At 41.2% G+C, this 285,746-nt stretch overlaps 12 protein-coding genes across 13 annotated transcripts; 5 read left to right on the top strand and 7 right to left on the bottom strand.

Moving 5' to 3' along the window:
• Positions 1-10,765: 10,765 nt before the first annotated feature.
• On the bottom strand, positions 10,766-17,582 carry PDP2 (pyruvate dehydrogenase phosphatase catalytic subunit 2). The gene is made up of 2 exons (XM_072346819.1): positions 17,443-17,582; positions 10,766-15,249 (listed from the first exon to the last, which is right to left on the bottom strand). Exon 2 carries the CDS (start codon positions 15,193-15,195, stop codon positions 13,591-13,593), a length of 1,605 nt encoding a protein of 534 aa, XP_072202920.1. The 5' UTR covers positions 15,196-15,249; positions 17,443-17,582; the 3' UTR covers positions 10,766-13,590.
• Positions 17,583-22,074: 4,492 nt separating this feature from the next.
• Positions 22,075-30,689, bottom strand: CA7 (carbonic anhydrase 7). The gene is made up of 7 exons (XM_072346334.1): positions 30,618-30,689; positions 28,632-28,829; positions 26,035-26,153; positions 25,328-25,423; positions 25,012-25,074; positions 24,144-24,299; positions 22,075-23,851 (listed from the first exon to the last, which is right to left on the bottom strand). Exons 1-7 carry the CDS (start codon positions 30,655-30,657, stop codon positions 23,729-23,731), a joined length of 795 nt encoding a protein of 264 aa, XP_072202435.1. The 5' UTR covers positions 30,658-30,689; the 3' UTR covers positions 22,075-23,728.
• A 3,467-nt stretch (positions 30,690-34,156) lies between these two features.
• Positions 34,157-46,479, top strand: NAE1 (NEDD8 activating enzyme E1 subunit 1). Of its 2 annotated transcripts, none has more exons than XM_072346330.1 (20): positions 34,157-34,280; positions 35,461-35,564; positions 35,658-35,718; positions 36,665-36,695; positions 37,303-37,374; positions 37,678-37,757; positions 38,151-38,260; positions 38,571-38,680; positions 39,235-39,297; positions 39,552-39,615; positions 40,669-40,760; positions 41,349-41,408; positions 41,501-41,634; positions 42,574-42,649; positions 42,985-43,024; positions 43,956-44,042; positions 45,100-45,192; positions 45,588-45,702; positions 45,774-45,823; positions 46,198-46,479. In XM_072346330.1, exons 1-20 carry the CDS (start codon positions 34,225-34,227, stop codon positions 46,305-46,307), a joined length of 1,608 nt encoding a protein of 535 aa, XP_072202431.1. In that variant the 5' UTR covers positions 34,157-34,224; the 3' UTR covers positions 46,308-46,479. The 2 variants fall into 2 exon arrangements, with proteins under 2 accessions (XP_072202431.1, XP_072202434.1); XM_072346333.1 differs by having other exon boundaries at positions 34,190-34,280; positions 35,658-35,722.
• Positions 46,480-46,586: 107 nt separating this feature from the next.
• On the top strand, positions 46,587-59,363 carry TERB1 (telomere repeat binding bouquet formation protein 1). The gene is made up of 18 exons (XM_072346329.1): positions 46,587-46,633; positions 47,621-47,679; positions 48,616-48,726; positions 48,929-49,057; positions 49,550-49,681; positions 50,157-50,217; positions 50,295-50,410; positions 50,525-50,647; positions 51,159-51,314; positions 52,083-52,214; positions 52,414-52,539; positions 53,047-53,228; positions 53,611-53,951; positions 54,768-54,829; positions 55,746-55,838; positions 56,900-57,067; positions 58,094-58,204; positions 59,117-59,363. Coding segments are annotated over exons 2-18 (2,091 nt in total). The 5' UTR covers positions 46,587-46,633; positions 47,621-47,633; the 3' UTR covers positions 59,119-59,363.
• A 450-nt stretch (positions 59,364-59,813) lies between these two features.
• DYNC1LI2 (dynein cytoplasmic 1 light intermediate chain 2) lies at positions 59,814-85,361 on the top strand. The gene is made up of 13 exons (XM_072346346.1): positions 59,814-60,019; positions 60,782-60,855; positions 61,251-61,367; positions 67,366-67,596; positions 72,383-72,549; positions 72,743-72,836; positions 73,250-73,385; positions 74,003-74,114; positions 74,882-74,941; positions 75,639-75,680; positions 76,112-76,229; positions 76,883-76,999; positions 82,300-85,361. The coding sequence occupies exons 1-13, from the start codon at positions 59,925-59,927 to the stop codon at positions 82,404-82,406; spliced, it is 1,470 nt and encodes a 489-aa protein (XP_072202447.1). The 5' UTR covers positions 59,814-59,924; the 3' UTR covers positions 82,407-85,361.
• Positions 85,362-94,122: 8,761 nt separating this feature from the next.
• Positions 94,123-121,759, top strand: CMTM4 (CKLF like MARVEL transmembrane domain containing 4). Its single transcript, XM_072346507.1, has 4 exons — positions 94,123-94,681; positions 110,176-110,352; positions 119,461-119,559; positions 120,457-121,759. The coding sequence occupies exons 1-4, from the start codon at positions 94,496-94,498 to the stop codon at positions 120,628-120,630; spliced, it is 636 nt and encodes a 211-aa protein (XP_072202608.1). The 5' UTR covers positions 94,123-94,495; the 3' UTR covers positions 120,631-121,759.
• Positions 121,760-132,083: 10,324 nt separating this feature from the next.
• CMTM3 (CKLF like MARVEL transmembrane domain containing 3) lies at positions 132,084-142,543 on the bottom strand. The gene is made up of 5 exons (XM_072346531.1): positions 142,293-142,543; positions 137,160-137,315; positions 135,690-135,785; positions 134,824-134,941; positions 132,084-133,722 (listed from the first exon to the last, which is right to left on the bottom strand). Exons 1-5 carry the CDS (start codon positions 142,398-142,400, stop codon positions 133,694-133,696), a joined length of 507 nt encoding a protein of 168 aa, XP_072202632.1. The 5' UTR covers positions 142,401-142,543; the 3' UTR covers positions 132,084-133,693.
• A 226-nt stretch (positions 142,544-142,769) lies between these two features.
• Positions 142,770-145,407, bottom strand: CKLF (chemokine like factor). Its single transcript, XM_072346547.1, has 4 exons — positions 145,281-145,407; positions 145,045-145,203; positions 144,581-144,676; positions 142,770-143,114 (listed from the first exon to the last, which is right to left on the bottom strand). Exons 1-4 carry the CDS (start codon positions 145,341-145,343, stop codon positions 143,010-143,012), a joined length of 423 nt encoding a protein of 140 aa, XP_072202648.1. The 5' UTR covers positions 145,344-145,407; the 3' UTR covers positions 142,770-143,009.
• Positions 145,408-145,454: 47 nt separating this feature from the next.
• Positions 145,455-155,878, top strand: TK2 (thymidine kinase 2). The gene is made up of 10 exons (XM_072346550.1): positions 145,455-145,630; positions 145,826-145,863; positions 146,040-146,114; positions 146,745-146,798; positions 148,512-148,601; positions 149,715-149,788; positions 151,326-151,414; positions 151,707-151,786; positions 152,281-152,361; positions 152,734-155,878. Exons 1-10 carry the CDS (start codon positions 145,486-145,488, stop codon positions 152,830-152,832), a joined length of 825 nt encoding a protein of 274 aa, XP_072202651.1. The 5' UTR covers positions 145,455-145,485; the 3' UTR covers positions 152,833-155,878.
• A 1,757-nt stretch (positions 155,879-157,635) lies between these two features.
• Positions 157,636-161,616, bottom strand: LOC140257252 (uncharacterized). The gene is made up of 2 exons (XM_072346434.1): positions 161,190-161,616; positions 157,636-160,194 (listed from the first exon to the last, which is right to left on the bottom strand). The coding sequence occupies exons 1-2, from the start codon at positions 161,493-161,495 to the stop codon at positions 158,707-158,709; spliced, it is 1,794 nt and encodes a 597-aa protein (XP_072202535.1). The 5' UTR covers positions 161,496-161,616; the 3' UTR covers positions 157,636-158,706.
• A 963-nt stretch (positions 161,617-162,579) lies between these two features.
• Positions 162,580-200,709, bottom strand: BEAN1 (brain expressed associated with NEDD4 1). Its single transcript, XM_072346862.1, has 6 exons — positions 200,578-200,709; positions 199,734-199,805; positions 194,718-194,852; positions 175,924-176,133; positions 174,725-174,866; positions 162,580-165,523 (listed from the first exon to the last, which is right to left on the bottom strand). Exons 1-6 carry the CDS (start codon positions 200,606-200,608, stop codon positions 165,172-165,174), a joined length of 942 nt encoding a protein of 313 aa, XP_072202963.1. The 5' UTR covers positions 200,609-200,709; the 3' UTR covers positions 162,580-165,171.
• Positions 200,710-216,532: 15,823 nt separating this feature from the next.
• Positions 216,533-244,052, bottom strand: CDH5 (cadherin 5). Its single transcript, XM_072346407.1, has 12 exons — positions 243,863-244,052; positions 229,134-229,334; positions 226,562-226,850; positions 226,355-226,471; positions 225,260-225,424; positions 224,664-224,851; positions 223,396-223,649; positions 222,182-222,324; positions 221,277-221,401; positions 220,521-220,629; positions 220,004-220,249; positions 216,533-219,165 (listed from the first exon to the last, which is right to left on the bottom strand). The coding sequence occupies exons 2-12, from the start codon at positions 229,320-229,322 to the stop codon at positions 218,672-218,674; spliced, it is 2,319 nt and encodes a 772-aa protein (XP_072202508.1). The 5' UTR covers positions 229,323-229,334; positions 243,863-244,052; the 3' UTR covers positions 216,533-218,671.
• Positions 244,053-285,746: the final 41,694 nt, after the last annotated feature.

The raw sequence follows: 285,746 nt of genomic DNA, 5'->3' as shown, positions 1-285,746 counted from the left end.
TAAAATCCAGATATGCCAAGTGGCTGCTCAGAATCCGTCTTTTGCTTAAGGGGAGCTGCAAAAAGGAAGAATACATTCTTGTTCCTAGAATGTTTTGTGCTTTTATAACTGCAATCATTCCTTCATAGTGAATGAATCTTTTTCTAAAGAAACTTGAATGATGATCATTGTAAAGAAAAATGAAGGGTAAGAAATAACAAATCCTGAGGAACAGAAGATAATGTGAGATAAGAATTGAGTCACCAGAATAGTAAAGAAAATAACAGAATTTACATAAATTGTGTCCCAGATTCACAGGCAACTGGGAGTGAATGTCAGAGATGGAAGATTCAGAAAGATCTAATGGAATTGCCAGCCATAATGTTGGAGACTACCAACCCTTATCTGACGCAGGCAGACTGTACTCAGTTAGCTGAAGCCTTCTTCATGGACTCAGTACTATTAGAAGGTTTTATATTTGAAAAGTGAGATTAGATTCACCTAGGTATATGAAAGAGTCATTTGGTTTGGACTTCTCAGTTTTCTTGAAGCTTACATTAGTTTCTATTTAATTCAACTAAACTTGCCCTTGAACAAAAACAGATAAGAAAATACAGCATATTTTATGATGGATTCACTATCCCCATGAAAACTCCAGGTTTTAACATCTTGTTTTCAGCTACTCCCTGCAGCTGTTGCAACTAAGAACTCATTTCTAAGAATCATTTCTTTGAAATTACAGGAAGCGCTTTTTGCTCTAGGACAGGCAGAGAAAATCTGTTCCCACCATTTCTTTGAGTACCATTGGCACACACTCCATTAGTCCAAAATACACAGTTGCTAAGACAAACAGGCCTCGCAACAAACATAAGACAAACATAAAGGGATTTGAAATGAGCACGCTTACAATAAGGAAGGATGCAAACTTACATTACACATGACGTAGGTTTCAAATCTAGCTATGACATAAGTATACATTTTCTTTCCAAGGTGAAATGAAACGAGCATGTTCTTCAAGGGATGATTGCACTGCGTCCTTGCTATTCAGTCTGAATCAGTCTCCAGTTACAGGCGGTGATGCTGTTACAAAATAAAAATATTCAGTCTTCCCCTCTTGCCAGCCTATACTAAATGTATTACAATGTAGCTGGCATGTTGCTTGAAGACTGTAAGTACTTCATTAGTGCCACTTTTTGCTGAAATCAGCACTTGCAGTTCCCAAGCATTTCGGAAGCATAATATTCCCACTGGTTTCCCATTTGTTACATTGCTGAGGGAAGATTAAAGATTCTAAACACATTTAACATGAATTTGGAACCTGAAGGTCAACACTGGAGGAAAAAAATAAAATCAAATGGAATGAAAAAGTTGTCCGTATCACACATGTTGTGTATTAAACAGCTGCTCTGTAACAGCTACTATGTACCTTCCATGAAGACCACCTCCTCAATAAATAAATAATTAAATAAATAAAGTATAAATAATCAGTCATTTTAATGTTGAAAGGAAAGGGAGAGTGTGTTATGTTTTGAAAACTTCCCAGTAAAGCTTGAACAGAGTCTGTGCAGGAAGAGAAACAGAGTTGAAAACAAGCAATACTGTTCTGAAATGAGTTGAAGATGATGAGCATGTAATTAAGATTCTGGATAGAATTAATTTTAGTTGAAGTAGAATGACAGCAGCAGCAGCAGCAAGGTTAGCCACCATAACAACATCATTTTCTCTGGAAACATTCCATATACCAATGCTCAAGCTGACACTCCAGGCAAGCCTGGAAGCTGAATGATAAGAGAGAAAGGTGAAAGTAGCACAGGAAACCCAGCACTGAAAATAATGAAGGGAGATGGGGACTGACAGCAAATGATGGATCACAAATACTACTGGAGCTGAGGTCATGGAAACAGTAGCAGGATGTGAAGGAGTGCACTGATGGGCACTCAATCAGCAAGAAATGTGGGAGTGCTGAGTTCAGAATGCAGACAGAGTGAAGACATAAGAAAACATTCAACTGTTACATCAGGACTAGAAGGAATGTCTTCAAGCTGCACCATGGGAGGTTCAGGCAGGATATTAGGAAATACTACTTCTCTGAAAGAGTGGTCAGGCAGTGGAACGGGCTGCCCACGGTGGAGTCACCGACCCTGGAAATGTTCAAGGAACGTTTGGATGTTGTGTTGAGGGGCATGGTTTAGTGGGAGCTATAGGTAGATGTTTGGACTGGATGACCTCGTAGGTCTTTTCCAACCTTGGTGATTCTGTGATTAGATTGGTCATTAACATGCAAGTTTAAAAAGAGAAGTGGAAACCACAGAGGATGAATGAGTTGGAAATCTAAAAGTGGGAAAACTGTGAAGGAGGCTTGGAGAAAAGGCAGGGTACTGCAAGAGGAATAATGAGTACAGCTTAGTGGAATTAAAAGTTTAAGAACTGGGAAGAAAGGCTCCTTGCCATTCACAGCCAACAACGAAGGAGTCTAAACATCTGCCTTTAACTAGCAGAGAGGCAGAAAGCTGTGTTCAAATAACAATATTCAACATTCTGCTGGTAGAAATGCATGAAAATCACTTAATATATCAAAATATGTAGCCTGCATACCTAAATAATTATCCGTTCCATCTGAACTGTTCCTAGATAAGCCATTTAAATTCAAACAGAGCCAGTGGATGCACAGAGTAGCCTTTTCATGGAAAATTTCATTCCTTTCCAGAGAACAGAAATGAGTTGCAGGGTTTATTTCCCTGCAGTATCTTGATAATTATCTCCAAACATTGAAATTTTTACCCTAGAAAATCCGAGTGTGACTGGGAGACTATTGAAATATGTGGCTATGAAACATTTCAGTTTAGCCTAGCCAACATAATTTCTTTTTTATTTTTGTGAAAGTTCATGTTCTATACGTCACTGAAAATATCATACATGCTTTGAAACTTCAAACAAAAACAAACAAAAACCCCAACCTTTTCATAAATAAAAAATGACCACTCTAAATCACTTTCAAATAGAAACTGTTCCTCCCTCTTGCTTGGCAGGTGATGGGTTTTACTGACACGCTATAAATCCTCCAAATAGACATAAATAATAGAAATAATTGCACAGTCTTTATAAAGCAGTATGAACAATTATACTGTAATATAAAAAGAAGAAAAAAATCTATTTCCACTATAATCAGCCATGAATCAGATGCCCATTAATGAGTAAAGGTTATGAATCATGGCCTTTAAAAGACCCAAGGCTATAAAATACAACAGCTTCTTAAAATGTGCCCTGAAGCTTGTCTGCATTAACAATGGTATGACTAGTGAGAGTTAACAAATAACTTGAGTTTGGGTTCACTGACCTAGCCTGGGTACATCTGATGTACACCAGTCATTTGGTATGGATTTGAAATCCAGTACACATGGGGTCAGCCAACTCCTAAGGACACATTTTTACAATATACTGGGAAACTACCACCACAAACAGTGCAATACATTTTAAAAAGATCTTTTCAGAAAGCAAATGAGCCTGGTTTAATACAATAACACTTTGAAGTAATTTCTTATTTGATCTGAAACAATTCACTCATCCATCAGTATCCAATTAAATCTGGTATGAGTCAGATTGCAATATTGGCTGCTGATGACTAATAAGGCAGGTCAACATCTATACATAGAACTACTTAGTGATGATACAGCGATTGGCAACTGCAATTACGGACAGTGACCATGCTTTTTTTTTTTTTTTTTTTTTTTTTTTTTTAAAGTTTGTTTCTTTTGCTTTGAGTTTTTGAAGAAGGGATAGAAAATTGTAATAAGACAAGTAAGAGGTGAATACAGAGATCTTTGAACCCTGTTCTCCCTTACTGTGACTTCTAAATGCACTAAGTCATATCTTCTAATGGATCTATATAGGTCACTCAGAAATAGGAGGCATTTCTTTCAATTTATTTCCAAAATTACAATGGATACAAAAAGCACAAAAAGACTGTTTGATAGAGAAAATTCTCAAGTGTTTTTCAACGTAGCCATGGCAATCAACAGTGCATTTTCACCAGTGCTGAACAAGAGCCTGCACGATGTGCTCAGAAAAATCTGAACCAGTGGAGGAGACCCCACTGTCACTGCTACCACTGCTGAAATGCACCACCCACTGACTCAGTGTGCTCACATCCACTGTTATGTCTCTGCAAACCATTCTGTAAGCATCCATGAATGTTAATGGGTACAATTTTTTTCTGCATGGAGGAATTCAATGACGCACCTTTGCTTCATAAATACTTCCATGTTGAATGCCAATTTCTCAGAGCGCCCCTATCCTGCCATCTGTCACACAGCAACAACATGTAATAGGATACTGGGGGTAAGGTTCAACCTCTACTGCTGTACCACCAACATCTGCCTCTAATTTCATGGGCCAACAGAGCAGCCCTTGTAATTTTACCACAAGATGCTTAGTCAAGGAAATATTCTTATGTCAGAAATTTCCTGTAAATGGGGAAGTGAAAAAGAGAGTTTTGAAATATTAGTGTCAAAAAAAAAAAAATCAGGAGGAAAGAATGACATCACTTAGGAGTTGTATTAACAACTGAAATAAGCACAAGGAAAAAAAAAGACAATTAATGCACATCTTTTTAATTAAGATTAAGCAGACTAAGAACGTGACTTCCCAGTTGTATTTTTAGTTGCTTTTCTTGCATACTAGAAAATAAGAAGGCTTCTTACAATTACCTGTTATATGTAATGCTTCACAGAGACTGCACACACTGTGAGTTAAGATTTAGCCTCGTCTTCATGTCCAGCAACTGGCTTTCATCCAGACCACCACTTCACGTTATAGTCCCATCCACAACAGCAATACTGTGCTATAGATAGTTGCTCCAGAGAAACGTATCTAAAACTTAGCAGGTACAGAAAATGATGCACACACAGATTCAAGACATGGCTCAGCTGTGATCAACTAGCCAAGAAAATGTTTGTCTTTTAGTGGAGCCAATCGATATGGCAAAGTGCTGAATGAATGCTGTCTAGCTCTGGACTTGCTCAGGTATCTCTACATTGGACTTCACACTCTACATTGAGTCTCATTTTTTCTACTTTTTATTACTAAAACTATACTGGCAGTCTGCTGCTGCTCAAAGCCCACATCCCATACCTGCATATCTTACCTTTACATATTCACAGGACCCTGATTTAAATATAATCATTTAAAATGCATGTTGCAAAGAAAATAATGAGTTTCATCTGTAAACCCTTCATTCTAAAGTCAACAGACGACCTTGTCTGCTTTCCATATGCAGTAAGAAATCTGAAGTGAAGATGTCCTAAGAATATAGCAGAAACAGTGAGATGATATTATCCTTAAATAGCAAATGTACATAGAAAAATAGCCTACAGTTCCTCACTGTGTCTCAAGATAATAGGGTCTTTCTCTGCATAGTCAGCATACTTTGTTTCTCATCATGGAAAGAGGACATAAAGAAATGAGTTAGTTTTACTATCATGAAATAATATCCTGACTTAATTTGGTATCCAGCTATGTTTGAAGCCACCCAGTATGGGAAGATTTAGAGTTCATGCATGCCCTAGCACCAGACTTTCAACTTGTGGAAGGTACTATGTGGCAGACACATTCAACACAGAACTTGTGCATAGATCCTCACATTGTCCCAGAGGACATATTTCTAGGCTGATGCAATAAGCCTTTAGTCTTCCACAAGACTAGATAGTTTAGAGGATTAATGTATTTTCCATTAGTAATCCTCCTTGAGACGCTGAAATAGAATCACTTCTCCATAAATTTGCTTTACCACTTCAGTACCTAGCACTGCTAGAGGAGACAGCTCTGCCTCTAACATAAGAGGAAGATAAGCAGAGATATTTTTGTAACAGTATTTTGATGTTGTGCAAGCCTCACCTGAAGAAGACAACTCAAAATACCAGACAACTCACTTTTATACATACTTTTTCAATAGTATTAATGTCATTTTTTCTCCTCTTATTCTAATATATACTACCTTGAATCTCTTTCTATCACCCTTAACAGTAACATAATAGTAGTCCATTCAGAGCATAACCCTTTTAGAACTAATTTTGAATGTTGCTTGCATTTCATCAGGTCAAAACTCCTGTGCATTAGGTCAGATTTTCCCAGCAAAGATGCTAATAAAGTAGGATTTCTCATTTTGGTTCCCCCTAAGTTCTATTTATGGAATCCTTCCCATCAGTGAATTCTGTTCATAAAACAAGGTCTGATTGTGCACCAAAATAAGTTACAATGAGCCCTGTCAGCAAAATATTAGATAAAGGTAGTGCTGAAAGAGAGAAATGAATACTTCACGTTCATTTATGATTCATGAGTTCGGAGTTGAAATGGAAGCTGCACATAATAATGAACAATGGAAATACCTTGTTTGGTGAGGATGAATAGAAACTTTCAGCTTGAATAAGTTATCAATGGATTATTGATCCAAACCATTACAGCTAAAAAAGTTCAAAAACTGCCCAATGATATAAATACACACTATCAGCTAATAGTTGAAATACTCTTACATCACCATTAGAATATAAATCTATAATCCCTCAAGTCATGGGTATGCACATCTACAGCTGCATCTCTGCAAATAGAATTCACGCATATAGGAGTTTCAGACTCTTACCCATTCTAAGTGTTTCAAGGAGAGGTCAATTGACTCTGGACTATATCCCAGAATCTTATGGCAGTAAACTTCCATGTGATCAAGAGAAAGCACAGCAGTGCATTTTCCACTTCACGACAGAAATTTATTTTAATTTTATTATTATTATTATTTTACACAGGAGTAGCTGTATGTGTTCTTAGTACAACATTGGCATCTTGAAATGACCAAAATGAAGATCAGGTTCACCTGCTGCCATATACACAAGGCTTCTTCCTACCACTTCAGTTCAACAGAACTTTACAATTTCCATTTTCTTCAAAAATTTTTAGCAAAGCAATAGAAAAAAAATCTTCACGCTGAGCTGAAATGGAGCCTATTGTGTCTGTGAGGTTCTCAAACTTTTTGAGCAAAAGAAATTTCAGAGGAGATTGTTTTCATCAGCACAATGAAAAAAAGATGAGTTGGCAGGCGAATAATGTGGAAATATTTATTACTGGCATTCACTGGAAACAACAATAGAACAAGGGCCTCTAAAAGCCTGAATGGAAAAAAATAAATAAATTAAAAATTAACTAGGACTCCAGAAAAGGAAATGCTGATAATTGAGGACACCTACTTCTAGTCACGTGACTGGAAAACCACACAGAAGTTAAAATGTAATTGAACTCCATACTTCTTCCTTTTTTAAACAGCTGGAAAAGGGGAGATACATGACATTGTTTTTGCAGTTTTTACAGAGGTCCTCTGCTCTCTTCTGTGTAATGTTACAAAAGAAACTTTCAGAATATTGACTAGTACAATTCATTACCATACAACCCATAGCTGAGCATTGCAAAGACACAGGACTTACTTTAAACAAAGTCACAATAAAAATAATCTTTTCTGAAGTGTTAAGCATCATCATGGTCTTCGGGAAATGTTCTCAATTATATTTCCATAGTTAAGTAAAAACTGCAAATATCTTTAATTTAAAATGAGAATTTACACCAGAATTCCCAAAAGACCAAGAAAAACCCTTGGCAAATAGTTTCTTCAATGCATGAAAACATCAGAGTTAGGGATGAATGCATAGCTTTTATGTGCTTAACATAAGCTTGTCAAAAGAATAGTTAACTCAATTTTTATTTTGTTTAAATTAATAAATTGCAGCATAAGCCCCAGCACTCGGTGTGCATCTTCTGGAAATGATTTCATTTTTGATAGAAAAAAGAACACAAAAGCTCTAATTAGCAAATAAATCAAATGGTTTTGAGATCAGAATCTGACCCAAGTCTAAGAATAGAGCTATTCCACAGAGGATCAGCTCTAACCCAAACACAGCAGCAGCCTTGTTCTGCTCCAGTTCCACCCATCATTTTAATCTTTCAGTTGAGTTGTCTGAATTACTTTACTTCCACAGTAAGCGATGAGAAACAGGCTCAAACCCATCTCAGACTGAAGTTTGGTATTAAACAGAAGGTAAAATAAGCATGCAAGGACAATCCATTTCTTACCTGTGATGACACAGAGGACAAAGCAACTATCTGTATCCCTGAGTATTTCAGATCTTTGATACTTGATGTACTATACTGCATTGCTGTAAAGCAGCCAAACAGTTGAAAGAGCTTTCATTTTGCTGCTTGCAGCATTACTTCAGCGTGCACCAGGCTGAAAGCACAACTTAGAATTCCCTCCCCTGCTGTGTGTGGAGGAAAGACACATTGCCCTTTATGTTGGTTTAAGAGAAAGCAGTATTGCCCATTTTTCTTGAAGTCTTTGCACAGAACAAGAAATGGAACTAATAACTGTGGAGTAATGAAGAGAAAGCAAAGGCTGGGCGTGGAGAGAGCAACAGCAAGAATACATAAGAGATGCAGACTTCAGTAGTTACAGCAGCATCCAGTGCAGGTACATATGTCCAGAATAAAGAAATGCAGATAATATTTAATGTAACACCTATCTATTCCTCAAGCCTTCATTTAGTTTACAGAATTCCAGCTGACACTGAGGTTGTTGATCTGAAAGATCAAAATGTCTCTCTGAACACCAAGATTTAAGAGTAGATCCCCATCAACTCAAAGAAGCAAGCCTCCTCAATTCTCTTTAATTTCCAAAACAGAATTCCTTACAAAAGCTAACATCCTAAATAATACCATAGCCCCGTGACCATCTGCAGCATTCAAGCTTCGTGACAGCAGGAGCCAGGCAGACAGGTAACAGCTCAGCAAACAGTTCCTCAGCTTAGGAAGCAATTTTTCTTTCTTCTGCAATTGAAGACTTCAGGAAAGAGGTTTCACTTGCATCTAGCAGTGCCAAGACAAGGAAATGGTTTTCTCTGAAGCTTAATCACTTTGGTTACTTGAGCAACCCAACTCTGGCAGAAAACAAACGCCAACCAAAAACTAAAGTTAACCAAACCCTTGCTTAGATTACCCAGTTCTGAGGGGGTTTTGTTTTGTTATCAGCAGCACCTGAAATTCATTTCTTAGGGACACATACCTTAAAGTAAAAACTTATTGAAGTCATTAGAACAACATAGCTCTCCTGCGAAACTCAACTGACATCTTCTGGCCAACCTTGGTTCTGCTGGTTGTTAATTAAGGACTTATGCAGTTAAAGCAATCAAACTGAAATGTTTTTGTTAAATAAAAACACCTCCAAACCGCGGAGCATGAAGTGATGATCTAAGAGCTACTCCACAGCAACAAGAGCTATTTCAGAGAGCATAAAGTGGAACACAATGAAAAGAAATAGAATAGAGAATATCAAAGGTTATGTTGTCAGAGCTTACCTCCTCCTCAGCTGACAGTTAGTGGTTTCTGATGCCTGCAATGTGTTTCCGCAGCTAGCATCTCTTGGCTGGTGTGAGAGAAGTTCGAAGTCAGTCCAAGCTAATAACTAGGCTCATTGTTTGCTGCCTGTGTTTCCAGCACTTTAGCCTTGCTCACTGACATTCCTGCTCTGCCCACATCTCCCATTCTTTCTAATTCAGAAAATAACTACAAGGTAAATAAATAAATAAATAAAAATTCAGACCCATCCTGAGGGCCTCCAACATCACAGGCTCAAAGAAGCCAGACTCAAGCAGATGCACAGATGTTTGTTAGCACAGAGATCTGGAAGGGGCTGAACAGCAGCTAACTAATGCAATAAGACCCTCTCTTACCTAGCTGATAACTGGAGAGATCTGACAGTAGCAGCTTGAACCAGCCCTCCAAGATAAACAAGGATTTAGTAAAATATAAAGTGTTTCGTATGACAATTATGCCTTTTTAGAGATCAGCTTCTCAGCAGCAAACACAAAGAAAAAACACTTCTTGTTCATGTCAAACCATGGTCTGTAGCCTTAACACCAACACATCCCTTGGATACTTTTCTGCTTTCTCTGCTAAGGCATTACAGTAACGAAGATTGCATAGAAACAGCAAACAACAACAGCGTGATGGATACTGGCAAAACAACAAGATGTTAACAGTTTTACTTTCAGCTCATCTTAGTAGAATTTTAATGTCAAATAGAACCTTTGTTTGACTAAAATACCAAATATGTGTATATACACACACAAATACACATACAGTCAAAGTTTAAATAGCTTATCTTACCCTTATTTTCTTTTCATCCTGCAAAAGGGCAAGATGATTAAAATGAATGGAAACAAGGTTAAACTTCAAAGACTGAGTACAGGAACACTCACCAGTCTGCTGGAATTCAACTTCAGCAGTGTTTCTGTAGATGTCATACTTGTGACCTGTTACAGCACACACAGTGCTAATGCTTTAGTGATTTTTAACCACAAGTGAACAACGCTTATGTGAGCCTATATAGGATGTAATATTTTTGCATAGATTGTGAAATCTACCAAAGCACAAATAGGCTATTCCGGTCAGGGAGCACGAGCTCCCTCTGCTGACTGGTTAATTTAAAGAAACCTCAATGGTACCAAGATGACATCACATACTGACGATTAATTACATTGTGACAGCACAGCATAGATACAAGCTTCTAAAGAAACTAACAGAGCCTATTCAAACTATTTATTTTTTCTCTGAGCTCGAATATTTACCATCTCTGCACAGGAATCTACTGTATTTTCATGTGAGTATTCAGAAGAAAGAATGGCAGATTCTGATAAAGTAACCACAACATTAAATTTTCCACCCATTTATAAAAATCACTTTAAACTTTAAGCGTGGCATAAATATTTTTATTTACAAAAACAGTGATTTTCCCCAATTTGCAGAGAAGTTACAAAACAAAACAAAACAAAAAAAAATCGAATACATTATGAAGGCCTGAACATTTGTATGCTAATAACCTTAATCATTCAGGAACATGGAATAAGAGCTTTGAAGAAAAAACAAAGTGGCAAAATTGTACTTTAACTCAAAGTTTAAATATCAGGGAAAAGTATTCGTTAGTATTCACATCCGCACTTAATCTCAGGTGTGGTACCTACATGGCAGAGCACCCACCTGAGACACCAGATTTGGAGAAACACAATTCAGTCGAACATCTTTGACCACTGCTTCGTTAAACAGTCCCAGAAAGAAAAACACTCTCCAAACACAATGGATACCTCAGGACTTGCACTGAAATGTGCTTGCAAGTTCTCACATCAGAGTGCTTGCACAAGTACATTAAGGCATTAAGTTATTAGATTTAAATGCTGATTCTCCAAGTCATAAAATACAATGTTTATTAATACCTATTAGTCGCACTTAGAAATGAAGATGTCTGTGATCTAATTCAAACTGATAATTATTTTCTTTACATGTCAGGACACATTGTTGCCATCAGCCTGCAACAAATTCCGGGGAACATACGGTTCAATCTACGATTTGCTTTTTAAACAAAACAAACTAACTGGGGTTTAATATTATCTTTTTCCACTCCAGGATAATTATAATGTTGTGTGTTAAACTGAGCAAAACTAATGGGAAATTAGAAGTAGTACTCTTCTTACTGTGAAATGGATTCCCTAGAACAATTGTTATCAACTAGCAGCTGCAATTACAGCAACCTGTATAAGAGCATATTTATGATAGAGTGCTATGATGACTCTTTCCAAGGACAAAGCAGATTTCACTTCTGGCTCTTCTTGAGAAAAGAACAGAACAGCCTATTTTTGTGTCCCTTGTACTGGGTGCCTTTCTGTACATCACAAGTTTACTAGACAACCTTCATAAGAATTGTATCACTTGATACCAGCTCTAATGTAGTTTGGTTTAGGCCCTTTGTTCCTCTAGCCACATTGTTAAGTAATTTCTTTATTAAGAGGTAGTCTAGTAAAACATGCTTTACATCTAAAAATCAAAGCAATGAAGCATGTAAGTAATGACAAGGTATTTTCAGAGCAAATGGAACAGCTCACTTAAAGCCGGACTTCATTCAAAAAACATAACTACTTGCCCACTGGCTGAACTGCTACACATACACCAGTATGCACTACATGAGGAAACCTTTTCTGGAGCAAAAGTATCTTTTTGTTTAGTTAGCGCTCAGTGTTTGCAATTGTAATACTGAATCACATCCAGTCACACATGGTCAAAGTACAAACATTTAATAAGAAACTAAAAACTATTTTAAGAACAGATCAATTAGATAGGAAAAAAAAAAAAAAAAAAAAAAAAAAAAAGCATTGATAGTTTTACCCACAGCTACTCTGAGTTTGTGCATAAGATCTCATTTGCTTAAAACTTCACTTAAAACTTGAAAGTGAAAACTGAAGTACTTTTTCACCTGTACAAGTGCAGAAGGATAATGCATTAAGTGAAATTAAAAAAATTGCATATTCTCTGCCACATCCACCCAGGTTCTCACACAGTAGAAGAGCAGTGAGTAGCCCTATAGCCCTACACTCCCAGTACACATTTTTGCTGCCAACAGCTCCTAACGTGCATAAACAAGGAAAAGAGCCACAGGAGAACACCATACATGAAATTTAAGCAGTTTGTTTGCAAGCTTTGGATAACCACCCTAGAAAACAGTATTAAACTGTTTTAAAATGCACAGAAGTATACATTCAGAGACTAGAACATACATTCACTAAAGAAAATATCTGTAGTTATAATAATAAGTTGGTGTTCAAAGGCAAAATTAGAGATTCAACATTCTAGTGAAATAACAGCACTTCTGTACTCCAAGGCAAATCTGAAGACAAAGGTGTTGTGTGTTCTGTTGCATTCACCTTTAGATGCACATTTTTTTCTTCTGAATCTGTCAAACCTCACTTAAATTACAGCTGGATCTCATATGCAGCATTTCATAGATCTCTACTTAATAAACAGTATTTATTCTCTAAGCAATAGATGAATGAATGCTTGAATTTCAAATCTTAATTCCTGAGCAGGGGACCACTGAGTCCCTTGTGCGCATTTGAGCCGCATGTTGTCATACAAATCCACACAGTTAAGAGAATGTGCTGATATCACTGTCCAAGAAAATACAGTTTTGTTTCTTAGCTTAGAAAAACAGTAGGAAAAAGCATCCAACAGTCTCAGGGCTGTCTGATTCAACTCCCTTAACAAAGCTTCACATACACAAGGTGAGTTACCCGACACTGTCACATCAAATAAAGGTTTGGTAGTTTATTGAATTCAGTTACAGTGCCTCAGGAGAATGCTGCTTATTTTCTATAACAGTAGGATTTCCCTACGCTCCACGCAGCTACAGGTATTACCCACCTGCCCATTAAGTTTAAACAGCCTAATTCAAATTTGTCTCCTTTGTTCGTTTGTAAAATTTTACCAGCAGTTCCCATGGAATCAGAACTGAGTCAGCAATCTTTAGTTCAGCTGCATTGCAGTGAACTTCCGTCAGGACATTTTTCTTCAGAGTGTACGGACCTGGAAATCCAGGGAACTGTCAACAAATTCACTTGCAGAAGGTTTTTTTTCAGAACTAGTAAGTAACAAAAAGGTTTCTAACACTGGTAACAGGTTGACTATCGAGGAAAAACAGTAATGGTTTCAATATCAAAGTTGGCTAGCAGTACAGAATAGCAGCAGTGCAAGTCTCTATTTGTTGTTTCGGTAATAATTTTCAATTGCTTCTGAATTAAAATACACTACAGTAATCGTGATATCATCTCTGTACATTCTCGCAAGGTCTTCAGGCAGAGTCAGCATTGCAGCAAGTTTCTCTTGGTCTATCTCCCCATATTCATTATTCCCAATTGCATGCCGTATCAGATGCGTCGCTATGTTCTGGTCCAGCGAGGTAATACCCCTGTTTTTCCTCTGAAGTAACAGGTTGTGCAAATAACCCAAGTTAACTGGTTTCTCAAAAGCCAGTTGTGGTTTCTGCACATTAAGCTCTGTAAGGTGTCCGGCAACTAGTTTTACAACCTGTTCGTTACTGAGCATCTCCCATAGTCCATCTGAAGCAATAACAAGAAACTTATCCTTCCCTCTTAGTTTGTGATATGTGACTTCAGGCTCCGCTGTTAAATATGGGGGTGTGTGGTAGTTTGGAGGAACATACTGATAAATATTTAAAGCTCCAACATCACAGCTACTCTCAAGAACGCTGTGTTGCAATTCTTTACTCCATTTTAGTTGCACATCTCCGAAAGCTCTGGAGGGCATGAGAATCCCCAGTAATCTGTCATTCACAAATAGCGTTTTCTCCTCAGACCTGGGATGTTCTCTCTTTAGTCTTCTGATTTCAGATTCATCGTAGGCATTGTGGTCTCGTGTTAGAGGGAGAGTAGACCAAGTTCCATCTTCTTCATGAACCCCTAAAATTGCTCTGCAATCACCAGCATTTGCAACATGCAGGTGAACACCATCAATGTGAGCTACACATGCTGTTGCACCAGAAAAAGCTACCTGAAGAGCAGTGTTTCTCACCAACTCATTTTCCTGGGGAGCCTGAGCTTCCAGTGATATGTCCGAGTCCAACCTTTTGAATGCACTTATCATGGCTTCTTCCAAACTAAATCCTGGCTCAGTGTCCAGGTCCAGTAAATGCTGCCAGTAAACCCGCAGGCTCTCAAAATACTGTGAAGTCATTTCTCGATACTCTACATCATTTGGATGCTTGTGCAACTGCAGAATAGGAGTAACTGGTTTCATGCACTCCACAGCAAGCTCCATCTCTTCCAAAGTTTGTCGAGACATGAGAGAAACTGCTATATAATGAAGCAGTCTCTCACTTACTGCCTGAGCACAAGCAGAGCCAGCATGGCCATCAAAGACACCAAACATCATCCCCCTGGTCTGCAAGCAAGTGGCTGCACTCCTGCGGTCTTCGATAGGAGTATTGGACGCCAGCTGGTTACTTTCAAACTTCAACACAGAATTAGCACTCTTACAACTTGAATCCAGTATTTTATGGGATAATTCACCTCCTCTGAGTATGTCATTGATTTGTGATGGAGACAACTGGAAAGAGAATTCTTCTTCTTCGGTAGAGGTGTGTCTGAATGCTTTTCTCAAGGAGAAAGTGTTGTCCAAGCCGCAGGTCCCAGCGGGGTAGAGAAGTGTTTTGGAAAAAACAAGCTTCCATTTTATTTTGTGTCTGTTTGGGACACATACGGAATACAAACGTCCTCTTCTTTGTAAAACAAAGCTGTTCCTTGCCGAGCCTAAGATCCAGGATGATACAGTTCTTGACATCATAAGTCACTCCAGAAGTAGGAGCGACTTCTCAGTCAAGCAGGATGTCCTTATAGCCTGCAATAAAAATAAATAAACAAATAAATAAAGGTATATGACTTACAAGTTTCACAAGATGCCTTCTATACAGCAATTTTCTATACGGCAATACAAAGAAACTCACAGAAATGTCCAAAACTGCTATGGATACAAGCATCTAAGAAGTGATACAACGTCCATTACTTAAATTCAACCTCAGTGAATTTAACGTAGCATATGACTGTCTCTTACCAATTATTTCATCAGAAAAGCTGATTTTTATTTACCAGGTTTGAGTTTTGTTGTTTTTTTGTTTGTTTGTTTGGTCATTACAGCAAGGCTAAGTAGAAGCTCCAACATTACAAGAAACATAACTTTTCAGTGAAAAGCCTTGTGTAACGAGGTAAAGAGGAAACAAATTCCTCTAAGTTTTTCAGCCTAAGTGGGCAATGAATGGCCAACTTTTAAGACTGCTACACAGTCCAGCTCTATTAATACATTCTAAATATCAAAACCAGGAGTACTCAAATCCTACTGAAAAACTGAACAAAACAGCTAACAGATTAACACTTTATGTAACTTGCCATGATCTTCTTGTCTGGAGCAAGCTGGCCTACCTTTCTAATTCTGTTCCAGCTTATGTGCTTGACTCTTTTTATACCTTCCAGGTCTTAACACAGGTAGGATTTCTGCACAGCTGAAGTCAAGTTTTACTGTTTGTCACAGCACTATGCACTTAGACAATAAGGAAGTTATACCACAGCTTCATTAGTGACTTTTACAGCTTCCAGATAGGTATTCTCATTTAAAAGGCAATTAAAACAAGCAGTGAAGAGCTCTGCAGTAAACCTGGGGCATCTGAGATAATTCTGTTTCCAGGAAAGAGGTCCATCTCATTGCTTCCTCTTCTAAATCAGGTGTTCAAGCTGGGGAAAGCACAAATTGCTGCTAAGCACAACTAGATGCTTACTGCACAACAGTGAGTGCCCCAGGGATTCAAAAAGCTAACCATGCTGTAGCACTGCAAACACAATTACTCCCAGAAGATCACACTGGCAACCAGTTACAGTTTTCCAGGAGCTCTGAACCACTAGAGGCTGCTGCTGGCATTAGGTGCTCCAGGGCTTAGCCCAGAGGTGCCATGGACTACTGCAATACTGCTGTGTTAGCAGGGCACCTGAAGAGAAGCAGCAAGAAATCAGTGCAGACAGCTGCATGAAGAACTGTTCTGAGAAACCAGCAGAAGCTAAAAACAAACTTGGACTATTCCAAACAAAGAGCCAACTGATACAACCCAAGGACTTTACTGAAACCTCATCTGGAAAACAAAAGTAAACCACCATGGCCAACTGAGGGGAAGAGCAGCGAGTTCCAACCACATGGGGGCCCCAGGAGGACAGGCTCCAGCTCCCGTTTTTACTGCTGCCACCCGGAGGGCAGATAGCATTGGCAAAGCCAGCATCAGTTCCTCCTGGGACGATGACATCTCCTGACAGCACCTTCTGTTCTGCTGCACAGAGTACAACCCAAACAAAGGTAAGGGGAAGACAGCTGGCGCTGACCACTCCAACAACAGCAAACCAGAGCACGGCAGCAGTACCAGACAAACCTTCACGGCCAACCTCTCCCAGGCCATTGCCCACTCTATTTCTTCTTTCTGGTCCCAACCTCCCGAGCCAGCTGGGACAGAAACAATGATGACTTTTGTATTCCCGACTGTAAAAGCCCACAGAAACGGCCTGTTACAGAAACGGCCTGTTACACAAACCCAGCCTTCCCCCATCAGACCAGCCGCCAACCAGCAGGCCGGTGTCCCCGCAGCAGCCGCCTACCGCTGCCGAGAGCCGCACCCGATCGGGCCCGCACGGAACGGAGCGCACCGCGAACCACGCTGCTACCGTCCGTCACAAGCAGCGCCGAAGAGCGGCTGTTGCTAATAAAGGCAATGCGCTGAAGCCCGTGATGCAAGAGCCAATTACATAAAGCTCGGCTCCCCGCACGGCACTCCTACCGCTCCGCACCAACAGCGGCACTTCCTCCTCAGCCTCGTTAGTGCCAGCGGTAAAGCTCGAGCTGTCCCGCACCGCGGCTCGGAGCCCGCCGGGCGGCCGGAAGGAGCGGGCAGACAGCTTCCCAATAAGGCGGCGGACACCCGCGGCGCTAATTGCACACCTCCCCTCCGTGCTGCCACCCCGCCGTTGTGTGTCCGTGCCTCCGGCCCTGCGCACCCACCTCAGCGCCGCGGCTCCGTCCTCCGAACGCGGGGCTGACAGCCACCGACACGCGCCCGAACCGCCGCCCGCACCTTCCGGGCCGCCTGGAGCGGAACGGCTCTGCGCTCTGACTGACGGCCCCGCCGCCCAACCCGCGCCGCCGACAGCGGAGCCGCCCCCAGAGCTCCGCCCCGACGGAATGCGGCTGCGGGGCGGGACCGGGTTCCTGCGGGGACGCGGCGGGACGGGAACGGGTCGGGCCGAGAGGGGCGGTGGCTGCGGGCGGGCGGGGCGCGGAGCGTCGTGTATGGGGCTGCGCCATGTTGTCGTCGGCGCTGCGTGCCCTGGGGAGCGAGCTGTGACCGCGGGGGAGCGAGTTACAGGCGGGGGGAGCGGTGGTCCCACGTCTTGCGGGGCTGGTGCCGTCGGCTGATGGCTGTCAATGTCACAAAGCGCCTTAGAAGGCGTCAGGCCCTGTAAGCTAAGAACAACCACAGCTGCAGCTCACGTGGCAGGCTCCCTGCTTCCGTGCCTGCTCTGTTGCTTGCCTGAGCTAGCAATTCCACTGAGCCCTCGTGCAAGCTGAGCACGACGAGGAACGGGCCTGCAGCATGGTGGTGAATGAGTTAGGGCACCTTGCAGAGTGGTACCTGCCTCAGCTTGTAGCAGGGATTTAGCAAAGGCAGGCGTTTGATAAGATGGGTTCATTTTTGCACTCTACTGGCTGCTGGTATTGAAGCATTTCTCTTGTTAATAATGCACTGCAGGTGCTGTCCTGTGTGAGGTTAACCTGTCCCCCAGGTACTCTCCAGTGGGAGGACGGGTGGCCATCATAACAAATCTGAGCTTTGTCTGTTCCTGCTTTGGTTTGGTTTTTAAGGAATATCAGTGAAACTTGGTTTCATTTCAACAGGAAGACCAAAAAAAGAAGAGGAGTGAAGTTGCTGTAGAGATAAAAGAAAAATCAGGGCATTATTTTAGCATCTGTGGAAATGATCATTTGACACACTGCTGAACTAAAGAGGTCCTCCACGTCAGCCCTTACCAACCCACCAGCTTCTTTAGCTTTTGTACCATTGCAACAGTGATAAAACCTCATCTGAGAGGTGTGAGGAAAGAAACAGGACTGCTCAGACTTGCAGTATTTTTACCCTTGGGGACATCTGATTAGAATTGTAAATTTCCATGGAAGCAATGCTTTGGTTGCCATGGTGCTCTAAAACACCATTTTATTCCAAAGAGAAAAAGTTCAGTCGATATTTTCCTGAAATGGGAGGAAAGACTTAGTTTAGAAAACAGCCACAGATCCGAGCCCTCAGGAAATGGGTGTGAGGCCATCACACCAGGGAGGATTGGTCCTCAAATGACTTGTCTCTGGTCTGCCTGGAAGAGCACAGATCGAGCTGGGACTTGCTGTGGCACGAAGAGGCAGCAGTGCTCCTGGGCTGGCTTTTTGAAGGGAAACACATACAACTCCAGTCCACAAAGTGCTTGGATACCTTCCTGCTCAGGGCCTTGCAAAACAATAGATGTTTGCTAGGTGTATTTTGTCCTATGAATAGTGTCTTGCCTTTTATTTGCTGTATATTACATTTTGAATATTCACAAAGGGTACATGAGTGCCTTGCATGCAGAGATCTCTAATCAGCAATAATAATAATAATAATAATAATAATAATTTTTAAACAATCGTGTATGGGACTGGCAAAAATTAGTTTTCACAGTGTCTGTTCAAGTAATTGCAATTCCCTGTTTGGTTACAAAACAAGTTTCCAGTCTCTGATCTTCCTATATAATCTAAAACAAATATACAAACACCAGAAAAGCAAACAAGCTGCAAGAAATGTCAACAAACAGAGGTAAATGCAGTGAACAGCAGTTGGACAGCTGTCATCCCAGCACTTCGCCTTCATTTAACCCCTGCTGGTACATCAGCAGCTGAGCAGTGTGTTATAAATGAGGTTGCAGGGGTTAAATTGATTATCCAGTTTAAGTGACAGGGCCGGTGTAAAGGCATATATATACTTGCTGTGATTGGATCTTAACAACATTCAGCATTTTTACCAGCTCTTGCTTACAGACTGCTTCAAATTAAACCAGAAACCACTGTCACGTGAAATGCACGCTCAGTCGGGGTTCTGTGCCTCTGTAAATGGGCCTTTAAATTTCTTGAGGGTAATTTACCAGTGCAGGAAGATCTGCTGGCTCGGTTTGAAGTGCTCACATGTAGATAAGAATGGTCCTTTCCTCCTCTCCAACTTACACCTTTTTCACCTCCAGCAGAGGAACTCCTGAATTCCTGCATTTAATATTCTGTTCTATTGCCATTAAATGAAATCAGTGATTAGAATTCAGAGGTAGTACAAGCAGCATTACGGAGGGAGCAGCAGAGGTACAAATGTTCTCTGCCTCACAGCCATGTGGTAGTTCTGGTGGAGCTGGTCAGGTCTCATCCATCCATTACTGTCTCCTTCCAAGCAGTGAGAAAAACGAGGCCCAGCATTGCAGGCGGAGTACAGCAGTGTGCTGTATGAAGGGGTCACCTTTGCCTGCAGAAGGAATTCAGAGAGGAAAAGAGCTAATCTGAAGTACAAGATAAGATCTCTTTTGCTCAGGCTTATCTCTGGGTTTGTTTTTTCTCCTTTTTTTTTTCCTTTTCTGACTGGAATGGTCACTTTTCTATCTTCCTGACCTCTGAACACCACCATGAGCCCTGTCTTGTGACCAGGTGCCTCTCAACATTTTTCCACCAATGCTTTTGCTGAGGTCAGTTTACATGTCGTAAAAATGCATCACAAGTCGCTGCTAGATCACATCAGCTGTATCACTGAAACCGCCTGCAAACCTTCCTGTTTGCAGAGGGTAGAAGAACTCAGGTGACTCTTAGCTGGAGCTATTGAAGCCAAACAGTTAAACGTAATGGAGTGTGAAGTTTATCAGGGAGAGAATATCTCTGGCCTGCCAGTAAGAAAGAGATCACAAGTGACGCAACTGCCTGTTGAGTTTGTTCTGCGAGATCAGTTTTTGTCTGATAAAGAGGTTTCAAGGACTGCATGTGTACAGCCAGCACGGGGATCTCAATCATAGCCAGCTATAACTTTATAAATAATCATCGTCAAAGTTACCGTTTCTCTCACCCGCTGTATTGTCGCTGAGTAGCTTTAAAAAAATAAATCTATTTCGAGTGTAAGAAACAGAGAGGGGAGGAACCAGGCGGCCACCAGGTGGCATTTCCAACCTGGCTGTTACCGCTGTTTCATTTCCGTCCCCGTCCCGAACGCCGGGCAGCGCTGCACGGCGCGGCAGGCGCTGTGGGACCGCAGCACATCCCGTCCGAGGGGAGGCTCGAATTGCTGCCCTTGTCCGGCATGGAGAAGGCTCCGGGGATCACTGCAGCCTACCAGCGATTGAAAGTAGTTTACAAGCAGGAGGGAGATGTACTTACTGCAGTCTGATGGCAGTAGGACAAAGTTTTGAGCTAAAAAGGGGAGATGAGATTAGACACGAGGGAGGAACTGGCTCAGAGGGCAGGTTGGCGATGGCATGCATTACCCAGAGAAAGTTTGGATGTCCCAACCCTGGAGGTGCTTGAGGCCAGGTTGGATGTGGCCCCAGATAGCAGAGAGGCTGGTACGGAATGAACTTTAAGGTCCCTTCCAACTTCAGCTGTTCTGTGAGCATAGTTTTCACAATCGTTTTTAAAAAATAAACTGATGAGAAAAGCTGTAAATAAGATTGTATTTCTAAAACAAGGTGTAATAAGCACCTCCTAGGAACTGAACACCTTGTGGGATTCAGCATTTAAAGCTCCTTACAATATCTAAGCTTTTACAATAACCTTGTGAGCTAAATATTACCCTTCTGTTGTTCATGAGTAAACCACCCTTAAAGAAGCTTAGCACTGCATTCAAGGTCACAGGATGGGCACACACTGTAGATACATTTTTTATTTTATTGGAGCAAATGGTTACAAGTGGGAAAAACTGAACCCAGCTTTTGGTACACAAACCCCCTTAACCACGTGTGCGTCAGAGTGAGAACATGCAGCTAATGCTGATCAACACCCTGCTCTGTTAAAGTGAGTGCTGCTGCAGCAGTACTTTGGTAGTTTAAACTATATGTAAGTCATACTGGTTAAACTTCAATCAGGAGGCCTAATTCATATCCATAAAACAATTTGGCTCTCAAATCCATAAGGTTCTTCTGAATGTCACTTTTAATGACTTTTGTGTCACTTGTAATTGGGAAATAAATCATAGCAAGGCATAACAAAAACCTAACTCTGGCAGTGGGCAAGTCATTAAAGGTGTACAAAATGTCAAACTGTTACCCAAAAGAATAAACTACAACAGAAACTGCTAGTCCTAGAGGATAGGAAAAATTGTGGCACGGGCCAAAAATAGCTTCTAAACACAAGTAGTGAAACAAATGCCCTGAAACTTCAGGGAGGACGTGTCTGTATTTGCATTATTCTACTCTAGCAAAATCAGTGCCCGTGAAACTGAAGTCCCAGACAAACATATCGTTCATTAGTCTGAGATGGATGTTATCAGCTGAAGATATCAAACTGTTTCTTTGTAAAGAGAGTCCAAGAAAAAGCAGTGCAGTACATAGAGGGAGAGAGCCTCTTCAGAATAAAGAGATGCATACACGATTTTTAAATATCATTTATTTAACTTGGTAAAGAAATTAAGATGCATAAATGGTTTTTTTGCAATAGCAGTTTTCAAAATGAGCCAAGTTACATCCATATATACAGCTAAAAACATTGCATTTTATAACGGTTTTAATTTCCTCTGGCATCTTCCACACAGGAGTCTCAAATTTAAAACAAATGATCCCTCACAGTACTCCTGTGAGGTAGATATTAGTGTTACCTTCATTTTATCGCAGAATAAAGTGAGGAACAGAATGTTTTGTATCAGTGTGCCAAAAAAAAATTGTAGGAGTTTGGTCTAGAATTCCAGTCTTCCATTCCTTGCACTGTGCTCCATGCCTACTAGTTTTGTTTCCCTTTCTGAAAGAGGAGGACCACCTGTAGGTGTTCTAGTCCACCCTACCCATCCCTCTCCCTCTTACTTTAAGGTTTTACTTTAATACTTACAGCTTTTGATTCTTCATTTCAGAAGCTGAAAACCAATATACATCAGTCATTTGTCTGAAATGCACAGATTAAGTACAATATCTGAAACCTAGAAATAAAGCAACTGAAAATACACTGACAATAGGTACAGATGGTGTCACTATTTCACTGGACACAAAGGTCTGAAGAATTTTTTCACTAAGCTGCAAGAAGCAGCAGTACAAAAACACGGCTGTTCTAAGGTGACTGTTTTGAAGATGTATCAGGATTCAGTACAGATAAAATCTCAAATCTGCCAGGACCATCCCTGACAGTTTGCCATTGCTATGGGGTGATTTGTGCAGTAGCGTACATTCAGTGCAATCAAGGTCTACCCACAAAAGATCCTTAGAGTGAAAAAATACACATACATTCTTCAGGGCAGATGCTAAAGGAGGTCATATTGCAGAGCAAATCACTTAACTGAGGTAGAATTTGAACAATTTAGAGTCACATGTACATACCTGAATTGCTACAGATGTTCCTTCTCAACAAACTTAATGAGGGAGCTATAATTATGTGTGTTGCATAGGTTAAAATAATTTCTGTCTAAACAGTCTTGTGCAATAACCAACATGGCCTGTTTTGGACAACAGAGCATTTACATTACTTATGTGGAAATAGCTGTACCATAGCATCTTAGAATAGTAATTTTGTTTGTATCAGTGTCTTCATGAAGTGAATACAGAGCCTTTTCTGAGTGCTGCTAGCCCACTTTGTGTCAATAGACAGCAAAGGTAGCAAAAATCTTCTTAGTCAGAGAGAGCTTGGAAAACACTAACAAGAAAAATCTAAGTAAAAATTAAGTCCAGTTTGCCCAAATTTCAACTATTGTTTCATCACATATTAGACCACCAGAAGATGTAATCATCAGCTTTAATAATTGTCACCTATTTCCCATCTTATATTAAGTAGGATTTCAATTTCATCTTAACTCCAAGAGAATGATCCAGATTGCTATCTATTCTTTGTACTAAAAGGAGTTCTAGTTAAAAAGATCTAAGTCTGTGTTAAAATGGTGTGTTTCAAATAAAACACAGCACCAGAAAATGTGTGTCTCCCTTTGAGTACAGAGCCTCCTTGGAAATGGCTATCTGGCATGCTCCATGAGTGATCTAAACACCAGATTTATGGTCACTTATGTGGAAGCTTTTAAATATCCTGGTGCCGTTATCAGTTTTCTTCAGGCCTTGAAGGAAGCTCGAACTGTTCTCCCCTTAAGTGGCTGAGGGGGGCGGTAGTTATTTACCATCTGGACCTTCTGGTCTTCCTCACTGGTGAAGAGGAGCATGCGGAACTTCTCCAGCTGTAAATTCAAGTGAGATAAATTACTGCCTAAAAAGGCAATATTTAAGTTTATGGGAAAAAAAAAAAAAGACCAAGGGAAAATATTCAGTACATTAAGCTGTTTTTAAAATATGTTTAAGCAAAGAATTAAATAGTACTAAAGAAAAAATAGAATCCCTGAATGCTGAACAGGCTGACTATTCACAGACCAACAGTCTTTTAACTTGACCCCACTGCAAAGCAAAAGAGTCATTGCTTGTAGATACACAGTGTCAAAACCTAAAAGAATTGGGAGAATGTCAGAAATTTACCTGTTTCTCAGAAATAGTGATGGGTTCTTTCAGCACTACCCATATTACACTCTCGTTAAGGGGTGGTGTTGTCAAAGATCCAAGGTACGTCCAATAATCTAGACTCAAAGGCAGGAGACATTTGGGGTTGAAGCTTCTAAATTGAGCTTTCGTCCCCTGGAAAACAATCAATACTTAGAATTTCTTTTTTTATTTTCTTATAAAAAAAAAAAAAAACAACATCACTTTTGACTTTCAATTGCAGATTAAAGTCTTTTGGGAACAACAACAAAAAAAAGAAAAGGGATGCTGAAAAGTGGCATAGCAGAAGAAGAACATGTAATGATTCAGTTGCTTCATAGCAGCTATTACCTGAGTGAGCCTGGAGACAGAGAACTATTACTTTCTGTTGTGTGACAAGTGTGACCTCTGCTGCTGGCTGGTGGAGTTGATGTTTTTGCACTGTGGCCTGTACAGAATTTCAGCTTTTGTCACAAAAATGTCCAAAAATAGTGTAGGAAGTATATTCTGTGTATCATGTTCAGTGTGATCTACAGATAGCATGGCAAGATTCCTCATTACTTGCAATTTTTTTATGCAATGCATGTATTTCAGTAGGAAATCTGAAGCTGTGCAAAACTTGGCCTGAAGCGATCGGTTCTGGGAGAAATATCAGCTTTAAGAATCAGAGGCACCAGAGGTTAGGCAGACATTGAGGTCTGAAGGTGAAGAGAGCAGAGATGTTGTGAAGGAAGAATACAACTACAGAGACGTAGTGGTGATGGGAGGATTTGTGCTGGATGGATTTCCATTTCTGTTTATCTCAAATATATTTCTTGTTTTTAATGATATCCCAGAAAGAAGAAAATCTAAACAGCTTAAAACTTACTTTAAATTTTACCATGTAAAAAGCATCAGTGAGTCTGTTCATACTGGCATGTTCTTTTCCAATCTACAACAGCAATGGAATAGACAGGTTAAATAAGAATGACTATAACTGTACTTTGAATAGGTAGCATATTGTTTTCTTATCTGAATCTCAAGATTTCTATGAAAGTAGGTTTAACAGCAATTTGCAATGAGTTACTGCTTTCAGTAAGTCATCTGTTTTCCCTAAGCACCTCTCAGATACGTAGCATGGTTCTCAAACATTTGACAGTATAATGCTTTTCACCATGTAAACATGCTATTTTTGTGATTGTTACCTCCAAGAAAACACCAACTACAGCCAAGCCATCTGGAGCTGCTGCTGCTTCTCCAAACGTTGCATACTTCTTGGCATTCCAGTGAACCAAGTGGAGCTTTAAAGGAAAATGAATAAGAATTAAACAAGTTAATGATGAAAACTGTCGATACATGTTTTGAAATGTTTAATATTTATGGGAAAGGCCTATATCTTGTCCCAGCTCCACAGAAAATTCTCAGGAGCCTCCTGATGAAGCTATTTCAAAGCTATAGATGGCATCTGCCATGATCTTTTCATGGGCTCTGATCCTCAGCTGTAGTCAGGTTAACTGTCCCAGGTTGGCAGAGATACACACTGCTTTTCCACATAATGTTTGCCAGTATATCCTTCCTGTCTGCATAACACAAACAACATAGTTGAGTGTAGCCTAAAATACACAGCAAAGGACCATTGGAGGTAGAAGTAGTCTTGTGTGAGCAAAACAGCCTCGCTGTAGGGCAAGCAGAGAAACCTGGAGAAAGGGCTGCACTGAGCAGGGAAAAGTCTGGACTTCCAAGATAGGGCAACCAACAGATTAAATAATTTCAGTGTAATGAATTCTCATTAAAGCCTGTGCTAACTTAACCATACTGAACTATCAGAATCCCGAGGGAAATCTAGACCCTGCTGCAAAGCTATTTGTCAACAGCACTTGCATGAATTAATCCCACCTGTACAAAATGTTACCTCACATGGAAAAGGTTTGCCATCAATTGTATGCTCTGATCCCTCACTGTGCTTTGCCCCCCAGTGAAAGTGGAACTGCTTTAGCCGAAAGGGACTCTCAAAGGGACCACCGCTGATCACTAGGCAGAAAGAGAGCAAAAGAAACAAGCATTCAGGGTTTTTAGCTTCCTTTTACTAAGGCCTCACAACTGTTAGCTGCTGGTTTGTTCTATTGTGCCTTTCCTAGTTTATAATATAAGAGGTACATCATCCAGCTGTTTATAAGGGTTAGATTTATTCATACAAAATACCTGAATTCATGTAAAAATTAATTTGAAACAAATATTGAATGGCTACTAATACAAAATTACATAATATTTTTTTGAAAGAATACCTTTGATGTACAAACACATGGTAACTTTGCTATGTTTAGGCTTCACCTTTTTAACACAAAGCCTAAGCTGAAAACAAAAAAAAAACATAAGTACCTAAAACATCATTGACATGATACTTTTGTGCAGAAGAGCCTAAATACATTGAGCATCAGGTAGACAGTTCAGCTAAGTATTTCCTCCAAAGAGTATTCTCTCCAGTAGAGGATATCTATGTTCTGCCTCCTTTAAATATCTGATCCCATAAAAGAGGTAATATAATAGCTTGTTCTTTACACACCACTTAGCATCTCACATCACCTTATAAAGACAGGGAAGTGATACAGAGAAAATTCATACATCATTTAGAAAAAACACTTAAGATGAACGTTTAAGATGCCAACCATAGGTACTCTATCAATGGTAATTCTCTTGTACCTTTATACAGCACTAAGCCAATTGAGTTTTGCTCAGCAGACAGAAAGTCAAAGTTTTAAATTAAAAAAAATAGAAATGAAGTACACTCAGTGTTTGTAAGCTCATTCCAGTCTATAACATCGTATTAAAAAAATAAAAGCCAAGTTGCAGCATTGTGTGTGCTCCCATATGCAGAGTTCCAGCTGTTCTCTGTACATGAAAACTGGCCTTCCCACAGTGGTGCTCATAGTACTGGAATTAAATACACACTGTCCAGTATGTTCTGCTGAACTTAATCGAATGTATCACCTGTTCTAATGCTTTAAGAAATCTAGCTGTGTTGGGTTGCTGTCAGAATTCTGTTGTACCATTTATGCAAAGCTATGAGTCACTAAATCCATTTCAAATCAACTAAAAACTCTTGTGCTGCTAGCAGTCCTCTTCCTGCTAAGTGTTATTAAAACATGGCACACGCATCAAGTAAAAAGGGCAGAGGTCTTAATTGCTGCTTGTGCTCTCAGTTTATCTACAGTGATGCATAATGCTCTTAAATTAAACTTCTAAAGCTGATTAAAGTTCACTGGGATGTAGATAAACTTCAGTTTAGAACTGCATGGAAGCAGCTAGCAAGCTGAGATAATATTTCCAGAAAAACATTTAAAAGTTCCCTGTAGGGCGATATCTTAATGCATTTTTATGCAACAAGCTTTGGAAAGTGAGCGTGTAGTCTTCCTTTCAGATTCAGTAGCTACACTTGAAAATCTGACCATTAGTTTGGGCCACTGTTCAGGTCCGTTCAGGATGAGGAATGTTAGAATTAAGTAGCAGGAATTTTAATCCCCTGGCCCTACTGCAAGGGGTTTCCAGCACAGACAAATCACTTCACAGAAAGTAACTTGTTTTGAGCACCAAGGTATCCTGTTTATCTAGGACTGATAAACACACCCAAATAGAAGGTGAAATCAGTTGATAGGTTAAAAATTATTCAGAGTACTTTTTAAATGCACACTTCTCCGTTTAGCAGAGATACTTTGTTTCTGTTCCAACCCTGCATTTATTGGCCTCCTTCCTTCTCCTCTCCCAGATGTAAAAGCAAGGTTTACCATGGATGTAGAATGAATAGAAGTAATCTCATTTATATTTTCTGCCAAGAGCTAGAGGAAAAATGTACAATGGCAACATCCACAAGCTGCAGCCAAATCAAAGTAAGCTGAAGACTGCTGTTTCTAAAGAAGCTGTACTGCTCTGAGGCAGTGAGGAAGGAATAAAGCGCAAGCTAATAGTTAGCTACTGGTCCAGATAAAAATAGGTCTAGTGCGGTACAGTTATGACGGCTACACTGTATGACCTCATCTCTGATAATCCTCTTCCCTTATCCAGCCTTGTGGAAGTAAACTGGGGAGTGAGCCAGACAGCACTAGCATCTTGATGAGGGCTATCATGGAAGCAGCACACCGAGGAATGTATGTACCTACTGTCCTGCTGGTTGTGGTCTAGGAGTGCTGGAGATATGCATGGATTCCCTTTCTAGAAATCTGGTAATCTCTATTTGAAAGGAACCCCAGCAAACAAATGGATTTTCCCAATACAAATGTTTCTCCTAATACAGAAACTGTTCAGCTGTGAGGTATGAAGTGCTGTTAGAGAGACTCAAGAGAAGATAAGGAATAATGCTCAAGCAAACAAAGGATAAATGATTTTGTTTGCATACCTCATTCTAAACTGAACGTATAGATAGCATTAAGTATACCACACAGGATGCACTTCGTCATTCCCCTCTCTAAGCTATAACATATCATTCCAGCGCACTCGGTTATGTATAAGTCTCACCTGTCTTGTCATCAATATCTTCAAACTCAACCATAACTGAGTGGCCGTTGTTGGAGATGTTGAGAGATGCACAGGATTCATAGGAGATAACAAGAGGCATCAGCTTAGGGTCATAGACTGCTTTTGCAGAAATTATATCAATAGGTGATTGGCGGTTCCCTTGGGCAATAGGATAAGACTTGTGCCACTCCGAAGGTCCTCCAAAACCAAAGAAAAGAAAGGACCGTTATTTTCTTCCTACTACATGCATACAATTATTTCAGGATTTCACGAGGCTTGAAGTAAAGCTTGCTGAGCAGTTGTGACTTGAAACTTTGGCATTTGACAAGCTCATTTAAATCCTAAGCTTTGTGTTTTTATTAGCACAGCCTGCAACTAGATGGGGGATTGCAGCACGTTATACCAAATACACTGGGGAAGCCACAGCACATCAACAGACTGCTGCACCTTCATTTACTTGCGCCACTGATCTTTTGTGGAGTTGGTAATTACATTTTTAAGGTCTCTAAAGTCCTTCCAAGATGTATGCAGATGTAAGCACACTTGTAGGCACACATACACACCCCCAAAGAAACAGCATTGAATTCTTCCTTGGGAAAATAATGTACAAGCTCCAGCGATTCAAATTAGATGCAGATGACTCAACCTCTTTGCTACTGACTATGCAGTTATTTTTAAAGTCATTTTAGGATTGCAGTAAATCTGTGGAGCAGCTTCATTCTTCACTCATGCCCATTACAATATCTTTCTGCCCTGAGCAAGAAGTACAGTGTGATAATGAACACTTCTGGACTTGCTGAACCCAATAGAGCAGGGTGAAAGACCAGTTTAATAACTTTGCTCTTTCCTGCCAGATCTGGCACACCGTCATGCTGCTTGAGATGATAGAAGCCTCTATGTAGCAGAGAGTTACTTCTGACCCCTTTTTTCACTTCAGCAGTGCAGGAAGTGTTTCTGTTCTTCTGCTGCTCATATTCAGGAAACAGAAACATGGACAATTTCTGACAAGTTAACTTTATAAAACATATTTTCATCAGCCTTCCTGTAGAGGAGACTGGAGTTTAAGCACAGTTACACGAGCTCAGGCAATATCATTTGTTTCTTATAAGCTTCACTTTCATACATGTGGCTTTATTAATAGCACCCAGGTGTCCGAACATGTAATGGCACCCACTGGCACTAAGCAGCTTCACTCAGTGTTCAGGTGAAGTTGGTTTTGGACTTGCAGCAATTGTAGAATAGCTGCTGCCAGGAGCCCAGCAGAGAAAGGGGGGGGATCCTGGAGGTTATGCAAAAGATGGGCTACTGGACAACAGCAGTTATTCAGCCATCACGCTCTGCAAAGGGTACAGGTGGCATGAAACACTGCCGTACAAATCTTTCAGTAGTTTCACACATCCTCTCACTCTGACACACAGTCCTGTAGGCGGGAAGCAAGGGAGGATGACTAAATTAAAGACTGTCAAATCAGAGAGCACAGTTTGTTCAATAAGAGATCTCCGATACTGATCCATACAATTTATTCATGTTCCAGAAATATACAATACATACTTGATTTTATTCACTTTGGAAGCCTAGATATCACATTCCAACAGCTTCACAGAATCAGAAGATCTATTACTGCTTAACTAAGTCTTCTAAGAATTGCTTTTGGAGAGGCAGACAGTTAATCATTTCCATAGCAGCTTTTTGGAAAAGGACCCATCTGCAAGATCTGCAGCCTGAGGATAAATCTGCTCAGCACTGCTTCCCTGCATTTAGGAGCAATGACTGCAATAACAAAAGGCAGCAGGAATAAGTTTGTGCATCTTTCAGATACCACCTTCTGCAGGCAGCCTGTATCAATCCAGTAATTAATGAGCTGCTGTTTATATGTGATGCTTGCAGTAGAGATGCAGGCAGCTCTGCGGGACTCAGACAGCAGTTCTAGAAACAAAACGAATGGGGGAAGACAGAAAGATGCAGCATGGAAATGCTATAACCTACCGTCATCCTGCCCATATCCCCAACTGTGGTGGCCAGTCATAACGGGACAGCTGCACCCTGCTGAGCTCTCAACTCTTTACTGAGCACTGCTGCTTACCTGCCTTTATAATGGCTCACCGGGGGATCGGGTCAGCCCCTTAAAGACACAGAGCAGCCTGAGCAGCTCCGGCAGGACGGGAATAGCCAAGTTTCTCCTGCTCCTCCTTGAGCTAACACAGCACAGGGAGAGGAAAGTGCAGAACTCGGGTCGCTGAGGTCCCAGGGCTTAGGGAGGAACCAAGATCATCCGGGGGGAACTAGAAAAACTGTTTGGGATTAAACTTAGGGAAATGGAACCCTTGTTTTCTCATTCTGCACAGGGAAGCAATAGCTTGTCTGAGCACTTGGGCACAGTAATGTGCAGATCATAATGGGAACTGCCCATTTCTGCTGTGCGCTCTGCAGGGACAAACATCACCCGGCTGCTGCCTCTCTTTTCTCACTCTCTCCAGCTGCAAAAAATGACAGATGTTGCCAGTTATTTGTGAGTACAGCTTTGGAAGCTTTGGTGCTTAGATGAGACGGAGAACATTCTCATCTCAAAAAAGTGATCTGTGCTACACTTAAACAAGGCAGGACCACACCGATGTAAGATACATTGGCAATCTGATTATCTATTTACTTATTTATATATTTTTAACACAGAACCCCCAACAAAACTTATTGTAAAGACAAGAATGTAAGTAGAATGCTGTTATCAGGAAACAGACCCTGGCAGACTGTGAATCAGTGATGTGCTGTAACCCACTAGTTGCCCGCATCTAGCTAAACCCACAGGGCTACAAGGAGATACACAGTCTGCACTTTAAAAGCTCCTGGAACAGTTTTGTAGTAAGAAACTCCTGGCTCCGTGGTAGCAATTTTATTAGATCTAAGGAGATGCCATCTGGTAAGGCAGCATTTTATAAACACAATATTGATTTTCATAAAGACAGGAGCACACAGATAGGGATCCTTCTGTTATGCAGTCAAGAAAATAGGAAAAAAAATCAATGAATGCATTTTAAGCAACTTTTTTTTCCTATCCTTGTACTGCCTTGTAATAATACATTTCCTTTTCCAGGAGCTTTCTGCAGAAGTCAGCTTTAAAACCTCTGAGATTTACTGATGCAGGCTAAATCACTCAATAAGGGATGTAAACTGCTGTAAAGGTATCCACGTGGCAGCTTTACAATGACTTACTCAGACCCACCCCTCCATTTACTTCTGTTTAACTGAAGTCCCTGAGCAGACCTGGCAGGCAGCAGGCTGACCCTGCAGGTGTGTCCATGCAACCAGATGTAGGCAGGGTCAGTCAGGCAGATAGCAAAGCTGTTGTAGACATGGTGGGAAAATCAACTTGCCAGTGGAAAGAAATGCAAGAGGAATTTTGCAACTTAGCAAAGCAGAGGCCAGAGGAAAACTGTATTCTAGGCAAGGAGCACTTTATTCAAGGGGAACTTGAAAACAGGCTCAAATTTTGCTCTCAGGGCACAGTGCCATCAAAGCGGCCTAACGTGTGTGTGTTTGATACCGTTCAACACTTCACCTTTTATCTCTTCGTGTTGAAAAGCACTAAAGATGTGTGTTTCAAAGGGAAAACAATGAGAAAAGAGAAAGCATGCTGGCACATAAGAGGAAGTGGACACTGCTAAGTGGAGTTTGAAGAGCTGACTAGAGTGAAAAAGAGGAGTGACTGTACATGAAAGATAGAAACTGCCTGAATGAAATAACAGCCATGAAGGCAGCCATATTCTGTAGTATAGATAGCATGTAATTCCTCTTGAAAAGAGAAGTAACGATGGATGAGCAGAGCAGCAGCCCAGGACAATACATGGGTTCTTCTTCTAAACCTGCCACTGTGTTGTGATACTGAACTAATGACAAACACTTTGCTTTTCCCACTGCCGAATACAGAACAGTTTTAGTTTTGTTTTTTAATGATTTAATTTGAGGTCCCATTATTCAGACTGTTATGTAAGTACTAACCATTACTGTCAGGAAGCTCCAAGGAAGATTAGGTTGCCAAATTGTAATTGAACATATAAAATTTAGAAGATTTGAGGAACTGAATTTCTAAGGTGAGTTGTCTCTATGACACAGATCTGGTGTCACTGGGAACTATTCACAGGAGATTGTGTCACTTGGGGACAATGCTTTTAGCAGATATTGCTGCATCACTGTAGAGGGATGGAGCTGTTTTAGGAAACATAAAAGAAAGAAAAGTCGCTGGGTTCCAAAGTGAATGGCTGAAGGGTGCTCCAAGAACATCTGCTTACGTAACTTGGCAACTTTCATTGCTGAGCATCTTTAAAGATGGCAACACACATTTGAACAACTTGAATTGTGACTTCTTAATTTAATAGATATGAGTCTGATCTATCGTTGCCTATGAGCAAAATATGACAGAAATACAACCAGTTTGGATACAGGCTGCTCACCCCAGAGCCTGTGGAATACAATAGATAGTAGCAGATGAAGTGTTAAAACATTCATCACTCCAGAGCTTGCCTACACCTCGGGTTCTTGAGAGTATCTGGTTTATCCAGACAGCTCATCTCTCTTCTTACATTGCCATTACTGATGCTGCCAGTTTCTAAATGGGTGTCGCACTAAGATGATCCTGGGCAAGGTGGGGCAGCAAAGAGGAACTGGCTCCTGGTTCTGGGGAGCTCCCAGCCTCCACGCACCATTTCTGCTGTAATTTGCCTTTGACTTTTAAGCCATACTTATGTGTCTGCTTTTTGCCAGAAACAGGGAACTAAGCGTGAAAGGGTAATTCTTATAATTTATGGCTTGAGCAGTGGAGGCCGCGTAATTATAGCAGTCAGCAGGAACAGAACGAGCCAACTTTTGTTTTGGGGAGACAGACCGTTCCTCTAAATATTCCAGCAGTGTGGGACAGTTACTCAAGTGTCAACAGAGGGAAGGATTTACTGTGACAGCAAACACAGAGCCTGAGAAGAGGGAAGTTTTTCTTTTTTGGGGGGGGCACAGCACATGGGAAAAGAGGAAGCGCCGCGCTGTATTAAAATGTCATCTGCAAAGTAGATAACTCCGTGTTATAATTGCACTGCTGTATATTTTATGTCAATGGGTAAGTAGCAGACCAGGCAGGGTGGTACAGGGCAGAGCAGAAGGGCAGCATGACGCCCATGTGGGCTGATGGAGCTGCAGCCAGGCAGGGCGCTGGGGCTTCTCAGAACTGACAGAGACTTGTCTGACATGCTGGTAGATGTGTCAGTTTTGTCCTTGCGGTAAGATCTGTACTGATCTTATGCAGAAAAGCTTTTGTTAGAGAAGTACACAGAAGTACACAGTACAGCAGGTTTGGGACTTCATTGTCCGCATACTGATTAGCAATGACTGTAACAGTGCGAGCTGTATTGACAGTACACCCCCGGCTGTGTGAGACTGTCCGTACCTGCGGGGCCATCGACACAACGACAGCCCCACAGCCCCGCACCCCGACCGACCGGCCCCGCACACCGGGCCGAGCCAGGACGGCGGTGCGGGAAGGGCTCCTCAGCCGCCCCGCCCCGCGGCCTCGCCGCGCCTGCGCACTGCCTGCCGACGGGAGCGTGCGGCCATGGCGCAGCCGGGCAGAGCCAGCCTCAAGGAGCAGCGCTACGACCGGCAGCTGAGGTAGCGCGGCGGGGCCGCCGGGGCTCCGCGGGGCCGCATTACCCGCATTACCCGCATTACCCGCAGCCTGCTTCCAGTCTGCCCTTAGCCTGCCCGCTGGGGGCCTCTTGTTGTGGTGCCTGGCCTCGCTTTTCGCCTCGGGCCGCGCTCATCTCTTCCATTGGCGGCCTCCCCGCGGCCGTGTGGCGGAGGGCGCTGCGGAGGGACCGGCCGGCTGCTGGGAGAGGCTCGGGTCTGGTCGGGTCGAGCCCGCCGTGCAGCTTTCAGTCCCCGTGCCGGCCGAGAGAAAGGGAGGCGGGAGCAGCGCGGAGTGAGGGGGTGGGCCCGAGCGAGCAGCGGCTCCTGCCCGGAGTGCGGTGTGTCGGGGTGGGCCTGAGCTTCAGGCGCTTGCTGGAACTAGGAGTTATTAGCAGGAGTCGTAATGCGTTCCGTATCTCTTCAGTAAGCGCGCTTTGCGCTGCTGAGCAGTAAATCGCAGCCCCGTGGGGTCAGTGCAGCATGCCGGAGTGAGTTCAGCACAGGCTGTTCTGTAGCTCCGCGTTTGTTCCCGTGTGACCCGCCTGCTGGCTTTACGGTTCTGGTTCCGTCTTGTTTTTAATGATGTAACGCTACACGTGAGCAAATAAAAGAAGTTTTATTCGTTATCTGTGCTAACTATGTTACATACGTGGCCCAGGCAAACTGTGAGTTGGCTGCCCCTCCACCCAGCAGCTCGGTGCGCTGCTTCCCCAGCTGGTGCGCCTTGCTGCCTTCCAGCATCTCAGCCTATAGAAGTGTATCATTTATAATGGAACCTATGAAAAAGAATAAAAGCATTCAGTTTCACTATTTCTTTCCACGGGCAAATTTTGCCTGCAGAGTGTTTGCGGCCATACTGATGGCTTAAAAGTGTGTTACAGTAGAAAAATGCGTGCATATTTGTATGATGTAGGGGAGAAGGATGGAGAAAATGAAGTGCCACTGGACAAATTGGTTCTTTAGAGATGTTCAGGTTTGCCACGGTGAGTTTTCAAAGTGAGGGCTTATTTCAGCTGGTGCTGCTTAGCCCTTCTCAGCAGCAAACAGAAAGCGGCGTGCCAGCCTTCCCTTGAGACGGCTTATTTCTTTCAAACTTTGTTCATTCATTTCTCTGTATTCCCTGTACATCTGCAGAATGTTTTATGTTTTTATTCCAATACAGACTGTGGGGTGACCACGGACAGGAAGCTTTGGAGTCAGCCCACGTTTGTGTGATAAACGCAACAGCCACAGGAACTGAAATACTCAAAAACTTAGTGCTGCCTGGTGAGTAAAGACCAGCTGTGTCTGTGCTCAGTGGAGTAGCCGGTGGGTTCACATCACGTCTCATTGATCGCACTTCTTTTTTTCCCCGCCAAGGTATTGGTTCGTTTACAATTGTGGATGGGAATCGGGTCTCTGGAGAAGACGTTGGAAATAAGTAGGTTTGTTACTGCTTTGTGTGCAGATGAGGAATTAACGGCGTTTCATAAGTTGTTCCATCCCTGCACTCTTTAAATTATACAAAATTATTCGTACTGTTAAGCAAGTGTGTTTTTCTCCAAGTCGTTTATGGCTTTCGATGTCTGTGACAAATACAGCATACATGATCAGCAGATTGATGTTTAATGCTAAACTTTTTTCCTTAGGTTGCTGTTTTCGTACCTTAAAGGTCTGTTTTCTTCATCCATCAGGTTTATAAAGGCAGTGGTATACTTACTACAAAAATACTTGTAACTAACTTGAGAGCTGTCCTGAGACATGAATAGGATTTGCTTTCACCTCAGCATGGTTCAAGGTGTCTTCCTCATAATAGTAATCTTCTGCCATAATAATTTTGATGGCAAAATGTATTTTTAATAGCTTGCTGTTGTAAAACCATGACTGATGATCCTTCATTAATTTTCATAGCTTCAAAGGGTATGCAGCTGGGGGGTAGGATAAGGAACACTGCAGGTTGTTCCGACCAGAAATAATCTGTCTTTACTAATTCTAGATCACTTTCTCATACAGTTCAGGTAGATAGCTACGAATATCTGACCTCCAAGGGGGTTATTTGTGGGGTAAGGATATTCTGTTACACGAAGAAATAAGTGCTAATGAGTCTTTAATGAGCTTAGTGAAAATGAATCTGCAGTATGATCCTGGCTCCTGGGGGGTTTGGCTTGTGTTATTTTTCAGATTGGTGGCTGAGACAGTGGAAGTTTTCCTTAAGAAACTGATCTTGAGGAAAATAAAACAAAAGCAGGGAGAAGTGGACTACAATGGAAGCTAATCTTTAGTCTGTGAGAGTCAATGACAGATTTTGTACTACAGAACGGGGCTTTTGATGTCATTTTCCTTAGGAACAAAAATTCACGTATTATATTTTCTTGTCTCTTTTTCAGTTTCTTTCTTCAGAAGAGCCACATTGGTCAGGTAAGGATGTAACTTTAGTGTTTAAAAATGTCCCTAAGTTTATTGAAAGAACGAATGTATTGAGTAGATGCCCCTAACACGACATTGGAGTAATTCCCCAAAACACACATATTAGGTTAAAAACTCTGCATTCCTAGATAAAATTCCTGTGCTTATTTTTGAGTTCTTTGTAAGTGAGAAGATAAACTCAATTCTGGAAAGAACGAATGAAGAAAATAAGGTCTGGTTGAGAATGTCTTTGGAAGCGTGAGGTGGAAGAGAATTGTGGAGGGAGTGATGCTCAGGGCAGAGGCTGGATGGGCGAGGGGGTTGAAACCAGAGGAACAGGAGAGTACAGAAAAGCCTTGAATAACTCTTACAAATGCTCCAACAAACCTGGAAGTTTGTAAATAGCTTTGCAGTTGTTTTGTTTTCGAAATGTTGATGAAACTGGTGTCAAACAAGTGGTGCTGTTATGGCTAGTCTACTTTTTCTCCAGATAAACAAAGCTTGGAATATCTTAGCTTATGGAGAAATCTCTTTACCATGTAGCATGTCTGGTACTAATAATGTACTATATGAATTGCATTTCAAGAAGCTAAACCTTGTTTTCATTGCTTGGGAACAGAGTCGTGCCCAGAGCGCTACTGAACTTCTGCAAGAATTGAACAGTGATGTCTCCGGGAACTTTGTGGAAGAGGTTTGCGTTTTTCCTTTTTCTTTCCCAAGTATTTGTAGGTTTATTCTTTTCTTAAACGTTAGTGTTATGACTGTGAAATAATAACTAGGTGTTGTCTATATGGTGTGGTGGTTTAAGTAGATTAAGGCCATTTGAAGAAGGAGGTCTTAAATTTCCAAAATTAGATCTATGTGTTTGAGCATTGTTCTGTATTTTGAGTGTCGCTCTGTAGTTTTTGCTTAGTGTTTTATATTCAATGTTGAAAATACTTTGTTACCAGAGATTTTTATCATGTCTTCTGATGTATTGTTTTCTACTATTCAGAGTCCAGAAAACCTTCTAGACAACGACCCTTCCTTCTTTAATCGATTTAACTTAGTGGTTGCAACACAGCTATCAGAAAGGTAAAGACTCATCTGAACTTGTTCATACTCGGTACATTGCCCTCCCGCCTCGCTTACTTAGCAGAAAGCAGTTAGTAGTTATGTGTGTCTGTAAGAGAGGTCTTCTTCCTTTCACAATTCATTGATATTTTTTTGCTTAATTAATCTTCAGAGCATTTGTGACAATGGAGTTAAATATAAATAAAACAATGGCTAAACACATTTCCAGGCTATGATAAATTCCTGCATGAAATTACTTTCTGTAGGGGAATGAATTATATGTGCTTAGAATCACGATAGTGGAATTCTCATAGAAAACTTTTTACATATGTAGCTTGTACAGGAGTTAACTTCACAGTTACCTGTTGTTGTTCCCTGGTATATCTGAAGAAGTAATTGTCTTTTTCCTTGCAGTACAGTGCTGCGTTTAGCTGAACTCCTCTGGAATTCTAACATTCCTTTGCTGATCTGTAGGACTTATGGACTGGTTGGTTATATGAGAGTCATCATCAAAGAACATCCAGGTGAGAGGATTGGGGGTTTTTGTGATAGTTTTCCATATATAAGGTAAAAAACTTGTGAGATATTCAGTATTTCTTAAGTGTCACATGGTTTGCAGTTCCTCACCAATATATGGTGAAAAATTCATAGGAACTATGGTCTGCAACAGATAAGTTTCAGTTTTACCATCTGCTGAAGTTAAACTTCATGTACACAAAGCACTTTGAGAATCAAGCAGTTAACCCAGCAGGTGATGCACTGCTTTTGCTGTGTAGGTGTGTGCTGGGGGTTGTGCATAAAACAATAAAATACATTGTGTAACTTCTTTCACAGTTGTTGAATCTCATCCTGACAATGCATTAGAAGATCTGAGGCTAGACAAGCCATTTCCAGAACTGACGGAGCACATTCAGTCTTATGACTTGGATCACATGGACAAAAAGGTTGGTATGTGGTTTGCAGTGTGTTCTCTAAGACGTACCAACACAGAACAGGGATTCTGTGAGAATGTCTCTTGGCAGACGACTTTTTTTTGGTGATGAGACTTACTTTAATAGAGGTAACAGTGAATCAGTCACAAGGCACTGCTTTTAACGTGTGGCCCAAATGTTACTGTCTGCATTTAAATCTCTAGCAAGGAGCAGATCTTAGGAAGAAAGGAATATTGAAAGATATTTCCTTCCCAACACACTTTTTTTAATGACAAATAATTTCCTTACTGGTGCAGAGCTTTGCAGTGTGGCTGTTTGTTGGAATACGGAAGTTCCACTTCAGAAAAGTTCCACTTAGCTCAGCCACACTTTCTTAAGACAAAGGAATAACAATTTGTGTGGCAGTGCTTAGAAAATGCTATTCCAGAATCAGAACGTGGCACAAGGCATGTGTGTTAAAGTAGTAGAAGGGATGTTAAAGTTTACATTTAAAGTAAGTTTGCAGTTTGCCTTTTGTTTCTGTCTCTTCTAAACTTGACAGTAGTTTCTGTGCTGTTCAATTGCAGGACCACAGCCACACTCCATGGATTGTGATTGTTGCCAAGTATCTCACAAAATGGTTCAACGAGGTATAATGCAGAGCTGGGCAATTATTTGCCTATTTTTATGATTTTTATTTATTTCCACTTCTGCAGATTTATCTTTTCTAAAGTAGCTCATTGTTTTGGTAGTATGTAATAAGATGGAATAATAAAAATATTACTAATTAAAATACAAATGAATGTATGTGAACGTGGTCAGACTTGTGGGATTTAGCAGTCTGAACACAATGAAGGTATTGGGAGGTATCTTTAATACAAACTTGTTCTGTTTTTACATTTAGAAAAGTGATCAGTTGCCTAAAAGTTACAAAGAAAAAGAAGCCTTCAGACAACTGATCCGGCAAGGTAATATATCGCCTAGGAGTTCACTTGCTATACTGGTAGAAATGTGTAAGGTTAATTAATGAAAGTCTGTTGGTCTGTACAGTGTGATCTTTTTGCCACCTGTTTGCTGTATGCAGATTAATTTTGAAGATTCCCAAATTTGCTTACAAATACAGTTCAGCATGGTTCTTACTGTTTAAGTTCAAGAGTGTTTTTGATTAGAGTGGAAGGAGAGACACTGAGAATATCCTGCTGAAAATGTTGTTAATTAACATCGAAAATGTGATAAAGAAGGAAGTAAGTGGCTTTTGATGTTGCTCTTGCTACTGACTGGAAGCACGTTGTTGGTTGGCTGAGCAAATTGTTGGTAAGCATTGCAGCCCTAAATTACTGGTCAAGAGACAGATTATAGAGCTACTAAATATACTGCAGACTGTGAACAGGCTTCATTTGTACAGGTGTTCCAATTGAACATCTTTTCCAGATGATAAAATAATGAGATGTTTTTGACATCTAGAAATATGTTGTCTTAAATGGTTGAGAAATGGTGTTCGCTCATCATTTAAACATGACCTGCATGTCAGTCGCTGCTAAGAGTGACTCTGTCATCTTCATCCGTAGCGTCTGACTGAACAGTGGTGGCTAATTTTGATTAAATTAGCATTTTACTGACTCCTTTTCTTTATTGAGGTTGCTGTCTGGATTCATAAGCATTTACCTTAAAAACAAACAAACAAATACCCCCAAAAAACAGAAAAACTGGACAAGATCAATTCATTTCTTGTTTAGATGCTGCTTCAAAAGAAATTACCTTAATTTTGTGATTGTGAAACTTAACAATTATTTCTGTGAGAGAGATAATTATTCTTGTGTTAAATAACTTCTATTTGATATCAGCACGCTGTATATGTGGTTAGTTCTGTCAGTATGTTTTGTTTGATAATTTCATTTATGGCTAATAAGGTTTTTATGCCTCAGATACATCCAATACCAACCTGTTCTGTCAGTGAGACCAAAGCGATGGGATGTCATCTGGGGCATCGTGATGTGTGGTTTTTTTCTTTCTTCAATCAGGTATCTTAAAGAATGAAAATGGGACTCCAGAAGATGAGGAAAACTTTGAGGAAGCTATAAAAAATGTGAACACAGCATTAAATACTACGAAGGTAAAATAAACATACAATAAATTTAAAGTACTATCAAACACTTCACTTTTTCAGAACATTCACTTTTAGCACAGAGGTTCCACTTGCAACATGGATATGAAGGTAAAAGAGGATTAGTACAATTGTAAAACTGAAGTTATATGCAGTAGGATAGACCTGGACTAGGTGACTCTGTAGCTTATGCAAACTCTCAATTTGCTTGTTCATGAAGGGACGCTGCTTTCCTGATGCCTTGAAAGAATAAGTCAACAACCAGAGTTTGTTCTTGTGTTCCTCTCAAACTTCTACAGGTCTAATCTGCAAAGGAGATTCCAAAAGGCAGGTTGCTATAGTAATACAGAATTAGGTGGGGAAGATCTTTGCTTTTGAGTGCGTTGCTAGAGGTCAGAAAGTATTCCTTGAAGTTTGTGCCTTATCAAAACTGCTGGCTATGGTATTGATTCTATAAAGAAATGAAGGTTTGCAAAGGAATCCTGGCTAAACAAATTCAGTATTTAACTCTGAGGTCGCTTAGAGTTGGATCACCTATGAAATGAGTATTGAGGTAAAATCAAGTAAATAAAACCCAATTTTTATTTTTTTTAATAGATTCCAAGGTGTATCGAAGAGATTTTTAATGATGATTGCTGCATAAATCTCACAGAGCAGGTAATGAGTAATTAAAGGTTTAATACATAAATGTAGAAGAAAACATTATAAATAATGCTTAAAATGTATGTAACTTTCTTGTGTGTTTGTAGTCCCCTTCCTTCTGGATTCTGGTTCGAGCTGTAAAGGAATTTGTGGCAAATGAGGGGCAAGGGTGCTTACCTGTCAGGGGCACAATTCCTGATATGATAGCAGACTCCGGTAAATTTATCAAATTACAAAATGTGTAAGTATCCTTTGTGTTGTGCTTGCTGTATTTTTTAATAACAAGTCATCTCTGTTTCATTAGTTCAGATCTGTATTTAAAAACAAAAAAAAAAACGGCACGTCAAAGGTGAGAAGGGGGTGAGAAAGCCCTGCACTTGGTTTGTCTGCTCCTATCTGCTGTCTGGAACTAGGGCATAAGTTTCTTTTCGTGTGTCCTAGTGTCCTTAAGTATTGACTACCTTTCTTAGTTTCAGATGTAGCAAAGACCTTCCTACTGATAAGAGATCCCATAACCCAGCTGCTGCAGTCCAGAGTCTTTACTTAGAATCATTTATTAAGCACACTTTGGTTTTGTGCTCGAAAAAAATTGCAAGCCTGGTTACAGAAATACTAATTTCCTAAATACTTAATTCTAATCAACCCACTTAGGAAGAAATGCTCAGTAAATTGCAAAGACTTGGGAATGAACACTAATTGCAAATGCTAAGCAGCATTAGCATGGATCAGGATTTTAGGAAGGCTATCTTTGAATATGTTTATCCTCAACATAAACATAATGATCCCTGTACATCCTGGACATTATACAAATTATTGGGCCAAAAAGACTCAAGTGTTACTGTATTTTCAGAAATTAATGAAACAGTAGGAGCCCAATGAAGGACATACAGCTGCTCTTCTAATACTTAATATTCTTATTCCAACTGTTTTAATACTGTTGTTGGCACTAATGGGTTTCCACAATGGTTGTGCATGTAACATGTAAGTCAACAGCTCTGCTCTGACAAGCAGTTATACAGAGAAGTAATAAGTGCATGCAGGGTCTTGAGGGAGCTCTCTTGCATTTGTGATGCCTTGTGTCTTGTCTTTATTATCTACACCAAAAAGAAATGGTCTTCACTGTGAAATCTAAGATCATAGTTTTGTGCTGTTATGATTAAGACTATTTTATTATTGACAGATATCGTGAAAAAGCAAAGAAGGATATTGCTGCTGTGGGTAACCATGCTGCTAAGTTGTTACAGTCCCTAGGCAAGGTAACTACAAAGATATGGCATTTCTAACAGGACATAGATATTGTTGTTGTTATTCTGTACAGGTCTAAGCCAAGAGAGACAGATAAGAGCTTAATTACTCGACTACCTTGAAAATATCCAAGTAACTTCTAATGATGTTTATTATCTATTTACTGTTTTATTTATCACTTTTGGTCTGGACATATAAAATAAAATCAAAATGCACAGATGTCTGCATTATTCACTAACCGAATAAAAGAGTGAATAGTTATTTCTCAATTAATGTATTCATGTCTTTGAAAACATGGTATGTTTGGCCATTGTATGTACTAGAAGTAGTATATTCTCTGTTGTAGGCACCTGAATCAATTTCGGAGAGAGAATTGAAATTACTTTGTGAGTATGCTTGGATTCCATTGCTGTGATTATGGAAATAATGAAATATTCAGGAATGTTTGAATGATCCTGGAGTTATTAAACAATATCTCAATATTTGCACTTTTCAAGTAGTTGCTGAGCATTTGCTTCCCTCATCTTCAGTGGAGGTGACAAGTTGGTCGTGATTCTAGGGAGGCTGGCTTTTAAATAGATGCAGTGCTTTTCAGGTCCAGATGACAGGCAGCAGATGTCCTCTGCTTCCTGTGATTAATACCTCATTGCTCACGTGTGATGTAAACTTGTAGTCTGTAAAGGTATGTAGGGAGGAGGAGCAGTAGGGAGGAGTGCTGTTCATGGCAATTCAGGTTATCTGTTTTGAATAGGCATATGTGTGACCACACAGTGGCCTGAATCATCTAGCAACTGGAAAGTTGCCCTGTAAGCATGTCACCAGGAGCATGCTGTGTTAATTGATCTTTTGCTACCTTTTTTGAGCTGTAGGAAGCAGCTGCACATTGGGTCTGCTTGTTGCAGTAATACTGGAGGAGAACCTTTTTACTGCTTACTCTCAATTAATACAGTACAGCTGTATGTTAGATAGTGGAAAATAGGGTACCCATGTTTGTTTTCAGCGTGGAAGAAGACAACGTGAACCTGATGGCTGTGGTGGATAAATGACTGTAAAGGAGATGCACGCACTGTGGGCTGTTATATTAACACAACAGTTATAGTTAGAATCCAGAACCAAATAAGCAAAAAGTAGGTCTCTAAATGCTTGTGAATCGTAGATGTAAATGTTGTGTATTACTTAGTAGTTTGAGCTACCAGAAGAAACAGAAGCATCAGTGCAATGATTAGTTTTGCTGTTTGATTTTAACAAATGAGAGATATGGATTCATACAGTCAGTAATTGATGACACATTCAGTTCTTTCTGCACCCCCTGCTTAGGCAGCAACTCGGCTTTTCTTCGTGTAGTGAGATGTAGATCTCTATCAGAAGAGTATGGTTTAAACACTTTTAACAAGGATGAAATTAGTAAGTATTCCTTTTTGACACGTACTTTAATGGCTTTTTCAACTTGAATGGTTTGGTGGTCAAAGTGAATTACGTTACACGTACTATTTCATTATGCAGTTTTATTATTTGGCATCCACAGAATCGTTTTGTCAACCTCAGAATGTTGATCTAATTTTGGTTTTGAAAAGTTCAAAGGTGACCTCACAGCTCATTGAAGGTTTATTCTTTATTTCAGGCTTGATTTTTGATAGCACATAAACAAAACACCATTTGTCTTTAGAATTCTGTTTTCTGTATGTCAGTTATTACTGACTGAGCTGGAATGGTGCTTTTGCCCGACTGAAGAGTTAGCAATAATTATCTTGGTCTTTTATTCGTCTTTCACTGCTTAGGCTTTCAATGTGTAAATACATTAAATAGAAAACTAGTTACTTTTTAATAGTTCATTATATGTTTTTGAACCTGCATAAGTTAAAAAAAATAATAAATAAAATAAAATAAAGGAAAATAAATATCTGGAAATATTTTAAGTAAAAATGTGTTTAGGTGAAGGCCTTGCAAGTCCTCTATGGGTTTTGGACAAAAAGTTACAGATGTATATAAACTCAATGTATGCATAAGCTTTGCAATATTCCTCATTTTGGTGAAAGCTTGAATTAGTTGGTAGTATCCAATGCAATTGAAGAAGTAGTTATTGCTTGGAAAGATTACTATACTGTGTGCTGAAAGAGCTGCTTTATAATTAGACATTATAACTTGTGAAACACGCATTACAAAGCCTGCAACTACGGCTTATGAACATCCCAATTAACATTGCTGCTGGCACAGTTAAAACATGAATATCTTCACTGAGCAGAGTTTTATATCAAATATGTACAGTATGGTTTTGTCACATTAAATCATGTTTCTGCCAGCTGACCCATTTGTATTCTCAGTGCAAGGTTTCTTTTATTAAGATTTCTGCTTACAGCAGAAGATGTATCTATCTAAGGGAAATACTTGATTTCAGGTAGTTAAAACCCTGCTTTTTGCCTTGCAATCTGTGCCAGCTAACCACTTCTCTTACTGTTTTCAGTTTCTAACATGGATAACCCGGACAGTGAAGTAGTGTTGTACTTGATGCTGCGGGCTGTTGATAGATTTTATAAGCAGCATGGTAGATATCCAGGTATGCTTATACAAGCTGTGTTAGCACAAGAAATATAAGAATCCAATAGTTAATACAATACTAGTTAAAAACTCCCCGTAAAACATTTGTTGTGTTTCTGTTTTCATATTAACACAACTTGAATAATGAACAAATTGTGTTGAGGTTATTTTGGGGGAAACTTAAGGAATTTATCTAAATTGATACCACTGATGTGGGTCGTGTGATTTGTGAGTTCAGCTTCACAGCAATTTGTTATTATCATGAGGAGTCTACTCCTCATTGGTCTACTGTTACTAATACTAATTGGCTTCTTTTCTTTTTCTGAAAAATCTCTAGTTAAACTAAGTTTTAACCCCAATAATTCTGAATACGGTATTACAGTTCTGTGATGGAATGGTGAATTTATTTTCCAGGTGTCTACAACTATCAGGTAGAAGATGATATTGGAAAACTGAAGTCATGCCTTACTAGTTTCTTACAAGAGCACGGGTTGTCTGTAGTGGTGAAAGATGATTATGTTCATGAGTTGTAAGTATAATACCATAAGAGCCACCTTGTAAAACTGACCCGAAAATACTGACTGTTACTTTGCTGTCCAGTTGTCGCTACGGAGCTGCCGAGCCACATGCTATTGCTGCCTTCATGGGAGGTAAGAATGCTGTTGTGTTTCTGAGGCTCAGAATTAACAGAGCAACCTGCAATTGTACCTCCTTGCCTTGGAATCTATTTAAGCCATGGTCTTGTCAGAGCTAATACTGTTAAGAGTGACTGTTGTCCAAGTCCTTTGTTTTGCAGTTGTGACCCCTGCTGGTGATTTAGAGTCAGTAAGAGAAACCAAGTAAACTAAAAACAATCCAGGTGGATTGATTATAGTAGATTAATAAGGATTTTTTAATTGACTGAAAAAGGCTTTTTTTTTCTTTTTTTAAGGGATTACTTAAAATTGTTTTAAAGTGTGATATTCGTATTTGTAGCTTCGGGTAACCTTGTAACTACATCACCCTTTGTTGTTGTTTTTTACAGGAGCTGCTGCTCAGGAGATCATTAAGGTCATCACGGGGCAGTTCGTGATCTTTAACAACACCTATATTTACAGCGGGATGTCCCAGACGTCAGCCACTTTCCAGCTGTAGGATGGCGATGTCGCTTCGTTGCCGCCGAGCGGTGCTGCAGCGCTCCGTACACAGCGCTGATGTGCCGCGGGGCGGGCCGTCGGGCGGTACCCGCACGCTGAATTCCTTGGTTGTCACGTTTGATTTGTATTTTTATTTTCCTGAGGACGAATAAAATGATCGCAGATCCTGACTGGAGCCGCGCTGCGGGGTTGGGCCGGGCGCCGACCTGAGGCGGGCGGGCGGGGCGGGAACGGCGCGTGCCGAGAGCGGCCCGCTCTCCTCAGGCGGGAGGCGGCGCGGAGAGGGGCGGCCCCGCGGGGAGCCGGCGCTGTGGCTGGAGACAGGTAGCTGAGCTATCGGGAGCTGTACATAGAAAGCGGAGCTGGCTGCTTTCGTCGGGTTGGCATCCATATTTCTCAGAGCCGTTGCTCTACTTCGAGAAGGATAGCTGATCTGTTGTTAGGCCGGTTTTATTACTGCTGAAAAGTCTCCGCCTGGAGCTAGGCCGTTGCTGAGAGCTTTGAGTCGGTCACTGTGATGCTCTGTCAGCCTTTCTTCACGTGCGATTGAGCTCCTGTGTGGGCAGATAGCTGAGGCTGCCCTTCTGCCCATCCAGCACACTGCAGGGTCACGGCCTGGAATAAGCAGTGAAGGCTGCCAACAAGCTTTGGCTGCTGCAGAAGCTGAGAAGTGCAACACACCAGGTTGATGTAGAACCGATGCTGAGGATTTCCTTCAATTTACATATTTTGTGTACAACTTTGAGCTAAAATAGTGCTCCAGCTCATTATTGCCTTTGTTTTTGGTACTAATAAAGCAGTACAGTTTTGGTTTGGTGGCAGTAGATGGACAGTCTTGTACTGGATGTTGGATGTGATTATGTAACATTATCTGATGATCTCAGTGCCTTTTGCCTGATGACAGAACTGGCATCCTGCTGTAAGGAAGATCTGAGGACATTTATTGTGATAAATTGCAGCACTGGGTGTATTTTTTTAATTGTAGGTGGGTTTTTTTCTTTGAGCAATTCCACACTGCCATTGTAGGTCACCAGGCTGCTGCAAAGCATCAACTTCCAAAGCCACTGGCATAACACAGTAGCTATAGAGACTGTCCATATGAAATAGAGCATTTCTAGAGGAAGGCTCTGCCATACAAGGCCATATTAAACTCTGTGTCAGATGACAGCATAGAACTTGGAAGCTGTAAAAGAGTGCATTTTTAAATAGTAATAAAAAATGTTATTTAACTCACACTCTGTATGATACTACATCCACTACATAGCGCTGATCTAAACAAAAAGGAAATGCTTTTTTCCTTGCTTGCTGTAGAACATGAACAGGGATGCAACCAAAAATGGAAGGTCAGAAGGTTCAGAAAACACAGTGTGGTAAGAAACCTGAAATCATTTTCCTTAATTACCTTAATCTATTTTACAAAGTTTTAATAGATTGCGACAAGACTCGCCAAGAAGGGCCAACTGTTAGCAAAATGTTCTTCTTACTTGTCAGATTTTCAGATTCCTGCCTTGTTCAAACAATAAATAATATTACCACTAAGTCACTTTCCTGCTAATATTTACTTACATTTTTCTAGTATTTTAATTTTTAAAAGAAAACCACAACTGCACACGTGCTTAAGTTATGCAATATTTGCTGCTGAGTAAATAGTCATCAAATAAGTCATTTCATCATGACAGAAAGTCTAAGAAGCAAGTTATAGTCATTCACCTCCTTGGGGTTGTATGTAGTTGCCCCTTTCCCAAATGCTAACGTAAGCACTTGGGTCAAGGTGCTGCCTGGTGTGCTGAGTGATCCAGTCTTCTTTAAATAAATACCACGTAGCCTTGGCATTTAGCTTCATCCTCCTGGATTCTCCTGCTAGTGCACTCAGGTTTCATGATTCTGTGCTCTTCACTAAATGTACTTAATCCAACTCGGAAGTGGAAAACATACTAAATAGTAACTTATATCCCATTTACTAACAATTATTGATATTTACAATAAAGTAACAATGAAAGACCAGAAATATTAAAATGAGGCTGCTACTTTTAGCAGAGCGGTGCTCAAATAACTTACTGTGGATCACACTCAAAGCACTATTGATAGGGATATCCATAGTGGGATATTGGTTATGCTTGTTATGTATAGCTGTATGAAAGTGGTAGCTCCATGATTTTCTTGCTTTTTTTTTTTTTTTTTTTTTTTTTTTTCTTTAGATTACATATCCATGCTATGTTTTGGGGAAGTTTTACTTTAATACTAAATAAATGTATATGAAGAAAAGAGAACACTTCATGTGGAGCTTCCTTTTTGTTTGCTTTCAGATATGAAAACAGATTTGAACTTACTGGTTGAATGCCTTAAATATCAGATGGACTGCCCTTCATCTCAGAAAGAGGCTTTGATTGCTATCTATTCAATTTGTCAGCAAAACAGTAAGAACCATTTTCCCCATGGAAACAACACAGTCATTTCCATTTGCAATGTATGTTAAGAAATTGGTTGCTACTGTGGGCAGAAGCAGCATTAGCCAAAGGATGTATGACTTTAGGAGCTATGACAGCTTAAGACTTTCTTTTCACACAGTAACAAAAGTAAAATTCTAATTTTTATTCTTTTTTTTTTTTCCTGTTGTAGGTGAAGCATGTGAATATTTACGAGAAATTGGTGGTTTGGGCTTTATAAACGATCTTGCAAAGTCAAGTGTTCATGGCATAGTGAAGGAAGCAGCTTTATTTACACTAGGAATCATAATAGAGAGTAACGGTAATAAACACTACTATGTGTATTCCCAAGTTGGCCTTGATAATGTTATATACCTGCTTATGCTTTGTCTCCATTATTTATTTATTTATTTTTCATCAGAATTCATGTTACAGAATAATTAGTTTATGTGAAAGGCAGCAAATGTGTTGCTGTTTCACTGACCACTCCAAGATTTGAATACAGATAGGGTTAATCTATTTGTCTCTCTGGGATTTATGTAGTCAGCTTCTCTGTGTGACAGCAGGCAGCTCTGCTACCTCATTAACAAGTGTAACATCATGCAGGCTGTTCCAGAGTTTGCTTGGGACCAAGGTGATTTGGAACTGATGACAAGGGGAAGCCCCGAGTTCCTCTGTAGGCCTGTTTTGACTCCTCTGACCATCTATTGGATACCACTGAGCATCTATTTACTGTATTAATAAACTAATTAAAGATCATAGATAGTTTGCTTTAGAGCTAATGGAGATAATGGTTTTTATTTTCTGGTTTCAGTTTACTGCCAGCAAACTTTGTGCACTTCTGCGTTATTTGAAGACCTCATTTTATTTTTAACAAATAAGGATTCTGGGGTGAACTTGAAAAGAATGTCTATTTACGTCATCTTAGCACTGGTTTCAAATAATAGTAAGTGGATTTTTTCTTCTGTTATAACACATTTTACTTACATTTCTTTTTTATGTTTTCCAATCTGCGTGATGGAAATTGGAACACTTAGTAAGTAATGCTTTTGTAAAATTGATTTAATTTATTGATGTCAATAAAGCTGAAGTATAGAATTGTTTAAGTTGGAAAAGGTCATCAATGTAAGTAAAATAAATCTAAGTGAATTGTTGCTCACTGGGATTTCCTTAAAAAGAGAAAAAATATTGCAGTTCTAACGATGTAATTACAGGTTTTTAAAAACTATAACTCAAACCAGGGGTTTCTGAGAATGTGTAGAAAAAGTTAAGCATAGAATAGAGTTGAAATGCATTTGCCAGTGTGTTTGTGTGATCCTCTTTTGAGGAGAGGTCGTATATGCTTAGGAAATGGAAAATTTAAATACAAAGCTTAGACTTGACATGAAGATTTTGTTGCATTCTGCTGTGTTTGCTTTTAGAACGTGGCCAAACCTATGTCAGAGAAACAGGCTGCATTGGTCTGCTGCTGCAGTTATTCAGGTAAACAAACAGTTGCAGTTCAAGCAGAAAAAACTATCAGAGTATTCAGGGTTTGTTTGCTTCGTGTCCTTAAACAGAACAACTCTTTCCACACCTGAGCTGAATCTGTCAGATGAAAATACGAATCGCTGCCACCAGCTGTGGTCTTCAGTCTGTAGCACTCTCTGTGCCTGCGTTAACAATCCTCAGAATGGTAAGTGCTGCTGTTTTAAATACCATGGTAAATAAGTTTTGTTTTCACTTTTACTGTTCAGCTGAAATTTCACATTCTGCTTGGATCTGAGGTTGTTTGTTTTTCCTTTCCCAGAAGCTAATCAAAAGATTTGCTGTTCAGTCTTTCCGTATGCAAAAGAGCGGCTAGAAAGTTGCACGGATCCTGAGATAGTTCGTCCTATTTGTTCATTTCTTGGCCTCACGGTTGCAAATAACTGTAAGATAAAACTTTAAGCAGTTTTTGTTTTGTGCACTTCATTCAATGCTTAAATGTTTAATTCCTTATTTTTGCCAATCTCTGCAAATTCATTTGCTGCTCTTACAACTGTTACACTGCAAACTCGATTCTGTTGCTTTTTCTCACACTGCGCTGGGTTGTGCCTCACTGGCTGCAATCTAGAGAGGTCAGTGAAATCAATTTGTGAAACTTACTTTACAAATATAAGTCATTACTGCGTCTTGAAGAGTGAATTTAGGTGGATTTTGGGCATCATGTTTACCATTTTTATGCACGTATTTCATCTTAAGACAATTACTGCATTTCTCAGGATGAACATATATCCAACTTCAGTTCCTTTATGCAGGTGTAAATGATTAAAATGTATGTGGGAAAAATAGGGATGGGCTTAAAGAAGAAAATACTGAAACAATTTGATACAATTTGAGCCCTGTAGTACTTGAGACATATTTATTTATTTATTTATTTATTTATTCCTTTTCTCACTAAGCCCCTGTGCAGAAATACTTTGTTTCTGTTGGAGGATTGGATACCTTAGCTCAAGTCCTTGCCAAGCTGGTGCATAATGATTCCTGTCTGAGTCCCTCTAGCACAAAACTTGCAATAGTGATAACAAAGACTCTGGATGCCTGCATTGCTAATAACTGTGAGTGAAAAGACCGCTGCCGCAATCAAGTCTAGTTTGGTAAAAATGTGGTATGGGTGGATATAAAAGGCAATTAAGTACATCCAGATCCAGTTTGTACTGCAAAATCTATTGAGTTCAAACTCGTATTGGGATTGATTCTGTTAATCTGAGGTGGGATAGTGAAATAAATATAAGGAAATTTATACTGAGAACAAAATTAAATTGCTGGTGCTAGTTTTCTGTAAGCTGAACTGAGAACTGGGAATGTGGTAACCTTGGATCCTGGAGCTAGAGCTGTGCATCTGCAGGCCTGTGTCTGTACTAACAAGCTGTGCAAGCTCAAGCATTGAGCTGCATATATGAGAAATGTGAATATGGTTCCTGTTATATCTACAAAGCATTGTTACTTCAATTTACTGTCTGGATGGTGATAGTTCAATGAGGTCTTTGTGTGTTCCATCAGAAGACCTTGTGAAATGAGTCTGATGAATTGTAGTGTTGGCCACAATTAGTGTATTTCATGCTTCCATCTTAAGTGCTTGCTAACTAAAATTTCAAAAACCTTAAGAGAATGTACCTCATCTCTACAGAGTACAACTTAGAGAAAAGGGCAGTGCTGGTTGTGGGGAATTTAAGTTGTTGAAATGAAAGTAAGACAGAAGTGAGACTGCTCAATTCCAGGGTCTTTAGAGGTCTGCTGACCTCTAAACATCATTTTGTATTTGAATGCTGCCTGTTTATTTATTACCTGATAATTTTTTCTTGGAATTATTTTCAACGTGGTAGCTGCCATGACTGTTGTTTTGGCGAAGTATCGCACTGTGTCAGAACTGCTGAACCTGCTGTCTAATGGCACTCTGGATACAGGAGAGAAAATGAGCGTTATTCTCACAATTGGACACTGTACTGAAGTCTGTGGTAAGTTTGTTTTTTTGTTTTTTTGTTTTTTTTCCTGACATTCTTACTGAATTCTCATACATTAGCTACTTCAATGGTATCATTTCATCACATTTGGTAACCCAAGGGGATATTGTATCAAAATATTAAAATTACTTGTCAGATTAAGTGTATATGAGGTCGAAACTAACTTGTTTTCATCTATAACTTCCTGTTTTAGAAGAAAACCAGTGTGAACTGCTTAAGAACAATGGTCTTCCACTTATGATTCAGGTGTTAACTGAGTCTCAAGATGAGGAACTACACAAAGCTGCTACTTTTGTGCTGCAGAACTGCAAAAAAATGAGTAAGCTTACTGTTACTGCTTGAAAAATTAGAGGTGATTTTTGTATTTAAGTTAACTTGACTTTCTAGATGACTTTAAGGGTAAGAGCTCTGTGGTTCTGTGTACTCAAAGATATTTATTTTCTGCACGGAAGTTGTATATTGTCACCATAAAATGATGATGGTACTTAGGCAGAAAAAGTAAACATTTCAACAATGCTGCAGTAATGCATTTGTGTAACCTATATGTGTAGGTCCAGTCCATAATGTTTTCCATCTATACCTGATTGTGTAATATGATTTCACCCCAAATTAGTGCTCTATTCTGTACATACAGTGGATAATTAGGCCTGTAATCACCAAAGCTGCAATTATTGTTGTATTTTAAAATGTTACTTATTTTTAAAGCAGATTGTATTGTCAGTTATCCCAATAAGTTTTTTTAATTAACCATGTAATACTGACAATGAAACAGAAATTCAGTGCCTTCAGTGATAAAATTTGGAATGTTTATTTTTGTTTTATACAGCTGAACAGTTGTCCTTGAAAATAAATGAGGAGTCCCTAAGTGTGAAGAATGCAGAAGAGCTGGAGGTGGACATGCAAATCAGAGAAAGAAGTCAACAAAACTACTGGAAGAAAGCAAAAGACATTCTGCACAGAATAAACTCGATTGAAAAAGAACACAATGAGATTAACATGTTTATGAAGGTAGGGTAAAGCTGTACAGATTTTTCTGAGTCTAAGAAGCTAAAGGAAATAAACTATTAAGATAATTTCATTGTGAGCTAGAAAATGAGAGGAAACGTTGGATGTATGAGAAACTACAACCTGCAGCTTTTACTGTTACTGCACATAATGCATGCTTAGAAATACAAACTTAAGTGTGCAGTATGATCAGGAAATGCAAGCATCTGTGTTCTTATGAGCTATTTAATTGTTTGCACAGTCAGATTTTCTACAGAGTTGAGATCATTTAGGTTGGAAAAGCAACAGCTTGATTTTCTTTTAATTGCGAATAGTTTTTATTTATAATCTTAATATTTGTTTAGGTTTAGTTTGTTTAGTCACTAACAGATACTTTTCAATAAAGGAAGGAGTGCAAGGAAGACTGCTTGATAGGACTTCTGAAGCCAGTATTGAAGCATCAGAATCCCATGAAGTGAATCCCAGTGATACAAAAGCACGTATAGAAAGAACACACAAAGAATTATGTGATCCACAGTTAACCTCTAAGTTGGATGATCGAGTTCTTGCTCTAGCTGTAAATTCTTCTGCACTGACGGTGAATCCAGTAAATGCTTCTGCTAGACAAATTAAACAGTGTGATATTCCACGTTCAGTTAATGAGGTGCAGGTAGACACTGCAATTCGAAGTCATAGTGTAAATGAAAAAACAGCTTGTGAAAAAAGCCAGTCTGTTCTTCAAGTAAGGTAGGTACCTTTTATTGAAGCAGAACTGGTAAGTTGCCCTTGATTATGATTTCCCAATGGAATATCAGCCTTTTCAATTATCATTTATTTGCTTTGTCTTTTGCCACAAGTGAAAAGCTGTAAATGGTTTTTGTCCAGTGGGAGAATATTCTATGCAAGCATTTTTGTCATCAGAAACCAAAGATTTATAGAGTCTGTAGTACCATCTTCTAGAAACACCCTTTTTCTGCATACATTTATTATATTGTGACTTCATGGTTACTACGGAAACTTTTAAGCACTTTGGGTATTTTCCACATTGCTTTCATGTGAATTCTACTTTGCTACTAACTAGCGTAATTTCTCAGAACTTCTTTATTAGTTGTTCTGATCTTTGAAACGCAAACCTCTTGACAAGAGAAAGATACATGATTGTGGTACCACAGCAGTGTGTTGGTTGCATAAAAGCAATTGCTACATTGTGTGCAAACTGTAGTATTCTGCAAAGGTGGGAGTTTACTGTGTACTAAATTGGGGGCCAGAATTGAAAATGACTCTGGAAGCCAGCACGTCCTCTGCAAACACTGTATTCCTGATGCTAGAACAGACATGTGGAGCAGCACTGCAAGGAATGCTAGTTGCAGACACTTAGTAATATGCTGCATACTTCTTGCTCGGTAACTTGGGCTAAGTAGAACAGGTAATAAAGAGAATATACTTTTTAGATTTTTCTTTGATTTCTGCTTAGTGTGCTTTTTGTTTTGTCTCTGCAATATGTGCATTAATGTACAGTTAAGCTTATATTTTAAAATTCGTTCACATTGTTAATCTTTCTAGGAAAGGCTTACTTCAGCAACCAGTGAAAACTATTAAACATATGAAACAGGCAAGCACATCAGGTACAATTAGCTAAACGTATTCTTATTTTTAGATAATTTTGTTCTTAATTAACTTCAAATGCTGACTATTATCACTGCTTTTTATCAGGAGTAAAATATAATTAAATGACAAAATACATTATGTGTATTCTATAACTGCAAATAGTTTTGGAATTTTATATAGTACACAAATTTACTGACAGAGTATTGGTCTGCTTTTGTTGTAAGACATATGTTTCCTTTTTTACCTATTCAGATGAATGTCTTACAAATAACTATTTGAAATTAAATCTGAGTGCAGTCTATAGTGAAAAATGGAAGCCCTTAATAGAAAATGTGCAGGGGAAGTGCTTTTGTTCTGTAAGAGCAAGGATTTACATTTATTTGCATTCTTTCTCTGGGGTATTTTTTTCAGAATTAGGATCTGGTCAGTCAAATCTTTACTCATAATATAGTTTACTATTAATTTATAAAGCCATTCATTAGCTTACTGTTTGCCAGAATGGTAGCTTTACAAGGGTCCAAGCTGATGTCCACATAAAATTATTTAGATAGAGAATATGTATTACTCCAGTACCTCACACTTTGAACATCTGATTCTAAATATTGATAATATTCGTGGGACTTCATTAAACAATGTGAGCTTACAGAGTTATTTTGGTCTGTTCAAGTTCAAACAATATGCTTCATTAGGAAAGTGAATTAAAACAGGAAGCACTGAATTAAATGTAATTATTCTGGATTTACAAAAATGTCAATCTGATCCATTTAACTTCAGGAATTTCTGTTCAAGTTTTCTGCTGTTATGCCAATTAAACTTTCCTAGTCATCTACTAATAGAACATACAGTTGAATATCGGGATGCTCACATGCGATTTCCACAGGAAATGATAGCTTGCATGTTCTTCCTAGTGATTTTTTTTTCTTCCTACTTCAGACCAACATTCATTCTACTCAGAGATAGCCAAGGAAGAAAAAAGTAATTTCATTACAACTGCATCCCTTAAAATGACAGATTTCATGTGTTTAGGTAAGTATCTCATGTCTTTCTTTGCTAAGTTCAGAAAAGAAGAATTAAAGAGCCAGCAATTCAGCTGTGTGTCAAGTGAACCTGATGTTACAGAAATTACTTATTCTGTAATTTTTAAATCTGCTTCCTTTCCTTTTTCTGCATTAAAGATAAAACATATATGTTGACACAGAGCTAACCTATTTCAATTTTGTTTAATGTGTCTTTCCTCAAACTTAAAAGAACACATTGTAGCTACAAGAATACTTCAGAGCAGCTGTTTATTTTCTTTTTGGAAAGAAGGAGGGAAAAAATGGAGCCCTCTTCAATTTGCTTCTGTATTCATCTAGCTAAGCCTCTAACTAGTATGCAATTCTTCTGGGTTTTTTGTTGTTGTTTTTCCTGCCTTACCGCTTTTGAGTACAGATAATTTTTCACAGCAGTCCATGTCTACAGCCCGTAGTTGCTCCATCTTTTCCTTTGTAATGTAACCATGGTCCACCATTGGTTGTGAGAATGCTGCTGATATTCTGCATTTCTAAGCTGCATAACTAGCAAGGAGAATATGTAGGAGACACTAAACTATAAGTTAGCATGGGACATGTCCTCAGAAATAAACAGGAGGGCTTGCTGAGAGGGCAATGATAAGCTAGGTGTATTATTTATTTAGATTAATGCAGATAACTTACTCTATGGGAAAAGTTTCAAGATACAGCAAAAACATCTGTTATGTTTTAGCTCCTATTTAAATCATTCTGTACAAAGAGAATAGTATCTTTCCTGCCATCCCATCAATATTTTTACTCCTGTAGAGGATCTGCACTTTACTTTAGAGTAAGTACTTATTCTGGAGTAGAAATGCATTGTGATTTGGTTTCATAGGTCATTCTGAAAATGCATTCTTGGAGACGACAAAATGAGAAATAAGTTTTTTCAAGAAGGTACAGAAATAGCCTCTTTTGAGGTGTGTAAATGGAAACTTAGTGGTTAATTGTAGATCATATTCAGCAAAATGCTGGATTTTACAATAACTACCACGGCAATCATGCTGTAATCTCTACAATCCCTATTTTTTTTCCCAGGTTGTACAACAACAGGACTGTCTTTCAATAGCAGAACTTTTAGTAAGGCATTGCAAACTTGTTCATACCTGTGTGGCCGTCACAAAGTCATTCTGGAAGCAGAAGAAAGATATAAAAAGAAACTTCAGAAATCGTCTGGTTCTAACAACAGACACGCAGCTTATGAGAGTAATTATTTTGTTGGTTTGTTTTTTACTTACTGTCCTTATTCTTTTAAATTGCATTTGAGTTCCAGACTCATTTGGCCTGATTCTGATCATCCTACTCTTGTGAGCTCACTTGTTCTATATGATTTACCACTAATTTGTACTAAATGAGGTTGGAGCCAGCCACTTCTGTTTTGAGGAGCTGGTGTACTTAAATCTTGTACTTGAAGGAGTGGTGCATTTTCATTGCAAACAACACTGTCTTGTTTACCAGGGTTAATCAAACATTAATAGATGAGAGTATACAAAGTTGAAATAGATGTGAATGGGTGAACCTCGTAAGAAGCTTGTTTCGTTCTAGTATTAACTGCTAAAGGATGTAAGAGGCTTATAAATCTTAATTAAATAATTTTAATTAAAAGGGCATGAGATGGTTTTAATGGTTTGAAAGAGGCATTAAAAAACCAAACAACACGTTTTCTGGCATTTTTAATGATGTTCATTGATACTTCCTAGAAATACTGCTGACTCCAGTGAAGAAAGGAAAGCCGCGTGTAGAGACATGTTTTAAGAGCAGACAGGATAATTTCCAAAGTAAGGCCTGAGTTTGGAAGTTAGTGCAAAATACGCTTAGTGTCTGAGTAAGTCTCTTGAAGGGCTTCACCACAAGAGCTTGTGGGTACAGAGTTATAATAAAGTTCTGTGGATTCTGTCAAAATCTGTCAGACAGTGTGTGTTCTGTAATTGTGGAGCTATTACACTGCTTCACCATTAAGTTTTCTGGTACGTTGCTGAATCCTGTTAGGATTACTTTCATGCAACCTGCTATTATTTGTTCTGTTTTGGTGCTTTAAGGTGTAGAAAGGTAGTCAGGATCAGAGCATTTTCTGATAAACATTTTCTGAAGTTTACTGGATTTTTCAGTCTTTGCTCACGGACCAGGTGGCAATATGGCTCAGAAGATACCCTAAGCTGTAGTTCCTGAAATGTTGCCTGTGTTTCGCTGGTTTTTTGCAATTAAAATTCATAATGTTTTGTTGTTTTTAAGGTATTCTTTTGACTCCAATTAGAAAGAGCAAACCCAATGCTTTGAATAGACATGGACATAATAATACTCATTTAACCAAAGAATATAACTTGCTACCAACGTATGAAAACTGTGAGTATCACCAGAAAATTAGCTCTGTAATAAGTTTTACTCTTAGTTCAGGGCACTGAATAAAACATCCGTGCTTCTGTTGGAGACAAATGGCTGAGAATTTTAATAGATGTTCTTGTAGCTTCAGACATAGTATTGCTGAAGTTTATTTTGAGTTAAATCCTATTGTTTGCCTGTTGCTTCCAGTTCCGAAATAATTCAGGTGTGTTGATGCCAATAATGAGAAGATCTAATGGGAATTAGTATTATTTCACAGATGAAGAATTTCTTTATCTTTTAAAAGAGTAAAATAAATGGGCAATCACTGGAATTTGATTTTGGGGTGCTATCCATTTCAGACAGGACAGACAAATGTTAACCTTGCTGAGAAATACTGCAGGTGACAAGTAAATGTCAAACTTTCTGCAAATCATAGACACTATCAGGGCATTTTTGAGCTTTTGTCCCCGATTTGACTTGCAAAGAAACATGAGATAAAGAATTGGCAACCTGCGGGGCTGTCCTTTGTGTCATTTCAGTGCTGTGCACACTAAGGATTTGAATGGCCTCTGAGGGGATCTAATCGGTTTTTACACTAATAGAGAACTGAACTGCAAAGCGCTGGAGTGGCACCTGATGGGGTACAGAGTTTCAGTTTAAGGGCTGAATTAATAGCCATGTTTGCTGGGAAGCGGATATGTCCTTGGTTCAGTCAGTTGGAGAGGGTTTGTGAGATCTTCAGCTGGTCTGTGCTTTGTTTGGTGTGTATGCTCCTTACACAGTCTGGGGATGTCTATGGATGGAGTAGACAGCATTTATCTGTACTCTAAGTGTGTGTGTGTGTGTGTGTGTGTGTGTGTGTTTGAAATCTTCTCTAGAATAGCGCTGTGTTTTATGATGATTGTCTTGATGGTTTTATCTCCCTTCTTACAGGAACAAGAAAAACAAGGATCATCATTAAAGCCTTTTGAGAGTGTTTTGGATTTTGATGCAGAAAGTTGAAGAGCAGCGTTATGAACAGTGAGGTACAGCCACAATTCTGACTTCTAGGGCATTTAGATGAGTTTGGACTCGCGTTTTGTGCTGCTTAACGTTCATAACGAATCGTTACGCTTTGCAGATTTCAGTTCCCTTGTAAGTTTTTATAAATAATGCCAATAAAGCCTTTACCAGTGAAAGTTACTTTTAGTTTTTAAGAATTTAACCTCCTTTGTAAACTTTTGCTTATGTGACAATTAATTTGGCTTTGTCTGAACCTTTTTAGTTTGCTTCACTCTACTTGTAAGAAAAGGCTTATCACTGAAATGCCTTAGGGTCTGTCTTGCTAATCGTCTTTACCTGAAGGCAATATTACCCCTGTGTCACAGTGAGCCACGTTCTGGGGCGCACCGCTTCATCCCCGCTCTGTCCGCGCGCTCAATCCGTGCTGCGCAGCGGGTTCTCCCCCCGAGTGGCGCAGTGCCGGCCGCCACCAGGGGGCGCTGCCGGAGCCTCCTGCCCGCCGCGCGGCACCGCCCAGAGCGGGGGGCGCTGCCGGGGCTGCCCGGGCGCCGCCTGATCGGAACGCGGCACGGCTGCGAGCGGCTGACAGCCGGCAGGGGCGGGGCGCGGCGGGGGGGCGGCGTACGGCGGCGGGGCCGGGAGCGCGGCGGGCCAGCTGTGCGGGCGGGCCGGGGCGAGGGAGGAGCGGGGTCCTCGGCGGGCCCGGGTGAGGTCACTCTTTGTGGCGGTGGTTGGCAAGATGGCGCCGGTGCTGGTGGAGAAGAAGCTGCTGGGGCCGGACGGGCCCGGCGGCGCCGACCTCACCAGCGAGGAGGAGGAAGGGCAGAACCTGTGGTGAGCCGGCCGGGCCGGGGAGACGCGCTTTCCGCGCCGTGGCGGTCGGGGCTCCGGGCTGGGCGGCCGCTGCCGGGCATCCCGCGTCTGTCACGGCAGAGCAGCCCGCCTTGCGGGGCCGCCTCGGCTCACCTGCGGCTGGGGGGACAGCCGCGGGCCTCGGCCGGGCCGGGGCCGAGCGAGCACCCCGCTCCGACGGGGTAGGGCCGCGGGGCGGCCGCGCTCGGGCCTCGCTGACGGGAGCGGGGAGCGGGCGGGGCGCGGCGCGGGCAGTGCCGGCCCGCAGGGAGCCCTGCAGCCGGGGTTGAGGCCGCGTCACTGCGAGGAGACGGAGGAGTGCGGAGCCGGAGCGGCTCTTACCGCGCGGGAGCCGGCGGGATGGGGATGGGGGCTGCGGCGTTGTTTTCGGGCACTTACCTCTTGAAAACAACGGATGAAAAATGTGTGAGTGAAATATAGTAATGGATTGTGGGAAGAGTTAGTCATCAATTGGAAAGTAATGCATTGCAGTGACGTGACTGCTGCTAAGAGAGAGAGAGAACTTCACTGCATGTGCTCTAGGGATTGTAAAAGCTCTCCTCGCAAAGGTGACTTATTTCTGGAGACATTAGAAAGAGAGATGAGCTGAAATTCTTACCTGTGTCATACCTGGTTTGTAAACAGGATGAGTGTACCCCAGCCCATGTGGGTCTGTGGAGCTCAGGGTGCTGTCAGGGCTGTGTGTCCCTGCTGTTGGCCTGACCGTGCCTTCTGCCTTCCCAGGTCATCGATACTGAGCGAGGTTTCCACCCGGTCGAGATCTAAACTGCCCTCTGGCAAAAATATCCTTGTTTTTGGTAAGTAGCAGGTGCAGGAACGTGGCCCGTCTGCTTTCTGTAGAGGCAAAGCACGTTGGGAACAATGATGTGAACACACTGACGCATCAGTTGGATAAAATTAGCTCCTGTAATGTGAACCATGGTATTCTTTTCTCCAGGCTGGCAGTTTTACTTTCTTTTTGGTTTATGCTGTTAGACTTATAGTGTATATTTAGATAAATGGGAGCTGATAGACAGTGGAGTGCTTCTTTCTTATCGTTGTGGTATAAACCATTGGATTCAGCTAGAGGAAAACCCAGCAGGTATAGGCCAAAAATGCACAAGAAGGCTTCTAGTTTCCAGGCGTGTTTCTAAATTCTGTTCAAGTTAATTCTGAAATTGTCTTTTTCTTTCCTGTAAAAACTTACTGGCAGGTGATGATGGCTCAGGTAAAACCACGCTTATGGCTAAAATACAGGGAGCAGAACATGGCAAAAAAGGAAGAGGACTGGAATACTTATATCTAAATATTCACGATGAAGACAGAGATGGTAAGGTCATCTTGTATATAATCTGTTTATGTAATTAAGTAGCTGATGTGTTTTTATGTAACTCTGGCTTCAACTTTGGGTTACACCCAAGTAGCTGTTTCCAGTGTTGTTGTGTATGGTTTGTAAGGTACATTGATTTATTAAGCGAAGGGCATTTTGTGTTCAGATTTGGTCTGCTTTTTTCCTGTTTGATAGCTTCACCTGTGAATGATGTAGAAGTGCATTTGACCTACTGATGTAGCTCAGGATCCGATTAATTTCAGGGTAGATAAGTATTGAGTTACAAGCAGATATATTGTCATTTGGTAGAACTGCCTTACAGCGACAGAAAGCTGCTGACACATCGTCAGTATTTAAGATGGATTTCAGATCAAAATTGAACATGCATTTTGGGGTTTAAGGTTTTCTTGGTTTCTTGAGCAGCGTGTGGAATTTGGTGAACTGTAGCTGGGCTGTTCTGTTAGAGCTGAATAAATAAAGATCAGAGCATGAAGTCAGAATTAGTATTTCTGTTGTTCATCTTGCAGCTTTTCTTGCTGTCCTTTTTTGTTGTGATGATGATAGCTCCTTTTTCTTAGTGTTTGGGAAGCAAGAGGCTGGTCTAATGGTGAGAATGCCACTAATCTCATTTCATCTATTCTGCTGAAGGTTAGGAGACAGGAAGAGGTGAAGAGTGAGCGCGTTATCCTTGCTCCTAAATCTGCCTGTGTCACTTGAGCAAGCTACTGAATCTCTGTGTTAGTTTTCCTCCCGTAAAACTGGGAATAGATGTCTTCCTGTTCATGACCTGAGTTTACAGCTGGGAAGAAGGAAGCAGTGATGGTGGTTTAACTGTGTTCCTGAAAAAAAGATGAACTGGGGAGATCCTTTTGTGGCATTTTGGGGATGGAAATGTACTGAAGGTTTGCATGAGTTATTAAGTACCGTATGTGTCTGGTTGTTATGGAGATCGGTCTTGTGCTCATGTGGTAATAAACTGTCTTTAGATACTGGGTTCAGCACAGTTAATGTATGAGCACACTGCCTGTGTCATCAGTGGGTGCCTAATCTTACAGTTGCTAAAAATGTTCTGTGGTGTAATTTTCGGTGTTGAGGCCATTCCTTACTGCTTGAGGTTCTTCCCATATATGCTTTCTCACTGTGTATCATCTTCAGTACTGCGTAAATACACCAGAGTGAAGGAACCCTGGGGCTGTGGAGATACTGTGTGATACCAAGCTTAGGGCAGCTACAAAGGAGATGGTGTTATAAGCAGACATATGTTAGATGTGATGTTCTTAATGGTGGTATTAAGCCTCAAGTACTTTCCTACTCAGGAAATGTTTTGGGGCTATTCCTGAGTATCTGAAAGTGATAAGTATCTGTGGTGGTTCAGAGAGACTTGTGGTGAGAACTATGGCAGTGGTGTAGCAGGAAAATATAAGACCTTTTTGACTAGCTGACTCAGCTGGATAATTCAGGTCTTCATGCATCCCTTTAATAGATGTGTTAGGATCTAATAATATCTGTGTCTTTCCTTTTTGTCTTGTTAGCGTCATCAGCAAGCTAAATAAATAGCAAAGTGGGTCAGGACCTCGTAACAGATGAAGTTAACACTCTGGTTTCTCCCGTACATGCTTTGTTTTTTGTTTGTTTTTTGTTTTTAACTCTTTGCCTGCTTTAGGTGTGTATGCATTTGGATACAGTTTTGGGAACAAAACCTTTATAACTGTCCCACAGATCTTGGAAGCCATGAAGAAACAGGAGATAGGTGGTCAAAGCTTACTGCTGTATACTCATTTTTGAGGGTATCTGCTTTTTGTTGTACTCTGGTTTACTTAAGACTAGCAAACCATATGGATTTATGGGGTGTCAGGTCAACATTGTTAACTGAACCTCTATGTTAGGGTGAAGAAGGTCTTGTCAGCTTCTTTCCCAGGTGCTGGGAGACTTCTTTTCTGTAAGCCCATTTTTTTTTCTTTTCGTGAGAGTTTATTATTTCCATGAAAAATATTTTCATCACAGTGCAGAGTCATTATCTGCTTCCTACCTCCCTTTGCAGATCTTAAGGAAATCTTCTGTGTTGTTTCTTATTTCCCCTTCCACTCCCTTTCCTGTCTTACTTCTTAAGGGCTGTTTGTGTCTGACTCCACTTATGTTTGAAGGAGTCACTGCTTGTTGGGTGACCCCGAGTGCACGATTTAGTTTACTGTTGTCTGTTCACCTGAGAAAAGTTACTCAGATGCATATGAGTTTTTTGAGCACCTCTGTGCTTAATATAGGTGCCCACTGACTTGTTTGTTTTTGTTGTTGCTGCCCGTTTCTTGGCAGTGGTGGATACCTAACTTGGGTGACGCAATGCATGTCACTGCTGGCTGGGATCTGTTTCTGTCAGGCACTTGATGGTTGATGTAACACGTGCTGCTTTGATCTCTAGGCCTTGGAATAACTTAGAGTTTCAGTACTGGATCTCTTCTACCTGAAAAATCTCCTCAGGGTACTATCCCAAATTCTGCCTATGCTAAGGCATGAGCCAGCAGTACTGAGAGGGAGAGAGAGAATTCTCCTAAGGTACAGTATCCTTCGAGCACATGGCTTCTATGTACATGGAACCTCAGTTCTGGATGAAAGTACTTACAGCTCTAACTGTAGAGTTATCTCAGCATACTTAATGGCCTTGGAGCTCAGGCCCTAGAATTCTGTTAGTGGCATTTCCCAGGGTTGTAAGTTTGAACTTTTTGCCTTTGTGTTGAGCAGGTGTCTTTGTGTCTGTGCTAGTCTGTTTGCTTTTGAGAGCTGTCTTAATTGGTAGGATGTAGATGGGGGGATCTGCATAATATTATTACAAGATTTATTTCTGGAGTAGATTTTGGAGTCTCATAGAGTGACAGGTTACAGTTAAAGAAGGAGTGTGCAGCAGGTCAGTGAAATAAACTACATCAGCTGCTCAGGTGGCTGGCTTTGTAGCAGTGCTGTATGGGTTAGCAGGCAATTATAAATACCATGGAGATCTTTCAATTGGTCTTCTTCAGATTACCCCTGCAATACAGTTGGCTCTGGCTGTGCCAAACATGCAGGTGAGATGCAGTCATTCATACTTGTAAGAACATCAGGTAGTCTTTTTGTGCCTCAGGTTTGGACTGGCCTCAGTCTTATCATGTACATATTCCAGTTGAACAGGTTATTCCAGCGAGAGCCAAGGGCTGCTGATACACTGGATTCTAATGGGAAGTTTTTTTTGTCAACATCTTTAAACTAATTCTATCAAAAGTGATTTTCTTGTTTTCTTCCACCTATGGCTTGAATAAAGGATATCGAATTAGCACTGATACATATTGAATAAAGGAAATGTCATTGCACTTCACAGGATCAGCCTTCTAAAGTAAAATTCATCAAAGATGGAAAACCCTTCTTGGGGCTTAAGGATAAAGTATTGGTGGGATTTGGAGATGTAATCTTAGCAGTGGTTGTAATAGTCTTTAGTTAGTAACACCTGTTACTCCAGCAGGATCTAGTAATTATTTGCTCTGTGTTGGCATCGTGTATCGTAGCCACGATGAAAGGTCCAGTTAACATTCACATCGTATGACTAATAGGGAGCTTGACGTGGTGCTGACAAAGTTGAATTTGCCTTCTAATCCTTGCCAAACTGCGAACAAGCAGTGCTGTAGCTTTCGGTGTGTTTTGTATTCATAGTAATTGAAAATCCCAAACTATACCTGGTGGTTGTGTTTTTACTGTGAGAAGAGGAAAACCTTTCACTTCTTATTTTCATATGGTGTTATCTTTTAATTAAAAAAAAAAGTCAGGTAAGCACCACAGTTATGTTCCACTTATGTGAGGGTTCGGCTTCCAGTCTTGGCAGATTGGTTTCATCTGAGTGACAGTTCCACTGCGCATTCTGGATTCAGAATGCGTTCGAGGTATTAAGTACAAACTAAACCCTTACGTAGGACAAAGGTGTTTAGTAAACAAGATCTTTCCAGCCTTTAGTTATTGGCTTACAAAATTGGCTGCGAATCAGTGAATTGTTTGTTGAATTTTGTTACCTGCTAAGATGTGAAAGGCCTTTTTGTGATTGAAACAGTCACCACAGGAGAAAATATCAAAATGCTGATGAGGGTTGTAACTTTTTATAGCTTATAGGCAGATTTCAGTTAGTTTTCTAACAGTCTCATGGTTGCTTGGAGGAGGCATTGTGCTGTTAGCTGTGTCTGAAGAACCTCTGACTCATAGAAACCCCCTGCAGTTGTTATCAACTGGTAGGTTTCTACCTCTGGGAATGTGCAAAGGTGTGGATGGGATGAAAGAATCCTGTGCAGAGGTTTTGTGTGCGGCTGTATTTGTGATCACATTATTTGCCAAACTTCTACCAGACTTTTCCTCAGTCCCTGGAGGCCTTCCAGTAGCTTTTGATTCATCGTCCAATACTGTGACAGTTGTTTGTGATATCAGGGATTGTGGGGGAGGAAAGGGACAAGTAATTGATGAATGGTGTATTTCTTAAATATGCACCAATTATTTTAACTGTTCACTGCAAAAGATAGTTCTGAAGTGCCCAGTTGGCAGTAAGAGCTTTTAATTAACTGAGAAGCATAACTGTTGTCCTTTGTGATGACTGAATGCCCTGTGATACCCTTAGCAGTACCTAAGCAGGAGGATTATAGAGATGCAGAAGAAAGACTGTCTGTGTACAGCATCTTGATGTAATCTGTCTGTAGTTTGGACTGTTCCGTAATGTTATTCAAGGCCTAATTAGCAGGGGATGTATGTATATCTCTGTGCTCGTTTCTCATTCCAATTTCTTCAGTCAAATTTTTGCCATTTTCTAGAGCCAACATTTTTTGATCCTTTTTCTTGAAGTTGTGACAGCCACAGAGGCTGGATTTATTTTGTGCAGCTGAAAGATTTGGAACACATGTCAAGGAAACGCAGGGACAACTGATCTTAAAGCTCAGCAGCAGATTTGAAAATCTGTGCTCTGCATGGATTGGCTTGCAGGCAGGGTACGTGTATTTCATAACTCACTTCTCATCTGTAATGCTTGTGGAGACCCACTGTTCCCTCTGGACATCTGGAACAGAATGGGGAACACTACAGAGAGAGACTACAAAGAGTCTCCTAGGTACAGTAAAGGGACTTGAGTCTTTTCCGGTGGAGGTTTCTGAGGATAACGTGATTTGGTGAGACTTGGTTGTCCGGAGTGCCTGATGCATCACTCCTGGATGATGCTGCATTTTCACTCTCCTGTGTTCTTGGCAGAGTTCATGTCTGAAGAGAATGCTTGCTGCCTGGTAGGATGTTTCCCCTTGCATTTCAACAGAAGTTGTTTGATCACTATATAGGCACGATGAGGAGAAACACAAAAACCAAAATGCCAAATCTTTCATCCTGTACTAATTCTATGAGGAGACTGTAAGTAGAAGGCAATGTTAAGTCACTGTGAATTAAGAGCAGATAGCTTTAAAGTTTCGTAGGCTTTACATTTGTCCTGCGTTTGGCTCCTCCTACTCCTGTGCTAGAGACCTAAGCTGCTTACTGCTTGTATCTCATTTGCAGCTTAGTTCTGTTGTGAGATGTCTTGGTTTGTTTAAGCAGAGTCTGAGGGACACTTAAGGCTTTCTGATGGAATGCAGCTGTGCACACCCCCCTTGGAACTTGGCATTACTTGTGTGTTAGATGGGTGCTTGATTTACTTGCCATATACTTATCTCAAATTGAGATAGAAATGCCATGCGATATCTAAAAGCTCTTGTGTCACCTGTCAATAATGAAAGCCAAGGAACTGATATTACATGTTAAACAAAATGATTCTGAATCAAGAACAGACCTGTTTGAATGGAGGTGTCTACCAATTGATTTAGGCATTTGTATGTTCACCTGTGTTAAGCTGACAAGATCTGCTGGTAGCTGGGCTCTGCTCTTTCCCTTAATGCTGAAGAAGTTCTCTGTTTACTCCTAGGCTAGCAAAGCAGCAGGCTGACATCCTTTGAACTGCAACTGTGCTTTTTCTTTTCAGATCATACTCGCTGTAATGTTTGGATTCTGGATGGAGACTTATACAATAAAGGGCTGCTGAAGTTTGCCATTTCTGCAGAATCCCTGCAGGACACCATTGTAGTCTTCGTTGCGGACATGTCTAGACCTTGGACTGTTATGGAGTCTTTACAGAAATGGGCCAGTGTCTTGCAAGAACATATTGATAAGCTGAAAATTCCACCAGAAGAAATGAGAGATATGGAACAGAAGTGTAAGTCTTTGTGCATCCCTATGTGATTGCTTTATTGCTTAACCTGTCTCTTGTTGCTTTCTTTGGTAACGATTAATTTCTTCCGGTTAGTGTTTTGAGAATGCTTTGAATAGCAGCTGCTTTGAAGTTATGATCATAACACTGATTCAAATGGACTGTTAGGCTTTAAAAGATCTCTTGCAAAATTTCAGGTGAATTGTCTAAATTCTTTGCAATCAGGAGATTCTTATAATTGTTGGTTGGTTTTTTGGTTTTTTTTAGGACCATTTCTTAAAAAGTCAACCACACGGAATCGTGTTTTTAAAAACACTGTCAGAATTCCGTAGCAAAGAGCTGTCTGCTTTCCTGTGCTATCCAAGGCCGGTTCCATTCCCTACTGTGTACGTTCCCAATATATTTCTTTGCCCTTGCTTTTCATGAGCCTCAGACCATGGCTCTGGTACGTCTCACTCTGGCTGTTCTTACCCTGTGACTTTAGGAATGTTGTATAAATTAGTTTCTTCCCTGGTGTAACTGTGGCAGGAAGGAATTTGGCACTGGCAAGCAGTCCCTGCTGCAGCACTGCTTCCTGCAGCTTCTTTTCTTCTAATATAATTTGGAGAGTTTTTAAAGACTTTTTTTCTGTCCTCAAATTGAATTGCTTCAAGATAAATTCCTTCAGTGGGAAAGATCTTAGCAACGTGCTCCTTTTCAGCTGAAGTACAGACGGATACTGATCCTGGGTGGGCGCTGCTTTCTGTTGGTGGTGGTTTGTTTTTTGCAGGACTGGTTGCTGGCTGCTCTGGTGTGTTTACACCTTGGCAAATTCTGTCTCGTGGCTTCCTTAAGTTCACTTTAGAGAGCAGCGTAATCTGTTTGGCATGTGGGCATTCAGATGTATTTCTATAGCTGATTCCCTTCCTGAATGTTAAATACTGCTTTCCCAATAGGCCTGTGCCTAACTGTGCTGGTTAAAGTATATGCTTGCTGATTGGAGCCATCTGTGATGTGAACATCAGATTATATTAAAAAATACTATGGGGAAGAGCATGATTTTTGAGGAGCAGTAGATGGAAAAGCAGTTTGATTTCAAAATACTGCCTTTAACCTGATTTGCATTTTCGGAAGTGCACTGAATTCTGTGGCAGTCAAAATATACATGGAGTTCTGTGTGCTGCTAAAGCTGACTTTTGAACAGGAGAAGTGTATTCAGCCTTCACTGAGAGCGCACTGTGTGGAGGAGTCAGTAACAGTCATGGCACAGCTTTAGCACTGAATGTCAGGAACCGAGATGTTCCAGGAGTTCTGCCATGGACAGTTACAAATGGAAGCACCTCAGAAATCGTGGCATGTCTTGATTTTTGATAGAAGGGAGGGAAAAGGAAAATGTGTGAGCTGCCTGTTTGACACGGTTATGGGGCTCTGCTGCCATCGTGTGGGTGAGCGGTGAACTTGCAAGTAAAATGGGGCCATCTGTCTTCTCTGCAGAGCATCCTTCCTGCTGCTTCTCTCAGTCACTGTGTAGGATAGTTGTCTGCTCTCGTACGTGACTTTTAAGATCCTGTAGACTGTCCCTGAGGCCTAATTACTACTCAAAACTTTGGTTACCATAACAGCCAAGTGTGCCCAAGAAATGGATATTATAGTATTTTGCAGCATAACTACTTCAGAAATAAAAAGCGTGTGTGCCTGAACTGTGCTTCGTGGCTATGGTCCCCCAGAAAGGCTGTGCCTGCAAAGTTCTCCTTGCTGAAGTTCTGCACGTGCTTCCTGAGATAAGCTGCTGCTCAGAAAGTGCAGAACTCTGTGCGGCAGTAGCAGGTATGAAAAAAAGTGGGATGATAAAGTGCGTCTGTAGAGAAATGCAGCATCCTTGTATAATGGCTGTTATGGAGCTTTTAGAACCAAATACATGAAGGACAGTAACGTACCAGAAAATTAAGTCATGTCCCCTGTTGAAGCTGAAGTGGTTTGAGGTTCTCTGCCTTTTTTGTGTCAAACATAGAGCTACATGTGTTTTTAAGGTAAAAAAAATGTAAAAAGGTAAAAAAAATAAATGACCAGAGTGCACAAAAAAAGCCAAACGCTGCCTGAGTTGTTGGTGTAGTGCAGTGATAGCAGGGAGCGGGCGGGCTCTGAATGCTTTGTGGTATTTTTCTTGCTCTGCTGCTCAGTGCTGTTGTGTTCTGCCCACTTACTGAAGCTGGTGTGTTTTGTCTGTAAGGACTGCTGGTTGCTTTCTGGGTGCTGCGTCCCATCGGTTGCTCTGTGACAGGAGCAGCGCCTGCTCTTACTGGTAACTAACAGTGATTCTTTGTAAATAATCAGCACTGTAGGAAGAGAATTGTTCTATTAATTGGAAACTTGGATTCACTTGCTGTGTCAAATACCCATGTAATCCATTAAATACAAGTAAAATCTTCTTACCTGGATAAGCCACAGGTTTGATGGACAAATGAGCACACTGTAGTGGATGCTTGATTTCTTAATTTGAATTTTTATTTTTGAATTGCCTATTATTGACTGCTGGTGGTTTCCAGGTCTGCCAGGCAGCTCACTGCACTCCCATCCTGTCTGCTACGTAGCAGCTGTCATTTTTCTGCCTTCTGTTGTATGTGCACTTTCTTATGGAAATAAATGGAAGCAAAAATGTTTTTTTATCATTCATTAAAGCAAAAAAGGGCGAATTAATGGCTGTACCTTACAGAATGTCATTCCTTAATGTGGATTGTGTGGCCGGGAATATACTAATAGCTTGCTTTAAGGAGGAGAGGAAATGCAGGTTCCTGCAAGCTGTTTGGGTGCACGATGAACTGCAGGTCCAATAGGAGCTTGAGAGCAGAGATGAAGTGGGAAAGCAATGGATAAGCATGGAATTTCTGTATGACAAGGAAACACCTGGAACAGAAATTAGCGTATGTTCCTTATGTTTCTCCTAGCAGTTGTTCACAAGAGCAGTCGTTGCACTTGTGGTGCAGGTTTACTTTGAAATTCTGCATGGAACTTGGAGTTGAAGGGGAGTCTTGACAAACTGCTCCAGCACCCACCAGCTGGTGCTTACATGGCTCAGAGCAGCTGGATGCAGGAGCATGTGCTTCTGTGCTTAAAGTCCAATTGTTGGGATTTCTCAGTACAACTTTCAGCTGCTTTTATCCATAATTACTAATTCAGCAATACCTTTGCGAACTGAAACTGTGAGTTCTATGGCAATTCTCAGTACTAGCCCTGCGTTAATAGCAGGCTGCGTGCAGGGCTGACAGTGGACAGCAGCAGTGGGTTGTGCAGTGCTTGCTCCATGGCAAAGGTTTTCTCCCTGGTGCGTGGATCAGCCAGAGTGAGACGCAGCTCGTTGTGTGCAGGGTACAATGGTAGTTCTGTGTCCAGCTGCTGGATGTCAGGCAGTGCTGATGGAGGGCATCTCCCTGAAAATGCTTTGGCTTCTTCTCCAGCAGAAGGCACTGCCTGCCCAGCTTTAGAGGATACCAGATTCTTTACTAAAAAAAGGAATTCCTTGTTTCCAGTGAGAGTCTTGAGTTGGTGATTGAAACTCTGTAGTGATCCATGTTTATGTATTTATTTCTATAACTGCTCTGAATTGGAGCTCTTGTTTTTTATGAGAAAGACACGTGTTTGTTTCTAATGAAGATTGCTGTTTGTGCAGCTTTGGGCAGAATTGTTTCTGATTTGTCCTTTCTTCCACATCTCATTCTGCCACAGAAGTATTTCCTATGTAGACAAGGTACAGTGACTTCATTTTTGCAGGCTTTGTATTACAAACTTTGCTGAGTTTTTACCACTTCCTAAACCTCAGAGGTATCAGATGGCCCCGTCACGTGGCTGCGTGTTCCGAACAACAGGCTCTTTGTGAATGTGCTGGCAGTTCAGCCTTGCGGAAGAGCTTTCCTTACTGTATGTACAGTCTGCTCTCACCGTGGATCTGAGGACGTGTGTGTAATAAGGGCACCTTCATGGGAGCACGTGGTGGAGCTGAGGGGCAGTTGGCGTGGGGTGGGCAGTGGGCTGTGGCACACAAGGAGTTGCCACCCAGTTTTGTAAAGCAACGCGTGGGTCCCACTTTGCTTCCCAAATGGTGCTAATACTGTTTTTTAGACGCTTCAGTGTTTGATGGTGTTCAGTATCAGTGGAACCCTCAGCTCTGCCATAAAATGGAAAGACAGAACACATCTCACTTTTTCCAGGCTGTGCTGTAGTTTAGCAGAATATAGTTGAATCTCTTTTGGTAACATCTAGATGTCCTTGAGTCGGTATTTATGCAGTGTGTGTTTATGTTCCTGGCATTTGACTCCTGTAACAGAAATTTAGAGTAACAGAAACTTAAATGATGGTCTGTAAGGTTAGTATTGTATGATTAGCTGTTTCAACATAGTATTTTTGGTGTCCATTTACATTCTTACCATGTTTTTGTTGCAAAACCAGATAGAAATTGTGCTGAATGTAGACGAGGCTGTGAAACTAAATGTACATTTTCTGTTGGCAGCTCCACTGTAATGAAATGAGTTGAGCTGAGGAATATGCATTTGTGTAACCTGTGTTGCTGGTTTGTAATATCTGCAAATTGTACTTGATTTGGTTGCTGTAAATTTTGGGGTAGTTGTGTTTGAAGAAGCAGCAAGGCTTGAAGTTGCATCGTGTTCATGTGGAACTCTCATTTTAAAGAGAAACATTAAAAAAATAAAGGAGATTTCAAGTTAGTGATTAAGAAAAATATTTTAGCTCCCGTTGCCTCTTGTCTAAAAATAACAGCTCATTCCTTTGTTTTGTCTCATGAATATCTCTACTCTCATAGTTATAAAGGAGTTTCAAGAGTATGTAGAACCTGAAGAAGGCTACCAGGGATCACCCCAGAGAAGAGGCCCTTCTTCGGGACAAGAGGATGAAAGTGTTTCTTTGCCACTTGGAGACAACGTGCTGACACACAACCTTGGTATTCCTGTGCTGGTAGTCTGTACAAAAGTGAGTTTCTAGTCTGTTTGCTACTGTGGAAGCATCTAATTACTGTTAGAATGTGTGTATTATACAGCTGTGCACAGTTTATTTTGGATGAATAATAAAGAGATTTATTTTGTAATACTAAGGAAAAGGTGGAGGTGTGCTGGGATTAAATGACTGATTTTCTTCCGATATTGTCTTTGTCCCATTCTTCCAGTGCGATGCAGTGAGCGTACTAGAGAAGGAGCACGATTACAGAGAGGAGCACTTCGACTTCATTCAGTCCCACATTCGTAGATTCTGCTTACAGTGTATCCTTTCCTGCTCTGTAGAGATTTTATAAAATCTGGAAGCAAGAAAATAATGTTTTCATTTTGAATTATGCATGAAGTTAATCTGAGGAATTGCACTTTGAAGTTGTATTTCGCTGTTTATTACGTAGCATTTCTTGTTTTGAAGGTATTTAATAATGCATACAGCGTGCAGATTTTCAAAGTTAGGTGACTGGGAGGCACTTAACTTTTGAATGTTAGTGAGTGTATCATGAGTCTTCTCTTGGTGTCCTTCCTTTCTCTCCCCAAATGCTGAGTGGTGACAGTTTTTGTCTTTAATTACTTCTCAGACATGGGTCTAATAGATAGGCGACCGTTACACTCCTGTTTTGAAACTACTAATATAATTTTAAAACTATATCCTATGTATTTTTCCTTAAATAAGTGATCAGATGGAGCTGCCTTGATTTATACATCAGTTAAGGAGGAAAAGAACCTTGATCTGTTGTATAAGTACATTGTACATAAAACGTACGGTTTTCAGTTTACCACACCTGCCTTAGTGGTAGAAAAGGATGCAGTTTTTATGTAAGTCAATTGTACAAAACAATGTGGAAGCATATTGCTTCCATTAAATGCGACACCTTATGTAGACAAAGATGGTCTACGTGAATTAATTTATTGTATTATGTTCTTAAGTTGGAAATGGAATGTAAAATACTACAATAAATTTAACTTAGAAAAAAGGGAAAGAACACTGTCTTTAAATAAATACTTTAAGCAAGTGTTTTTTTCTTCTAATGAAAAGATGACATATTACAAAACTAGTTATTGAAAATAGTATTTAAAGAAACAAATGAGACTCGAGGTGTTGCTGTCTTTGATCATTTTCCATACCTATGAAATATTCTTAGACATCTCACTATATGTTCTAAGTCTTGTTTTTAAACAAAAATGACTCTAATTAAGTCTTTTGAGGGACTTCAGCATAAACCTGTTGTGTTTCCAGCAAATTGGAAACATCTTTTAAAAGTGCCGCTTTTGAAGAGCTTTGATTTTTGTGACTTTAGGTAAAAGATACCTGGAGGATACCGGCTGGCTCTGGGAAGAACAATATGTACTTGAGTGCCTGGTGTCATTTTTATGGAACAGGCGGTAATTTCTGTGGCTCAAAAGACAAAACTTTCCTTCGATTCTTTTCACAGACCTGCTGGTTGGGACAATGAAAAGAAAATTGCCATTTTACACGAAAACTTCACAACAGTGAAACCAGATGATGCGTATGAGGACTTCATTGCAAAACCTCCTGTACGAAAGGTAAGAAGAGGTAAACTCTTTCCCCTCTGTTAAATAAGTACAGTTTGCTTGAATGGTTGCTAACAGCAATGTTGAAAATCTTCAATTCTAAATACTTCTTTCTGTATCCAAATGCATGAACCATCAGGCATTTATTTTCCACTAATTTAAGATACTAAAACAAAGAAATCATTCACCCTAGTGAATCAAAGGCAGTCCAGAATCATCCATTTCATGTGAACCTTTTGGGAAGCGTAGTGCAAAAATGCCTTTTGAAAACAGTGTGCTATTCTGTGAGTTCAGCAATTTCACAAGAGGCTGTTACATAAAAACAGACATTGGTAAAGAAGAAAGTGTATTACTGTATCACTGACGTTAGTGCTAACCCTTCTTGCAATTGCATCAGCTGTTAAAATTGCTTAAGGGTCAGTGTAATGGTTTTGGGAGCTGTGGGATTGAATTTGAGCTTTTACAGAATAAGATAATAAAACAGGTATTTGAAAGATGAGATTGAAAACTATCTTAAAAAGACAAGTATGACGACTTATCAGGTACTATTCTGTTGAGGGGAATTTCCACAGGCTGGTTTCCTTGCTAGGCTACTTTATTCACATAAAATATTTTTTAATCACAGCTTCTTCCATATTTCTTCTCTTATGTGTGAAAGAAGTTAAATTACTTTAAGTAACAGTGCTAAACTTCTGTCTTCTTTTCTTTGCTGTTGACCACCAAGCCAAAAAAGAGTTGAAGTCATTTTCTATTTTTAATTAAGTATTTTTTTTCAACAGTTAGTCCATGATAAAGAGCTGGCAGCAGAAGATGAGCAAGTATTTCTTATGAAACAACAGGTAAGAAAAACAGTCTTACTGTATAAGACTTCACTTTAAGCTCTCCATTGTTATTTGCCTTCAGTTTTCCATTCCTCATTTGCTTTACAAGATAATGACTTCTCAGCTTTGCAGTTTCAAATGTAATTGTGAGCTAAGACTTGCATGGATTTTTATGCATACAAGTAGAGATTATGGCCACTTGTCTTGGTAAATTGAAAGGAAAATATGCTGAAAACAAAACCAAAATATATTCTAAAGGGGAAGAATAAGATTGCTTGAAGTTTCACAACATACGTAGGTCGATCTGTACAAGTGTGAGTACATTGCTGTTTTCTTACACCTGGAGGCTTGAAAGACTTCAAGGTGTCAAATTTAGTCATGCTGTGTCTTATTTTCCTTTGTTAATAGAACTGCTCTGTTATTTAAAAGAAAACTGATAGTACTTTTCTATGTAGTTGATTGTGTCATAAAGGTTATAGAGACTTGAGTGTCTGTGATTCTGATCTGTGGTTCTGAAATGTTTGTGTAAGACAAAGGACTGAAGGAAATGTATTTGTTTTAGCCGTCTCCTAGTGGGAAAGTTTGGAAGTATATAAATATTGAAGAAGAATCTATAAATAGCAGAAAAGTGAATGATTAGATAAACTAATAGGTAGTGAACTTCACTGTGTTTTATTGGAATATATTTAACATTCTTAATATGCTTTTTTTGCAGTCATTCCTTGCCAAACAGCCAGCAACGCCTACAAGAGCATCAGTAAGTAGATCCAAGAGAAGAGTAGGAGGTGTTTTGTTTCTTTCTAGGGAAAAGAGAGAGATGCTAAGCTGTAGAGGTTCATGTTATAAATGTGAAGTATATAATCTTTTCAAACTTCAGAAAATTACAGAATATTTGATAATATTTTAATATTACTTAAAAATGAATTCATTCTCAATGGCTGTGGAAACAGAAATATCTGATGATTATTGAACTGAAAATTCATGCACTGATTCATTCTTTCTCTTAGTAGAGGCACAGACCCAAAATAACCCATGTTGATTTTATTTAGTTATTCCACCTGGTGTATAGAATGCAGTGCCAATATGAAAGTTAATTTTTTTTATGTTGCATTTATGTAACCGATTCATTTAATTTGTTCTCTGATCTGTGTGACACTGATTTCTTTTTATTTTTTTATTTTTTTTAAGGAATCTCCTGCAAGAGGACCTGCAGGATCCCCAAGAACTCAAGGCAGAGCCGGTCCCGCCAATGTACCCAGTGCCTCACCAATAACATCAGTTAAGAAACCAGATCCAAATATCAAAAGTATGAATTAGCATCTTACTATGTTTTGTGTGTTGTTTCTCTTAGAAAAAAATATTCCTAAAAAAGAAAGATCTTGGAATTTATCCACTAGTAGTTTAGTGTTAGTTTAATAACAAGAATGAATTTATGGCATAAATCCAGGTTTTTTTTTTGTTTGTTTGATATTGTCATTCGTGTGACTTGAAGTAGAGTTCTGTACAGCCAAGCAGCTAGGTTTAGTTGAAAGACATTGATCCTTTATGTTGCCTAAGAGTGTTTTTTGTGCATTGGTTGGATTATTAGAGTGGAGACTGGTTTAAAGTCCTCACAGTTTTATACTTAAAATAATTAATTCTGGAATCCCCAGTTAAACTTTTACTTCTACTAAATCCCCTTAAGACTGTAATTTTCTATTGGAGGTGGGGCTGGATAAGGCCCTGGGCAACCTGATGGAGTTGTGGCGTACATTGCAGGGGAGCTGGACTAGATGGCCTTAGGAGGTCCCTTCCAATTCTAAGGATTCTATGATCCTATTCTATGATTGTTTTCTAAATTTGAGGTTTATTTCCTTGGTTTGTAAGTATTATGGGAAAAAATAAGTTCACCGGCAGTAACTACTATCTAAATATACAACTATGTTTTGTCTTTTTTGTTTGTGTATTTGTTTTGTTCAGATAATGCTGCAAGTGAAGGTGTCTTGGCTAGTTTCTTTAACAGTCTCTTGAACAAAAAGACTGGCTCTCCTGGGAGTCCTGGTGCTGGAGGAGTGCAAAGTACAGCCAAGAAATCAGGTATTGGGGTTGTTACTGCTTATTTGAAATATTTTATTTGACCTGCGTTGGCCTGAGTGCTTGTATCTTTTAAGCTGGTGAGTGAAGTGGCAGATCATGACAGATGACGCAGTGCCAAAATGTGCGCTTGAAGTTCTCTTAAAGAGCTCTATTATTGCAACTTTGTGACTCAGGGCTTCTGTTAAACTTATTATAACTCAGTTCTCTGAGTGAAATTGTGCTGCAAGGATGTAAATAACATTTGATTCTTGACTGTGTTCAGAATGTACTAATCTTTTACATTAGAGTTCCTTTTCTTCTTAACACTTGACTACTACTCAACAGAAGAGCATTTCACTGGGTTTAGAATGTAGTTTCCTGTTGAACTATTGAAATCTCTTTGTCACTCAAATTAAAATGTGCTGTGTGTTACAGCAGCTTGAAGTTATAATTATTTTATTATTTTATTGTGACTCAACACAACTGATAACTGATCTAGTGGATTTGTTTTGTGTATATGCCTGTGACTTCGTTGTATGAGATATTTACTAATAAGCAATTACAGTATTTTAGATGAAAATGAAACAAACCAGTAGAATAGTATCTGTACAGAACTGAGTGTTGTAAAGTGCATGATTGTTCCAGTCAATCTTAGAAATTCACTTCTTTGCTGATTGCTTTACTGTTCATTTTCAGTTTTGGCATTCCCATCACACTGTATGCTCAAGAGCCTTCCTTACTTCCAGAATTATTTCACTGCTGAATTATTGCTAGATACTCTACTTCTAATCCCAGATATATGAATTCATGTCTAATTTAATGACTCAACCCACAGTTTCTGATAATGCTTAGAGGAGAGTGTAAGGCCCAAACATTCCGAACTGGAGATGCAAAAGAGGTTTGATGCCAAACAGTGATGATGTAGCTATTAAAAGAATAGTTGGAGTGTGTATTTGAACTGAAACTACTTCTAGAGAATTAAAATAAGGTGTGTATGTTTAGTTATTTATTAACTTACAGGGAAGAGATTCACAAGGCACTTCATACACTGTAATCTCCAAAATGGTTAGAATTTGACTTCTGGAAAGCCAGTATTTTGTAGGTCTGTTTTTATTATTATTATTTTTTTTAATGTTTTTTTTCTCCAACATTTGCTCTTAATTCTGCAAATCTCCTAATTTGATCTCTTTATTGAATTTATTTATTATTTAAGTAAAAATAAAAGGGAATTTGTATTATATAGCCCCATTTCATTTACATTAGATAATATTATCTACATTACAAAACATTAAGTTCTGTCCTAAAATACAGTGTCCTCTCCCATTAAACACTGCTTCACCCAGTTCAGCGTTGTGCGATTACTTACTTCAATGTCAACTTATCTGTTTTTACAGAAATAAGACTAGAAATAGTTTTTAGAGGGTATTTCATTCCTGTTCTTTATACAAAGTGGATTCAGTTTCGGGGTCCCTGAGTGATGTTTGAAAAAACAAGCAAACAACAACAAAAAATAAAACACATGAAAACCAACCAAACCAAAGACACTTGAGACAGATGCAGCGTCATCTCTCTGGGAGGTCTATTCCAGAGCTTAATTTCTTAATTTTTTTCTGTTGTATAGTCAGTATATCGCTATTCCAGAAGTATTTGCCTTTTTCAGGAGAGACAGAGTATATCCTCTCTTTCTTCCAAGCAGTCTTCTGCATATTTAAACACTACTGGCCCTTTTCCTGTGACTCTTGTCCAAACAGCAAAAATACACTTGTCAGCCTTTTCCTCAAAAGGTGTATTATGGCTCTGATAATTCTGACTGTTACACTATGTACTTTTGTCTGTCTGTACAAGTGACATTTTCTTTTGGTGCTCAGATGTGAATGCAGTATTCAGACAAAGCTTTGTCAGCTTTAAGTAGAAATTACTCAATCTGTGTTACGTTGTGTTCCTGTTTATCCATCACAACTGATGCCAGGGTTGTATTTTTTGGCTATACGATATTGATCAACCTTTGTTAGAGCAATGCAGACAGTATAATGCAATTGCTGCATCCTAATAGGATATTTTCTAGTCTTTATTTAATTATCTGAATATTTACAAAGGCAGTATTTTATTATTCTTTTGCATTCTGTTTTTTTGACAGTTTATGTAAATAACTTTTTATTTCTAATTCTGTTGATGAGAATCCTGTGTAGTTTCTTTCAGAATGCTAGCCTGCACATCGGGTAACTTCAACAGTTGGTCAGAGTAGATTGCTGTTCTTAAATATGGACTAGTAGTGTGAATAATTGAAGGGTAATTTTATGAATTACAGTTTATTTTATGTTTTAAATTGAGACTGTTTTTTCTAGTTTATACAAAGGTTATGTGAGATGTGATATCGAACGCTTCTCCCTTCTCCACAGGACCTGTTATCCTATCATAGAAAGAAATTTGGTTGGCTTGGCACAGCTTATTGGTAACAGATCCATGCTATCGTACTGCTAGGCTGTTTGTAAACATCTAAACCATCATTGCACTCTATGGACAAATACTAGAGTAAAAACTAACTAGTTTTAATGAGCTTTACTCTCCTCTTTTAGTCTTCTAGAACATAATGTGCCTTCAGGATTTCTCAGAGATGACTAATGGATAGTTTTATGTTTTGTTGTTTTTTTTTGGTCAGCATTAACTTCTAATTTAAATGGATTATTTTTCTCATGAAACATCTAGAGACAGCAGTCACACATCCTTTCTTAACTCTTTTTGTTTCATTAGACTAAATTAGATGAGTTCTTTCTAGCCTTCTGATAAAAACTGAGCTCTGTTTTCTCTGCTAGTTTCTTCTTCATTACTTGCCATCATTGGCTTATCTTTTCTTGAACATGAGTGATTAGAATTGTGTGCAGCACTCCAGATACATCTCATTGTAGTGCCTGCAACAGCATTTCTCTTTCTTTGGTGGAAGTCCCTCTCCTGAGTGATCACAAGATTGCAGTTGGCTTTTCTTGGCTGCATCAAGTTGGTAGCTCACACTCGTCCCCTCACTTTTGGAACAGACCTGTCGGCTTTCAGTCACAAGAGAATATGCCTGTTCCTTGTGAGATGATGTTCTCACATCTTATACTCAACCAGTATATGACTAAACTTTGCTGAGAAGGTAAGAAGGACTCTTAACACCGATGTCTGAAAAGCTCTTGTTGAGTTTATAAAGGCAGCTGATTAATTGTTCCTTTGTGGAAGGGGTGAGGAGAGTATCTTAAAATGACTTGTGGGGTTAGGAAGACTGAATTAAGGCAGCCTCTTCCATGTGAAATAGTACTAAAATAATATTTGTTAGGATTTTAAGTATCTAATCTGAACTATTTTAAGAGCCCTGAGTCTTCAGAAGATTGCCATTAAAAATATTTCTATTTTAAGAGATTGTCTGTTTCTCCCACAGTTGTAAATATCCTGTGGTTGAAACTGAGATATTGTTAAAGGTTGAGAGAGACATTATGGATTTCTACATACTGATCAGCCTGGTTGATTGGTTTGTCCTCTGTCTTATTTGAGAGAATAACGTGGGTAGATATTCACCTTATTCATTCCTAGGCTGTGCAGTTTTTCTCCTATCCTATTTGCTTTAATGTTGCTGGTCTATCTTTTTCCGTCTGTAGACCTTGACTCTTCAGAAAGCATCAAATGATGGTTTCTGTGATGAACATTTTATTTCCTTGTGCATCTATAGATACGAAACATTTCAGTATTTCATTCCTGTTCACAAGATACTTTCAGTTTCTAAGGTTTGATTTCACCCTTCCAGATGAAGAACTGGAGTTCCCAGCTCTCATTAATCTGGAAAGAAGGAGGCATATAATTGGATAGCACACATTTTATTGGCTAAGGCTGCTACTATTGTTGACTATATTCTTGTAAACTGAAAGCAAATATCAATGTAGTTTATGATGGAGGGGAATATTAGATTTTCTTAATAATAGCTCCTTTTTTCTTCTCATTCGAAAGGTGATCATCTCTGACACTGTTAATGGGCAGTGTGCAAAACTACATATCGTTCAGTAGTTTGGCAGTGTTTTTCATGTGTGATGTGAGGTAGTTGCAGGAGACAACTGTAATGATACGGTTCATTTGTTGTATAAAAAAAAAGCCATGGTTTATGTTTAAACCTACTTTTGCTCGAGTGGTTTGTATTTATTTAAATCAGAGTGCTCTTAGTCTACACGGGAAATTTTTTGTATTGGAAATTGGAAATTTATTTCTTTTTTTTTTACTTTTTAATTTCTTTAAATACTGATGTGCTGAATAGATGCTATTAAGAATACTGTGGCTTATGATCAGCATTTAAATCTAAAACCTGTGCAGTGATTAAAAGTAGCCTTTTAACTTAGTCTTTGTACTTTGGAAAAAAAACCCACTTAAATCTTCAGCAGTCAAATCTTGCCTTCCTAATGTTTTCAGCATGTACCCTGGAAAAAATCCACCTAATATTTCACACACATTTGAACTGGAAAACAGATGCTTGTTAAATTCTTTGGCTGTGTAAGGAAGCTGCACATGGTTATATAATCTATTTTTTTGTCTAAAAATACAGGTTTTTAATCTTAAATGCTTGTACGCTGCGAGCTTTAGAATATATTGTTCCAATTTTAATGATTAATTCATCTGTGGGTTTATAATTTTCAGAATGAGGGAATTAAACTGTAGTTTAGTGGGAGAATTGTTAAAAGGTTTTGAGTCTAATATAAAAATGTATGATATGCTGTTCCATGAAATACTTCAGTGTGTCTGTTTTCAATTGAAGAAGTCCTTTGAAATGATGGCTCTGAGATATTAAATGAATACGCAGTTCATGTCCCCCTTTTTAAGGGAAGCATTATCTGCAGACATGAAAGAGTTTTGTTTAGTATTAAAACGCATCGGGAATAAGTGTGACCAAACAAATGTGATTTTTCAAGCAGGTGTCCTTCATACTTGGGAGAGCTTGTGGCTGAAGACTCCTTGCTATACATACTAATGATAGAATTGTGTACAGTTAATTTTTATAGAAAATTCTAAATGTGGTTGTTTTTAAGATACCAGTTGCTTTAGTGTTATGTTGCAGATACTTTCATGCTTCGTATTTGGTCTAATTCAGCATTTTGACTTTTTGCGTTGAATCAAATCTTAGGTCAGTCTTTATGTAGGTGTTACCTTGTATTTAGTCAAGGCCCCTATATTCTTGGGAAGGTGGTGAAATAAGAAGCAATTAAATAATTGATGTAAAAAATGATCTTATGAATGCATGTGCTCGTCAGTTAAAATATTTTCTGGAAGGTAGATTGCTTTAACCTTGTCCTTTTTCTTTTTAGGACAAAAAACAGTTTTGACTAATGTTCAAGAGGAATTGGATAGGATGACTCGCAAGCCAGACTCTATGGTAACAACAAGCTCTCCTCCAACAGAGAATGAAGCTTGATAGTGCTTAAAAATGCATAAATAAATGACCAAATAACTATGTATATTGATCTGATAAGACCAGGAATTTTCTGCTGTGGCAGATGCTATCAGTTTTCTTGGGGCAGGGGAAATGAGCTTACTATGTCATTGCCTTGTCCCAGTAAAAAGTGCACATTCAGGAAGTTTGCATATAAAATCCCTCTGTATAAGATAACCATTTAGAGTTTATATAGGGCAATTCTTTTGGTTTTCGAGGTAAGCAGGTGCAGCTGCATTTCCTGTTGTGAAGAGCACAGAGAAGCAAGATGCAGAATTGTTACTAAAATACTGCTTCTGACTGCACGTAAGGCAAGAAAGAAATGAAATCCTCTACCAGAATTACGGGAATTGGCCACTTGTATGTTTGCAAATGTGTTAAGTACTTGGAAAGGTGGTGGTGATGTGACAGAGCATTAATTAGGTGAAAGAAGCCTAGGTAGGGGATGGAGCCCTAAAAGGGAAGCAGATTTGAGTCAGTAAGAAACAAGAACGTTGGATTGACTGGAGAGGAGCAATGTTGTTAAATCCTGTGTTTCACATAGGGTAAATAATCACTGTTTTAAAAAAGACTACTTTATATTGGAGAATTCCAGGCCAAACACTACGCATCATGGGAATTTATTCTTGTTATAAATCTTGTTTTAGTTTAGGAAAAAAAAAAGTCTCAGAGTGTGGATGCCCTTTCTGGTGTAGCTGACAAAGGGAGAAACTTAAACTTGTTTAGATCCAAGTGCCTGGCACAGCGTGTGATGTGTCTTTAGAAGGTGCTTGAATTTATCGTGCACTGTAGTACAAACAGTCACTGTTTGTTTGTTTGTTTTTGTTTTTTTAAATCCATAGTATGGCAATTTGTATTTAATTTTAAGTCCTGTTCCCTGATAGCTTCTGCCTTTTTTTATGCCGAGAGGCTAGCCTATGAAGAATGGTCGGTGACGTATCATTTTCCCATAATGAAATGCGCTACAGAACACTCAGCATTTTTTTCTTACTTTTTGTAACTAAATATGAGCTACCAAGTGAAAACTGACTCCTGCCTTACACCTGTGGAAGTTTGTAAAAAGCTTTCAAGGCCCTTTTTCCAACCGCATCTGCTGCAGGTGCAGCCAACTCCACTTCTGAAGGTAACCTAAAAAGCACGAATGTGTACGCAAAGAACATAGTCAATAACTTGTTTTGTACTATTATTTTTTTAATGTAGCATTTCATTTGGAAAGATGGGTTATGGTTGTCCCCGTTGCTGTGACGGAGCTCTGTCCACGGTCACATAAAACCATCCTTCTGTAAAAACAAAACTGCTATGGTTACTGAAATGGCACTTTTGATTTTATATGCGGTATGCTTGTTTTACATGTACACACTACCCGAAATGAAAATATGCCAAGCATATTCTGTGCTCTTAAAGCTGAAGGGAAAAACCACAATTTGAATTACGCGGGGTTTACTTTCTGTTGGTGTAAACTTGTTGTACTAAATCTGATGTCTGGGTATAACCTCCCTAATACATACTGTTACTTAAATATACAGAATTAGATTGACCACTAACACAGTACTGGATGTTAACTTCAAATCCTACGTAACATCAAGAGGCTGTTCTTCATGTAAGTCTGTCTAAACATTATCTAGGAAGCTAAGAGTATTTACTTGCCTCTTTGACAACCGTTAATATGAGCATGTTAATTGTGCCAGTTTTGTTGAAAATATTTTTTTAAAACTTTTTAAAATAAAAGGTATGGCCTAAAGTTACACAGTTATCTAGATAACAGACTAAGACTGTGGATGGCTGATGGGTATGTAGATGTACTTCCTGGTGTAATGGGTGCCAGTTGCAAGTTGCCACACCAGAAGTAATTACACTCTGTCTGTCTGACACTGAGAATTGAGACTGGAGACTGAAACATCAAAGGCATGACAGGAAAATTGGAAAAGTGTGTGATTGTAATGGGATAGAGCTTGGGAACCTCAGTCCAAAACTGCGTTTTTGCCATCTAACCCGATAAGCACTTTCTCTAGCAATATGGCTAAAACTTACAACTGAAATGCTTCCCAGTTTTACGAAAGTGTTAAATGTACTAAAATTGATCAAAACTGATAACGTATAGTAACTTAATAGCTTTGCAGAAAGATGCTTCTGACAAAACAGAAACGGATTTCCAGTTTCTAATTGCAAGTGAATGCTCCTAGTTTATCAGAAGAGTTGTAAGTAATGTAGCATCCTGTGGCTGCCGAAGTCTGCCAGCTTTGGTGGGCTGCACAGTTGTTCTTCTGGTGTCTTCAAGCATTGGAACCAAAGGCCAATTGCAAACAGCCTTTACATTTTCAAGTGAAACTTCATTTTATTTGCAGATACACTTGTATGGTAGACTGTTTAAACTATTATATGACTGTATTTATGTGCATTACGGTGACTGCATCTACTATTCATGTTTAAGAAAACAAAAAAAGGAATTATTCAACTTGAAGCAAATATAAAAGTTTAAAGATTGGCCCTCCGTAAAAATGCTGTGGTTATGCTGCTTGATTTTAAGTTTGCACTTTTTTTTATTGGCATTTAAAAAAAAAAAAAAAAAACTGTTTAAACTGAATTTCGTATTTTATTTAATTTAACTGCATTGAAAGTGACTGCTCTGTACATCATGAACTTAACAATATACATGCTGTAAATGAAAGTTCACTGTCCTGTATACTAAGGGGTTTTTTTGTTTGTTTCTTTGGGGGGAGGGAGGAAGGTGGAGCAGGGTGGGGTGGCGGTTGTTTATTTTGTTTGTTTTTTTTCCAACTTACAATTTGGACTGCAAATGTATGAGACAAACCTTAGTCCAGTTGTATGGCTTTAACCAGGTGCAGTATGCAGTCATGTGGGATCTTGCTTTCTAGTGCTGGCAAAATAAGGACATCTTTAGTTACTGGCTTCAATAAACACGAATCCAGACTGCTCTATGCTGTGATTTATTTTAATTTTTATTTTCATTTTTAAGATCATCCCTCTAGAGCTGTTTCTGTGCGAGCAGAACATCATTGAGTTCAGTGAACAGGAGAATTAAGTCGGCTCATACTGTTGTTACAGGGTGGAAAGCTAGCTGCTTGGATGGTGTAAATAATGGACTGCTAATAACAGAGCTATGTTTTTTTCTCTTTGGTAAGTGCAACAGCTTTTTCTTAGTAAGCACAGAAAGAACAGATCAATTTAACTAGATTTTTTCTTATTTACCTGTTACTTGAGCTGGCTGCCTTCCTGTTCCCCTACATGGCCTGAAGTTCTACTTCATTGACATTTGTGAGTCATTTCTGTTACAGAAGCCAGCTGAGCTTCTGATTTCTGAAATACATTTTTTGGGTAGAAGTGAATCTTTATGAGGCTGTGAAGCAATTTTAACTGTGGAGTTACAATAGTGCTTCTTCTTTAAATGAGTTCATTAATATACAGTAAAGTATTACTTTTGGTAAAATGCAAAACATTCAAGGTGGGATTTAGAAAATAATATTTGAGTTTATGATGAGAAATATATTTGGAGGGGAACTAAAATGAAAGTTTCATCTTCAGATGTGTTGAAGCTGGAAATTACTTTGTTCATAAAGGCTGTAGTAGTGGATAGGAATGAAGGAACGCCACAGTAACTCCTGTATGTACTTGGCTGTTGTTTGTCAGTCAGGTTGTTGTGGGTTGTTAATGATTTTCTTTTTTTTTTTTTTTTAAGGAAAAAGCCTCCAAATTTAAAAGAAACAGACATGAGGTAGTGTGGTTTGTATTACACTGTGAAAGACATCTTGCTGGAGGCTGTAAGCTACTTGCTCAAAGTATACCTTCCCCTGACTCTGCTGTTCCAGAAGATGGTATTAAGCCTTCTGGCTTTTCAGCCGCGGCAGGCTTTTGTTAGCATATAAAGTTCTCAGATATGATACTTTGCATGAATAAAGTCACTCAGTTTCTGAATCTTTGTAGTTCAAAGACATATAAGGGAAGGGCTGTTGATGACCAGGATGTTGCTAACAACCTTAAAGAGCCTCAAGTTGTCTGGAACAGTACTGTAGAACTACATGGAATATCTAAAGTTACTGTTCAGTACCAAAAGCAAAACTTGTGTGTTGCTTAATCTTTTTAATGAAAACAAAACAAATAGTACATTCAGAGGATGGGTGCAGTTTGATTCCGGAAGCACATCCAGGTGGAACTCAGCTTTCCCTTTGATGTAAATCTTCCAGCCCTTCTGGTACAGCCCTTATAATAACGAATGACTTGTTCTGCGATCCACTCAGATTTTGCAGAGAAGTTGATGTAAGCACAAGTAATTAAGAAAGTCAGCAGTCTGAACAAATGCTTTGGGTCACTGCATGGCTCTGGTTTCACAGCAGAGATGTCTGCAGTGAAATGGTAGTGTGCCTTATAGTTAGCCATTCCAAGCAGTGGGTGTTGCAGTAGTGTAGGTGAGGGCAGAATCTGATCTAGCATGCTTTCTTCCTTCTAGAAAAGTGAAATGAAGCGAGCACTTATATATGATATGCACTTATATATCAGTGCTTCTGTAACGCTTGGAATTAAAATACTTTTAAAAGAAAATAAATGTTTTGTAAGTGGTAATGTACTGCAGTGCTTCAAAGCCATGGATGTCTATACGTTTTAAATGTAGGTCTGCCTTCGGCTGGCTTAAAAAACAGTTAGTTGTATCAGTGCATTAGACATTTCATGTGCCAAATACAGCAACACACCTAAGAGCGTAGTGCTCACACTGATTAGAAATGTGATTGTTGTAAAGGGTTTGAATTACCCATACTGGCTGGCATATACATCATGCTAATAAATACATACATAAAAACTGTAAGATAATGCTGTCAATGAAGAAGCAGTTAATTGTCTCTACTGCCATTGTTTGCAGACTTTTATGTAGCAGATTGAACATTACTGGTTGTAAATTTTATTTGAAGAAAAAGATCTTTGACTCCTCTCCTTGGTAATTAATTATTAACTATGTTTGACTGAAGGTTTCTGTAGATGCAGTGTTCCAGATGGCGGCAGACTGAGGATCAGTGCCTGTAAGAAGTGCTGCTTTATACACCATTATAAGATGGTATATTCTTTGCTTGCAATGTGCCCTTAATAATTCTCACGTGGCAGATTTTTTAGGCCAAATGCCTTTCAAAGAGCAAACTGCAAAAAAAATTCCAAATGAAAGCAGTGTCAATTAATGTCAGTTTCAGTAGCAGTTACAATTCTAATGATTTCCCCAATATGGGTTAATTTTTTTTTTTCCTGAGCCTTAACTAAGACACCCTGGTTCTTTGCTTTCAGAACAAAAGCTTAAATAGCAATGTCCTACCCTGATGAAAAGCAGTTGTTTTGGCCATGCAAGAGAGCTGAATTTGGGTGCAGAAGCTGATTGAATCGTGCACAAGCTACCTTTGAAAAGTGATTTTTCCTCTATGAATGTAGGCTTAAAGAAGCTGTTGGTGCTTGTTGAGCACTCAGTGTTGCTTTATGGTCATGTTAAAAATGTCATCCCTCTAGAAGTGCTTTAGAACAATTTCAAGAGCTATTCAAAATATACCAAAAGGGATAACATTGATGTTCTAGGAACGGTCTTACACAAACACTGAAAGAATTTGCAGTAAAACAGTGAAGAAATAGGAAAAGAAACAAGCAATCCTAAGTCTCTGACACTCAGTTTACCAGACTGACATTGAAAAGAACAAGGACTTCTCTTTGAGACAGGGATTGAAGTGACAGGATTAGAACTGAGATGAATGGCAGGAAAAGAGGGAGTATGATTACTGAAAAGATAATGGATTCAGGCAGGTACTGAGGCTTGGACCAGAACAAGTCCACACGTAATTGTTCGCTGGACTTTGAGCTAGAGTGCAGAGTGCCCTCTAACTTGCGCAGATTGCTCCGAGTGATTGGCTGCAACCTTTGTCTTGCCCCGTGTTGTGCTTGTTCTACTTGGAAAGATCCCAGCCAGGTTTTTGTTCTGACACTGGCCACTTGACTGCAGTACAAAGTGACTTGAATGACAAAACTTGACAACTAACAGTATCTTTTGGTAATAATTGTTGGCTGCTGTTTTGTGGGCTAGTTTTGAAAGAAACGATGTATTAGTCATTCCTATATGTAAGTGTATTAGATTGCTGAATTAATACCAACATTCATGTATGTTATAAACCTGAGTTATTTTATGTGAGTTTGTTTTCCTGGTAAAAGTACATGTGACCCAGAAAAAGACTGGGTTGCCAGCAGGCAGCTATAACTAGCAGCTGTTCAACTGGCTGTGTTGGGATGTTTTGATTTAAAAACAAGCAACGCCTTGCGATGCTGTTGTGAAGGGCTGGGAGGTTGCCAGTGAAAGTGGCAGGATCTGAACTATTTAAAAGCTAGCCTGTCAGAATCTCTCCGGATCACCTTTCAGCTGAACAGAAGTACAGCACAGCTATTAACAGAATGCTGTCATACTTAAAATATTTCGCTTTGACCACAGTTTTCCTCTTGCTTTTGCATTTGTGCGCTGTCCTATTCTACCCCCTCGTTATAAGCAACTTGAGTCTTTTGGGCCACTTCGGTTGAGAAGGATCTCAGAGATCGCTGAGCTAATACCAGTTGCATGAAAATGAGTAGAGAAGACAGATCCAAGACTTCCTGTGCTTAGGGAAGCGTTGCCAAGGAAGTTTGGCCAGTCAGCAGGCGAGACAGGCCAAGCGCAGATCTGTCAGTCTGCACACATGGAACCTGGCAGAGCGCTTGCTTTCTTTTGCTCAAGCAGTAGTTCAGGGACATAAATAGGAGCTAAGCCTACTGCGTGTGAAAGGGGGACCCTCGGGGGCTGCTAGGTCACTGGGCTTGCTGGGAGGGGTGGCATGAGTGGGAAGATGGGAAGACTGAAGTCGGTGGGGAATTGGGATTTATTAGTTCCGCTTTATACAGCTTCGTAGATTTGGGGCAGTGTGCCTTGAGTTTATAGCTAGGGATGGAAGACCTGAAATTATTTTTCCTGTTTAAAAAAAAAAAAAAAAAAGCCCAAACTTTCCATTGCATGTAGAAAACCTTGTAACTAATGAAAGAAAGACTGCGAGGGAAAGAGCCATATTTGCTGAATGTCAAATTTAGTTGCATGTAGGAATTAAGTGCTGTTGAGTGAATTAAGTTCTTTGAACTGTTGTCATGTTAGCTGATGTAAGCAATAACCGTAGGTAAAACAAATTGCAAAGAATAACTAAAAAATGAACTTTTAAAACCTTTGCAATTCTCCACCAGAGGCAGAAGGAACCGCTTGGTTTGGTTACGTAACAGCAAACAGTATTAAAACAGTTGAGGTCAGTTGTTTTCGCTGGCCCGTTTCATCCATGGAAAGAAAGAATGCAGTGAGTGTACTTCATCTTCGTATTTATTTATACATTTTATTTAAAGCCTGCTGAGAGACCTTTAAAACTCTGTTTGTAAAACAGGGTTAATACAATTTTTCTTCCATCTCCTCAAAAAATAGAAATGATCTCTCTCCCTCCAAGGAGCTGCTGTATCCTCCACACTCCATCTCTTGCTGAAAAACCTCCAGGTACCACAGGGCAGCATGGCCATGGCCATGCAGTCAGAGGGAACTGCCGTTCCCCGACCTTCTGTTCTGGGCTTGTGTGTTTTTATGGTACTATTGGAAGAAGACTTACCTTTTTTCTCAGCTCAGATTTTTTTTCCCCCCTCTGTTTCCTGAATAGATGTGGTGCCATGAATAAAGTAAACATCGCTGTCAGTCTCCCTGCATATTTTTCAGTGTGCTTCATTATACAGAATTCTTTCAGAAGAAATACAACCCACGGCCTTGGCTGGTTCCCAGCATCATTAAAAGTCCACTGGCACTTTTCGTAAGAACATGAGGCTTTGCTTCTGTTTTTTATAGAAATTAATTTCACCTCCCTCGTGTAGAAAGTCTGCTGCCCTTCATCCCAGATGTGGCTGCAGCGTAATCCCTCTCTGGCACATGCAGGTTGCAGATGTCCATGAAGGCTTTTGGAGGTGAAAGGAGTCAGTGAATACTTCATTGGCGAGGAAGGCGGGGGGAGAGAACTGGCCAGTAGATGCTGTTGAAGGAGATGTCAATTTCTAATCCAGGAGAAGGAAAGTTCTCTCTGAGTGGCTCATTGTTCACAGCATGTAAAATGTTCATCAGCCTGCAAAGACTGATCTTCTTGCCAGTAGTGTCTTAATTTTTATTCCTAAGGGGAAGTTCTACTTACTGATGGTGAAATTCCAGCAGCGATATTACCCCTCTTATCCTTCAGAGGGTGAAGCCAATCCCACGGAGCTCCCTGGGACAGGTCCTGTGGTGACTTCCAGCCACCAGTGCGCTCTGGTCACCTTTGTGAGCCCTTACAGCTGCCTCACAGTGCTCATATTGGGTCACACAGATATACAGGAGCTGTAAGGCATTCCAGGGCTGCTCTGGTGGTTTTGCCGAGCGCTGGAATATGGGTGAAGGTGTTGCAGTATGCATAGGATGATGTGATAGTATAACAGTGTAGATGTCTGAGAGCCCTGCTCACACTTTGTGTTGCTACATCTGTGGTTTCTTAACCAGACAAAAGCCAAGAGTGTCACTTGCTGTGCTGTGTTGCTGTGGAGTCACCCGTTTACCCTAACCAAAATGTTGGGATTGAGAAGCAGGCACTATCTTCCCAGTACATTTATTACTATGTTTTGAGAGTTTTCAATGGAAGAAGCAGTAGAAGCACTTATACATTGTTCTTTAAATTAGTTCCCTTCTGTTCTCCTGTCTGCTTCTCTTACTACTTCTCTCTGTATGGCTGCTATGACCCCTAGCTAAGAAATGCAGTTCTTGGGGCGGCTTTGTGTTGAGAGTTCTTATCCAGGAAGGCTGTGCAGTACTCCAGCTGTGCTTGGTTGAGGTCAGGTGGGTATCCCAGCCCCGCTCAGCAGTGGGCATCCAATGCCGGTTAGAGATTACTGACTGTGTGACTCCCTGCCGTTGCATCCAGTTGTCTTTCTACTGAAAGCCCATCTCAGAACTTGTGTCGTATCCATGTGGCATGTTGCATTATTTTATAACCAACTCAGCGCAGTTATTTTCCTGCTTCCTATGCTGCCAGTGGCCACAGAATCGATGTGTGCATGCCACACTCAGGCTGTGAAAATGGAGAATTTGCTCAACTAAGGCACTTAAAACTACCAGATGTTTCCCTAAAGCAAGTTCATTATTATATTTTTAGATTATTATTATTTTTTTTAACTGTAAAGTTGAGAGTGCTTCAGAATTCCTTTACATTGAGAAATTCAAGGGAAAAAATCCTCTTGAAGCCTGAGTTAAACTCTAATCACTGCTCAGCTCTCTTGGAATTTGGCAGCATACCAGCGCTCCTTCCCTTCAGTAGGTCATGTGGAAATACTGGAGCGTTTTCTTAAAGGACCTCTCTGCTCTGTTCAGGTACTTGCAGAGATGTAGCTTTCCTGATAGGTTTCTAATTCCTTTCACACTTTAACTGCGTTTTCAGATCTACAAGGTTCTGTGTATCAGCTTTAGAATGTTCTGTGTGTTAAAACTACACCAGTGCAACTTCTAAAATCTGGTTTTACGTTGTTATGGTCACTTGCAATAGAACCATGTGTTAGTCTTGAAAATGAAATTCAAATATGTTTAATGAGATGAACCCAAGAGGAGTTCACAAGTTTATTAAAAGCCATGTGTTGAAGGCTGAAGTTTATTAAAAGCTGTATGAATAGCTGAGCTGAGCTCAGTCTGATCTGCGATACTTAAAATCCTCTTCTCCTCGTTTTTTACACCTAGATTATCACTTGGTTGTGGTTTATCACCACAGTCCTGGAGATTCTTTCTGATAGGGGATTGTTAATTCTGCCAAAGCTGGTTTGACCGTTCTGTAGAAACACAGGTCTTTAATTACAGCACCTGTGAACTGCATCCAGGTTCTTGCTTGTTTCCACTCTTCACTCAAACTGTAGCAGGATGTGAAGTCTCCTCTGACAAACACAGTGACCTGGCTATTAGCTCGATGCTGTGATGTTATCCTGAGTGCCGATCGCTGACACAGTTCCTCATTTTCTTCCTTGTGTTCAGGCATGCAGTGAAATAGCAGGCTTTGTTTGAAAAGCCCGTGAACTTGTGAAAACAAAGTTATCTGAAAGCAATGCGATTTGCCTTGGATGAATGCACTGACCTTCTTACTGGATCGATACTTTTATTTACGTATTAAATATAGACTTTTTTTTTCCTTCAAGTGCTACGGAGCAGAGTGAAAAGGTGCCGTATCAGGCAAGAATGTGTGTAAAGGATTCCTTTGTTAAATGTTGGCAGAAACCTCACAAGACCTTGCCAAGTCTGTCCAGCCCACCCACCCATCCAGAAGGATGCCAGAAAACCCCCCAGTATGGCTTGGTATTGGCTTTGTGCCACTTACAGCATGGGGAAGCTCACTGTACGCTTCACAGTGCCAAAAGGGGCAGCGTGGCCATGGCTGGTGATGCCAGCACTGCTGCCCTGCACACAGGTAGAATGTCTGAAACCGCGGTCTGTGACGGCGTCAGTGCGCTGACAGCACGGCCCATAATTGTGTTCAAATAAGGTTGCAGAGACTTGTAACAAAGAGAATGCTTACCGTGCTCTCACGATGCAGGCAATTAGCTCCCTGAAGAACGGAGTGTTTTTGGTGCATTCATACTTTGCGGCATTCTTGGAGTGCTTTGATGATTTTAAATGCATTTAGACTTTGTGTCCTCCACTTTATAGGGAAAATGGAGCTCTTTGGAAACTTGCAGAAGGCAAACAAAAAAAATGGCACTGAGGCCTGTCTCGGTCTTGCTTTTCTCCTAAATCAGTCGGCCATCTCTCCCCTTGACCTTCAGTTGCCTCATGCAGTGCCACCTTTTTTCTCTCTTTCTGCTGTTTAGATTGGAAGTGCAGAGGATAAATCAAAATACTGGTTACTGGATGTTTAGAAATGTTACATTGCTCACAACAGCTTTCTCAAGGCAGCCTGCGAGCTCCTCCAGCCAAATGCTGAACGCGGGGGTACCTGTGGAAATCCCATGTGTGTGAAACAGCTGCAGAGCCTGAAGGTTAGAAAGAATCTGGAAAAGCTCTTGTAAGTGGCAGCCACTTTGCCATGATATTTGCTGCAGGAAAGGACCTTTGAGGGACTTCTCATTTTCCCAGAACAATTTAAGATACCACCAGAGATATCTCGCCCTGTGTTGTTGGGAAATGGCAATACTGTGATGGTAAAAGGCTCGGGCGAGGGAAAAGTGCCGGAGGAATTAATGTACACCTGAAAATCCTGTGACAGCGGTGAGGGATGGATGCAGCAAGGCCTGCAATTCTTTTTTTTTTTTTTTTTTTCTCCTGCAAACGCAAAGACCACCTGGAATGACCCGGAACGACGGCAGCGCTATTTTCGATACGTGCGGATTCAGCGATGGCCAATGCAAAACAGGTAAGGACCAGACGAAGCGCCGGGCCGCCCGGAGCCGCTCGGAGCCAGGGGGCGGCAGCGGTCGGCGCCGCGCCCGCGGGGCACAGCGTAGGGCACAGGGCAGGGCACAGTGCGGCGCCGGGCGGCCCCGGGCAGGTGCTGCCCCTCCCCAGCCGGGAGGTTCCGGGCGGGGCGGGCAGGCCCGGCCCCGGGGGCAGGTGCCGGGCAGGGCCGGGGGGCGGAGCGGGCTCTCTCCGCCATTTCCGCTGAGCGCAGGGGGGCGGAGCGGCGGCGGCAACAGTAACGTCCCCGGCCGGAGCTGCCGCGCCGAGACGGGAGCGGCGGGAGGGAGCGGGCCGCGGGGCGGCGGGAGCCTCGGGCCGGGAGGCGCCAGGCGGGCACGGCGGTTCCGCGCGGCCCCCGGCGGGGCGTAGGGCGCCCCCCTGCGGCGGGGCGGACGGGGGCGGGTTCCCGCCGCGCGGGGCAGCTGCTGAGGCGGCCGGACCGGGCCGGGGCGCAGCGCCATGCGGCGTCCGAGCGTCCCGCGCCCCTCCGCCTGACGGAAGCCCTCGCGGCCGGCACGGTCATGCGGCCGGCGCTCCGCTAGCAGCTCAGTCGCTCCTTCGGCAGCGCGGCGGCGCCGAGCCCAGCACCATGAGGAACGGCGAGGACCTGGAGGGTTTCGACGGCGAGGCGTCCAGCACCTCCATGATCTCGGGGGCCAGCAGCCCCTACCAGCCCACCACCGAGCCCGTCAGCCAGCGCCGCGGGTTAGGCGGCCTCCGCTGCGACCTGGACTACCTGCGGGGCACCTTCGGCAGGATCAAGCTGGCCGAGGTGGTGAGTACCGCGGGGCGGCCGAGCGCGTACCTGAGGGCGGGCGGCGCCTGGCGGCCTCCCAAGCGTCCTCCTGCGGCGCGGGCGGGCGGGAGCGGGTCACGGGCCGGGGCTGCGGGCGCGCCGAGGACTCTGCGGCGGAGCGGACGGCGTTACCTCCATCGTTCTGTCACCTGCCGGGCCGCTCCCCACGCCTGCGGGACGCCGCTCGGCCGCCTGCCCGTGGCCTGGGCCCGCCCGAGGGCGTGAGGAGAGCGGGATCGGGCGCGCGCGGTGTCGGAGTGCTGAGGGCGAGCCGCTCGCAGGAGGAGAGCGCGGCGCTGGGCCGGAGCTGCTGCGTGCCGGCACTCCGGAGCTGCGGGCGCGTCCCGGGCTGAGTTCCCTCGCTGAGTTCCCTCGGTAGCCGAAGTGAAGAGTAACCCTGAAAACAAACAGAAAAGGAAACAAAGGAAGCCCAAACGTTTCTGCGTTCTGAAAGAGTTCGTGTAGCGTTTATTCACTCAGCGCTGCCCAGCTCCGTTGCTTGGCTGGAGCCCTCGGGGGGCTCTGAGCACCGCTGCAGTCACGGCGTGACGGCTCCCGGCCACGTCAGGTGCTGCCGATGGTCTGTCTGGGTCACGCTTCACAACTGCGCGTTGTTCACGTTCTTGAAATCAGCAAATGGATTTTAAAGGACGTTTTAAAATAGATATAAAAACGGCAGTAAGTTGGAAATAGGTTTCTACGTAGTTTCTTATGGGGTGCTACAAATGGTTTCTGTAAAATTTCAGTAAGTTCTTTGAGAGCTGTAGCGTTAAAAAAACAAAACAGAACTCATATGTGTTACTTCGGTGTTGAGAACCGCTGCAGTTTGCGTGAGACAGTGCTTCCATGTTCAGGTTTCACATATGGTGCAGTCAGAGTAGCCCAGGTCCAGCAGTGAGCGCAGGGTCACGGCAGGTTGTGCTGTCGCCATGTTTACAGAAACCCAATCACACTCAGCACTTGAAGTGCCTTTGTGCTCCATCCCTGTGCCATAGAGCACAATGTGGGAGTGTTACCTGAGTGCCCTGAGCTGGCAATGGCTGTGCGTGAATTACAGGAGAGAGTCTGGAGGACCCGCTGTTGCTGTGTGGTACCAACCTGTTGCTGTGCTGCTGAAGCCAGCCCTGCAGTACGAGCTGTGCGGTGGGGCTGCCCAGTAGGTGAAATACGTCCACCCTCGGGGTCCTTGTTTCTGATCCCACACTGATCTCTCCTGTAGTATGCTTGTAACTCCAGTGAGTCACCTTTGAAGCCTGCTATTCAGCGAGTGGCCACTGATCGTAAGTAAATAAATCCACTGTTGTTAGGGGACAGTGTTTTAAAACACTGTTATGAAAACATATGGGTTTATATGGAACTAATTTCCAAGGTTTGTGGAATGTGCCCTGCTGGAGACACGTCACAGTTTGTGTGTGCAGCACGGGAATGCAGCAGCCAGAAGCTGATAAAGTGCATTAGCTGGTGTAGGCTGGAGGCCTGTGCAGCACCTCCGTGAGCTCCACCTCTGTGTGGTTGTGCTCCAGAGGAGTCGTGTGTCTCATGGTAATGACTGGTGGGGCAAGGCGCTGAGTTCTGCACGCTGTCTGAATGCAGAGAGCTCCTGGAGAAGGAAGAACTCATTCCATGATGTGCTGAATTGACTAATTTGCCAAATGTAATTTAGTTGTTACAATGCTTAACAATGCCTTTTAGTGTACTGTGGGAACTGAAATGTGTCCAAGGCCGTTGTGTAGTGCTGACTTGTTTTTAAAAATGAGGAGGAACTCCTTTATTGCTCAGCTGGAACCTTCCCTTCCCCCCAAAAAAAGTTTGAGATAACAAAAGAAGTCTCTGAATATTGGTTTAAAAAAGAGCTGCAGCAGGAAAGATGACAGTGCACATGCTTCATTTAGCATCAGGGTCTGTGTTAGGCAGGTCGGCAGGCAGAGCTGTCAGTTGAGGACAAGCATTGCCACTTGCATTAATCTCCCACTGAAGGACTCCCGCAGCGCAGCTCTTGTGCTGTGTGTGGGGCAGGGCTACTGGGTGCTGCCATGTTGGCATCCATGTGTCCCATTTTGGCTCTTGAAAGGTGAAACCAGGAATGGGAAAAAGGCAAAAGGCTGAAAGGAAGGGCAGAGGGCCGTGAGGGCTCGGTTGCTTACGTTGCTGTGGGTTTGTCTTCATCTGTTTGAAACATTGCTGCAGTTGTTGTGAGATGGAAAGCAGTGCAAGGGGTAGGCCAGTGGAGTAGGCAAAGTGCTGCTAGATGGGAGAACAGTTTTAGCTCATCATCCGTATCTCAAGAGAATACACCATAAACCTTTAGAGGGGCCGTGCCACATTGCAGTGTGATAATGTTGATGGTTCGTGTCGTGGTCAGTGCTTTCCAGATCTTCACTTGGCTTTCGTTTCCTCAGCTCCCAGATAAGGGTGAGCAGCACTGCGTGTTGTTGTTTAAGATAAAGTAGTACGTAAGCCAAGAGAGCTATTTTAGTATTTGGGATTTTCATTAGTCAAGGCTAAGTTTAGCAACTTTGTGGTACATATGGCTGACTGCTATGGCTATTAGCATTTAATATGAAGACTAGCGAGAAAGCAATAGGAAGATGCCCTGTAGAAGAGCTAAGCATTGAGCAGGTGTTACCTTTTTTTGAAAGCTTTGTTATTAGGTGAGATTTCCTGAACAGCTCTTTCAGCTGCAACTTGCCATAGTGATGGGATAGCTGTATGTGTGTGTTTAGATGTGCGAGGAAGCACCTGGTGTAATGGTGGCTGAGGAGAGCTGTGAGCCTCTTTGGGAGGGGGGGAGGTAGGTGTGCTGAGCAGTGGGTCACGTTGGGATGGGAGAAGGCAAGAGAAGTTAGTGCCCTTGTGTGCTGTGTGGGGGTGTGATGGCTCTGCCATTTATTTTCATTTCTCTCTGGCATGATTTTATGCTTCTCGTGCTTCTCGAGACTTGTACAATGAAGCAGATACAAATGGAAAGCTTTTCTTATGGACATCCTCAACTGATTTGATGTGTTTTGGTTCTTTTTACCCCTTGCCTTTTGCTAACAGAACCTCTCTCTCCTTTCCTGAGAATGTTTGTTTGCTGAATGAGGAATTTCTTCATGGGGAGTTGTTTGAATTTAGATAAAACTGTGTGAGAAAAAGGGAGCTGCTTTTCTAAATGCGTTATTGTCTCTCCTTCGTGGTTATAATTCTGCATCTTGCAGAATCGTACCGTTATTACTGGACTTGGGTCTCAGAATTTATTTACTGACATTCCTGTGGACAATCATGCCTGCCTGCTGTCTGCTTCTCCATCTCTGTGGGAACTGCAGTTCCTGGTGGGTTTCTTATCAGGGCACCAGCTGAGTGGTGAGGAAACAAGTCAGGATCCTGATGAGAGTCCCACTGCTCCTGTTGGAATCCTGCTAAGTTTTCACAGGCAGTTGATTCAGGATCAAGTAAGTGGAGCACTTACCAAACTGTACTGAGCCGATTCTTGTGATGCTGGTGTAGTTTGTAGTGGTTCATCTGGAGCAGCAAGATTGCAGAGCAGTCTTCTGATGGAAGCAGTGTCATAAACCCTTATGGTGTGCTGCCCTGGGGAGAGTGGCTGTTCGTGGTAGGTAGTGGTGTGACCCCTGTGGCTCAGACAGCACTAGAGATGTTCTTAATGTGCCAGTTCCAAAAATCCACCAGATTTCTCTTCTAGGAGATAATGCTTCTGCCTGGGAGGTCTCTGGGCTGCAAGTCACTGATGAGCATACTGGGAAGTATCGCTGCGTGCTTCTCTGGTCTGGTTCCCGTTCTGTATGTTATTGCTTGTTAGTGGAGGCAAGATTTTGGGCTAGACGAAACCTGATGGGAATAGCAGTTCATATGTTCACAATTTTCAGAATAAAAAGTTCCATCTTCATTGGTGGAGAGTAGCTGAAGGTTGGAAAAGGGTAGGGGTTTTTTGTTTGTGTTTTTGTGTGTGTGTGTGTGGCTTACTATCATCGTATGTTCCCAGATCCAGACATTGGTTAAGGCCAGGACTAAAGGTCTTCTGTTTCTTCTATGTGAAAAAATAAAAGTGCAGAAGCCTGCTGCAGTTACAATACCTTCATGTACCTGCAGTAGTTCTGTTGAGAGTTCTCATTGTTTATAATAGAAAAAAATAGTTCCAAGCAGTAACTGCCAGCTACTTGAACTTACCAGCCATCTTGTTTAATTATCACTGCACTCCTGTGCCCTCAGCTCATAATCTCCCCATCCAGAAGTGATCAGAGTGGGATGATTTGGGTGCCCCCCTGCTCAGTGTGATCCAGTGCTCAGCATCTCAGGGCTTGAACAAGTCTTCCCCACTTCATTGTCCCGTGATCTGCCTGCCGTACTCCATGCACCTCTCCTGGTATTTCTGAGGGTTACACTGGTACTTTATAGCCATTCTGCAATTAACTGTAGCTCCCATACTGCGTTCTGTTGTAACTTCCAAACAGCAAATCTGTGTTTGTGTAAGAAGTCCTTGTGACTTTGCCTGTCGTACGTTGCGCTTGGGTTTTTGGTGCTGCTTGTAAGCTTCTCATGCAGAAGTTGGGAGCTTGACATTGGATACTGCTGATGTTTGGCATCTGACCCTAGAAAAAGGACTTGCAATATCATATTAAGAGGATAATATTTTTGATATTGCTTAGGAATCCAATTTAGGTAGGCCTTGTCTGTTGGGTTTCTCTGAGATGCTTCATTTCTCTTTGGAAAGTTTTTCTTTAAACATTGCAGCTCCGCGTTGCTTTGTGGCAATATTTTTATACTGACTTTGACCATAGAAGGAGAAGTGAGGAGATAACATCAGCTAATTGCTTTTTGTTGTTTCTCTGTGTGTGTAGAGGAAAGGTGATGGCTTTCATCCATGGGAAAAGCCATTTTTGTTCTCTTTCATGGTGTTTAAGTACCATCTGGACGTGGGCTGTTGTCCTACTGCTGCTAAACATGTAATTCTGGTTAGAAATTTACCTTTAAGGTGCTGGATAGTTTTAAATTCTGCTTTCAGGAAAGAAGTTCAGTAATCTCTAATTTATATGCTCTAATTTTCCCTGCTGTTAGGAGGCAGTGTAAGTGGTACTAGATACATAGTACTCATTGTAGATGCTGCAGTGAGAACTGTAATTCTAATGGGGTTATGGTTTGGAATGCAGCTTCTTTTCATCTTTCTGGCGCACTGCTCAGCATGGAGAAGACTGAGAGGGGATCTGATCAATAGTTACAGTATCTAAAGGGCAGGAGTCAGCTGGATGGAGCCAGGCTTTTTTCTGCAGTGCTCAGTGACAGAACAGGGCAGTGAGTGCAGACTGGAACATGGGAGGTTCCATAGGAAGGTGAGGAAAAACTTCTTTCCTATGGGGCTGAGAGAGCATGGGAACAGGCTGTGCAGAGAGGTGGTGGAGTCTCCTTCTGTGGGGATATTGGAGACCTGCTTGGACCCTTTCCTGTGCGGCCTGCTCAGCAGGGGTTGGACTCCATGACCTTCACAGGGCCCTCCCAACCCCTGCACTTCTGTGATGAGCCTTCCCAGAGATTTAATTATCACTTTAAGGTAAGATGAGGAGAAGGAGTAGAAATTCAAGAGGTTGTGGTTTTCTTGTAACGTAAGCGGGACAGGAGGAATCAGTTACTTCTGTTGCTGGTTAATGCAGTTTGCCAGTTCATCTTTATACCTGTTGATAGTCATCACCCTCTGCTTAGAGGTGTGTGTCAGAAGTGCCCTCCTTGCTTCCTGCAACCAGTAATTCGGTACTGAAATTTTCTATGTGGTCCTCTGAATAGAAGTCTTAACATTGAGTCATCTGCTGCCAGTCTGGTGATAGCGGTCATGATTTCTGAATTAGAGCTGAATAAAGTACATTCTGAATTTAAAAAAAAAAAAAGTCACCTAATTAATTCTCAGTTGATTGATGTAGTCAGCTGCTTCCAAAGCATGGGAGCCGTGTTTAAGTTTCTCCAGTGTTTGTACTGTCACATCTTCAGAGTAATGGGAGGAGGAGAGCGAAAGGTTACTGTGCAAACCTTATGTAGAACAGATGTAAGAATGTCCGATTGCAGCTGCAGATGGGTCAGCAGTGTTGCTGGCTGTGGGCAGAGAGCTCTCGGGACTGGGACAGCACTCAGCATAACCGAGAAGTCAGCGTGGTGCAGAGCAGCATGGATTGAGCTGTGCTCCATCTCAACATGTAGTAGATGTTGGGGGTGAAGTGTGTGGTCACACTGCAGTGTGTTGTTCAAATAGCATCGTGGCTAATGCGTGGCTTTGGGTAATTGAATTGTCTGTAATTAAACATAAGCATTTCCATTTTAGTAGCTTTCTGTACTTTTGTACAATTTAAACCTAAATGTTCATGCAGTCATTTCATAATATTTATTACAGCAATACTTAAGTGCTGTAAGTTAGAACATTTGATCACCTTTATCTCGTGAAATAATTTCGATTCTAATAATTGACATCATGACTTGAACGTGGTGAATAAATAAATAAATGAATTGTAGTGAATATTAGGATCTTTCAGTTCAATATGATGGTATTGCTTGGTAGCGTCTTCAAAGCACTTAGGGAAATAGTGCTTCTCCAGCGCTAGAGGAACGTTCCCTAAGCACTGGCTGCATGTCCCACATGGCTGTGGGACAGTTGCAGTGGCAGCACACCAGATCAAGGCAGTGTTGGCAGAGCCTGAAGGCTTCTGTGTAGTTAACAGTGTTTAATAGTTCTCAGGCTGTGGTGTGAGAGCTTGTTTCAGTCCTGGGGCGGATCTGTTCCTGAGTTGTAAAATTCCAACCAGGTGAATTTGCCATTGTGCAGTTCGAGCCTGTGGGTTCCTTTCTGTTTGGGATGGCTGTAATGCAGTCTGAACAGCAGGATGGGCTGAGGGCTTCACACATTCCCCAGTGCAGCTGGCAGCGCTCTTTAATGTTCTGGCCTACATCTATTTTTTTCATGTTCTGTTTTACCAGTATGTCTAGACTCTTTTTGCCTTTTAAGGCATGGCATCTAAGGGAGCCTTCAGATTGCAATCTTGGGAACGCTGGGATCGCAAGGACATTTTGCACCATTTCCTTTAAACAAAAACAAACCCAAAAAACTTTAATGGATTCCTTAGGACTACTTGAAGTTCTTGATTGTTTTCTCATTAAAATTCCTTTCTTGTTTTAGTAGTTGTGGGATGTTTGATGTTTTCTTACAATTTGAATTAAATGGAGCTTTTTAAAGGATACGGACCGATTACGATAGTCTTAAAAGAGAACTTTTGCTTACTCTGAAGTACCCGGGCAGCCCAGTGAAACGTGAGGCCGTACACATCAAATACCGTGACAGATACAGCACACCTTTAGTTTTTAAAACCAGTTAATTTATCCTTCTGTTTGTTGCAGAATCTATGGTGCTGTGTCTTAATGTTGTTAGAACTAGTGTGGTTTCCAGTGCAAGGTGGCTTATGAATGAGTGTGGGAACACAAAGGCTGACCAGAAATGCTGATGTATTTTTTCTTTTTTTCTTTTTTTTTTAGGAACTGAGTTAGGAATTGTCATAACAGCAGGAATAGCCCACATCTTCATCCTTGATTTAGGAATCACACAAGTGCAGTGTCAGGAACGTGTTGTGTTCCAGCACAGTGTGTGTGCCCAGCCTATAGAGCATGTGTGCAGCCCAAAGACAAAAATAGGGCAGCTGGATAGAGCTGATTTGTTTTTTTTAATGGCAAAGGTATGATAAGTTATGAGTTCTTGTGGCTTGATGTAATAGAAAACGTGTTATCATTCTTCAACTAGTAAGTGCTGAAACAAGACCAGGGCCTTTCAGTGCAACTAACAATCATGATAGTTGTGAAGACAAACCATTCACTGTGGGGAAGCTCAAATGCATCTTCCTCTTCCTTGGTGTCAACAGGGAGAGGGTTACTAAACTTTTCTTGAACTCAGCTGTTGAGAAATTTTTTCCCCATTCTGTTTCCTTTAGTCAGTTTTTACTGTGTTACTATTTTAATAATGCTGCATGAGTATGACTAGCAGTAAATGGGACTTCTGGAAAAGCATTTTATTCTTCCTCCTTCCCTCCTTCTGCCTCTGTAAGTGCAGCTGCCAGCGACTGAGGAGGATGCAAAGGATTCAAAGTGAATTAAATTTAGTGCAGCACTGAAGAAATGTGTGATGTTTTTCTGACTTATCCTTACCCAGCATGTCTAAGAACGTGGTACGCAAATGCCAGTCAAATGGGATAAAATTAGACTTGAAGAAACTGAACTGAGTAGCTTCACATTTAAAGAATGTCCACTTTTCTGTTATGCACGTGATTTAATTGCACTTCTTACCAGCCCTGCAGCCTGAGGTGCTGCCTGCAGCAGTTGGTCTGTATGGATTTGTGCCCTTGGTGTGTCCCTCAGTTTCTTAGGGTGGCTGAGTCAGGCTTGTAGGGTTGCTCACAGGGATTTAGACTAGATATTAAGAAGAAATTCTTTACTGTGAGGGTGGTGAGACACTGGAACAGGTTGCCCCGTGAGGTTGTCTATGCCCAATCCCTGGAGGTGTTCAAGGCCAGGCTGGATGGGACTGTGAGCAGCCTGGTCAAGATGGAGGTGTCCCTGCCTATAGCAGGGAGTTGGAACTGTGTGATCTTAAGGGTCCTTTCCAACCCAAACCATTCTATGATTTACCACATTTGCTGTCTTGCAGCAGGCAGTGTCATTGCAGAGTCTGTCTTGTAAAGCTTAGGAGTGACAGAGAGATGGCTATAAGAGGTTGTGCTGGCAGATATCTGTCATAATGAGTTTGAGGCAACAGAGAGGAAAACAAAGCCGCAAATATCAGGAGACTGTGATGAGAGAGGGGGGAAACTGACCTCCTGTAGTGGAGTATTTATGTTTACTCACTGAAGCTTTTGGTACAACGCAGTGTACCATGGATGTAGAATTAGCCTGTACATTTATGAGCTTGGCTTTGTAAGAGGTAGGTGTGTCATACAGCATAAGGGTGAGCAAGGTAGAGATGTACAACTTGCTGTGCTGGGTTTCTGATTGTTACTGTCTCAAATACCTGTCAGTGTGAACAAACATGGAATTAAAGTATGCAGCAGTTGTAGTTCCTGGGGATCAGGGGCTTACATTTGTATTGAAAGGAATCAGCAGGAGAAGCTGCTGGCAGTTTGTGTGGTTTGTCTTCATCCTGTGTGATCTTCAGATGGATGCCTTGTGGGATGGGGTTGCTGTGGGACTGCTGATAGGCTTTTTGCTATGGGATGAGTGATGTTACATCTCATTTTTGTCTAACCTAGGAGAGATGTGTTGCTGTATGGGCAGCAGCACCTCTTGCATGGAGGAAGGAGGCAGAGGTGGGCAGAGCTGTGGTGGGGTTTGGTACTGCAGCATGAGCTGCCCTGCACAGAGCAGTGTGGGTGTGCTGTGGCTGCTCATCGGGCTGTGCCATTTGGTACAAGGAAGCCATTACTAAGGTAGGCTCGTCTGCCTGCCGTCACTTGAGACTTTGCTGAAGTGTGGTTGCTGTTGCTGCTCTGAACTGTTCCTGCAAAATGAGGATTACAGCATTTTAGGTGTGAATGGCACCAAGGAGAGAGGTCCGGGTGGGGGGGCAGCTCTTGGGATTCCTGTGAAGGAGCCCTGCGGGCCTGGGCTCTGCTGCTTTTGCCATCATAGCAGTCTGCCTGTGGATGTATTACTTGCAATGCTACAATGGATGTTTTCTTTAAGACTGGTATTATTGTAATATGAAAAAAACCCAAATTATTCAGCTGAACAGTAACAGGAAGAGCTATATTTGTTTTCCTTTAAAAGCAAACAAACAGAAAAACCCAAACAAAACAAAAACCCCACCTGACCTCAAACATTTCCCTACTGCAAAACATACTGTGTTTCACAGTATCTGAGCTGCAGTTGGTTTTGAATACACGTAGCAGATAAGAACGTTTGTTGTATAGGTGTGTGCGGGCAATAAGCAAAGCATGGTACTGATGCACACAGAGCAGGAAATAAGTCACCATTTGTAGATTTCTTTCATTCTAGATTCCACAATTGATTTCAGTTGTAGAAGTTGTGCATTTCTGTTTAAGGCAGTTGAGGATCTCTTCTGTTATTAGTTCAGTCTAGGTTTGTTTTCTAAGTTTTGACATACTTAGTATTTCAGTCAAGAATCTTTCTGTTGTTCAACTTTGAGCCTTAAGAAGTTACGCTCGTTCTTAAATATGATGCCTAAAATGCGCCAGCAAAATGTTTCTGGCCTCAGAAATATGTTCTGTATTTAGAGTTGGTCTTCTGCCTAAGTAGAGGAAGGGAAGTCAGCAGTGGATGAATCCTTGGAAGGTTACAGAAAATGGATGGTGGTGGTGGCAAACTGTCAGCTGATTTAGTAAAGATTCCACAATATTTAATGTGCCAAAAGCTTGCTGTGTTACACTCAAAAGGGAAGGAAGGAGCAGTGGAAACTCGACTGCAGCTATGTGGAACCTTGAAGGTGCCACGAGGATCTGAAGTGTAAATAATTCTGGTATTGTTTCTATCATCACCAAATACCAAATCCAAGTTGGATTCTGGTCTCTTGTTGAGCTTTTCTGAAGTTGTTCCATGTTATATTTTGTGCCATTTGAGCACAGCTTGTGCAGGGTGCTGAGTTCCTTGTGCTCGCTTCAGCTTCCTTCTCTGCTAAGCATCGTTTTCCTAAATTTGCCTTTAAGAACAGCTTAATGCTCACGTGTGATTTAAAGCTCCTTGCAGTCCAGTTAACGGAGCTAATAACACATTTCTTTTGGTCTCAAGGATACAGACAAAGAGCAGGCGGGAAATCAGCCATTCTTCTGCTTTGGGTAAAAGATGGTTTCCTGCTGGAGGAGCAGTACTGCGTTTCAGCCATATGACCCCAAATGTTCATCTCTGTGCCAGCTGTTTTAGATGTGGGAAATGCATATGCTTTGCAAGGAATGAGACCCGCTTGGTTTCATACATTAAGTTAGAACTGCTGGGCCAAGTAAATGAGAACAATAAATCTAGATTTTAATTCAAGAAGGTTTAATGTCTTCGGATACTTTAAGTGGTGCAAAAGCAATTTATTTCTTCTCGATTTTGTGCATGTGTATTTTACTGTACCATTAATTTAAACAGTCTGGATGTAGAAATCTCTTGGTAGTGTGACATTCTTACTGATATTCTGTGGGTATTTTTCAGGCAGAAAAAATGCTGACTGTTTAGTGGCTTTTTGGAAATGATGCGTAATCGTGTCATTGAACCACACAGTGTGGCTTTCTGTGGTAACCTCATAGATAAACAGCAAAACTCTCATTTTTTGACTTTGTTTTCATTGCAGAACTGTCTTTATTTTCAGTGCAAAGCTGTTGGATTATTTTTTAAATTGGTCTTTTTTTTCCCAAAAATAAAGCACGGCGTGTTTTCTCTGTGTCAGTTGAGCTGCAGTGTTAGTGAGCTCCTGAAAGCACGCTTCCGGCGTCAGGGCCTGTCCTAACACATTTTGTCCATTGGGGAAGTGCAGTGTTTTACGTCTGACGCGCCTGCATTGCCAAGATGATGATGTAAATATAAGCCATTTACATAGCCCTAAGGCAGATGATTTCTTCATTAAGTTCTCTTCTCCAGGGGAATTGGCAGGAAAATTGAGACGATTACAGTAATGATATGAAGCTGATGTGCCCGAATCAAAGAATGTTGAATCCAAATGTGGAGGCTCACTATCTGTAATTACAAGGCTCTGAATTGTAGTGGCTTCATCCCTTTCCAGTGAGGAAAGCCATCAGGTGGGCTTTGCTACCCTTTAATAGAGTAGCCTCAGGTTGTATGTGAGTTCGCTTGTCAGTCCTAGATATCCCAAACAGTGATATTGGCTAAGAGGTTGACAATTACTTAAAACCAACAAGCTCCCGAAAACATTATTGGGAAATAATACTTGTACTTGATGCTGTCACTGGAGATATCTCCCTTCTGCTTTTGCACTGTGCAGTAGTTGGCAATGAGGAATGAGGCAACTGGGAAGTGTCTTCCATCACAGAGCTCAAGGTACACTGACCCTGCTGGGCTGCAAGTCTGGGCACACCCCGAGCTGTTCTCAGCTCCCCTGTGAAGCTTGTTTTTCTTAATCCTGCTTTTGTTGACTTGGCTTTTGATTCTCCTTTGCTTGGGGGAAGTGTGGTTTTTTGCCAGTGCTCTCGGGTGCCTTTGCATAGACCCGTGTGTCCAGTAGAATTAGCAGAAGTGTTTGTAGGGACAGTTTCACATTGATGCAGTACCTACTTTGTTCCTTTTTGGAAGGGTGGAAGTAGAAGAGAAACCAAAACTGAGCCTCAAAAAGGAGGAAAGAAAAAGAAGAGGTTATAAATCGTACCTAATTGAATGAATTAGGATGGAATAGAAAACTCCCCCAAAGTACTCACTGCAGAGGAAAACAGCTGAAAAGTTTCATTTCATCCATCAGAGGGATCTTTACTGACTATCCAAGAAAACCGTACCGTGTTGTTTGTGGGAGAAAGCAGTTAGTCCTGTAAGAGAAGATCTCTACCACATTCAACTTGTCATTTTTCCTCAGTGAACCAACCTTGGAATTTCTGCTTCTGGAGAACTTCTGGCTGGTGCTTATCGCCCTTGAGTACAAGAAGAGGTGTGACTCCAAAGTAGGGACTGCCTCTGTTGTCAGGAAATATGTTTTCATTACATTTAAGGAGTGCTGCAGGAAAAGTGGGCAAAATGGTTAACTCTAAACCTGCAGTGAGTTCTGGCTGAAAATAAACTTAGATGAAAACTTTCAGCCCGCCTCCAGATTTGCTGTGCAGCCCTCTTGGGTTCATACTTATTTATGATCAGATCTGTCTGCTTTATTGATACATCAACCAGTTGGTGTTGCGTGTGCCAAGATTGCATTAATTCACTGCCATTAATTCACTGGAGATAATTTGCACACTGCATGTGAAATGATCTCTTTCATATGTTTCAGAATGCAGTGAAAATGAGTTGTAAGCCTTGAAAGAAAAACATGTTGCATGTTTTGTTTGTTTTTTAAGTGAACTTGATCACTGGAAGAACCATAGCTTTTGGCAAGCTGCTTTGGCTTGTGTTGCAGAATGTACACAACATTAAGTAATGTAATTAATTGGAGGATTCTCCTGGCAAATATATGTATGTGTAGGGGGACAGGATCATCCCACTGTTAAAAAAAAAAAAAAAAGAAAAATTAAAGTTTCTCAATAAACACTGATTTTTTTATTTTATTTTTTAAGTGTTTGCAGAAAGGGAAGTTTGCATGGGAGGCTAGTTTTTTATGTGGCAATTAATTTGGAGTTTAATTTTTTGTCATAGCATTCAGTGTGAGACAAATAACTGATGGATAACAGCTCGACAGAAGCTCCATCTGCGACGTAGCCGTTGCCCAGCGTAACGACTGGCGTGCCCTGGGTTTTGGCTCCCATAAACAGCTTCAGAGCTGCTTATATTTTTAGAAAAGGAACCTAATATTGTTTGAGCTTGTGCTACAGTATTTCGAGAGAATGCTGCAAAACCATTTCCTTTAAAACAATAAAATTTTTATTGGGGTTATAATACATCAGAAGTGGTGGCAAGGACACTGGAGACTTCATTATATTGGAATATTTAAAAGTTTCAGTGTTGCCAATTGACTGTGACTTCCAGCATTAATCCTGGATTTTGGTCCCACTTATGACATTAAAGTTTTTTCTTTTTTTAAGATCTCTGTGCTTCTTAAAATTGTGTTTTTTAGTTCTTAGGCTCATGTTCACAGAAAACATGAACTTCATTGCATGCCGTATTGTAAAATGAAGCTGCTTTCTGGACAGCTTCTGAATTTTTTTAAACTCATAGTTGGATTCTGATTTTCAATGCATATTGTTGGGTTTTTTTTTCCCCAATCTTCCATAGCTATTCAATGTGAAGGGTAAAACCAACTTCAAGTGTTCAATCACTGGGTGTCCAGAATTTGTTTCAAAATCAGCCTGCTCGGTTAGCTAGCAAAAATTAGTATAGCATGTGCTGTTGTAAAGACCTCATGCTAAATGAACTGTGAGAGACTTCCTAGCCAAGAGTGATTTTCTTTTTTTATTAAAACCTTTTTTTGTTTTAGTCTATTTCTAAGCTTAAATTAGCTACTGTATTCTGAAGTATGTGGCGAAGGCCATGCATGGGAGTGCTGTCCTGAACCTGGAATTACTACTGATGTCAGTGACAAAAATTGTAACTATCCTTTCAGAATCTTTTTTTCTTCATAATGCCATGTTAGCTGATAGGAGACAGAGACACAAATTACTATATGAAGTACAGAAAGTGCTGGAAGAGAGGGCGTTTGCAAAAATATGATTGAAATTTGCAAAGAGCAGTGTAGAAGAAGCCAATTGGTATTGTGGCTTCTGCTAGCTTTGGTTTTTGCAAGGCATTCCATTTGAGACACTTAGCTCTGGAGAGGCAACTCTGTACGTTCTTCAGCCTCAAATTGAAGTGACTTAACTGAGGTCTCAGCAGAATTTTGTGGTGGAGCAAAGAAGTGAATTCTTTGTGAGAAATGTGAGTGGGCTGCTGGGTGGGTGGGTGTTGTCTTGAAAACAAAGCAGAACATTCTTGAAGACCTTCCTTGCTTGCCGTGGAAAATGTAGGGGAAGCATCTGTGGCATTGGTTTTCTTTTGGCATTTATTTTTAAAGAGGAATCAGTTTGAAACATACACTTAAGTATGTAGGCTTTGTACTCTCTATAGGTATAAATGGTAGCTAATGTTGCTGTGTGTCGTCTTCTGTATTTTAGCTTTGTGAATGGAGCAGGTAGCGAGTCCTACTGTCTTATCCTAAACAGTGATCTGCACTCTATAAGTCTGCACTCTGCCAAGATCACTTTTGAATTGGGTGACATACGTCTAATTTGGATAATGATTAGCTTATAGTGCATAGTGTTCGGTTGATTTCTGCTCATTAGCTGCTGGTTTACTTTCTTATCAGGAAAGGAACAAAGTATGCAGATGTTTTTGGAAGCTGGTAGAGATCCTGAATCTGTGCTACTTAGTTTTCAAGCTGACATTGAATTCAAAATAATAGCCTTACTGAAATGTCTTTAACAGTCATGTTATGATGATACTGCATAAATGAGATAAATGGCCCCAAAGACAAATGCATTTGATCTTTAAATTTTGTAATAGCATAAAATGAAATAAAACGTTTGAGGTACCATTTCACATGTTAAGCCAAAGGCCTGAAGGGGTTTCATGCATTTCTGGGTGTCTCCATCACTTTGATGTTGGACTCTTTGTAATTCTCCTAAATTAGACTTTCTTGAACAGGAGATACCCAGAAAGTCTTGCATTAATTTGCTTTTGTTTTTGCTCTTAGGCAGTGCCCTTTTATAAACTGAAATCACACATTCCTGAGTGTAAACTGATCATGTTCCCAATGGAAATTTCAGGAATACTTGTGGCTATTTTCAAAATGTGGAAATCTATTTATATTTTTTTCCACTTGTTTTTCTTCCTAGGTTTTGGCACTGATTGCATTCATCTGCATAGAGACCATCATGGAATGCTCCCCTTGCGAAGGCCTTTATTTCTTCGAGTTTGTGAGCTGTAGTGCATTGGTGGTTACTGGAGTTCTGTTGCTTATGTTCAGTCTAAATCTTCACACAAGAATACCACAGATCAACTGGAATCTCACTGTAAGTTTGTACAAATCCTTGCTACTAAAAAACATCTGCAGAACTGTTTTTTAAGTCTGGTCTTTGAACTTCATTTTCTACTGCTGATGTTTAAGATTCTGTATGTGTGTTCTGTGCTGACTGAAGTGTACAGTTTATGTTACTTTGAATACTAACAGCAGAATGAGCTTTGCAGTGTAGCGAGATTAAGCTATATTAAATAGAGCTAAAATTCTTTTCTGGTAGATTCTGTTTGGAAAGAAAGACTTACTACCACTGCCAGCAATTACTGTTTGTTGATGAACTGGATAAAAATGCAGTCTGTATTTATTTAACTTTGACAGATGCGATATTTACAGTAGCCTGTTGTTCTTTCATAAGCTGCTTTTTATATTAGGGTTCTGGTGCTACATGTATTTTCTTACATAGATTAATGTAATCATTGGGTAAAAAGATCATAAGCTTTCTCTGAAAGTTAAGCATCAAATTGCTTACACTCCTAACTGTTAAACATCGACTGGCAATGCTTGATATGTTCTCAAATACAAGGAGCTTTGGAAAGGAACTGCTGGCAGTGCACATTCCTTTTGTACAAGTTTCCATTTCCATGCTATATTATGAGTTAAATGTCCAGATTGAGCTGCATAAACATAGATCACAAAATCAACATGAGTCACTCTACCAAAAGATCTCTCATCTTAAGAACAATGTTTATATCAACTCTTTTGCACAGTACGGATAGTACATATATAGATGTATGTATGTTCTAATGTATTTTTGTAAGTGGTGTTGTAGACTGCTCACAGTAGTTTCTAGGCTTCTGTGTGAATTCTTTTTTTTCTTTTTTATGTCAGTTGCGTATTTACCGTGACTGTAAGCTGAAGTGACCTTTCTAAAATGAGAGTAGAATGTGGAAGTAGATGATTCTTTGTACCCTGGGGTTGCGTGTTTTATTGAGAGAACTCTTCCTAAGAGTACTTGTTAAGATTAGATAGATTGAGGAATGTGACTGGTTAATCTAGGTGTGGTAGATCCAGGTGGCTTGCGAACAAAACCAGTGGAGCCACTGGAATTTTAATGGGGTGTCTTGTCTTTTCTCCTTTCTTTTCTTCTGCTGGTGTTGTCTATCCTGGCAGCAAGTTGCAGAGAGAAGGTGATTTCTTTCTTTTACCAGCCTGTTGTTCATTAGGCATCTAAGCAACAGCCTTTATAAATGACGCAGCTCTGAAACATGCTGGTAGGACGTATGAGGGCATTATTGTTACATCAGTGTCACAGAAAATAGTTTTCCTGGTGTGATAAGAGTGGTTTCATAGTGAATACTAGACCCAGATTATGTTGAAAGTAAGCTTGACCAAGATTATTTTTATCAGGAGACTGGTTGGTGGTTTGCCAAGTGACCGTGACTGAGCCTGATCACTGGAAGAGTCAAGTTAATGACTTTGCATGCCCTTGCTCCTTTGTGCAGATAGCTTTTGTTCTGTTGAGCCCTCTGGCATACTTTTACTGCCTACAAGAACACTGTGGCAATATGCTGAACGTATGTAAATACAGAAGGGTGACTTTTACTGCCTTTCCTTCCATAATGCAGGAGATAATCAGTGGTGTAACTGGGTGGGTCTTTTCAGCCACTCTGACTTCCAGATTTGAGCAACACCTTTCTGGTAAGGAAGTGATATGAACTGCTGCTTTGAGTGCAGCAATGCTTATCTCTGCATAGCACTCGGTGTTGGAGATGTTTAGAGAAAAGAGAGCTTCAGAATCCAACTAGTTAAAAAAATATACATTGTTTTGAGCCTTCTATTTAGGAAGCAGTGTGACATGATCAGGCTTCAACCTGACAGGCAAATGCTTTGGCTTTCTTTCTTTTTTTCTTTTTTTTTTTAATCTTATCAACAGAGATTAAAGTAAATTGTTCCTATCTTACAAGTCTCTTCTTTTGATTATATGTTCTGAAGATTTCTAACAGAAATGAGAACTGGAAGCTTGTGATGTCCATTAACTGCTGAGACCAGCTTCCTCCTGGGATTATTTACTTATTTTAATAATGAGGTGTCAGATGGGGCCTTTACTAGTATGGGCGTGTAGGAGTATCTTCATTATTCTGATAGCTGTAGTCTGTGGTTGCATGTACAGAGTGGGAGATAGTAGGCTTCTGATAGCACGCTTGTGGGAGATAACTTTGCTAAAGTTAGCAGAGAATTTAAGAATGGAGAATTGTGTGTTTTCTGCCTCTTTTTTTTTTTTTTTTTTTGCTGCTTATTTTGTCATTTTATTCCTTACAGCACAGACACACTCATGTTATTTTCTTCGTTCCGTATTTCATACTTTCCTGTGTTTTGACAGTTATTTTGATAATTTTCCAGCTGCTCTGAGGTAGTTATCACAGGAATTGCTTTCTGAACTGCATTTCCACGCTGCTCAATTCTGTAGGAAAAAAAATGCTCCTTATGTAGAAATTTATGTAGTGCTTTTATGATTTTACAGTGAGTGTTTCCCTTGTGAGAAGTCCCAAGCCTTGCTTTTAGAAGTTGTTTGAGGTGAAGAGTCTGTTGCTTGAAAGAATTTTATAGTGTTAAGTATAGTCAGGATTTTTCCTTTAAACTCAACATGCTCACAAACTTTCTAGGAAAGCCATTTGTTTTTCAAACAGTCCCTCATGTTGGAAAATAAGCCATCAATTGCTTTTGTCCAATACAGGACTGTTTCCTTTAGTACTGCAATAAGATGAGACTTTCCTAATGCATTATGGATATTGTCTGCTGTCTGTGGTTAGAAAGAAAATAAGAATCTGTGTGTAGCAGATATATATATATATATATATATATATATATATATATATATATATATATGCATATACCAGATTTGTCATTTTCTGTTTTCTCTATTTTTAGCCATTTGAGGAAAAGAGCTTTGCTTTCATCCTAATTAGAGACTTGCCAGCCACTTTTTACATTTTCCTGAGCTAAACATGAAAGAAGCTTGGAGAAGAAGTCAGAATAGAACCTTGCTTGGGTGCATTGGAAAGACAGGTTTGTTGCAGTGAGATGAAAGAACAGTCACTTGTCTGTTGCACAGAACTATCAATGTTATGCAAAATCTGGGAGCCTGTCAGTGGAAATTTCCGTTTCCTTTATGCTTCACAACTGAAAGGGAGCCTATTCTGCAGGGAGACGTCTAAGTGGCATAGGGGAATGTAGTGCATTCTACAGCTGAGATTTCTGCTGAGCTGATGAGCTGTTGCTTTGAAGTATTGTATTCAGTGTAGATTAATAACTTAATATTTCCTTCGTTTTGTGTTTGGCTATGTTTATCTATTTCAATTTCATTGTTGGAATCTCATGTTACCTACAAGGAGTGCTTGAGATCTTGCATCCAAATGATGTGGGTGCTGTGGCCCTCTCATAAGGCTGCAGCAAAAAGTGTAACGGAGGTGTCTGTAGTGACTTCTTTCTTCAGATGAATTCCTGTCTGCCCAAGGGGGATCCACAGTAACACTGCTGTACCTGAGGTGATATGAGGAGGAAAGGAAATGATGGCAGAGAACTGGAGTGTGACAGTATTTCTTTGAGAGATAAGTCCAAGTTGTTAGACATGTCGTTCTGTAATCAGCCAGTGGAACAGACTATTTATGTCTTTGTACACAAAAAGAATTTCAGTAGATGTTGGGCATTGGTTTTTATGTATTTTTTAATATTCACTGGAACTGTGGAAGCATCTTTTTAGTCTGTGCAGTTCTGAATATGGAGTTTTTCAATGTAGGGCAGCCTCAGCAATGAGGCACAGGATGGAGCACAGCACAGATTTAGTTACAGTCCTTATTAGTGTTGTTGTTTTTTAATTAGGGCTTATTAGTTTGGACTGGATTCCTAGGAAACACTGCTCCAGCATCAGGTGTGTGCATCTGTGAACACACACAGTGGTGGTGTTTGTGTGCTGCCTGCACACGAAAGATATTTCATCTTGGAAGGTTTTTTGTTTTCAGTTGCTAGGGAGAGAAAGCCTTGTGGGCAAGTAACTGACAGTGGTAATTGACAGAAAGGTTGATGTGGTGCCAGGCTGACAAAGGTCCTTGGTAGCCTTGGCTTTGAGGAGTATAATTACGAAGATGTACTTCAGAGGCCTTCCCAGGGCAAACTTGGGAAAATAAAATTATTTTTATTTTCCCTCCTCCCTTTCCTTTTTATTTCTTTTGAAAATATCTTGCTTTTCTTTGGCTTGTTTAGCTATCAAATGAGCAAGTCCTTCCTCACTTTTATTTCTAGTATTGTCAAAATAGTGGTGCCTTCTAAGGATGAAAGTGAATAAAAACAAATTTTAAAAGATGGTCAGAATGTATTTCCTCCAGGTTTGTTCTTTGGGCACTTATTTTGTGCAGCCTGATATAAACAGTAGCATGTTATTACTTAAGTAAAATAAACACAAGCTTAGAATACCCCAGAGTATTACCTGGCCTGGTATTTATTCCTAATGAGGTCCGTTGCATAGTGAGGAAAAGTGGTCCCATCTGTGCACAAGATGGCTTCTCAGAAAACAGTGAGGTGTGGTGAGCAGGGCACCAGGTACCTCTGCACAGCTGGGGTGGCCCTGCACGTCTCTGGTGTGTTTGTGGAACTGCTGGGCACAGTATGTGGGAGGGAAGTGATGTTTGTGTGAGCCTTGAATAGTGGAAGCTGGTTTGATGTAGCTGGATGAGGGGCATCCTTACCTGTGTAAGACCAAAGAAATAAGAGCTGGGGATTAATGCTCATACAGTTAATTTGGTTCATTCCACCTATAACTTATTTTTGCTTGAGAAACCATTATTTCTATTAGTAATTGTGATGGAAAAAATGGTTCTCACAGTGTGTAGTGGTATGATTAGAGAACAAAATTGTGAGGTTGACTGGGGATGCCTGAATTACAGGTATGTTTATGAACTTCAGATTGATAACTTCATATAGGAACAAGGGGAAGAACTTCCTCAGCTTCACTTTCTTGTAAAGTAGCAATTGGAGAAAAGTGAAAGGAATTGCCACCTCCTGACAGTGTACCAGACTGGAGTACTAATCAGGAACTTTTGAAGCTAATGTCCCTTGCAGTGTTCAGGAGCTACTGCAGGTTTTCAGGTCTCTTAGTATGCCTCATTCTTAGCATACCTTTGGTCTTTCTGTCCTCAGGAACCCAGGAACCATGCCCACTCAGCTCCTTCAACCTTAAGATTAAAGGATACTGTCTAATTACCTGTCTAGATAGTGATGCCCACTTTACAGCAGAATAAGCAGAAGAAAATGTCACCTTTTCAGTATAAATGCTGTCTTGGCAGGAACACGTCTATGTCTGTAAGTTAAGGTGCCTGCTCTGCCCTGTGCTCCTTCTGAGCAGCACACATTAGGTGGTGAAGGCAGTTATGTGTCCTTGGATGCTCTCCTTTTGATTAATACCTCTATTAGGACTGTTGGTGATTGAATAGAATGACTTGCAAGTAATAGCAAGGGGTCAGGGGTCCATCTTTCATTTTAGATTATTTTGCAAAGGAGAAATGGAAGCTGTCTAGAGCGGATTTGGTTCAGCTCATAGATTTTATTCTCTGTCATGGATGGCAGCTTTGTGCAGTGTTTTATGGCACAGCATACTGTCTCATGAGGTTGCTGTAATTTCAGCAGAAATTCTTTTATCTGTGTGATGTGGTTTTTACTTTGTCTATAAATATAATAGTAAGAACTTCAGCTATATCGTGGCCAGATTTGAAAGGAATCATCTTTTTTCAATTAGCTTATTCTTTTTATTGTCAAGATTATTCGTTTTCTTGTATGCGGAGAAAAGTTACGCTACTTCAGGGAGTGTCCTCTGCTTCTTGAAGTTCTGGTGTAGTTCTCTTTTGTTTCTGCTCTGACTTCTTCCAAAAACATCGTAAATTATTTTCTTGTCAAAGTAGTATGTACCAAATTTGGGATTAAATGCCTCTACTGACGCATGCATTTGTGATTTTACTATTATGTACCTGTATGACAGTATTACTGACATCATTGCTCCTTAAGCTCCAAACAGTCTGATTTGTGGACATGAAAGGTTGTGTTAGTTTTAGCTTTTTAAGAGATTAACCTATTAATTGCATTAAAAGGTTTTGACCTAGACAACGAAGATGAAAATGTAGAAACGAATGTATCAGAACCGTAAGATGGAAGGAAGTCTTTAGATTTGAACTATTAGGTCCTTCATAAACACAAATCTGAGTGTGGTACTGTGGAAATAAAAATGTGTCTGGAAAAAAACAACAACAATGCAATCTTGGAGTGTAAGAAGTAGGAAGGGACACGGCTTTGGTTTGTTTGTTCTGATGTTACCTACCTTACGAATAAAAGTAAATTTGAATATGTCTTTGTTCTTAACTGTTCATCAGCTGATTTTGTTATCCTGTTATCTTTGACATGGTTTTCCATGATGAAATTTCTGAACAGCTTTTGTTTTGTGACTATCCAAACTCAGGAATCTTCATGCATGCAGCTCAATCTTTTTGGTATCCAGTGCAGCTTAGGTTCTTTCATTTGTACTGTGAGAAATGTTATCCTCCTTTCAAGTAGCTTTTGTGGCTCTTTTCCTCACCGTGTCCAATTTTCAACATAATTTTAAAAATGTGGATACCAGACCAGAATGCAGCATTCCAGTGTCCCTTACAAGGATAATAACCTTGCACCTATTGTATCCATATGTCCAGTGAAATGTTGAAGTGCTTTTTCATCTTTTTTGGTCATGGCATGTCGAGATGCTTACCTACTGTAATTCTGAAGTTCTGAGTTATTTCTCCCAGGATTTTGTCTTTATTCTCTGGGTCGTGCCTGTTGGTTGTAAAATTCACCCTTAATTCAAGGGCATCATTTATGCAGATATCCTTTCTTCAGTATTTACTTTCAGCATCCTTGGTGGTACACACATTTACTCTGGAGACTTGGTGAAAAAGTTTAATGGTGTTTGTTAGCCATACATTGAGAAAATATTTGTGCAGGTGACAACAAATCTCTTTTTGGAGACTTGAGAAGCCGCAGGTAAATCTGATCTGATGAACTCCAAGTTGGTGAGGGGGAATACTTGGAGAAATTGTGGAATGTAATTTCTAATATCTTCGTTTCTGTTGGACAAGAAATTGTATCATTAGAACAGCAGTAACTACTAAGTAAAGTACCAATTCTGTTAGTGTTATATGCGAGATTGTATTTATCTCTCTGAGCTTGAACAGAAATATAAAGTATCTGTCTTTAATTATACACTAGCAGGTGAAAAAATGGTAATTGTTTCTTAAGGACTCACAACTTCCTTATGTTTCCTTCCTGCTAAGACAGCTGCGCTGGGCTCATGAAATCTGAATACGTGGTTAGAAATAGTGAGGAGCAGTAGAAGCCTCACAGAAAGGCCGAGTCCCCCTTTTAGATGAGAATCAGTTCACAGTGATAACTTGCACAGTTTATCCTCAGGTGTGCTTAATTTTGACAACCAGCTGTCACTGAGTCACTGCCCTCAAATGGATCATTTTCCCTGTGAGCAGCACAGCACCAGATTCCATTTTCACAGTTACTTACTGAAACATTCTCAGATGGTGGCTACAGAAACAGATGTTGGGTTTGGCCACTTTTTTCTTCCCTGTTTTTTTTTTTTTTTTTTTTAGGGTGGCTGGATGACAGTGGTCTGTCCAAAGTTTTTGTGTTCCATATCCAGAACCTAGTTATAGGGTAAAGGTTATATTTATCTTCAGTTTTCTAAGCATAACTCCTTACAGTACTTGAAGTGTGTGCTTTTAAAAATGAAATAAAATTTCTCTGGTAGATGGAGCAGAAATGGGAAGTGAGCTGGTTTATGTGTAAGAGTCACGTAGAGTAAATTTGCCTTTTAGTTTTAATTGAAGAGTAGCAGTGAGTGTGGTGGGTTTTTTTTAAAGGTTGGGATTGACAGATTCAGTCTTTTAGATTTTTCCTTTTCTGTGTCTCAGTGTAAGTTGTACAGCAAATCTGAATACAGGTTTTCTTTCCTTCCCTTTTAGCTGTGACACTGTTCACCTCTCACTGATTTCAGGTTCCTTCAGGATATTTCTGTTGAGCTGCCGTTCTCTGCTTCCTGCATAGACCTACCTGAGCCCTGACTTCCTCCATTCTTTCAGTTACCATGGTAGTCTGTTATTTCCTATGGCTGTGTAGTGTACAAAAAATAGTGCCATGTAAATAAGTATCAAATATTTATTTTAAAAATTGCAAAAAAAACAAAAAAAACCCCAAACCCAAAACTAAACAAAAAAGGCACAGAATAACATACTAAACACCTATTCCCTAACAAAACTACTGCTTTGTTTCTTCTGTTATCTTGAAGTTCGTGCTCCTAATTTGTCTTATACTGAAGCAATTATTTTTGTACTAATAGCTTGCCATTTGAAATTTACTGATGTCCCAGTGATATGTTAATGACCTTTGATTTTTGTTAAGGTCTAATTATCTGAACTCCAAGTGACATGTGCAGCGCATGAATATCTGAACTGCATGCTGCTTAGCTTAAAACAAAGCAAGAATTTTCTCTGAACCTAGGTGCTCTGTGTGCATGTGTTTTAGAGTGTCTATTTGAAACATCAATCCTATTCGACAGATATGCATAAACCTGTGTGTTCATACAATGCAGGCAGCTGTTCTTCATAGAGGGGCTGCAGGGTGTGTGCTGTTGTACAGATAAGGCCTTGAAGAACTTGCAGTAAAACTCATGAGTGTTGTATGGGCAGTGCATGGAGAGTTGTAATGTGAAAGAGCAGGGGAGTGCAAATGCTGGAGGTTCAAATTACTACAGTGTCAGCTGAGATGGAACAGCTTTACCCTTTGCTTATACTGACAGTTGATTCTTAATAATCCCAGCAGGCATTGAGATAAAACATCCAGAACTTACACTGCTGCCTTATTTATACTTAGCATGTGAATAGAATTCAAATAGTAACGTGCACACGTACTACATTTCCTGTGTAATAATCTGTCATCTTTTACATGTGATAAACTACATAGGAAGTGGGAAAGTATTACTATAACTTTTGTTCTGACCTTTTCCTGTTTCATCAGTTCCAATAAAAGCAAGTGAACTGTTATTGTTTAATAATGCTGAAGGATTGTTATTATTTTTTAGGATCTGATCAACACTGGACTCAGCACTTTCTTCTTCTTCATTGCCTCTGTAGTACTTGCTGCTTTAAACCATAAAACTGGAGCAGAAATTGCTGCTGTGGTAAGAATTTGAACTTCTTTTTCTGTGCTGCTTAAGTGGCTATTAAAACCAAGAATGATCTTTTATTTGTGTTCTTGGTGTATTTCTGTTACCTTTGTCTTCCCAATTTGCTTCTAATTTTACAGTTAGTTATTCAGTAATTTTGGTATTTAGAATGTTGATTTCATTTGAATTTCATCTCAAGTCTTGGGGCATGACCAAACAGGAAAACAGCTTGCTGATAATGCTTTACCACTTTTATTAGCATTGCTTCTTTTTCTATACCTAGATTAGGTGATACAACTCACAATATAGAGTTTGCAGAAAAGGTATAATAAAAAATTCTTATCAAATTAGAGCTTCTTATCCATAATCTTCCTGAATTCTTCTTGCTCACAACAGATCAATGTTATGGATGGAGTATAGTGGTACTTAAAGATTTTAGAATCTAAAACAATAAAGTCAAGCAAATTAACTTTGTCCTTGAGCTGGCAAGCTTATTTTTTCAAACCTAGACATTGAAAACCACACAAATTCTGTGGAAACACCTGCACCTGCAAATCAACTCCTGTAGGCTGATAGACTAGACTGTCCATCTATTCTCTTGTCATTTGTGCCCTGTCATGTGCATCCTGAGGAATGAATGAACTGTTTGGATGAAGAGCTATATTCTTACAAGAGGTTCTTCCAGTGAAGTTGCATTGCAGGATGTAATTGTTGTGTTTGTAGACAAAGTTTTCTGGGATCATTGATCCTAGTAGCTTTCACAAGTTCTCTAGTTCATTGAAGAAGAACAGCATCAGTTTTATAGGCTGTGATAATCTATCAGTGCAGTTAAAGCAGAAAACTAAACTTCTCAGGAGTTTGTTATGAAACTACTATTCTTGTTTTCAAAACTTGTCTTTCTACCTCTTGTAGATATTTGGTTTCTTGGCAATGGCAGCGTATGCTGTGAACACATATTTAGCTATTCAGAAGTGGCGAATGAACAGCAGACAGCAAAACAGTCGGCAGACCAGCGATTACATACGTGCTCGGACAGAATCCAGAGAAGTAGATCATCGCCCGGAGATTCAGCGTTTGGATGCATGAAAGCAACAGCTAGATGGGACTGAAAAGGGAAAAAAGAAGAGATGAATTTGCTCACGGAATAACGTGCTTTTTCTTTATTTAAGGAAGAAAAGAAAAATCAGTTAGTGGCAAAGAATGCCCATCCCAGTTATGTACAGAGAAGCATCGCATCAGAAGCTGTTGTCATGAAATCAGTAAATGTTGGCCATTTGAAAGCAAGATCCTTTCAAGACATCTGCATATATATACATATATTGTATATATTATGTATAATATATTATATATATGTTCTGAAGTATGTTATTGTTTTGGATTAACTGCAGAGAACTTCTCTTACCTTTTTTAAGAGCAAGCTCTGAATATATGTTCTGCCACTGTTTCTTCATCTGTCATAAACACTAAGACCAGTGCTGTCTTGTTTGTTTATTATAAGAAAGAAATCCACCAGGAGCAAATTTAATGCACATGAAAAGGAAGTGAGGGGCAAGTAGCAATAACTTTAGCCATGTATTGTGTCCAGCAGCGCTCTGTATCCTTCCTTGTGCATCTTTGGCAGTGCAGTTCAATTCTCACCTGCAAGATTGCATGCTATTTCATGGTTGTTTCATTCACCTAGCTGCCACATGGAAGTCTTTTCTGTATCTTCTGGTTGGTGATTTAATGCTGAGGCAGTTGTCCTTTGGATTACTCACGAATTGTTACATGAAGTTCATGCCTGACCTTGCTTGTACCGCAACTTGTGCAAGATTTAGTGTATTTTATTGAATGGTCACCATAATGTGCAAGTATGTGGACTTTTCTGCTGATGCTGGATACGTGCTATTTTTCATTCCAATATGGTGGAGGGTGGAGGAAACTCGGGAGGCAGGGTGGAGAAAGAGGAGACTGAGGGGCACAGTATAAAGGAGAGAGAGGATGAATTGTCATCTGGTAACTTGCATTCCAGTCATGCCTTTTTTTCTTTTTTCTTTGAAGGTTCAACCTTTCTGAGAAGCCTAGGGTAAGCGGTAACTAGCAAAAATTTGTGATATGAAGTGTTTCTGAAATTGCAATGCTGTGATTCATCTGAGACGCTTCTTGTTTAGATGGTTACTTGTTTCTTCTAAAATTCAACTGTTGACAGTAGGTAAAACTTGTTTATTGAATTGGATATGTCTGCAAACATTTTTTCTAATATTTCTTTGTTTAGGAATGGTTTCACCTAATTGAAGTTTTCTTTGTTCTAATTTTTCTTGCAATTAAGATAAAGGTATTTTCTCTAATCGGAACTTGAATTCTGCAGAAATCAGTTAAATATCTCAATCCTTTTCTTCTCTAATGATTGGTGTTTTTTTTTAATCTGTGTAATCCATTATTTGAACCAGACTTGAACACTTTTTGTATTAATCTTGTTGAGCTGTACTCTCAAGTGATTTCTCATGGTTGACTTCAGAACAAAAGGCAATATGCTGCAGACAGGTGGCTTTTAAATACACATAACTATGTTATGCCAAACAAAGTCAGCACAAGTGCCTGGACTTCTTTAATACTAGAAGCAACAGAGGGTGTTCCAGATTTGAACCTTACATTGCAATTCTTGGATCAAGCAATGGAATTACACTGACATGTGGAAAACTGGTAACAAAACCAACATCTTTTTGTTATTCACAAGTTTTACGTCTATGGTGCATTTTCACTTAAAATTAAGAGTTATTAATGAGGTTAAAGGAAACTTAGTAATGTTAAAGGTTAAAGGAGACTTAGTAATGGTTTTCCAGATACTGTATTAAGGTTTTATTACACTTTGTTGAAAGTTAGCACCAAAGATAATGTCAGTTTAAAAAAAGAGATTAGACCATAGAAGCTGACCTCTGTTGTTGGGCTTAGAGCATCGGCATTATTAAGGTGGAATCTCACCAGGATTAACGGGTGTTTTATGAAATGTAAATGACAGTTCCGTGTTCAGTGCAGCATGAAATAAGTTTTTTGAATTCAGTATAGTTGCTTTCGCCCTTCCATTTTTCAGCATTCCACTTGAAAGTAGCACAGACATATCTAGACTGAAGTTGTTAAAGACATTAAAGCAGTTTGCATAAACATTATTTAAAAAAAAAAAAAAAAAGTAAAATGAAAAAGCCTTACTAAAATACACAGGATGGATACTTTTGGAATGGTACCCACATCTGAAGTCAAGAAACAGACGTTAGGTGTTAGGAAAGAAGTCAAGGCAAGCATAGGCTTTTTATTATGAGTATATCCTGATGCTGGTTAATGAAAGGGTGCAATGGCGCATATGAAGGAGAATATTTTGTTCTTCTTCTGTAGTCCCTGTGCTGATTCTGGTTCTCTAATTTCTCAGAGGTATGTACGGGAGGTTTTGTGTGTCTGCAAGTTTATGAATTTGGTATCTTTCAATCCATACACCTCTCCGTACCTGAACAAAGGATAACTTTGCAGGGCTTTTTCTGGAGTGAGATCACAAAAAGCTTATTATCATTAGCTCGAATGACAAATGCTTACTTAGTATGAATGATTGTTATATTTCTAATATTGCATAATACTTCATCTTATAATGTAGTAGACGTGTATGACTTTGAGTGCTTTTACACGGTAAATAAGTTTTTCTGAATTGAGAACAATATTTATTATTTACAGCACTCACGACTTGAGCTTAGCACAGCTTTCAGGGTAGAATTCAAAGAGAATATGATGTTTAAAGTTTTTTAAAAGAACTACTATCTGATACACTTTGTAAACAGGAAGACAAATGTAAATTTGTAATTTCCTTATTCTGGGGACCAAAGATGATTTTAGTATTGTACAGTATATACTTTCTTAAAATATAAGTTAAGCATTTATTACTCTGCAGAGACATTATTCGCTATCTGGATAATAGAAAAGGGAAATAAAGTAGCTATGAGACAACTAAAATTGAAACACTGAGTTCATTTGACATAAGCATTCTTAATTCTCCCCCCTCTACAATTTCATGTGGTGCATTGAAGAAGCGGTAATCTTTCTTTAAGATGGTTATCTAAACTGCAGCCATTAAAAGAGGAGAATAAAAAAAAAAAAGGAAATCTGTTATGGAAGAAAATGAGTCAGAAGGGCTTTTTTGGTTGGCTTTTTTCAACTTTGCTTAGAAAAGTGGCACTAAGTTACTTCTCACAGCCAGCTGGTCTTGGCTGGCTTTCTTTACTTTCAAGTGTGCTGTTTAGCTCTAGAAAGGAATCAAAAACCCACTGTAAATAAAACAAGATGAAAGCCAAACGGATGGATGAATCTTGTGGGAATAGGATGCTTGAAATGGTAATGGCATTCTGATTAATCCACTGAAGTTAAAACTGTGCCCTCAGATTTGCCATCACCTTGTATTTCTACATGTAGAAATGGGGGTAAATGTTGCATGCTATGCACAGGAATTGAAAGATCAGTTGATGTGAAATGATTGGAGCAACAGCGTAACTGTTGTGTGGTGTTGTAAGAATAGGTATTTTCCTGTTAATGCTTTGTTCAGTTTGGGCAGCCTTAGTTCAGATTTCTCATACAAACTGCCTGCTATAGAAGTAGGTTTCCTAAATGATAATTAAGAATGATTTGGCAGCTTAATTGCATCTTAGTTGATTCCTTCTTAACCTCTGCTTGCTCCTTTCATTTCGTAAGTTCATGCCTCATCTGTCGTGTTTTATACCTAGTTTTTGTTAACCATTCTGCCTTGATATGTATAGTGACTTCTTCAATCTGAAGAAGATAAGGATAGTGTGTTCCATGTCCTGCCTGAGTATGGTACTCTTCTCATCTGTGATAGCTTATGATGTAAGGGGATGGATCTGTGGAGAGGGGGTGGTTGGTTTTTTTTTTCCATTTTTTTTTCCTTTTCCCCTGTAGGCTTTGAAAGCCATCTGGCATAATACAGCTTGTGTTTCTTCCTAAATTTCCTGTAAGGAGCCATATGCTCAGAGGTTATTATTAGCATCATCTGCCATCTACCTCTACCTTTTCTGAGAGACAGGGTGCCGACCCTTGAGATTTGGTGCCTATACCTCAGTCTGTACTGTCCATCATTGGCTTTGTATACAGCAGTATGGCATCAGCAATGAGCTGTGCCTTGGAAACAACTTGTCATCTTCTGTTGTGTCTCATAGGTGTGAACTGAAATAAAATCAGTAACGTGGGATGCTTCTTTATAGGCTTTGTCATGTGATTCATTGTGCATCTCATTACATTATCTAAATTGTTTTAATGTCTTTGTTTATATTTTACTGTTAGGTCTAGAAAAAAGAGGAAAAGCAAGGAAAAAACCATTTTGTTAATTATGTATTTCTTTTCCCCCTATGAATTATGTTGTACCATATGGTGATTGCCCCTTCTTAGTGCAGCAGACTTGCTGCTTCTTAAAGTGCTATGAACCACACCAGGAGAACTGATCTGCTATAACCTGCGTGTTAATAAATGGAGTTAACCTTCGTTTTTCCATGAGCTTCTAGGACCCTAAACAGATCTGACACTTGCCATCTTTGTGCTATTTTGGGAACACGCAGGTACAGCAAATGCTTATTTAATATATGGCTTTATTAATGTAACCTTCCTCCCCGCCCTTCAGTCCTTGTTCTAAATCTGCTATTTTCTTGCCTGTGAAGTATTTGTAAGCATTCCTATTTGAGTAGGTTCTTTTTCTTTTTTGTTGTTCTTTTTTTTTTTTAGGATGGGGGAGGGAGTGTTAATGGTGCACAAACTTCTCTATCTTAGTAGCAATTCAAATTGGGTAAAAAAATAATGTGCTCTCTCCTACTCAGATGAGATACTGAGCAGTTTTACATGTGAAAATCAGTCTTAGGCTGAAAGCTCTGGAGCCAAACATCCTGAGTTAGGATAGATGAAAAAATAGGCACAACTGAATTTGAGATGTAGTAAAGGGTCAGAAAAAGAGAGAGAACTAAACTTGATATTCAGTAACGTGGTGCTTTGAAAATGTTGTGTGAACATGAATAATCCCCTACTGCATAAGGAAAGATATCCTCCGCACATCTTAGTGGAGATGGAGACATTTTGACTTGGTTTAAGAAAAAAAGAAAAGAAACTAGGCTTAGAGGTGCTTTTCTCTCCCTAATTCCAGGGCTGTGCTGGCCTTACAATATGGTAGGAGAGATTTGACACCACCATTGTTAGTGATGTGCCTTAAAACCTGAGTTATGTTGGCAAATCAATGTGATTATATACTAACTTCTGCTCAGCTAAGTGTAGCACTTGGTTCACAGTGGCCTGCAGGATCCCTAGCAGCTTGTATCAGGAGGGCTCTCTGTCCCTGGAGGAAGGTGTTCTTCCAGGCTGGGATTTCTGCCTGGTCTGACTGAGATGAGTAAAGCTGTTGTGTAGCATTCCTGCACCTGGGACTTGGATTTTGTTGTTTATAAGTTAAAATATTATGGATCGTTTGGAAGGCCTGTTAGACAAAAAGATCAAAAAGAGCGTGCAGATATAGATACATATTTGAATCTTAATGGTAGTGAGAGTAATCGTTTACTATGAAACTGAAATGGGTACAAAACCCAATAGAATGTTCTGCTTTTTGCCTTTAACACTTCTTGGAAAAAGAGGTTCTAGCTTTATTTTAACAGAAGGAGTAGATTAAAAATGAATTCGTACAAATATTCAAGAAATCTCTGAGTTTTTCCTGATATTTTCCCATTTAGCCACTTATTTAAATCAATGATAGAGCCGGAGGAGCACTGCCCAGCCTGAGAAGGTTCCTTTGTTGTTTTGGTCTTATTTTTGCATTGTCTTTTTAAAACCTGTCTATAATTTAACCATTTGTATTCTATAAATAATCTTCCTTAAAAAAAAATAATAATAATCTGCTTACACTGTGATTTATAGAAGCCTTTAATTTGGAATATACAATCCAATAACACAATCCAGTTTTCTTTTGGGAATATTCAGCTTTAAGAATTGTTCTTATGTATGCCCAGAAGTAAAAGCTGTTTATCACAAGGATGTGACTGGGTGAAGTTACCGATCCAGAGTCCCAGTGCAGCTCTTTCACACTCTGGTGCTGGGTGGATAACTTGGCGAAATTGCCTTTTAATCTCTGTGGGTTATAAATATTTTGGTTTTTGTTAGTAATTAGCCACAGATATTCCTTTTTAAATTATGCTTGGCAAACAGAAGATATTTAATTTTATATACAATATACATAGTTACCTTGATTGACGTATTTATAACAGAGCTTTGAGTTTACTATGAAGGTTTTATCTGTATACTGTGGTCTTCATGGGTAGAAGTTATAAAAAGCCAGTTAGCCTATATGGAAGGATATGCAAGCTATCTTCATAAATTCAGAAGGAGGACATCAGAGCATTTCAAAAAGCAAAAGCCAGATCTTACTAACAGAGTATCTGTTTTTTTCTTGTTTTTGACTGGGGCTGGTCCCTGCAGCTATTTTAGTAACATCTGGATGTGAGTAACAGAATGAAATATGACTGTCTGCCTTTTCTGACTGTCAAGGACTATTGTCTAGAATATGGGAAAATTCAGGGTATCGTGTTTGTTTTGCTTTGGACAAATGTCTCAATAGGCACATTTAGTTCAAACCTTCATGTATTTGAAAGAAAATACCTTCTATTAACTAGGCTGATTTGTCACTTTTGGTAACCTTTTAATCCCAGTTGAAGTACTTTTAGCAATGTTACGTTTATCCAGATGTCTACAGATTAAAGCAGTTCTGGCTAGCACCCTTTTATTACAACAATTGCTACCTTCATTTTCTACTGTTTATACTTCAATCTCAAATGTTTACCGGTTTCTACTTGTTGGGTTATTGCAGAGGGAAAGTGTATCTTAGCACTACAGTTCATCCAGCTTTAACTCATGTCACAGTTCTAGAGGAAGAAGATATTGTGACTTACATATTGTGGCCAATTAATTGCATTTTAAATGATTTCTGTGCTTAAGAGATAACAGTTTTAACATAACAAATGACTTAGCTGATCATTTTATCTGTCTAGACTTCCCTTTTGTGTTAGTGTCATTTTGAAACTATTTGTATATGTTGAAGTTTGTAAGGGTTCAGGAACCCACACTAAAATAGTAAACTATGTATTTATTTCTCAATCTTCAATTTATTTGCTCAGTTATGATTTGAAAGTTGACACTTTGTAGTCTTTTCACAGAATTGTAAACAAATACCGAAATACTGCGTCACCTAGGGTGCCTTCCATGTGTGGTATAACACCTGTCATTCACAGCATTTGAGATGTAAATTTATTAAACCAGTAAACACTATTTTTGTAATGTGAGTCCCTATTATATCTGGTTTTGTTGTGCTCTGTTTCCTCGAATGCAGTTTTATTGTTACTAGTCACTGTCTTACCTCTGTGTGCTGTGTAGTGAATTTCTTCTCACGGTGAATCAGAAGATTGTCTCATTTTTTTGCCCTCCTCTGCCTTCAAGTGCTACCTGACAGATGAAGTTGAAGCACATTGCTGAAGTGAAGGTATTTCAGCTCTGTTTCCTTGACGTGTGTAAAGAAGTGCTCAGTGTGGGATCTCTGTATCCTTGGTGCTTATTTGTGCTCCTCTAGAGAAACAGTAGATGCGATCTAAACATTCCTAACAGTAGCTATGTGTATGCTTAATGGTGTCTGAGGAAGGAACATCTGGGCCTGGATGTAAGACTTGTCCCTTGGGTATAGTTCCTATACTGACAGATTCGTAGTTGTCAGCAGCTCAGAAGTATCAGTCAAAGGTAGTGGGTTAGAGTTCCATCTTCGGGCTGAGCAAAGGGGGTGCAGTTTTCCTTCTGTCTTAAGAGTATGCCTCTGCTATGTAATACCCTTGGTGTTTTGCTTTTGAAGTACAAAAAGATTGTAATGTTTTGCCAAGGGGAATCTCTTAAGTGTTCTGTATATGCTGCTGCAATTGCAGAACCTGGCTCTGTTGTCCTTACTCCCCATTGACTTAAGAGGCTGCAGGATGAGGGATCCATTTGTCACCAAAAGCGTGTTCTGATTCAAGGATGTGAAGAATCTCACAAGCTAACAAATGTTTGTATAGAGCCCATGCACAGCCTTGAAGCAATCTCACGGTGTTTGGTAAGTATTTTTAGTGTTTTGAATTAGATTGCACACAGGCCAGCTGATAAAATCAGTGCCGTCTGTAGAAGTACCAACAGGCTGTGATCACTGTCTTGTCAGTATTAACAGCAGTAGCTGACACGTCTAAGCATAGCCTCTTTCAGCTCTGTTTGTGAATGTCATGCTGTTAATGCTTGGACAGTTTCAAAGGCAACTGTACAAGAAAACACAACCCCTAACTTTTTTCTTTTATACCAATAATGGTTTTTCAGTGTGTTGAGCCCTTGTTTTCTGTTGGTTTAAGGCTAAAACACAACTTGAAGAATCACCTTGGAATACGGCCGTCCTTATTTTAAAAATCTATACAATTCTAGCATAATTTAAATGGTGTATTTATCAGTCTGAAATGTCAGTGTACTTTTCCAGTCTTTTGTATATGGGCACGTTACTTTTAGTAAGTTTTTAATTTAGATGTCTTTTGTTGTTTTTCCTTCTGATATTTGGAGATTTGAGCTCTGTGGATTTTCATGGTACTCTTCTGATTATGTCTTCGTAGTGTTTAAAGTCTGTATTTTTGTATGTAGGGAAAATTGTAGTTTTCTAACACTTATTTTGGTCAATATAGTATGAAATCATTTGTGAAGGACTTCCTGTTTAATAAATGGACGTATTAAAGTACTAAAACATTGTCTTCATCTGTAAAGGCAATATATAAACTCAGTGTTGTGGTTGATCAGTTGATTATCTGGCAAGTGCGGTTGCTAAATGCATTTTCTGTGCAACACAATGTCACAGAGTTAAAAACAACCAGCTGAACAAAAGACTTCTGCCTGAGGTTTCTGTGACTCCGGAGGTTTCTGTGGCACGTCAGGACAACAAAACACTGTATTTTGGCTTTGCAGCGTGGTGCGCTGGACTGAGAAGGGATTTGAGGACTGAAATGCGCAGTGAGTGGGTAGTGCTCTGCCATCTCCAGGGCTGAAGGTTGCATATCTTACCTTGATGTGGCCTGTATTTGAGGTATTCAGATGGCTTTGGTACATAGGTGGCTGAGTGAGCAGTGTGGGAATGTGGATTGCATGCTTGTAAGTCTGCAAAGGAGGATAACAAGTGTGGGGGGGTGTGTGACATTAGTTGCGATGTGGTCAGTAAGCTTTTGTGGAGGGATTCACTATAGATGGACGTGTGCTTGTGCATCTCTTTGCCAAGATAGACTGGTTCATTTTGCCTGTGTAGAGTGGCAAGCAGTGGTGGGTTTATGAGGGTGTGGCTTTGCATCTGTTGGACTCACCTGGAGATCAGACCTTCATGTAACGGATGCTGTTCAAGAAACCAAATGGTTAGTGCTGGATGCAATGGCATGTTGCCGTGGGCACAGTGTTCCCTGGTAAAGAGCAGCTTTGTCAGCTGTGGAATAGAACAAATCATGTTTATTTTAAACACTGAAGACTGACTTTATTCTCCTGGTAAGACTATGATTGATTTTTTATTTAATGAATGTAGTGGATTGGGCTAACAAAATGTGATGGACAACATACAAAATATATAAATATAAAAGGACAAGTATTGCCTGGTCAGAATGAATGTTGGGATCACTGTTTGGTTTTTCAAGGTAATAGGTAGAAAAATCAAGCTTTCTGACTGTATGTGATCTTTTTGTTTTACCTTCTAAGTTGTATGCAGCGTTCAGAGTTCTGTGACACCTTCCAGTAAGGGGCTGATCTGTGATGCAGTGGAGGTGGGTGTGCTTTATTTTTTTAAACAGTTCTGTTTATTTAGAATAAGCAAGAGGTGTTTGCATCCCGACTTTTAGGCCAGTACTCCTCATTAAAAGGAGTCCCATGTATCTTATAAGAAGACTCATATTCTCAGTGCTTATGTAAATTTCTTGTGCTTCCTTGATATAAGCTCAACAGGAGTTGAAAGGCTTGCTAGGTGAATCATATCTAAAAATATAAGATGGTACGTACCTTGTCTTTGCTTTTAGGGGACAGTTTGCATCCTGATTGTTGATGTCACTTTTTTAGTCTCTCAAAAGTCAAAGATATAAGCTACCTGTTAGAAGGTTTATCTGAGCATTATGTATGCTTTGTTTTATTTACACATTTTAGAAGTGTAGGTGGCAAAAACGTGCCGTTACCAGTATCTGGTTGCAAGTACACTCACTTCCTGATGCAGACTGCTGTTTGATTTTCTAGCAGGGAAGATGCAGCTGTAAAATATAGGCTTAGAAAATAGTACAGTGAACAAAAGCATAATGAATTAAAAACATCTGCTTGCTATGCCAAGCATTAAACAGTCGTCTGCTTTTAAGCACACCAGGCTGCTGAAAACATGCTTCTCAGGCCACGTGGACTGAGATGTATCACTTAGTAGTACCTTGGAAATTATTTTGTTGACTGGAAATGTGAGCCTCAAGTGGAGTAACATACATAGTGTGCGTAGGACATCAGAGCCTCTGAATTGAAAGGGTGTTGGGTAAGGTCTTCTGAATTCCCAGGTTTCAGTACTGCTGAGTGCTGTTCAGCAAGCACAGAAAGTCAGAATGGAAATGTTGAGTCCTAGTTGTAATGAAGGCATACATCAACCTGTGCGCTTCTGTTTGGAATGAGTGTCACTGCAGAGATGATACTGCTGGCACACCAAAACTAAATCAGACTACACACCACAGGTGTAACGTTTGGCTTGTGTGAAGAGTCTGGAGTTACAGAGAAACCAGTGCTGCCATTCCTTTTCATCTTTACAGTCTAGAAAACAAGCCAGACAAAAACCAGGCAGATTTACCTCAGCCATCCACTGGACTTTAAAGTATTTGCTTTAAAGGAATTGTTGTTAATTGGATTTTCTTTTCTGAAATGCTGTTCATAAAATACCCAAATGTATTTTATTTCAATCGTGGGAATAGATCTTTGTATTTAAAAGGCTGGAATCAAGCAGCCACTTGACCCTGGGAGAGCTAACTGCTTATAAATAAATGAAGTCATCAAACACTTGAATTGTCTGAACAGGCAATTCAGCACATGCCTGATGCAGTCCTAAACAACTTTGCTTTTTTGCTTGCTTTTTTCCGTTGATTCTGAGTATTCTGATGTGTAAATTTAACAAGCTTTTCCAGTGACTGTGTGTCTATAAAGGGTAAACCCAAAGGGGAACCTCATTTTACAATGTTGTTTTTTGCCAAATAAGGTCACTATATATCTGATGCCTACTAAATATGCTAAAAGTAATGCTTGGTTATTATTTGTTTAAGTAAGGATGAAGATTCTCCTTGCAAAATATGTAACCCCATGTGATTGGTGGCCAGTGCTGTCCTCTGCATCCCCAGAACACAATGTCCTTTGTGTCAGAGTTGCCTGACATAATGTTATTCCCACCGGTCAGATGCAAGGATGAGATGTTTAAGTAAAGACACCCAACGTTTCTATTAAAAGAGATTTAATCCAGCATGGTTTCTAAATATTAACCATGTATAAGCTTCTGGCTGTGGCATGCAGTACACTTAGAAATAAAAAAAATATACAAATCAATTGAATATAAAAAGCTCAAATCCTGTGATGTCACAGCGAGTGTCAGTAAAACATGACAACAGAGAGGAAAGAAACGGAGGATTACAAACAAGAGAAGGTTCAATGAGCTCTTTACAGAAAAGCAAAGATTTATCACATTTGGAAGCAAACGTCTGGTTTGCTTTTATTCCTTCAGTGGTCTGAGAACAGGAGTTGTAGAAGCTGCCTGGTAGACATCTCCAAATCTGGCCAGCACCTTCCCAAGCACCAGACACCGTAGGTACCGTGCTTTCTCCTGTTAGCAGCCAGCTGCCAGCAGGGAATTGGAACCCAAGCAATCGTTTTGTTCCAGATGAAATCTGCTTTTGCTATTTTAGCTCAGTTTTCATTTATTGTTAGTACCATCTGCTCTCATTTTATTTATTTATTTTTAAGCAAAATGTTCTGCTATATTAATTACTTTGATGCATACAGGTTTCTTTCAAACATACCTGATGCCATACATGAGAAGCATGCCATGCTGTTTCTGAGTTACCTCTTCACAGTGGGAAGGAGATTGTCCTCTGGGGGCCCAGGCATCCTGAGTTTTTCTGATACAATCATCTGCTTTGCGGACCCAGCAGAGCAAGTACAGCGCTATTTTGCATTGGAGGACCGATGTTGCCAAGATAAAGCATGAGATCAGACAGTGACACCTTGCATGCAAACATGTGCAGGCTCTGATAGGCACATAGTGTAGCTGGGTGGTACTTGGCAAGCCTTCCTTACCTGTATGTGCAAACGTGCACATAGAAGGGCTTCCACAAGAATGGTAGGAAGGGGCTGGTAAGATTCCTCTTCTGTTCTACCACGTATCTGTGGTGAAACTGCAGAAGATGAGGCCGTGAGCCCATCCAAGCAGCTTAAAAAGTGATAATGTCTGACGAGGCACCATTACACTTCTGAGATTTATGCTTGCTGCTCATTTCCAGTTGTTACTTGTTATCAACATCTAGGCAGTAGATACCGATGTACTGAAACCAACTATAATCTATACCTCGATGTGGTTGAGATAGTGGAACACTCAGACTTGAGATGAATGTTGTTATTTAAGCGAGAAAAATATAAGTGAAATAGAGGCATTCTGGGCCTCTTTTCTTTGGCACGGCAAGAAGTATTAAAGCTATAAGTGTTAAAGACTTGGAATTAAGAAAGCGTGTTAAAAGCTCTGCAATAAGTTTAAAATACTGTGTTCCCATTTACTCAGCACGTTGTATGCTGAACGACAAAGGGTGGTTTGGATGCAGACCTCTAGCAAGTAGAAGCCTTAGTTCTGTATTGTAAATCCTTATTTCTGGAAGAGTTTAATGGTATTGGGAACGGTTCCCTTTGTCATATCACTGCCCTGTGCTTTGGTGACTCCATAAACAGAGAAGTGGAAAGAGGATATTGAGGCTGAAGTAAGAGAGATGTTTCAATTGGCAGTGCATTCAGCAGAGAGGAAAGTGCTCGATTATCTTCCCTTCACACTCGGCTGGTGTTTGTTTTTTCAGTCTGAGTCAGAATCGGAGTCCTCATCTGAAATTTGAAACAAACCAAATAAAACACAATAATGAGAACAAATTGGAAATTGGAGCAGCTTTAGCTCTTGCTGAGAGAGACCTGCTGCTCCTCTGTGGGTGTCTGCTTCGAAGGATGTGGTGTATTTAGGGGGAGTCTGTAACGTGCCAGTTCTGACTAACCTGCTAATACAGCTTTAAAGGATATTTCAAAGGACTTGTTGGCAAAAATGCTGCTGGAGGCACTTGGAGAGCAGCAACATAGACAACAGTTCAAATGAAAGAAGTTGCAAAGATACTCCTGTTAGTGTGACCACTGAGAGGAAGCCTGCTCACAATGTGCTTCCTGTACTAAAGCATTGCTGTTGTGATGTGGGTCATGGTTACGCACTGCCAGTTAAACAGATCTGAAAGCCAGAAGCTCTGGGGCATTAAGAAATCCCCATGGGCAGGTGGTAGAAATGCATCTTGCCCAAGTATGAGACTCTGCGTGCAAGAAGCAAGAGAATTCTGTTCCCTATTGTTGAGAGCCATGGAATGAATGTGGTTTTGTGTTGGAGGAGCAATGTTGCAGGGCAGAGCTCCATCATGGTCTCATCCCCAACACAGCTGTGTGACTACATGTACATAAGTTCAAAAGTTTCTCTCCTTTTCAAGGCCAATAAGATTCTAACTTTAGTCTAATTTTATATCCTAATCACCTGATCTTGTTCTGAGGCCATTTCAGATTGTGGGGCTGAATGGTTTTTAAACTTTTTAACAGTCTGTTTCCTATGGTCTGTTCCTTTAAGTCATCTTTCACAAAAATCTGTGCTGCCCAGTAACTTCTGTAATTGGATTTAGGAGGTTTTCAAAGTGAGATGGCACACAACTCTCAGAAACTGAATCTCAAATTCTTGGCTTGTGAGGATCTTAATAAATCATGCCAATTCTAGTTCTGGTTTAATACTGAGGACCTTCATAATTAGACTTAGTTGAATATTTAGTTGAAAACTTAGTACTAAGTGTTGGTAGCTGAGAATAGAAACTGTTGCAGTTTGAGTGCTCTTGCTGTTACACTAAGGGTGAAATAGAGAAGAATCACATTTCATGCTTGTATGACCAGAAGGATTTTACCCACCTTCTGACTTGCGCCTTTCATGGGACTCAGGACTGCCTTGCTTGAGAAAAGTAACCAGGTCATTGAATGTTATGTAGAAATCGATAGCGTACACTATTGTGGCGATAAATCCAAACACCTAAAATGGCAAAATTAATGTGATCTTAGCAGCGTGTCTGTCAATGACAAACCAAATCAACCCAGTGACAAATTACAATAAGGTCTTAGTTTTAAAATAGTGTATGATTTGGGATTGCTTGGTAAAGGTCGGTGGCTCACAGTAGTGGGTGTAGTTCTTCCTTAGCTTGTCATGTCCTTATGCAAATTGTATGATGCATAAATTATTGAAGCCTAGAGTCAAGTTGCAACTGCAGAAGCTGTATCTTATTTCTGAATGCAAAATGCTGATAGTGAAGGCTCTCTCCTGGACAGCCCATATACCAGAGGGTAAAGTGAGGACTGCGTGATGACTGCTCTTGTTTCAATTTATCCAAGCAAAAATATGCACCTGAAGCACAAAGGTAAAACTGCTTATTTTGGACCATCCTTAGTAGTTGCATGTATTATTATTGCTGTTTTAGCTACATTAGTTTTTTTGCAGGAACAGCTGACGTTCATCTTTCCAGCACAGGTAGTGAAATTGCAAATCAGAAGAAGTGTTTTCCCAAAGTTGTGCCATTAACTTTGAGCAGCAGCGTTAGGATGAGAGCAGCTATTTGTTGATTCAGAACCTGTTTTCCTAAATAACTGAACATTATTCCCTGCTTTTTTAGGCAAATTCTTCACTTTTTCATTGAAGAAGTGTTTACTGATGGCAGTAGGGTCAAAATTTGTTTCTGATACACAGTTCACCAAACTATTTAGGAGGAATGCTGACATCTACTTACTCCTGCTGCTTTGGATGCTCCATCACTGTATTTTGAGACAGCAGCGATTGAAATGGCAAAGTAAATAACAGCAGCAGTGACACAGCGCAGGAAATCCTGTAAAATAAGCAATGTGACAGCATCAGATCAGTCACACAATTCCAACACGCTTAGTCCTCTGAGAATCACTTGAGGAGCTGTAAGCCTTTGGTGCTATGTCAGTGGACTTGCCTGATGCTGGAACGTGACTGCAGCACGGTACTTTGTAGTAAATGAACTGTTCATCTGGGAAATATTTCTATATGAGATATGACCAAAATCTTGGCATTAGCTCCTGAGAATGCAGCTCTGCTGGGCAGGAGCCGTGCCCTGTAACACAAGCAGTGAAGTGCTGGAGCAGCCTTATCTGTGAGCTGCTCAATAAAGGAAGAACTGTGATTTGTAGGGCAGGTGTAAATCATGTGAACTGAAAGAATGGTATCTTGACCTCTGTTCATAATCGGATCTTCTGCATTCTCAGGGCAGATGGACAGATAAGATACCAACTCAGAAGACAAATCCTGCAAGAAACTTGATTAGCCTGGAGTCAGAGTGAGGTCAGTTATGCCCGTTCTGCAGCTGGAGTGTATTGTGGTAATGGAGATAATAAATAAACATACAAGTGCTTTTGTTCTTAGTTTTGTATGATGAAATTGAAGTTACCATCTGAAAAGCAGGCAAACTCACATAGTCACTACTATTGTTTTATCCACCAAGGGCCTCCTTAGTGCTGTTTTTATTGATCAAGAGCACTAATTCAGATCTCACTAGGGTGAACTCTTGCAGAGCTGTACCAAAGAGAGAGCCCAGTTTGACGTTAGTGATTTACTTACTTTCAAAGAATGTGTACTGCTAAATTAATGCTTCCTCTATATGGCATTTTTTGAAGTAACAGAGACATCCAGTGGTCACTGAGCAGTAATTACCTGCAACTGCAAAGATGTCCTAAAGAGCAGCCAGTGATTGTGTGAGTGAGCATCCCTCTGCCAGCAAGAGCAGCAGAACGTCCCCACTTAACACCAGTAGTCTGTCTGCATGTGAGTATCTAAATGCATGTGAATATCTGCATCTAAATAGTTTTTATGTGAGATTGTTAAACAGTCAGGTGTATGCCTTGCTTTTGCTATGTGTAAGAGGAGCAGCATCATTGAGACCTCAGCACTGGGCAGACTCAGGCTGATGTTGGCTGCTTCTGAAAACCATTTGCCCAGAATCAGGCATAAATCCTGTGCTCTAACTAAACAGTGCTGTGTGTCAACACCTTGAACGCTACAGTATGTTGTAGAACGTGGTTTGAAGAGTGGTCTGGGACCTTTTGAATGAAAGGTAATGTGAACAAATTTCTCATCAGGAGGTGAAGCTATTAGCAGCCAGCCTGAACTCCGCTATAGTCCCTTTTCTGAAGTTATACTGTACAATTAAATCTGTGGTTATATTTCATATTTCACTTACTGTCAAAGGCCAGTAGAGTCCTTTAAACTTCTCATTAAGTTTAGAGGCATAGGCAAAAAAAAGAAACAGTGCCAGCAGAAATTCTAGGAGTGGTGCCATCATGAATGCGGAAGCTGAAGATGCAATATAGCAGATAAAGATGATAAATGACAGCACCTGGAGTAAAAGGAAAACACTCGTTATTCGCGTGGAATGGCACAGCCTCATGCAGCTGAGCAGCTTTGAAGTGTTATTGGGCTGATGACGGCATATTTTGCTTCATACTTTTTTGCACAGAATGAATTTTTTTGTTCAGTGAGGAATATATCTGAAGTCACGTCATTTATTTCAGCCTGTGTGCAATTGGCTTTCCAGACAGCTTGGTAGATTTTCACCTCTCTGAGTCAATAATTTGTTCTGGATTGTAAACAGCTCTTGACAACATCATTCTGAAAATGCAGTGGAACTTTGCCAAGCAAACAGAGCTTTGAGCTTTCAGCCATGACAGTTCTCATTTGAAATGCAAATCATTCCTCAGATACCCAAAGTAACTCATTTCTAATCTTAGAGTAGAAAGAAATCACATCTACTGCTAATGGATAAAAAAGACTGGAGTTATTCTATGTTTCTCTGTCTCTGGTTCCAGTTTCCCAGTGTAGAACTGTTTTAGAGAGTAATAGTAGAGTTACCCCCTGTAGATCTATTTATCTCCATAATTGTTTCTAATGCCACAAAATAATAATAAGAAAGAATTCAATTGAAATACCATTAAGATGTTATTTATGGTTCAAAGTATTTCTACAATGGGAAAAATGACTGAGGGAAATGCACTTTCACCTGAACCAGGCAGTACCGGAGCGCTGTGCTGCTCTTCTGGTTATCTCCAGCTTCTGTATTTCTATGTGAAGATGGGAGGTGAGGGAACCGGGGCAAACCTGAACGAAGTTTTCCAGTCCTGTACTTTGAGTTGGTCACCTCCAAGAGACTCCAGTTCTGCTGTCTCATGTAGGTACCATAATAGACAATGCTTTATGCGGCTGTAGTTGTTATGTGCTAACTTACACCTGGACTGCTGTATCCAGCCTTTCCTTTTGAAGGCATGTTTCAGCTTTAGGTGCTCAGAGATGGTTTTGGTTGCCATAACAGTAGGCATTGTTTGAGGACTAGATTAGGAGGATTTTAATTCTAAATCAGGATGCTTCTCATGCTCTCGATCATCTGATCTTAAAAACAGACATACTTTTCCCCATATGGCACCTTGGAAGGCAGATATGGCTCCCTGAATAGTGTAAATGTTCCAATTGAGATGATCAGTATAAGTTGCTTCATCAAATTAACTATGGCTTTTTGTCATTGCTGCTGCTGTGCGTTCCTGTTGGAGCATCACCTGTACCTCAACGAATATCCATATTACCCTTGAAAGGTAAGACACAGATTGCTCCTGTAAGAGTCACTCAGCCCTTGAATACACAAATCAAAAGATCTTGTTTATGTGCAGGGGACAAATAAGCAGTTCAGTCCTGCTGAAGTGATTTGTTAATGTAAGGAATTAACAAGTTTTTGTTCTAAATGCTGGAAATAGCAGTTAGTTCTTGACCAGGATGACAGTGACTGGGGTGTATTGTTTTGTTTCATTAGAACTGGGTGGTGAAACTTTGAGAGGATGTGACATTTTTAGTAAGAAACTATATTTATCTTGAAATGGGAACAATGCATAAGCCTTTGTTAGGTTGCAAGAAACTGGTCTGCATCAGGGTAGATGTGTTCTGTTAATACTTATCCTGTTATTTGCCTGTTGTTTGCATACTTTTTGCAGCCTTACCAGAGTTCTCATACAGCAGAGGTAACTCACTGATGTATTCTGCATGGGGGGAATGATGTTTTGTCAGCTGTATTAATTTGTATTCACACTGTGGGATTTCTTTTGCCCCTGGAGTTTTATCCTTTGAGAGCAGTTCAGGAGCCTGAGCTGTTCCTGCTGCTGAGGTCAGTGTGGTTGTGGCTGCCTTTGCCTTGGAGCAGTATTTAGATGCAGAGTTCCCGTTCAGCAAACAGCAGAACAGGAGCCATTGACAATGGTGTTATAAAAAGCACCTATCAAAATGAGGCCTGAGTTTGTTTGTTTGCTTGTGGGGGATTTGAACATGCATAGTGGAAACAAAAAATGGCAATTAGAAATTAGTTCTTAAGGGAACTTCTTTGGTATTGCATTTCAAAAAAAGCTTTTTTCCCCCATGTAACAATTACTTGATATTGTGTTCCTCAGCTTCTTAAGCTGGCCAGCCACTGGGAAGGCACTTCATCATATAACCAGCCTTCAGTTTAAGGTATAAAATACAGTTAGTTCCAACAATTAAAGCAGTGTGTTCTATAAGGGAGGACTGCTGCAGTGCTGAGGTCACAGGCAGGACACGTGAAGGCGTTTGCCTCCCCTGCGCACAAAGAACAGACCCAGTGCAGCCCATGGGGATGACATGGATGCCAGGAAACAGCTGACATCATTATGCACAGCTACACACACCCTGCTGAGCTCCTCTCACTGCTGATGGCTAAATGTGCACTGCTGGGAGAACAACAGGTTGGCCTAAATATTTGAGAAGTGGCTAATGGTGACGTCTTCTGGACAGCAGCGTCTTTTGTTGTTGTTTGCTGGCAGAGAGAAATATCTTAGTGCCTTTGCTATTCAGTTCCCCCTCCATAGCACTCCTGGTGCTGGTGAAGCTCTCAGTGCCCCATTGTAGCAGTAGGGATGGCTGGCTGCAGCCCAGGGGGCACGAGGGTCTGCAAGGAGGCTGTGTGCAGAGCAGGGAGGTTTCGGTTGTGAAGTGCAGTTCAGAGAAGATTGAAATGAGAAAAGACATGAAAAGAACAGGCACGTGATTTCTATATTGTGCTACATGGGACAACCTCATGTGTTCACACCATATTTTATTGGGAACTGTAAAAGTGTTTTGGTGGAGGAAGAGAGCGTGGATGGTATGCCGACCTTTACAACAGCAACTTGAGTGTTTTTAGGGAAAACAAAGAGCTGAAGGCAAGGGTTTTAGAGTACATGGAAGAAATAATGGCATGAGAAAAGAATAGAAAGGGGAGGGAGGGGAAAAAAATGAACCTCGTCAGAGAGAGCAGTGATTAGAAAGCAGAGGAGCCAGACGGGAAGAGTAAACAGCAGCAGGAGAGACGGCAAAGTGTATGTGTGTGTTTGTTTGATGTTACTGCTGCTTGGTGGCAGCCTGGCTGTCCCAGATGGAATAAAGAATTCATAGGAAGATCAAAATAACTTCCTTCTCTGAATAACATTTGGGAATATAATTAAGCTTTGAGCAGCAATCAGCTTCATCAGCAGCATAACTTGTTCTAGAGGAAGAGCCAGAATGCCCAGCGCTGGCCCACAGGGTGCCATGAAGAACCGCACCCCAACCCTGCGAACATCCACTTTCACTTCACAGCCAAGCGTACCTCGCTGTTACACTCTTAGGAAGCTGCCTTCAGCCCCAGCAGTCCTGGGCTGCTTGAGTTTCTGTCTCAGTATTCTGACAAGGCTGAAGGCTTTCCTACCCAAAGGAAGTCCAGGTTGTCCTCTCTGTATATCAGGACCTCAAGTAGGCAAGATAAGGGAACAGGAATGGCTGAGTGGCCGTTGTTTTAAATGACAGCAGACTGACTGAGGCGTGGTGAATTATGACAGCTGAACTGATCGTATGCTGGCCCTTGTGTTGGACAAAACAAAGCAGCGTAATGAAGTGACTCCCACTGAGTGCACTGAGGTCACTGGGCTGAAGGAATTTGCCAACTTTTGTTCCCTTTCAGCCCCAGACTGAAAAGGAGAAGTAGAACCCTCCACCCCAGCCAAGATAGATTTGCAAGTTGCTTTCTTTGCTTGGGTGGGAGACGTTTTTCAGAAGATGGTGGTTGCTGTTTTTGATGTTGAAGAAAATCGAATGACTTGGTACTTGTTTAGCTGCACAGAGAACCCTGATCTACCGTGTGGGGATGCTGATAGCTGCGTGACTTTAAAGGCTGACAGATGAAGTGCGCTTCTTGTGACTTGCCAAGCTGCTGGGTAATAATGATGTATTCAGTAACAGTAATGAGAAGCCACAGATAAAAGAGACTGTTCAAAATCTGCACTTAGACAGAGCACCACCCGGCATCAGCACTGTGTGAAAGAGGAAGCAGACATTCAAGACAAAAAAATACAGCTGAGACATTTAAACTTGCTGGATGTAACAAGGACTCATCTTTAAATATCTGGCCCCGTAGTTGTGTGCAGGCTCCGTTCATTCTGGGGTCTGTGGTTTTCAGGGATTTCTCTTGGCCAAGCTGACACTTGCAGATAAAGTTCTGCTGTCTCTATACCGTCCAGAGGTGACGGTCTGTCTGTGAGCGGCTCAGGGTGGGCTCAGGCTGCCGCTTTGGGATGGGTCGGAGCTGCATCCAGCCCGCCCGGCCCTCAGGAAGCCGTGCTAGAGGGTAAGTGCCCTCGTGCCGGGGCGGAGCGGTTCGTATCACTATGAGGAAGCATAACCAACCAGCGCTTCCCTGTGGCAGTGGAAGGTGAGGGATTCCACGACCACAGCGGTATCCCTCAAATATATCATCGTTTGGAGATGTTACAAAGCCAGGCTGTGTGCAAGTTGTCATTTACCGGCTGTGAGTTTGTATACGAAATTCCAGTAAAAGTTGTAGTATGTAACAAAAGTTCGTGCCAATAAGCAAAGAGGAACTGAGCTTTGCCACCTTCCGAGTGTGATTCTGCCAGCCACGGCTGCCGAAGGAATGTGGCGGTGGGAGCTGCAGCGGTCGGGGCGTTCCCAGGAGCCGATAGGTGCGCCATGAGAGCCGCAGCTCCCGGCCCCATCCCGAGTTCCAGTTTGATTCATAAATACCTACTGCCCAGGCGGGGATTCTCCTGCCGCCCTCGCACGCGGTGCTGCTGCACGGCTCGGGCTTTCTAAAGTACGTGCAACGAAACCAGGCATTTGGAACCGAGAAGGGGCTCCCGGGCACTGGAAGCGCAACCTGCCCCGTGCTTCGGCTTCCAGGCGCGCTGTGCCCGCCCGCCATTCCCGGCCTTCCATCGCTGCCGCCCCGCAGCGCCGTTGCCGCTCTCCGCCCCGTCCCGACCCCCGCCCAGCCGCCCGCAGCCCTTACCGCCTCGGCGAGCAGCAGCTGCCCCTTTCGGGAGCACAGGAATTCCCGCGGCGGCAGCAGCGAGCGCAGCCCGGGCGGCGGCTCAGCGTTGGCCCCCGGCTCCTCCATGGCTGCGGGGCTCGGCTGGGCTGCGGGCTGCTTTTTTTCTTTCTTTTCTTTTCTTTTTTTTTGAAGGAGGGAAGCGGAAATCGTGACACTGCGGAAACGTGAAAAAAAACCCACAACCTTTCAGCATCCCCAAATGTGCAGCGGCTGCCCATGGAGGGGCGGGGCGGACCCGCACTCCCCCGGCCCGGCCGCTCCCCGCCCCGCGCCATTCCAGACGCGACTGCGCCGGGACGGGACGGGCTCTGCGACCGCACGTCGGCACGGCGTGAGCTGCTGCTCGGCACGGGGCGGCTGACGGGGACACCGGAGCGGGTGTCACATCGGAGCGCTGATACGTGAGTCGTTCGCACTTTAAGGACACCGAGAACGTTCGATAATGGGCTTTTATTAAAGGCAATTACGAAATCAGTTTTCTTACACACGGGGCAACTTTCTGAAGTTTAAAACGGTGAGACTGAAACAGTGAAACTGTGTCTATAAACGTGAGAAAACTTGGGAGTAACGTTTGCAAAACACAGGAAGCAGAAAGGTGAATATATGAAAATCCATTTCTTTAACAAGCAAGCAGTAAAACAACCAAGGAACTCTCCTTTCGCTGCAATGGAAGTCCTATTTTGCAGGAGCATTCCTTTCCCTGGGCCTACTGAAGCTAATCTTCTGGAAAAGAACAACGGCATCAACAACACAGAGAACAAGCAACACAAGACCGAGCACCTGCAAAAGTAACAATCATGCTGTTAGTTTCCTCTGTCTTGTAGTGCAGGGACTCACCAACCATTCCTCAAAGCAGGAAAAATTACATCTCCCTGAGCTGGCCCTGCCTTAGATAGGTGTGATCTGAGAAGGCGGACAAATAACACCCATATTTAAATCCCATCAACCCGTCAGACAGAAGTCTATGGCCCAGCTCTGTCTGATGTTCATCTGAGGAGCTGAAAGGAGGTTCCTCCTTGAAAGTGAAGCCAAACCTGCATTACGCACGGCAGCACTTGTATCCAAAATGCAGTCTCTGTTATGACTGCCTCACCTACTTTTGGCCCAAAGTAAAGCAGAAACAAACCTAGGAAGAGAACAACAGCGCTCCTCTTCTCAGAAGCTTTGAATTGAAAACGCATTTGGGATTGAAGAAAACATACACAAGTATGAAAAACACGACTTCAGGCAGGCAGCTGGAACAACATCTGCACAGTGACTGCACAGCTGGCATCCCCGGCTCTCACCTCACTGTGATCTCACACCTGGGCTTTTTATTCAAGCACGCCTTACAACTGCAATATCTGATCAGCAGGAGGAGTGCTGGGCAGGCCTTTTGTGGATGGTGAACTTCAAGGCAGCTCGTGCCCTAAGAACACCAGCCTGGGGGCAGTTCTTTCTTTCAGCACGGAAGCTGCCATACATTCTGCCCAGACTTGTTCTCCAAGCTCCCTCCTTGCCTCCTGCTTTCAGCTTTAGCTGCTGTTCATCTCACAACTGAGAAATGATTTCCCAGCAGTCACTTGACCACGCAGTGCCCTTTTCTGCTTAGCTCACAACTGAGACACCAGCTGTGCTGACTCTGAAGCTGATGTTGAAAAACTCACGGGGCAAGTTCTCTGGGTGGGTTTTCTTTTGGATTTTTTTGGTACCTCGTCACATTTCAGCTTTGTTTGTATTTCAGGAAACTGAAGTTTCAATACTTTCTAAGCTGAGTTTCTCCGCTTTGTTGTGTGCTGGTCATATCAGTTTTTCTTTTAAGTAATAGCAATTGCTTAAGCTGGTGATCTGGTTTGATCGGAAGCACATGAACATCTTCACGGGTGCAAAGACCTTTTGCTCAGTTTGTCAAAGAAAATAATTAACAAGGGAAATAGCAGCAGGAATCAGTGCAAGAGCTGCCATGCTGTCAGTAAGAGAGCAGTGTTTCCTTTCATATCCTGTGGCTAAACAGGACAGCGGGACAGCATCCTACAAGAGGTTACATCCTACAAGAGTGTTACCTTCTCCCACCCAGAACTGCAAGCTATGGAAGTAAGGGCAGGTTACTCGGAAGGCTTTATGAATGAGATAAACTAAACGTCCTGCTGGTGACTGCTGGGTGTTTTCTTCCGTAACAGAATTATTTTCACGCTCTTCTACAAATGTAACTATACCGAATCGTGTCTGCTTTAAGAATCACAACTCATTAACGTGCTCCTACTTACTCCTCCGGCCAGCGTCCCGTGGTTGGTTTTGATGATGACTGCAAACAAGCCGACAATTAGGAGGAACAAAGCTGCCACCACCGAGTTGAACATGTCCTGGAAAAAGGGAGCGGAGGCACAATGCTCATTGCTGGGTGCACAGCTGGGGGCAGCGCCAACGGCAAGGAACCGCCGCTCTGCTGCCACAGCGGGATTAAACTGAGAGAACCGCGTAAGGCAAACGGTGCCACCCAGTGGTCTGATGCAAAAGGAGCGAGTGAACTTCCTCGTTTCACCTCTATTCGCTTCTTGGGTCTTTTTTTTTTTTAGCCGGCTATACTTATATAGACGGAAACGAGGGGTGAATTTCAATAAAGAAAAGCAAACAGGGAAGGGAAGAACTCGAAGAACCCGCTGCCATCACGGCCCGCTTCCTCAGGTAAAGCAGCGCCGCTCCCCACACGCCCCGCCGCGCCCCCACTCACGGCCAGCGGCCAGAAGAGCCAGGTGAGCTTCTTGTCCAGCTTCAGCAGGTACAGCAGGAAAAACAGCAGCGTGATGAGCGCTTCCATCACCGCCAGCGCCGTGTAGGCTTCGTGGGAGCGGGAGGCAGCGAAGCAGAGGAAGGCTACGACCGCCACCACCTGCGGGAGCAGAAGGGGCCGCTAGCCGCACTGCCGGCCGCCAAAGGAGGGCTCGGGGCGGGCCGGGCCGCTCCTACCAGGCGGGCGATCTTCAGGGCGCCGCGCGCGGAACGTGGGAACGCCGCGTCCAGCACCGCCATGGCGCAGCAAGGCCGGTACCGCGACTCGTACCGCGCCTCGGCCGGCGTCCCGACCGCCCCGCCCCGCGACCGGAAGCGGTGTGCCGGAGGCCGGAAGTGGGGGCCGGCCGCGGCCGCGCAGCGGTGCCGGCGGGGATGGGCGATGTGGCGGCTGAGCGCGGCCTGGGCGCGACCCGCGGCGTTGCGCGGGGCCCGGCGCGGCCTTCGGAGCGGCGCGGCGGCGGGGAGCTGCTCGGCGGGCGGCCTGGCGCTGCGGGGCCGGCCCGGGCCGGGCGGGAGCGGCGGCTGTAAGTGCGCCGAGCGGGGCCAGGCCTGGCACGTCCTGCCCTGACTTGTCCTGTCCTGTCCCGACTTGCCCTGCGGTTGCTCCGCGCTGCGCTGAAGCGGGCTGTGGAGGAGTCCACCGCCACAGAAGAATAAATGCGGTACGAAGATCTTCCAGCGTGTAACTCCTGCTTTTTCTTTTTTCCCCGTTTTTTTAGATAAGCATTTGATAAAGGAAGATGATAAAAAGACTGTTGTAAGTATTTGCGGCTCGTTGAAAGCGGACGTGAAGCGCCCGGCTGAGCTCGGACCGCCGCAGCGCGTTGCGGAGCGGTGTCGGTGTCAGCGGGGTCCCCGCGCTGCCTGCCCGCCCTCCGTGCGCTGCGGGCTTCTTTGCAGCAGCACGTTTGTAAAAGCAACGTTTGTTGTCAGATATGCATCGAGGGGAACATTGCAAGCGGGAAAACCACGTGCCTGGATTATTTTGCACAGACGACCAGCATCGAGGTGGGTGTTATTTGTTAGTGATCCTTCTGGAGTAAATAGTTACTGACCCAAAGGGTGGCAAACGATGATTTCCGTTCAGTGCAGCCTTATTTCAAAGACCCAGTGAACCGACCTGGTTGGATGTTGCTGCTGGAGGTTTGGACAGAAGCTTTTCTGATTGATTTTGGGTGTTACCGAACTGTTGGATATGCACTGATATGAGAATTAAACCAAAGCAATCCGGTGGCATTCTGATCTTCTGTTCATTCGCTAACAGGTGTTTTCCTGTGTGAAATGATTTCATATAGAAATGAGCAGGATGTTGAAATGAAATGCAATGGATCCTCAGTTTGCCATTCTTCCTACATCACGTTGATATTTATTAATAATAAAAGACAGGATCATGTAATCAGTCCGGAGTCTTTTTTTGATGATGTGAGAGTAACAGAATGGAAATTACTCTTGTCTATTTTTTATCATTGTTCATCATTGCGTTTTGTATTTCAGGACTTGTTACTGTTAATTAAAGGGGGATGAGCTTCTTAGTATGTGTCCTGAATACTCTCACTTATTAAACAAGTATTCATTAAGAGTAATGCCAGGTATTTCAAACTAAAGTATATTTAACATGGAATATTTTTTTTTAATAAGGTCTTGACAGAACCAGTGAGTAAATGGAGGAATGTTCGTGGTCATAATATCCTGGTAAGCAACAGAAACGAGTTCAACAATTACAATCATTGTTCGTTTAGAAATACATTAAGGAGGACTTCTTATGAATCGCTAAAGGAGCGAGCATCACCTCACACAGCAAGAAAGAATGCTTTGTGATGCAGAAGAACTGTTTTTGTTTTTTACTGTGATAATGACATGCATATAATGGACACATTTTTTTAATACGATTTGCTTTCAGCAGAGATTGCCAATTGATCTTCACACGGCTCAGTGCTGAGGGGCAGCTGTGCCTGCCTGCTTTCTGAGCACTGGAACTCTGCTAAGGCAGCACGGCCTGGCTGTACAAAGGGATTGTGCGTAGAGGTACAGGCATAGTATTGGATATGCAGAGTTGTTTGCTAAAGGATTCACAGAAAGCTCAGCTCTGATTGCATATGTTGTTTTGAAGTTGACTTATAGCTATTTCAAAGAAGAGTGTCTTTCCTATTAGGTTACCTCAAAAAGTGAGAGGCGTGTCTGATCCACAAATATTGTTCAGCTGCTAAAGATAGGAAGGTTCAGTTCTGGGCACTGAGAGCTTCTCTTGTTTTTTTACTCAGGGATATGATTTAGCAGAGGTTTTTTTAGAGATGGGGTACTGGTTAGGCTGCGGTTGGACTTGATCTTCAAGGTCTTTTCCAACCTGGGTGATTCTATGATTCTTTTGGGTAGCTGCTGCTTCTTGTAGCCATTCTTTGCAGGTTGGTCACTGTCACGTCTGCTCTGAGATGATAAATCTGAGTGCTCTGACCATATCTGCAGGTAATGCGTTGCTTGAATGGTTTGTGATGTCAGCCTTCCCTGCTTGGGTGATACCACAAGTGTTGAAAACGTGTTAGTTGAGATGTGTGTCTGTGCTCAGACTTACGTGGAATTTGCCGTCACACAGAGCATTGTGGATACAGCCCAACCCACATGTGCCTGAACACGTATCTGGTGCTGTTACTGCTAGCATACGTGCTGTAGAAAAGTCATTTTTCCTTTCTAGGAGTTGCTGATGCCTTCCTTTCCTCCTTATTAGGAAAAGGGGAAGCACTGGGCTGTGTCATGTCTAATCACAGCACTGTCTTCAGATTAGTTTTTTGTTCTGATTGTAGACAGGGAGAAAAGGAGATCAGAATTATACTTTATTTCTGAACTTCAGGACAGACTGGTGCTTGTCAGTACTGGAGGATTCGAATCAATGAGGAGAATCTGAGAAGTTGTAGAAAGCAATTGAGAGATGCTTTGAGGGTCTCTTGGGAAGTTGTAATGTTCTGTGTTAAAAGACCTTGTCTGGGGCCCAAACAGCTCTTACTGGAGCTGTATATGCATTTCTGGTTGGACTGGGTGTACCGAGTCTGTCTTTGATTGATAAACAGTTTTGAACTGTCTTAAATGAACTGTGCCTCGGTTCTGGCTGTTCCAAATGCAGAGAAACAAATTCCTGTTGGTTTCAGTGGCTGTTCCACCTGCCCAGTGTCACGAGGACCAACTGTAGTTCTTAGCTGTGCATTGTGGAGTGCTAATGACTGCGTAATGCAAAACTTACTGGCAGCTGCATTATGGCATTTTTTAGCAATTCAGATACAGTTTATGAAGTACACAACTTCCTGCTTCTTCTTCTGATTTTTTTATTTTTTTGCTCAACCTTAGAGAAAAAGCAAACCACAGAACAAAACAAAAGTCACAAAACCTTTGTCTTGCTTCTGTCTCAAACCCCAGGGCTTAATGTACCAGGATGCTTCAAGATGGGGGATAACCTTACAGACTTACATACAGCTTACGATGTTGGAGCAGCATACCAAACCAATGGTAAATAAGTATATTTTTCTTTTAACTTGAAACATTGATAAGATTTGGTTATGAGTAAGAATTAATAATCTTGTGTCCAAAAATTAGGGCTCTCACTGCATTCTTTCTTTGTTCCTGTGGTTCCTGCACATTTGTGGTGCATAGATACTGTTGATAAACCCTGCACGTGGCTTCAGAGAGTGAAACATCTGCTTTCTGCTAGCTCAAAAGCTTAGCTTCTCCAAACTACCATTGCTTCTTTTGCAGCGCCCTTTAGAGCTAGATTTGCAGCAACATCTTCATCACACAAACCTTTTGTATGCATTAGTTAATCATGAAGATATTCCACACTGTTTAGCACAGATTAAGCTATTGCTTCTTGTGCTTCTCTAAAATGCTTCCACTTAAATTCTCTGTTGCCACATTGTGGGTGGTTTACACTTTTTTTTTCTTGTATCTTTTTCTTTCTCTATCTTAATTCACATGTTCTTCCTCCTAATTAATGTCTGTTCATTTCTCTTTCCTTCAAACACCTTTTGGTAGATTCTGTGCTGTATTTTCCATTCTTTGATTATAGAATATGATCTTAAGGAGCACACTCAGACCCTAATGATTGTTCATTCATTATGTTTTTTGAGTTACAATCGTTGTATTTCTTTGAAATCTGTGGAGATGAAAGAAACCTTGGGGCAGATTTAGAGTTCTGTTTTCTTGCTATAGTTTTTCTTCTGTAAGGTCTGTGCCATTGACATGGTAATACACCTGAAGAGAGCAACATTCTGGTAGCAGCGGTTCCTGCTGCTCTGTAAAACCTAAATTGATCGCTGCTTATTTTGTGCCCCTAGTTAGCTTCAGCTTCTGAATTGAGTATTGCCGTGGTTACCTCGGGAACTTGTGTATGTGTAACAGTTGAGCTACAGAGCTGCTTAATGCTGTAGTGACCACACGTGAGGTAACTAACACTCATTTTGTGTTCACCCTCCCCAGTGATTTTTTTATCTCAACTTTAGGAAGAACGGATAACGTGATGTATTTATAACGTACAGACGTGATGAGCTTTAAAAGACAGAGATGCTGAAAAAACATTTATGTTTTTTGGTGACTGACTGGTGACTGTCGAGTTTTATTTTGCAGATTTCCCCAGTAAGAATGATGGAGAGATCGATTCACAGCGCAAAATACATTTTTGTAGAAAATCTGTATAGAAGGTCTGGTATTTTGTTTTCTACTTTATTTTGCTTAATTACATGGAAAAAAAGCAAATAATCAACTTGATGATTTCTTTGGTAATTTGCGTCTGAGCAGTCTCTGCTTTTGGTCAGCTCTTTGCTGGAGTGGCAGTGCTTTGTAGGGGGTGTGCTGACCTCTGGTAAAATGGAGCCCATAGGGTGTGAGCCAGATGTGCGCGTTCTTTGGAAATGCTGATGAATTTAGAATGTTTTAGTATTTATAAAACCATTCATTGCATTTGTCTGCTTTCCAGCTGAATAAATCAAAGCATGCTCTGAATAGTTGAAAAAAAGTGGGGCAATAAAGAAAAATACTGTAGGGGAGAGAGAACTAGATGGTAATACCAAACCTAGCATGCAGGGTTATTGTGCTTTGCAAGCAGGAACTCGAGGAACAAGCCTTCCAGCCTTTACATGCTATGGCTTAGAATCAGGATTCGTAGGATCAACGCAGTTGGAAAACTCTTTGGTCAGCTGCTGAGTAAAGAAAGAGTGAGAATTGTTGATCTGTAAATGTCAGATTTTGAACTGGGCTCTACCTCCCAGCCCTGCAGTGTGCTCGGGCAGACAAATCTAACCGAGGTTATTTTGTTCTCGGGAGTAATCCTGTGGCCTCAGAGAGAAAAAAGCATCTATTACCTGGTCTCACCATCCCCATACGAAATAAAATAGTGCAGTAATCAGAACTGGTATTTTTTAAAAATTCTGATAACGTATTCAAAATATGTAATACTGTTCTAATGGCTTTTTCAGTGGTCTTCAGGGACAAAACCAGTTCTTAGCTTTGTCTTCAGGGAGAACAGCTGCACGCCACAAGGTGGCATCTGTGCTTCATAGCCTTCTGGTCAGCTGTGGAAATGGCTTGAAAGTTACTGAGGGACAGTCAGATGTGAGGCAAACAGGAACAGGACGACACATTATTTACCCCGTTTGTGTACAGTGGAAATGTAAATGGAATGTCTTTCTTGTTTATAGCTACTGATGGGTTTTTTTCCACTCTAGAGAAGCAGCTTTTGTCCCAAAAGAAACTAAGAGGCAAAGTGTGTGTGTGTGCCAGCTCTGTGTATTAATGTCATAATAAAAATTTGAAGGGCACTGAAGAAGTTTCTTGGTTTTAGTGTTCTTTAATGTTGGACAGAAGGTACTTGCTTTGTTTTGTTAAAGCTAAAGAGAAGTCAGCCAATGGTGCCTATAGCAAACCAAAATACAAGCGTGTGTAAAAGGACCATACATAACGCAAGGAGAAGAATCCCTTGCTGTCAGTGCAAGTTTATATCTTCCTCTAGGTGAATGTTTAGCTTAAGTAAGGGATGGAGAGCAGTGGAATATCAGGGATCCCAACTCTTCTCTGATCCAGTTTCACTTAGGATTTGTGTTTTGGTAAAATGTTTGTTTTTGTTTTGTTTTTTTTTTTTTTAGTTCTAGTCAGGATTAAAAGCAATAAAAGCAGTCCATGTGAGCTTAGTACTGATCTTCGTGTGTTGTTTAATGAATGGTGACTTTTATGTTTGTTTAGTGGGAAGATGCCGGAGGTGGATTATGTTGTCCTGTCTGAGTGGTTTGACTGGATCCAGAACAACACTGATGTTTCAGTTGATTTGATTGGTAAAATTTTGGTGGGAACTGGAAGGGCGCGTTTGTGGGTGGGTTTCTTTATTGTGAGAAGAAAATCTTCTTTCCTCTTTGGCTGTAAATAATCACATAATTCATTACAACAGTGGCTGTGATGGTTAGCGTTAGGCAGCACGTATGCACTGATGCTCCATGGATTGGTTAGCAGTAGTGCCAAAAGGGGAGGTGGTACCTAAATTAGGATCCTTTCCTTCTGTAGTTTGTGAAGTTTCCTCTTTGCTTTGTCCTTACATACAGCTACATAGCTGTTTTTCTTTAATGACAGTTTACCTGCAGACATCTCCTGAAGTTTGTTACGAGAGGTTAAAGAGAAGATGTAGAGAAGAAGAGAAAATCATTCCTCTGGTAAAGAGTTCCTTCAGTATATGTGGTAACAGTGAGCTTAAAACATAGTAATGCCAATCTGAATACTAAAATTGCATCCTGAGAGTATTCAAAAAATTGGCTGGAGGGTTTGGACTTGATGATTCCTTTGGCCTTTTCCAACATGAGATATTCCGTTATAGTTTCCATTGCAAATTAAAATCGCAGCATTTAGAATTGTAAAATCATTGAAGTTGGAAAGAGCTCCAAGATCATTTAACCCAACCATCAGCCCATGCCTGTGACCGCTTTAGTCCACGTCACTCTGTGTGACATCTGTCCTTTTCTTGGAAACCTTCAGGGATGGTGACTGCACCGCCTCCATGGCAGCCTGTTCCAATACCTCACCATGTCATTTGGATTTACTGTATAAAAATGCTGTTGTGCATGCTGACTTTCTCAAGTGTTGTTTCAGTAATCTGTGTACTGTAGCTGTTGTGGTGGAGTTGTGTGTAATTTGAATGCCTCTTTTTTAGGAATATTTAGAAGCTATTCATCAGCTTTATGAAGAGTGGCTCATTAAACATACGCTATTTAAAGTTTCCTGCCCAGTGCTTGTGAGTATAATTTTAGTTATAACCAGATATGCACAGGGTATTCTTTAAATACTAGTAATGTTAATAATGTTAATCAGTGGTAAAAGTAAATAAAGCTGCTTTATTAGTAACCAGAAAAAAAAACATAGTCCATAGTGAATAGTGGAAGAATGCTTTTTAACTCTGAGGTGGAATTTGTGGGGTGTTCATTTGTGTTGTGTAGCAGGATCAGACACACAGCTTTCCAGTGAATGCCAGTTCCCAACACAGAACTAATTGGATGGTTTCAGTTAGGAGTATTTCAGTTTGGCTTCAGTGATAGATCTGTTTTGCTCAGAAGCAAATAAATATTACGATTTAATTATTTGTAACGTTACTGTTTCTGTTTTGAAGGTTATTGGAGCTGACCATGACATGCAGAAAATGATAGAAAAATACGAAGAAAACCGGGACCAAATACTAAACCCATATAATATGCAACAGCATTTATAGAAGTTTAGAATTTAATGGTTTCTGCTTCAGACCTGCGCCTTGTGAACTTCTCACTAGAAAGTGTTCAGGAACAGGTCATAAACAGAATATGACCCAATTCCATTCCAAGTTTTTAGGTTCACCATCCACTTTACTGCATCAGTTCTGTTTTGTTAAAATGTGTCTTTCTCTCACTCCCAATTTACTGCTGTTTCCTTTGAAATAATGTTTTTCTTTTCCCCCATGACAGTTCTGTTTCTGTAGTGTAAAGGAACAGTTCCATGCAAGAGGTGGGTTGTCCTGCTGTGCGTTGCACTCAATAGTTTTGTTAAACAGCTGGGATTATGTCAAAAGAGAGTGTGTAGGGGTTCTTTCTGTAATCCTGCCTTCACTACTGCATTTAATTGAACTCTTTTTCTTTCTGCTTTACATGACATCACAATATAGCTGTAGTTCGGAAGGTAACTATGTGCTATGTCCTATAGAAATCAGTGGTGAACAAATAGTTATAGTCTTGGTAACTGATGCCACTGATGGTTCTGAGGATTTTTCTAGGCTGGGTTTTAAGGGGCTTATGTCTCTAGTTTTCATGAAATTGCCTTCTCATAAGTGAGTGGAGGACTTTTTGGTTTGGAACTCTGCCTTTCCTTTCAAACGGTGCTGTAAATACTGAAAGTAATTGATTTCTTAACTGCTCTGGATTCTTAAATATTGGGGTTGATCTTTATTTATTATAAAGAAATATATGAATGGTTCTTTTGGGTATACACCTTGATCACTTCATTGTGGCTTGGGGAATAGAGAAATGGGTGTTCAGTTCTTGTGGTTATTTGCTTAAGTGTTGACATGCTCTTTATTTCTGCTTTACCCTCTTGAACGTTGTCTTCCATTGCTTACTGCCTAAACATCTCTAACTTATGGACCATGATTTTCAGTTATTTGGCTTTTTCACGTGTTACTTGACTGCAAACACTTCACTTCTTTTATTTGGTGGTTTTATGGTAGCTGTATATACCTGAAGGTAGCTGTAGCTGAAATGACTGCAGCTTTTTCCAAGTCAGGAGATGCAGTTCATTTCTTCTCATGGGATTTTTATTTATTTATTTTTTAAAGCAGTGCAGCTTAGGAATGATCAGTGCACGGAGCGTTTCCAAGTGAGTACTGCATCAGTAAGCTGAAGCTTGTGAACCCAGTTCTCTTCTGTTCTAGAGCTTTAGAATTCTAGCTCAAAAGTAATGGTTTATGTATTAAATAATTATCTTACAGAAGCCTATTTGTACAGAACGGTGGTCATTCTGGAGACATTCTGATAAACTCTCAAAGTTCTTTTTGTTTCTTAGAGAAGAAAAAAGCTCTCTAGAAATAGTTCTGTAAGTTTCAGCCATCTGCAGATTGTTGTTAATTGCAATCTGATTATGAGTTGTAGAAGCCAATGGTGTGTATTCTGCATGCTCACCTGGCAGCTCAGAGAGGAGCCTCTTGATTCTGTTGTGCAGAAAATGCAAGTAATTTAGTACCTCACAAAAATGACTGTGGTGAGTCAGTCAGCCTTCTTGGTACTGTTCCCCCTTACCTTGGGAGCCTGGAGTGGTGTGTAAACCCTTTAAAGAGAAATGATCCTTTGCCATTTAAATTCTCCAGTTTTTTCCTGGTTCCCTGAGCCGTTGGTTTCTCTTTGTGTTTAACAGCCTGTAATGGAATTTTCTTCTGGAAATTTGTCACTTTACGTGCATTTAGATGTAATATCCTGTCACAGTGAGTTCTACATCTAAACTGCAAGCTATGTGAAAACTGATTATCTCTTTTCTGTATTGTATATCTAATCTGGATGGATATCTTCTCCAGGCTTTAGTACTGACTTTATTGAGGTGTCCTAGCAGTCAGTAACATCTGGGAGCAGCATGAAAACTGACTCGAAGAGACAGAGAGACTGGCAAAAATTAAAATGTTCAGCATTGCATTTTCTTCACCTGGCCTTCTGTGTGCTCCCTTCTGGCATGGGGAGGATGTTTATATCTTACTTATTTGATTCAACATTTCAGAGTTGAATGTCCAAAACTGTAGGTCCTAAGAAGCCTTGATGATAATTGTGTTCACTGGTGTAATTAGCATGCAGAACTACTGCCAACACCAGGAACTGATCCAGCATCTCTTTTTCAGTGCTTTTCCTCCTGCAGAGTCTGGGTATCCTGCCATCAGTTGCAACTAAAATGTTCAGACCCGAAGCTCTCCGTGCTCTTGCAAGTAATGGCTCTCGTAGCAAGGTGCTCTCCTGTCTGAGGACTTGGAGTATCAAATCCTTCCTGTAGAGTGTGGAGGTTGAAGTAATTACTGTGTATTTCTAAAGCAGGTTAAAGTCAGGTGAGGATTATGTTTTTTTTTACTTTTTTTCCAGCATTTGGGGGCGCTACCAGTTGGGAGTTTTCTAAAAGCTTAGTCTCAGAACAAAGAGCTAGTAGTTGTAGGATTAATTCCTACAGAAGAGAAATGTAATCTTCTGTCTTGTCCAGATGCCATTTATCTGCTTTTTGTTGTTTGTTTTGTAAGAGAAACTGGCTTATCCTAAAATAACCCAAAAACTTACTGTAAGGGTTAACTGTTGTGTAAACACTCCTATAAGAGTGGTTTCTCTGAGCACATACAGAAGGTCAGGCAAGAGTGATGCAGTAGAGGAGCTCTGGTTTTTACTTGTGTACTGTGCTACTTGATTTTATTTATTCTTGTGTCGGGGGCTTTGAGGTGATCCCTCTGTCTGATAAGTGGTTTATTTCTCCCTCACATCTCCCCACGATGAATACTGAGCTGTTTGGACTTCTACTGTAAGTAGGCTGCTCTGCACGTGCTGCTGTATTCTGTTCCATTTCTACCCTTTTTGTAGGGAGTTGTATTGTTTAATGCTGTGAAAAGGAAACCTTTAGGATTTATCAGCTGTCTGACACTTAAGAGAACAGTGCCACGTAGCTTCCGCTGGATGGAGCCTTTAGTGGTGATGGTGGATTACTGGTTATAACTCTCCCAGTGTTCAGATACAAGTAAAATTAAATAAATAAATGTGATGTTTTAGAAATTGTGTGTGTTGCTTGGTTCTGTTTGTTATCTTTTGCTTGTTTGGAGACCACTCGAACAGTAGAGACATTTATCTTTGCGAGCCTTTCTCAGACCCTCTTAGGTATGCTTTTGTTTTTGTCTCAGTGGACAAGTTGTATTTTAAGATCTTCATGTATAATTTGAAGCAAGTTGTAATTCTTTGTTCATTCAGTGCCTGCAGGCTCCCTGTTTGTTTTCATGCTGAAAGTTAGTTTACATTATTAACTTCACAAACAAAAAAACCCAAAAAGTTGATTCTAAAGCCAGACTGTGTTTGTTAAGCACCTTAGCTCTGGACAGGACAAGTTTGTATGTGTGATAGGAATGGTAAGGGGAGGGAAAATGACTATTTAAATAGACCTGTCAGGGAGAGGTAGTGCAGTTGAATTGTATCAGCCAGCTCCTGGGTCTGCTGCCTAAACTCTGTGTCTGCACTGATCAAAAGAGAATTTCTCTAATTTGAGGCTTGGGAGAGCTGAGCCATTCAGAGTGGTTGTGTGTAGCATACAGATTTGGGAACAGAGCTGGTCTTGTGTCTCTATGATGGAAAGACATAAAAAGAGTCAGTAAATCCCCATTCAATTCATTGACAATCAACACCAGCTGTAGCACAATTAAAGTTGACAGCTCACAAGGGGATAGGCACACATTGCACAAACACAAATCACCCTCCTTTGAGGCTCAGGCAGTTCTCTTGCAAGCTAACAGTGCTGCTTAAGTGGTTGCTCTTCTTTAAGTTAATTAGCCAAGGAGAGGTGTATCGGTCAATAGCAACAGGGATGGGAGGGCACTGTCAGGAATCATATTCTCCTTTCTGTCTCTCTCAGATCTAATTGTATTTACAAGGATTTAAACCCATGTTTGTGGGACCTTGCCCATGTGGAAGCAGTTGTACAGAGGGCTGATGCCAAAGGCATGTTAAATATGACTTCTCTTTCAGCTGGTTTTAAAATCCAGTCTCTTCACAGGTATCTAACTGTAAAGCTGTTGTCTCTAATGACCGCAGCAATTTGCAAGTGGAAGTACCTTCTAGTGCAAGACCTCAGAAGCCTACTGTTCATCCAGGAAGAAAAATTAAAGGTGTCCTTGCAGCAGAAAGAAAATTGGTTGAAAATATCCGTGTATTTAAGCAGATGGCAGCTCTCCCTCCAGAGGCAGGCTGAATGCATACTTAGCAGTCCTGGCCAACCTACCACAGAGGTTCTGCCTCAATCCAGGTACAAAAGTGCTAACAAAAAGTAGAGTCTCAGAACATATTCACTTTATGTTCCATGTTTTATGCAGCTTGGCTGTTTATTTGGTGTATTTCAAGTGGTAGTCTTTTAGTTTCTTGGGAAACCAACTTTAGCATTGTTTTTACACATGTAACTTGCTGTTAAATGCTCTTGTGGCTACAGCAAAGGTAAAAACAGCATGTTAGGTACGTGGATCTATAGTACTGGTGGTCAGCTAAATACTCATGAGGCATCTTTATTTGTGATGAGGATTTTTCAGTTTTTAATTAGATTTCCTGGATATCTGACACAACGTACTATTTAAAACACCATTTTAATAACCCTTCCCCCCACCTGGGGGAAAAATATAGAAACTAAAATGGTTTGGAAGAACAGATAAATTATTGAAAGAGGAACAAGGAGGTTGTGGTGGATTGACTTAGTGAGCAGCTGAGCACCTACACAGCTGGTTTGCTCAACCTCCTGCACAACAGGAGAAACAGAAGAGCAAAAGCAAGAATTTGGTTTGAGATAGAGTTTTAATTAGTAAAAGGAAGAGGAGAGGAAAAAAGAAGTGATGCAAAGATGGACAAAAAAAGAAACCACAAACCAAAAACTTCTGCTACCCCGGTTTTATTGCTGAGCATGATGTTATATGGTATGAATATCTTTGGCTAAATCCAATCAGCTGTTCCAGCCACCAGGTTCTTGCCCACCACCACTGGAGTGGGGGCCAGAGTGGAGAAGGCATTGATGCTGTGCAAGCACCTTTCAGCAACAGCCAGAATGCAAGTGCATTATCAAGAGTTTTAGCAACTAATCCTAGACGCACCACCACGTAGCTTCTCTTAAATAACTCAACTCCATCCCAGCCAGATCCAGTGCAGAAATATTAGTCTCTGGATGCATATTTGTAACACTTTTTTCTCCTGCTCCTTAACACCATCCAAAGCTGAAATCTTGTCATTTGGTCTTTGTTCGGTCAAAGCTGCATTCCTCCATCTGTGCTGGAATCAGGTAATGACAGAACTCCAGAAATTAGTTATTCAAAAAGCATTTTAGCTCCTGAGGCTTTTCTAGTATAATCCACCTGCTCCTCTACACGTTTCAGGAGGATGAAAATCAGGTATATATGAGTTACACTAATTTAGAGAATGCTAATTTTCTAAGCTTATCTTTAAAGTGAAAACAGAAGAAGGATTAGCTCAGAATACAGCTTCACAGGAATGCCACGAGCTAACAGAAGTACACTCCAGCACAGCATTTCTAACACCACAGAGCCTCCCAGTTGAGAAATATTTACCTGTTCCTGTCATGGTACAGCATGCCATATTCTAAAAATAGGTCTCATTAATTAGAGCCAGATGGAATCTGGTTAATGAATTAAATTGAGTGATTTCATGAGGAAAGAGCTATTAAGAATTTGCTCAATTACTTCAATGTTTACTGTCCAAAAGTGGTGGTGTTTTTGTTTATTTATGATGAGCTTTGTCAAAGCTAATTATCTTCTTTGAAAAGATGATCAAGGCCACAACTAGGGCAGGCAAACCCCAGGCAAATTACAAATAAAGCACTGCTGCTAGAATCAAGTGTGCTAGCACAACATTCCTTGGTCAGTTTTGTCAATAATAACATAAGGCTCCTGGATTTCATTTACTTTTAAATTATAGTTCTCTGGTTTCACTTCAGTGGATTTGCTGTCGGGCTGCAGGAGGTTCCTTCTGCCCTGTGCACTGCTGCTCCTTCTGCTTGGAGACCGAACATCAATACTTTGTGGTGGAATGTAGGTGGGATTAGGGGGCTCTCTGATGTGCCTGAAGCACTCAGAAGCCCTACGTGCAGTTGGAGAACCCATTAATAGTCCCTTACCATCAGAGCCACTAGTGGGATCCTCCACACTCACAGTAGTACAGCACAGATCTGAAGATGGCTCAATAAATGCAGCTGCTTTGTTCTGCATTTCAGCATTAGCTGAGTATGTGCATTTCATTTTGGAATGATTCAGTTCTCTTACATTCCTATCACTTGTACTTCCATATGATGGTGACTCAGGGTGCCCGGTTTCCTCTATTGGATACATCAGATCTTCCTGAGCGTCCTTGACTTGCAGCTTTGTGAAGGTTAAAGACAGATCACACACTTCCTCTTCCTGAGGGACGGGGCAGTTTTGGACAGATGCGACATCCCTGTACGGCAGAGACTTCAGCTCATTGGGTTTGTCTGCAGGGTCTGGGTCTACACAGTTTATGGCATCATTAATTTTTGCTTCGATCGATTCTTCGGGGACTTGTTGAGCTTCGTACTCTGAAGGGCTTTTACTGTCACAAGTGCTGTCAGCAAATATCGCAAAGGCTGGTGGGCCACTTGCTCCTGGTGACAGCGGCACCGACCAGAGCTCATTTGCAGCTGACTGTGCAGTGACAGCCAAAACACGTTCCTCGCTTAGACTGGATCTTGGCTTTTTTTTAAAAGCTTTTGGAGAAAGATTCTCACTGAAAATAGGTGTTTGTCTGATGACGATGTCACTGTATTTGATCAAGAAGTCCTCACTGTCTGAGCATTTGCCCGGAAAGCGTACTGTGTTAATGACTTGCTTTTGGTGTTCCTGAAGCCTGTCAGTGGATTGAGTTACTGCTAAGTGAGGAGTGTCATCTTTGATCTTCAGGTTCCGAGCGGCTTCAAAGGACATACTGCTATTAGGTGAGGACTTCTGTTGAGTAGCAAGGCACGAAGTCATTTCGCTGCTCTCTTTATTTTCTAGATTTTCACAGTCTTCTCTCTGGGGCATCTGATCCTCTCTGTCCTTATTTTCATGATGCCAGTGCATTTGTGATCTCTTCTGCAAGGTCTTCTCCAAATTGCCTTGCTTTTCTTCATTTGTCATTTCGAGGATGGTTTCACACTCGATTCTTGCCAGGAATATTTCAAAGGCAGTCTGCTTTGTTTCCTCATTGTTTCTTTTTCTGACAAGTGAAAACTCCGTCGCTGTTGTTGCAGTGTAACCTATTTTCTCCAGTACTGTTTTTACTATGTCATCTGGGAGCACAGATTGAACATAGTAGACAAAATTACCGGTGAATGTCTGCAACAGAATGGAACAGTGAAAAACAGATGAATGGTGGGGAGTGGGGGAAGCGTGAAAGTCTCCAGCAGAACAAAACTACTTCAAAAATCACTTCAATCTGTTTGAAAACTGTTTTGTTGGAAGTTTGAGTTGCAAATCGGAGTGAGGCTTTTCTAACAGTGTTATGTTGTCAGCCTCTCTAGCACTTGCACAGTAATTTCAGGGGTGTTATGCCAGTTTAAAGCTGATAAGGTACCGGCCAGGAGCATCAATATGCAGACAAGGAGGGAGAAAGAAGAACGCTTTAATCAAACTAGAGACATTCAGATATGAGTCTTGTGCGCCACTGAAGAACAAGAAGAGCTTTTCAGCAGAGCATCTGTGGAATCAGGCGCTGAGGTTTAACTTCTAAAGAGATGCACTCACGGTTACTCATGTTTCTTAACAGGTGACAGCGGTGTATCATTTTCTTTCTCAGTGGTTCAGAGCGCTGCTCTAATTTTGCTTTCCTGGAATTAGGTCACTTTGAAAGCACCCTTTGAGGGGACACAGTGCCAAAATGGGCTCTTGTGGTACAAACTGCCTTCCCAGCATGACTTGTCTAAGGTGCTGCTGGCCCAATAAAGCGGGGGAAAAAAAAGAGTGAAGTGTAACGTGTTGTTTTGGAGCTACCAAAGGCACGAGGCCTGGTTTGTAAAATCGAAGTGGTTTTTGGCTTTGCCATAAACCTTGCGCTAAGAGATGGTGCCCTGATGTAAACTCAGTGCGGGGCTGTCAGACTGAGCACCTCGTGGGGCTTCTGCCTTCGGACAACAACACTGGGCTGAGATCTGAGCCGCTGTGTCACTCGTGAGCTCCGAGGGCCAGCAGAGCTGCTCCCCAAGGCCGGTGCTAAGCGGGAAGGCCTCGCTGTTTTCAGATCACTGTGTCGTGCTGCCCCGCGCCGCCCAACGCGCCCCGTGCCGCCGGAGCCGCGGTCCCGGGGAAGGCCCGGTAAAGGCCGTGCCTCCTACCTTCAGCGACCTGATCTCCTTCCTCCACGGGTTCAGCAGCAAGTTGACGCACAGCAGCTCCAGGACTTCCAGCGCCTTCAGCAGGTCCCGCAGCACGCTGCCGCCCCGCCGCCCGCGGGCTCTCCGGCACCGCTCGGCCACGCCGCGCACGTCCAGCGCGCCCCGCCGCTCCGGCAGCCGCCGCGCCCTCGCCTTCAGGGCGGCCTCGTCGCACGCCGCCAGCCGCCCCTCCGCCCCCCGGGCCGCGTAGTAGGCCAGGTAGTCCCGCAGCACCCCCTCCTCCTCCTCGGCCGCCGGCTCCTCCATGGCGGCGTGGGGCCGCCCTCCCGCCGCCCCGCCCGCCGGAGACCCGGCGCGTCCGTCCGCGGGGCGGGCGGCCGCGAACCGAAAGCGAAAGAGGCGGATCGCGCCCCCTGGCGGCCGTCGGGCGGCGCTGCAGGGAAACACGCGCCACGAGCGGCGGCGCGAGGGCGGGTTTATCCGAGCGCGGGAAGCGCGGCGGCGTCGCGTGAGGGATGGAGCGGCGTGCGGCGGCGGCGTGGAGGCGGTCGTCGTCTTCGTCTTCGTCGTGTGAGGGCGGCGGTGCGGCGGCCTTGGAGCTCAGGTAAGGCGGCTTCGCGTTCTGCCGAGCTCCGGTCCTCCTTCTGAGCTTCCGAGGTGTCGGCCCCGTGGGATGTGTGTATTGTGGGCTCCAGCCCGGCTGCGCGAGGCCTGCTCCGAGGGTACCGTGTTACGTGGTGCCATGGGCCGCACGGCCCGTTCTTGGTGTCCTTGTTGTGCCGCGCTGTTCGTGGTCTCCGCGTTCCCTGTCAGGGTTGAGCAGCGGCTGGCGCTGCTGGTTTCGGTTGTTGGGCTTTGTTTCTTGCAGTCGGCGTTGCCGCAGCGTTGTGTGGTTCTGGGCCTCCCCGAGCTCGGCTTTGTTGCAGAGCGGCTTCAGCCCGCGGCCTCCCATGTGCAAGAGAGGTTTCGTGGTGCCGTAGGGCTCGTCTTGGTACGGACCGCCCGGGTGGCACAATAGGTTGTAACGTGGATTCCTTGCTGGGAAGCTCCGTCTCGTTTACAGCCGGTGGCTGCGCGGTGTTGCAAACGCCACCACAAAGTTCTGCCGTAGTGTTTGCACGTGGAGGATCGCGGTACAGAAATCACCTCCCGAGCGCCGCGTGCCGCACGTGGCTGCAGCTGCCCGCGGCCGGCAGCACGCGGTGCTGTGCTGTGCTGTGCTGTGCTGATCCTTGTCGGCCCCAACACGTGGGCACAAGTTTGAAACACCTGCTTCTCCTTCCCCGTGCCTTGTCTCCTGGCCTTAGTCTGAGGTACCGCTGCGTGCGTTTGTGGTGGGTTCCGATGCTTTGCTTGAGAGCGATACTGGCACAATAAAAGCACGGAAGCTGCGCTGAGTACATGTATGTTCTTTAATAAAAGTTGTATGCAAAGATCCATATACCAAAAATTCTAGCAGAAGAGATGACTACAGAAATACAGAGTTGTTGTCCTGTAGGTAAGGACAAACAGTCCGCGTTCTATTAATCATGTAATTAACACGAGGCCTACGTTCAGCTTGGCTTTAGGATTGCTATTACAGTGATACCACAGTTTAAAGTCTGATAAAGGGCTGTGAATTTCTTGAGTTTAATGGGAGCTGACTTGTACTCTTGAGGTGCTCTGTCCGTTCTGCTGGGATCTCTCAGGGGTCCGAAATACGGAGTGCTTTGGTTGGTGATTGGGGTGGGTGAATCCCGCTGTGCTGTGTGGCATTGCGGTGCAGGCGGCTGTTGGCAGTGCTGCGCCTGTCCTCATGTAGGGAAGGATGTGATTCGTTCTGCTGTTATTTTAGTGCAGTATTTCTACCGTGAGGCGAAGTATAAATCCCCCATTTTCTTCAGAAGTCTGCTTAAAGTTATCCTGTAAAATCAAACAGTTATTTTCCTCTGATATGAAGGTAGTGGCAGGGCCTGAAATCCATGTCAGGTTAACAGACAGAAGTACTGCCCACAGAACACAGAAACAGGAATCACTTGTATAACAGAGCAGACACTTGTGAATGACTTGTCCTCAGCAGAGCCCCCAGCTTTGCTGTACAGGTAGGAAAGACACATTCCAGAACCAAAATCCCATTTACCTTCTGATTCTTGCTGGATTCCCTCTCCAGCCCCCAGCATCAGCCCGCAGTTCTGGTCTGTCCCCATTACATGTAAACCTCTGTGCTTCCCTTCATTTCTTATCTTCCTGGTAATACAGCTGACTGCTAAACTTCTGTGTTGGTTTTCTTTTCTGGCCCTGATTGATAGTGCAGAGTTCTGTCTCTCATTGCGGGATACTTTGCATGTCACAGAACTGTTTCCACCAGTGCTTCATGCAGAAGATTAGCTTTGTCCATTAAAGATACAAGTACTGAATGTAGTTGTAGTTCTGTAATGCCCACCAGGTTACTTTGCAAACTGTACATTGAAAACTTTAGAGGTCTGCAACAGCTTTCTGTTTTTTAGCAAGGACATAATGACTGTTAGCTGCTTAGAAAAAAATGCCTACTTATCTGATTCCATCGTGCATATGAGTCAGCAATGGTATGATTTACAGAGCAGTAAGAAATGATTACTTCCCTACTATGTATGAATTATATTTGCATCGATCTTTGGAGTGTTGAGTAATGATTACTGTTGGAAATGATTTACAGAAAATTGAGATTTAGTTCTAATAATTTGAATGATGTTTGCTGCTAAATATGTTTACTTATCCTCCTTTTTACTTATCCTTAGTGGGGGTAATAACCTGAAGTCCATTTTATTAGTGTAAAAATTACACATTTGTTCACTGGAAATACCTCTAAGAGATTTAATGCAGATACACCTCTGATAACTGAGCTGATGAGTGCTTGGCTGAGATCTTTAAGCAGAGACCACATGCACCATGAAAGATGAAACTCATTTCTGTGGTTTCCTTCTGCTGCTCCTATGAGCCCTCATCCCCACCTCCACACGTTCATCAGGTGAACACATGAGAAGTCCAAGCACATGAACTGGGGCTAATGTGAACAGCAAAATGTCGGTGAGGAAGGCTTTCATGTCTAATATGAGGAGCTTCTGTACACAGTGAAGTTCTCTGTTACTGTGCATGCCAAAGCCAGCATCTACTAATTTACCTCACTCTTCTTCAGTTACCGGAGGTCCTTTCTTAATCCTCCAGTCTCATAACTGAAGTGTCTGACAGTGTAGCTGTGCTGGGTGGGAACCAGCATGGAGCAGCTGCTGGGGTTCCAGGTGCTGTCCTCCATCTGTGTGCAGCCCTGGGCCCTCATGCAGCTGGTGCAGTGCCCATGGCATGGCAGCTGGTGTTGGGGCAGCTGCTGCTACCCTTCATCTTGCTCCCGACTTTGTGAGAGATTCACAGCAGGCTTTGGAACGGTCTGGGGTATCCGAGGAAAAAAAAAAACACGGGTATCAAAAGATTTCTCTTTTATTTGGCTTCTGTATGGTGCTGATAGTCATGTTTTGTGGGCTGTGTTCTGTTTCTGTCTGTGGGAATACATATTTAGAAAAAGAATTTTTAACAAATGGTCTGTTGCCAAGACACTGGATAAAGTGTACTACTGACACCTACAAAGACAAGAAATGCACTTCTTCCTTCTGCTCTAAAGCATGCAAATTATCATCAAATCGAGGAGTAAGCTTGACTGGATAACATATATGTACATAAAGTGGCAACATCAGTGAGATCTGAGATGCTCCAGAAAGGCCAACGTACTGCTCCTCACTGCTGCTGTTCTGTGCTACGTGATGCCATGGAACACTTTGAAGCACAAAGAGGGAAGTTTAGGTAAACTTTCAAAATTGACTGTAAAAAATAAAAAACAATCCCGTTACATCCCTTAGTAAAGATATAAAATAGGTAAAACTTTAAGAGGTTTTATTCTTCCATTTAAACGTGTTCTTTTTTTTTTCAGTCTGAGTTCCTCAGAAAGATGGAAGGAAAAAGCCCCTTTTATTCACAGGATTTGGCTCAGAATGGTCTGATAGTCAGAGGGAGAGTTTTTCAGTACTTCCACTGGCACCAGTGGGATGGGGATGTTGTGCTCACACACCACGGCTTCGTACCGGGGAGCAGCCTCTGTGGGGAGCGACGACAGAGAGATGGATGGGATGGGCTGCTGCCAGCCCTGTAGCCTGGTGGCGTGGTGTACTGCCTGCCCTGCAGTCCCCGCTGCTGCTTCTTCCTCCTCCAGGCTGATGTTTATAGATACTTCATTTCTTTGGCAGGGGTCTATAAGGGAATATGGGGGGGGATCATCTGTGGGAATATATATCTGCGTTGCTCCTGGCCCCACGCATTCATCGTAGCTGAAAGAAAAACAATTTTTTTCATTAGATTCCTGTGAAAAATGCCACAGTACGTTATTGTCAGCATAACAGGGGCAGGTAAAGTGAGAAGAAAAGGATCATCTAGTGGTTCCTCAGCCCACATCTTTGCTCACCGTGCCATGCGAGGCACTCAAGAGCTTCACACTTAAAAGCACATCTCCGGGTACCTGAGAATAATAATCCCTGTGGTCCCGGGGAAGCTCAGACCCTGTATGAATCACAGCTGTGGCTGCAGCACTGTGCCTGGCTCTGCATTTCAGTTGTGCCCATGTGCAGTGATGCACTGTTGGTTCCACAGCAGCGTTCAGCCTTCGTCTCAGCTCTTTGTAATGGGCAAACTTATGAAAGGGTGGGGAAAAAGCAGCATTGCCATTTTTACAGTTATGAAAAGAAGGTATGGAGAGCTTTAGATGGAGTACTGTACCAAATCCTGCCTTCCTCACTCACAGGTCTTTAGGACATCCTTCTGTCTGTGCTCTGTCTGAAACCACAGGTGGGCTGTCTGGATTGCAGATCTGTACTTGCAGGACAGCAGGATTCCTTGTGGAGGGGCAGAGCTGTGATGAATAATTTTGACAGACTCATGCTGGCCATTCTGAGACTCAGCAGAGCCCCCACTGTGCTCCTCCAACATTGGAGTAATGCAAGAAAGACCGGTCTGTGGGATTTCCATGCAGAGCCATCTCAGGTCTGTCCAGGATTTGAGCCATTAAACTAGAGCCAGGGGGGGAGACTGCTGCCTCCTTGCTCCACCTATGCTCAGGCCTTGCTGCCCTGGTGTGAAGAATGACAGGTAGATGGGCCTGCTGGGCTGGCAGCCTGGTGCTGAGCTGGTCTCTGCTGAGCAGTGCTTCTGGCCCCTTACCTGGGTGGTCTCCCACCTGGCTGCCCTGGCATCACCAGTTTGCTCAGAAAACAGCTGACTCCTGCTATCAAACCAGTCCAGGTGTACTGGTTTGAAGGAAGGTTCTGAGCTCACTGGTTATGCAGGCAAGTTTGAGGAAGAGGCATAGAATCATGTTCTTAAGGACTTGCTTTATTTATGACTGCTTTGTTTAGTTGTTTCAGGATCATTTTTAATTAGATCGAGGAAAGGAAGATTGGTTCCTGTTTAAAAAAATAATAAAATAAAAAAGACAGAACCCCCCTCCACCACCAAAAACTCCCTCTTGTCCCAGTCAGCTGACCTGAAAAACAATTCTGCTGGAGCCAGACAAATTAAGAACCCATTTCCTCAACTGCAGTATCTGCAGAACTAGCTATTAGGATCTCAGATATTTCCTGAAACATAGGATATTTAGCACATGTCCCCCCAGTAGACTGCAGGCAGTCACTCTGCCCCTGTAATTGCATTGCTGCCAGGCTAAACCCAAGCTAATAAACCCTGTTTGTAGATTATAAGTGACTTGCAGCAGGGCAGCTCACATCAGTTACAGAGAGCTCAAACCTATTGAAATCAGCCACTGGGGCCCTGCCTTAGAAGCATACTGGCTCCTGCTGCACTCATTCAAACCTTTCCTTCAGAGTGTTGCTGTTGGCTTTCATGCTGCTGTTCCATGGGTGGGTGATGAAAGTGGTTTTTGGGGGAGAGAAATTTTTCAGTAAGGAAGTGGTATCTTAGCACCAGGTTAACAAACAACTCAAATATCATAGAGGTGTTCATAGAACAAACAGCTCAAATATCCAGAGGTGGCTTTATTTTCATCTTTCTTTATCTTACTTTATATTCATCAGGTGAGTGGTTTTAAATTCAGATTAGAATATCCCGATTGTTCCATCAGAAATCATTTAATACCATGGCTCTGTGCTCTGAAGGCCCTAAGAAAGGCAGGTAGGTGCTTCAGGAACAAACCTCAGCAGATAGGAGGTTGAGTTGTTTTTATATAGCACGTGGAAGAGATTGAAGTCCAATCTCTACTAAGTCCATTGCAACTTTGAAGTGAACCTGCTGCTCTTTTACAAGATCTTAGACTTCAATCAGAGACTGAGAATAAAGGGAGAATCTCTCTCTTTGCAGGATTACTCCCTCTGAGCTGCATCTTTACTTAATTTACATTTTGCTGACCTAAAGCCCAGTGAATTTATTTGAAATCTTTCCACTGGTTTTGACTGATTTAATCAGGCTAATGAATAGCACCTGCTGCGTCCTGTTACCATAGCAAAAGAGAGAAAAGAGTTCTGGTTTTGGAAAGCCCAGAGGAATGTGAGTTTTGAGGTGGAAAATTGTGAATCTCTATGCTGAGCTGCAAAAAAGAGGAAGCCTGTCTGTCTGCTGATTTGGGGCCTGGGCCTGGTGCCCAGAATCTGCCACTGACCTGAAGGAAAATGGGCACAGTGTGAGCCTTCTGCTCACTGCTGCTACCTGATCATCTGCATTTCTTTCCCTCAGATTTAGTTTGATATCTTTCATGGACCGTAGCTGTAAAACTAAAATGCTTAGTGAGGTAATTACTGAAGTGGCCTTTGTGAAGGAGACCTTTATGCATCAAGACACATGGGTGGCAAATTATGGTATTTAAAACCTGTCAGTTTGATGTTTTGTTCCAAATATTTATATATACACAACAACGATCCAAGGGATGGAATGCCTGTGTTGCGAGGATGGGCTGATAGACCTATAACAGGCTGACAAAGAAAAGTCTGCAGGGAGACCTGACTGCAGCACTTCAGTATCTAAAGGGGGGCTACGAGAAAGAAAGGGACAAACTTGTGAGCAGACTCCAGGGTCTCCCCTTGTGCTACCACAAACAAATGGTTTCAGACTAAAAGAGAGGAGATTTAGATGGGATACAAAGAAGTTGTTTTTAACAATAAGGGTATTGAGGCACGGGCACAGGTTGCCCAGAAAGGTGATGGAAGCCTCATCCTTGGAGACAGTCACCGTCAGGTTGGACTGGGCTCTGAGCACCTGATGGAGCTGTAGGTGTTCCTGTTCACTGCAGGGGAGTTGGACCCTTCCAACTCAAAACATTCTATGGTTCTATGTAGTAATATTTTCTTCCTGTATAGGATGGGTAAAAAGACATCTCTTTTCAGTTAAGGAACTTTTTAGCTCACTCATGGCAGTACTTTATGGCCAGGGAGGCAACTACAAATCATTCAAATAGCTTGTTTTTAAGATAAACTCTTATACTGCATTAGCAGTTAATGGTCTGGATACTTTGTTTTACATATTCTCTTCAAAGCATTGCACATGTAGTTGCAGTTTCACGCTGGAGAAGAAATGAACAGATCCTGCCTTTTTTCTGCAGCAAAGTGTGCATCAAGAATTAAGAAGTGCTGCCAAGTTGCTCTGCAGTGTACTCTGAGCTTTTGACGTAGCTTTCAGCTTTCTTTACTTTTACTTGCAAATGGAACAGTCTGGGACAGAATAAAGGAGCTGCCTTCTTATCAGCTAGTATGGACCCCAGTACCAGGGTGAGCAAGAGGAACACATGCTGTGTAATGAGGGCTGCCACTGTACTGAACCACTGTATCAATAGCAATCAGTAATGATCATTCCTCATATTAAATTTATACTGTTAGGTGCAAGTCATTTAAGTACAGTATCTAGTTTTGTTGATTTCAGCTGAGATGTTGGCAGATGTAAAGCTTGGACCTGTATAAAGCTGTGGCTTCACCATGAGCCAGTGTCTGTGATGCTAAAGGGAAGCATCCTGTGTCCTGCTCCCACTCCTTTTCTTTCGCATTGAAATCATGCAAGCTCTATGCTCTTGCATTTTCAGTTGCATGATTTCAGTGTGAAACCAAAAATCCGTGCTATCTTCTGGCAAAAAACGCATCAATAGTCACTTTACCTGAGAGATTCAGTTCTGAGAAGATGTCATCTACACAAAAAGTACCTGGTGTTTGATGGTAGTACAGCAGTCACAAGGAAAATCCCTTCTGAGAAAAAAAGCAAGTGCGTGCAGAAAGTACTTTGTTACCATAACGTAGTGATGGACTACAGGAACATGTTACACTGCTTCTCTTGAATATCATTTGTCTCTTATTAACTCTTAGAAAGTCCTCCTTGGTTATATGTAATACTTGTGAATGCACTTTAAACAAACTGTTTTACCCAGTTATAGTAGGTTAAGGTTCAGTGTGCCTTACAGACAGGCATGAGAAGGTTTCTGACAGAGATGTGCTGCTGTCTACATTTCTTTGCCTTGTTTCTTGTCAAAATAACTTCACTGTCATCATAGATTACACTATTGAGTTTTGAAGGGGTAGTGATGCCAGGAAAGGGAAGGAGTACTGATATGCCTGTTAACTTCATCATGCTGAATATAATTGTGACCTGCAAATAAAAGAATGTTACCTAAATACAGCAGGTCTTCAAGATGACTTTGTTGACTTGGATTGTTTGGGGGACTGAAAATAACTTCATGAATTTCTTTGGTCTCCTTCCAGTAAGCATTAGAATAGCTTTGTTGCTAAGGAAACGCAAAAGATCTTATTTAATTTGCTGTCATTCATAAATTATGACCTACTCTCTGGGGAAAGAAGATGGTTCTACTTAGAGAATTTTTTAAGCCACAGACAGGAGCTAATGAATACAAGGCAAATCTGGGGAATGAAACATCCTTCTGTGTGAGATAGATGTCTTTTTGTTTACTTCATCTGTTATGTGCTGCAACTCTACTAAAATTGCTCCTGCATTGTTTCAGTTTTACTGATGACCTGCTGTCTTTTGGTGATGGTAAACACTAATCCTTTCCTGGAAAATACATGCACTGACAGGTTTCAGCTATGCTGAAAACACCACAATGGATATTTATGTGATATTTCTGCCTGAGAAAGAAACTATGTGTAACTCCCAGGAGGGAAGGTTACCTCTGTTGGCTGAACTGCTCTTATAGTGGCATATCTCAAGAGGCATCATATTTTCTTAGGTTTACTTTTTATTTTAATATTTTCCTTGTGGGATATTGGTCCATTTACTAGCTATATTTTCAATTCTGCTTGATTAGGGATTTATTGAACATCGTTTTCATACAATAGCAGATCATTTCATGTTACTTTGTCTCAGTTATTCACTTTGTTTAGTTCTTGAAGTGACAGCCAAAATGTATTTGTTTATTAAAATGCCACCTCAAACTGTTGGAGACCCTTAGTATCTTGGAAGTGGATAGTTCATACCCACTGTATTTTGTTTTTATTTTTCCCTTCTACACCTCATGTAAAATCAACCTGACAGATGCTTATAGAGTTCTCAAATTCTTTAGAAAGTCATTAATTACCCCAAAGGATGTCTGTGGTTAGGGGTTGTCAAGACAAATTGACCCAAGGCTTTCTCTGTAACTGCTTGCAACTATGGCAGGATAGTGACAAAACTCAGCATATGGTATTCCCCTAAATCTAATGCAAAATGTAATGTAAGGAAATGATCGGTGGAAATGCCTGTAGTGATAATCAAATTGAGCCTCTAGTGCAACTTGCAATTTAGATATCAAATCAATAAGATTATTAACATCCCAAGGTATTTTTCTTAGATTCATTTCCCAGTGATGGTGTGCTTATATATATAAAACTCTGTAATGGACTTTCAGCTGGAAAGTCAATGGTGGGCAGAGGCACCTTGAATTGCCACAGCTGGACACTGATCACTTCTTTGGCAGCCTGTTTATGTTCCTACAGGAAGTCTGCATCACTATGTTGATACAGCTTGCAGTGAATTATGAGCTATAGTTTCTCCTTCTTTGATGAAAACCACTGAAACAGAGAAAAAGGTGATCACAGCTGACTAAATGTTTATCTGCTTTTTGTACAAAGTCTGCTTCTCTGGATTTGAGTTTAACCATTTGTTTGGCGTGGCAGCACTGTGAGGTTTGAAGCAGTTCCAGGAGCAGGGTATTTGCCAGTGCAGTTGCTCCCCTTGCTGCCTTCATGTCTTGCTCTTGTTTATGTTACCAGTTGCATTATTAGCTTTTGGGTATGCTATCTTAGCTTTGCATTAATTGTACACAGCGTGAATTAGGAAGAAGAATTGCATTTCAGTAAACCTACTCTTCAAAACATGATAATCTGTAATTAGACTGATCCTGGTGATGTAACATTTTAAACGCACAAGGTCAAGCATATCTTTATGCTTCAAGGCTGTGTCTGATAGCGGTTAATGCTGTTAGTACCCGTCAGTCCAGATATTCTCCACAGCTTTACTAATGCTCTACTCAGTAGAGAATAAACTCTTTGGTTTTATGGAGGACTGTATAGAAGGAGCTGTAAAGAAACTTATCAGTCTCTTGCGTAATACAGTGCATTCATACAGTGCTTCTCACTCAGTGCTTTTCTGAAGGGAAAGTTACAATGGAATACATCCTGTATTAATAGTAAATTTGAATATCTTTCTGCAGAGCTTTGCTTTCAGCCATCTGCTAAGCTCTACTTTTCCTGAAGTTTTCTCCAAATTGTGTTACTAAGATGTAAAATTTAATAAGACTTTGTTGATTTGCCAAAACATTTTTTTTTTCCTAAAACACATAACTTTTGTAGCAGTAAGAAAAAGTCATTATTAATAGAAATCCTTAATTTTGACATGTTAAGCAGAATTGCAGAGTAGTGGGATGAACAATGATTGCTTGTGTATGTAGTCAGTGTGGGCCCATGGGGGTCCTCTTGGCATCCAGGTGAACCTTAAGGATGCAGCACCTGTATGTCCCTCAGGCACAGAACAGTTTCATAGGACAAGGAGAGAGACAGGGCAGCTTCTGCCAGACTTCTTGCAGAAGAGAACTCACATGAAAGCAGAGATCATGTAGCGCTCTCCTGTATGTGCATCCATGTATAAGCTTCCAAACAGAAAACTCCACAGAGACAAAATCCAGCTTTGGGCAGCTTTCAGATTGGAACTAGAAGTAACCTCTAGTATAGGTTTTTTTTGAGACCTGTGCTAAAGAGGTATGTACTGAGTGCTCGTTCACAGGAATCTGGGCTTATTCTTGGAAACCTGGCCAAGTGCCCGCTCAAGTTGTTGCCTAGGTGTCAGCTCATTTACTTTTATTAGTAAAGGCTTGTGGGTGTGGGTCCAAATCCCAGTGTAAATTTGTGAGTGGGTTTATACAAAGTTCTACAAGTTTAGATGCCAGACTAAGAATAATTTTTCACAATGTGAGGTTTCTGCTAAAATATTTACACCATCTCTAAAAGCCCCTTTATTATCTAGTATGGCTTTGTAGTACTTAAAAGGTTCCTTGCAGAACATGCCCAGAATAGAAAAAACAGTGATCATGTGCTCACACTACCAAGCTGCTTCAGAAGAGCTCTTACTAAGGCCTGCCTGATGTGCTCCTCACCTGATGCTTGTGGCCCTGCTGCATGCTTTCACTGGTGTGACGGCCCCAGAAACACTTGGGAAGTATGTGGCTGTTTTTTGTTACTGTATTAAAGCAAGAACAGGAAGAGGCTTCTCCACTTTTCTCCCTACTGCTTATGTATACAAGCAGTCAGAAAAGGGCATGGCTTAACTTAAAACACAGTCTGTTTAAAAGAAGACGATGAATGTTGATCACTCATTATTTGCTGCTTGTAAGGTACCTTTCTGTAGAAAGCTTGGAGCCTGTTCTGTTTAGTGCTCTTTCTTCTGGTTCTTTGGAGGGAGTAACTGAATTCCTTCATGCATTAACTTATGGTGCATGAGGCATACAGAGAAGGATACATATGGTCTGAAGAGCAACTTTTGTCACTTGCGGGCAGTTCTTGTATCCTTTTATGAGCTCTGTCTTACAGCTAAGGAAGAAACTGCTGTATCATTTCTGATACACCTCTCCTTGAAATCAGTCAATTGTGGCAATGTTGTTACTCCAGGTAACTAGATGCTTCAAAGTCCTGCAATTATACCTCCCTGTCTAAATAGCTGTACTGGCAGCTGTCCTTCTTCACAGAAACTCATATAGAACGAACAACCTCAGTCTGAGAGCTACAGTGTGGTTACAAGGTGTGCCACATCAGTATGTTTTCTTCAGTTGTGCTTTCTGATAGAATAATAATATTAAGACAATAGAAAAGTGAGGCTTGCTGGATAATATGGAAAGGTGGTTCCTTGCACTTTCTTTTTTGCTGTTTGTTCTGAACAGTCGTAAGATCAGTAGGAAGAGTAACATGAAAGTTTAAGGATTTTTAAAAACATAGTTTACTAAGAGCTATTTTTATTTTGCGGGACACATCAGGCTACTTAGATTGTCAAATAACATCTGCTGGCTTTGCAGTTGTAAGTGACAGATGAAAGGGATGATGGAGATTGTACTACATACCAATTTGTGTAAATGTAATCTGTGATGTCTCACCATATGTTAATATCTGAATTCTGGGCGTATTATTATTATTTTTATTTTTCCCCAGTCTTGCAGTAAATCTATGTCCATAATGACTTTTTTTTGATTTCTGGCTTACTAAAGAGATACCCAGACTTTTATTACATACACAGGGAGGGATCCGCTGTGAGTAGACCAACTCTTTCCTTCATGCTGTGTGAACAACAGTGGTAAAAACCATAAAGTCGATTTCATGTTGGTTGCTTATTTCACAATAATTTCTGCAAGCAGTAAGGAGTGGGGAGCTGCTCGTGGTACTTGGAAGAGAAGAAAAATTAAAGGGCTTTAGAATCCTTGCAAACAGTGAAATAAAGCTGGTGAGAGGAAAATTCCTTGCAGCTACAGTAACAAATATGCTTCAATTGGAAACTTGGCTGAATGTTTTAATTCGTTAAAGTCTGTTATGGTTCCAAGGGAGTATAAATCTGAAGTCTCTTTTAGTCTAATGACAATAAAACACTGTTGGGTGGGACTCTGATGGGCACCACCCGAGGCAGGGCTCAATTCTCAGACAGTAACAGTACAGTAGAAAACCAAAGGTAGGGATTTCTTCTTGGAAAAAAAAAATCTCTCCAAAAGTGAAGCTTTAAAAATATATTTTTTTTTTTTCCAAAAAAAGATCTTCATAGATGACTTTATTTGTGTATTTCATTCCTATGCCATCAAAGTTATTGATATTAATATGAATATTAGTAGATGATAAATACAGGTGTGCTTATTTAGTAAATACACTCTACTATGGAAAACTTGAGCTTAAACTAAAGAAAGTGTTTGTAGGCAGAGTCCGTATGGCCTGCATTTTTGGAGTGGATGTTGGTCTAGCAATTCTATTGTACTTTAGTAAGCTTTGCAAGTGCGGGACTATAATATTTAGAGAAGTGCTTACCGTGGAGGTGAATCAGGATACATGATGTTGACCTGAGAAAGTGTATCCAGATAGGAACCAAAATCAAAAGCTGGGGGAAACTCCTCCATGCAGGTGGATCTCAGCTCTCCAAAAGAGCCGCCATAAGAGAAGCCATCTGGAGCTGGAAAACAAGCAGTTACTGTTTGCTCTTCTTTTTCACTGAGACAATATTACTGTTTATAATGCTGCCAAAAATCAGAAAACAAAACCTCTCTGAGGCAGAATTGCTGTTACTTAGAGCAATCAGGTTTCACAGAACATTTCTGTTCTTTTACGAGCCAGCCTGTGTCACCGTGGATGAGCTGCAATGTTGGCACAAGGACTGTATATTTAGTGCTGTCGTACAAAGTGCAAGTGTCTAAAGCTCTTCTGCCTCAAAGGCTGAAAATGTGTAAGTCGTGCTGCATACAACTTCAAAGCGGTAGCTGATGCCGACGTGTCTGGGAAATGCACGCATCAGAACCTTGCCAGTTCTGCAAAAGCTTTTAAAAGCAGACTTAGGTGTGATTGTGTGTGTGTGTGTGTGTTCAGAATGTGCTGTGCTTCTTAGAAAAGCTCACAGAAAAAGAAGAAAAATGGGAAAATACTAGGAAAAAAATATCCTGCTCGCTGCACCAGGAGTTTCCTAATGCTTTCACACAAGAGTTTCACAGCTCTAGAAATACCCAGGAGTTGGTGCTATTTTGTATCTTTAATGATAGTTAACACTCAACATTCTGGTTGAAATTTCCTTAAGACTGTCCTGAATTGTGGAAATGTGGCAACTCCCTGGACTCCCCTATTCTTCCATATGAAGTGATCATTCCTTTTCACTCAGTGCTTTAAAGCGGTTCCTGGAGGCAGGGGCCAGCTTTTAAGGTGACATCAAAGCAGCATTTCTCTGAACACAGAGTAAAGGGCAGGACTCAGTTGTGCAGTTCTTGAACTGCGTGTCCATCCTGCTGGTAATGTTCACCTCTGCCAATGTGTGCTCGAGGAATTCTACCAGCACTAATGGAGTCTATCAGGTGCTGTGCTTTCCTTCTGCTCAGCAATGAAGGCAGCCAGCTTTCGCCATGACTCCTGCTGATCCCTTTCTGGCTTGGAGACATGTGCTGAGATAGCAAGATGGCTTCTGCTAACCTTAGCAGCAGATATTAATAATGCTGAGAGCTGTTTCACTTTAGCTAGCTTCTTACCATAAGCAGTGTCTCTCCTCTGGTGTGGGTGTCTCAGCCGTCCATCCTTCCGCAAGCTGCCAACAATGATGGTGACACAGGACAGAAACAGCACAAGTCCGATCACTACTCCAGCCACCAGAAGGGGAGAAACAAGTAAACTTGCATCACTGCCATTCTCACTGTAGCTGGGGAGCTCGCTGGTTGGGCTGCTCTGGTTCAGGTGAACTTCTGCATGGCAGAGACAGGGAGAATGTGTCAGTGAGGAACAGGGATGCACAAAGTGGGGTCAGACAGATGCTAAAACTAAATATTTTTCAAAGTGCTGTGAGACAGCCTGAGACCGATCCATTGTATAAATACATGCTTTAAGGGACTGACCGTTTAACAGACCAATTTCTGGAGCTGTTAATTAACTGACTCTGGGGAATTCACTGAGCAATCATTTCCCTGCTATGGGAAACATCCTCCTGGAATCAACGATGTATCTTGCACAATGGTCACTTTGCTTATTTCTGGAAAGACCCTTTGGGTAATGATACCCAATCAGTATCATTAACTGATTGATGTAGAAAGAACTGTGCGGAACCACACAGGGAAGAATGCTGAAACTCAAAAAATGTCACTCCCAAGCAGAACAAGGGATTTGGGCATTGTTACCAGGTATGAAAAGGCTCCAGGGTTTTGCAGAGGAAGTTTTGGGTAGGAGTGAAGCAGAGGAGCATGCTTTTGCAGAACAGAGCATCCTTTAGCTAGTGGGATGAGTCTGCATCCCAAGACATTGGTGTGAGGCAGAGGAGTGAACAGGGTTGAACAGTGAACAGAGAAAAAGCTTTAAAAGGGGTCTTGCCAGATTCTGTTAATCTTCAGGCATTTCTATGTGAAAAAGGGGTGAAGATACTGAGGCAGAGAGAGACATAAGTGTTTTAGCATAATCTAAGTAAAAAGTAACTGTATTTAGCCTACATGTCTGATAAATTTGCACTAGTATGTGTTCTTTAAAGAGATAAAAATGAGTTTCTACAGCTGGAAACCTGTCCATTTGCTAAGGCAGCAGAGCTTTGGAAACAAAGTTTGTACTAGGTAAGAGAAGAAATTATGCAAAGGATTAACAGTCTTTCCCACTAGGAGAGTGTGTGTGACAATGATATTGTTTGTTTCTACCTTACAACTTAAAAAACCCCAAAAAACTTGCAAGATTTCTGGGTCCCTACCAACACCACAGCAATGCTGCCTAGGGATGCAAGAATTCAGTCCAAATGTTGGAAACCATCTGTCTCTGTTGATTGTTTCAGTATCTTTACAAGACTATATTTACTTTTTTTCCATCTAAGCTGTTCTTGTGTATCCTGAAAATAGATTTTATCGAGACTACAAAATGAAGATAAGAAATACAGTGATCTTTACAATGAATCTGTAGATAATCTATCTGGAACAGCTGACTAGAAAGTTTTCAGTCCTAGTCATTGACTGAAACTTCTGAAGTTAGGAGATGACCAATATCTGGAAATGGCCTATTGGTGGTCATGGCACAGTGTTAAATATGCAGGTGATTAATGAAATCAGTCTGCTAACTGTGACAATTAATGATAACCTATAAAAAAATGTAAGCCTGAAAGAAACGTGTACTTTAGTAAATGATGTGAGCAAGTGAGGATTTAGTCATTTGACATTCCAGTTTACAAACAGAAAAAAGCTATTTCTGTGGCTTCCATTTTGTTTATTCCCTGACAGGGGACACACAGTATAGAGAGAGAGCTGATGTAGAAGACTAATCCAATGAAATGGATGAAAGAAGTTTCAGATCAGTTAAAATTTAGGCAATAATATATTCTAGCTTAAAAAGAAAAGGATAAATAAATCCCAAGACAAAAAAGCTATGGGTATGTAAGCCTAGGAACAGCATAAAAAGCAACACGGATGTTTAAAGTGCCTTTGGTCACGGATGTATTTTTATATCTGATTATATGCCTGTCGAAGAGATAAATAATTTGTTTCCTACGGAAACTAAACCTAACAAATTTTTGCTCTCCTGAGTGTTCTGTGAATTAAATGTATGCTTTTAGAAGTGCAAGTACATTCTACATAGATTTCAGAAAACATCCATGTTTTCCCAGCTCTTTCCCTTTGGGATATGCTACTTGGTATCTTGCAGTCACAACAGACTTCAGATGACTGCTTCAAGCCAGTGTATATTCTCATGGGCTAACACTTGACATTGAGAGAACTGATGAGAAATATTAAGCCAGACTGGGGAATTAGCATGTAGTAGCTTTGCTTTTTCTTTTTTCCTATTTTTTTTTTTTTTAATTGTTCAGAAGCACTTGACTGTTGGCTGAGAATCGTTATGAGCAATTAAGACAGACAGCCAAGAAATGTGCTGAGCTTTTACAAAACATGATGTGCCAAAAGGAAGCACTGAATTTTCTGAAAAGTGATCCTGTAGTGTTAAGTGTGGGGGAATGGGATATGTGGGATATGTGGGATATGCAGTGCAGGGGCAGCTCCTGTGGCCATTGTGCCAGAACTAAACTTTCTCAGTGTTTACAAAATTCCAATCATGTTTCTCGTTTGTACAGCTTTTAACTACCTGTGTTGGTAACATGCTCAAGCAGTGTGCACCCCTGCTGGCTTTCAGTAGCATTGTTTGGTCAGATTTTTTTTGCAAATTCCGTCTGTGAAAGACACCAATATTGCAGTTTAGTTTAAATCACAATTGCAAGAAATGGACACCTCTGAAAAAGAACAGAAGGTACTGGAAGATAATGTACTTGCAAGGATAAAAGAATCACAGAAAATCATAGAATGGTTTTGGTTGGAAGAGACCTTTAAGATAGTCTAGTTCCAACCTCCCACTATAGAATTAAGGGAAGAATCCACTTGTTTGCCATCCTGATGAGAAAGTGAACCTGGGACATGAGGTTCTTTCATATGCTGCTGGGTTGTGGTTTTCAGTCTGAAATCATATAATCCTGGAACTGGAGTTGGTGACAAACTTCCCAGCAATTCAGAGGAAAAGAAGAGAGGCTGTCTGTGTGTGCTGTTAGATATTACGAAGCTGGGACAGCAGGTTAACAACTTGGTTAACAGGAAGGGGAAGAAAATAAGACAGTTGAGCAGAATTTTTTAGTAGATTTTTTTTTTAAGTTTAGCTATAGAAGTCAGCTTGTGTCTGAGCGCATTGATTCTTCCTGTGGTACCACTCAGTATGAGCGCTAATATTTGGTCCTGTTTTGCTTAATAGGAATTTAATGGGCTAGTGGTGATGTCAGATAGAAAGTACTCACTTATACTCTTCTTTTGTACTTGAGGAGTGTTTCTTTTATTACAAGACAGCCCATTTATCTAGAATGTTCTCAGGGCTCCCTTAGTTGTTCCAAGTCATGTCTGTTTTATCTACTGTTTCTTGTTCTCATGAATCCTTCTCTTTTTATGTTCTTAATCTAATTGAACCAAATCTCTGGCAGAGACAGGATATATTGCAGTATTGCTCTTATTAGGGGAATGAATCACTCCTCTTAGCCCAGCTCCTAAAACAATATATGGTTGATAAACTTCTCTGGTGATATGATTTTCAATTTGACATTTTGAGTCTAGTCTTACAGGCTTTGTGAGTAGCTGCAGTGACTTCCTACAAGGGGAACTGCTGAGGTGACTAATGACTACAGACCCTGCATGTCTGGTTTTGAATATTTTAGGGAGGCAAAAGATGTTACTTCTGGTAAAGAATGCTGAATACGTTTTCCTTCTCTTATCCAAATACCTACACTTTTGATAAACTGTATATTTCTGTACATAAAAATGTTTTATTTTTTCATTCAGAATAGAAGTGTCTGTAAATTTACGTGAAGTCCATAGAACTACCAGCAGTAGCAGTGTGCTAATCTTTTCTTTGAGGTGGTGTTTATTTTTTAGATGAAATTTCAAATTGTGAACAGTGCAAACATAATTACTTGATCTAGTCCTCTAAATATGAATGACACTGTATGCACAAAGATTGCTTTTTTCCAGTGATGGGAGCTGTGTAACCCAACACAACACAAATGGAACATTCTGGCAAACGCAGCTGGGAATACAATGCCCATATGGCTGCTCTGTGAATACAGGGGGCCCATACGGCTGAGCAAACACTTAATTTAGAATTAACGTACTAGTAGAGAATTGCCCACACTGTTCGTTTGCTGATAGATGATAAATGATCCATCTGCAAAATCCCTTGAATATGACATTATTTTATTATACCCAGCCATCCTTCCATCTCAACAGACCAACTTGTTGAGTAACTCCTTGTATGAAGGAGATGTAGTACAGCTGGACTGCTCTGGTATACATAGGGCTATTTCTCCTTCTCAGTAACTTCACTTTGAAGGGACACTCCTTCGTTCTGTCTAACGTGGTAAGTGATGCTGTAGGTGCAGTTGGGTCCGATCATGTCAGAGAGCAATGTCTCAGTATGCAGTCGTGTCAATGAATGTGGTCACTGCAGATACAGTCGTGGTTTTGTTTTCTAGGCTGAAAGTTGCTTAACTAGAGCTGAAGCACATTGATGGAACAGTTGCATTAATTGAACACCCTGGGTTAGTACAATTATGGGGGGTTGATCTAACTCCTCCTATTATCTTTAACAAATCAAATTAACAGAAGCAAATGGGACTGAAAGCAAGTGGGAGGAAGCTTAGTATGAGCTAATGCAGAGCACTTTGATTTTAAGTGATCACAGTCAGGTATCTCAAACCCTGAAGCAATTTAAAGCTTGTTTCTGGTTGCCTCATTTTTCTGTTTGGGACAGTATTGGAATATGTAGCCTCTTTATCAAGGGGAGGAGATTGACAGATGGCAAGAAGGAGTTGAGAGATCCCAGTGAGGCCCACAGATGAACTAAATTAGTGGAAGTGATAAAGATTTTGTTGGTTCTTCATTTTTGAACGATTCCTGTTCAAAGATGGTTATTTAGTCTGAACAAGAATGGCCTATTGGATTATGCACTTGCTGCTGTACTGTGAAATAGGTCTCTGGCTGCTGCAGCTGCTTTCACACTGCTTATTTCTGCAGCTCCCAGACAGGAGCTCGCAAAGTGTGTGAAGTAGACGTGTTACAGAAACAAACTGAAACAGGTTCTGGATTTCAGATGCTGACTTTGTACAGAGCATCACTGTAGCAAGGGAGAGAGAGATATTATTCAAGTCATTGAATGCAAATGCCCCATAAGAGTTACATTTCTCTCTGTCTGCAGTGAAAGATTTCAAAAATGGCACCTATTCCATAGAACTGAGTTGTTCTCATAAGCATTAATTTTGTCAGACATGATAACTGGTACATTTTCCATGAAACATGTCTGATGGATCTGCGCTTTCTTCTGATTCCTTGTCTGAGAGTCTCACTTAATGATAAAACTAAAGCCTAATTCCTCTCTCTCCGTTGCCCCCTCACCCTTACTACAAAGAGGAAAACACTGTGCTTTCACTGCTGTAGAACCTAAAGTAGATTGCAAGAAGCTGTGATGGAAAACTTACTCAGGAATAACCAAGGCCTGGGAAGTCTTAAAAACTAAGAAAGTACAGTAAGCTTGCAGCTGTCATTAAAAACTGGAAGGTGGTGAATTGATGGGTGATTATAGGGAAGGGTTTTGTAGGTCTGGCTGTGGCAATGGCTTGTGCCAGCTGTAATGCATTAGGTGTCACTACCTTAACATTCTGATGTGTTGAACATCTGAGTTCTTGTTGTCTCCCAGGCAGCTGTACACAAGTGCAGACTGTCATCTTACTGTGCAAATTCATGTCTGCATTTTTAGCACCAAAGGAATAACACTGCTCAGCTCACTAGTGACATACCAGTTCATCTATGGAAACACTGTACATCACATTCTTCCTATTTTATAGAGAAGGAGCAGGTAACAACTGCTTCCTTATTATGTTTAATGTTTAAATGATATTTAATAGGAATCGATGATGATATGAAGAACAGTTAAGGCTGTTGCTGGTCCTTCTGCATTTCTCTCATTATCTTGCAGCAAGGGAATGGAAGACCAGAATAATCTGGAAAATGTCTTCTCTATAAATCAGATTTATGAGAGTCATATAAGTAGTATGGGAGGAAAAAAAAGAAAAGAATTCTTAGTTCAGGAGGCCCAAGAGCATATTTAGTTCTCTCTCCCACTGTTTGCTTCTGCTGTGTGCAGCCCAGGGGCCAGTCACGTGATCTAGTCTGTATGTTTTTCTGCTCTGAACACACAAAGCTAAACTGCCTCTTAAGGTATAGCTGATATTCAGTAATAACCTGTTAGGTTGGGACTGCCTGAAACTTTTACCTTATGTGACATCATATGGTGTATGTGCTCACTGGTTAAAGACTAGCTGGTATGATTTTTAGCTCATGTGTATTGTAGCTCATGCTATTTCATTCTTTTACTGCTTGAAAGTCCATTAATTAGAGCTTGATGGCAGCTTATCTTCTAGAATGTAATGGTCATTTGTCAGAGTCAAAGAACAAATACATTTTTGCTGTTGGTTGATGCAACTGTGATACTTATTTTAAAATTTGCTGTAAATATCATTGTATACAAAAGGGTTAACTTGTCTCACCTGGTTATTGCTACTGTGGGAGGTGTTCCAGCATAACCCAAGCCCAGGTTTATTCTATTAACCAGGCAGAACCATAAATTTAGATTGTTTCTCAGCAGCTAACGTAGTCTCTTTGATCTTTCTCATTATGTACATATGTTCTCATAGTAATTAAAGCTTTGCACTGAGTGATAGTTAAGAAAAAAGAGAAAAACATCAAAACCTTATTTAGAACATCAGACTGTGTGGTAGGAACGTTTCAGTGTTATCTGATGCACTCAGCTTAAAGTGAATTAGGAGCATATTTACAGGTACAAAAGCTGCCTGTGACCTTGAGGAGCTCATCCAAAGCAGAAAGGGTGGCCTTTCCTCTGAGATATCTAACTCTGCCTTTTTATCATGTCTACTGGCTATCAGATAATGACTTTTCTCTTCTTGCATTGACATCCTTATTATAGAGCCAGAATGAATAAGATTGGATCACCAGCAGCCTGCAAATTGGGTATGTCAGAAGAAAAGAGAATGGGGCTGCATAAGGGCTCAGAAAATAAATCTTCGCAGATGCTGTGGCTTTAGGGTATTATGTTGATGTCACAGCAGCATGTATAGGTGCTCCTTCAAATTAACAGGAAAAATCTTCCAATTTTCAGATCCATGGTCTATTTTATCAACATGATAAATACCATTGCAGTGAAACAAATCACTTTGGAGCCCACTTTGTGATGGACAATATTTTTCTTCCCCTATTTTCTCATACACAAATAACTTTGAACTAATATGATTGTAAAAGCAGGACCTGAAGCTATTAGTTTTTTTCGGAAACTCCATGTTAGGGTTTGGAAATAGGTATATGATGGTAAAGTTACTTTCAAAAGCTCAAATCCAGCCTAGGACGGCAGTAACTTGGCTGGGGCAATTTTTGTGTTATGAGAATTTCTGGTATTTCAGCACATACATGTATTATTTAGAGTTTTGGGGGAAAAAAAGTAGCAATGTAATAATTTTTCTTTTAACATAGATAGTTTTTGAAGGATGGTTGCTGGAAAAGTCAAGGAATGACTGGATGTTGTGTTGAGGGACATGGTTTAGTGGGAGCTATTGGTAATAGGTGAACAGTTGGACTGGATGATCTTTTAGGTCTTTTCCAACCTTGGTGATTCTATGATTCTATGAAGATAATTCTTTGTTTTACCCCATCATTGTGTCTGCTTGAACTGGGACCTGGATGTCTCACATCTTCTCTTTAGGAGGTTGAGTTATGTCTGAACTGTACTGTGACCTAAAGGGATACCTATAGGGCAGAATAACTTATGGAACTGCTGCCTACATTCTGCTTCTTATTTATAGAAATGATCCTATTTCTTATTCCATCCTTACCTCCAGTCTTCAATAGTAATGATCTACTAGATAAAAAAAACAAAACAGAGGAATGATTGACATTCAGTACATATAAGATAATTACAACTGGCTGGTTATGTAGGATACTAGGTGCTAAGAGAAATCAGTTAACAAACATTGGCTTATTTAAAGATGTGTTATCATGTGTAATGCATCTTCTCACATATAATATGTCTTCCTTTTAAGATGACATGAATTTTCTGAAATAATTAAAATGGCTTTGTAGCGTTACGCAGCTCCATGTGAATAATGGTGTTGATGTCCCAGAATTTGCAGTGCCTACAGTATGACTTACATTATCATTTGTATCTGTAAAAGCTACAGCAGCATCTGTCTGCATAAATAAAGGCTTTTTCTCATACCATTAAGAAGCTATTTCACTCAGATTTTGTCTGAATAGGGCTTCTGCCGGGACAGCTGCAGGAATGTCGATAACAGCAAAACAGATATTGATTCATGGGATGGCTGTGCTCACTCGATGTCTTTAATGCTAAAGGAGCCATGAAAATTCAAGGGCACTAGAAGATCTATAGAAACTAAATTACTCTGACATTACTATTGTACTGTCTTTAAAACCCAGTTGCTTACTGTAGAAGACTTGTTTAGTTAGAGGACTGGTAAATCAGTACAGGACTTGTCATACAGCCAAGCCCTTCCCACCTGCATTCTGTGCAGTGTTTAGGGGCCTCTTGGTCCACATCAGATATTCTGCCCTCTTCCATATTTGTGTTGCATCAGCACAAACGAGAGAAGTCCTGCACCACTGAATGGCTGCAAAAAGCAAGTACTCCCCAGGTGAAAGGCAGGAGTGTATTTCTTAGAGTTGCATAACACTGCTGCCTTCCATATACAGCTCATTCTATAGGTTCCACATGGTGCTAAAATAAATATAATATTGCTCTTTGAGGTGGTAGAGGAAGGACATGAAAAAAGTTTGGGCCTTAGGGATGCGTACTGATATATTTGTTCACCTTTCTTTATAAACTGCAGTATGCTTGGGTGCATATTTTAAGCATAAAATGGAGCTAGCTTCAGCATAGGGTAAGTGCTGACAGCTGCTAGAGCAGGTACTGCACCTTCCTGTCTGCCGAGAAGTCACAAGTCCTGGGTTTTCCCCTAACTTATAACAAGACTTGTCCTAAGGCCTGACATTTACAGATGCCCTCGGAAACATCTGTGTATGCTGCACTGGCCTCTTTCAAGGCAATCAGAAAGGTAGACTGCGGCAATTTCTCCCTGTTCTTAAAACTAATCTTTTTTTTTATTATTATTTTCAAAGAGGTTTTAAAAAAGTTATCTGTACAGAAAGCAGAAATTACAGTGAGTATTGTTCTGCGTTGCCGCTGAATGAAATTGGGTGAGAAAATAATGGAAAGGCACAGAGTAAGGCTAGAATGTGAACTTTGCCTTTTGCTGAGAGTACACTTTCTTAGATGAGACTCTGTTTAAATAATTATATGTTACAGGAAAGTTGATTAAATTTTGATGTACAAGGCTTCTATGGATGTTTGTAATAAGCAGTGCTGTAGGTTAGATCCTTGGTAATGCCCACTGAGAGCACCTGATAAAGTCTTAACTGGAACTCAGGCTGTTTGTAAGCCCAGCTCATTTCTGTAGGATTCTGAACAAAGAAAATGTCTTGGTCCCAGACAATGAGTGTGTCCTGCAGGGGTGGTTCAAAATAATTGTAGGTGGACTACCTCAATAAATGCTGTTCTATGGACACTGCTTGAAACAGCATGGAGAAATACCAAGCAGCTCCCACCTCACAGCTGCAGAGTTCTCATCAAAGGGATGTGCTTTGTACGTTCAGTCTGGTGTTAAAGGTCAGGAACTGTTCTTCCTACAGTTCATCAAATAACTGTGATTTCATCTCTGGATGCAATTTGCTTTTTCAGGTCAGGTAAAATGATCTTTTTTTGGCTATTAGTCTGTTATGGCAGCACAGATTGACCCCTGATTGTTTTCTGAGCCCTGCTGCTAACTGCCAACTCACTTTCATACAAGTCATTCTGTAGCTTTTACTTTCGTTAATATTAATGGAGGAAAGCCCTCCATTAAACTGTTCCTGTTTACCTACTTAAAAAAATGTTTTCAGAAAGAGCTGTAGGATTTTTGGTGGGAAAAAATGAGTATCGAGGGTTATGGAAGATCCTCTTCTCCCTTTCAAGTGCACAAGCAAATATATGGAGAAAGATTTAAACAATTTTGTAATAGAAGACAAAGTTATTTCTATTCCTGGTCGTCCTGATTGCACGTGACTGCAAAGGGATTTTCATCAATGTATTTGTTAACAGCAAAGACTTTTACAGTTGCCTAAAGCAAATTAAAATGGAATCACATCAAAAATCCAATCCTCTTCTTTAGTTTCCACTTATCTGCCTGAATTATTTTTATCTACAGATTAACGGTTAATGTTAGATTCTTAAGGAGGCCAAGAAGCTTCACAGAGTGGAGCGAGATGCTTTTTTTTTTCCAACAAAAAGGTTTATATCATATCATATTATATTATAGTCCGGTAATATGGGGGAACTCAGGATGTGATTTTAATACAAGGGCAATGCAAAAAGCTTGTTTCAGAACAATTTATAACATTCTCAAAGAGGTCATTAAACTTAGATATTTTAATTGTCTGTACCTGGCCTTACATGTGTTGGATTTGCATGGGGTAGCTGGATGTGCTGCTACATTGACTCTGGTGTGAATGTATGAACCAATTCAGCGTCATATGCATGAGCAGTGAGATGTAAAAGACAATGAGATATTAAAACACATTGAAACCTTATATTCTTTGCATTAATAGGCAATAACTTCTTTTGTGAATGAGCTGACAGCATGAAAATACCTCCTATTTTATATGACACAGTAGAAATAGTGTGTGAGCTGTAGAAAAGTGAACACTATTCTGAAAAGAGCTTCTTTGTGAAAATCAAGTAGCACTGAAAGTAATGTAAGAGTTAAAACAGTGTGCCAGTGTTACTAGAGGAACATCAAATCCTAGTGAAATATGGTGGGGTATGTCTGTTGTGCTGGACACTGTCTTCACAGAGACTCAATTAAACACTTGGGGAAAGTGGCCTGAGCATGCTGCCATAGTTCAGTCTGCTCTGAAGGCCATACTGAGTATCACATAGGGTCTGAAGTGAAAATTATTGCACTATCTCTGATCTCCCTTGTGCTGACAGCGTAGGATACAAGAAATATCATACTATTTGGATTATTAAAATAACTGCTGTATTGATATTTACTGTCTCACTCGTTAATACTATCCTGTTGAGTCCTTCTGGGGATGAGATCACAGATTTTTCTAAATAGCAGCTGCTGCATAGTTTGCTGAAATACCAGATTTAAGGGACAGGCAAAGAAGACTGTTGATAGAAACAGATGGCCTCGTTGCTAACAATATACCTGAGCTTTGCAAGCACTGACTGCTTGTGAAGGTGTGGGCAACCTTGTTGATTCAAGAAGTGCTAGGACTGTTCAGTAAGGTTTTTGGTTCTGAAAGGAAAGTTACTGCTGCAGTTCCTCCCAGGCGTTACTTGGAGTTAAACCCTGTCTACAAAGGAGAAAAGTTGGAGCTATACAAGTACTTTGTGTGGTTATTTCTTCTGTTCCCCTTTATCAGAGTTTGATTACCCAAAAACTCTGCAAAGAAAAACATATGTATCAGCCTTATAAAATAGCAGAGAAACAGAAGTAATGAGTAATGCGAAGCATATTAGTTAATAGTATTTGTCATTATGATTATTGACTGTATGAATTATGATTGTGCTTCCTGTGAAGAATTTAGCACCAGTTGTTTTTTTGTACTATCTCATTACCTACGGGGTAGGTATCAGTGATGAAGTGTGGCACCCTCTAATGTCTTTTGTACTACTTCTTCTCTATCTGAACAAGCTTTCATTATCACCAGTTCCTGAGTCATTATATGAGCAATCAAGTCAAATTATCTTGTGCACTGGCTCAGTTATCTGCTCATCTTTCAATTATTTACAAACACGAAATTACCAAGAAGCAGACTCTTAACTGGGCTAGGATTCAAAATGAGCAGGATGCTAATAGGATGTGCTGGGGAAATGCTGTTGTTTTCTGTTTTGCTTTTCAGATCTTCATTCATGCTTTCCTGCGAGTTTTACATGTGCAGCTTTTGTATATGTGCATATGTATGCATAATGATCATGATATGATATCAGATTAAATGTTCTTCTATACAGGCATCCATAAGTTAGGACCATGACTATAATCATTATTGGAAGTTTATTGAATTAGATTTTAAATGTACTTTTTAGTAATAGTTTTATTATTTCAGTGATTTTTTTTTTTTTTCCCCTCCACTGGAAGTTCTAAGACCCTTACTCCTTAAACACTGTTCTTTGTGTTCCTACTTGAGATAATTTCATATGAAAAGCCATCAAACCCATGTCTGCCTCCTACAAATGGGTATATGCATGTATTTTCACAAATAGTCACTGTGTTGTGATTTCAAATCAGGATTAATATGAAATCGGTTTGCCTAATGTCAGCCTTAATCTTAACTTTCATTTATCATCCTTTAATAAAGAGCTCTTCTCAGTCTTGCTGGCAATCCTACTGATAAAATTAGGCTTTATTCACTGCAGTTTAGCAGACTGAAACGAGGTTTTCATGTCTCTATAGTGTGGTAGGAGAGATGCTGACTTTTAGGCATGCTTTAGCTCCTCTTGGTGAATGCCACTTCACCTGTCCTTTGTAACTGTGGAGAAGACAGAGGGAGGCTTTCTAACTGATCCTTTCCCTTCTGGTTTGGGTGAAATAACCTCCAAAGGGGGCTGAGTCCCCACATGTTGATCCTGGTATCACTGATGCTGTGAGTGAACTGCTGCTGTAAGTTATGTTTGGTAGGACACTGTGTTTCCCTGTGCAGCATGGCTTATAGGGAGCCATAGCTTGGCCTCCAAATCTAATTGCTTGTTCCCTTTTCAAAGGGAGGGCATGGTGTTACTCTCAAGAGGTTCAATACTGGCAACCTGCAAGCCATGAGGATGGCAGTATCTCTCATGAGACAAAAAAATGCAATTTTTCAATCACAAAACAATAAACAGAAACTGCATAGTGTCAGCATATCCAGACTGTGCCTGCACTCCCCCATATTCCCAGTCTTCAGAATTGGGATTCCTGAAGCAACGTGTGAAAGGCAGCTAGCTGACAAGCACAGGGATACACATTTTATTCTTCTGGTTTTAAAGCTTCAAGGAAAAGAAACTCATCTCTGCACTGCTGACACCAAGCCAAGAGTCTCAGTCGGAGAGAACAATGATATTTGTAATCCCCTGCTAAATGCAAATAACTTCTGTGTCTCTGTCTTCTGGAGACTGCTTCCCTGAGTCAGTGGAGTTCATTTACATTTTGGTGACATCTACAAGAATTTTGCCAACACAGCTTATTGCTGCAAACATTGTGTCAGTTCTGACATGTTCCTCTCCTGGGAGAATCCTCAGCACGGCTGTTCTGTTAGAGCAGAGGCACGTGGTTGCTGTGCCAGCCCAACCTGCTCCTGTCCTCACCTGGCACAGCACATCCCCTGCTTTTTGTATATATAAATTCATATATTTGTACAAATTCCAGTTCAAATTAATCCAGCAGTCCTGGGGGCAGACAACTGGATTCACAGAAAAAAGTAATCCCCGCAGTTGCCCTGAGGTTTGTTATAAAAGCATGCTGAGCTCCCAGCAAAGAACCCAGCAAAGCCCGCTTAACTTTCATGACAGGTGCAGTGTTACAAAGCCAGTGAAGAACTTCCCAGCACCTTAAGACAGAACATGACCTAAGTTAGACCCTGAACTCCTCTTCCTTTCTCGTGCCATCAGCACATAAGTTTCTTTGGCCTTCCCAGCAGCAAATTGCAGCACAACTTCTGCTTCTCTCCTTGTAGAAAGGACGTCAGCAGCATTTAGTTCCTTGATCAACAGCATTTACCAGTGCTGGGAATTACTGTTGTTTATGAGTCTAACAATGCTGAGTAAGACAGATGAAAAGAATATCTTGTTTAACATTCCATATTTTTATTTCTGCCCTGCTCATGTATTTGTATACAGTATGCATGTATTTGCCACTGTGCTCTCTGAAAGAAAGCATGGCAGCTATTAAAAATATTGCAATGTAATGATCTGAACAAACATCTTCTGTTAGGCACTCATATGAAAGCAACCAAATTATGTGTCATGACTTAAGACATATCTGAGCTGATGATTTTGAGTAGGTTTTATGCCCCCTGGCCCTGCCAGACTTCTACTTGCTCTCTGTTCTTCATCTTACTTTCAATTCCACTGCATGTAGTGTTTCACACTTAACTAATGTTTTGTAAAGCTGCTGGGCCAAAAAGCTGGGTCCTGCTATCTCCTGAGAAAGAGGCTGTGGGCAAAGGAGATGGGTCTCCATTCAGGAAAGTGTTTGTGTGCATATTTCATGGACTTTAAATACCCCCTTGATTTTGTTCATACAAAACTCTCCAATTCATTGACTGCTAAAATGTGTGTCGAAAAACTGTGTCACTGTTTAACGCACTTATGCTATGGGAATGCTATTTGTCTAGCTGATGGACTCTTTTTCTTGTCATGTCTTTTTGAAAGCTTGTGTTATGGAAGAATTATAATAGAATTTACCTACAGGTTTTAAAGCAGTTGATTTTGAAATTGATATTGTCTTTTCAAAGGAAAAGGTGCATTGAGACAGCTCTGTAACTAGATCAGCTCCTCGCCTGTTTGCAGGTTCACAGAGCAGCCTTTGGTGTATGACCTTGACAGAAACACTCCTGTTACACCTCAGCTTCTCTTCCAGTAGCAATGACACCAGGAAAATATTTCAATATATTTCAAAATATAACAATATTACAGATAATTTTTCACTGTGAAACTGAACTAGCATGTCTTTATATCCTATCAAATAGTTCAGTATTATTATCTCTACCTAGATACAGATTTGCAAGGAGACAGTGAAACAACATGTTTATTCAGATGGAATGACTTTACAAGGACATCAAATGGAATTAGCTTGGAATGAATAAAAACAAAAGGACATTTTCATTAGGTTAAAATGTAATATTTTCAGTGACTGCTGTCACTGCTATTTCAAGAGCTGTTGTGTTCATGTAAAAGTTGTTTAAAGAGTACCATGCCTGAAATCTTTTTCAACACAAGCTGTCTAAACTGAAAGACTGGCTACTACTAAAACATACTTTCTCCAATAATCTCAGGAGTAAAGTGTTATCTGCCATAGCTTATTGCAAGCAGGGTTTCCTATAGGCAGGATTTCGTATGTAACATTATATAATGCTTCAATTAAAGCAATTTATATTAATTGCTTTAATGGAAAGACAATCTGTGAAACTATCTGGGTAGAGGAAGCTTTTAAAACAAACTCAGATCTGGCTCCTGTTAATATTAGCCTTAAGTGAGTGAAAGTTACTGTAAGTTTTGCAAAGTAACAAAGTATCAACTATATGAAACAATTTGTTTGTTGCCAAAGGCTCCAGCCATGTAACCCATGGAAGTGGGAACAGTAACTGCGCAGGTTATGACTCTCTGTAGCTTCATTGGGGCAGGTCCCTTGGTTCCAATGAAAATGTATGTTTAAATCTGGAGCAGAATTTTAGCCTTTAATACTGCTTTCTCATGAGTTCATGAAATCCTCTAGATAGATAATTAAGCCTTAAAAAAACACATATATGTAATATGAGACATAAAAAGACAGCAAAACACTTGATATTAGTGTGAGCTTCTAAGTAGCTGGCTGAAGGACTGGAAGCAGAAGAGTAGGCGAGGCAAGTACATCTTATGTGCCACAGGTCAGCACTATTTTGCTGAGTGTTTTTTCTGAAGAAATATATGGTTAGCCTTTGAGCAAAGATTATACATTTGATTTCCTCTTACGGAAAGGTTAACATTAGCTTGTTTTCTCAACTGGAACAAATCTATGCATTGCTTCTCAGGGCAGCTTTGCTTTAGTTCCTGCAGTACAATGCTTTCCTTTTGACAGGCGTGGTTTTACCTCTGATTCATGGGGATTTAATGGCAAAAAATCACTGTCAGTCAGTTTCAGGGAAGGGAGCATAAGAAAGAGAAATGGGGAGAAAGAGAATCAAGATGCAAGAATCCAGTTGATTCTGGCTCAGTGATACAGGAAGAATAGTCAAATATATTTGTACTTCAAATGCACTTGAAACAGTTTATGCTCTTTCCCAGTAGGCTGAATTTCATGCTAACTGCATATTAAATACTTCTTTGTTAGTGTTTTGACTCTTAAATACTAAAATTAAGCTCCCAGAGCTTAACTTAAATAATTTAAGCTATGAAAAGTACTACTTTGTGAGGTGAGGAACTATGGAGGGTAGAAATCTACCTTCAAGTGGGAAAAACAACCGGAGCTCCCATTTCTGAGGTTCTGTTTACCTGTATAGCTTTTCTCATATTCGTGTGGTGATGCCACTGACACAGGAAGTCCCCGTTGCAGACACTGCTGCATCTGATTTGATAAATGCTATTTTATTCCAACCAAATGCCTATGTAAGTGAATTCAGGATATTAAGTTAGGTGTTAATGGCACAGTGAACAGGAATCATTTCCCTTTTCACTGTCATTAGTTTGCATCTGTGATTGATGTGCTGCCAATGTTTCAAAAACAGATCTTATACTCTCCTTAGATTCTGACAAACCCCAAATCTCCTGGGGTAAATGTGCATTCCCTTTGCTAGTGCTCACAGTGTGGGGCAATCCACCAACCCTCCCCTCACCCTCCTCCTACTGCCCTGCCCTTTGGCACCGGGCAGCAGGGCTCTGTTGGGCTGCAGGGGGCTGAAGCAACAGCCCCAGATCTAACTGGGTATCTGTCTGTACAGGTTTCCTGTGGGTGTTGATCTTCTAACAGGCCTCGCTGTCACTAAGCAGGATCAGCACCCAACATAGGTGCTTTGGCACCTGCCTTGTCCAAAACATTCCTTTGTCTGTAAGGTACAGATGAAGTGACAGATGTTAGTGCTGTGCTGGAGGACACTGTTCTCAAGTTCAGCTGTGAACTGAAAATCAGCCTTTCCATTGAAAAATAATGAATTTCTCCTCTAGGCAGTTTGTGATTTGTGAGCACTTCTGTAACCATTGCAAATCATCTGTTGGTTTTGTGGTTTTGAGCTTTTAAATCTCTACTGTGTTCAGAGCAAACCTGTGACTGTTTGACTGTTTTGCTGACTCTCGCTGTCATAGCTCATTAGCACTGAATTTACAGCTTTGCATTTAGAAAAATGTGCTTTTACATGTATTAGAAAGCGATGGTTGCCGCTTATTTCTTAGTCCATGCACACTTCTATGGAAGGGCAGAAAATAATGCATACTCCTGTCACACACAAGTTGCTGAAAGGTCTTCATGTGATCCAGGCAAGATACAAGACCATCAGAACTGTTGTGCTCCTACAGATCTTCCACCACCACTCCCCAGCACACGGCTGCAGAAAATCCCATGATTAGCTCTAATCTCTGCTGTTAGTGTTAACAACTATAGCATGAGAAGCTGAGGTCTTGCCTACATTCAGGCCTTGTGTCTTCCTTTGAACGCTGTTTCTTTTGTATGCTCAGTTATAAGCTCATGATCTCTCCATGTTCCATGGACTTGGAGCCTGCTCTGTTTAATGACTGTGATCAATTCTACAGAGTGCTTGCGTTGTATTAATGTTTGATTTCCACTGCAAAGCCAGATTGTGTGGCAAGCACGGATGCACAGGCTGAGTGGTCAGAGCTGAGGACCTCCTGCCTGCACTTTGCCTTCACTTCAGCTCTGTCATGGCCCCCTGCTCTGAATAGCACTGGAGGATGCCATAGGCCAGGCTCACCCCTGGAACTTAGGTTTCTGTTCACTTTCCTGTGCTGGGAGCTGTCTGTCTGCTTCCTCTGTTTTAACTTCTGGTATTTCTGCAGAGTTGTGGCTGTGTTCTTCTGTGTACAGTGGTAACTCAAAAACCAAATTTAGCACATATTTCTGGCATGTAATTAATGACAGCAATATGTGACAGTCCCACTTGTAACATGTGAAATAGAGATCTAAAAGTATTTGTGCTCCTAGATGTTGCTAAATACAAAATGGATATGTTAAAAAGAATGGATCAGTTAAAACTGTAGCTTGAGATTACCAAGTGAACGTAACAAAAAAAGTAGGAACAGAAAAGGCTTAGAAGCTTGCTTTTAAATGGCTACTGCTGGGATTACAACACACTTCTGTTAATCAGAAATCCTCCAAGCCATCTTTCAACTTGCGTGACATACTTGTGCTCCAAAACAAATGGCTGAGCCTCTCTGCAGCACTTGCAGCAGTCACCCTACGACTGGCTAATTGCATTGGGTATCGCTGACCTGATGTAGCGCTTCCCTCTCCTCTGCTCCCCAGGTGCTGCTCTGATCAGCTGCTGTGGATTTATTCACACTGCTGTTCTGGAGCGCAGGGTGCCCAGCCAACCCTGCTCTGCAGAGCTGCCAGTGCCTAATTGGTTCTGGCAATGACGCCTGCCCTTTTTTAGGCTTTTTAATTTTATTTTCCCAACTGGCATTTCAGAGCAGCATCCTTCACAATACATTAGCTTAATGCATTTTGATCTGGACCAAATATTCCATTCCCACTACCACTGATATTTGTTTACTATTCCACTTGCAATCAGCATGTAGCATAAATGATTTAGATGTAAGTAAATAAACCTATAAATATCCATGTCCTTGCAACAGCAAAAGTAAACCAAATCTCCCGCGTACAACAGTGTGCTGCTACAAACAAATTCAGTGGCAAAAAAACGGATTCACATTTGCAGGAGCGTGTCCTGCTGTGTAGGGCAGGGTGACTCACTGGAGCACGTCAGCTGGATGGACATGTAGTCCCGGCCGCAGTCCTTCCTGTAGCGGCAGCGCAGCCAGTTGGAGAGGCAGAGCCCGGTGCCACACTGCAGTTCTTCCTTCTTACATGGCAGAATGCTCTGCTCATCTGCAAGGGGAGAAATGACTGGTGACTTTGTGTAACAGCTCCTTCCTGAGTAACACAGTTTTGTGGCTACTGAAAGTCAATGCACCTGCTTTTTAAAGTCCTGTGGGGGGATGGAAATGCTCTCTTCACTATTAGATGTGAGAAGGGTCAGAATCCCAACCAAATACCTCCTATGTTGTTGTTGCAGGTCATTTAAATAGTGCAGGAGACATCTGAGCTCTGGGTGAAATACAACAAAGAAATTATGATGCATTCCAGAGCCTCCAGCATTACTTACATGCCCTAACATCCAAAACAAAACAATCCATCTTTGCCCCAGCTTAATACACACAGATGGGAAAAAAAAGAGACTTGTATCTTGCATAAGTCTGAATTATAGCTTCTTAGCTGTACATTTAACTTTTTCACAACCCCCTACCCGTTTGACAGTTGTCCAGGAAAAGAGAGGAAAGAAAGTATATTTTTCAAAGTAGGTATTGATGTTGGTTTTTGTGGTTTTGTTTTTTTTTTTGGACCTTTTACTAATGATGCTATTGAACTTGGACTTCTTTAATGGCAGATAAAAGGCAGTTTTTTTTTCTGACAAGTGCATCTGTGTGTTTAAGTGAAAGTGCAGACATCATTTCATTGTATAGTTTTGTTGGGCCTTCAAATAATGTGGAATCGAAGTAGAACAGAAAGAAAACTTCATTGATGACGACTAAAAAGTATTGGAAGTTTGGCAAGGAAGACCTCGGGGCAGAAACACTCCTCAGAAATCACCTTTAAATCTCCTTAAGTACTACAGCTTTATTCAGGTTTGAATGAGCAATCTAAAACATTCCAAATACAGGCAAGTGAATGTTCAAACCCAACCTGCTGCTGAGAGCAAACACGCACAGGGCCAGTGTTGTGAATTGGAACACCATCAGTTCCTCTGTCAGGTTTTTGTTAGCTCTCCACTGTTTTTAATTCAGAGTTCTTTTTGTTAGCCTTCATAGCTGCAAAATCCTGTGGCTAGGAGTAATTGGTCATGATTTCCACTTCTCCCTGCAACTGCTCCAGTGGAAAATATCAGTACCCCACATGCATTTATAAATATTGCCAGCACTAACAACGTACTGTTACAGTAAATCTTTGATTGTATGCTTGTACCTGGCAGCTCTGCAATCTAGAGGCCAGCCATCAGATCGTAGTGTTCTGTGCTTTTGGAAAACCTTGCAGTACATTTCCCAAATGGCTGCTGTACTCAGGGTGGCCATCTCAAGCAATCTTTGGGTGACATAGAATACAGTTCCCTGCAGTGAGGGCTGTGGAGATTTCTGTCTGTGTTTCTCGAAGAGTTATAGTAGTATAGAAGCAGCAGCTATGCAATCGTTGTTTTGTGGTACAACATTGTAGAAATGGAACAACTTTGTTAACTTTAGACTGTTTATGTTGTCATTGCAAATATTAAGAAGGCTTTCATCTGCAAGAAAATGATGCCAATGAAAAAAACATTAACAAATTTGTTGAAGCAGTTGGTCCCAGTATGCATCTCATGAACGCAGTCATATTTTCCATAAAGTCCATGCAGTTCATCAGCTAGTTTGAAGTTGCCCTAATTATTGTAATCCTCTTAGAACTTGTTCCAGTCTATACTCTTTTGTGTCTTTCTTGTTCAGTCTTGTACAATGTTACTTGGACAAAATTCTCCTACACCAGTACCTGCAATTTCATCCCTTCTTGGTGTAGGAAACTTTTCTGCAGTTCAGCTCATGTGGCATCAAATGCTCATTTTACTTTTAACCACTTTACTGGTACTTTAAAGTGACTTACAAACAAACACCTTTCTGGTCTCATCCAGAAAGCAGTTCTTGAATTTTCTAGGCCACTTTGGGGTGCACGCCTCATGAAAATGCAAGAAAACCACCACAAAATCTTATTCTCTTATGGGAGAGCTACCAACATTGTAAACTATAATAAACTTTATGGCAGATGCAATTCTTTGTGCTCAAAAGCAGTGGAGGACAATAACAGTAAAAGAGTGTGTGTGCAAGCCTGTTCTCAAAAGCTACAGGTCCTAGGTATAGCAAGAGAAAATTATGTCTTTTGTGAACCCAGGCAATGCAGGTATTCCAACTAGTCCCAAGGGAAGCTGCAAAATGCACAATCAAACTTGTGGACATAAATTATGCAAATACTTTTTTTGGGGAATAAATGGAAGTTCAGGCTTCATGGAACAGTCGTGGTCAGAGGAAGGCAAAAATTCAGCCTGAACTGACTAAACAAATAGTAATGATTAAATTTTAGATAATGAAGTTTCTTTTGCAGGGTACAGATAGAAACATCATCTTGGAAAGTAATGCCTTTCCTCACAACTGAAACTGTCTTTGTAGAAGCTAGAACATGGTACTTTGTCTTTGAAGTACATTTTGCCTGGAGATAAAATAGATTTGAAAACGGTTTTTCCTACAGGTGACAGGCAGCTAACAAAGTCCCCTCCAGAGAAACACTTCCCAATTCTAAGCCGACCTAGTCCAACTCAGGCATGCCAGGCACTGGTGTGATGGCAGTTTCCAGGGGCTGTATTCCAAATCAGTAGACATTTGAATGAATTTATGTAGTTAACGTTTGTAATTTAAGAACATGGAAATGATCATTTCAAATATAGGTTAAGGTGCAGTCCTTTTAGAAAATGTCCTTGTACGTACTTTTTACTTGTGTATCTTCTTTCAAACTGTCTGTGCAATATGGAAAAACCCCAATTTTTGTTCTCGATGTGTCTGTTTTGTGCTCTCCCAGTATGCTGAGGTGGTTTCCGATTGGGGCTGAGGTGGAGTATTGTACAGCGTGTACCCCAGCACACAGTGGGTATGAATACATGGTGATTGTTTTGTCAATCTGCTTTTGAATTACCTGTATTCTTTCTAAAGGAATGTCTGACTTTACAAGCTTATTTAGTATGAGGAGCTTGATTATTGGTGTAGTTCAGTAATGGGCAGATATCAGACTGGGAGCTTGGAGAGCCCGCCTTTCTCCTTGGATTGCTATGTAATCCAAAGCAATTAATGTCTCTGTCACTGTTTTTCTTTTCCAACCTTTTGTCTTATCTATGCACCTACAGTCTGTGCAGACAAGGCCAATTGCTCTGTTTAGGATATGGCATGATAAAGCTTTAGTTTTAGTTGCGTCTTCTATGCGTCCACAGCACTGATAGAAGTAATCCTATCACAAGTTTGAAGGTAAATCAACATAAAGTGAGCATGCTGAAAACCTTTATAGACCGTATGCTTGGAGAGTTGTTTCCATGAAAAACGATGTTTTTCATGTGAAAGCATGAAACTAAAAAAGATTAATTGCCAAGAGGAGAGATTCAAAAGCAAAAATTGATGAAATTGCATGTATTGAACTATTTACATAAATAACCTTTTTAATGCAGTAAAACAATCCTGAGAGATCCTCATTGTAATGATAGGAGTAAATGGATTAATATGCTTGCAACTGAACAAAAGCAATTAAAGATAAGAAACTTACAGAGGCCTAGGAAAGAACGCATGATACAAGTAAGATTTGCATGAATAGATGGTGATCAAGTGGCTTTGGCTGCAATGTCTTTCAGCAAAGTATTTTCACACAGGCTCTTGAGACTGCAGGAATTCTAGTCTGTTATTCTCTCCATGAAAAAATTGAATCAGGCATGGGAAGTAGGATGGGAGGAAGCTGCTGAAACCAAGGTATTTGGTCAGCAGCTACAGGGGAATGAATGGTTTGGAGCCGTCAGCCTACATCCTCATAAACATGGCTGGGGAACTGTCAGGCTTGGTAAGAAACAGATACTGTCCTAGTGTGGAATCTGGTCTAATAAATTAAAACCATTCTTGATGTAACTGAGATGATACCAAGCCATCATAAAATAAGTTGATGGAAGAATGATACTGAGCAGGATATGACTTATTAGGGGAGAAGAATGAAGAATTACAAGGTGTATTTTTGGAGGCATTTGAACACCTTTTACTTCTCCACATTTGAAGTCATTAAAGCCTGAAGTGAAAAACTGTGAGGAGATACGGGCTGCACATTTAAGTGGGGGGAAAAGGGGACCTCTGTGCTGCTTTCAGAAGGCATCTGTACTTTGAGGAAAAAAATCACTGAAAGGAAATTAAGAGCAGATCATTGTAGGGATTAAACTTGGTTGGGTGTTTGGGGAAGAGGGGCAGCTGGAGCATGTGTTGGCCTGCATCACAGGCTCCTGGCAGTGTTGCTGGCGGACAGGCTGGGAGGGAGGGCAGAGGTTAGTGCTTTCATCCCCAACGTTCTCGGGGCATCATGCAGTGGAATACACTGCCTCCCTGAGACTATGGCTCACCACAAAGCTGAGCACATCCCTGAGCCTGGCTGTGAGCACTTATGTATGAAAAGCCTGAATTGTTGAAGATCTTTTACCTGCCCTTAAAGGACATTTCTTCTTAAGTTGGTCATAAGGAGAGTGGAAGGAAGGCAGATATCTGCATTTTATTTCAGTGATTGGAAGTGATTTTTTTAGCCACATTACATTAACGAGTGCCAAAGTGATATCAGTTTTGACTGATGGGCTCAATTTGTAGATCAGTTGCAGCAGCTCTGTGTTAATTTGTTGTGGGGGAAAATGCTGAGCATTAAAAACAGAATTATTGAAGTAGCTGTGCCTGAGGCCAGGTAGTATGGCTCTGTTTCAGGCAGTTCTGTCACCCGTCTCTGTGTTTTGTCTGTGTGAAGATCCCAGTTTCTGATAATTCCATTGTTTCCTTGGTCAGGAAGAGATTTGCTTGTGCACAGTTTGATGTTTATCTGCCAGAGGACTTCAGCTATGCTATTGCTACAGCTGTATACAGGTGTAAGGCATACGTTAGTGCAGTTAAAACATAAGGAGAAGCTACTTACAGAGGCTGGAGTTGCTGCCTATCCCAATCCGGATGGAGCTCCCGGAGATGAGAGGGAGATGGAAGAAAATAACTGTGGAGAGAAAGAGAAAGTCCTTAATAACTGCTGGGTTTTGCTTTGGAAGCAGCTGTCGGAGGACACACGGTGTGCCTGTGGGCACCGCTCTGCAGGGCAGCATTACACGTCTCAGACGTGGATGTGCGCTCAGATCGTGCCTGAATGGGGGCAGAAGAAATAAACAAAGCGTTGTTTCCAACTTCCAGGAATCCCCCCGGTTCGGGAAATGATGTGAGGTAGGGCACGAACGTTTCTTAGGTTCAAAGCCCCGTGTCTAAACAGCACCGTGTTATGTAAATATGGTAATTGTTGTTGTAAAGTCATTCCCAGCCACCGAGACGGGCAGTGCCGCTGTCAGACAGGGCCACCGCTTCCCGCTTTGTTTGAGCGCACCTTGCATGCACCAGGCACGTGCTTGTGGCAGACCGGCTCGGAATGAATGTATTGTACATTCTAACACACGCTCTGCCCCTATGCGTTTAAGCGTTAATATTTATAACTCTCGCTTCAAAGATTTACACTCGGGCTCAACATAATGCACGCGGGTAAGACGTGCCCTAAATCACAGCCGCTCCGTCCCCGCCGTTAGCCGGAGCGGCCGGCGGGCAGCAGCACCTCCCGGCCCCTGCCCGCAGCCGGCAGCGCCTTCTCCCTCCGGTGCCTCTCTGCGGGCTCTTCTTTCGGGGGTTCCCGCAGCTCCAACTTCCCGCGGCCGCTCCCGCCCCGGGCCCCGCCGCCCCCCGCCGCGGGGAGACTCCCGGCACGGCCCCGTCGCCCTCCGCCTTACCCCAGCCCGCGGCGGCGGCCGCTGTCTCCATGCGCCTCGGCCGCGGCTCCCCGGCGGCGGGCGAGCGGGCGGGCGGCTGGGCGGGCGCAGCCACCGCCTCCTCCTGCGCGCGGGGCCGGGGCCGGCGGCCGCAGGCGGGGGGCGGGCGGAGGCGGCCGACCTCCTCCCCCCGAGGGCCGGCCGCCGCCGCTCACCCTGCCCGGCCCTGCCCGCCGCCGGGGCGCGGGGCGCGGAGCCGCGCATCTGGGAGGGCCCGGCCCGGCCGCGGGGGTGTCGACGCAGCGGGCTCGGGGCGGCTCAGCTCCTTCCCCGCCCCTCCGGCGGCTCCGGCGGTGGGAAGGAGGGTGCCGGGGGACGGCTGCGGGAAACCGAGCGTGGCGCTGCGGGCGGACGGGGGAACGCTGGGAGCCCTTTAGGACGAGAGGAAATGGCCTCGAGTTGTGCCAGGGGATATCCAAGTTGAGCATTAGGGGAAATTTCTTCTCCGAGAGAGCAGTAATGCGCTGGCACAGGCTGTGCAGGTGGTGGAGTCGCTGTCCCTGGTGGTGTTCAGGAAATGTTGAAATGTGGCACTGAGGGTCGTGGTTTAGTGGGTACGGTAGGGGTGGGTCGATGGATCATGGATTGTCTTAGAGATCATTTCCAACTTTAGTTATTCTATGAGAGCCATCTGCAATAGTGAGATCCAGTTATTGCCAAGATCCCCAGTGGTGTTCCTTATTACAAATGCTAAGAGCCCCAGCACTAGAACCACAGGCAGCAGAACTGCAGTGGTACCGATGTATGTGAACTTTCACAATGGGTCACTGTGTTGAGAAGAAATAAAAAAAAATGCAACAAAGGCACATTATTAGCCACTTAGGTAGAGAATGTGAGAAATACAGCCTCTTGGTGTTTTCTTCCAGCAGCATTTCAGATTGTTCTAGGAAATGTGTTACACTGGCACTGTCTTTCTTTCATCTATGTGAAGCAGATGGTGTAGAATACTCCCATGTACACTGCCTTGAGGGGGCAATGCAGCACACAGCCGTGGGGCAGCTCCACACTGGCTGGGGCTTTGTGGCCTTTGAGCAGTTCCCTCCTGTTGCAGCAGCTGTGCCATCCACACTCAGGCCGTTTAATTTCCCCCTGGCTCAGAGCTGATGGCTGCAGAGGTGTAATGAAGTCTGAGGTCGATGAAAAGCTTGTGAACTCTCAGGTCCTCCTGTAAGAAGTTTGATGCTCTTATCCACCCCTTCTTTCTTTTTTTTTATACCTATCATTATTTTTTATTCCAGGCAGGCATTTTAAGCAGCATGTCTGAGGTGGCTGATGGGTTTACTGGAAATTTATTAGTAGATTTCATTGCGGCTCAGCGATTCTTGTGCTTATTGCCAAAATCTTTGGAACTTGGATGTAATTAACTCATCTCTCCGCTATTAATTTTATGATTAGGAATCCATCAGATTATTCAATTCCTTGAAAGACTCCTTCTGTACCACTTGAGTAACAGGAAGCCACGTGACTTCCTTCTGGGGCCCTTGGTCATCTGTGTGGTTGGGCAGACAGAGGTTCTCCCTGACAGCTCAGACAGGCGCACTGACTGCCTGCTGGTGTATTGGATTCCCGTGTGAAGAGTCAGTTGCACACACAGCGTTGTGCTTAAGGACATTAAGATGCTTTCTCCACCTAAAATTTTGAATTTTCCAACATTTAGCACTTCTGCAGATTTTGGTGATGGCGTCTTTCCCAAATGGTGCCTTACATTTAGTCAGTGTCCACATTAATCTTGATTCAGCAGGCTGTGAGCTTTATGTTTGGCTGCAAAGTCTATGCACAGGCAATGAAAAGAGCCAACAGACTGAGAATATACAGATAGTTGACTTTGATTCTGGGGAAGCAGCTTCACATTTGGCTGTAGAAGTCCTGCCTGGGCCTGGCTGTGTGCTCTTTTCTGTGACAGTCATGTCCTGTGTTCCCAGGAGGAGCTGTGGTGGCCCCTGACACAGAGCTGTTTGTTTCTGGGCCGTGCAGCACTGTGTGTAATACACGATCCAACAGAGGCCACAGAAGCCTCACTGTAGCAAACAAACTTCTGGGCATTTAGCAGTGCTCATCCTGGATTTACGCAACTGTTGCAGGTTTTGCTCACTTCACTGATTTTCATATCTGCAGTAAATATGTATGGAGCTGTGTCTGTATTTTACCTTTTCACTCCATGTGTTCCATCTCTGGGGATTCCTTCTGGTTCAGTCATACACATGAACCACACCAGCTCCACACCTCAGGCAGGGGCTGTGCTCACACAGTTTGAGCAGTACCACGCAGCTGTGTCTGTCTGCAGCAGCGGTTCAAGCCACTGTGTCTGCTCTGAATGGTGTCTCTTCTTGAGGAGCTTTTCTCTCAAGCTTTTGAAATCAGGAGTGTGCAAGGCAGGAGCTCGGGTACATTTCTGCAAGGTCTGGGATGGCATTCATTGTAGATGGAAGTTTAAAAAGCTATGGTTGTTTTCCCATGTACTAGTAAAAGGCAGTCGGTGTGAGAGGCCTCGCTGAAGACAGATCATTTTATTCTTGGATGATTCCATAATCCAGGAATGCTATTGCAGACCTGCCCAGTTAGCAGAGGCTGCTGAGTGCCGGAGTGCAGCCCTGCCTCTTGTTGCCTGTGCCCATGGCTCGGGTGGGAGCAGCCCGGTGTGGGGCTGATGCCTGTGAGTATTGGCCGTGGTGCCATCCACACCAGCACACTGATACAGCCTGGTTTTGTATACTGAAATCAGTTTTACATTTCTGATTTTAAATGAGGTATTTTTTTGACTAAAAGCTTGTTATGTGTTGGTAACGAGGCTTTAGGAGACACTGTTCATCACATCTTTTTCTTCTTAATTGAAAAGGTGGTAATGAAGTAGATGTCTGTTGGATTACACAGTTCTTGTGTGATAAAATGCCTCGAGAGGAGTCTGGTAGGAAGCACCTCCTGCTCTCACAGCTTGCACTGCTCTGAAGTGTAATGACCATAACAAGAAGCTTCTGATGGAAAGCTTTTCAAATTACTCTGTTTAAAATGAGTGAATAAACATCATCACTCTGCTTCTAAAAATATTTCAGCTATAAAGAAGGCAGTCATTTTGGCATGGAGGATCTGAACGCCTAATTTTTATTTTCAAATTAATTCTTTGAAAAGCAACAACATTTTGTTTGAAATTGTATTTTCAGAGATTTTTACATGGTTTTCCTTTAAAAAAAGAGAGTAGTGGTATGAATTTGAGACGTGTGGCATAAATCTGTGCAGCCACTGTTTTCTGCTGTCCTTACTCACCCCGTGCCAGGGGAAGGCCTTTCCCACTGATCTCAGGGAACTGTGCAGCAGTGAAGGTTGAAAGGGGCTCCTGGAAGGACCCGTCTCATCTGGTGACAGCAGCCCCATGAAACGGGGTGTGCAGAGCCCCATCCCACCAGGCTGGGGCATCTCCCAGCTGGGAGACTCTCATCCTCTAGGTCCTGTCCCAGTGATAACTATGTGGTAGAGAGGTTTTCCCTACATCTCATTAGAATTGTCTGTTCATGCTGTTATACAGTGAGCTGGGTTCTGGCAGTAAAGGTCCTTTGGAATGTCAGTAAAATGGCTATAAGCAATGCGTGTGGTATATGATGATATATGATATGTTGCAATATATGTTAGTTGATGTAAACATCATGTGACATTTGATGGGCTTGAAATAGGTCACTTACCCCTGAACTGACGTAGGAGTGGAACAGGTTTGCTGATCTCAGGTTCAAAGTAACTCCTATTTGCCACAAGCATGAAATTGTTTCACTGCCTATGGATCCACTTGCATGAGTGCAGTGAGTCGGGTTCACCTTGTGGGCATGGATTTCATTTTATTTTTAATGGAAGAGTCTGGGATGCTATGTCCATATTGTGGCTTGCATATTAGTACAGCTGCTATACCCTTCTCTTTGTTCGGGCCGCTGCATGTGATACTTCTGGAATTCTCCCATCAGCGCCCCCATCTTACATTTCTCATTCTCACTGTTTCTTCCTGTCCTACTAGTGTATTTCAAGCAGGAGTCATGGCAAGCAATGAGCTCAGTTATGTTTCTAAGGTCTGTAGTGAATGAGATTCCTGCTGGGTGAGGATGGGTGGTTAAGTTTTCAAATTCAATTGCTTACTTAAGATTTGCTAATTCACATTTCTAAGAAATCTTAGGGTGAGAATAGTTTTCAGGCTGGCAATTTTCAGGCAGTGGATTTGAATATGATTAAACCAAAATGAATTCCCAGCAAGATGCTAAGGATTTTCTGAGTTTGGACATAGTGCGGAATTACTAACAAAAGGCAATTCTTCTGTACCCAAAGCTATCTTAATGAAAAGGATGGAACTTTGAATATATAACATTTTTCAGCTAGCATTTTTAGGACCAGCATATTTATATTAAATATATTTTCTAGAGGTTTGAATCAAGTGATTTAGTTCTTTAGGCATAAAATCTGTCACTAGGAAAAATCATTTTAAATTATTAATAGAGATGAAGCATACAAATAAAAGATATTATAGAGAAGCGCTGAGACCCAAGGGCAGAAGTTGTCCTCTGTTACGTGCCCTGTAAAGCAATGAGATGCAGGGTGCTGAGGCTCTTTGTTCGTGTCTGTAGTTGCTACGTCAAGAAGGTATTTTGTGGGAATTTTATGTCATACCCAAATTCTCAGAGGCTATTTTTCTAATTTTTAGAGCTGCCAGCTGTCTTTTTTTATGGAACGAAAGGTGCTCTTAGGCACTGGAATGGGGCCAGGTTCAGTTTCTTATTTATTCACCTGCAGACTTCACTTGCAGACTTGTGAGGAGGATGGTGAATTATGCTGTCTTTGCCATCTGCACATGTGTATTTTTAATGCTTCTGTGTGCACACCAGGAAATAATTAGGTCCAAGATTCTTATTGAAAAGCTTATAACGCTTCTCTCGTTGTCTGTCTTTTTTCCTCAGTCTTCCTGATGCCAACTGAGTTAATGCGTAAGGATGCAAATGGGAAAATTTGATCTCAGTGTTCTTTTCTCTCTCATTCTGTGACTTTTTAATTGAATTTACAGTTAATTATGCGATTTATTTTGTATTGACCTTTCTAGGACCTCAAAGCATCTGACAGTGAATGCAGACTGTCAGTGTTTATTTCCACTAGTCCTTGCCTAGATTTGTCATAAATTCTAATTGTGTTTTTGAAATGAAAGATAGGCAGTGGATTACTAACAGATTTCAACATGTATCCCTGGAGATCTATACATATAAGCATACACAGAGATGTACAAAGAAATACTGAGTTATGTCATACAGAGCACTTGGAATTAGGTAGCACCGCTGCAACCAGTGCTGACAGCAATCCTCCCATAGGAGTGCTGCAGGACATTTGCACGCCGTGGGCTCTCTTGAGCAGTTGTGTCTTCTCAGTGTTGGAGTCTCACAGCAAAGCAGGGCATTCCCAAGGCCAGGTCTGTGTGTGTTGGGGTACCTCACCCTGCCCAGGCACAGCAAGCTACGTGCACAGCCACCAGCTGCATGCCCATTGCATGAAGGATGGAAGTGAAATGAAGGGAAACTGCTCACCAAAGCTGGTTTTGCTACTGCTGCAAAGCTGGTTGGTCAGTATAACTTTGTGGAAGGCAGGGCTTCTGTGATTTATTTCTTATTGTATATAGGCAGACCCTGAAATATGTATGTGTCTTTTACTACCAGCATTTTTTTCTTTCAAGTATTTGATAGAGGGCTCTTGGGGAGAAGGCTCCAGGATTTCTTGCATAGGCTGGCATATGAATCCAGCTGGGCATTTGTTAACGTAAAGCAAAAATGAATACAAAAGAGAAACAACCATTGTGGCAGCAAATGAAATATATATTTGGAGTTGAACTTATCTTTCTGAAACTGTTGTGTGCAAGCAAGAAATATTTAGCTTACCTTGGTATAGGGGAAGCCTTGTAACTCACTGTCTTTTGTCTTACCAATGAACACATTAGCCACCATCTCTAGATTTTATTGCTATTCTATTTATGAAGTCTTTCTGAGTCTGTAGGATCTCTGAAAGGTGGTAGAATTCTTAAGAATGCAGTATAGTATAAAGTTCCTCATGGGCACCTTAAACCTTTCTCATAACAGAAGGAAGAAAGGAAGAGATGGAGACTGAGGATCAGACACTTGGGGTATACCCTCGGGCTCTTGGAAACCTGGTAGAACTCGCATTGGGTTTCATTGTGCATGCATAAATGGGGGTGAGGTAGAGCCTTTGTAGTAGTGTTGGCTGTGCAGTCTTGTTGTGCCTTCTACAGCTGTGAGGCTCTGCTAGAAGGATTGCTGTGGGAGGATCTAGATGCAGCCAGACTCCATAAGAAACCAGTTCAAAAGAAATCCAACGACACCCTCCAAGTGTTTTTCGGCTGTCCTGACTGATGGGTACCACTTACAAGGACACTTTTTTCCCTTTAGTTATCTATTAGCTAACTAAAATCAGGATGTAGCGTATTCACTTGTTTAATTGGCCTTACCTGTGGAAATAAGTCTGTGGTAGCATGAGCAAACTGGCAATTAATTTAGAACCTCAAAAACAGTTCACTTGCTAGGAAGCAGAAGCACGGTGATAAATGGGTTGGGGAGGTGGGCAGCTGGGGCATCTTGTTCTATTTATTGTAGATTTATTGTAGAGAAATGCGAGGCTTGGGGACAAAAGGAACAGAGCAAAGTGAAGAAGAAGAAATGGACCCTGAGGGTTATACTATTCAAGAGGCACAGGGGTTTAGGAGCAGATAAAACTTTGTCTCTGACAGCTTTGGGTTGGTGCTTAATGCAGTGGAAAGAGCAAACAGCATGGCACAGACTGTGAAAGCATGGTGCCAGAAAGAAATGAGCTGAACTGGGTTGCTGCAGTGTCAGAGGGGCTGCTGAGTGAGACTTCCATTAGGAGATTGGCAGCATGGATGTCTGGTCAGCCTTTGTGTATCCTCTTGATAAAGCAAGACATTCTCAGAAGTGAGCATAAACTTACAAAGAAGCTGTGAGTGACTGCTCTAAGGTATAGCTAAAACTGGCCTCACTTGGGAGCTGGAAATTGTGGTTACCTTTTGGCGCAGAAACAGCAGGGAATGGGAGAAGGAGGGCACAAGCTGCTCGAGTTAGTGCTTTGTAATCATGAAGGAGAGGGCAGGTTTGTGTTTCTTAGCACTTAAAAGGACAACTGACTTTTCTCAAAAGCCCAACAGAAAGATGAAGTGGTGCAAACACGCACTGAGTCGTGTCTCTGCTGCTCACTGTTTCAGTACAAGTTGTACAGGGCAGCCCCGCATTGTTACATGTCAAAATTTGCTCCAGAGTTACCCAAAAATGTACTGACAGCCAAATGGAGACCAAAGAAAGCAATGTGCACTTGGGCTTTACTGAGTGTTTTTGTGCTCTTTTTGATTGTTAGCTTGAAAATTAACTTTTCTTATTCCTGTACATGATTTGTTCTTTGTTAGTATTTGGTCAGTATTGTAGGGATTGCTTTATTCAGACTACTGAGAGTTGTTAGCAGAAACCACCTTCTGTGAATGAGTAAAGCATGCACACGAAGCAGCGTGCAAATTCCAACCCAAGCATTGATGCACTCAAGTAATTTCTTTTATCCTGAAGGAGAACAGTTGCCTTCTGCCAGTCGGGTTCCCAGAGTTCGTTGTCTACAGTTGTCTACATAGTTTCTGCCTGTTATTTCTCTGTATCCAGACTCACTAAGCATAATGCAGAGCTCTGCTCTGAACTCCTGCTTCATGTTTAGCTTGTCAGGTTTTGTGGCCGCGCTCAGGGGAAGCCTGGCAGTACTGTCAGGCAGCAGCGAGCTGCTTGCTGTGCCATCTGCTGTGTGGTGGCTGCAACTGCCTGTGTGTGCAGTGAACTGCTCAGGAGGTAACGGCTGGTTCACGAGTGTTACCACCTCCTGTGTTCACAATGAGTTATTTACACAATGGTAGGCTTGGACGTTTCTGTGTAATACATTCGTTTGTGTGATGTCTCTGGACAAAATGAAGATAACATTTTGTTTTATACAAAACTTAAAACTTAGGACAAAAACAGATAGCTGCTAAACTGCTTAACACATCTACATCTACAGTGTGAAATAGCATTGAAAAATGTTTATATATTTATAAATACATACATGTAATGATTCTGTACTCTTCTGTGCTACAGAACTTTGAGGTGATGGCTGTAGAGTTCTTTACAGCATGTTGTGCCACCAAGAAGGCTGGTTACAAACTTGCAGGGTTTAAGAAGGACAGATAACTTGAGTTGTAAACTTCTCCATATATTTGCAGGCCTGGCAAAAAAAAAAAAAAAGTATTTATTGCCTTGTAAATGCAGCAACTGTTAACAACAGGGCAAGAATAAATACAGACATAGCAATGCCAATTTTTCTAGCCTTCTTCCTGACTATGACCGCACTTCAAAATGGGAGAATGTCTCCATCCTGCTGTGAAATGTCCCATTAAATTGACCGTGATATCCCAGCAACGGCTGTCCAGAAAACAGCTGGTATCGCTGCTGTGACTGCAGTCTTCTCCTGATGTACTATTATTTTATCAGCTTGAAAGGCAATGCCAGCTGACACACATGTGCATCTGGCATGGAAAATACTGATAAAAAATTTAGTGATGAAACTTGACACTTAAGTCAAACTGAACAAATTTGTGAGAGTATATATGGGGTCTGCCTCTGACAGAGAAGGAAGGAAGGAAGGAGAGAAGGAAGGAAGGGAGTCGGTACATGCTGTAAAAAGATGGGGAGCCCTCATTTATGTTTTATATACACTTAGCTAACAATGCCTGCAGTGACGACAGTCACACAGTGAACAGGGAGTTTTGCTTGCTCGCTGCTGTGCATCCACCTGAGAAATAAACGTGCTGTGGGCCACAGAATGGCTCCTACCCAGAACCTGGGGGAAACCTCACCAGGTTGTAGCACTGCAGTGCTGGTACAGCACCAAGGCCCTCGGTCCCTTGGATGCTTCTGCTTCCTTAGAGCTCAGTTCACTTCCCAGGTGAAGGAGGGTGCAGCAGAAATATGGTGAGATTCTTATGCATCAGTGATCGCATCCCAAGGGTGCAGACACTTTCTGCTCTGCTGAAATTTTCAAATGTGTGTGCATATTAGCTGTAAAGCTGCTAGAATTTCTTATCCAAACAATAATATAGAGAACGATCACATATTCAGTAAAAAGCACTGGGGAAATGCATTATTTAATACACTCCCTCACAATGGCGTTTAGTCTGAAGCTAAATACAGCTTTGGCTGTAATTATATGTGTACTTTACCGGTGGGGCTCCCCTAAATGGATCTCAAAGCCACACTGAGGACAGTGTTATTACACTGATTTTCTATTACTTTCAAGATCATTTTGTTTCTGACAATCTGAACTGACAACAGAATGAAAATGCATCCCATCCACGTAGGGTGTTTTGTACTTGCTCACTTCTCCATTCCCCTTCAGTTACCTCTTGAATGCAGCTGTGCTCCTGTGAGGAGCAATGGAGATGTTGGGGCCAACTAGAAACCAACATTCAGCTGCATTTACCAGACTGCAGATGTAAGCCTGTGGGGCAGCAGCTCCAAGACGCAGGCAAGTAAAGAGGAGTTCTCCTTTTATTGATAGAAAGGGATTAGTGCTGCTGTAAAGAGATTTATCTACAGAGTCTTGTCTCCCCTGGAGCAGCTCTTAGGCATTGTGGCTGCACAGGAGCACAGGCCTGGGAAAGGCATGGTGCTTCCCTATAAGATCTGCTAATCTCCATGGAGGAAGGGGCACAAGAAATAGGGAAACCCTGAGAAACTGGGCATGTCATCTCCTTTATGTATGTGGGTTTCCATGTGGGTTTAGCAGCTTACATCAGTTACAGTAAAATTATACTTGTGTGTCTGACATTTAATATTTCAAGCTTTTTCATGTAAAGTCAGCCAAGGCAGGTTAATTCACTCACAAATTCTTATCAAAGGGATCAGTTTATCAAAGTTATCCCCCTGACATTGAAAGGAATTAATTACTAGTGCAAGTAAAAGGATGTTACTAACACAAGACCCAGGAAAATAGAAAGCTCTCATGTGAATAATGTATTTGTACTGTATTTTGCTAGGTTAAATAGATGTTAAGTGACATGACCTTATTTATTCCTTTGAGAAGTAAAGGCTTACAGTCATTTACTGTGTTTTAATGCCTTACTAAGCATAAACAATTGGACAAGCTAATAATTTACCAATTTTGGGTATACCATTAGGCAGTTACATGGAAAACAGGATTGCTCGTAGGATAGTCAGAATCCCAGGGTTGCTAGAGATAGGATTAAGGAAAATGACTTAATATTTAAACATGGTATTAGAGGCTGAGAGTAAACGACGGACGATTGATAATAACATTTGTACACAAATTGATTTAGATCATGCCATTGAAGATAAGTCAGTCTGAAACTTGAAGCTGATTGACACTGAATGGATCTGCTCTTTGCAGAATAAATTTGTGCCATGGTGCCCTGTTCTTTTACACTACATACTGTGTGACTGGTCTGTATGAATTTTATACAGACAGAGTTGGTTTGATTTCCCTGTGGGGTTTGTTGCCTTGTCTTTGTTGAGTTGGGTGATGTGAAATAGAATTGTAGAAGAGAAAGACAGATGAGGTTTAATAAATTCCAGTGGGGACCTTCCGGTTTTATTTGTGAATAGGTGTGACAAGAAAATGGATCTGGGGTCTTGGTTGGAAAGGGTGGGGTGAGGGAAAAGGCGTGGGAGGGAGGATGGAAGGAACCATTCCTGTTAGGGAAGGAGGATGGTAAGGACACAAAATAGCATGAAGCTGAGCAATTCCAGACTCTGTCCTAAGTGTTGAGGACTCCAGTTTTTCCATGGTCTTCTACTGTCTGATGTCAGGGATAGGAAAACTCTTATTGTAGATGACTCAAACTATTTGACTCTCAGTCCTTCCTTCACCTACTTCTGTATTCTCTCAGGCTTCTGGGTAAGGTAAATTCCTAGCAGAAAAGATTGCTTGGGTATAGTGCAATCATATGCTCAGCATTTGATAAAAACCCTCCAAAAATGAGATATGTGAAAACGGCTGATTTTAGGTTGAGTGAAACTCTAAGCTGAATCTGAAAATCAGCACTAGTTCCAAGTGGCAGAAAAAAGGCAATTGTGCTCTCTAGAGATAAGGACAACTGATATGTGATGCAGCAGGAAAAAAAAAAAACAACTTTCAAAATACATGCATTGGAAAGAATAGGATAAACTGCTGTAATGTTTTCTGTGTAGCAAACCTGCTATCACAGCTTGAACTGTTCCCATTACAGCAAAACTTTATTGGAAGGGCTTCAAGAGCTTGCCCAGCAGAGCAGCAGGCAGCAGTGCCACTGTAATTAAGCTTCTACCAGCATTTCTCTGCTAAATGCTTCTTCAGAGTCCTGTAACGGTGTTTTCACATCTTTATTTGGTGCCCATAATATACTGTGCTGTGATTGATTTAACTTTTATCCAAAGATTATCATGTGATCCCGGCTCATCAGAGGTGCTTAGGGCAGGATAAGTGTGTTGGGGTCCTCGGGGCAGCGCTGATGCTGTGCAGACAGCCCAGCTGTGTTACATAGGCAGCTGAGCTGTGGTGAGATCACAGCAGGTGTGCTCAAGGAGAGCCTTGTCTGTGAAGCACACATCATGGTGGGCTGGCAGTTGCAGGTACCTCATTCCTGTTGAAGCCGCCCTGCACTGGGGGGGTCATGTCCATCCTTTTCTCAATGCATGGTGTTAGAAAATCTCTCAGCATTAAGAGAATCCAATAGCCATAGTGTGTTAGCACAGCTGGGGGGCAGAAGTGTGGCTCTGCCACCCCCAGTACTCCATCTGGTAAGGGACTTAGAGAAGATGGCTGGTTTATCACAGTGGGGAGAAGAAAGAGACTCAGTAACTTCCGTTTTTGCTCACTCAGGGTACTTAGCAGTGCCTCAGGTGCTTTGTCCATGTCATTTTCTGAAAGGGAGGAAGCCACAGGAAGATTCTAGCTTCTGAAGACACCAACTAAGGTCTCTTCTTTAATAGCATAGTTATTGAAGGCCAAAAGGAAGGTTTGGAGACATAATCTGTTTAAATCTGCCGGCTGCAAGCAAACTGTGCTTGATATGAGTTCCCTGTAGCAGTGTCTGTGCTGCTGTGCACTAGGAGTATTCCACAGTGATTATCCTTAACAGCTTGTGCAGTTCCAGCTCCTCTCCGAGCCAGAAGTGATCCTTTTGTAGGGCTGCAAGTCTAGGCACCTTTGTGAAGCATCAAAATAAAAGGCAGTGCATCAAGCAGGTTGTGTAAGGCCTTGGTTGTGCAAGTTATTTTTAATTCTCTACTTAAATGGAGTACAGTCAGCCCCATCCAAAGCATGTCAGCTCCTAAGCTTAAATTCTATGTGCTGATGCTTCTGAGCCTCATCCCTTGGCCATTAGCCCAAACAGCTGCTGTCATCAAAATTAAAGCTTGCTCAACTGTTTGGCTGCTTCCTACGGTTTCCAGAACTATCCTGGGGTGAGCTTTCTGTGGTCAAAGGGATATTGACTGGAGGTAAATGTTCTTCATGAACCTCCTTCTGTGCTGTGAAGGATTTGGACCAGAGGGTGTCCAAACCTAGTGTCTGAAAGTATCAGAGAAGGGCAGAGATTAAAGAAGCGAATCTCATAGCTATGCAAGCAAAAGCTGAGTTTTCGTTATTGATTATGGTCTAAAATAGGATAATTTGGGCAGTTGCAACAAAAGTCTGGTGTAATTTATGTGAATGACTTAAATAAACATATTTCTGAGAGGCAGAATTAAAGGAATGAAAAGGCACTGAAACTTGAGTCCCCAGACTAAATGTGAGCTTTATGTAAGTCCCATAAAGCATAGCCCCCATATGGAGCCATGTGAGGCATGTTGGTTGTACATTTAGCATCTCATAAAAACAAAATCTGTGCTGCGTTTCTCAACAGTGTTTCTTCATGTAATAAATACTGTGTGGCTATTGCACTTATTTTAAATGCCTAACATTGTAAGTTTAGTTTCTGAGTGTATGTGTCTATCTTGCTCCAACTGTCCCTCACATTCTCTGTGTACCCATCACTTGCTCACCATGACCTATGAAGTGTAGGTGCTGCCTGTGCCTTGTGCCACATGTTCTCTGTTAATTGCAGTGGGAATGATGCTATACACTGTGCAGGGCCAGGTGTGTGTATGAGTATGTTTCAATATAGATCTCTTGGGATCTTCTGCAAACATTTCTTGTGCCTGGAAGTTGCTGGAAAATAATGAAAAGTATTAAAGCTTTCATCCTTAAAATGTGTAATCATCAGAGAATGTTACTTACTTAGAATATTTTGGGGTGTATTAACTGTCCCTTGCAATAATGTGGGGGGGGGAGAAGGGGTGTGTGTCTGGTTGCCAGGGCACGTGGAGGGGAAGACAGTGGCCAGACAACCTATCAGAACACTGCTTTGAACACTTAATGAGTGTTAACTCCATGAGTGCATATTGATGCCCTCAGCTCTGCCCAGGTTTCTTTGGTGACCACTGTGTGTTCTGCCATGTATCCTTCCTGTGGCAGCCATGTGAGCTCCCAGCTCCTTCAGAGCGATGTGTGGCTGCAGATGGGTTATCCACAGCTGTGCCTGCAGAATGCCATGCCTGCTTGCCAACTGCTTGCATCGACATCCAAACAAATCTGAATGTTTCAACAAAATGGAGGAAGACCGAGTCTGATATAGGTTGATACTTTATCTTATAGGAAGGTGTTCAATGTTGCTTTACTGAGCAGAAGAGGATCACTTAATCTTTCTAGCTAATTCTTTTTCACTGAAAAACAAAACAAGTCTGTGTTCTAACACTCGTTATGGCTCTTCAGTAAGGATTCAATGTTTATCACTTTCTCCAACTGATGCTCCAACTCAGTAAGTTGTGCCAGGTCTGTGCCTGTGCTGAGAGCCAGACCGGAGCCGTGCAGAAGGTAATGAGAGGTCACTGCCAAATCACTGTAATGAGACAGCAATGTTGTGTCAGGAGATGCAGCACTACTGCCCAGTGCTTCCAGCTGCCTTGTGCCTTGCACTTTGCTCGCTCTGCAGGGCTGTTTCTTGGTGTTGCCTTGGCACAGGCTACTGTCTTGGTGGATCCCCTCTCACCTCCTGCTTCTGCTCCCTTGATGTTGCATACAGGATGGCTGCAGCACTGGCTGTTGACAAATCATGTCTCTGACCCACCTGGGTCATACTGCACACAAACACTGTAGTTCTTGCTTCTCAGGGTCGTACCTGGCTGCTATGGCACAGCTGTTGTTCTTAAGGTCTGCACTGCTGGGAGGGCAATGCAAACTTGTGTCTGCCTGCCTGCTGTGTTTGTGGTGGCAAAATACTCCAACTTTAGGAAGCTGTCAGCCGCTCAAAACTCGAGTGGCTGGGGTGTCCTGCATGGAGTTGTTTCTGTGGGTACGTCCCAGGTTGTTGCTGGGAACTTCTGCTGTCTGTTTTTTTCCTTGGTTTGTTTGTGTGGCTGCTTGGAAAGCTTTGCTGTGTGTTTCTGATACACAAACCATGACTAATGTGTTCATACAGCAGTACATTTGTTCACAGCAAAACCCAACTGTTCTGTAAGAATCACTGATTATAAAAACGATTTGGAAATGCTTGAGAACATCCTGATAAGCAGTTGCAGGGAAAGGAGAAGGCAGTGGGACAGACCCCGACCAGCATCGGGGACACGCGGGTCACAGCGACAGCTGGGCAGGGCGCAGAGTGCCCCGAGCGGGGCTGCCAGGGATGATGGTGCCTTCTGAGGGAGACATCTGGAGCTCACATCCTCTCCTCCGAGCTATTTCCTCGCCCTCCGTGCCCTTCAGAGCTCCGCCTCAGCGAGATCGCTGCTTTCCCCTTCAGAACCCAGGCTTCGTAGCTTTTCTGGCTTGTGGGAAGGTCAGGGAATTCTGTGAAGTCAGCGGTAAAGCATGAAGCCGATCGAATTAACCCTCTGGAATTAGTAACCTTAGTGATCGTGCGTAAAACACCCCGTGAGCGGCCGACAGAAGGGCCCGACGCGGGGAGCGGTGCAGCAGCGCTGGGGCCGGGCGCCACCGCGCGGCGCTGCTGGGCTCGGTTCGCGCTGTGCGGCTTCGTTCAGTGCCCTCAGTGCAGGGAGAAGGGAGGGAAGGGCTGCACTCACTGCAGAAAGGAAACAGGGACTCAAAACATTTTTTTTCCCCCTCCTCTTCCTATTATAATGAATGTATTTTCACTTTTTGCTGTTACATTTTTACTGTCTGTGGTAGCACCTGGTACAACTCTTGTTTCTCTGAGCAGTAGGAATTGCAGTCTTGCTGGGCAGCGTGGCCACGCACCTGGTTTTGGCATTCAGGCCACTTTTCATTGCTGCTTTGGTACCTATCAAGGATTCCAGTTACAAGTCATTACTTTATAAAAATATCTGATAGGGCGGGAGTAAAAACCTTTGTGAAATGGCACGGACTGCTCAGTGTGAATGCAATAAAATAATAATTTAAGATACGTTTTTAGGGATAAGATTTTAAAATGCATATTAATTAAACTCATAATGAAAACCTTTATGAAAATCTCTGCTACAAGTTGCGAGTAGCTGTTTAATCAAATTCCTGCTTTGGAAAAATGCATTTCATTGTAACATAATTAGCACATCCATTTTGTTTTTTAATACAGCTTGTGCTAAAGCGTGTTTGATCTGGAGTTTCCTCATGGCAATTGGCAGAGAAGGAATCAAACTTTTTTCCAAGCTTTCCTTTTTATGAGTGCCGTATCTGTGGGATTTTGTAAAGTGCTACAATAATCTTGGAAATATATTTGGGTGGTGATCACTGGCAGGGAAAGGAAGTGGCAGGGATGGTCATGGTAGCACACAGCACCGTCTTCTTTATGAAACTCACAAATGCAACAAAAATCCAAACTTGAGAGTGACTTTTATGTAGTCAGAGGAACAAAGAAAAAGTACAGTAGAGAAATATTAAAAGAAAATATCCAGTGCAAATGTCTTTATACGATGGAAATTGATACAGCATTCCTTAAAATAGCTTTATAAAACAAGCTTGAAAACAGCAATTACAGATAATACTATCTGGGTGATGCTTACCAAAGTACTTTATTTACTACACTAAATAGTTTCATAACTAACTTTACCTGGTGATTGCCAATACATTAATTACTGATGAAAACCCTAAATAGTAAGTAGTATTAGTTAGAATTCTTTATAATATACTAACATGTGGAACCTCAGTAACATATACTGTTGGCTGGATTAAGCAAAACAGTAGAAAATGGCACATTTACAAATAAAACCAAGGCTGTCATCCCCAAATTTACTTTTTTCTGTAGGGGATCTGATCCAAAGGTGATGTGATCGATGGGCTGGGTGTTACTTAGCTTTCTCTGTTCATATTTGAAAATGTTAGTGATTTGAATCATTGATGATAGTATATGTTTGTGTCTAGCAGGGGTTTTTGTATACATCTTTCTATAGTTGTGTGGACTGATAGGGGACTGCATTATTGTGCATTGCTGTCTCCTGCCACAAAAGTACTGTGGGGAATGGAGAGGACACAAACAAATGAGAAGGAAAATAACAAGGTTCCACTACATTGTTTTAGGAAGGAAAAATAGAAAGATTTAGTGTTACGTGGTTAGCTCCCAAATTTAAATAATCAAATCATCTAAACTAATACATACAGCTGTAGCACAGATTCTGCAAAACTGAGTGTTGGTGTGGTAGGGCTCTGTTCCTGCTGAAAACAGGAATCTGCGTTGACAGAAACCAGAGACAGGCTGTTGTCCTAAGAGACCCACTTCTAACAAGCCTTTGGCTGGGTAACGTCTGGCATGGGAAATTCCTTTCTGTTCGTTGTGCAGCTCTTCATCAGGCATGAAGCTGAACACATGCTTACCATGGACAGAACAGTTGCCGCTCCAAAACCTTGCTTACATTTGTGGCTCTCTTATGCAGACAAATGTGTAGGTGTGTAGTATCCTGGTTTGCAACTCTACAATATTTTCCTAGGTGGAAAATACCCGTTTTACAGTACCTGCTTAGAAAAAAATCGAAACAGTTTCACAGTAATGAGGCCCGTCCTTTGTCCCTGAAATAGTACATTTCCTTTAATAATGTTGAATAAAAAACTTACTCAACCTTTTTAGAGATCCAGAGAGACCTATGCTGCTATCCAGAAAGATTTACAGTACTGGAGTCTTGACATTCCCCTGATGTCCACATTTCCTGCCCTGCAGGATACGTTCCATTGAGTAACACTGAGGTCCTATTTACAGAAAGAAAAAACAATTTTGCTGGTAGCTAGAGGAAATTCTAGCACTCCAGAAAGGTGCCTGAAATCATCATCAGGCTGTTAAAAATGAGAGATGAAACCAGACTATGCCTCTAAAAATCCTGTCTAATTTTATCTGCAGTAACTCATGTATGTAGTCAAAGACTATAAAGCTAGAATAATTAATAGATTGGAAAGAAGGAAAGATCTTGCCTCTTTTTGAAAGTGATGGAATTGTTTCTAATGTTAAGTGATAAACCATATGTTCCTTCTTTTCTCTGCTGGGTAAGCATAAGCGTGGTGTATCAATAAAGATGTTACTGTCAGGCCAGGCAGTCTGGAGATGCAGGAGGTTATAAAAACATTCTTTCCCACTGTCACCAAACCTGTGTGTTTCAGCGGGTCATCCTGAGTGCGTACTGATGAAAGCAGCACAGGACGAGAGGAATGAAGGAGAAACCAGAGACAACACCACTTTATGAGGAGAAGGATCTGTTGAGGCAGGGAGAGGAGTCATGTCCTAGGAGGTTCTGGGTCCTCAGGCAGCATTTTTGGGGGAAGAACAGAACGCTGGCAAAAAGAGCAGTGCTGGGGAAGCCAGTACTTTATTTGTATGCTTTGTTTTATCCCTACTGCTATCAGGTTTTCTTGTGTCTGATTGAAATCCTAGTACTGCCTGGGTGAAGAGCTGTGAATTCTTCAGTGGCCATTGGCAGGCTCTTGATAACTATCTGTAGAGGAAGGGAGAAAATTTGTGGCTAATGTGAACTTAATACACAAAATCTTCACTTGGTTCTGATCCATACAGCTCAGCTAACATTTTAAACCTGGGTCCCCAGTCATTTAGGAAGTCATAATCAATATCTGAGTCTGAGGAGCCTGATTCCAAAGAACTGAGAGATTCTGCAATGGACTCGGCCCCTTCGTAGCCGTAAATGTGAAGCGTGTCATATGGCAACAGATCCCTGTCATTGTCAGCTTCATCCTTCTTAACCTCAATCATCATTTCCATTTCTCCAGCGCCAGAAGTTGTATTTCCAGGAGGTTTTTGGACCTGTGCATATGCGGAGGGCACCACTTCTGGCTTTATACCATTCTTGCGCACAGAGTTGAGCACAGACACATCATAGCTGGTGGTGTCCATTTCACCGCCACCTTCTTCATCATAAGTGACAAGCTGCTCGTGGATCTCTGCCACGTTCCTCCTGAGACCACTCAGATCCTTCTTGTGTCTCTTCCTTAGAAGAATTAGCAGTGCAATCACTGCGAAGGAAATGTATGTGAGCAATTGGAAGTAGAAAAGTAACAGAGTAAAACAAATTGCATTTTAGACATGTTGCATAACAGACATGCATTTCAGGGCTTTGTCCAAAGTTTTTTTAGATATTTATTTAAAAAAAAAAAAAGACAAAAAAGCTTTAAATACTGCTAGTTTGTAGGATTTGTATGTTCTCAAAGCAGTTCTCTGTCTGCAAGGATTTCACAACTGACTTTTGGGCTGGCATCACAGGTGCAAATGCATAGTGTTGCATGTGCACTGAAGGGTTCTATCGATGGTTGCCTCGAGGTGGTACGTACATATCTAGTGCCAGGCATCAAATGCTGCTTGCATTTGGTAGCTGCAAAGGACGCCTCTTCTCAGGCAATACAAGAATGTTGCCCAGTCTATGATAGATTACAAATAAGCAAATAGATGCTGTCCTTCTTATTTATGAATTCATGTGTACATGTTCACAGTACTGCTTAAAAAGTTTCCAGAGTAGTTTAGCCTTTGGAAACAGGAATACTGTTGTTATTGCCTCAGTACAATTTTCCTTTTTATAGCTGCATGTGAGCCTACTAACACTAAATCAAGTGTATTATGCGTACATGCGGTGACCTTTCCAATGAGCCAGCCTTTCCAATAGAATGAGCATGCTTGTAGTTGGAACTGCGCTAACAGGCCAAATAGAGCAAGTGGAATGTATCAAATAGTTAGAGCTTTTCTGCCTTCATGACCATTTTGTAGCCACAAAGCTTTTTTGGACCTCAATTAAGAAAAAAAAAATCCAAAAATAAATTCCCACATCTTGAAGAACGTTACCAAAGTCTGATAACTTACCAAGGATTGTGAAGATACAGATGAAAATTGCCACCAGTGCTTGTACACTAACTCCAACTTGTTTAGCTCTTTCCTCGCAAAAAGTGAAGTCGCCTTTTTCATTACACTTGCAGACACTGATAACAAGTGTGTTTGTGCTGCTGAGCTCAGGATCGCCGTTGTCTGAGATGATGACAGGCAGGTAGTGGATTTTGGCAAGTTCGCGATTAAACTGTCCATACTTGACAGTGATATTAGCTGTGTTATCTGGAAGAAGTAGCAATAGTTAATTAAGTGATAATCTCTACCTGTTTTTCCTTGTAGATTATAAGTAATTTGATACACCTTTGCCTTTGACAGAGCAAGCCCTTGGGGAACCCAGTGAAGCTTGGGTGGCAACATCTTTCTCAGTAGGTTAAGCCTTTCAAAATGTCTGCTTAGCTCTGGTGGCCCAATTGTAGGGCATTGCTACAGCCTTCCTCCCCCCTGAGCTGCTGTCTCACTGTGGCTGAGAAAATGCATTTCAGGGATACGCTACCATAGTTCTCAATCAAGGAGAAGTTGCTATCTTCTGTGGTTAGGGAGTATCTGAAGAAACCTCTAGGTGATATTTCATCCTTGTCAGTAGCTGAAATCCTGATGATTACCTATAAAGGTAAGATGGGAGAGGTCATAAATTCCAGTATACATTGAGTGATAAAAACTCTTGGAGTGTGTAAGTTAGTGCTGAGCTGTGTATACTGTATAACTGAAAACCTCAACCTGAGATACATTAGATGTATAAAGTATAAAGACATGTATGATTATGTCCCAAAGGTAATTTGAAAATTAAATTAAAGGCGAAATAGTACCTTGCATGTTCTAATAGATTATTTCATCAGATTTCAATTGTGAAAAAATCTCTTAATTAATCTAACATTATATATATATGCTATGCAAGTATTTTCTTGCATCTGAGATGAAACATCTAAGCCCACAAGTATTACTGCTAGCAGTGCACACAGATACTCTCATCAATAAATACAATAGTAATGACACAATTAGCAATGTTTCTCTTAGTGTTTCTTGTAGTGTTTGGGAACGGTTTTGTTCTCTCTGTCAACATCCATGTGATACAGTGGAATTACTAACATTTGCTATGCAAGGTTGCTTTACTTTGCAATCTAATTGGTAATGCCCAGAGTACATACTGTACATGCTTAAAAGCATATATAATGTACATACTTAAAAGCCCACAGGGGAACTGTGCAGCCAGCCCATATGTGCTTAAGGAAGAACATTCCTCCTGCCTCACCTTCCCTGGCGCAGCATTTTCGCACACTCTGGGTTCCTCAGGATAAACAAGCTCTGGAGCATTATCGTTTTCATCGATGACTATGACGTGAACTTGTGCGTGTGATTCTCTGTCAGAAAGACGGCCTGAAATGACAGCAGTGGCAACACACTGGCTGGAGTCTAGATGCTGTACAGCCCTTCCCATGGATTGCGCCCACCTCTGTGACTGTTACATGCCAAATATGAGGAACTCCTAACTCCATCACTCATTTCAGCTTTTCCTTTGACAGACGCAGATATTATTCTCAAAACTCTCATACTGGGGTAAACAGTGAAGAGCTTTGAAGAAGAAAATGACAGTTCATTATGGCTCTCAGATTCTTCATTCTCTGTGATTGTGGTATCCCTTGTTCCCTGGCTCTAAGGCCACAGGCACAGAGTGCCCAGTACTATTCAATATCCTTCACTTAGCAGAAGAGTCCGGCCCCTGCCAGTCCAACTGGGAACTGCTCCAGCTCACTCCTCCTCCTAAACCCAGTGGAGCCATGTATAAATATCTGGGGAGCTTGGTGGGCATGTTCTGTAGCTCTGTGTGAATGGGGAAACTGGCTGGGATACCTCTGCTGCAAACATAGTTTTCTGCCTGTTCCCCAAGCTTCTTCCTCTCCTCATGCCTCTGTCATTCCTTTCGACAAGCTGAAAGTATTTCTGTGATAGCAAGGGGCCAAGTCTTAGAAGTGTTTGATCTATTTGTAGGTACTCATTTGATTTGGAAGATTGCTGTGCAAACCCTGCAAGCATCCATTTCATTTGTAGCTTAGTGGAAAGAAGCTGTCAGGTTGTGGCTTTCCTTCCTGATAAGGCACAGTCCGGCTGTAAAGTCACCCACTGATTTCTTTCAAGTAAGGAAATGGTAGCACTTACCATCCTCCAGGATTTCCTGGGCTGCCACAGTGATGTTGTATGAAGAGCTGAATTCTCTATCGAGGGGCTTAGGAAGGTGAATAATTCCAGAAGCAGATACTCTAACATAGTCTCCATTAGGACTAGCTCTTCGTCGAACAAATCTGTGTTATTTAAAAAGAAGTGCATCAATACAGGAGTTAAAATATTGTGTTTCACTTCAGTTCTTTGTAGGAAAAGGCCAGAGAGTAGTTTTATAAAAAATTACATTGATGTCAAGACCAGGGATATTGGTGAGGCTGCATCTTGAGTACTGTGTTCAGTTTTGGGCCCCTCATTTCAAGAAAGACATTGAGGCCCTGGAATGTGTCCAGAGAAGGGCGATGAAACTGGTGAAGGGTCTGGAGCACAAGTCTTATCAAGAGCAGCTGAGTGAGCTGAGATTGTGTGGTCTGGAGAAGAGGAGGCTCGGGGGAGACCTCATTGCACTCTACAACTTCCTGAAGGGAGGTTGTGATGAGGACAGGCTTGGCCTCTTCTCCCAGGCAACAAACAGGACCCAAGGAAATGGCTGCAAGTTGTACCAGAAGAGGTTTAGATCAGACATAAGGAAAAACATTTTCTCTCAGAGTGGTCAGGCACTGGAATGGCTGCCCAGGGAGGTAGTGGAGTTACTGTTCCTGGCAGTGTTCGACAGGTGTCTGGATGAGGAGCTATGAGATATGGTTTAGTAGCTTGTGGTAGCAGTACTAATGGAAGGATGGTTGGACTAGGTGTGCTTGTAGGTCCTTTCCAATCTTGTGATTCAGAACATTTCCCTAAATTTATGCAAGCTGTGAGAGTATAACATATCCCTCTGCAAGGTTCCTGGATTATGGGCTTTTGCTGTTTTAAGAAGTCTATTTTCTTTTCCTTACGAAGCACATACTCACGAAAGTTGTTACAATAAAAATTTAAACAGTAGATTATTGTAACCATGGGAAGATATCCAAGATTATGTATTTAAATGTACAAATGTTTTATTCGTGAGTTTATGTGTATAAGTAACATGTTTGTGTTTGTTGGTTGTTATATATATCCATAGCTGCAGTGGCTGAAAAGTCAGATTGGATTTTTTCTTTTGCTTGCACATGTCTGAAAAATAAGGTCAGTGTCTCAATTCTCCATCAAATTCTTGGAATCATTAGCAAATTCTCTACTTAAAAATAGAACCTCTAAAGCTGGTGTTGCGTTACCTGATTTCCCGTTTAGCTGCGTCGGGGTCGTATGCCTGAACGGAGCCGAGTGTTTTTATTTCAGGATCATTCTCCCGTACTTTAAATTCATACTGCTGTTTGGCAAAGACAGGAGGCTCATCTACATCTGTAACTTCAATGGTAATTGTTGAAATGCTCTTGGAGCCACCAGGTTTGTAGTAGGCAGTGTTAACGTTCTGATCAGTTGCTTCGATGTCAAACCTGTACTCTGCTACTTTCTCAAAGTCCAGGGGCTAGAAGAAAGACAAACATAGATGTTCTTTGGTGATGGCTAGGGAAAATTAGCTAACTCTGCAAAGTAAATGTCTGTGCTGTTGTTGGGATTATAAACACACTCTGAAATTCGCTGTAGTTAATCATGGTGGCTGTGTTTTTGTTTGAATAGACATTGCACATGGAAATGACAGTGCTTATTTATCAGTTGAAACTGTATCTCACCTGACTGTATATTTAAAACTCTGATGTACATGCGTGCCTGACGGTGTGTTGCAAGACAGTGGGGCAAGCTTTGCCCACTGCCTGGTGAAGGCAATCTGAGTATTACAGTAATTTATAGTCCTCCATCTTTTTTTTTCACCATAAATCAATGAAATCAATGAAATTTAGGCTTGGAAGTGCTCTGCTTAGTGCAGGAATGTTCCTTGGTGCAAATTAAGCAGGTTTGAGAATTAAAAAACAAACTGCAAACCGTAATAGAGGCTTGGGAGAGCCTGGGTCCTCTTAAGCAAGAGTTACCAGGAAGTAGTTGGGAAGCTTTCAACACTCAGAGGTGAGACAGGGAAGCAGGATGTGGCTCAGGAGGGAGCAACGCTAGATGGCAAAGAGCACTTCTAGAGGAGGGGTCAAGTGTACGTGTTCACATTCCTGCTCTGGTTTCCCTTTGACTGCAGAAGAGAAAGATTTGATTCTTTGATTTAGTCAACTCAACTCTTGCATTCACAGACTGTTAGGAGCATCCAAATATCCAGAATTTGGGGGGAGCCTAAAGCATGTAGCCTGCACATCTGTCGTAATCCCCATTGCACTCTGCAGCAATTGCAGATCCCAGTTTTGGCAGGTGAAACAGGCTGGTAAATCACCTGCTCTTCTCTCAGGGCTTACAGAATGAGGTGTTCAGGTTGAATGCCTTTTGTGCCGTGGCTTTCATGCATTTCCATTTTTTCCCAATGCTGGCCCCACACTGAATCAAACATTTGTTAAACATGGAAAAACAAAATCACATCTTTCTTTGTTTCTGGGAAAAGTACCTTCTTTGGTCTAATGATTCCTTCATTGGTGAATGGATTTGCTACAATTTCGAAGGTGTCCCTGTAATCTCCTCTGACAAAAATGTATTTTGTATGTCTGTGTTGTGGTTCATCGATATCTTCAACTTCAACTCGGCCAACTTCTCCTCCTACTGAAACGTTCTCAGGAACTTTAAAGTGAAATGATGCTGTTTAAAAAAAAAAATCAACAAAGAGGTCATAATGATGGTGCACATGGAACAAGTCAGAACTTGAAGTTTTTTCTTAGTTCATAGATGGGCACACAGAGGATGGTTGAGAATTCAGTGTTATTAGTTTCTACAGACAGTGCTTACATGTTTTTTTTTTTTAATTACTTCTCAAAATTGTCAGGTTTCATTATAAAGTTACCAAAGTTAATACTGATTTTTACTTTCTGCTTTAGATACGCGCCTACCAGGAAATGAAGCCAGTGCTGAAAAGCAGAAAGCCGTCTGAATATGTAAGAATCTTTTGTTCACTTTTAAGGAAAATTGAATCGTGATGCCTAATGTATATTTCTTTTATTCATGTCAGCTCTTGGTTTCCAAATGATGCTTCCCTGACAGTATACTTACGGTGCTTGAATACTGGGAAGTTGTCATTGATATCTGTTAACCTGATAATGACTGTAGCTGTGCTTGACTCCCCGGTTAGCCCTAGAGCATCTTTTGCTTTAACAATAATTTCATATGTTGATTGAGTCTCTCTGTCCAAATCAGCTCTGGCTGTGGAAATCACACCTTTAAAAAATAATATTGAATATGATTAGATTTTGTAACATTTTCACGTCTTAATTTTGAGAGCAAGTTTTTACCTTATGCCACACATTTGCCTTTAAGTAGCAGTTTTACAGTTATATTTTTCTAAAACTATTAGAAATGATGAAATATTTGGGAGATTTTGTACAGTAGATTTCTTTAAACTTATCTTTGCTGCTCAGAAACCAGCTGATAATGTCTAAGCTTGGTCACTACAGCACCTGGAGTGCATGTCTGATCACCTCCTTATCTGCTTTAGTTGTTCCAGAGAACCAGCTTACGAGAGATAATGAGTTTATTTTTCTATCTGGACAAACTTTAAACAAAAGAAGTTTAGGAGAGCAAAGGTTTGAGTTACTGATTAGAAACCAGAAACAAACTTTCAAAATCAGCCTAATAAGATGCATTGTTTGTATGTACTGACTTGCTCCAGGTTTCTGCTAACTTGAGAAGTGGGTAACCCATCCCTCCTGTGCCAAGTCTGCAAAGCTGTAGGGCATTTTCTTGTGTTGTAGTTACCATCTGCCCTTTGCTTTTAAAGCGTATTTGTCAGCTATTCTTTAGGAGTGCTGTTTCTTAATTTATTCCTCTTATTCAGTTTGGTCAAAGGACTGATATGCATGCTGAACTGAAAACGTAGACATATTGGCTCCTAGTTGGTCTTTTAATCAGTAGGAATCACCTGACCTGATCATGTCATTTACCTCGTGGTACCTACAATCATGCCTTTATTGGTTCATTTTCAGATGTAGTCAGTGACACTGTGTTAGTGTGAATGAAAAATCTTTCCAAATTACAGCTGAAACTAAATTCTTGGTGTAATTATCTCCCTTGTCCTGAAAGAAGATGGCTTAAAATAGTATTTTCTTGAAAGCATAAGGTCAACATTTGACACTTGCATATCTGACCTACCAGAATCATCAACTGTGAAATATTCATTTCCTTTAATGATTTGGTAGGTAACTGTGGCATGACCTGCAACTGTTGGGTCATCAGCATCTTCAGCTGTCACTTTGGTAACTGAGGTTCCTAGAAAAGGATTATTGAACAGCACATTTAGTATAAATTTTGCTTTTTAGCCAAGGAAAGAATTGAAAACAAGTAATGGAAGAACCTTACCTAATCGTGACATTTCTGGGACAGATCCATTGAATACCTTTTGTACAAAAATGGGAGCATTGTCATTAATATCATAAACCTTGATAATAAATTTAGATGGTGGTTCCAGTGATCGGTTGTTTCTTCTGTCAATAATGTGTGCTGTCAGCTCATACTCTGCTTTCTTTTCTCTGTCCAACCTCTCAAAAGCATATATGTCGCCGTCATACCCTTGTACTTTAAAGATGGTGTTGGCAGATTCACCTTCAATAATATACATAGCATTCTTGTTCCCTGCACTCGACGTGAGCTAGAAAGTATATTTCAAAGAGATAAAAGTGAGCTGTGGCTTCAGAATATAAAACAGTTTCTACTAGAAGATACACATAAACATGACCTCTTATTCAGACTCAGTTTGAAACCATTGGGAATTTTGATGACAGCTGGCATATTACTGGACAAACCAGCAGTGCAGAGTAGGGTGAAACATGCATCCAGACTGAAACCTGTTTGCTTATATATCAGAAATGTTTTATTTTAAGGTTATGCCTCACATTTCCTAAAGATATAAATAGTTCATGCAGTTACAGATAAAAATTGTCAGCCTCATTGTGTCAGAAATGTAGGTACCACTACATGGAGCTACTCTCGTTGGCAAATAATCTTTGGAATGTAGCAGAATTCTAAGTGGAATTTTGCTTGGATTTCACGGAATGACAGAAACAAATCCTTATTCACAGCTACTGACAAACATTATTTAGCATTTTTCTTCATTGTTTGCCATTTAGCAGAATTCCTGCCATAGCTGACAGCTTTCTTGTGTTTAGTCAAGTGTCATTTCTTCATAGTCGGTCTTTATGGTTATGGCAGTGAAATTAAGTTTTCACTCCACAGAGTTTCAAATTTAAGATTGCATTGTATGAAAAAAGGGTGGGGTAAAAGTTAAAACAAATCTGTTTTTATGTGTAATTTAACCCAGTCCCAAGTGGTTTTGTACATTATTATTTCTTTTAATCTGGACGTAATCTGATGATTCTTTCCTATTTATGCTCCTCTAAGAACACTGCTAGAAAGTTTAGAACATAATTTTCTGTGCACTATATCAGCATTCTTGTTTCAGCAAGCTATTTATCAATAATGGTTGGGTTTGACCAGGATTTTCTAGTCTTTTGTTACGGACATTATCATAAATTGCAGCTGTTTGGTATTCAGGATTTGATTTATCCTGTAGTTGTCATTTACTGTTGAACATTCTTTCATTTATTTTTTCTGTTTTGAAATGTGCTATTAAAATTCTCCTTTCTCATTCCACACATTTAATCATGCTTCTAACTGCTGGTGCTGCTGAACAACAGCTTGTGACTCCAGGGATGTAACAGGAGAAAGAATCTCACCCTTGTCTCAAAGACAGTACAGCCTTTGTTTTCTTTCTCAATTTCTATCTACTTATTTGGTATGAAAGGTACAGCTTCCAAGGTTGCCTTTGCTAAATCTAAGGATGAACATGCAAATTGAAGCCTCCAAGGTCATCAAAGACAAAATCCAGATGTATCAGCATGTTCCTGCAGCTGTCACTCGGTTTGGCCATGCTGATGCTGTGGCCTTTTAAAAGGATTTATCAAGTGTTCAATCCTGCAAATGCAATGCACTGTACACAGACAGTGCAAAAGTAATCAGACGCATTCCGCTTTTGAAAGACCACAGAGCACAGTACAAAGTGAATTACTCTTATTTAGGACAGCACCAGGAATAAAAACGCTCTCCTCAATCTGCTGCTGAATTGGTCTGAAATGAAACAGAGATATCCTGTGGTAGCTGAGTACCCGGTGGCCTCCTTTCTCTCTCTCGTGCTTTCTGCCAATGAGCAGCACTGATCCAGAAAGGTCTGTTTCACTTTACCATAACAGCCTTGACAGATGCTGATTGTTGCACATGGAAGGAAAATGTAGAACTGCATTTATCCGAGAAGTGTCAAAGTAGTTCAATTTGAAAGACTAGACTGGGAGAACTTTATCTGGGTGATGTGCAGTTAATCACAGGATTTTATGAGCACTGCCCTGAAGAAGATGAGATTGCGGTCAGGTCAATGCTTGTTATTGCTTTCAAAAACTGTTTTCCTTCACTTTGTGAAACAAATTTTTTGATTGTGTAACAGTACTGCTAAACTGCACTTTACTTTTGTGCTCGTGCTGAGGGACGTAAGCTATGTGTTCTTTAATACATATGTTTTTATTAGCTGATCTCCCAGGTTTTAGAAAGAGCTGCCAGAAAAACATTGATATACATCAGCTGCCAGACCTTCTTCTTTACTCTGCGCCTCCATACAGTGCAGTTGTTTCTCCACTGCAGATGCTCCATGCTTGCCATTCTCTAAAATTTATCTGTATTCTTCAAAAGAATTATAATTCCTTTGATGCTGCTCTTGATTCACTCTGCACTCATTTTAGGATTGTAACGTTACTACATCAGTCCCATTTCTATTTGCCATTTTTCCCCTTTAATTCAGCTAAGCTGCAAAGAAGTAATAACTTCTCTGGATACTCGTTTGCTCTCTGCATTTCCAGTCATTCTCTGCTAAGAGGCTGCTGTTTACCTTGCCAACGTGATGTGGTAATGGTGAATCAATCTCTTCCCTGATATGCATTCGGTTCCATATCCAGTCTCTCTTAAGTCGTTTATGACTGGTATTGTTTGAAGAAAAGTTTTGTTTTGTTTTCTGATTTTCTTTATAAGAGAATGCCGGAGCCAGGAACAGTGAGAAAAGCAGAATAAGCTTCTTCATCTTCTTCTGAGCCTAGGGAGTAATAGAAAGCATGAGAACCGTGTAAATAACAACAGAATCAGATTAATCAGAGAAAGCATGCATGGAAGTGCAAATTGAATTTCCTGCTAGAGGATGGTTTGATTGCTTTCTGTATGTCTTTCAATCTGCCTTAGAATCAAAAATTGAAATATCAGGCACAAAACCTTTCACAACACAAAACAGTTCCAAACAGATGATTCGGCAACCGTAAAAAGCACTAAAAAATTGAATAAGTAAAAAAAGCAAGTTTTTAAAGCTACCATAAAACTCAGCATCCTCTTGAGCTACCACAGTTCATCTGAAGAGAACATTCAGTAGCAAAGATGACCCTTTGTGCGTTTCAGAAAGTGTAGTTTGGCTACTGGCTCATAGCTCATGGGAGGGAGCTGACCTGGGAAGCAACACCAAGGCTGAGCCAGATCAAAGTTCATGTTAACTCAACTTGAAATGAAACGTTAGAGTCTGACAAACAGAAATGCAATGTTTTGACATGACCTGACACAAAATATGCTGTAGTCAATATCTTCATATAGAAACTATTGATTTGAAATAAAACTTCTTTTTTTTGTTGTTGTTGTTGATGGAAAAAATGATTAATATGGAATTTTCAATCAATTCCAAGTACAATGTAGCAAATTATCTTGCTCAGAGAGCTTGTTTATTGCATCAGTTCCTTGTCTCTTAAAAAAGGCACAAATTTATTCATTTATCTCTTATTCTTAGCTCTTAGCACATACTGAAGAGTAATTCATAAAATTACTTTCAGGCGAAGCCCTTTTTTTTACATCATGAGTTTATATTAGCAAACTTTAGGCCTGGTTATCAGATTGAGTTCATTTCATGTAGAAAAACTGATTCATTTTTCCACTAAATTTTTCCTTTGCAAAGTAAAGCACTGTCAGGGAACTTAAGCGCTCCAATAATCAGACACTAAATTACACAGAAATGGCTTTCCATTAGCTTTTAGGAGCTGTCAGCACATACATCAAGAGTAAAAGTTAATTGTGATAGAGAAGTTGAAATCACGCATGTTGTTAGATATGAGATTAAATTAATATCTTTGGCATGATTTGTTGGCATTTTCAAAATCACACTTTGCTAATTAGGTAATCAGTGTTACCCTGTGGTGCAGCATCATTATCAGTAAAAGGATTTATTTACTGTGAAATTTTGCTCTCTTTACAGTTGTGCATGACCTGCAGAATGTTGTGATGTGTAAGAGATGACTAAATAGCTGCCTTCGAAACTGCTTTTTAATAGCTGAGCTGTGGTTTGTTCAGTTTTAGGGATTTATATAAAAGTTTGTGAATCAGCTATTTCTTTCTCTTCTGTGCATTTACTTTGGCTTTATTTTATCTTATTTGTAGAAAAAAACGAGTAAGATATAGTTGTTTTGCTTTATTTTATCAGTATATCCCAAATATTTTACAGCTGGAACTGTCAGGCACTGAATTTGATGCTGCTGTGCTCCGTCTTTTGTTCATAAAGTTACAAAACATGGTAACCAAAGGAAAACCATTTGGCTGAAGTGAGCTGGTACAGTCTGTACTTCAGGAAAAACAGATGGTAGTGTTTCAGCTGCCATTTCCTCTCATTGCTGTGGTCCTGTGGGATCTCATGGATTTTTGCTGTGATGAGGTTAGCAGGTGAAGCTGAGGACAGCACTGCCTACTTGAGCTGCCATTCGTTTCACTGCAACTAATACATTTACAGACCTGCAGAAAGCATTTTTAGCTCAAATGTCAAGTCTTGATTAAAGCATACTTTATAGATCCTCTCGGATCTGTGGCTTTGTTCATCACAGTATTTCAGACTGCCCTTTATTGGCAGCACATACAGACACTTTGGAAGCAGGGTCCTGCTGCACTCCGACCCTTGCCAATAATTCAAACTTTTTTTTTTTTAATTTAAGCAAGGACTGTAAGTGTTCCTTCAAGTTAGCAGGGAATGGCTTATTCAAATACTTCTTGTTATGCTCTTAAATTTTCTTACAGCTGATGATATTTTTTCCACCAGCATTATTCATTTTATGTATTGAGTTATTTCAGCAAATAACTTGGTCTGCAGGGTACTGTAGACATTTAACTGAGAAATGTTGGTGTTCAGACTGATTTATAAGACACCTGATACATACAGTGTAGTTTTTTCTTGCAGATTGGCAGTAATTATTAAAGAAAAAATCAAGAGAAGATGCAGGCAATACTGTACTGATTAAAGTTTGTATTTTGCGGGTTATTAGTAATCAAACAAGTCTGATGATAAATAGTGTTCTTTCAATGAAAATACATTTGATGGAATATTCTAATGAAGATTTGTTATTTTTTTTTTCCCTGGTATTTCCCTCTTACTTGCTTAATTCTTGCTCTGAAATTACCTCTTCATGCTTATATGAGGTTAGGTTAATTAGTTACAAATCTTGTTCTGTGCTTGTATGTTAAGTAGAACTTAAACCACATTTCTACATGAAGACTTCAATAAATATGCAGACATCTGTAGCTAAACTGATGTGTTAATCAGATTACGGTCTTGTACTAATCTTAGACAGCTTTTGTTTTGTGGCACTTGAGGTGAATTCCAGGCAAGACAGAAGTAATGATGTGGAATATCAGAGGAATTTGCTTGGAAGTCACTAATATACACCAGGGAAGAAATAGGCCCTTCTTGATCCCCTGTAATACCTCTTTACATGTTTTTGTTTATATTGTTCAGATAATTTGCATACCTGATTGTTACAAAAAGCTGGAAGCTAAATGATTATTGATTGTTGAGCTGGAAACTTAATGATTATTTTTGTTTACAGTATCGTAGTTGGAATCTGAACAATGTAAATGAAAATGAAAAATCCCCTAAGAAATGGAGAGTTTCATCAGGGTGAAAAAAAAAAAACCAACAAAATGACTGATAAGTGAATAATACAAGACAGGTTATATTCTGTTCTGCACTACTGGCAATGTTGCTGGTTCTGGCTGTCAGTCAAATCCCAGCTGTCCCACCTGCAGCAGTGTAAATGTGGGGAACACTGAATGCCTGTAGTTCTGCATTCAGTCAGTTGTGATTAACACAGAGATCGAAGGAGAGCATTTGGCTCAGCTGCAGTTGTCCTGGTCGGGGGTGCAGCCCTGCCCCCCCATCTCCTGTTCATCCTGTGGGGATTTTAGGTGATGTTCTATTGGGCCTGGCTCCTGGAGGGGAGTCTGTATTATCACAGGTATGGTCATAAGCCTTTCCCTGTCCCGTCCCCAGGTAGCTCTGTGTGAAAATTCTGCTGAATTTGCCAGCTCTTCAAACTTAGATGTTGTTCAGGTGCAAACATTTTACTTTGATTCAAGATCTGGACACTTGCTATTCTTAATGAAGCTACATTAGATTTAATGAGTGCAGGTTGACTCACTGTCAGCTAACAAAACAACTGCCTTACAGAGTCCAGTTTTACTGTTACTTACTCATTTATACAATGTATAAGACCAAAGGTGAAGGTCCCAATACAGTAGGCAGTGAGAAATAGAAAAGTAACTACCAAATGTGAGGAAGATAAATAATCTTCTTTGCAGTGCCTGTAGATTAATGCATGCTATGCGTGCTTTGCAGAAGGAGCATGGTTGGTAAGCAGGCAAAACATGATTAGAAGAAAGTAGCCCTAGCTGTACTTACTGCTACATTTCAGGGACTGCAAATGGCTGTGCTAACATGAATAGATAAAGCCTTCTCAGATCTCTGTGAAAAGTACTGCTGCTAGATGAAAAGCTGTATCCCTTTCAAAAGGTACCTTTGAAGCACAGAGGACTTAAATTTCTTTGCCATCTCCTGTCATGGACTGAGGTCAGCACTAACAGCAGACCTGGATTTTTTTCTCCCAATTTTTTTGATCTCCTAATTAGACAACATTGCTCTAACCTGCTCTGACAAACCCGGAGAGACAAGGCAGCAAAGTAATCACACAGATAGAATTGTTACCTGCACTGCATGCTCTGAGTGGCTTCTAAATTGCAAAAACGCAGTCCTCCTTTGCTCCAGTGAGTTTACAGTGTGAGAATAGTTAAGGACACATAGTGAGTTCAGTGGGAATGGGAACCACATCTTCGACCTTCAGTGACACATTGGGAGATTGTGCAACATTTAACTTGGAGCGAGCATTTCTTGTTACCCTTTGTGTAAATTATTCCTCTGCGCTTCTCTTGTTTCTGATTAAAGCTGTCTTGTCACATACTCTCCACAATGTACAATAATTCATTCTAAAGTGGGTCTTTCCTGAGAACATTGTGCTGCTTTTTGGTTTCCAGCTTATTGAGCTGATGTAAATGTGCCTGGTGCCTGGCTGCCTAGTATTATGGTGTTGATTGTCCTTATGTCGGCTTTATACACCTGAGAAGTGGCTTCCACTGATGACTAAACAGCCAGGAGCACAAATGCCTACCTGAAAACTGATTATAAAATGACTTTTTATATGCATGATAGTACCTTCAAGTAAATAGCCACTTTGATGACTAAACAATCTGGAGTGCAAATGCCTGCCTGAAAGCTGATTATTAAATGGCATTTTATACTTGTGATAGTAGCTTTGAATGAACAGCCGCTTCAGCAGTATTTTAACCAAATGTGCAACTGCAAAAAAACCCCCACGTCACTCTGTGTTGTGTGAGCACTGTATTCTGTATTCTCTGTATTCTTAGCATTGGAGCTCTGCAGTGGAGCTGAGGAGGTTGTTCTGTGTCTGATTTTGGCCCCCAGTTTGTCTCCTCATGTTTTTTCTGAAGAAAAAAAAACTATATTTTTCATCCTGTATGTTCTTTCTGATTTCAGCTCTGCGTTTCTGGTGAGTCTGGGGAAAATAACGATTTTTCTCCTGTCTCTTCAGCATACCAAACAATTCTCTCTTAGGTGGTAGGAAATACAGCTGCAATACATACAGCTTCAATACAGTTGGAGTCCTTGGCCAGGACAGACACTTCTTTCATAAATGAAAAAAATGTTTATTTGTTGTTATTTATAGTCCCTTTAAACAATAATAACCACGAATATGGTGTGTATGTTGAAGATTCATTCCTTTTGATTAGATGACAAGATGGCAAGACAGGGTTTCTGGTCTTTTAGTTGTTTCTGACACAAAATTAGGTAAAAATGGAGGAGGCAAGCACTGATATTGGCCTTTAAAAAAATACATATATATTTTTTAAGGAACAAAATTACCTCAACACCAATGAATGAATAGTCATGCACTAAGGATGGTGAAAAGCAGTAATGAAACCTACGCTAATGCCCTCCCAGAGCTTCCTGACTGCTTTGCTTGCATTTCAGCAAGTGACCTGCTGACTTGGGGGTTTAAGAGCTGTGGGAAGTACTGAGGAAGGCTGTGAACTGAAAATATGATCAAAGAGGGCATTTCCTGTAAAGTTTAGAGAAATCTGTGCAGAAGAAAGTTATAAGAGGTCACAGTGATCCCCTCTGTTGAGTGTACAGATTTGCATTTTGTTTGCTAGTAGTCACCTCACCACAAATCTGAAAGAGAAGCAAGATGTGTCAGCTGCACAGCTGATCTTGCATGTGTAAATTCTCCTGGCTTCACTGGAGTGTCTTTTACATCAGTGATGTGCCTGATAATGTTAGCTAGGTAGATTAACAAAACCAAGGCCATCAGTATGAGTGGGAGAAGAATAGCCTGCAGGAGGCTCTGCTTGTGATCTGCGAACAACAGCGCAGTGTTATGGATGCAGTCACCCATTATAGCAGGCAGGAAACACTGTTTCATGCTACTCTGTCTTGACTGGGCTTTTCTGGGCACAGAAGAGTCTTTTGGAAGAGTTTATGTCTGTCTCTGTCTGCCAGTCACTGCCCAGCAGCTGTACTGAAGGGGCAGCGACCTGCTGCTGAGTAGGGTCACATCTCATTTGGTTTTAAAAGTGGCTCTTGACTGTAACGAGAGAGGAATTATGCCACTGTGGACAAGCAAGTGATAGCAGACACTGAGGTTAAGTGCTTTTTGTCTTCAGTATCAACTAAGAACAGCAAATCTTAAGGGAATCTTTACCATAAGTTATCTCCTTGAGATACTTGGGCCATAATTCATGCTGTTTCTGAAGTCCAGAGAAGGTTGATTTTTTTTTTTTTTTTTTTTTTTTCTTTTTTTTCTCTTTTTACTTGAAGTCCCAAAGCTGTAGGATGGGAGCTTCAAAAATTGCTTGCACTGCTTTGAATCTGACCCCTTATATACAGGCATAACCTCCAGGACAAAAAGAAACGATTTTGTTGGAGGTACTACTTTAACTCAAATAGTGTTCCTTACAGAACTACCTGTTACAGGGATCCTGGTAACTATCAATAGAATTGTAACATCTACGGCCTGTTAGCAAGACAGAATCACAATCACAGAAATCCTTCCCAGATAGAGATTTTTTTGAGAGCTCAGAGTCAAGCCTATGGGATGCTCAGGCACCAAGGCCCACAAAAGCAGGAGGGCATTTAACTTGTGTTCATTTCTCTCAGTTTCTAGCGTGCTTTTGAAAAACATACAAAAACATGTTTGTGGTTTGGAGAGTGCTGTCTGTGTTCTTGTATTACTCCCACCTGACAAAGAATGGATTAGTTGTAGAACTATTGACTGTGTGTTGCTAGTGTAGGTTTGGACTTGATTTCCTATTCACAGATAGACACTTGTTTGGCTTAGATCTATCTACATTCCACACATACTGTGAATCAGCTCTGATTTGGAGGTTCTAGAAAACCTCAAACAGTACCATTTTCTGGAATAGTTTGGAAGAGATCATAGAATGATAGAATCATTTGAGATGGAAGGGACCCTTAAAGGTCATCTAGTCCAACTCCATCGGGTGCTCACAGCCCGGTCCAGTCCGGCCTTGAGTATCTTCAGGGACAGGACTTCCACCACCTCCCTGGGCAACCAGTGCCAGTGTTTTACTGCTCCTAGCATAAAAAATGCTTTTCTTGTATCTGATCGAAATCTCCCATAAAACGATCTCCCTGTGTCTTATCACAACAGACCTTGCACAACAGTCTGTCCCCTAGGCTGATGCTTTGTGCCTGGTTGTACTGCGTTCTTTGTGAGTAATGTGTCATTTTAGATACCTCCAGGGATCTGAAACGTTTCTGCTTATGGAAATGAATGCTGTACATGATGTAATAAAACATGTGACTGCATTTCTGCATACCTGTTCAGTATGTATGAAATTTTGCAAGTTTCATATTGGCCAGGGGTAGTTTTTTTTTTAGTTTTTTTTTTTTTTTTTAACATGGTATGTCAGAAGTTGTAAATAGTTCTCAAACCAAGAAGGACTACTTCTGTGATGCTTGTGCACATGCTATGATTCCTGTTCTGATCCTGAAGTAACACATTTTCCTGTTATCTGCGGTAATATGGTTTTTATCCGAGTTTCTTACTTGCAACTCTGATAATTGAGAAGTAAATTAAATACATGTTTTAATTTGTGGGCTGGTCTCTTCATGGACTTTGAGGAAGCATTATTTTTGGAGTAAATAAATAGTTTTTGAGTCGTTCCTGTTGTTGACATGACAGTGGTGCATTATTCATGCAAAGGTTGTTTGCTGTGGTGAGGATGACATTTATGATGGACGCAAAACGATACTTTGATAGCATTAAAATGAGCAAAATGGACACTGACTGGTTTCTGCTATTCTATCCAGATTGCTAGTGCAGTGTAGTTGTTGCTTTAATGGATGACTGTTTTCCTTTTATAAATGCATCCAGGTATGTCTAGACAGTAATCCAGCAGCCTTAGTGAAAATGTTGGCCTTCACCTCTCTCAGGAGACAAATACTCATAAAGGTCTGTTACACCACACTGAATTATTAGGTGAGTTTTAAGAATCTTCCTCATTTCACACTGTCAGCATGCAGATCATGTATCATACCAGGTGCAGAATCAGTGTCTCTACTCATTTTTCACAATAATGTTATTTGTCATCATGGAGGCTGTAGAGAGACTTGAGAACTGAAAATCTGAAACTGAGATGGTACTTGAATCACTGAAATGCTTCTGTTTGGTGCTGCTGAAGAGTTCTCATGATGGGCTTGGTGCTGTAGTCATATAATGCTTTAGTACAGATGCTTTCACTAAAGTGACCCCAAATTGATTTAGAGTGCTTTAAATATACAGTAAGTGGAGTAAGTGCAGCGATCTTTTGATGCTTGTTCGTGATTCATAAGGAGATTATTAAACCAATTTATGATGCTTGTATAACAAATAAATATAGTATTGTAAATGGAAGATATAGGCTTTCTCTTATATGTTGACAGCATGGACAACATTGCGTTTAAGGCCTTAAGCAACTCTCCTGTATCTGTGTACAGCTATGAGGGTCAAATGACACTTAAGGCGAAGAAGTATTCTGGATTTAGTGAGCACTTTCAAGCTTCTAAGTGGAGTTTGCATTTCTGGAACAGAATATTACCACCTCATGTAATCATGCCACCATCACACGGAACTCTGTGCTTTGTTGATTTAGAGGGTACAATTTCCTTAAACTAGCAAGCTCATAGGATCCATGAGTAATATTATTTCTTTGCTCCCCAGATGTTGCTGGAGTGAAACTAACAATTAAGTGACAGAATATTTGTTCTTGGATGCATGTCTTTTGATGACAGTTGCCAAATGCTGTTGAAATCTGAGCTATTTAGAGGGTTTTACTTTGCTTTAAATATAGTCCTTCTGTTCTGAAATAACAATAGCTAATAACATGAGTGGAATAAACCCTGTGTGCAGTTTGGAAGACAAGCATTTTTTCCCCTATGAATTATTTGTCCAAAACAGAAAGAGGAAAGCATTTCCCATCCAGGTAATTACTGATAAGGGCAAATGCTGAAAATGGTGATGAAGTACCAGCATTATAGACAGGCGAATAACCTGTTCTCATACACACATCCAAAAAGTACGTAGTTTCAGTCATAATCATGCTGTTTGGTGTACTTGTCTCTGAGATGAGTCTCACTCATGCTGCAGAAGGACTGAGTCTCCATCAGTCTTGTTGGCACGACCTGAAGTGTCTGTGGATGTTTCTCCTTTCTTTCAGCCAGTTAATGATTGTGTACCCTTCTCTGGTAGGAGAGGTGGAGATGTGGGTGCTGGCAGCTGTTCCCTTAGACTGCATTGTCTGATTTTGGGGAGTGGGGCTTGGGTTAGAAGGGGGCAGGAGAATCCTCCAGTATTTACTAGGCTCATCCCCTTTCAGAGATGGAATGGTTCTGATGAGGTGTTAGTGATTGCTAAAAAGATTCCTCAAGCATCTCCAACCAGAGGCTTTGTTTTCTACAATAAACTGTGTGCACATTTCAGAATCAATCTGCTTTGATTCTGCCCCTGGACAGCTCAGCTGTACACAGAGATTAGCGGAAGCTGTCACTGAATGTTTAGGAGTTTGTCCAAGCTAGAACAAAATAAGATGACTCTGAGAATAATATATTATAGAGCTTTTCTACTTTCCTTTTGTTTCCACATAAAGCCTTCATATCAGAGAGGCTTCTTGGCACAGAGCTCTGACTGAGTTGGTTTGATTAAGGAAAAGTCCCCATCATTTGAGGCACTGCATGCAACAACAACAGCAACAAATATATATATATATTCAAAGTACAACATAACTGTGTTTGCAGAAGATGGAATTTTCTTTTCATCTTTCTCAACTAAAGCTCAGGAGCAGAAGTGTCTGTCTCTAACCCGAGCATCATGGGCAGGTCACTGTAGCTGATATTTATCGTGCTAGCAGTAATCTGAAGCGGAGAAAACATCTTAGTTGTATATGTGTGCCAATTCCTTGGACTGGATTATTCTACTCAGTAACCTGATGCATTGATATTTCTTCTGAAAATTAATTTTGTGGCAGATAAAGAAAGCACACACACATAAATCTCTTATTTTCTGGCTGGGCAAAAGGCTAAAACAACAGGGTGTGTCTGGATCTGTTTTGTTTGGTTATTAGTATTCAGTGTTTTTCCCCCTTTTTAAATGTCTAATTCAAATGTCAGTTCATTCTTCTCTATTTCCTGCCCTTATTCAACTAGAGTTCCAGACCAGGCTTAATTAACTTCAAGACCTTTTCTGCCAACCCCTATAGTTAAAGTCTTTTCCTGGAACATTTCCATTGTTAAAATCCCCATGTGTTGTGACATGATACAAATGATATTATTGCTGCTCTTATGAATTTACAATGAGCCTTTCGATGTTTTTACTTACAGTTTAGCTCTCAGAGTCAGGGAAATCTCAGCTTCAAATCCAAATAAAACTAGGGAAACAAATTTCCAGCTTACAGTGCTAAAAAAGCCAAGCTAGGAAATTCATTTCTCAGATGCAGGGAAGTTTAAAAAGTTAAGGAAAGCTGTCCTATGTTTTATAACTTCTTTTAGAGCTAGACTGCTCTCTGTTAGGTTTTGTTTCCATCTGGAAATGGCAGTGACTTACTGCAGTTTTGCTACTTGAACCAAGCTACAGTGCTAAGTGCTGGCAGTGCTGTTGTATATACATTGTGTAAGTCTCTGTGGAAGTGACAGAAGTGAGAGCTGAGGGCTTTCATCAGGCTGATGCCCCTGCAAGGAGCCAGACACTGCAGTCCTGCTGGGGCTTGGCATGGGAACACCCGGAATGTTGGTGCAGGGCAGCCTGGCTGCTTGGGAAGCTCCCATTCCCAGCAGAACTGCTCTTCGTGGCTCTGCTTCCTGAATCTGAGGTGCAGTGGAGGTATTCCCTATGCTGAGGTGGAAATTTTTACTCTCCCGAGTTAGCAGCTGTTTTATTGGAGTGTTCATTTAATGAAGCTGAAGATCAGTCCATACAAGGCAGGTCATAATGCTTTCTATTTCACACAAGGAAAATGGTGCAGTGTATTCCACAGACAAGTGTACTGCTTTCTTCCCATTAGAATCTTGAGTCATCTCCAAGTGCAGTTACTGGACGACGCAGCTGTACTAATCCTGAACTTACCAGTGCTGCTGCTGGCACTGGAAATCTGGTGTGCAGAGCAAGTCTGTTTGCTCCCACTGTTGTACTTTTAAAAGGAACTTACTCTCTGCTTTCTTCCTTGATTCTCAATTTCCACTTGGATATGTTTCTTAGTTGGGGTGCATTGGTAATTTAGATGATATTACAATATGCATAGCACAGCAATATTTGTTTGTTTTAATGAAAGGACTAACAGAACTGAATAAACAGGCACCATGTACTATTTTGATGTAGATTCATAAATAAGGTGGTGAAAAAAAAAATCCAATACCTTATTAGTTGTATGGATTGGTTGGTGTAGCCCTAGCAAGACCGAACTAGTTCTCATTCAGACATTTCTTACTTATCTGAAAGACGGTGACGATTAAATCCAGTAAGATACTGCAAATCTCAACATTCAGGTGCAGAACATGAGGTCCTACAAAAGGAAAGAGGAAGCTACCCTAGAATTGTGCCTGTGGAGACTCTGGCTTTGAAGCAGAACTCGGCACAGGAATATTTCCCATCAATGGCAGGATTTCCTGTCATTTGCACGACAGCAGCATTAGGCCCTTAGTCTCCTGAAGCAGCATGCTTTAAGGTACACTTTGCACTCCTAGAGAGGATTTCCAGAACACAAATTCAGAACAGATACCATCATAAAAGGAAGGGGAAAGACTGCTCCTGCCAGAGCATTACTCAGAAATGTGGACAAAGACAGAAGGAATTTGGCTGTATCTTCCACGCATACCATGGAAGTGGGATTTCCCTTTATACTGTCCTGCACAATAAGGACAGGGGTCTGTGTGTGCTGTAGATAACCTGTTTGCGCTCTGTGGGTGTCAGGAGGAGTCAGGAGGTGGTGCCAAACAGTTGGTATGGGAGCAGAGGAGGGTGCAGGGAGCACAGCAGTGGGGGCAGAGCTGGATGGAGTGCTGCTGATTCGTGAAGGCTGATAGTGGGCTTTTTAAAACAGCGTGTTACAAAACCAGGAGCACTGGCCTTTCTGTATTTTGGAACAAGAAAAACCTGCAGTGTGTACCAGTGACTACGCCTGTCTTCCTTCTGAAAAATCAGCCATTTCTCAGGATGAACCCTCCACCCTTTCACAGACAACTCTTTCACATGTAGCTCCTTATCTTGTATGGAACGGCTCAGCTGTCCTTATCTAGAGAAATCTGCCTGAGTGCCCATCTTCCTGCCCACAACTTTCTCCTTATGGCTGTGAGTTGGCCATCTCTGTCCTAGTGAGTCACCAGTTTACACAGATAGTCACTCTTCGCTCTGCTCTAAAGTAGAAGGGCTGCACTGGGTGGGATTTTTGATTAGTAAAGCCCCAAAGGCAGCAAGAAGAAAGACATTTGTTTTTTAAAAAAATGCAGAGAAATATTTTCATTTTCAGCATTTTCAACACATTTCTCACAGGCAGAGGAATCCCATTTTCTTCTTGGCACAAACATATGAATCTCTGGCTTAAAATGGTAGAACCTGAGTCAAAACCAGAGTGATGAACACACAACAACTGGTTACCTCTGCTCTGTGAACCTCCGCTTCTTTAGAAATGATGAAGTATTGGCTAGCCTAGTGTGAGCCTGTACTTCTGTACAAATGTGACCTGACCAAAAGAAGATTTTTTTGAAAAGATTGTCTACTTTTCATTTGAAATATTAATTCACGTATTGACTTGTGGATGCATAATGCAATCCTTTGTTTTGTACCAGCTATAAACCAGGGGAGCCTTTAAACCAGGGATTTTTACCTATATCCTGTTTTCAGCTGTTTCATCCAACAGAGGCAGGATGTGAAACAAACCTGTTTTCTTTTGGCAGAAAACCTGTTAACTCTTTCAGTGGAGCCTTCTCTACCTGGGTTCTCTCGATAGCCCTGAGCCCAGCAATGTGCAAGCTGCAGGTTTGGAATGACACACAGCTGTCCCACAGCATGCTTTCAATGTTAGCATTTGCTTTATAATGTCTAAATAACAGTTTTATGGTCTTATGTTAAAGAGTAGAGTGTTGGGTAGTACTTAGTGTGGTGTGGCAGTAACGCTCTCAAAAATGACTGAGTTTATGAACAAACCAGTTTATCTTTTGCTTTTCATTTCATTTATGCATTGTTGTAACTTCACATGCAGCTCTGCAGTGCACTGTGCTATTCTGAGGCATTCATACGCTAAATTAAAGCTGTGTCCTTTTCTCCTGATGGTCACTCTTTATTTAAGGACAGAAAGTCACTTCTCAGGATATCCATCTCAGATAAATTACAAGTCAGCATTTCTGCTGTATGTTTCTGGTACACTGAGTGTTGTTACAAGGTGCAAATTAACTGGAGATGAGAAGTTTTTGTAAATCATTGGAACAACCTTGCTTTTGTCTAGTTCTTTTTCCTGCATGAACATTTGTATTACTGCATGCTTTTACAAATGCTGATGTGCTGATGTATAATCAGTGGGGGCAGGAGCACATTGATTAGCTGCACCTTCGTTAACTGCAGTAGCAACCAACTTTCAGTGTTTTCAGTAGATGAGAATAGAACAGAAATTAATCTTCTCCCGTATCTTTTTTCCCTGCATTTCTTTCCTTCCTTTATTTTTATTACAGTGTGACAACCAGCACAGGAAGGTACTGTGCACACTGGCAGTTCCACTGTTGCAGAATAGAAAAAGCAGTATCAGTTTATCTCTTATGTATAAATGCTTCATCTTTGCAAGCTGTACAGCACACTTGTTGGCTCAGGGGCTTGCTGCACTGTCTTTAGGAAAACGTAAGTCTTTTCAACCAACTTTTTGCATCAAGGAACTGTTTGTTAAATACCTTGTTGAAACAAACAAAAAGAAAAGGTGTGTTTTGGACCTCTGAGATCAAGAAACTTCTCAAGTACGAATTGCTGGTGTTCTGGAACAGGAGCTGTAAATCTGATTGCCCAGGGTTGGGACTTAGAAGACCAAGGCACTGAAATGTTGACCTGAACTCTCCCTCCAACCCTAAGCACCCTCAGCATGGCTGAGGGATGGCTGGTAAAAGTGGGGGCTTGCCGTTTTCTTTGGGCTGGTCATATAAAACCATAGCAGCTTTTCAAACGCCAAGGGCAGACCTCCCTTTGCTGGAGCACACTGACCACAGCATAGCGTACACCTGCTTACTACTAAGCCTGTAACGTCCATGCTGCAAATGGAATTGTTTCATAAAGGGCTTACAGCTGCCGTTTGCAATATCATTTCAGTCCTTCTTCCATTGTGAATGAACACTGGAAACAAAATCTAAATATTACAGAACTACAAAAAAAGCATAATGTGTTTTTTTCTGTTACATGACCCTGGAATGTTGTGGCATAGCCCAGGAAATCTAGAGATTTTCCTCTTCCAGTGTAAACTGTGAACAGCTCTGCTGTTGTCCTCCCTTACTTTTAAGTTCTATCAATATTAGGCCCAAAGGATGCTGTAGATATGTATAAAATTCATAGCCTAACCACCGGTATATCTTAAATTATTTAAAGCAGTAGAAGACATTTTTGGTGCAGATAAAAAATAACTGCAATTACCTCCACAGCTGAAAGATGGCAAATACTATTTATTCCTTACCTGTGTCAGAGTTGGTAGAGCTTCAGTTTGTTCCCAAATGAGGCAAACTAAATTCAGCGGTGTCCCAAAACATTAAGCAGTACATAGAAAAAGAAGAACAAACAGAAAAATCCACTTCACTTTTCGTTGAGCAATACTGGGAGTGTTCAGCAACCCAATCTCCAAGGTTTTCCAGCTGGAATCCGCCTTTTCCCATCCTGCATCCCGGCATCCTGTTATTGTTCCAAGTCTTAGTAATACAGTGAGAAAAGGGAGTGGAGGAAACAAGATAAACTTAGCCTTATTATTGCTCTAGTGACTTATTTGTTACTGCCTCTAATGAGGCATCTGAATAAAAGGAAACCAGCTCTTAGAGAAAGGCAAAAGTCAGGACAAAAGTTGGTGTTGGGGGTAAAGAGTTTTGGAGATTATAAAAAATGATAATTTAAATAGTGTCTGATATTTGATCAGTGCAGACTATGACAGTTTTGCTCAAGCAGGGTATTTTAAAGCAATTTGGATATGTCTCTGTAAGGGTTTCTATACCTGCAAACTGGAAAGCTGAAACCCTCGTACAGCTGAGATGGCTGGATGTTAAATGGGATTTAGCAGTACTTTTCACAGGTAAAATTAGGACTTCAGACGGAAGACAGTGTGGATGGACCTTCCAGGAGGAGAACTTGTTGGAAGCATTTTGATTAAGTTCTGCTTTTTGCCTCTTAGCCTCTCATGGCGGCCAGCAGTGTGGGATGTAACTGAGGCTGGCTGTGCAGAATATGGTGCTTCTGATATTTCACCTGCCTGAAGTTTACATCAGGAGATTTTTCACTGGGGCCAGTCGGATGAGGCTGTGGGCTTTCTTACAGCCTAGCCTGAGTTCCCAAACCTTCTGTAGGACCGGGATGCCTCCTTCTCTTGCACCTGTTGTTGGCTGACCCCTATCTACATCTTACAAACTGAAGACAAAGGTGCAGCTCTGATATAGAACAGAACAACGGAAAGAGGAATTTTTAAATAAATAATGCAGGAAGAAATCTGAGAAATGTGAAGCTTAGCTCAAAACCCGCTTTAAAAACAAACAAACAAACAAAGCCCCAACAGTTTTTAATGCAAGCAGGTAAATGTTCGGCATATCTTAAGCTGGACTTTAAGTAATAATGATCCACAGGTAAATATTCTCTTGCTCCTATTTCTCATCACAACTCAGCACAGGTGATGGGATTGGTTTTCTGGCTTTCTCAAAGGCTGAAGGTGGTTATATTATTTCACGTGTTTATGATGTACAGCTGCAGAGATGGATGATTTAAAAATTTTGATACATTTGTTACTCAGAAAGTTAAGCAACAAATGAGGAGGCATTTTTCAAAGTCTTAATTAGGGAGACCAACGAGAATTAAGATCCCTTCCAAGAAAATAAGCTGTTCCCATTTCATTGCTGAGAGAAGAGCAGGGAGGATGCTGATAAAGAGTTTTTCAGGGAACTGCAGCTATCAGGTCAGGATGTTGCTCAGTGATAAAGTGGTACCCGCAGCAGACAGCAGTCCCAGATATGATTTACTTTTGCAAATGACTTCAACTGTGTTTACGGCCGTTGCATTGCCTTTGATGTTCATATCTGTGGACCTGGGAGTGAGCATGCTATTTAGCTAATCTAAACTAAGGATGGGGATGAGAGAGCCCTTCATGTCTGTTACCCAAAGAAAGGAATGAGAATAGTCCTAGGTTTTCTGTGTGTGCCATGAGGCATCAGGCCTAGATTACCAAGGTCTGTTTTAATGCCAACTAAATAAGTTTTGTTTTAGGTGACTTGTTTTGTCTCTGCTGGAAACTTCAAGGAAAGACACGAGAATGTGTTTGAAGGTGTTTTCAGCATGCTCTCTTTCAGAGCTCAGTAGAGTTACCAAAAACCAGTCTATGGGCTGTAAGGGAGATAATTTCATTTAGATTTTAAAAAACTTATTAAAATATCTAAACCTTTCATATTCTGTTTTACAGATTTAATGTATACTGATTATTTAAAATTTCTTTTTGGCTATGAGGAAATGTGCACTGAAATTTTATTGAATTTGAAGTTGTATCCCTCTCAGTAGAAACGTAATGGTTCACAGCACCTCATTTCCTTTACTTAATCCCAGGTATTTTCACTATCACACTTTCTAAGTAGTGAATTCCATCAGTTTTTAATTCGTGTAGATCTTGGACTTCCAGACTTTTCATTATCAGTACTAAATGATAAGAGTCTGGACAAAAACTCTTGATGGTTGGCTGCTTTTACAGTGTGATAATGTTTTAAACTATTGCTAGTTTGTACCAAGTTTTGCTAACAGGAAACATCCTGTGTGTGATCAGGCAACATCAACAGATGTACTTGCCCTCAGGATGCTTATATTACCTAGTAGCAAAACTGCTGGAAGTGAAAGGTGAAAAATGAAGAGCATCCTTAGCATGTAGGAGTTTCCCACTACTCCGTTTGACTTGTTTTATGGACAGAGCTGGTGGCGTGAGCAAAAGGAGTGCTAACTGTGCTTACTATGTACTTGCTATTCACATCTTCACTGCTGTTGAGTTCCTGTTCCACCTGACTCCAACTTTTTACCTTGGTCTATTCAGCAATGCTGTCCAAGTCTTCTGACTGGTTATCTCCAGCTGTTCCTAATAGCTCACTCACTTTTTTTCCCAGAGGTTTTCCTATGGATGTCCATTAGCTGCTGTTTTTTGAATCTGTGGCACCTGGGTTAGCTGTGCGTGGCTCAGATCAGCATCCCTTCCTAAGAACGTTTACATGGTTACTTCCTTGCTGGTGTCTGAACAGCCTTCCAGACTACTTAGACTAGCATTGTTAAAAATAGCATTTCCTTTATTGGCTGGGGTAAATCTCAAGTTTGCTTTGAAGCTGCTGGTGCATAGTTTGAATTTGACTTTTCTGTGAATCAGAACTAGTAACTGTCATCTTGTAACTGCTGAAAGGAGTGATGTGTTATAATGGGCAGAAGCAGAGCCCTCATTTACTATGCTAAATCTATCCAACTTGACTGTTCTAACTATGCATGGATACCTGGGAGTGGGTTTGTATAAATTACTGGAATTTGTAACTGCACAGTATAAATGTGAGATTAAAGCTTGCATCTTTTTTTTCTGAATTACATTTTGTATGTTGCTGAGGAGATTGCTCAGGTGATCTAAAGCTCAGATTTCATTATCTTCTCTGTAGCCAGGAAAGCAATATGACTTTTATGATAGGAGCTTTTGGTAACATCTTGTTTCAGTTTTTCCCTGTAGTGCTTGTTGGCTGCCCAATGTGATTAATGGGCTGTGAAGTTCTCAAGGAACGAGTGGGAACTGTAGCTGTAGGAACAACTTCTTTGCTTTCCTAGGCAGCAAAAATTCCAGCCAACTTTCTAGAACAGCCCATTCCTTTCACTCAGTAAGCATTTTTTTCCTTGCCAGTACTTCTGGTTACAGTGAAAATGCATATGAGAAATAAGCCCTTAATAAGCTGTCATCACAGCCAAAGACGGCTATTGAAACTGGTGTAACTGATGATGTTTCTAAGAGCTGATGAAGGTGAGACCCCGTAGCCCATCTTCCCAGAAGCAGCGTGTTGCAGGCACTGTGCAAAGGTCTACTAGGACTTGAAGTTTAGTCACAGCAATAAGACTTGTGTCAGCATTTTGTGGCCAGCTAAGAACTGCGCTAGAAGTGCGCACACTCTTTCCTTCAGTTACAAAAATAAACCTGAAATGTTAATCTGGAACAGTTTAGACAATAATTGTAAGATCCCCTCCCATTTGAAATATGCAACCATATCTAACAGTTGTCTGAAGCCTCTCTGGAAGTAATGCTGCTTAAAGTTTAAAACATAACAATTACTGCTCCATGCGGAAAGCTTAATCTCTGCAGAAAGTTGGTTATTCTTTCTGGGGCCTTTGATCAGAGCAGCGCAGTGCTCTCAGTCATTTCCACTGGGAGCCATTTTCCCTTTGTCACTGATGGAGGTCTGCATCCTGCAGCCAGTCTGACTCAGCTTCCTTTTGTCAGATTTGTTAAACAAAAGAATGCCGCTCTCAATTTCATTTTAGTTTTTTTGTAAGGTGCATTTTAAAAAGCAGCTGAGGAATCTCAGCTCACTCTGGGGAACTGGATGTCTGCTGGGGACATGCAAGAGCATTTCTCCATAGTGCTTTCCAGAGTGCCACTGTGGCTGTACCGTATTCATTTCATTAGGGCACATCTCTTCTAGAAGGTCAAATCCTGCACTCCTTAGTCAGACAAATCTCTCACCAGATGAGGGGCTCGTGGCTACAGAAATAACAGCAGGACTTCAGTCTAAGATGTTTGGTGGAGAATGATCCTGAACTGTCTTGTTTCCTTATTTGGAAACATAAGGAAAATAAAACTGAAAGAAAATGCATCCAAATTTTCCTAAGAGTCTTATTAGCACTCTGGGCAGGAGCTGTAAAATGAAAGTGCCTTACCATTGAACTGAAGAAAGAAACAATAAATCCCTCTGATGGTTCATTGCAAACACAATCCACAGGGATTTAGCAAGGAGCCTGCAGGCCAGCTGAGGCCCACTGACCTTGGTGGGAGGGTTGGGTTTCAGCAGCAGGGCTGATGCAGAGGCGTGATGCCAGTCAGAAGCTTCCCAGATGTGGTTCTGATGATCTTGGTTCAGTGAAACTTTTAAGTCCAAAGGACGTTCCTGCTTTCATTAAAGATGTTCTTTTAAAACAAACAAAAAATAGTCAAACTTTTCCCACCTAAACAAAACTGATAAAAATAGCTGCCTTTCATTTGTTACCACTGTGTATGTTTATAGAACCCAGCTTTTGTCTCTGACTGGTAATGCAAAAAGGAAGCTTATGTCTGGTGTCAAAGCTTCTCTCTTACTCCTGCTCTGATGCGAAAGGAGTAACGTCCATCTTCATCTTTGTGTAGTCTGCAGTGCAAACAGTTTTATGCCCACAGCATTCATTTAAAGGGAACAACAGCATCCAAAAGGGCTGCAACAGGGGATGGAGAGGCCGTGCTGGGGAGCTGCTGGGCTAGGGGAAGTTGTGTGCAGGGCTCTTTGTTTCAGACCCTTTTAGTGTTTCTGCGTGTGCTGCTCATGCCTGGCTGTGTGCTGTGATTCTTCTCTCGGGAAAGGATGCAGTGTATCAGGAACAGGGAGCTGGAGAGGGATATGGCCTCTTCTCTTCCTTCCTGCACTATTTATGTAACTGATCTGCCCATCCTGACACTGTCATTCCTGTGGCACTCTCCCCATTAATGGTCAAATGTTGCCTGCTGAAACACTTCCCTTTGAGCTGCTGCCTTTGGTGCAGGGTGGTGGAGGGCTGCAGATCCCAGCTCCTGGCCTGCTGTGCCAGCTGTGTTGCCAGCTCTGGGGCTGAGTATCTGCTGGGAGACTCTAGACAAAGAGGTTTCAGATACGTTCTAAAAAGGTTGAAAACGTGAATTTTCCTTAAACCGAACTTTTTTGCCTCTTGTTGTTATTGTTATGAAAGCCTTGGAGGAGATAGGAAGTGAGATTAGTACTTGATCTACAAGCTATATGCCAAAGAACAATTCCAGAATTTGGAGAGATGTCATCCCAAAAGCTGCATCACAAGATAGGTCTCTGATGATGGGACATGTGAGGCTAATCAAATGCAGGAGTTTGATCTGAAAGGGAGGATTTTAAAGTATTGGGAGGGTAAGGAGAGTAGCTGTCAGGCTTGGGGTTACTTTCAGAGTGCATTTGGGGTACCACTGTACCTCAGTGTCATTCTTGGCTCATTGTACCCATGTGGAACCTTGCCAGAGATAGAACGTGTCTCATGGTGCTTTGCTCACTTCCAGATGAGTCTTTGTGAACTCACAAGTTCCTGGAAGGGAAACAACACTGTGTGTTTACGGAGCATGAGATGACCCATATCTGAAAGGTTTTCCTTGATGCCCCTTGAAGTCTCTGGATTTTCCTTTCATCTTATTCCACTGAACTTTTGGCTTTCCTATGATCTGTTCTCCAGGCATGAAGTCATGCCTGGATGTTAGCATCTCCTGCATCACCTCCACACAGACACACACATACAGTACCGTGGCTGATCACTCTGGGGCTGGCTCTCCCTGCCATATGCCTTCCTGGGAGGGAGAGGGGCTGTGGCAGCCTGCAGGCAAGGTGCTGGAATGGAGAGGTGTGAGGCGTGGAGTCGGGGTCCTGCTGTAGCACAGACTGCCTGCGAGACGTCCCGGCCTCCTGCAGTACACATCAGATGGACCCACGTCTCCACTGGCTGCCACCCTCTTCCCAAGGGCACGGGTTTTCAGGCTTGGGATGTGTTGTGTTAAAACAGCACTTGGAAGAAGGGAAGCAGCTCCATGTGCTTTGTGTACAAGCTGCTCGTGAATCTGCCGCCGGGCTGAGCGTGAGCCAAAAGGAGGGTGGAGGGAGCTGCTCTGAAAGAATTCTTGCTCAGGGGTTTAAGTTAGGAGCCAATTCACTAATGCCTTGTAAATTGCTTCAGTGACTTTTACTCATTTATATGCAGTCCCTTTATTACACCCCCAGACCTAGGCTGCCTTATTTTTGGCTTTGCTGCCAAACACTGTGAAAATGCAGATGGTTTAAGTGTATCACTGGCGATCCCCTATGTATTGTTCCTGTTCTGCAGTCTGTGCTGTGCCTCTTTTAGCCACCGAGTGGATGTGTAAGAACTCCTAATGGCTTGGAAATCAGTCAGTATGGATTTTTTCCCTCATCCTGTTGAAACGGATCCATCCGTGTGGTGGCATCAGCAGCCAGTATTTCCCTTCAGTTAAACACTGGAGGCCATTCTGGGCTACGATGCTGCTCTCTGCAGTGAAGGAGCTCTATTTGCACCAGCTTGAATTTAGCCATTGCAGTGAAACATAGAATGCATCATCTCAGTTTTCTGCTGGAATGGATAAAATAACATTTAACTCTTAACTGAAGGAAAATATTTATATCAGCTTAAATAACTTCCTAGCCTCCAACTATGGAGGGAGCACAAATCTGTTGCAAATCCAAGGGTTTAGACTTGATGGCTTTTGGCAGAACGAGGTGCCCTGCAAGGAATTTAGGGAAACAAGTCACAGAGCTGAAGGGCCTGGCCTATGAAACACCAAATTTCCATGGCTGTCATCTTTGCAGTGCAGTGAAAAGCGCATTTTCAGTCTTCAAGTTACCCATGGCTTGCTGGTATGGAGGCATGGAGTGGGACCCCCAGCCATGTGCTAGCACTTCTGCTTTGTGCATATCTCACTGCAGCTCTGCTAACTGAGGGAATAATGCAGGATGAAAAATGTATAATGAATAATGAACAAGCTCGAGCTTTGGGGATTAATGATTCATGCTGAAATATATCTGCCCTGGACAATTTTCTTTTGCTGATATTTCATCTTGAATGTACAAATGGTTGGGCCGTGCCCATCCCTGCGCACTTTAGCAGAGATTAAAAAGAGTAAGAGCTGGCTGTAACGTCTAAACAGGATCTCAAATGAAAGAACATGTATATTTAAGAGCACAATGGAAAATTTAGGAGATTTAAATCTATGCTTGGACTTCTCGGGATTTACATAAATTTTGGAAATTCAGGGAGACAGAAAATGAATGATTTTGCAGTTTGTAAAGTTTGTGCCTGAGCACGGATACAGGGATCTGTCTGCCCGAGAGCAATCCTGAAAGCATGCTGCTAAATCAGCCTGTTGTGTGGAGGTAGATTTACAGTAAACAACAGGAAAGATAAATGCTCAGGAATTACTGCAAGTAGATTTGCAGCTATTTTGGCTTGTCACTGGCTTAATGCAGCAGAAAATTATGCTGATTTAACTTGAAACGTTTGTTTAGAAAAGAAAGCACAATTTTAATATTTTCAGAAGACACCTTTTACGTGTGATGTGCACACAGTGCAATACTTTCTAATGTCTTTCAAGTAACTTTGAAGTGACATTGGTGACCAGTGCCATTTGTGTTATGGATGGCTCTCAGCACCTTCGGGTGGCAAGAGTTCAGTGGCTGCTCGGTTCCCTTGGGCTGGGGCACAGAAGCCTGCAGGAAGGTGAGGACCTGCCCCATTACAGTGAATGGCTGCAGGAGCCAGATGTTAGTGCATTTATTCTTCAGAGCTTTGTTTGGCTTCTGCAAGACTAGGTTGGGATCTCGTTAGAGAAACTTTCTTGTGACACTTCCAGTGCTTCCTGCCTGGGCTCAGATGACAAAGGAACGGACTGTCTTAAAGAATTCTGTTGTTTCCGCTCCTGACCTTGGCCAGAGCCTGCAGGTGTGCAGCAGCACAATGAGCAGGGCTGTTACGTGCTTCCTTTGGAGTGGCAGAGGTTGCTCCTATGGAGGCTGGATGAGATATGTGCCATTTCCAGCCAGCCAAGTGCTGTCATTGCTGGGCAACCACAAAGGAAATGAACTCAGAAGAGTTCCAAAATGTAACACCACATCTGAGCTCGTTTTTAAAATGGAGACCTTCAGAAACAAGAAGACACCCATACAAACCACAGTGAAATGCAGTGAGCCAACAAACCTGAGGGTGCTCTGGCTGCTGGTGGCTTCTCTTTGGTGGCTTCTAAGGTTTTGGATGGGCCTGGGGTGAGCAGCTCTGCTCTGGGAGGCAACCCTGCCCAGGAAGCTTCTCCAGCACTGGAACAGCTGAGCACGTCTATGATGCAGCATGTTTGTTTCATGTAAACACTCTCTGATCATCACAGCAAAGATTTTGTGTCTGATCTTAGCCAGAGGGAAAGAAGAAGGTGTCCTTGCTGTCATTACAAAAAGTAGATTTCCTTTAAGGTGTGGGTCAAAATAGGACTGAAGCGATGGGTGCTTCAGACCATGATTTGACAGTTGAAGACAAATTGATGGTCAGGCTGAGATATTTAATGTACTGCATGAAAGCTTGTAACACTATTGGAGCAGACCTGTGGCAGTTATGCAGGTGTAGATATGAAGGGCTTTTAACTTCTGCTCTTCACAGTAAGTTGAGCAGTTGAAACTGTGGATTTACTTCGTTAGCAGTGATTGACCCATTTAGGTGTTTTGGGTGATGTTTGAAAAAATGCTGTGCTTTACTTTGAAAGTGTAACTTACTGCTTTTCTTTATGGCTGAGGACTTTTTAGTGAGTGTGAATATCTGTACTGTACAAAGGCAAACTTCCACTGTTACTAATTCTCTATGATTTTAAATGGAATTTTTTGCAGTAATTTTATGAGTGCTTATAATATTTGATGTGTATTAATTACATCCTAATTCTGCTTATAATGTGGAAAGTAAATGATGAGACATATAATGAGACGTAAGACACTTTAGTTGTAGTGAAAGCTGGACTATATTTTCTAAAAGATCTTCTTTGGCATTTATATGGGTGAGTTAAGAGGATGAGGTTGGGGAAGATATAAATGGAGAAGATAAAAGTCAGTGCCTTTCCAAATGTAATGTGGAAAAGACATGGAATAATTTTTGTCTATAAAGTCAGGTTCATTATGTAGACAATATTAATCTGGACTATATGCTGAGCAGCCTTCTTCCTTGATGCCTTCCCCGAGTAGGCCTCAAAATGAGAGGAAATTTTGATTTATGTATATTCTGGGCTAATATTAATAATTGTTACTGTTTCATGATTAGCAGAACGGGAGCTGAGACTTACAGACGGAGAGGGAGCTGCAATGAGCAGCTCTCCTGCCTGGCAGGGACGGGCTCTGTGTACTTCCCATGGCTTGCAGCTAGACCAGGTCTGTTGTCAGTGTTATATTCCTTTCCTTCTGTTTTGTGCTGATCAGCTCTCATTTTAGTGCTTAAAGAATGCACCCCACCTAATGTGGTGAATTAATCAACTTCTGAGAAAGAGAGGAAAAACACATTGTATCAATCACTGGGCAGAATCTCCTGGGAAGCAGGAGTTCAGGAAGGATGCAAGAATGTGAACTGAAAGCCAGAGTAATCTTAACCACGTTTTTTTAATCTTGAGATCATAATATGTAAGATTACTTAGTGGATGGTTATCTACAGCTGTACCACTTAATTCTGGGGGAGGTCGGTACTAAAGATAGAAGTGTGACTTTCAGCTTCTGTTGAGAAAGCTTTTCACAGAGCTCACCAAGCGCAAATTTATACAGTATACAGCCTAGAGCAGCTAATTGTAAACCAGCATGTTTTTGTGTAGCATTTGGAGAGGCTTTCTAATCTGAATGATTGGATCGCTCAGGATGTTTGTAATGGACCGTGGAGCTTTCCACTGGCTCTAGCATGTGTCTGAAGAGCAGTGTTCAGTGCCTTGGGCAATGCTCAGTGCCCAAGGAAAAATGGTTTCAAGTATGTGGGCTGTGTTAGCATCTGCTAAACCTATATTGGCAGCCATTTCAATGAGTGGTGGGACTCAAGCTGTTGTCTCTACTTAAGGAGGAGGCTGTTTGGACAACTACAGTTTTCTTTGATGAGCGAAGAGTTCAGTCAAAGTTCAAGCATTAGACTGCAGGAGATGAATTTGCATCTTTGTCCAACATTAACCTTACATGATATGAAAAGAAGAAGCTGTTCCTTCAGTATAAAGAACAGCGTAGTCAGGATGACATGAAAAAAACTGAAAATAGTCTCCTGATAGATGGCGAAGGCCTGAAATGCATAACTGAAAAGCAAATAATTACAACAATTTCTCTCACTTCTACTGTCTGAGACATCTATGCAGAGTGGCAAAATGTTTACAGAATCAAAGCACTTAACCCAGTGCCTTTACATCTTCTGAAATTTTTGAAGGATCAAAGAAGTATTTGAAGATTATCCTTCATTAGAAAAGAAATGTAAGAACTGAATGTCTCACATTGGGCTGTTGTTGTGGAACTGCTTAGAAAGGCTCTAAGTATTCATCTTTCCTACCATGCTGTTTGTGCTTGTTTCTTATCAAGCTCTAGTGGTCTGGACTGCAACTGCTAAATCATTGCAGCTCCATCATCTTTACTGATAGATTTATTATTAAGGAGACAGTTAAGTGGCACATTAAATATTATAGTCATTATTTCATCCTCTTTTTAGATTACAGTCTAGCTTGTTAAGTGTAATTTGACTTCAGCTATACTTGCATAACTTGTTATGCCAATATAAATATCTGCAGGTGAAACTGAGCTCTTAGTGAGGTCAAGAAGCACCAAGTTTAGCTAGCTGTCAATTCTTTGAATCCATTTGGACATAGTTATGTTCACAGGAAGGCAGCTCTTCAACAGAGAACAGAATTCACAGATTTTAAAAAAATGTAAATAACCAGAATATGACTTTCCTGTCCTTAATATTGCAGACTTGGGCATCAGAAACTTAGACTGTGGTAGGTTTGCAAAGGTATGAACCAAATGGTATTGCTGTTAAGAAATGAAGTGTCATAGAGCTTTTATCATTTGAGCTAGTAACATCAATAATAATATTAATAAAGGAACATCTATATTGTGCCCTGTATTCAGGGGTGCCATGATGTGCCTAATGGAATATCAAAGTCATTTGGTTGCTTTTGCAGCTTCTGTGGAGGACATAGGATAGTTACTGAGAAAAATGCTACTATATTTCTCACTGGAATATACTATGCATGACTTTATTGGATCCAATCCTGCATGGCTAAGCATTTCAACTATCTGACATGAGATCTTGGTCTCTTTTACTGATGTCATCATAGTAATACTGAGTGTGTCTCAGTGCACCAACTACTTACGTCTCACAGCACAATTAGGAGCTAGTTAAATTGCAGCAGTCTCAAAACTCTTATTTGGCTGGGATCACAGATTGGCTTCGGAATGGCCAGAATGAGAAAGTTTAAAGAATGTGCAAGTTTAAAGCTTCTGAAATAGGCTGAAGTTGAACGTTTGGTTGTGATTAAATAAAGAAATTAATTTTAAGACACACAAAAAGCCATGCCTTTTTTGCTAAAATGAATATTAAGTAAATGGAGTTAACAAAGAATTATTTTGATGAAAATGATTTTCCAAAATTATTGTCATAACTGAAATATATAAAGTATTGCACATAGTTACCTGTTTTTCTAAGAAACCAAGTGTAGATTTTGTGAACTAGCATTTTGCTCGAATCAGTTATTCCATTTTGAGGTCAGGCTGCTTTTATATTATCATCACCTTTAAAACATGATGTGATATATAGACAGTCATAAATTGCTTTGTGTAACATGAGGAATAAAAACGTAATGGATTCCCATCGAGTTATAAATGGCTGTGGTAAGAAGACCTTCTTAATTTTGTGGCTTTGCCACACATGAATTATGGGCTGATCTCTCAGTAGCAGGATGCATATAAATATTTGTAATGATTGTGCATTCATTTATGCATTCTCTATTATGGTTGTAGCATGTCTAAGGGTAAAAAATACAGCCATGTAAATGACAGTGGAGTTCAGCAGAAAAATGTCAGATGTTTGTGCTGCAGCAGTTTGTGCTGGTAGAACACAAACTTTTCTTCCACAGCATTGTGCCTCCTGCCTGGGGACTGCCTGCTGCTCCCAGACAGAGGGGTGGGCATGAAGATTCTCTGGTGGGCAGCAGCTTTCACTGCTGGCTCTGCTACTGCCAGCTCTCACCATAGGAATGCTGTGGGAGCTCCCATCCCTTGGCTTTCCCATTCAGATTTTCATTACTTCTATACAGAAACTAATGAAGTGATTGCAAGCAGTAACCAGACAGAAATAAACAGGGCACTGTTACAGGATGCTAATTGTTGTTCAGGCTGGAAACTTACGTGTTGTCAAAATGGTAAAGTCTACAAGGTTGAAAAAAGCCTGTGGCTGCTGCAGGAAACCCAGGTTTGTTGTTGGCAGCCATCCTGTGCGGCTGCCCAGCAAACCCCAGAATGAGCTGCTTTGCCTTGGTGGTGCAGCCTGAGCCTGGCATAACACTGTGGGGAAGACCTTGGCAAGGCGAGGCTGTGTTTATTAGCTTGTCACTGCTTTGAGAAATTACCCACCGTAGTTCAAGCAAAGCAGTGTCTCTGTAGCTGTCAGCATGAACAGAGACCACCAAAATGTACAAAGTGGCAGTTTCCACACCAAATAATTTTGACATATCCCATTGCTACCTTTATTACCTCAATCAGGGAAAGAATGCTTGCTACTACTGCACTCCTACAGTTGGTATGACCATACCATGATGCTGCCATACAAACTATCACTGTTGATTAAAATATGGAGGACTTCTCTTTTCTATGCATATATCATTATCTTGACCTTTGTATATTTTATGTTTCTGGTTTGTTTATTAACCTTGAAAGAGGACAACACTGAACTAATAGCTATTAAAAATAATTTCTTAGAAGTGTGCCACCTAGTAAAAATGCCACAACCCAAGCCATGGCAGGAAATGCTATTCTATCATAGATGTTGCTATTCATGAAGTTGTCCTGGGTTTCCTCATTGTGGCTGCAAACACTATTTCTCTGTTGCTGTCTTGTGGATCATGAGTGGTCTTTGCAGCCACCCTGAGCCAACGTAACTTCTCTCACATGCTGAGACAGTTTCTGGGTCCAGCACAACAGCTGCTCCCAGGAACGTGGTGATTTCAGCTCAATTCCTGTTCTCATCTCCTGGGCTTCCCATTGTAGATCTATGATGGTTCCAGCCATGTTGGTGATGCTGAGAGATTTTGGTGAGAGTACAGAGCAGGCTGTATTCTATTTCCAGCCCATTAAAGCTTTGTTCCAATAAGGAAACCCTCTTTATAAGTAGAAGAAAACTGAATTTTCTTATTGTGCCTTACATGAGCCAGAAAACAAAATGGTGTGCAGTCAACACTGCTGGTTTTAGAACTTGAAAAACCTGGGACAAGAAAGTGCTGCCCTTGCTTGAGAGAGGGGGCTGCTGTTTTGTTCTGTGTTTTGTTACATCTTCATTGCCTGAGAATTTATTTTAATGCAGTTACCTGTGGAGTCATTTAACAGCACTCTGACAAATCCCCTCAAAAGGATTCTGCAAGTGCTACACTTAATTATTTCAAGGAATGAAAGTGCCCTTTAATACATTGCCCTGCATTAACCTTCTCTGTTGTGAATAAGATGGTGCAGAGTATAATTTTCACTTGTTGGGCATTGCATTATACAAATAGATAAATGAATATTTCTACAAGTTATATTATATAGGCATATTACAGCAGGCTGCTGCTTTAATAATCTGGCTAACATTTTTTCCTTACTTCTGTGCATATTACAGTTGTTTGGATCATATAAGTCCTCTGCAGCTTTTATTGACAGTTAAATCAGTGTTTAGATTTGATGGAAGGGATATCATTGTGCTATGATTTGGTCTTCTCTCTGTGTCTGTATCTTGCAGGAATACACTGCTGTTAGTCAGTCTCTCCAAGGAAGCATTTTGTTTTACATCAGAGTTCAAGTGTAACACTTGTTTTAGACAAACATATAAAGGTAAAACAAAAACAAACCACAAAAAGCCCCGATCCTATAAGCCTCCAAGTTCTTCTCCAAAAACAACTCCATCCCAACAGCTTCTGTGTTTGAATTTGCAGCAAATTCGTCTGGTTTCTGCATCCTCTGATGTTTCTCTGCCTCGCTAGAGTTGGATGGGCTGTCTGAGTGCATGCTAACCAGAGCAGACATTTGTTTTTTCTGATGTGAGTATGGGCTCATTAAGTAGCTCAGCTGTGTGAGCCCTAAGGCCAAATACTCAGGAGCTGGAGAGCAGTGGGTTCTTTGAAGTGACAAGTTTTACTGTGAGCCTTAACTCATTTAGCAATCTTACTTCATAGAAACATAAAATGGTTTGGGTTAGAAGAGGCCTTAAAGACCATCTTGTTCCATTTCATTACTTAGATCCTCTTGAATAGTGCAGCAGTGCTTTAATGGTGCATCTTTTTTCCCCATAATAATTGCTGTTTAAATAACACCCAAGCCTGGAAGGCAGGCTTTGTACAGCTGCCCCCTGTAACTGTGGCTGGGCTCTGCAGGCACAGAGGTGCACAGCCAGCTTCTGCACAGCTTTCTGCGTGCCTCACACAGCCCAGCTCAATAGGACTGCATGGACTGGCTACACGTAGAGCCTGGCTGTGCAAGGCCAGAGGAGAACATGGGGACTAAGCCATTGCATGAGTATAAAAGCTTGAAGCTGTGGGTAAAACTGGCTGGAAATATGATCATTAGTAACTCATACAGTTAATAAACTGTACAGGTAGGCAGCCAGCCAGCCATCTGTCTAACTGCGTGTACAAAATCCTCCCTGAAGTATATGTTGCAATACTCTCTCAAAATTTGTATCATTAAGGATACTGCAGTGCTTGTAAAGCCATTCTATTGCATATTCAACGCCTTCCAAGTTAAGACCAATCAACTCTGCGTCTACTATAGTGAGAGATCATTTCATGGCTGGGAAATTGAACCAAAACTACTGTTATGTTGAACTGATCAGAATCAAATTGCTGTATAATCTGTCACTGGTGTGAGGCAGTGTAACTGCTTTCAGTCTCAAATATGCTTCAGAGATGAGGAACTGATCCTTCTAGAAGTTGACTTTTGATGAGATTTTAAAGCAGGCTGAGGAATCAGGAGTTGGAACTGTTCTCCCCTTCAAGCAGTCCTTTATAAATCACTTCCTTGGCCCTAATAAGGGTCACTTAAATTGTGATGAGAGAATGTAGGCAGGTGTTAATTTTGTATGAGCATGGTTGCTGGTATCTAACTAATGAATTTAAATGCGTGGAAATCTAATGCACCAGATCGATTGGCATCTGAGTTTCAGAGATAGCTTTAGTGTGGAACGTGGTTGGTTGTTGTTGCAGTTTTTTTTTCTTTTTAACTCATTGACATTCTCCTGGTAGCTTAAAAAAATCTTGTCAAGTTAAAAGCTGAGAAGTAAAACTGACAATGCAGGGAGCCTGATTTCACTGTGCTGGAGTCTTTGCTGATTTAAATACTGAGAGTTTGCTGCCTACTTTGCATTTCTGAGTTGAAAGGTTCACTTCCTTTTCCTTCCAATCTCCTTGGAAAGTTCATGCTTTCTATTCCTAACTTTAAAGCTTTCTCGTTCCCTTATTTTGCTCCTCAAAAATTAAATATGGCTCTCAGCTGATCAGAATGCTGAGAGACAAATTAGACATAATTTTTATAATAAGCTGGACTTCTGCTTTGGGAGCTTTTGGACGAATTGCCTGCCATAAATTCATGGCCAGCTGCTCTAAGTATCTGAGAAGGAAGGTGAAATTTCCATTTAACTGATCAGATTACCAGTTCAAACTATTCTTTCCTCTCTTTTCATAGTAGCCTTGTAATGGCTCAGGTTGCACATGATGCAAATAAGCTTTCAAACAAAAATATATTTATGTAAAAGCCTTCTCAGTGGACTTGAAACACACAGGTGTACCGCGGTTCATTGTAATGGGACTGCTGAGTCACAACTTGACTCTGATTGGGCATCGTTTGGGAAGGCAGGGCCAACCTAGGGCAGCTCAGTGCATGCAGTGCACCTGAGTGACCAGAAGAAGTGAAGGGAGGATGCACCCTTTCCTAGCCCTCATTGAAGGGTCGGCAGTGGAGGTGAACATATTTTGCTGGAGAGCCCTGCCAACCTGAGGCCTTCTGAAAGTAAGCAGTTTTTTTCCCCCCTTTGTTTCTATGCCCACAGCTGTTTTGTTTGAGCAAACCCTCACTTGCTGTAGCCTGGGGCATTGCTACTCTGCTATCATTTCTGCACTTTCCATTGCGTTACAGCTTTCCTTGTAGAGCTTTGTTTTCTGGTTCTTAGAAGTTCTCATCTTTTTTTTACCTGAACTTTTTTTTTTCTTAAATGAGTGTTGTCTCTCTAAAAATCAATTTCTGGCCTATATACCTGAACTGGAGATACCATTTGGGCACATGTAACGCATCAGTAGCAAATATTACTGTACAGTGGAGATGCTGATGCTCAGACTGATGTGCAGTGACACTTCTTTGTGTAATTTGCTAGTGTAGTGGCTGATACAGAAGTGATGGCATACAATGCACTGAACTCCTTATAAACAGTTATGCTGTAGCCATTGTAACACTGTGTCAAAAGCACTTGCTCGTTGCTGTAGTTTGTTTCATTTACATCACAATTACATGAGTCACAATGTAAATCGAGAATATTTGGCATTAGCAGTTTATTATGGTCTCTTTTAGCCCCCTAAGCTTATCAGAATGATATTCTAGTTGTGGATAAAATACCTGTAGTCATCTTGTTTTCCTACTACAAGGTAAATCTTTGTGTTATTCTGAATAACCTTGAAACAAAAATATGGCAATTTAATAGGACGATATCTAGTGTTCTTATTAGGATCTTGCATTCTTTCCTTTTTGGGCAGTGTCAAAAACTTGAAACATCCTGTGTGCTTTTTTTATTTCACGTGAACTGCTTTATTTTGAAAGAAAGAAACATCAACCAATTTTCGCAAATTTGCCTCAAGCCTTTTTCCAATTAGAAAAATGAATGGGGTAAGGGCTCAATCTGTGTGCTGAATTGAAAGTCGTTTGTACCTCAGAGCTGTGCAACAGGAGTAACAAAGCTTCCATCAGTAACCTGGAGTAATGGAGGCCTGAAAATCATCTGAGCTGTACCAGCAGGAGGAATGGCCTTGTTTTCCAAAGTTGCTCACTGGGAGAGGCTTAGGCTGTGATTGATGAGATGCCTTAGAACTGCTAACAGTGTCAGTCAAGTGGCATTTTGTTACTGCTGCAGGCGATGGCTAAGGCAGCTCAGGGCTGTACCCATGGAGGCTAGTACTTGGAAGCGTGCTTTCTTCCTGCATAACTCAGATGTGGTTTTGGTGGTTTTATTTCAGCACGTTGAAAAAATAAGCTTTCTGCTTCATCCAGTCAGTGCTCACGTTAGTAGGAATGGCATAAAGCAGCAGGAGTGAGAGGAGAGACCAGACATCTGGCATTCCCTGGAAAAAGGAAATGTTAAGCTGCCCTCTTAATTTCGCTTAGCTGTGAGTCCCGTAAAAAACAAGTCCAGAATGTGACAGAATGAAGTAAAGTAACAGCCTAGACCTGATCAGCTCATCTGCAGAGGGAATTTAATTACACTTTTGTTTTGCTTATGTAATTTCCTTCTTCCTCTCCTCCTGTCAGGTTCTGTTCTCATCAAGGGATGTCTGACAAGGAAAAGATGTGAATAGGATGCAGCTGAAAGCTTTTGAGCCCTTGAGATTTAGGTAGGGAATGCAGAATCTGATCCAAAGCCACCCTGTCTCCTTGCTGCTATGTTTCTCTCCACCTCAAGAGGAGAAGAGAGCCCTGCAGGCACAGAAGGCTCAGCCAGGACTGGGGCAGTGGGATAGACTTGGTCCTGGTGCCCTGCAGGAAGGTCCTCTCTTGTCTCTGGGGCTCTAAGAGAAAAGTAAGGATGGGATGCAGGTAATGTTTGCTTATATTTACCAATTCCCTGCATAAGAACAGAGAAATCCTCTTTCAGTTCTCACTATTGAAAAAAGTGGCCAGGTTTACTTTAGAGCTGTCCATTTTGGCCTCAGCTGAGAGCTGCTCATGTTCTGAGGAAAAAGAGATCATCTGAATCTACCCTAATCTTGGGCTGCAGGTTACCAGCAGATTGCGCAAGCTAAATTAACGGTGTGTAATGTAATAACTGTCTTAATTAGCTGTCTTATTATGCTTAAATACCTTTTCGCCATTCTTTAAATAATGGAGATTTCCATATTCATGCAGTGCTGAAGGCAATGCAGAGGATGTGTTCTTTGGAAATACATTCTACCACTTGCTTATCCTGAAACTCTGTGGCTTTTTCCTTCTGTTTCCAAAAAAGCCCATTTTCTGGGTGGGCTGTGTCCAAGCATAACCTTTGTTCCTCACCTGCCAAATCCAAATCACTGCCAGGTAGCCCTGATTTCCCTGCTGCAGGTTCTCTGCTCACCAGCAAAACTTGATACAGAGCCTTCAACTCTGTTCAATAACTGTCTTTACTCCTCACATCGTCCACACTGATATCCTGTCTTTTCAACCAATCTGTCTTTATTTTCCTGTCTTTCTGGCTTTTCATTGATGCTTCTTTTTGTCAAGAGAATGCTTGTTTCCTTGGTATATTGCTTCCACATCAATTCTTCTGCATTTCTTTTTGTACTGCTTGTAGCCCAAACTTCTTGTTGGACTTTTCATCCCTTTTCTGATTTGTCTCTTTTTTTTCGTCTAACCAGTCCCAGTTACCTCTCTCTACCTCTTGCTTTTTCCTCCTGTCCCTGCTTATTTGATGCTTATCTTCACTAATTCTAAGCTTTGTTATCCTTTATGCTTACTAGAACTATCTAGAATAAAGAGACAAAAAAAAAAAAAAAAAAAAAAAAAAGAAAAAAGAAAAAAAGGCATGAAAGAAAAGCTCTTTCCTTGAAGTGTTTTAGCTAAACCATATTGAAGGAAATGTATATTCAGTAGTTGGGAACTTCACCTATGAAGTTAGGTGAAAAACAGGCAGGTTATCATGAAAACTAAAGCTTTTTATTATGTTTTATTTCCTTGCTGTACAGCACAGGGACACTTCTGCTCTTAAGGAAGAAAAGCTTGTAAAAATGTACAGTTAACCTTGGCAACAGTAGGTTGTTCTTCCTCAGGGGCCCTTCTCAGAAATGGCAGAAATGTTGTGGCTGAAATGCTCACAGAAAATTCAGCCCTTTGGCAAATGCCCCAGATGGTTAGGAAGTGACTAACTACCAACTGAGGCTGGGGTTCTGCAGCCGCAGCAATAATCGCTGCTTCTGGCTTTGCCTGAAGGACTTTACGCAGGGTTAGGATTTGCTTGTGCTCCCATCCGTGCTGTGGTTTAGCTGAGCTGCTTTGCTTTTATTTGTGCTTCAGGTCTGCCAGCTAGATATGTTTTTGTATACCATCCAGGCACTGTTATTCTTCTGCAGTGTATTTAAATTTGGTAACACCAAGAATCATAAAGGAAATCTGTTGATAGATTTGTTAATCGTTGGTACATAATGGTATCTTCAGCAGAACAGCACCCGGCCAAGCTGTTACGTGCTGCCAGTTGGCACTATAGAGATACCTTAAAGTGAGGACAAAAACTGTTTGCAGTGTCTGCTGTATCACATACGTTTTCACTGTGCAATGTACATAACAACAATATCCAGCATGAAGAGGCTCTCTGCTGCTTTTGAAGGGCAAACAAAGGGGAAGGAGCCTTGATTAGTGAGCCTTGTTTGTATTACACGGGGATCAAAGGAGATAAAACAGTCTATTGCACTGTTTGTAAAATAAAGATTCCAATTACAGAAGGTGGTGGTGCATCTGTGCCTTCCTGACAGCTGTGAGGAGAATGAAGACAGCAGCGCTCATGGCATGAAGTTATTAATAATTAATTCTTCCTTAGAAATCGGCAAGCTAAGGTGCTACACGTGCGTGTGCAGAAGACTGGTTTGGGATGAGGCAGAATTCTTTGACTGTGCTCCTTTCCTATTTGTTTTAGTTTTCAGAAGAGCCTGAATATTCAGGAGCTCGCGGTTCTGTATGCAGTGATGGGTGCAGAGCTGAGTTTGGGGAAGGCTGTAGGCTGCCCTTGGTAGTGTGGGGCTGGCTGCCTTCTGATGGCTGCCCTTATGCTGGTGGCTTCTGCAAAAGACAGTTTGCCCTAGCAGTGTATTATATGCATGACTGAAAGTGTAACAGAGATTTGGATGGATGCTGCGTGCTGTATGAAGAACAGCTTTTTAATTTTACTACATGGTGCTAGGCCAGCCCAGCAGAACTTGCTTGTCTTTGAGAAATGCTTTTATTAGTTGGCTGTGATATGTTGGCAAATTAGGCCGCACCAAATGTGCTTTCAGCCTCCTGCTGTGAGGATGCTTCACAGATTCTTATGCATACCTTAGAGGTGTTTGCACATTATACGGTATTTGCAGTCTATTTGTCCTGGCTTTGATCATGTCCTTGCTGACTGCATTCAAGTTGCATGCCCTTCTCTCTATCAGCATCCATCCTTTTTATAGTATTTTATAACTACTCTGATACGAATTGTCTTACAGTTCTCTAATTAGTATTCCTTTCTTACAGTCCTAAGGCAAATCCAGGGTCTGCTGTACCAGCTGATGGTGTGGCTCACCATACTGTTGGGGTGTGTGTGTGCGTGAGCAGTATGCTGTGCGCAGTGTGCGGTGCTTATTGAGTCTGGCACTTTATAAAGGGGGTAGAAGTAGTACATTAATACAATGAAAGGGATAACTGGATGACTTGTGGTGGCCTTATGTTTGAGACATACAAATGGAATTTGCTTATTCCCTGCAGCGAGACAGAGAATTAGACTTGATGATAAACTGAACACAGGTAGATTTTTATTTTTTTTAAATCTGGGGGGAAAATGTCCAAATGCAAGGCTAGGCCCGTTGCCCCTCACAGGGGAGCTGTTTGCTCCCTGATGGCTGGTGCTTGGGGCAGGTGTGACTGCCTGCAGCTCATCACGGGCCCCTTGTGCACTGCCAGAGGAGCTGCGGCCTGGATCTGGTGGTGCTTGCACTGAGCGGCTGTGTGTGCCTGCCAGAGATTTACAATGAGTATAGCAAATAGCTTTCCTCAAGCTGTGCTAGGAGACTGTGTGTGTTTAGACACATGCTGGATAACAGCGCACCATTCCATGTGTGCTTCCAAGATCTGTAAAATATCCCTCAGCTTTCATTTCTTTTCCTGGAGAAGTTACCAGATGCTCTGTTATTGTTTAGCAAAACAAGCTGCATATTACCCATATGTTTCCTCCCTTGTTTTCCAGGAGGCAAACTAACCATTGGTACCCATTTAAAATATTCATTAAATATTTTAGATAGCCTGTGCTCTGCACTTCCAACCTTCTTGTGGTGCAGAGCACACACAGCCAGGCTGCTGACGGAGTCCAGGATGTAGCAGCAGCTCCAGGCTGACACAGACCAACCATCTTCATACAGCTGCAGGAAAGGATATCGGGGGTGTTAGCTCCTGGGGAGGGGTGGTGAACTGGTTTTGAACCTTTAATTGCTTTTTTTGAGGAAAAGGAGAGAGCCCCTCCAAGAGTAGGGAAGAAACCTCTCCATGATGGAAGTTGGTTAGAGGGAGGCAGGGGGGCTGCTCTCTGGGACTGTTGGGGCAGACAGCAACTGAAGTGCATGAGACTTAATGGCAGGTCTGTGGTTTGTGTTCTGCCCCTTGCTAGAACCTCCTTAATGAGCCTGTAACTGTATGTGCATCCTGTAAAAATAGAACTCCTGGAACAAATGCTCTCTTGTCACTTACGTAGTGTGGCTATTCAGGTGAGTTGAGGGTTACACTGAAGTAGAACACGTGACTGGAAGATGCTTAGTTGGAAATTCAGTGCACATTGCAGGAGAAATACTGCTGAGAGCCACGGGATGGATCCTTGTGAGCAGCACCTTACTTGGGGTGCTCCTTGTGGTGCTCGTGCAGCTGCACTGAGCTGGAAGATCTTGATGGATCTGGTAGGTATCAGTTTTGCTTTGCTGAATTTTCAGGAAGGAGGTACTGTTTCAAAGTTTCTGGTAGATAGCACAAGAAGCATCCAAATGATGCATCATCCAACACATTTTCCCCTTCATATTCCTTTTGAATATCTACACTATTTCAGCTTGATTCTGTAAATGGATTTTTATTAAATTACCTTGGGCAAAGGGTGCTCTTCCATATTTTTTTTATGAATCTTTTTGTACCTTTTCATCACCTGCAATATTATGCTAAAACGTTTGCCCTGCAACCAACAGATGTGCCACCTATTATGGAGGAACTGATTAATGTCACATATTGACATAACCTCAGTAATTCATCTGTCAGGTTGTTGGCTTTTCAGTGGGTGGCAAGTGCTGGAGATTATTAACGACACAATTTCTGATGTGATTGATATTGGTAATATCAGTGGCTTAGGAGCTAAATTTTGACTTCTTTGAGATCAGTGTGTTTTAAACACGTGTTCAGATGTTTCCTTATTAACATATGCTACCTTATAATGGAAGCTCAGTCTGTATGAAGTCACTTGTGCCCTGCTTTCACACAGCCCCCTGCCCTGCTGAAAGGTGTGTAGCAATGCCTTATGCTATGGCTTTGTGGCTGCTGCTGGCTTGTTTAGCATCAAGTGCTGCCTCATGCATCTGTGACCTCCGTCCACTATCTGCCATGATAATACTCTTATTCCAATTTGGACCCATGACACAAATGAGATAAGAATGTGAAAACAAGGGCCTGTGCTCTGGCACTGAGTTACTGCAGGAGCTGGAAGCAGAGTGCAGCTCTGAGCACTCAGTCGATGCACTGCCTGCTCTGAGGGGTAATAAAGCATGTGTTAGAGAGGATGGAAATTTTGCTGGTGAGTGCTCACACTGAAGGGCTCTGTGCTGGCTTCAATGCTGTGGGGGAGTTCTTGCAACTTAGGGCCATGATTTATGATGGAGATGTTTTATGGTGGTACTGAATCATCCAGCAGCTGCCCTGCATGGTTCCTCGGTCTGGTTACTTGAGCTGCTGGTGTGCACTGCTCCTGTGAGCGGCTGTATGTTAACAGGGCCAGTCAGGACCAAAAAAAAAAAAGAAAAGAGACTGTTTGCCATTTAGTGTCTTTTTTGTATGTGTTGAGGATGCTCAGACCTGAGTGGAGTGTCCTTCTGCAGACCTAGGTCAGCCAAATGCCCGAGCTTCTGCCTGGGCTCCTTTTATAGGCTGCATGACTGTGAACTTTACGTATAAATATAGAGGTCTGTAGTGCCAGTACTATGCAGGTCTTCAAGGGAAGTTGCACATGCAGTTGCCAGGGCAGTGCACATGCAGTACATCTCTACTCTGTATTGCATATAAAATAAGCTATTTAATTACAAGCTGCTAAGAGTTTACAAGCAAGTGAATCTGATTCATGCGCAGCATAACTTGGATAAAAATAATGTCTGTACATCAACAGATGAGCATATAAATGAAAACATTCAAAATAAAATACTTTATTTCATCCTTAATTTGTGGTGGTTTAAGGCAATAACTGTCACAGACAAATTAATATGCTTTATTAGGAAATCAACATGTTGGAAATGTAGGCTAATCTTTTATGCAGGGGAATCTTGCCAGCGTGTAATGACAGTACATAATGTATACTATTGACTTTTTGCTGTTCGACACCTTGAAAAAACAGTAGCTTTTGAACTAGTGAGTGCAGAAGTCTTGAACCTTCTGAAGTCTTTGCAGCTGAGGGGAAATGTTTGGAAATACCATCATTAATGGTTGACGTCCCACTTTAGCAAAATGCTACCATGATGCTAATCACTGAATATGTTAAAATAATTATTTACGTTCCTACTCATTAATTTGGTCAGTGGATACCTATGAGTACAAGGTAGGAGATAGCAGTTCTTCTCAATTATCCACAGTTTGACTATGAACACAAGGAGCTCAATTTCACAAAAAAACCCTAATGTCTAATTGTCAGTTGATGCTATGGTCTTGGGCTTGTATTCTGTTTGTGCTTTTCTGCATCTGGCTGTGCTCCATACTTCAGAGTCTTACCTTGGATTTGGAAAGTATTCAAAAAATGCTGCTGGTTATTTCACGTAGTTGAAGTAACTTTCTTAACTAAAAGTGGAGAAAATTGATTAGAAGAACGAGGCTGTGGTTAAAAGAAATAGTCAAAAGTTCTCTGTTAATCAATGAAGCATTCCACGTAGCAGTAATGTATTCCAATATTTTTTTTCTGTATTTAAAGGGGCTGGCGCCAAGCCAAGGGTATTGAGGCTATGGGGTGCAGTCTGTTTTGCAAACAGTGAGCAGGATTTTAGCTGCGTGATACTAATTGGCTTCAGGCTTTTATAAAAAAATAAGAATGGATCTGGAGTTACAGCTATGAGTGAATTAATAATACTTATCTGTCCTCATGTAATACAGTAAAAGCTAGGTAGAAATATGAATTATTGGCTTGATCTGATCATGAGTGTTCTGCAGGAGGGATAGGTGGGTGATGAAAGGCTGAGCAGTCAGCACTCAGCTGCCTCTTCCAGGGGGCTTCATTTGCCACCTCTTCCAATGGGAGATCACTGCGCGGTGCAGGGGGGGTTTCAGTGCTTGGGATTTCATCAACCTGGGCCCGGTAAGCTTTGATGGAGTCTGGAGTGTCTTCCACAGCAGATCTTAGAAAGTGATCCAAGAATCAAGTCTTTAAGACAAGATTAGAAGGCATCTTCTACATTTTTTTTTCCTGTGTGCATAAATAAATGTAAGAAGTCTACAATATCTACTGTTTGGATAGGAATCATAGAATCACAAGGTTGGAAAGGACCTACAAGATTGTCTAGTCCAGCCATCCTGCCATTACCGTAGCTACAGCAAACTACTAAACCATATCTTGTAGCTCCTCATCCAGACACCTCTTGAACGCTATCAGGGACAGACACTGCACCACCTCCCTGGGCAGCCATTGCAGTGCCTGACCACTCTCTGAGAGGAAAAAGTTCTTTCTTATGTCTAGTCTGAACCTTTTCTTGTACAACTTGTGGCTGTTTCCTTATGTAATGTCTCATTTCCCACCTCCTGTGTGCTGTCATCACTCTTAACTTGACAAATAGAGTCATGTACATTCACTATCTGAATGCCTAGGTTATACCATACAACAGCGCACCTCTTCTTGTTTGGCAATATGACTGTTTTTTTTTTTGAGGTGAGACAAGTTATCTTGGCTGGTGTTTCAGAGCTGCCCTGGTACTTACACTGATGGCTGTGTATTCAGTAGCTGTAGCCCCTGTGGTGCTGCTGGTGTACCTCGTTCGAGCTCGGGAGGTGCTGAGTTGTTGCCTCCTTGTGCAGGCTGTGCATGTTGCTGCTGTCATGCACACCCAGACCCATGTTTCCCTGGTGAGGATTTGCTTTGTGTGTTGTATGCATAAATGGTAGCGGCGCTGCAGAGTGGAAGTACCTCCAGTTTCTGGTACAAAGGAGCATAAGCTGCTGCAGGGAAGAAGATAGAAATTGACCTCACAAAAATGCTCCTTTCCCTCTGAATTCCAGTGGAAGGAAGGAAATGCAGCAGTCTCCTCTCCTCTTTTTGTGTGGCCAGAATTCTGCAGCGTGCCTTGATCTAGAGTGAGTGTAAGACAGCCATCTGGTCTCTGCCCATCAGCATTCACAATCCTCCCAGCAATCTGCCTTCTTATTTTGCTGTGGAATTAGTGCTGCTTCCAAGACACGGGGGAGCTGAGAGAGACTTGTGAAGAGACCATTTTATTCCTTGTGATACCATTTATTAGGGAGATAATTAAAAATTCACCATAAATGTGCTTTTAATTAATACATCAAGATGAGAATGTAAAGCCCTTAAGGTGAAAGAAGAAACTTCACCCTTAAATATAAAATGTAACATAGCTGCTTTAAGTGGACCTTTGAGAATGGCAATTTTACTTATCTCGGCTTTTTAGGAAGTTGAAATCTTTGTAATAGGCAGATAACAATTTCAGTTGCTTTTTTGTATGTAAGGAAATAACGGCACGTATTGAAGCAAAATACTGGTATTTTCATAGCTGGGAAATTATCTGTTTTACACCTTTGGTAGATAAATTGTCTGAATAATTGTAGAAGAAATTCAGACTTAATGTATAATATAAAACAGTGAAAAGAACTGTTAAGGAGAATACTTTTCAGACTTTATTTTCTGGAGGCTGAAGGAAAAAATGAAAGTACTTTAATAGGTGCCTTACATATAACAGGGCACATTATTTGGAAAATACAATAGAGTTATAAATTAATTCTGTGGCTTATTTCTCTCGAGATCTCACTTAGTATCTCAGCATTTAATGTGTGCCTTTTTAGATTGTTTGATCTGCTCTTTGGGTTTGCTTGAAAATGTATTGACGTGAAGCCTCCCTTACAAATATTCACAGGAAACTGCTTGGGAAAACATGAACAAAAAAACACGATTCCTTTGCTTTGCCTTGGAACAGAGAGCAAAACTTTCTGCCCATTGTTGTGGATGCCAGGGAGGAAGCCCGGAGAGTGAGATTTCTCTTCCTCCTCCATGGGAGTGACTGGACTCGGGTCTGATCCTGCTGTCACCAATGGACTCAAGCAAGTCCTTCCTAAACAAAAAAAACCTAAAACCAAAAGTGACAGTAAATTCATGTTCTTATTGGACTGCGGTCAGTTTGGTATTTCCCTTAAAATCTGCAGTAAAACCATACTTTATTTTTTTAACTTAGATCAAAATTAATTTGAATGAGAATGGTAAATGGCTCCTTGCTCTTTTGTTCTGGTTGCAGCTGGTAGCACATAGGAGAAATAAGATATTCTAAGAATGCAAGGTCATGTAAGATATTAGGTAAATTAGTTCATGCAAGTGGACATCTGAGCTCTGTGTGTCCTGAGGCCACCATGATGCCATGGATGTCTGTGGTATAAAAATCTTATGAGACAACTTTTTGGAAATATCTAAAAAGGTTAAAAAATAAAAAGTAGTCTAATTGCATGAGGAGAAATGGTACAAGAATGTAGAAAAAAGTCATGCTGTGTGCTAGGGAAAACACTATGATATTCATTATGTAAGGTTGGGGCTGAGTGGGGCCATGCTCAGCAACAGGTCTGCCTCTGCCTTCCCTACTTGTGATCTGGGATGTGGTCTTGGGAATGGTGAGCCTGGCCCATACTGTCTGTGCAGCCCAGAATGTAAAAGGATTACCTGGGAGCTTGGTTTCTTTGTTTTCCTGAAGTTGTGAAGAGAAGAATATGCAGACTTCTGCAGCCCTTGTTTTTCAAGTCAGGAAAGAGCTGAGCTGTGTGCTGTTAGCAGGAAGGAGTGTGCTGATCAAATGGCCTTCTTTAAACTAATTGACAGATCTTAAGGCAAACAAACCCAACAACCGAGCAGCAACAAGTTCCACAAAAATGTTTTGATAGAAAGCAGAGCAATGTGAAATTGGGGATCAAATGTTACCTGGCGTATTTATTGTATACAAAGGGAAACAACTGCATTGAATATATAATTTTTTTTTTTTTTTTTTTTTTTTTTTTTTTTTTTTTTTTTTTTTTTTCCTGGGTTTTATCAGCAGTATTTGCTGACTGTGTAGCTGCATTTGAAACAAATGGAGACAGTTACGATTCTGGGAGCAAACAGAGAAGGAAGCAAACAAGTGAAGGTTCTTTCTGACTTTTGTATGTGGCTTTGCTTTGTACTTTAGGGCCATTTTCATTTTTTAAAACTAAATAGCAGATGTAGATCTACACAGGTTTCATCACTGAGTTTACTTACTTGTTTGCAGTGCTATTCATAAAATAACTTATTTTTTAAATTTACTTACAGGTTTTTCTCATTTAGGTTGATATACAGGTTTTGTTGTTTTTTTTTTTTTTACCATTGAAATGTTAGTAAAAAGAATGTACTTATTTTCTTTATAGAATAACTGATAGAGGGCTGCATAGAATTGTCTGGTTCAGATATTCGCCTCCTCCTCACCCTTGTTTCAGCACATTTGTCTCCATTCCTGCTAAAAATTCTTTCTTGGTTTGAATGATGTCAGGTCTTAAAGACTGAACTTGAGTTTAATATTTCAGCATCAGTACTGAAAAATTAAACCGAAGAGTGTTGTAAAGCTGTCGTGCATGCAGACTTGCCGTAGGGGGAAGTGTTATTCAGCTGAAGCATTGAAAATATCCTCTTTTCCTGCAGGCTGACATGGGCCTGGCCATGAGTTTAACACAGGGTTCTTGGTTAGCCCAGTGTGTTTTTTTTTGTGTGTTTTTAATAGAACTTGGCTCCGAGCATAAAGTGATGCATACTTCCCTCTTTAGATTAACATTTGGCAACATTTGGGATGGGTCAGCTTGTGATCTCATTCGGTTACCTACAGCCTTCAAGGTGTGTTTTGTTTGTGTCTGAATGTTTTGCCTTCAGAAGTCTCATCTTCTGTTCTCTATGTTATGTAGTTCTGGTAATTATAATAATAGAAGTGTATATATCAGAAAATTTTCATTTCTGCCTCAGTTCTGATGTGAAGCTTACTCTCAAGTGACACTGGTAATCTATCTGCAAATCACTGCTGGTGTTGGTAAGAGAAGGGGAGGTGCTCTGTGTACTTTTTATGACCGCCTGCATTCCAGGGAGCGGTGTTATACATAATTCAAGCTAACACTGCTCAAAATATGCTCAGATTCCATCGCAGTGTTATCCTTGGGGCCTCAAATAATTGTCCCGGCTTGCTTTGGAGTGCCAAAATAATAATTCACTCTTTCATAGATTTGAAAGTGTTTTGTAAACAAAGCCAGCGAGTGTTTTCCTGTGTTACTGGTGATGAGATGGAAATAAAAACATATTAGACTTACCTGGTGCTTAGTGCCATAACATCCTGTTGGTCTCAGCCATACCAGAGAGGTTGTAACTTTTTAGTATTAAAATTAAGGAATCTCTAGAGACACTAGAAAAGCCATCTTTTGCTGTAGATGAAATCAAGAAAGGGCTGGTGCGCCAGTGTCTGCAGTGAATGCTAGATAATGAAACACGCTCCATGGGGTTCTTAAAAATGCTTTTGACTCAGATTTTTGAAGCTGAGACCTTATAGCTTATCCTTATTAAATACAATGGTATAGGTGATGTATTACTTTATGGATCAGAGAAGAATGCTGATGAGTTGAATTCAGTGTTGTAGCTGTCACTGAGGTAGAAAACATTATCTTTACTGGAAAATATGTTTTGAAGAGTCTTGCTTGCCTCTGCTTTTGTGAACATTGTGCATACAATAAACACATGCATTTGGACACTGAGTATAGAATGGGCTTTGCTGCTGGGCTATCAAGCTCCACTGCTGTTGTTATACAGGGACAGCACAGCACTGAGCCTTACTGGCTGGGTCCTATGTGAACTTGCTATCAGCTGGTCTCATTGTCTCTCATGCAGCATTTGCAGAGGTTTGTGTGGCTGCGAGAATGAGCAGTCAGACAAGAACATGTGATGCAGTGCATCTCTGTGTCCCTTTGATGTAACCCCTGCATTCTGTGCTGAGGGGCAGCTGCCTTGAGATGCTGACTCCAGCGCTGCTGCTCTTGGCAGTGACCTGCTGCCAATAATATCAGAGATGTTTTCTCCCACTTCCAACCCACTGAGAGCAAACTCCAGCTGAATAGGGTCAGAGTACACACTCGTTTCTTATGCAGTATAATTTCCTCCTATACCTAAGAATAGATGTGCTGAGTGCAGAATGCAACACTTGTATTACACATTGTTCCTGACTCATCTCTGGGGCGATTTGTTCAAAGCCAAGTGGGCTGATTACAGTATGGGTCTGTGCGTCAAAATCTCATTGTAGTGTAATCACAGAATGTACTCTGGGATTTAAAAAATGGGACGTGGCACAATCTGATATGTACAGAAGAATGACTTGTCTATGCAGCTTATAACAGCATAAAACACAGGATGAGCTCTACAGGAGGAGAACCCTTTGCAGTGCAGAATGTAATGTAGGTGACATCTGCAGACTGCTCAGGACCTCTTCCCAGGTGCCATTCGGTAGCAGGTTTGGCAGTGGAGGAATTATTATCCACAGTGTTTTTTCTTAAGGAGAGGTGGTTTGTCGTGGTTGCCAGAGATTGGGGATGTGGTCACTGAAATCGTCGATGAAAATTTGGCTTGTGGGTAAGTTGTTGGCTGAGGTACTCCAAGGGATCAGTTGTGGTTGGTGGTGGGGCAGCTCCTCAAGTCAAAAAGGCAGACACAGGGTCAGAATTGGCAGCTTCTCTCTACTGATCTCCCTGCCTTAAGGCAGGATGTAAGGATTTCTCTCTCTTACAGGTAATTAAACTTATTTCAATATGTATGTTGTATTCTGTGGAAAAAATAATCATCTAATGGCTGGGAAGAGCTGTTGCTGTTAAAAAATACTAAATAATTAACCTCTAGTCCTTAGAAGTTTCAAAATTGCTTTAGTATCTCAAATTTCAACAGAGGGCAGTGTGACATTGCTATATGCATCTCCGGAGCATTTTCTGTTGTGATGATTTATGTGAAGACTCTTCCACTCAGTGTCCTCATTAAGCTTATTACAGGAGTAATAGCATTGCTGAAAGCACAGAGAAGATGTAAAACAGAAGAGATTTTTACAATGGCTAGATGTGATAAAGGCAGGATAAACTGGAGAACATTTTAAGGTAATGGATAGAGTCAATTACAGCAGCATCCCAGGATGCAGGATAGCAAAAAGGGTTCTGCAGAGAGCCACAGGGAGAGGTTATTGTTATGGATCAGCTCCCAGCCAGGGCATATTTCAGCAAGTTTGTTTGGTGTGCAGCCCTCAGCCAGCAGCGTTCAGGCTATAGATTCTTGTTAGATCGAGCTCTCGGTGCTATGCCATTAGTTGGCTGCCCCAAATGGCTATGCTCTCTGGAGCAACAAGGAGAACTCTGTCAGGACCAGTTGATGTAAGTGGTCCCTCAAAAGGCTGCTGCATGTTCCCTGTCAGCATCACCTGCAACGTGGTTTCAGGCTGCTTTTAGAGCTAGTGCCTTACTAATGTCCATAACCGGTGCCTGGGAAGTAGCATTCAGCAGCATGTGCCTGGGAAGGGGCTTCCTGGGTGACTGAGTTCAGTCTCCCGCTATCACAGAAAACCGTGTCATATAATCCCCTTCAGAAATTTATCACACTTCATTTTAGAGCAGACGCTGCGTTGCTCTAGGGGTGAACCAGCTTAGAGGGCTCTAAAATACAGAAACCCATCCTCCTTTGGTGATCACCCACTGCGTGCTTTGCTTAGCAGAGCCCAGGTGAGGAGTCCCTGCTCCAAAGTACCTCACAGGGAGAGTAACTGTTTTCAGCTGTTGCGTGAAACAAAACCAAACAATAAATCTTCTACTGGGATTTTTCTTTTGCATAAGAAAAATAATAAGTATTTGTGTACACCCTGTAGGAACGCCATGTTTTATACTCTGCCTGCTAGCTCTACAGCAGCAGTTAATTAACAAACAATTCCCAGAGCTATGTTGACATTAATCATTGTTGCTGGTGCACAAACAAAGATGTTCTGGCATTGAAAAGGTGCTTTAGTAGTTGAAGTTCTTGCTGTTGCTAAACAAAGCAGCAGCATTAATTTAAGCCCAGTTTAAAACTTAAAGAAAGAATTGATGTTTATAAACGGAAATGAGCAAAGCATCATGGAGAAAGGGGCCTGCAAGAAAGAGAACTGTGAGCATAGAAGTGAGAGTATACAGCAAACAGACTGCTAATGTAAGCCGCAGCCATGCTGAGCTGTGCGGCAGTGGAATCATCCATGAGCTTGGTGAAATTGGGCCCTCAGAACAGGGGAAAAACTTGTGTCCTTTTCTGCCCATGAGCTCTTTGCACTGCAGAAATGCTTTGGGTTCTTGTTGGTTAAAGTGGCAGCAAAGACCTGTGGGCCAGAAGCTGGTTTATTGTCGACTTGCTTTCCATGTCCTGTGATTTCTTTTTGAATACACTTAGCATCTAGTGCAATTGCAGTATGACAGGGAGGAGAAAATAAAACATTAAGCATAAAAATAAGCTGTGTTCTTATCATCCTTTAAACTGCCTGTTCTTCAGAACAGAATTGCATGGGGTATGTGTGTCATTGTGAAACCCTGCAAAAGACTTGGGAAAGCTCTTTTGACCACTTCAGTAGGCACAGGCTTGTAAAGCAGAGCTGGAGCTGAAATAGGGAAATCAGATCAGAGGGCTGGGAAAATGTGTTAATAGGAAAAAACTATTTGAAGAGACTATTTTATGATAGCTGAAAGTGAAGATGAGTGTTTAACTGCTTTTATTCAAAATTAAACCTATATTTACCCTACAAAATGGCTGAAATAGTTTTAAGGAAAATAGCCTGTACAGCTTGGATCCAGCTTTCTACCATTGAAGCTCATTGCACAGTAAAATGATGTATGCACTTACATTAGTTCTGCTCACTAACGGCCTTCTCCCTGGCAGCTGGTCTGTACATTTATGAGTAACCCAGAAATCACAGTAATTATAGATGTGAATGCCCATACATTTTCCCCTTCTGAATTACAGCAGTGCATAGCTGCTTCATAAGGGTATGTCTTCAAAATGGCCCAGTGCTATTTGGTTGATTAATCCTTGTGCTGCTCACTGTGCTATAGAAGAATGAAGCTTCTGCTTCCTTTTACAGTCCTTGTTTTGTTATCCTGCGGCATCCTGGGTAAGTGCTTGCTCTAGAGATAGAGGAAGAAGGCTTTTGTTCTGCAGATCCCTGATTCCAAGTTGTTCTGATCATATTTACATGAAGATAACCCAAGACTGCATCACTGCTCGTGTTCAGGATTCTGGAAGGATCCACAGATCCTGGCTGTAGCTGAAAATCTGCTTTGTGACCTATGGGAGGAAAGATAACGGATTGCAGCAGGCAGTGGTATTCATGTTTTAGACTTCCCTGCTGTTTCGCAGCGTGGCTGCAAAGCGGCAAAGTTTACCCAACATGCCTGAACTGCATTTGTGGATGTTTTGCCTGCTCGTGCTGCACTCCATAAAAGCAGGTTGTTTCCCCGCCGGCTGTGCCGGCAGCTCAGGAGAGGGCAGTGCAGCTCTAGGGCTGCGGCTGCTTGGTGGCAGTGCAAGGCTGTGCCTTCTCTCCTCCATCCATCACCAGCCTCACGACAATGTCAAACTGTAGCATTTCATAAATGTGAACAAAATACAGTTTAACAATCTGATTTCACCCCAACTCCAAACTGCTTGCAGATATTTTTAGTTGACAAAATTCCCGTTGAATCAAAATTCACTTTGCAGTTTGATTTCATAATTTTTCCCCCTCCAGCTGAAGGGCAGGGGTCCCCACACCATAAGCAGCCTTCTAAACAGTTGTGCTGAATGGCAGGTGAATTGTATCACGGTGTTGTGCTATGCGATGATGCTGCAATTTATAATACCTGCATACTTGATGCTCAGCATTGATATTGTAATGTTATGTTGTGGGCATATGCAGTTCCTATGCTTTATGCAGTAGCTGACAGTATGAACAAAGTGCCTTCTGAAGGTATTATAAAAGCAGTGTCTACTTGCATGTTGAGTAGAAGGAGGACAAGCTATTATTAAATTATTGTGGTGGAGAACACTTCTTTTCACCCTTAGGCTAATATTAAGGTATTCTCAAGGTCAATTGTAAGAGAATATAGAGAAAGACAAGAAGCATAGGTGCTGTCAGTTGTATTTTCTGTTTCCGTTTAACGGTATCCTTACCTTTAGAATTATTTATAGCCATGATGTATTGCTGTCTGACCACGACTCCTCTAGTTCCTCCAGCCAGTTACTCTGCTTAAAATGAAGCCACTAGTTCTTCTTAGAATCACTTCCTTCTTATATATATTGGACAACAAGAGCACAGAACTGCGCCTCTTATTGAGGATGAGAGCAGCTGGGAGCTTCATTACCAGTGGCTCATGAGACACTGGGAGCCAAGGCAGCGGAGCTCATCTCCAAGCATCACTGACAGCAAAGTAACTTTTAAACATTCTAATGTTAAATGTTGCTTTTATGCGTTGAGGTCGTCTTTGCTGCTGGTGGAGAGTATAGAAAAATAAAATGCTGGAAAATTCCAGTGAGCCTTTTAAAAAGCGAGGAGTCTATTTTTATCTATTTCAGAATATCTTAACAAGGGGTAAGTCAGCTGTTCTCCTGTTCTCTGATCACAACAGCATCACTTTTTGCATTTCAGGAGTCCTTGAGTAAGTCAGTTAACCATCTTTTGCCTCAGTTTCCCATTTGTGAAGTGTTTGGAGATAAGAATACTTGTCCCCTTCCCATGGATTGCAGGGCACAATGTACAGCCATTAGCTAATGTCAGCCCAGTCAAGTGCAACCTGAGGGTTAAGTTTTAGGTGTCAGAAAGATTACAAAGCGTCCAGTGAATGAAGGGGAATTTTGGTCAAATCTGAGTCAAAGTAAATGTGTCATTCTTTACATTTTTCCTGAATAATTCAAATTTTTTTTATTATTATTATTTTTTTTTTCCATGCTGTAGTGTTCAAATGTTTCACAGTCATTTTGGATGTGAAATTCTAGTCAAGCTGTCTCCCTGACTGTGTACCTGTTGCAGCTATATGGTGCAGTGCAGGAGGCTGATGGTACACCAGCCCTTTGTCTTTTTCCTTACCCAGCAGAGCACTCTGTCATATGCTGAGTTTGAGGTGCAAACTGGAGCTGTATCCATTTGAAGCGAAGCATGTCTCCATATGCTTTCTTGAAAATAAATGGATTTTTAGCTAAGTAGTGAACACATATTTAATTGGGACTTGTTATTAAGTTCCTCTTTATTTGCATAAAAATGTTATCAGAATGTATCACTGTGATGCATTTTCCCGTCTCAGTGTTCACCTCTGAACAGATGATGCTTTGTTGCAGAAGCTTTTTCCTGTGCTCTGTTCTATGGAGCTCCATCCCTACTCGCATTTCCATGCCAAGCAGCTCAGTAGGAACCAGTCAGGGAATCTGACAAATGCTGGGAATGATTCTATCTTCCTTCCCTGCCAGTGGAGCATTCATTCTGTGTTCAGGATGTCAAATGATGTGTGCAGGCAATAAGCTTGCTTCACTAGCACTGGTAGGGGGGATGGAAAAATGAATAGTGCCTGATTTCTATCTTTGTAGTTAAAGCAGGTGAGTAGATGTCTCAGCTTCTATTTTCCAAAGCTTGTTAGAATTTTCTAATAATAATAATAATAAAACAACAACAACAAACTTCTGCCTTATTTGCAAGCCTTTCTCCATTCATTTCCTAGCCTGATTTTAAGGCAACAGACATGTCTTTATGTAGTGAATGGTTATCACAGGTACTCCTGTCTCACCTCTCTTTTTCTAGGGCAATTTAGTGTGGAAGACTTATAAAATGAATTCTATCAGGAAGAATATTTTTTGCTATTCAAGGCCTGATTTTACAACACCATGTTTGTGTAAGTTCAGCTCTACTGACCTCCCTTGGGCTGTTCAGTTTTTATGCTGGTTGAAGCAGGAGCAGAGGGTAGTCCTCTCTTTATATGTTTTTTAGCATACATTTCCACCTTGAACCTCTTGTTTATGTATTTGTCTGAACTACTTCCCCCTCGCCTCCTCCCCTTGCAAAAGGCTGTCTCTTCCAATGGGAATCCTTTGTCTAAAGCAAAGGCTGACCATTGCCCTTAATGCCATGAGTGAGGGGAAAAAAAAACACCTGCAGATTCAGAAACATTTTTTACTGAATCCGTTTGACCCCGTGCACCTTCTTAGCAGTTGGTCATTACAATGTATGCAGACAAAACTTGCTGCATTAACACTCATAAGGCTTATGTTCTCTGTTGGGATCTTTGGGAAATATGCAGCTCTGTTAGTGTTTTCTGACATGTTTGGATATATCTCTAGGATCAGCATGGCACTCACATAATATTACACTGTAGGAATGAAGGACAACATAATTCTAGTGAGATATTTTCAATAAGCCAGGTCTGAAAAAGAGATACAAACCATCATTATGGTGAAGAACAGAAAGGATGTTAGTCAAAAATATTGGATTTGAAGGTGCACAGCTTTGGAGGGACTACCTAGTGTCTGGATAGGGAGCTAGGAGATACGGTTTAGTGGTTTTCTGTAGGTATGGTAGAGGGAGGATGGTTGGACTAGATGATCTTGCAGGTCCTTTCCAACCTTGTGATTCTATGATTCTATGGAATACCAGTTGTTTGACAGTTACACAAATCTACACCATATTTCTTTTGGTTAACGATGCAGAGGGAATTGGAGGAGTGGAAACTGTCATTCATAATGCAGCTGGGAAGTTCAGTCCTTCTGTCTTGGCAGTGTTAGTGCTGTTCAGGTCGTCCTCATTCAAGTGCAAGTCAGCTTACAAAACAAAACTCCTCTTTTATGGCTTATTATCAGTGTTCTTCCCAGGAACTATTCTATTTTCTTATATTAATATATTTATTTTCTGGTTTCTTTTTCTCACTAGACAGATATATGGGGACTGTTCCTAAATGTTATATGTTCCCTAGTACTTTATTACAATTTTTAAAGATAATGCTTTAGCTTAGTTTTATGTGAAGCATAGCAGGATAGCAAAAAGACTAAGGTATCACTTCAGATCTTCCCATTTCTGGCTTGGATTATAGGCCTAAAAGCTGGAAAAGAGATTGTGACACTGTCCGTGCATAATGTGATGGGTAAGGGAGTGGGCTTGGAGGAGTGATCAAGTCTGTCTCTCTTCCTGTCATCTATGACGACTTGTGGGAACTGCATCTCCTCTAAGGGGCAGTGTAAGTGAATCCTGAGTTTCTCTTTGGATTGGAAAACGTATTTTTCTACAGGGTCCCTCGTGGTACAGCCTGCTTGCACATTGCTTGTGTAACTGGACTGATTAAACACTTTTGTCTTATGCAATTAATAGTGTTGCTATAAGACTAAAGCAATCTAAAAATGCTTGTAGTTCATTCATTTTCTAGCTCTGATTCTATCTGTCATCTGCTAAGCTAGACTGGGGAGCTTTTCCATGTTTTGATCAGCTATCTGGAAGAAGCCTGTATGTGGTATTGATGTAGAAGTGATATAGTAAGTTGCATAAAGTTTCCCCCATTGCATCTTAGGAAGAAAATAAATATTCCGAAGAGTGGAGGTTATGAGTCCCAGTGAAAAACAACACTTTAGCCTAACTGCACATACAGGCTGGTAAATATACTGTGTTCTGTCAAGGAAGGAGAACTATAAATGCATATTAGCTGAATCTGTGCCAAACAGCATGACTGCACTTGAGTTGTCTCAGTGATAAGGAAAGTACTACTTCATGTCAACATAAATTTTTAGATTATTGTCATGGTGGGAAAAAAAAGAAATTGTTTTAAACCTACTGCTAGGTTGTATATCAGGAATACAAAACGCTGATTGTATAAATTTCAAGCCCAGGACAATTTAGAAAGATGAAGTGTTCTAGATGTCTTGTGGTATCTCTGGCAATTATGTGCATCTTGTTTCTCAGAGAGCTTTATTTAAGTTTATGTTCATTTCTAGAAATGAGAAAGGGAAAGGTGTTATGTGGAAATTCAACCTGCCAGAGGGATGCTAACAGGATTGCCAGGGCAATTCAACTTCATTATTTTCTACTGAGACAAGTACAGAACAGAGAATTCGGAAAGTTGGTTTATTGTTTCATTTACACGGAGGACAAGTGATTGTGGATGCACATGGGGGAGGCTTGCCTGTCTGACAGCAAAGCAAACAAACAAGTGCCTAGGCAGAGCAGCTGAACATTAGGTAAGGTGAGCCTCAGGCTTACATCTGGCCTTCAGCAGCAAACCCTGAAGATAATCTCAGAGCTGTCCTTAGTTTAATTTGGGGCGAAATACTGGGGAAGGGCTTAGGCAGGGCTTGTAATTGCTCAGACCATTAAGGTTGCAGATAGCTCTGCTGACTGGAGTTATTCTCCTGTATGACAGTATCTAGGAATTATAGTCTGGGGTGTGATAGCCTTTCATTAACATCAGCACCCAGGATAATGATACAAGTAGAACTATTGTACTTTATTACGTTCTTGCTGTCATTTAATTGCTTGATAATAGCTTTTCACAACAATAGAGGCCCGTGGAAAGTTGGCTGGAGTAATCCCAACTGGTGTATTAACTGTAGTAAAGTTGCCATTAGCCAAGTGGGTTGTTTGAGGAGGTCATTCAGAACAGATGGCTATTATTTAGGGAAAATAGCTGCAGAACTGCATCTCATGAGAGAAGCTAAAGTTCCTGTATTTAATATGAGCTATATGAAAATGCACAAAAGGGTTCCCAGGCCTGGACACACAAAGGAAGCGCTGTGCTGTTAAAATGCAGTTTGGCCATTGTGAGCAGTCAGTGCTGAAAGGTGGAACGTGGTTCTTGTTTTCTTCTTAACGTGGCCATATATTGTCTTCTTCTAATGACCTTAACCAGCAGCTATCTACTTTTGTTTCATTTCACAAGTTGGTTTTGCATGCGTATAAACAAACTGCACAGAGTGTAGGCGGACTTCTACTTTTGAATAATGATATTAATTGATATTAATAATACATAATCCTTACATGCAAATGTGTGCTTACATATGCAAACATGGGGGTTCAAACATGGTGATGCAAATGTTGGAACATTGGTGTTTGTTAACTTTTGATGTTGAGGAATTCTAGTGGGATTTTCTTGTTATGAAAGAGCTCGTGTCTCATTTGATCACTCTGGGATGCAGTTTTAAGAAAATTAATTAGTTGTAGCGGAGTGGACTAGGAATTTTATTTTCATGAGCATTGGACAAGCTGTTTTGTAATTTAGTTGTAATTTCTAGTGTGAAGATGGGTACACAGGAGGACAAGTGTAACCATCATTTTGTTACTGGGAGGTGAGGCAGGGAAAAAATAAGGATGTTTTCCAGAGAGACATCTCATACAAATTGAAGCTGTAGCTGCCAGTCTCATTTCTGTTCCATTTGCAACTCCCAACTTCCACTTAGAAATTTAGATGAATAAAAGCAAGTCAAAGTCCTGCGAAAGACTGTATTGAGCTATAAATTAATTTCTGAAGGGCCCATTCCCTCCTACTTACACGTATTGGAAATAAACACAATCCCAGCTTCCTAAATCATTTTACAGGCCCCATAACCTCCCACAGAAGGGATGTAGTCTTTCAGATTGCTGCTCACTGGAGGCAGCCTGAGTTTTGAGCAGGGCTTCAGGTCCCTTGGGGCAGCTCTTCCATACCTGTGGAGTGCTGGGAAGTTGATGTGGAACAGAAAATGAAGGCTCTGACTTTCTGAAAAAGAGGCACTGTTCAGTGCTGCTGCCCAATGGGTCTGCAAGCATCCAGTGACCCTTCACATAGGGATGAAATATCTTTAAAAGTTGTGCTGTGGTTTCTAGCTGACCTTGCTTTTGAGGCATCTTCATTCATTCCCAGTTCTATGCTACTACCAAGAATTTTACTGCAAGGCACTTCTTGTTTTAGGTGTAGTTTAACAATACAGATTAAATGCCTCATTATAAGTGTTTTGAGTAATCCAGTCTTGGATTACAGTGGATCTGTGGTCTGCTGGGCTGAGTGCTGTTACTCTACAGATCCCTTTCAACTACAGGACAAGGAAACCTGGAAAAAGTGTCATTAGCACATAACATGTAATGAAAATTTGTAGCTTGCTTTCATGTACTCTGAAACAGTTTACTGTAGCGTGTTGGTTTTCCTGAGCTCCTGAATTCACTGGGTTGGAGCATGTTGAAATAACTGCCATTTGTTCAGTGTACTTAGAAAAGAATCTGGGTCCTTCACATGAAAAGCAAAGTTTTGTTCAATCTTACCTGAGGTGTCTTCAAACCTCCAGATGTGACAGATTTTCTTGGGGATCTGGATGCATCCAACCTAAAAGATTTTGTAGGATGTTACCAGCATTTCATAGTGAGTTGTATAATCCGCTAACAGGCAGTGTGTTGTTTTACAGTGATGTATTTCTTCTAGATGAGAGGTGTGGTGCTTTGTGAAGAGCAGGCTAGTCATGGGCTGTCTGGGGTGCCAACTGTCATCTGTGGTTAACACAGCCATACCTAAGGACTCCTCCAGAAAGCACTGTTGTTCATGGAGTTCAGATTTGGGATCACAGTTTTGTCTGTGAGGAAGGTTAGAAATTCTTAGAGGAGACATTTGGTGAGCACAGAACTCCTCTTTTCGTTGGCCTGTCCAAACTTTCAGGTGCCTCCTGGGGATGCGGACCTCTTGGAGAGAGCTGAATTTTGCTTCCAACTACTGGAACTTGGCAGGATTTGAAGTGAGCCTGTAAGCTTAGCTTTGTTGCCTGTTTGCAATCCAAAAACTGAACTTGTTCCTGTTTGTGATTTTGTGTACAATACAATGCCTTTAATCAAGTTCTGCTCTAATGGCAAGGAATGTTAGTAGTATATAAAAGCCATTTAATGTAATTAAAAGTAGAGAAGAATGTATTATTTTACAATTACGCAGACAGACTGTTGTTGATCTTGGAACCTTTGTCAAGGTATGTCAGTAGTAAACATGAATGCTCTCACTTTAACTCAGCAGTAAGGCTATCATTATGTTTACAAAACCAGAACTGCTCTGAAAGAGCAAAGTCCTGTCTTAATTGTACTCCAGAATGGGATCTGTTGGCTACTTAACCTTCCTTCCCACGTCTTGTCATTTCTGCGTTATGAAGCTCAAGTGAATTACCTCAGAAAAAGGAAATAAGTGCTAAAATGACATCAATTTAAAAAAAAAAAAAAATAAAAAATAAAAGGTTAACAAAATAGCAGCACAGCGGGAGCTGGATTTCTCAGTTACACTTGACAAATGGTGAAAGCTACCTTTGTGGTGTGATACTGTGTGAAAGGTATGTTTGTGGTAAACCTAGCACTGTCTACCTTTTGTGCCAGCTTTGCTTCAGAAGCACTACCTGATGACAGGATTTGGATGCTCTGCATTCAGATACAGCTCAATGTACTCTGAAACAGAAATTTCTGTTGTTTTGCTGTACTGTTTCAGTCTTGGACATCAGAGTTGTTTATGCACTCCTCTAGCTGGTGTTCTCCTTCTCTGCTGCTGCTTCCTGAGCCAGCTCCAGCTTACTGGTGCAGCTTTGGTTGCACAGGGCCTTTAGGAACTTGGGGATTGTGACAAAAGCAGCTTATGAAGCTGGATGGATATTGCTGCAGGCAAGCCACAGAATGGCTCCAGCTATTAGGCTAGCAATACCTGAGCTTTGAGACTGACTTAAAACTGGCTGATATGTTCAGCCTTGGCTGTGGGTTGCATTAATCCTGCATGACCCAGTGATAAGAAGATGCAGATTTTTTTGGGAATGGATGCAAGTTTCTGAAAGTTACTCTGCTTGTGTAGGGGTAGTGTGAACATTTATCCACATCTCAATGTATTCTAAATATTTTGTTATGATACAAGGCCATTCTTAGGCCTCTTCTATCATTTAAAAAAGAAAAAAAAAGTTTTTTT

Source organism: Excalfactoria chinensis, chromosome 11 (genome assembly GCF_039878825.1).
Source record: "Excalfactoria chinensis isolate bCotChi1 chromosome 11, bCotChi1.hap2, whole genome shotgun sequence".
NCBI lineage: Eukaryota > Metazoa > Chordata > Aves > Galliformes > Phasianidae > Excalfactoria > Excalfactoria chinensis.
Note: the sequence above shows the minus strand (reverse complement) of the source record. Positions and strands in the feature narration are given on the sequence as shown.

Coding starts and splice junctions, on each gene's coding strand:
- PDP2 (XM_072346819.1), bottom strand. CDS start 15,195: ATGATGTCAAGAACTGTATCATCCTGGATCTTAGGCTCGGCAAGGAAC.
- CA7 (XM_072346334.1), bottom strand. CDS start 30,657: ATGACTGGCCACCACAGTTGGGGATATGGGCAGGATGACG. Junction 28,830..30,617: donor GGGATATGGGCAGGATGACG/GTAGGTTATAGC, acceptor TTGGTTTTGGAG/GACCTTCGGAGTGGCACAAG. Junction 26,154..28,631: donor AGATATTGATGACAAGACAG/GTGAGACTTATA, acceptor CTTTCTGCCTAG/TGATCAGCGGTGGTCCCTTT.
- NAE1 (XM_072346330.1), top strand. CDS start 34,225: ATGGCGCAGCCGGGCAGAGCCAGCCTCAAGGAGCAGCGCTACGACCGG. Junction 39,616..40,668: donor CAGACAACTGATCCGGCAAG/GTAATATATCGC, acceptor TTCTTCAATCAG/GTATCTTAAAGAATGAAAAT. Junction 40,761..41,348: donor CAGCATTAAATACTACGAAG/GTAAAATAAACA, acceptor TTTTTTTAATAG/ATTCCAAGGTGTATCGAAGA.
- TERB1 (XM_072346329.1), top strand. CDS start 47,634: ATGCAACCAAAAATGGAAGGTCAGAAGGTTCAGAAAACACAGTGTG. Junction 50,218..50,294: donor CTGCTGCTGCAGTTATTCAG/GTAAACAAACAG, acceptor GTCCTTAAACAG/AACAACTCTTTCCACACCTG. Junction 52,540..53,046: donor GCAGAACTGCAAAAAAATGA/GTAAGCTTACTG, acceptor TGTTTTATACAG/CTGAACAGTTGTCCTTGAAA.
- DYNC1LI2 (XM_072346346.1), top strand. CDS start 59,925: ATGGCGCCGGTGCTGGTGGAGAAGAAGCTGCTGGGGCCGGACGGGCCC. Junction 60,020..60,781: donor GAGGAAGGGCAGAACCTGTG/GTGAGCCGGCCG, acceptor CTGCCTTCCCAG/GTCATCGATACTGAGCGAGG. Junction 61,368..67,365: donor TCACGATGAAGACAGAGATG/GTAAGGTCATCT, acceptor TTTTCTTTTCAG/ATCATACTCGCTGTAATGTT.
- CMTM4 (XM_072346507.1), top strand. CDS start 94,496: ATGAGGAACGGCGAGGACCTGGAGGGTTTCGACGGCGAGGCGTCCAGC. Junction 94,682..110,175: donor GGATCAAGCTGGCCGAGGTG/GTGAGTACCGCG, acceptor TTTTCTTCCTAG/GTTTTGGCACTGATTGCATT. Junction 110,353..119,460: donor AGATCAACTGGAATCTCACT/GTAAGTTTGTAC, acceptor ATTATTTTTTAG/GATCTGATCAACACTGGACT.
- CMTM3 (XM_072346531.1), bottom strand. CDS start 142,400: ATGGAGGAGCCGGGGGCCAACGCTGAGCCGCCGCCCGGGCTGCGCTCG. Junction 135,786..137,159: donor GACTCTACTGGCCTTTGACA/GTAAGTGAAATA, acceptor CTTATTTTACAG/GATTTCCTGCGCTGTGTCAC. Junction 134,942..135,689: donor GAGCATCCAAAGCAGCAGGA/GTAAGTAGATGT, acceptor TTGCCATTTTAG/GTGTTTGGATTTATCGCCAC.
- CKLF (XM_072346547.1), bottom strand. CDS start 145,343: ATGGCGGTGCTGGACGCGGCGTTCCCACGTTCCGCGCGCGGCGCCCTG. Junction 144,677..145,044: donor GGCTCTTCTGGCCGCTGGCC/GTGAGTGGGGGC, acceptor CCCTTTTTCCAG/GACATGTTCAACTCGGTGGT. Junction 143,115..144,580: donor ACGGGACGCTGGCCGGAGGA/GTAAGTAGGAGC, acceptor TTACTTTTGCAG/GTGCTCGGTCTTGTGTTGCT.
- TK2 (XM_072346550.1), top strand. CDS start 145,486: ATGTGGCGGCTGAGCGCGGCCTGGGCGCGACCCGCGGCGTTGCGCGGG. Junction 145,631..145,825: donor GCCGGGCGGGAGCGGCGGCT/GTAAGTGCGCCG, acceptor CCGTTTTTTTAG/ATAAGCATTTGATAAAGGAA. Junction 152,362..152,733: donor AAGTTTCCTGCCCAGTGCTT/GTGAGTATAATT, acceptor TCTGTTTTGAAG/GTTATTGGAGCTGACCATGA.
- LOC140257252 (XM_072346434.1), bottom strand. CDS start 161,495: ATGGAGGAGCCGGCGGCCGAGGAGGAGGAGGGGGTGCTGCGGGACTAC. Junction 160,195..161,189: donor AGGAGATCAGGTCGCTGAAG/GTAGGAGGCACG, acceptor ATTCTGTTGCAG/ACATTCACCGGTAATTTTGT.
- BEAN1 (XM_072346862.1), bottom strand. CDS start 200,608: ATGGAGACAGCGGCCGCCGCCGCGGGCTGGG. Junction 199,806..200,577: donor GGCCGCCGCCGCGGGCTGGG/GTAAGGCGGAGG, acceptor TTCTCTCCACAG/TTATTTTCTTCCATCTCCCT. Junction 174,867..175,923: donor GAGGAGAGACACTGCTTATG/GTAAGAAGCTAG, acceptor CTTGTTTTCCAG/CTCCAGATGGCTTCTCTTAT.
- CDH5 (XM_072346407.1), bottom strand. CDS start 229,322: ATGAAGAAGCTTATTCTGCTTTTCTCACTGTTCCTGGCTCCGGCATTC. Junction 226,851..229,133: donor TACCACATCACGTTGGCAAG/GTAAACAGCAGC, acceptor TATACTTTCTAG/CTCACGTCGAGTGCAGGGAA. Junction 223,650..224,663: donor GAATCATTAGACCAAAGAAG/GTACTTTTCCCA, acceptor TCTTTCTTCTAG/CCCCTGGACTTTGAGAAAGT.